General features: G+C 37.2%; 1 protein-coding gene and 1 long non-coding RNA gene across 5 annotated transcripts; one reads left to right on the forward strand and one right to left on the reverse strand.

Annotated features, from left to right (window-relative positions):
* Positions 1–723: 723 nt before the first annotated feature.
* TMEFF2 (transmembrane protein with EGF like and two follistatin like domains 2) lies at positions 724–229,998 on the reverse strand. 4 transcript variants are annotated; one of them, XM_053215471.1, is made up of 11 exons: positions 229,760–229,998; positions 227,295–227,404; positions 218,947–219,076; positions 214,652–214,678; positions 100,458–100,554; positions 51,146–51,294; positions 50,354–50,413; positions 45,582–45,641; positions 9,237–9,360; positions 7,292–7,450; positions 724–867 (listed from the first exon to the last, which is right to left on the reverse strand). In XM_053215471.1, the coding sequence occupies exons 1-11, from the start codon at positions 229,929–229,931 to the stop codon at positions 861–863; spliced, it is 1,095 nt and encodes a 364-aa protein (XP_053071446.1). In that variant the 5' UTR covers positions 229,932–229,998; the 3' UTR covers positions 724–860. The 4 variants fall into 4 exon arrangements, with proteins under 4 accessions (XP_053071446.1, XP_026910162.1, XP_026910169.1 ...); XM_027054361.2 differs by lacking the exon at positions 724–867 and adding an exon at positions 3,611–3,940; XM_053215470.1 differs by lacking the exon at positions 724–867 and adding an exon at positions 4,157–4,307.
* LOC128314092 (uncharacterized) lies at positions 62,150–62,869 on the forward strand. The gene is made up of 2 exons (XR_008295495.1): positions 62,150–62,238; positions 62,655–62,869. It is a non-coding gene; the product is annotated as an uncharacterized LOC128314092 (long non-coding RNA).
* Positions 229,999–288,358: the final 58,360 nt, after the last annotated feature.

Genomic DNA, 288,358 nt, shown 5'->3' on the forward strand with positions numbered 1-288,358 from the left:
AGTGGAACTTCGCCTAGGACCAATTTCTGTCTTGAGTCAGAGGCCAAGTTTTAAAGACCATACTCTCCTTGGAGGGACCCAATCCCCACTCACCATCCAGTCACCCTGAGTCACCTCATTCTAACTTTCATTCTTTGAATAGAACTTAAACTTTATGGTTGTGTTGTTGTTTTTGTTTACTGTTTAATTAATCCTCGCCTCTATCTCCTTTGCTAGAATGTCGGCCTGGGTGCAGAGACCTCTTATCTACTTCATCACTACGTAATAGCACCTAGAATAGTCTCTGGCATGGTATAGGCGCCCAATAAATGCTCGTTGAAGAAATGGGAACAATTGGCAAGGTGCTAATTTTCTGCTTTCTGATTGCTCCCAGGCTAAGGGAAAGACAGATTTGCAGGGACGAGTAAGGAATAACATGGAAAATGCTACAACAGAATTAGGAACACTGCCAAAGGAAACATGGAAGCTTCACTGATGAGCTGCTCTTTGCTCTGGGTACTGTGGATAGAAGAAGGGTATAAAGAGAGCAGTGAGAAGTGGATAAAATCTCAGAAGCAAGAAGTGAGAGTTTGTATGGAGAATGAGGAAGTCATCCTGTGTATCTCACTGCAAAGAGGCACATCTACCTGGCCTTGAGAGTCTTCCTGCAGGGGTCCCAAGCTCTCTGAACTGACCATTATCATAGCCTTTGTTGTGTGCTTTATAAATTTTTATTTAGCTCTCAGTCTCCCAGCAGGGCTGTGGGATCTTTGATGCAAGGAACCAGGACAATCGGACAGTGAGCTCCTTTCAGGCAGGGATTCTGCCTTATTTATCTCTGTAGTCTCAGTGCTTCGTGTGGTGCTGGTAATTGGTGGCCCTCAGTACCTGTATAATGTAAAATAAATGTATAATGAATGAATGGGAGAATGACATGGCTTAATAGCAGTTTATTTAAAGAGTTTTAGATTTAAGTTGAGAACAAACAGCAAAAATAGTGTGGTCTTGGGTAGCAATAACAAAAGTATAGTATCGGATTTCTGGATATCTAGAAGCTTAGAGCTACAGAGATCGAAATAATGAGGAAAATAAGGCCGGTGATTTGAAATGACTTGCTTAAGATTCTACAACAAACTTGTGATCAAAGTAGGAACTTGAATTTAGAGATCGTGGCTCTCAGTTAAATTTGCTTTTTACAAGTTCAACTATATTCTCTTCTGGCCGGACCACAACCGTGTAATTTTGAACTCTACGCTTAAAGAAACGAATAGACAAAGTAGAATTTGTCCAAGGAAGGATGATGCAGATGTCAGGGGGTAGGGGAAACTATATCACATGAAGATCAGATGAGAACATGAAGGATATTTCACCAGGAGAAGAAAGCACTTGCAAAGGGGCCATGCAGTGAGTGGAGAAAACATGGTGTCTGTTTTTAAAGTCTTAAATTCATAAGTCATTATTCTTTTGCTCCAGTAAGGAAAAATAAGAGCCATGGGCAGAAACCACAGAGAAGTAAAATTCAGCTCAATATGAGAAAAACAGGTCTCAAAATTAGAATTGTCTAAGAATGAAATTCCAAGTTATAAGAAATGTGCAAGCAGAGGCTGGATGATTTTCTGTCAGGACTAGATTGTGAGTTGCTTTAGAGTAAAGATCGTGTTTTACTTGTATTTTCCTAAGATTTTGCATAGCGCTTGGCACATAGTATATGGGCACTTATGATTCACTATGTTTCTTTTAAAAGGATTTCCTTCATCGGATAGGTGATCATGGAGGTGAAGAGGAATGCATTGTGTTATTAACTCCAAGGACTTTTCCAACACTCAGGTTTATGATTCTTTGATAAACATTCCTGCAAAGTAGCATACTGATACTTAGCAAAGCAAGTCATTTCATACTCTTAACAGGGAAAGGTCAGTGGAACTGTTTCGTTTAAACTCTAAGTTCTGTAGTATTGTATCGTTGCTCTTCCCTTGGGAGGAAGGGTTTGTCTGCCATTACCTACTGTCTTACAAAGGAGATCACCGCTAGTACATCTCTGTGCTTTTTAATCAAACTAAAGCTCCGTGTACAAGTTTAAATGGAGTTTGTTTTGTACAAGCAGCACAAGACCGATTTTTGGAAACACTTGTGTGATGGTTATGCCAATAGTTTCCCACTTTTCAGAGGGCCGATTAACCTAGAAAACCAGGTTTTTCACAGAGACCTAAATCCTATTTAGATCGTCCCCCCTTTAAATGTTTTAACAAATATCTTAAATATCACTTCAAGAAACTTATTTTTCACCGAATATTTTATATCCAGAATGTATTAATTTGATATTTATCTTTTTTTTTTGGGACACAGAAGTGGCGTTCCTCTTACTCCGTGCAGAGGTCATTTAAAGGAGACAGAGAAAGCTCTATTTAGATGTACTACATTAGCCACAGAAAGCTGAGGAGAATGGAGTCATTATAAGGCAATTATTTGATTCCTTATTTACTTCTTACTCTCAGAGAATACTCACATCTTATTTCTTTCCAGTCATACCTATTTACATACTGAAAAATCCCTATTAACTTCCCACTAAATTCTTTCAGATGCTATGGGATTGATTTTTTTTTTTTAAGTTTATTTACTTATTTTGAGAGTGTCAGAGACAGCACGAGTGGGGGAGGGGCAGAGAGAGAGGGAGACAGAGGATCCTAAGCAGGCTCCACACTGTCAGCGTGGAGCCCTGTGTAGGGCTCGAACTCACCAAGCACGAGATCATGACCTGACCCAAAAATCAAGAGTCAGACACTCGACTGACTGAGCCACCCAGGCGCCCCAGGATTAATTTGCTTTCTTATATCAGCGTATAAATACACTTAAAACATGTTTCTGTGTTTTCATGAAATAATCATCATCAATCTGGTTTCACTTCAAATAATGGCGTTGCATTAGCCATAAGGCCATTCGTAAGAAATTTGGTGCGGATTCTAACTTCTTTTTAAAGAACTCTATAATATAAATGCAACAAGGTGCTTCTGAGAATCCATGACTCTGGTGTTTCCCTTTTAACGGTGTTATTAAATTTTTCTCCAAGTTGTTAATTCCGCTCGCCTAAATGGAATAGATTTTGTGCTGTGTGTATTCCTGATATGTATCTCGTTCCAGATCCTTCAGGTATATGCACTTAACGGGGGGAGTCTAAGAGGTCTTCCAAAGAAAAACCAATATCTTCTTTCCCCCTTTTTTATGAGTTATAAAACACTTTCCCTCCCCTTTTTCTTTGATTTAGTTTATATGCCAGAGATTTTTCAGCTCTGGGGATGAAAATGGAAGACCGGGGAAGTTGATGAAATAGAGATGATTCGGAGATCTGAAATATTTTATCCTCACTCAATACAAAGAAAATTATTTTTTCTCTTTTCCAATAACCATCATTTCCCTTGATCTTGGAATCACTCAAAACCTAGCCACTGAGTCCTGTATAAACTAATGCTCTGTCTCAAGATGTGGGGAAAGATGAACTACTGGTACCTGTACAGATTGTACTAGCTTGATTATATTTACAGTTATGAGATACCGCACATTTAAGAATGCCAATTTTTTCTCATCACTGAGTATTTATTATATATAACAAATACATGGGAAAGAAAAAACTATATTGTGTGATATAAATAGTTTATTTACATTACAGAAAAAACATCAAGACAATGTATACTATTTCAAATATATCCATACATAATCAAATATAGCTGTAGTACATGTTTTCATTGGTGTAGATTACCACAAATGCAAGGCAACATGTGTAGATCTCTTGTCTTATTCTTTTGTCTATAATACTGTATTGTGTAGTCCCAGCTCTCGGTAGTCCGGCCACTGTGCAACATGCTCCCTTTAGATTAACCTCGTGGATGCTCTTGTTGTGTTGTCTGAACTGTAGTGCCCTGTATTTTGCTTCTGTCTGTGAATTCTGTTGCTTCTGGGGCATTTCCTAGAAGGTTGGAAAGTTCACAGATCTTAGTCCAGTGCTATACCTAAAATTTGGTCCTACAATTACAGAGTGAAGTCACGGATTAAGCAAACTGTCGAAATATTTCAGACCAAAGAATTTATTAGCAGCAGAAGCTGGGATTATGTTGGAAGATTTTTCCTGTTTGCTTCTCCTTGCCACTGCGTTTAAGCATTTGTTGAGTAGAACTGAGGAACAGAGGCAGAAGTCGGGGAGGAACGCGGTTACCTAGTCTTGCGCTGCTCACTCAGTAAGGCAGAAGAATGACTCAGCACAATGCGATCAAGCAAGTTGTGAGCTCATCTCCTCTCACTTTAAAGGTCTTCAACAATTTTGTATTTTAAATGTCCTAAGGATGAATGTTATATTGACATTTCAGTGCTACAAGTTTAAATTCTATCCCACCAGAGAATGAGCCAACTGTTAATATCTGATATGTACTGAAAAGAGATATTGTTCCGGTCCAGCCTAATATCACTTTTACATATTAATACTCTCAACTAGAGACATAAAGTGGGACCCGTTATTTAGCTTCTATAAAAAGCTAAATTTAGTCAAATTATCTGAAAAGCTCTGATCTGTCTGGTGTCTTTTCTCTTGTAACAAAAGAATGCTTTGACGATGCAAATAAGAACAACGATGTAAAGTTCATATCAAATCCTATTATAGTAAGATGGGCATCGGGGATTAGATATTCATATGTATGTTCATACGTGAATAAATATTTCAGAATATATATTTATATTTTTTCCAGGGGTGTGGCAGATCTGTCAAAATGAACGTGGAGCCGAAAGTCGCATTCCCAGCAAGTCGGAGCTAGAGATAAAAAGATTAAAAATCCATCTTCCTAACAGGGCAACTCTTTTCATTCCAGAACATGTCTCTGGACGTCTATAATTTTAAGACACATGTTGTATTTAGAAGGAGGACAGATGTTTGACTAACATAATAAAAACAAGGGGAAGCAATTAGAAAAAAAGAAAGCGGGAGGAGGAGAAGAGAGAAAAAACAGGAGAGACCAGGTGATGGAGAAATTAAAAAAAAATTGAAGAGAATGAGCAGACCTCTGCTTGGTGCAATTTTATAAATATTTTAGCAACTGGGTATGTTGGAATGGGTCTTGACAGGCAAGCATGGTCAAGGTGGCCAGAAAAAGGGAGGGTTTGGGTGACGGGCAGATGGCCTCGTTGGAAAATCTGGTTTTGGAGCAGAATGTTCCCATGAGAATGAAATGAATCCACACTGGGAAAAGTGTGGCTTGTTGACTAGTATGACTCCTGGAAAGACTCTGGAAGACTAGGACATCCCAGGACAGATTTATAAAACGTGTTACAATAACGGTAACTTAGCTCACGTACTCCTCCTCAGAAGTAAACAGAGAATAGGTTTTGTTTTGTTTTAACGTGGAAAATGAAAACGGCCATTTGCCTGGAAAAAATGGCTTCCTCTAATTTGGAGCTCAGTTTAGGCTGTCGTGAGCATCAGAACACACAACGTCATGACCAGCCGAGGGGCAGGATGAGCAGTGGTTAAGGGCGCAGGCTCTTGCACCAGGCAGCCTGGACTCCAGAGCTGTCTTTATTGCTCATGTGTAAACTTAGCAATTTGTTAGCTTCTCACACCTCAGAGCCTCTGTTTTGAAAACGGGGATACCTGTTCCTTTCTCACGTTATTAAATATGTGTGTGTGTGTGTGTGTGTGTGTGTATGCATATGTGCACACCCTGGGCATTCCAGCTGTTCTTATTATGTATGAGAACAGGACTGTGGCTAATAACAAACTTGAGGACATATGCTAAAATATTGAAAGCTTTGCATTTTTGTCAGTACAGGAAGTAGCAAATCCAACAGTTATGAGATCAGACCTATTAATATGAATTTGGTTGCTCGTGTACATTGTGTAGATATCAGAAGGCTCAAGCCCCTTAGAGTAACATGGCACCATTTCTTGTGTTTTAGATTCTTTTCTATCTTTCCTTTATACTCAGTATTTTTGGTTTCCTGAGTTATCTTTATGTTCCCTAGAATCTATTTTAACATAATCCATTGACTCACTTGGCATCTAAACGTGAGAGTCTAGTTGATGAGCTCAACTTGGCTTCGAGCAGCACAAAGCTCCAGTCGATGATCTTCCCTTAAGCTTTTAGGCCCAGAAAGGATTTATGAACCATATTTTGTCTTTTTCAAGAGCAAATGCCACACTTGTCCTCAAAGAAGATAGTGCAATACAGCTACAGAGATGTATTATGGCCTTTATTTTCTAAAGATATGATGCTTTATTTTATTTTCCTGTCTGTAGAAAAATAATTTTGGAGGAAACCTTCTGATTTACTATAGAGCTGTATAAATGAATGAAAGTTTAAATGTCTTGTGAATTTGGCAAAAACCTTGAAAAACTTTCTTGGAACTTTTGTCTCAAGGAGGATGAAATCGGGTCAGAAAGAAGTATCTTCAATCATATGGCTGGTTAGACAGGGCGTAAATAATACGAGTTTGGTTGCCATGAATTGACACACTGATAAAATTAAGCAAGTAAATACCTGGCCTTACTTCCTTTACCTCAAGCACAATGTCAAACATCACTAATTAACCATGATTTTTCTCTCCTGTTGAAACTGGATCCAGAGGGATCTCTCTCAGTCTAACTCTCCAGGAAACAATTACCATTTGATTGTCCTGGAGTTTGATATAAATGCTCATCGTCATATTTGCTGCCTGTTCCCTATACCAAAGGTTTTCATGTACTGCAACATAATCTTTTTAAATTATCGCCGCTGTCTTTGAATTTTGTGATTAAAAGCTATTTCATTAACTTAAGACAAAAATGTACTTGTTTACATCAAATATGTTAAAAATGATTATATCTGTGAGTTACACTTGGAAATATAAGTACCACAAATGAGAGCTATACATTACCACGTTTCTAGGCCTTGGAACCAATCTATTCTGACCTCTTTTGGCATACTGATCTGAGTAAAGAAGGAAACACTGGTCATTTCATTAGTCTGTTTGTAGTTTGAATGAGGACTGACTTTTTATAGCTAAAAGAGAAGAGCAGGTTTAAACAAAGATTGGCATTATGCTTTAAAGAAAAAAGTATCTTTGCCTCAGAAATAAATAATCCTCATCAACATGAAAAAATAAGGAAAATAATTTGTACTACTCCAGCATGAAAATCGATGCTATTCATATGCTGTTATGATGAGGAAGTTGGACTCCAGAGAATGGATGACCACAGAGGCCACGAAGGGACTCACATCTAGAGTGAACTGTTTCAGGCAAGGAGAAACAACATATTCCTTTATCTGGGTGGCCATTGAGCACAGGTACTGACCTGGTGATGCAGAGGACCACCACGCAGATGACAGCAATCTGAATGGTTCCAATCACAGCGGCGATTAAGACATACTGAAATCGTACAGGGCCGGGGACAACATACAGTACACTGTAGTCCTTTTTTTCACAGTGTTGACCAGTATAACCAGCATCGCACCTGGAAGAAATGAAGTGTCCGGTTACCTATAGCTGGGAGACTCATTTTTATAGTTGGCCCACACCCATTTATCTTCTTGTTTCTCTAAAAAAAAAAAATGCTACTTTGTAGATATGGTTTTCTACTACTTATTTTCCACAAGATCTCCGTGTGTCTTCGGTTTCAAAAACATGAGGTTTTTCTTTTATACTCATAATAAGATTTTGAAGATAGGAGGGTAGGTAGGTAGTTTGTGATGATCATGCGAGAAATAAGAGATGTCCAGAGGTAATTGTTCTTCCTATATATTTTTGTTCAAGTGAGCCTCACATTTTCTGTAACTTGCTCTTTAGTCAACCTAAGCCAACATGAGAAAAGGTTTGTTTCGGAGGATGGGGGTAACAAACAAGGGCTATTTATTTATTTATTTATTTTTGGGTAAAGCATTCTCTATGCTACTGTGAGACTGATTGTTGAAAAATGTTTAGACCAGAAGTACAACAAGCAAATGTCTTTAATCTATTGATCATAAAGTTGTCTACTTATGTTAGTTAAATTTCAGTAGGAAGAAAAGTATGGTGTAGGCAATATAGTTCTGTAAAATAAACCCATGTGCTATTCATCTGAGAATGAATGCTGCTTCTCACTCACTCAGCCCTCATCAGAAAGCTCCAGTAGACCATCTTTGGGTTGCAACTAGCAGTTGACAATGGAATGAAGAACCAGTTCACATAACAATACCAATGAGGATCAACTTGTCATTGGCTTTGTGCAATTATTTTAGTACGTCACGTGGAATTTCTACATCCTGAGGTCTTTCCTTCTGCCTCAGAAGGGTTCAGTAATGGGGACCCTGGTAAGGATAAGAGAGCGGCAGGAACAAATCTCAGTTTTGTTCACTCTACCTGGCTTCACTGGAAGGTAGGTGTTAGTGTGTTCAGTTAAGGAAAACGTAAAAGGAAGACAGTTCTTGGGGGGGGGGGGGAGAAAGAGACACAGAAAAAGAGGAGGAGGAGAAGAAGGAGGAGAGGGAAGAGGAAGAGAGAAGAGAGAGAAAGTCCTCTCACTGTATAGCAATACACAACCTATTTCATCATATGCCACTTGTACCTTCCTTTATAAAAATGCATTTGTTTTTTAAGTTTGGCTTTACCATCTCTGAAATAATTATGTTCTATTCATGAATATTCAGCAGATATTTATATTTATTAAGTAAATTCAGACAAGGAATTTCTTTGGGTATCAACCTACTTAGAATCTGGGGAGGTACAGCTAATAATCTCACTATACAAGGCTTCTGGACAGCAGATCCGCAGAAAAGAGTATGTGTCTAGCAAAACCAAAATTGATAATATTTATTAGAACACCTGAAGGACTCTGGAAAAGACCTCCCAGAAGCGATCATGTTCTCTTAATGTATAGTCAGTCCTCATCCATTCATTTCAGAAATATTTACTGAGCAACTATTATGTGTCAAGAGCTATTCTATGTCCATGGGAAAGAGTGGTGAATAAACCAGAGGAGGAGGTTGAGTTTTTAAGAAGCTTGTAATGCCAAAAGTACAATTTAAAATTCTACTAGAAGAGTGTACATAATAATATGTTACATCGTACTCCCGTGTGTAAGGCACACCCATTTCAGGGTTTTCTAGTGGGTCTGTGTGGGGGGTGAGGGGGAGAGGCAGCGGAAAGTTTTGCTGAGGATCACTCAGTCAGACAGAATGCCATCCAATTCTCTGCAAACATCCAGAATTTAGTTTTATATTTTTACTTTCCACATTTTAATAGTTAAAGAGTGAAAACATTACCTGCAAGATGGCTCCTGCATATTGATAGAATGTTCACACTTTCCATGCATGCAGAAACCATTGTAATGTTCTGGGCAAGGTATGTGGTGCTCTCTTGCACTTTCTTCTAATTTGTTAGCATTCTCTGTGAATACAGATAAAAGCAGGCACCCCTTGTAAATACTTTCTTAGCCCAGTAAGACCAACCAGGACATTAAGAAGCAAAGCTATAGTAGGCAAAAATATTTAAAAGGGCAAGAACTAAAAGGCTAAGCTTCAGAAGAACGAGGGAGAAAGAACTGAAAGACAGACATCTTTACAATTGTGTTTAGAGATGAAACTGCAAAATTACCCAATGCTTTTCATGCTTTTATGCAATTTCTTCCATCTTTAATAGCCAGTGATGTTTCTATGAGTTGTCAGACAGCTTTAATTTTCCTTGTGTAGAGACTGTACATTGATCATAAAATAATTCAAGAAGAACTATCCTATTTTTTGAATTTCAAAGCCCAGCATAATGTCCCTAAGAGTAAATTGCTGCCGTACCTGGATACTTTCTCAGTGTGGGAGCTTAAAAGTCAAAATATGGCTGTGTTCAGTTGTTAAACAGACCTTTCCCAAAACCAATGCAAACTGCAACAAATGTATTCTTTCAGGCTTTTTTCATTTACTGTGAATGTGCATTTTACTAGCATCCATACATTTTCTTATTGCCAAAATAAAGCTATCGAAAGAACAAACGTTATTTCAGAATCATTTATGTAGATACTAACACAGTACATATTGAATGCTGTGAGTGTATTCCAATGCATGGTAGCTGGCCTGTGTTAACAACGTTATGTGGAAGTTAAACTTACAATAAAGAAAAAGTTTTTGTGTTCTAAAATGAACCCTTTCCTCTATCATTAACGAGTTTTGTTTTCTTACGTTTCTACGAAGACATTAAAATACTTTTTCTGACCGTTAGCCCCAATACATTTGCTTGCTATTTGTAATACCATCTCTAAATAGTCTTTGGAATATGTTCATTTTCTAATACAAAGTTTTGTCTTTTTTGAGTCTTTTCTGTAATCTGTGGCCTGACCTGACAGACTTTAAAATTGTTGCCTAAGCACATGAAAACCAGAACTTTCTGACTCAGTCTAAGATGCTCTTCCATCCCACTGGCATAGAAGTAATGGAAGCAGTGGTAATGGAAGATTAAGAATGAATTACTATTTTCATGAAATAGATTATTTCCTATTATTTCACGTAGAGGTATAGCTTTTATTACAGTGCATCCTTATAGTTTTGTATTGACGATCACAGATGATGCGTATATTCATCAGGAGAAAAAATACTTTCGATATTGGTGAATCAGACAAATGCATTATTTATGTTTAAGCAGAGCTGTAAAATATCTACTATACCTTTTAAGGTCTAGGTGTCCTCTGCATAACTTTAAAGTTTGAAGTATATTGTCAAATATGTTAAGTGTTTTCTTGCGTGGGAATATTTGTGTACATTCGAATGATGGGTAGTATTTCAAATCACATACTCAAATTAATAAACGATTTGTCATAAGCTGCTAGAGAGACTGGAGATTACATTTAAATCATTCATTTGTTCTATATTTGTGTCTCTTTACCTATTTAGGTGATATTTTGTTTGCACTGTATCTCTTATATTTCTACTTTGGTGAATATAGTTAAAATTAATGAACTGCTTCCATGGAAAAGACGAAGAATATACAAAACTTTCTCTTTTGTCTTCTCCCATTTTTCCAAGCTACTTTGGAATTGTGTCATGGTGTTTTGGACACACAAATTAGAGCCTCAGTGAGCAAACACACAAAAAAGTGAAATAAGTAATGTTGGGTGCAATTTCCAACATGGGAATATGTGATTAAACTGGAAACAGGCCAATCATGGTATTTCGATGTACCTTGGGAATGGCTTGTGGTCATTCATAAATCCATAGAGAAGATTAGGCTCATTTGCTGATGCTGCCAGGAGGCTACAAGCTGCAGTGGTCAAACCATGCACCTGCTGTTTAAAGGCGACTTTCACAGTGGGCTTTGCCAGCCAGCCCCACTGCTTATGTAACGAACCAGCACTGATTCTCATTCTTAGTTCTGGATCTTCTCCCCATGACAAACTATTCAACACTTGTATTCAGTGTTTGTTAGTAACTCTTCAGTGCTTCTGCACACCTGCACGGAGGGGAATTTTCTGTAACGTCCCTAAATTTCAGTTATACATCGTGATTTCCAGCCTATTTTTTGAACACATCTTATTAGGACTATTTTTCTTTTCGTCAGTTGCTGAAGAAGATCAAGAATTTTCTTAACTCCAAATCCGTTTTTAGGCTATTTTATTTTCAACTCCGTCCCTCACCCCATTCTGCTTTTGTTTCTGGATTGATACCATATCCACAGTTATGAACCAAAGTCCAAGGGCAAAGTAAGAGCTTGTTTGAGTTAGACTGCTGCCTTCGTGTAGTAAGAACCAGATACTTTCACAAAGTTTATTACCCAGATAGGATGATCACGTGTGAGGGGAATAGTTTCTACCATAAAATCTGCTAATTAGTTCACACCATTCCTTATGAGCTTGGAGTGCTCTGTTATGCTACTCATAGGATACTGTCAAATGAGAAAGTTAGAGAGATTGAAAATAAATGAGTAGAAGAAATGATCCCTGAGCAAGAAAATGAGGAATCATCAATATATGTCAACAAATTTATAGTCAATCCAACCAAGTAAACCAGTTGATTGAAAACCTGAATGTATAACCACTTCTAGTAATGCAATAGACATAATTTAGAAATGAGATTTAAGTATATTAAGAAGAATAGAGACACAGAAATCTAATATTCCGAACAAATATGTGTATGGATGATAATATTGGTGATCCTGATGTTTACGCACACAGAAGCATTTCAAGATTCAAAAAATATAAAAATTACGCTTTGGCAGTCCATATGTTTCCTACAGTGGCTGACAATTTAGACGTCAATTTCTCTGTCCTCCATTGAAAAAGAGGTTTAATGTAAGGGTTGTGTTCTTTCTGCTAAAAGAGATAGTGACAATGGTAGAAACTCTTCGTGTTTTTGTTTAAAATCCTTAACTGATTTCCCACCCAATTGTTTACAAATGATTTATGCTGAAAGAGATTCAGACCCTTTTAAGAAACAATTTCTGGTATAATCTGAGTTACCTGTAGCAGTTAACAGGGCTTCATACCTATTGCTAGTCAACGCTCCAGTCAAGAGCTATAGAGGTGGGTTGCTCTAAAGCACAGCTGCATGTATCATTCCTGTCCTTGTGCTTTCAGAGAAAGAGATGGGTGGGGGGGGGGGGGGTAAAGAGACAGGGAAAGTTTCTACCTTACCACAAGGCAAGTAAGGGAAGTAGTTAGAAAAGGGGCAGAGGCAGGCCAAGCAGTTCCAAGACTTAAATCTATATAACCTGGAGTGTGTGTATGTGTGTGTGTGTTCAGTGTTATTCCTGCCTTCCTCTTCCCCCAAAGCTGGGAATAATTTGTTTAGAGAATTCATCTGGCAAATAAACACATTATGGACTGAGGCAGAAATATGAAAGTGTAAAACTGGACTAAAACTATCCACATCTCCGAAGAAACCATGTTTCCTTGGACAAAGGTTAGAGTGTGGCAAAAGGAGCTTCATGGTCTCTATTCAAGTACTCTCCAGGGTGGGGTGCCCTGAGAAGCCAACCTGAACTTGCAAACCTAGAGTCCTAGTTGCAGAAATGGATGCACAAAACTATTAGTGTCTGATGCTATTAAGTATTCACTCAGTCAACCCATTTCTCTTGTTCTGATGCTCTGTTCTCTGAACAGTCTCAAAACAATTTGACTTCCGTGCAGCCTACAAATTGGGAATGGCTTTAACTGTACCACCTTGGGTTTCTCATCCATTTGACAATTATATTTCATATGAATTGAGCTGACTGGTTCTGACTTTTCTGTGTATTTTTGGGGGGCCGGGGGGGGGGGAAGGGTGAGTCAGCTTTCTCCAGCCCACTCACTTTGGGTATTTTGTAAGATCAAAGTTCTGTAGCTTCAAGCTCTACCCATAGTGCACTGTAATCTGGGAGGCCTTTTGGGGGCTGATCAAATGATATTTCTCTGGAGATAGCCCGGTTTTGCTTTAATCAGGCCTTTTTTTTTTTTTTTTTTTGAATCTATACAAATCCCTTATGTCACTGATTCTCTAGGAGCGGTCTGCTTCTGTGTAAGGATTTCCGAGTAAGTTGGAAAGATCCTAAACCAGAGGTAACATCGAAGATTCAGTGGATGTTTTCGGGAGCCAGATTTCCACTGCACATTTTTAAGCAACTAGAACTTGTTCAGTAAGTGAATGAGGAGTAGTGGGTTTCTGGTGGTGTTAAAAAAAAGCCTTCTTACTATTGTGCAGATTTTGTAGTGTTACTGTTTTGTAGTAACAAAAGTGTAGTGTTACTTGATTGTTTCAGACTTCTAGGTTCTTTGAATTCTAAGAGTAATATTTGTTTCTATTGCTAATAGTTACTTAAAATAAATTACCAATAAATATTTACTAATATTTAATGTGAAATATTATTACTTTTGATATGCTGGGAAAAAGAATTAGACAAATAGGGACATTATTTAGGTATAGTAAATAAAGGAAATCACTTTGCCTGAATTATGGGAACACTTTACTTTATCAAAGGGTATAAAATATCTTAAATATTTACAATGCCCATAATTCAGACGTTCTAGCCTAAAGTGAACTCCCCTATGCATTATCTTCCTTTTGGAAAAAAGTGTATGCTTGTGGATTTAAATTTAATTAATTTTTTTAGATGTTTATTTATTTTTGACAGAGAGGGCAAGAGCACAAGCAGGGGAGGGGCAGAGAGAGAGAGAGACAGCCAGTCGGAAGCAGGCTCTGCACTGACAGCTGAGAGCTTGATGTGGGGCTCAAACTCATGAACCGTGAGATCATAACCTGAGCTGAAGTTGGACGCTTAACCGACTAAGCCACCCAGGCGCTCCTTAAATTCAATATTTAACAGCATGCTTTCACATCATAAATTATCTTTGACAAGTGCAGACATACGTGTAACATCATTTCATTTACTACCTTTTTAACAAGCTTTTCCTATGGGCACACACAATGTGCCACACCTTTCCAACAAACGAAGTCTTCCATTGTGAAGATATTTATATAATATTTTTGTTTTTTACATTTAATAATGGCACAAGGAAAGCCCAGCACCGAAGTAGTCATATACTTGCACACCTGTTGTGATTACTAGATTTTACCTGTCCCCTACTTCCTGCCAGAGCTCTAAAGCAGTTTGAAAATAGTTTTATTTAACGAACATGAAAAAGAAAAATTGTCTTTATTTCTATTATATTTATATCGTGTCTGGGACGGAACCAAATTATGAATTTAGAAGTAAAGTCATGATTGTCCCTGTTGTTGATTAGAGTTGGTTTCAGAGAAAATATGTAATTCTTAGGATTTCGTGTCCTTATCTTTATCACGTATAAACATATGAGGTGGCAGTAAAGCCTCATATCTTGAATATGAGCTTGAATTATAGTCGAGGGTTTTTAAAGACCAGAAAAGTGTTCCTATTGAACAGGTTCTGAATGTAATGCAATAGGAGGTCTTGCAACTTGTATTTGTTCTTCTTAACAAATTCTATAATAGCTTCACCTGCTGTCATGGTTTCTTCAAGGCGCAGATGAGTAGATGAGAAGAGTCTCTCCTTTTTTAAAACCTCTAAGACAGAGACTCAAATGAGAATCCTAGCTAAAAGCGACAGCTAGGGCAAGGGACATGAAGGCATTTAAAGACACAATCGATTCTCAAGTTTTGTAAAGAGCAGTCCCAATCTTCCTAGTTATTTAATGTCTGTTAAAGATTTGGAAAAATAACTTCAAAACAGAAACCAAGTCCTTGGCTACCAATTCAACATTTCTTCTACCAGTGGAACCTATTTTTTTCAGAAGAATAATGGAAACTATTTGGATCCACAATTTTGCCAGTTAGGCAGTGGTCTGGGTTGGGAATAAGATGGGTAGAGACAGAGAGAAATTCTTTTCTTTTCTTTTCTTTTTTTTTTATTTTAGAGAAGGAGAGGGATAGAGAGGGCCAGAGTGGGGAGGAGAGAGAGAGAGAGAGAGAGAGAGGTAGAGAGACAGAATATCTTAGGCAGGCTCCACGCTTAGTGCGGAGCCCCACCTGGGGCTCAATCCCATGATCCTGGGATCATGACCTGAGCTGAAATCAAGAGTTAGATGCTCAACTGACTGAGCCACCCAGGCACCCCAGAGAAATTCTTTCTTATCCTACCATTGATCAGGCACTAATATAAAATGCGAAATGTGGTTATCCATATTACCACTTGCATATATAAATATTCTTATTGGACATTAAAAAACTAAAATAAAGTGGAAGAAAACAAATTTTCATGTTACTACATTCTCAGGCACGGCCTTAATGACGTTATTCAAGAACTGCTTGAATTTAAATTGGAAAAAGTACCAGCATCTGAAATAGACATAGTAATTTGGGGACTGGAGTGATTGAAATGCAACAATGTTGCATGATTATTTGCATGGGGTTTATTATATCAGTGTCTACTGGTAATATATTTCCATAGGTAAAAGTGGGGAAATCTGTGAAATCTCGGGAAAGAAACTTGTACATAAACATTTTAACTTATGACATCCAAATACAGTTATTACAATTCCAGGATTTGGCATCCCAAGGCTAAATCACAGATTTAGCTATAAATTCCGGACCTCCAAAACACACACACACACACACACACACACACACGCACACGCACGTTTATTATTAAAAGAAAAGTAAGCAGATTTTGAGCCATTTGCTCTGTCTTCTGCCTCAGAAATGCCTTGCCTGGCTTTGGTGGCACAGCCCTCCAAAGCATGAAGGGAGCAGGCTACTGGGAGAAAGCGTACCCTGCCTCTAATGGTCCTTTTTCAAACTTCACCATTCAGTCAAGAGCCTATTAACTCTCAGAAAGTGGGTAACTCCTATAGGTTTAGAGGATTTAGCTTGAAGACCTTTTCAAAATACAGTATTTCATGGAAATTTAGATGTCTTTGACAACACTTCATAAATATCAGGCCTTGAGAAGAGGTAGGGATCATTAACCTCTCAGGAGTCCAGAGTTGCCTTAAGCTTATCTGGGGCAATTTGCTATATAGCTCTCCCCACTGAGCTTTTGCTGCAGCAATGCTTCTTGCTTCCAAGCTGCTCTTGGAAGACAAAGTTTACTACAAACTTCAGAGAAAGAAAAAAAAAAGTACAGGAAGCCATTTTATGCCAAGAATACCCCCCTCCCCTTCTTTCTTTTGTCTTAAACTAAACTTATGCACATCTGGCCGAATTTATTTGCTCAGTGGCCAACTGGGCATCCTTTCTTAGCGAGCCTGTTTGGCGACAATGCTGAAAATGACGGTGTAAGTGACAGAGGGCTCAGGTCCTGTCTACTTCTGCCTTCTGGGCTATGCGAGTCAAGCTGTTTTTCCCTGCAGATACAGAAATGGTTAAGGGGTTCTGACAGACCTTCCCAGGTGACACGTTTGTTTTCCTCTGTGACACTGAAGTTGCTAACCAATAGAGAGCGAGGAGGATTTAGGTTGGAGCGTGCACTGACATGCAGCAGAAAAAAGGGTTTTAATAATGTAAACAGGACAAAAAAATGGCTTGTGTTAATCTGTTACATGAATATTTCTCGAGCACTTGCTATGTGTCTGTGCCATGTACCGTAGGTAACATACTGTATCCATTGGTCGTCTCCCCATGATTTTGTTTGTCGTCTTCTAAACACAGCTAAGAAAACCGATCCGCAGACAAGGTGATGATAGTACATCTACATTTACTGGAGAATCGACCACATGCCCAACATTGTGTTAACACTTAATATGATAAAAATGTATTCTCTATCACCGCTCTTTAACGTAGATTTATAAAAATCCCATTTTGTATAAATGAGGAAATATGCAAGCTCAAATAGGTTTAATTGCTTATCTTAGAAATTTGCACAATTGATGGGCAGACCTGGGGTCAAAGCCAGGGCTCTCACCAGTGTAACGTGCAGAGCAGGTAGTCAAGAACTATGAAGACAGAAGACAGTATCTGGCCTCCATATCTTACTTATTGTTTGCCCTTTATGATTCCTGACTATTTATCCCACGTGGATCCTGCTGCTGCTCTGAAAACTGGTTCTTTTCTTTTCTTCTTCCTTCTATCCTGGGAAAGATATCTTGTCCAAGGCCAGACCATCATGAGTCCCAACCTCTCCATCCTCGTCAAGGGCCTCTCCATCACTGATCTTTCTCTCCTGTATCTTCAACCCTCCTCTGTTCTTTGCTCCTTGCCACTAGCATTTAAACATTTTTGAATGTCTTCCTTCTTACAAATTTACAAAATGCTGGGTGCCTGGGTGGCTCAGTTGGTTAAGGATCTGACTCTTGATTTTGGTTCAGGTCATGATCTCATAGTTGTGAGATCGAGACCTGAGTGGGGCTCTGCACTGCTCTCTCCCTCAAAATAAATAAACATTTAAAAAAAATTTTACAGACTTCTCTTAATGCATGTCCCCTCATAGGTCTCTTGTCTCCTTTCTCCTCTTCTTAAGAAGCTAAACTTCATGAAAGTGTTGTCTCCACTCCTATTCTTTACTTTCTGCACTAAACCCCATTCACTACCCACTGCTCTCTGGTCACCCCTGCAGAGAAACTGCTGGCACCACAGTCGACCCACAATATCCTTTTTTTCATTTTAAGACAAAAATTTAAGTCTATTTATTTTGAGAGAGAGCAAGTACAAGTGAGGGAGAGCAAAGGGAGAGAGGGAGAGAGAATCAGAAGCAGGCTCTGTGCCCTGTCAGTGTGGAGCCCAATGTGGGGCTTGACCTCACGAACTGCAAGATCATGACCTGAGCTGAAATCAAGAGTCTGCCACTTAACCAACTGAGCCACGCAAGCACCCGGAACCACAACGCCTTTCTTGATAAAACTAATAGTCTCTTCTCAGATGTCAGCTGTCCCGATCTGTCAGTAATTTGATACAGGTGACCACTTCCTCCACTTCCTCCTTTGTTAAGTTTTCTCTTCCCAAGGCTAATACACTATGTACCTCTTGGGTTTTTTGTTTTTGTTTTGTTTTGGTTATTCTTCCTATATTTAGGTATTCTTTTTTTTTGTACCTATTTTGTAGGTGTCTCTTTTCCAACTGATTCCTTAAGTATTGATGCTTTCCTAAAGTTCTTCTCTTTTTATACTTTAACCAATCTCCCCCGGGAGCCCATCCTAACTCAGGGCTTCTGTTGTCACCTAAATGCCTCTGACCTCCAAATTCTGATTACTCAGCCCAGATCACCTTTTCTGAGTCCTTACAAGGCTAACCTGTATTGTGAGGTGACAAGAAAGGACACGCATTACTCATCTTAAATTTATTTGCGTCGGGACCCTCTCTCTTCTTTATAGTAACATTTTGTGGGACTCTTTCACCATCCTCCGTTCTGGGAAACATTGCATTGGACCGTGGCATCTGTAGATTTTTCACATAGCCGCAAACATAGAAAATGGGAAACGTTTTAGGTTTTAGGTAAAAGAAGGAGACCACCCGCCAGGGGGCTTTAGCCACCCGAGGCTCCTGAAGGCTAAGGTGGATTGATGAGTTAATACACCTGTTACTCATTCAGGGCACATAAGAAAACTTTGCTCTGGACTATACTTTCTCTTAGGTCAAAGGCTGTGTACTGTTTACTGTAACATCTCCAGGGTGTAGTGTAAGGACTGGCACAAAATGGGTGTGCAGTAAGTAGTATGAATGAATGAATAAATAGTACAGGAATAGGCAACGTAAGTGGAAGCCACAGGTACCTTGGTGTGGCAACTTCCAAAAGACTAGTGCCTCTTAGCTGTTTGCATCAAAGAGTCAGCCACACTTGGATAATGTGTTCTCAAAGGCACATATAATCCCTACTTTAAGCGGCAAGATAAGGTGTAATGTGGTGGATAACTGTAATACACTCAATAGAATGTATATATTCAGGGTGACAGGAGTCGACGCACAGGTAAAAGCATATCTGCTATGCCCCTCCGTCTTTGTCAGTGAAAGGCCAAAGGCCGGAGAGCAAAAATGTGTTGCTAACCATAAAGAACAAAAAAGACACCTATAAATGACTTGAAAGCGCAAGTATAGGCAATTGATGGGTTGATGAGTTTGCACTTTTCTCCCGTATGATGTCATGGCCCAAAAAGGGCAATTAGAGAAATTACAGTGTAGATTTGGATTCATTTGCAAAGTTGGAGTACTGCCATTTGTTAGTACCTGACCAAATTAATGTAAGTGATTCTCATGAAAGGGTTAGAAGGCACACCATCTTTTCCAATATTCGGTGATGAGACATAATTTTAAGAAACAAATGGAGCTGATTGTGCTCTGGGTGTTTCTGCAAGTTGGTTTAACATTTCAAATTAGCATTCTAAATAAAACTGATAATAAAAAGTCATGGAGTCAATTCTAAGCAGAATTTTATAGTTTTTCTACGAAGTAATTTTGGAACATAGCATAGCCCCTGAACAGTTTAATGGCATTGAAAAGTTATTCTGTTTTGATGGTATTTCTCAATGATATCTTCGTCTATGTCTACAAATCAAGTATTTTTGTGTTTAGGCAGAATAAGACAGCTAGTAAAGGTGGTATTGTTTCCTAAAATAAAACTGTTAGTGATGTGATAATTCATCACAGATTTATTTCCATGTAGTTTCTCCATTTATCCTGTTCCGGAGACATGATAATACAAATGCACAGCCTTTTATCATGGCTCATATACACTGTGTGTGTGTGTGTTTTTTTTTTTACCCTAAAACTTTATGTCTAATGATTATTTGGTAATATAATAGCCATATATGTTATCATTAGGCACTGTATTGGGCTGAATAATGTGTTCCCCCCAAACTCATGCCCCTCTGGAGCTTCAGAATGTGACATTATTTGGTAATAGGTTATCAGTTCAGATGAGTTCATACTGAGTTAAGCTGAACTCTAAATCCAATGACCACTCTTAGAAGAAGGTTATATGAAGACACACACGTAGAGGGCCATGTGGAGATGGACGCAGATTGGAGCTATTTTGCTACAAGCCAAGAAATGCGGGAGCCACCAGAAGCTGGAAGAGGCAAGGAAGGATTCCCTCTTTGAGACTTCGGAGGGAGTGTAGCACTGCCAACACCTTGATTTCACACTTTTGGTCTCCAGAGCCAGGAGACTATAAACTTCTGTTGTTTTAAGTCACCCAGTTTGTGGTAATTTATTATGAAAGCCCTAGCAATCTAATACAGTTACAGTTTAGCAACCAAACGGTTACACTAATAATTTCTTTTTATTTTGCATCTTTTATTTCTTAAAAAAAATTTTTTTTAATGTTTGTTTATTTTTGAGAGAGACAGAGACAGAGTGTGAGTGGGGGAGGGGCAGAGAGAGAGAAGGAGACACAGAATCCGAAGGAGGCTCTGGGCTCTGAGCGGTCAGCACAGAGCCCGACGCGGGGCTCGAACTCACCAACCACAAGAACATGACCTGAGCTGATGTCGAACTCAGCTGAAGTCAGCTTAACCAACTGAGCCACCCAGGTACGCTTTTTATTTATTTTATGAAATATATTTTTTAATAATCCACATGGAATGAGTGAAAATAAAGATTGGTTTAAGCTAGTATGTGACCTGGATGGCCTTGGTTTATGTTTATTTTGCCAGCATGCTTTTACTCTCAAAAGTCTCCTAGTTTGGGTGGTAAATTATATGATTACCTTAGTTTAAATTTAGGTTGAAATATCTGTGGTTCATTACATTCCCAACACACACACACACAAACTATGTTTTAAGGTGCTGAAATGTCAAAAGATGCTAATAATCCCAGTTAAGAAGAATTTTTGAGATGATAGAAAACTTCATGGAAGAGGCTACATTTGTTTTTGATTTATTAATTCATTTTGTAAGAAAGACAGTTATCTTACATGATCATTTTGTCATACAACAAATGATGCTGCATTTTACCTTTATTTTTTTTTTTGCTTTCACTTCTTTTATTTTTTTATTTTTTTAATTTTTTTCAATATATGAAGTTTATTGTCAAATTGGTTTCCATACAACACCCAGTGCTCATCCCAAAAGGTGCCCTCCTCAATACCCATCACCCACCCTCCCCTGCATTTCACCTTTAGTAGAAAGAAGCAAATGACCAAGAATCAAACTGACATCAATGACCTTTCAACAATAAGATTCACAGGTCATATGTGGCATGTGATCTCCCACATTATCTCTATCTGCATTTTCAGAATGCCTGAATAGCTAATGCTTTATGGGATTCTGACTCATTAAGAAAATGATAGTTTATTTAGCATTTTGTTTAAGAAGGATAGGAGTTTATAGTACTCTATTAAGAAAATTTGAACATTAAATTTTCTTTCAAGTGGTATCCTTCAGTTAAATGCAAATATTTTTAATCTAGGACAATTCATTCCCCAAATATTCTAAATAGCTATGGGTTCTCTCTCTCTCTCTCTGTCTCTCTTCCCAATTTTGAACAACTGATTTGCTTCTCATACTACCTTAATTTCTACTTAGCGATAACTCTGAGTACAAAAAAACTGCTCTAGAAATAGTTAAGGCTGAGGTGTGGATCTTAGTTTCTTTCCAGTTGGACAGCATTTAGGGCTTGATATTGGTTATTAACTAAATGGTACTTATGGTCTCAAGTATTAGTTTACCTTTTAACAGGTTTAACACACTCCCAGTGTATAATTTACAGTCTCCAAGTACATGGTTAACCACTCAAGAAATCAATAGGGATTATAAAACATGTACAAATTTGAATTTGAAGAAAGTCAAACACCTATTTTATCCATTAGAAATAAAGCAGCTGACATTTAGAATTAGAGCTTCTAAGGAAATAGAATGTATTTTGAAATAGAACGAGCACAAAATGTCTATTCCAGAGACAGTAGTGGACATAGCCAATTCAAACAAAGCACCTCACTGTTTCTGTAACGAATGCTATCCATATCAACCCACAACTTTGGGGGGTTCTTGGTATGTGGCTGTGTAGACCTTTGGATCCACAGAAGAGAAGAAGCATGTTTTATCTTATGAGGTTTTGAAATTTACTAGATCTTGGTCCTACTTTTGCCTAATTAATTCATCAACCTATTCATTCACTTAAAAATATTGACTGATTCCCTCCTATGTGCCAAGTACTACAAGTACAGGCTATACAGTGGTGAATCAAACAGGCCAACTTTCTCTCCTGAAGGCATATTAGAGTGAGACGAGCAGTCTACAAAATAAAAACAAACAAAAATCTAACATGTCAATTAGAAATGTTCCAGGGGAAGAATAGAGTATTCAGATATAGCAGAATAGGGTGGGAGGCGTCTTTAGAGAGTAAGGGAAGGCATATAGAGGAAGGAAGGATGAGAAAGAGCTGGTCAGGATTAGAGTCTTGGGAAGACCCCTAGCTTTAGTAAATGGCACAAATGGGAAAAGACTGAAATACAGGAAAGAGACGTTCCAGGAACCAGCAAAGTGGCTACAGCAGAGGATGCCAAGTAGAGTAGAGAGAGGCCCAGGATGAGTTAGAGAATCAGTGAGTTCCTTTTTATGTAGAACTTCGTAAGCCGTGTTAAGGAGTACCAGTTTAAAGGGCAATGGGAAACCTACCATTTGGATAGTGTCAAGTAGATCTGACTAATATGAAAAATGAATCATTGAGGCAAAAGAGAGAAGAGAGAGAATAGATAGGAGACCATTGTAGTAGTGTGACTGAAAGACAATGTCCAAGTCTTGGACCTGGGTAGCGGCAATGGAGGGAGAAAACAAAACAAAGCAAAAAAAGTAGACTGAATATGACTTGTTTATGTGTTGTCACATGGGGGGAACAAATCAGATGACTTGGTTTTTGGCTTGACCATCTGGGTAGTGTCTTTTTGTATAATGGAGAAGACTTGAGGAGAATCTATTAAGCTCTGAGGTATACACATGACAGATGTCTGGTTATGATTTTTGGGACTGCATCGAAACTTCTATGTTTATGTTTGGGTATGCAACAACATAATTGATGTTAAAGGTAGTAAATCCATAGTTTAGTAAGAAAATTATTAAGGGGTGAGATGTCTGTTAATAACATTAAGCAAATTTATGATTATTAAGTGGAAATCTTTAGTAGGAGGAAGGACATTTAAAGTAGGAGGAAGGACATTTATAATGGTCTACGAGGGATTTGAAGATGCAAATTTAAAAGCAAGATAAAAAATATCATGAAATGAGAGGGAAAAATTAGACTGTGCAAAAACATCACCGAGGAATGTTTTTAAGCAAAGCACTTTTCTCTCTTTTTGAAAAAATTATTACAAGAAAATATAAATTATTTAAAGATTATTGTAGATTCGCTGTCTTCAGTTACCATTTTATAAAATAGGTTCTATTTTGGCCAAAAGATTATTAAATTATGTCATTTCACTTTGTTTAGTTATTTACATAAAATTTTTTTGTAGCTATTATTTTATATGAGACTGCAATACCCCTAAATATAGGGTAAATATAAGGACATGAATGTGTGTGTGTGTGTGTGTGTGTGCATTTTTATCCTTGATATACTAGGAGGTAGAGGCCAGAAATATTCAATTATTCTCTAATGTGATACAGCAGCTCAAAGGCGGAAAGCTAGCTCCAGAGGTCATGTGTTCTCATTTATTTTAATGAACTTTTTTTTTTAAAGACTAGTTCACATTTATAGAAAAGTTTCAAAGATGCTACAAAGAATTCTCATATACCCACAACCCAATTTTTCTGTATCTTTTCCTTTTTAATATGGTGTTCTCCTCACACTTTTTCAATGGTAAAGGATTGTCTTAGAGTTGTACATGTAGAGATAGGGGAAAAAATGAAAGAGGCAGTCACCTGGATAATTCCAAGCCAGAAAACAATTTTGTCTGAAAGATATAGATAATTGAGACAGAAATGTTTTTTTTTGCCTGGAGAGATCCCTATGATTGCCTTCCTTCTCCACTTGAATTTGCAGGTATAGCTATGACTATAGGTGTTTCACTTACTAATAGGAAACTGTGTATCATTCAATGTGAAGAATGTGGGGTTTTGAGAAGGCTAAATTGCTTAGTTTCTATATTTCTTTTCTTAAAAATAAAGTATATTGGGTATTTTTCATTCTAAAGGCAATTCACATTGATTTAAGGATAGTAGGAAATATAGAAAGTAAAAGGATAGAAAGTCTTCATTGTTTACAACCTACAGAACACCATTATCCACATTTAATTTATTTACTTCTAGTCTTTTTACTACATGTATTGTTTGTGTCTGTTTACTTAGATTAGATAATACACGGGATATTCTGGTTTTTTTTTTTTTAAGCTTTGTATCAGGTTGTGTCTAAAAGCTGATAGCAAATAGCAGGACAGTTCAATTGTTGAGCATGGTATCTGATAAGTAGGGCAGTTAGTCTATCTGGACAAGAACCGTTCTAATTGGAAATCCACAGCTTATGTTAGCTGGGCAGTAGTAGATAGTGCAGAGACTAGAATTTAAGAGATCATTGGTGGAAAAGAAAATGGTACCAACTTTTAAAAACTAATACAGTATTATATACCAAGAGACTCAAAAGCCAAGACTCATGTTGTAAATAAGTCAAATACAGCATCTTTTATAAAAAAGGAAACTGAGAAACTACCCACATTTTCAGCAAGAGTGTAATATAGTTAAGTAAGTTGTAGTGTAACTACATGGTAAAATATTATTCAACAAGAAACATTATGCCATAGAAAAAATTATGAACAATTTTGATGGCATAGAAAAATGAGCAGGATACTAAAATATGAAATGCGTGGAAAATATAAAAATTTGGAAAGAAATTACCAACATTTTGAGTTATTTTATCAGTGTTTATCTCTGGGTTGTAGAGATAATTTCCTATAATAAATGTATTTTATTTTGATAAAAATACACCAATTAAAAAATAAAAGTATCAAGTGATTCTTCCTTTTTTGTGTGTGGGGAGACTAAAAAGGAATGATTTGGTCTTTGAACTTAAGAATTTTCTCCTACTTGATTAGTTTAGATTTAAATGAACAATATTAACAATCTCTCACAGTAGAAATGTGAAATCATAGTTCCCTTAGCTTATGAAAGCTTTAATATTCATTGTCTTCATGTCCTCATACTGTTTGCAGAAAACAGATTCTCTAGTTCCCAAACCTGACTGAGTGTATTCCCACACCCTTGGAGCTCCACAATCTTTTCTTTCATAGTTAGGACTGCCAGGGATGAAATAATTATTTTTGAGTGTCCGAACTTCCTTCATATCTCTATTTTTTTTTTTTATTGGTCTCAGGTCACTGGAAGAACTACTACTGTGTCCTGACTGTGGTTAGACATGACAAGACTGTCCTTTCAGAGCCCTGCCAGACTTAAACACATACAGTGTGGGAATCCTGGTCTGAGAGTCAGAACAATGAATCTTCCACACCAATTAAGGAAGATCAGTTTATACAGAGAAGAGGAAGTATGCCCAGCGGAGGAACAGCTTTGCAGAGTCTCAAGATCCCATCTGTCTTTGGGCTAAACAAAGTTGGACCCACACAGACCCTTTATCATCTTTTCAAGCTAGGTCATTCCAAAGAAATTAAGCGCAAAATATGAGCAGGAAGGGCTTTAGGTACACTCATTTCATTTTTATTCTCTAAGTATTTCTCAGTATTCTCTGAGGGGTATTGAACATAAGGTACATTTGCTGTTAGTCTCCTAATATACAATTGATATGTTATAGGAGTCAAATAGTTTTGGTAATTGACAGTGGATTTTTGTTAACACTGAAAATAATCTCATTTCTCCTACAAATGAGAAGTTGTGTCAAGTTAAGTTCAAGATCTAATTTCTGTACCTACAAGTTGTGGATTCAAAGCAAGTCACATACCCCTCTACGGATCAGTTTTCTCATCTGTAAAAATAGGGATGATAGTAGTATTTGCGTCACAGGGTTATTGTGAGGAATAAATGAGAATATCCACATGAAACGCTCCGAACGAAAGCCAACAAGTAGTGAGCCCTTAATAATGCTTTAGTTATTGTTATTGTCATCACATGTCCTCACAGTCATGTTTTAAAACATATCTAAAGGAACCAGTCAGAAAGAAGCAATAGACCTAGAAATATTCTCTGTATCCCTTTAAGTTACTCTGCTTTGTTTTTACGGGAATGCACATCTGTGGAGAGATTCCCTGGCTCACATTTACAGGAGATTGTTTGTTGTATCCGCCACAAAAGACTCCAAATAGCCAAAGCAATCTTGAAAAAGAAAAGTACAGCTGGAAGCATCATAATTCTGAACCTCAAGCTACGTTACAAAGTTGTAGTCATCAAGACAGTATGGTACTGGCATAAAAACAGACACACAGATCAATGGAACAGAATAGAAAACTCAGAAATGGATCCACAACTCTATGGTCAATTAATCTTCAACAAAGCAGGAAATAATATCCAATAGAAAAAATACAGTCTCTTCAACAAACAGTGTTGAGAAAACTGGATAGCAACATGAAGAAGAATGAAACTGGACCACTTCCTTACACCATACACAAAAACAAATTTTAAATGGATGAAAGACCTAAATGTGAGACAGGAAAGCATCAAAATCCTAGAGAACACAGGCAGCAACCTCTTTGACCTCAGTCAGAGCAACTTCTTACTAGACGCATCTCTGGAGGCAAGGAAAACAAGCAAACATGAACTATTGAGATTTTATCAAGATAAAAAGCTTCTGCACAGTGAAGGAAACAACACAACTAAAAGGTAGCCTATAGAATGGGAGAAGATATCTGCAAATGCCATATCTGATAAAGGGTTAGTATCCAAAATCTATAAAGAACTCATCAAACTCAATAACAAAAAAGCAAAGAACCCAGTTAAGAAATGGGCAGAAGACATGAATAGATATTTTTCCAAAGAAGACATCCAGATGGCCAACAGACACATGAAAAGACGCTCCACATCACCTATCATCAAAGACATAAAAATCAAAATCATGATGAGATACCACCTCACACCTGTCAGAATGACTAAAATTAACACAGCAAACAACAAACGTTGATGAAGATGCAGAAAAGAGGAACCCTCTTACCTTATTGGTGGGAATGCAAACGGGTGCAGCCGCTCTGGAAAACAGTATGAAGCTTCCTCGAAAAGGTTAAAACAGAACCACCTGATGATCTAGCAATTGCTCTACTAGGTATTTACCCAAAGGATACAAAAATACAGATTCGAAGGGGTACATACACCAAGATGTTTACAGCAGCACTATCAACACTAGCCAAATTATGGAAAGAGCCTAAATGTCCATCAACTGATGAATGGATAAAGAATGGATATATATAGAAATTGATATATATATGTATATATATACATATATACACACACACACACACACACATAATGATCAAAAAGAAGGAACTCTTGCCATTTGCAAGGACTTGTATGGAGCTAGAGTGTATTAGGCTAAGCGAAATAAGTCAGTCAGAGAAAGACAACATATGATTTCACTCATAGTGGAATTTAAGAAACAAAACAGATGAACATAGGGAAAGGTGAAAAAAAAAAGAGAGGGAGGCAAACCATAAGAGACCCTTAAATACAGAGAACAAAGTGAAGGTTGCTGGAGGGGAGGTAGGTGGGGGATGAGTTAAAGGGGCGATGAGTATTAAGAAGGGCATTTGTTGGGATGAGCGCTGGGTGTTATGTGTAAGTGATGATTCACTAAATTCTACTCAAACCAATACTACACTATATGTTAACTAACTAGAATTTAAATAAAAACTTAAAAACAAAACAAAACAAACAAAAACCCCTAAGAGATTGTTCAGCAGAGGAAAAAATGCAGACTTTGGATCAGAGAGAGCAAAATCTCAGCATGGACATTTGATTTGGTTAATGGTCTTTTGGCAAGTTGCTTCACTTTCCTCATTGAGAAAGAAGGGAACAGGGAAGCAAATTGGCAAATACAACGTGACATGATGCCTGGGTGAGGACAGAGGCCAAAGAGCATGTGGAAGAACCTTTGTCCAGACTTGAGGGTAAAGGCGGGGAGCAATCGGCCTCTGCTTCTTCATTTTTAAAATGGTTGAAATAATGGTCCTGCCTGTTAACATTGTGAGGCAAGAAGATCGCAGGCTTGGGAGCCTAACTGTCGAGGTCCAGTCTGGGCCCGCCCCACACCACCCTCCCCAACTGTGACCGCAACCAAGTTATTTAACCTGTATGCATGTGTTTAAAACATTTATAACAATATCTGGGACATGGTAAGTGCTCACTAAATTATAGTTATTTTTCCCTAATATGTGCATGCATAAATGAGCTTTTAAAAGTAAAGAAGTGTTTATTAAACAGAGTGCCTGGCCCATAGTAAGTGCTCAATAAATGAAAGCGGCTGCTATAATCATCATCATTCCCAGAGGAAGGTTATCTAAGCTGAAACATGAAGAATAAATAAGAGTTAAACAAATGAAAGAGACATGCGAGTATTCCAAGTTGGAACAATATATACAAAAACCCAGATGGGAGACACAGCATGGTTTGTAGGGACACTGGCAGTTTCTAGAGCATAAAGGTAAGGAGATGAGAGTAGAGGGAATGGATTAAGGAATGCAATACGTGCCATGAAAGCTATTCTATATACTACCCTGCCGTACAGTAGGCACCTGTACAGTAGGCACCCATGAACTGTACAGTAGGCACCCGTGAAGCATGTATGTGCAGGACTCCGCTCCTGGGGAGACAGTCTCTCCATCAGGAACTGCAGTTCCCACTGCAATGCTGGTCTTAGCCAGCCCTTGAGGATACGGTGTTGCTGGTGTTCCGCGGAAGAGATTCAGTTATACTCAGTAGTTGAGTCTTGAGAGAGCCCCGAGGAGATGAAGGAGCCCTTGATAAAAGCCAAGGGGGTAGGATTCTAGAGTCAGTAAAGGCAGACTTCATTTTGACAACTTACAAAGGAGACAAAGCCATGGTGTCTCTATCTCTAATAAAGTAATCTCTCTTTCCATGAGGTCTTATAAAAGACGTGGAATTATCTCGTGGCAAAACCAGACCAAAAAATATAATGCTTTTAGGTCATTTTTCAAACTAAAGGCAATATTAATAGTGTAATTTGAATCACTTAAAATGACAAATCTTAAGACTTGCAATGTATTCTTATCTCTCAGATACAAGAGTTGCTGAGTCAATATGATCTATTCTGATGGGAACAAGTTTGTTACAAAAGATAACATCCATATTCCTCATTTTAAAAATAACTTCATGTTTTTATATTTGATGGAGTGAGATTCTGTAATACATTGGAAAAAACATGCATAATGTTCATTCATTGTGGCAGTATATCATAATTACTCAGCTTCCTTTTATCATTAATAATGGAAGATTGTGAATAAAAACATACTAATATCCACCAGATGTTCGGAAAAACATAAATATCTCCAAATGTCAGCACATTTTAGCAAAAAGTCAACAAAATTTTGTCTACTTCTTTTTCCTTTTTTAGTTTTCTGAACATGTTCTTTGATAACGATATTTTTAATCCTCATGAAGGATTTGCTTTTGGTTTCCTTAATGTCTGCCACAAGAGACTGACTGCCTAGTTCAAATGCAGCGAACATGCATCTAGCTACCCTTTTCCCTATTACTCTATATACCAACAGGCCGGCTGATGTAATGGAAAGAGATCAGCCAGCTTTGTGGTCAAAGAGGTATCAGTTTATACATTTTCTCGGCTTCTCAGCTAGGTGACCTTGGGAAAATTGCTTAAACTTTCTGGGCCTAAATTTCTTTATCTTTACAAGGGTGATAGTAATTCTTTCATTGCAGGATCATTTCAAAGAGAAGCACTAATAAAATGCCAAGCATCCAGCCATATTCAATAAAAGGTAGCAATTATATTATTCATCTGAAGACCATTCTGATTTCTTAGGTTCCTTTGACTATCACATTTTCCCTTTTCTTCCCCATTGATACCTTAAGCCTGTTAATTTACTTTTTCTAGAATTCAAGTGTTTCCCTTCAGTAATCATTTTAGAAGCTTATTCTGTTAGCCCCAGCGCCCTCATAAATATGCTGTGCAAGGATGAGGGCAGGCTTTGTCATGCTTTTTAACACCCAAGATGAAATTGTGGTGCAGACACTACCTGACAGATTGCACGTAGCTCTTCTTGGTAGGGAAACAATTCCCCCAATGGACTCCATAAAATGGCTAGTCAAAGTTGCATAAAATAATTTCTTTATTTTTTTTTCCTGTGATGAATTCTATCATCTTAACTTGGAAAGGAAAAATGACCTACTGTAAAAATAATACCTGGGTACCGGGTCCCCACGAATGGGGTACATCATTGGATGATGTACTTTTCCAGAAGCAAAGAGCATCCTAAGAGTGCAGAAAAAAAAAATGTGCTTTATAGAGTGGTACCCTGGTGTCCTGGAAGGATAATTCATTTAACATAAAGGAGTTATTTATCCCCATCTGGTAGTTTACATACTGTGGTTTACCAGAGGGATTTTTTTCCAAAGTGACCATTTTGTACCGAGTCAGGGGAACAAATAACGAAATAGGAAAGAGGTAATAATTGAAGTCTTGGGGTTTTTTTTTAGTACAGCCTTTAAAATTTCACACGGAAAACAATCCCTGGCATAGAGGTTAAGTGTAGAAGACATCATGAGGCCCTTGACTTCTGTGTCAACGTTTAGAAGAAAGCAAATACTTGATGGGAAGTTGTCTTCTTTTTATGTCTTTTTTTTTTTTTTTTAATCTGTGAGTCCCTTTTCTTCTAGCTGGTTCATTTCTGTTACTAGTCAAGTACTGTGGGTTTTAATTTCCTTTTGGTCTCAATTTGGCCAGGTGGTCTGTGACCTGAAGTACCACAAATGTATTCAGAGGTAGTAAAAATGTGTTCTTCCATATCTTGACTCATTGCTACTCTATCAGTTTATTTTATTTTGATATGGAAACTGGTGGATACTATACAAAGTCTCCCTTCCTGGAATGCAGAGAGCAGCTTATTTATATGTAGATGTAGCTATATGACATTTTCAAATGCCATACATTTGCATATGAAGGTCTCTTTCTTCCCCTTTTAGTAAACAGTCATTGCTATTACTTCCAAAGCAATGTTGAGAATTATATTTTCTATACAGGTCCTTCCTTAAAATGTTTTTTAAATGCCCAGTAGAGATAAAAAATTAAACCCTCAAACTGGAATACGCTTTTTGGGGGTGACAATTTATAGACATCTTTTGGCACCTTCTGTTTCCGTCATTTTGCACTAAAAGTCCTCGAAAATGAAACAATACGAATACGGTCAAAATGTCTTAAGAACAAAGCAAAAGTGACATTAGTTTGATATGGAGCTTCCTTTAAAAATTCACGTGGTTTTGTTTCTAGAAAGATGACTGTCGGTCTGACTTATTTATTCAACAAGTAATTATTTAATGTCTACTATACACCAGGCATTTTTTTGCCAGACAAGGCATTTACAGCGGGGGAAACCAGAGAAACTCCCTGCCCTCAGGAAGTTTATATTGTACCAAACGAAGACAGAAAGCCTAAAGGTAAAAGCGTAGATACAAGTCTGTTCTCACTTAACACTGTGAAGAAAATGAAACATAATACTGCCACAGAGAATGCACAGGGTGCAGATGGGCCTCAAATAGGGTGGGCAAGGAGGCTTTCTTCTGAATGGTGCCAAGGGTCCTGCTGGGGGAAGAGGAGGGGCAAGGGCATCCCTGAGAGCACAGAAAAGCCTGGGGTAGACATGACAGTCCAGAAACACAAGTTCTGCAACAAGAAGGACATTTTTAAATGCATCTCTCAAAGTGAAATGGTTATGTGACTTTAAAGTTTGAAGAAACATGAAGGAGGAAGGAAGAAAGAAAAAAAAGAAGCTATTGAGCGTTTCCACATTTCCATTTGCTTCCAGAGCTCCCTGTTACGGGAGCAGGTTCCAACTGCTCGCCAGAGTTTCATTCTTGGTCAGCTTTGCTTTTCCTTCTACCTGAGATCCCGGCACCCCCCAGACGCAGCTTCTACTTGAGGATTACGACACGATTCTTTTTATTTCTACTTCCCTCCAGATTTTTCAGCCTCATCTGCTCATTTCGATGTCGATGCCCTCATGCAAAGCGGAGGAAAAACGGACTAAAGATTCTCCTCTTCCCCATACTGAGCCAACTTCACATTGACTCTCCCCTTCCCTTGGCATTCATATCTGGTCACTTAGCAAAGCGGCTGATTTTATCTTCTGAATCCACAGAGTCTGTTTCTTCTTCTCTGCTGCCATCACTATCTACAACATTCAAACTTCATTGTCGTCTGTTTGGTTAGTACCATATCCTGCTACCTCATCTTGCCTAGGGTCCTTCTTGTCTAACCTATTCACTTCTTTGCCAGTGTTTGTTTGTTTGTCCTGTTTTGTTTTATTATTTTTAAATTTTTTAAATTTTTTTTTTATTTTTGAGACAGAGAGAGAGAGAGAGAGCAAGTGGGATAGGGTCAGAGAGAGAAGGAGACACAGAATCTGAAGCAGGTTCCAGGCTCTGAGCTGTGAAGCACAGAGCCCGACGGGGGGGCTCCCACTCATGGACCGTGAGATCATGGCCTGAGCCCATGTCGGACACTGAACCAACTGAGCCACTCAGGTGCCCCTGTTTTATTTTTTAAATAAAATATGACATCATTTAAGATACCTCAGTGTACCCCTATTGAGCAGAGGGTAAATTTCTACTTTCCTTGAAAACGAGAAAAGAGCTTCGTTTGATGCTCCAAACCATATTTCTATTTTAGTCCGTATGTTCCCTTTCCTCAGTCCATGCTTCAGCCACTCCAAACTATTCACATTCTCTAAAAATGCCTGCTCATCAAAGCCTCTTTGCCTTTACCAATGCTGTTCCCTATGTTTATAAAGATCCTTTCTCTTCTCTGCCAGGTAAACCCAATGGAAGTCCCAGCTTCTCTGTGACACCCTGACCTCTTATATTTCTAGTCATAGTTACTCCATCAGCTTGAATCTCTGTTCTATTACATAGGCATCTCTGAGCTATACTTAGTTCTAGAAAGGACTCATTATACCTCCTCCCCAGGCAGGTTGTAAGGAGACAACTAGTGTGTTCTATATACAATAGATGACACAAAGTAAATAAAAACAAATATGGTTTTCTATTATTTTGTTTCTACTTCAACACTCTGAATACCTTATCTCCTATTTGCTGTGAAAAAGCTATTTGAGGGGCACCTGCGTGGCTCAGTTGGTTGAGCGGCCGACTTCAGCTCAGGTCATGATCTTTGCGGTCCGTGAGTTCGAGCCCCATGTCGGGCTCTGTGCTGACAGAGCCTGGAGCCTGCTTCACATTCTGTGTCTCCCTCTCTCTCTGCCCCTTCCCTGCTCATGCTGTGTCTCTCTCTGTCTCAAAAATAAATAAACATTAAAAAAAATATTTAAAAAATAAACATTAAAAAAATTAAAAAAAAAGCTATTTGAATAATTATCATTTAGGATAAGAGTGCTTGTTAGAGTAACATGCCTCTCTGAACTTAAAGTTAGGGAGAGGCTTGGGTGTAGTTTGCCTCTGAATCCCTTATTTCCTAAACAAACAAACAAACAAATAAAAAGAAAAAAAAACATTATCAGCATTAGTGAGGAACTGATCAACCCTCATAAGATGTTCACTAATTAAAATTCTGCATCCAATTCACTAATCACAGTCTCTCTAAGGCATTGCATCTTCCACATGAGCAAACTTTGTGGGTCTCAGGTTGTTTTGTTGAAGTCTTGGGTACCACCAACCTGAGGGCCAGGACACTTTACTTCAAGGGTGTCACAGTTGAACTTATGCCACTTGATAGTGTCTGAAAATGGCACTCTTCTAGGCTTAGGATTTATTTTGATGAACTTGGGGCAGCGGTGTTGACTATAGCAAGAATAATCGTGAAAAGACAATGGACGAATTTGCTAATCATTTTCGGGATTTCAACAGATTTATGCAAATTCAGGGGAAAGTCACTGTTTAGCAAGGGCTGACCACTTCAGTCTGTGGCTTTGTATGTCATCATTTTTAGGTTAATAGATGACACTACTACCTGAGGACATCGAGATCACGTATTCAAGGCCTGTGATTTACACATAAGGACACCAAGGCTCAGAAGGTTATGACCACATGCAGGAGCTAACACAGGTCTCCCTGGGGACCACTGTGCAGCAATGATGAGATCCAAGGGCATTACATCTCAATCCTGAGATTTCCCCACCTGGGGGGAAATGCCTCTGTTATTCAAAGATACTGTAACCCATTTCACAGGAGATAATGGAAACAGGTAAAAGGGGGGAAAAGGGTGAAGAGGGTGGAGACAGAGTTAACACTAGTTTTAAAAGTATGTTACATATAAAATAAGAAGGCTAAAATGATTTAAGATCAGTGAAAAACTGGACTCACCCATTTTAGGGATTATGACTTTTATATTAAGAATAACAGATGCGGTATACCATTATATTGTTTAAGTTTCTGATGCTGAATCATATTTTCCTACTAAAATTTTAATGTAATTTTGAATTTTTCATAGAACATGATATTTCGAGGCATGTGAATGTGGACGGTTTTCTCAGAAGAACTTTTCTTCAGCCATTTAATTTTAAAAGGTTTGTTTCATTTGTGTAAGGGGTGTTTTTAACCCACTGGAATCATTTTCCAAGACAGAAATACAAACGAGAGCCATTAGAAACCAGAATTCATTTACCAGAAACTAGATGCTGGTAGAATTTGAAGTAGTCACAGCAATCCCAAATATCTGCATTTACCACTGAGCGTGGGGAGGGGGACACTGAGCACAGTAATTTCTTGTTAAGAACTCTGGCCTGCAGCAAGATATCACTGCCTCTTATATATTTGACCGTTTCGAAAACATCCTATCCCTTAATGCTCTAAAAACGCAATGCACATGGCCAGTAATAGACATCGGCAGATCAGGATAATATGACAAATTGGATGAACTGACAGGTAGGTGATGAATAATTTTAACATGACCCTAAAAATAGTGAAGGGATGTTTGCACATTGACACTTCTTTAAAGGCAGATGGATATGCATGACCCGTGTTTTTAGACAGGTGTCAGGAATATTGATGGTTGGTATGGGAATGATCATTTTCTTGGCACTGTTGCAGTAGACAGTTTGCATGATTAATGACGCGTCTTAGTCTTTTTTTTTTTTTTTCCTCCTAGGGGCAGAAAGGGATACACACTTTTGTCACCCCAAGGAATGTAAGAATTCTGCCTGAAGGGGAAGGCAGGAGAGTTTTGTTCACCTAAAAGCACCAATTTCTTTTTTGGGGGGTGAAGGAACGGTAGTAAAATACACAAGTGGGTCTTGGCGTCTGAGATGATAGTCCCTGGTAGGATAATTGTAACAAGCTTCTTATTAACAGGGTTCCATCCCAGGGCAGAGAAGGCTCGCGCAGATGTGAAGCATGGAGCCCAGTAAGCCTAGTCTCAGACAAAAACGAAAGCGAACTGTGGCTCTGGGATGATCTGATCACATACGTGTTTGAACGAATGTTAAGAACCACTCAAAAGAAACGGCGCAGGGCCAAGGCAGGAAGTAAGAGGTGAGATCATCTTCCTAACGTTTGTATTCACTTCAGGTTTCCAGAGACAATTTTCTGATTCAAATCAATTCAATATTGTTTCCAAATCCTGAACCTAGTGAGAAAGAGCTTTTCTTTCCCAAGAATAATACTGTTTGCTCAGGTTTTTAAAATGTCACATAGAGCAGTGAATGAACTATGCTATTTCAAGGCTCAAAATTAAATACAAAGTCTAATAATAGTTTGTAGGTCTACACGGCTAAACCTTGGGTAGCCCATCTACTAAAAATATCATGGTAAGGTAATGGCAAATATAAATTAAGGAGGTAAACTACAGATTTTTTTTCTTTTTCTTTTCAAGGAATAAAGGGCAACCATGGAACTCGAGTCCCAATGAGGGGGAAAACTTGTGTATTCAAAGAAAGAATTTTCTTTTTTATACTGAGACTTATTAGCTAATACATTTAGGTGATTATGAAAGCAGACCATCTATATCTTCAAAGAAATTTAAATACAGAATACAGACTTATTTATATGAGGGGAAGGGGTGAAAATTTAATCTTCATGAACACAAGGACTAGATTGTTTCTTTATTTTCTGTTTACCCAGGAAGAGAGAGGACAAGAGTTACAACTTAAAATCCCTCCTTTGCCTTACTGGAAATATTTATGGATTTACTGATGAAATTCTCAGTAGGTAAACTCATAACAAAATGTGGGAATGATGGAGTGTGTCTTATCTGAAATAGGCTCCTCACATTTCTAACTCATAATTTTAATTGGTATACTGCTACAGTCAAGTTCTGTAATAGAGTTCTCTTAACAGGGCTAAATAACATTACCTTAGAATAATACAATTTTTACTCGAGTTCTGAAGCATTCTACACATGTTGCGGAAATGAACTCTTCCATTCCTTGGGAACACATTGAGGGGAAAAAACATTGTAACAATATGAATGGCTGCTCCAAATGGCTTTGGAGCTTTTGGAAAAGGGAGTCTGAACAAGGCATAAGCCAACCAGCAGGGAACAGAACTACCTGGGGCATACATTCACAGCTTTAGATATAGGCAAAAGAAGACTGAGTCAAACAGCCTTGTCGTTTATTTTTTTATATCACCCAATTAATATATTCATATGCAGGAATAGAAAAAATGGAAACTTAGAACCTAAAACTCTTCAGTTTGAATTTTTTAAAAATTAGATCAAATTATGCTATCCACATTAAATAATTATTTCAACCTGAAAAATAATCACAACTTTGATGACAATATGGAAAACATGTTAGAATAGGTTTTCCTATCCTAAATTTGTGCCAACCATAATTCCCAGTAACTGCATAGTGAGTCACATCTCACAAAGGGCTTTCATTTCTAAAACATGTGAAAAATGTAGAAAACATATCATTTTCATTTTAAAGATTCTCAGAGAAGACAGGAGACTTCCCCAGATTATGTAACATTTGTAAATTGAGCAGCTGGGTTTAGAATGTAGGTCTTTTGATAACCTGTCCAGTGTGTTTTCCACAAAATCAAAACATCTCAGTAGGGAATTAACAAGCTATATAGAGAATAACTTTCAATAAATGGATTTCAATAAATGGCTACTTGTATGTTATTTCATTTATCTATGCCAGAAAGATTTACTTCATTTTTTTCTTTCAATGATTCACTTTTGGCATGAAGCTAGTGTAGATGGAAAAAAAAAAAATTGTCCCACCTTTCAGAGATAGTCTGTTTCCAAAAAGAATATCATACATTTTTCAAAACATTAACACAGATCTCTCAGACAATTTATTTACCAACACCTCTTTCTTAGGTACTTTTTTGTTCCAGTATAAAGGTCAACGGTACACGTACTATACGAATTGGTAGTAGTATAATCTGAGACAGAAAATAGCATTGCTGTGAAAGTTATTCATTTGTTTCAATACTAAAGTAATTACTGTAGCAAAGACTTGCTCATTTATCATTTCCCGTTGTCTCTGCTATTTTTTAAGTTGTCTTTTTAAACAAATATCCTCATTGTCCTTGTTACAAAACCAATAACTTTATTTTACGACAGCAAACCGAGGCAGCAAGGTTTATTCCCTGTTCCAAGGAGGGTCTACGCCTGGGAGCTTCTGAACAGTATTGTCCGTTAGCGTCCTTCCCTGAGGAGTGTGGCACAGTCTAGCTGACCGCTAAGTTGCATTTAAGAGACATCTTCAGCTTCCCCTTCTGTTTCACTTATGAAGGTTTTTCATGAACCCCTGAGATCTAATGTTATACATATCAAGCATTTTCTTCCATGAACAATACAATTTTAGTCTTAAGCATTGCTGTTGGATGCTTCAAATGAATTTAGCCAGTTGATTTTAAATAGATTCTTACGAAGCAAGGTTTACAAAGATTTATACTGTAAAAGTGCCTGATAATATAAAGAAATGGTTGCTTTTGACTTCTCAAAGAATATCATTAAAGATCTTTCAAACAGGTCTGCAGTTTGGTCAAAATTTGTAAGGAGCAGCTAATGTGAACTAAAAGATGACAGCTTTGAACAGAAGCAAGGCAGGGACCCAGGTTATTAAAATACTACTTCAGGATAGTAAGATAAGGAGTCCAATTATGACTGGGACTTTCTTCAATTACTTACAATAGCTAAGAATATAACTTCTTTTTTAGACAGATGAATTTTTATTATTCTGATAAGCCTTTTCAGAAACAGATCTTCTCTCTTATTTGTGAAACCTTAAAACACATTTCCGTTAATGGGACAACCATCATTTTAGAAAAAGAACACGTGTGTGTGAAGCAGTGAGATAAAAAGTTTGGACCAAGCCAATCATCCTCGTTTCTGGGATTGTATCTCCTTTTGTGGCACAGGAGAATTGAAAATGCTCAGGAAACCCAGCTCTGGATTTCATAGGTCACTTAATTTGTAGAACCAATGTCATACGTGCTTTACCATAATTTCTAACACCATAAAGCAGGATTTACAAACCTTGGTATTATCGGCATTTTGGTTAGGTAATTCTTTGTTGTGGAGCCCTGTCCTGTACATCACAGGATGTTTAGCAGCATCCCTGACCTCCAACCATTAGATGCAAGTAGTATCCACTCTCTTCCAGACAATCAAAAATGTCCCTAGACATTGTCATATGTCACCCTATTTGAAAACCTCGGTCATAAGGTCATGGTCAACAACTTTCCCTCAAATTCATGATTTCTGCACTAAAGCTATGTACTTGGTTACATCATAAATCTCGGAAAAAAATATAATCTAATATTATTACCAAATTTTACTCATGGGAAAACTTAGGTTCTGAGAAGTTAAATACCTATTTAAGTTTCAAGTTAGCTTAGACTAGAGAAAAAAAGAAGCAAAAGTTTCTGCAGTCCTATTCCCCTCTTTCTTCTACAAAATGCTATTTGTAAGTCATGGGCTCTGAAATTCAAATGGAATTAAGAAATAAATATGACTGCACGTATCATTGCAGAATAGTTTTGCAGAAAATTCAAAACAATAGATAACATACTTTCAAACTGATTTTGGAATAAACTAAGTTATCTTATTACAGTGGTATTATTTTCCTGATGATGATGATAATGCTAATGATGACAATGAAGATGGCAACAGTTTTCTTAGGGTAACATTATAATTAGCTCTATTTCCTAAGCATATACCGATTCATGGTCAAAGTAAACAGCTAAGAAACATGCTAAGTTGCAGAATGCAGCCAGCTTGAAAGCTAGAATACAGGCCTGATAATCTACTGAGAAGACTGAGAGTTAATGGTTGCTTATCGTTGCTGATGGGATATTATGCTTCCTATTGATTGTTCGAATTGTAGAAGACAATGTGAATACTCTTAAAACTACCACAGAGATAAGCTTCCCTGGCCTACCTGTTAAGTTCTTCCTCACGCTCCCACAGCTACATTTCATTAAAAACCAGAATCTGAGAACAGAGGTATATGTGCCAACTGTGAGGAGGGGTGAGTAGCCAGGGATGTGGGGACAGGAGGGGGATTCGCTCAGAAATTATTTCAAGCAACTGGAAACCCCCAACTTCCTTGGGGTTCTTTAAATAACAGAAAAATAAAGAGGAAAAAAGCCAGTGGTGCAAGATACGTAAAATAATTGTGACTGTACATGAACAGTCAATCTGCAGAAGTGAATTTGGATGTGTACTGCCTGACAAAGCACTAATTGCTTGTTGGTTTAAACTCTGTAGACTAATAACATGCCCTTTCTGGAATACTTAATTTCTGGAGGACAAATGGCGCTTGTTTTTAAGCTTCATTTTCTGAGTGATTTTAAAAAATTTATTAACGTTTTTTTTGTTAGACCTTTATTTCCAGTATTAAATGAAATTTTTTAATGAAATACTCTCGAGAGGGAGTTTTCTGGATAGCACACACAGCTTTGAATCTCAGAAAATGTAAGAGAAAGTGGAAAAACTGGGTTTTTTAATGGCCTGGTATATATTTTTTAGGCATTATTATGTAACACTATCAAACATTGGTAATGTGTTCACAACTCTTTGGAGAACTCTCCATCTCATTCTGTGTGGGATAATTAATAAATTCATTGTTTTATGAAACTAAACATTAACATTATCACCATAAAGGGTATTTGTTAGCATACATGCTAAGAATAAAAATCTTAGTAAATACCAAAAAAAATTAAACTTGCTTTCTAAGATTTATTCATTCTTCTTTGTTATTGGTCGGATGTCTTTGGATTACGTGTTAAAGAATGGCCATGGAAATTAATGTTGTGTAAAAACTCTTACAGGTTTCACAGTGAAGGAGGACCTACCAATCCAATATGGCTAATGCTGACATTCTGTACTAATATTGTCATTTCTAGGGTTATTGAGTGAGATCCCAGAGGGATTCAAAAGTAAGGATAACAAGATTGCTCTGTACTTTACCAGAGCACCAGAATGCCTTAAAGTCATGAAATGCTTCAGGGAGAACAAGCCTCAATGTCACCCTGACTAAATGTATTATATCTAGGAAAAGAGGTAGATTGGACAAGAATTAGTCAGAAATGGCAACTCAGACAAAGGAGAATAACACAGGTCAACAGTGTTAGGTAAGCTCTCACCATGGGAGAGGATGTCCTGGCCAAAGGCACTTCCCTATCTCGATCTGAGGGTAGTGGTAGGTATCTAATTTAGAGTGTAGACATTTGTATCTTAGCTTGTTACCTTAAATATCTGAAGAATATATCCTCTATTCAAGCTCACTAAGTGACCTCATCCTGCTGGGCTTCTCAGAGAATTCAAGTCTAAGAAGAGAACGCATTGGTCAGGGGACCCGAGTCCTCCCGGTAATGCTTTCTCATTGCAAATCAACACACAGACATTGAATCTGATTAATTTGAGTTCCCTGCTGAACAACAGCTTATTCCTGGTGTGTTGAAAATTTAGATTTCTAAGTCTACAGGTCCAAGAGCTTTTATACCGAATTTAGTCAATATCCGATTCCTGCCCTGTCCTGCCCCAGTTGCCCACCTCCACTGAATCACCATGTCCACAATGTGCTGCTGGTTTTGGTTCTCCATCTTTGACTAAGCCTATCTTTTTGTCCCCAGTTTCCATCCACTTCCCAAAGCTCACCAGAAACTGTGCTCCATAATCAGCAAATTCCTCACCGCACATCTTCAGAAGTTTCACTGAAATTCTCATCTCCCTTCTTGCATCCTGAAGTACTAGGTTTCTCCTAGAATACCACACGCCTTTAGTCTTCTCACAAGGTGGCCATTTTCTCTACCCTCTTTTCCCGTGTTTCAGGACTCAGAGGTGGGTGTGGGTGCTAACCTCCCTGGTCCTCATTAGTATTTTCATGTTATTGGACCACCCCACTTCCCTCAAGCCTTATCACTGATTTTCATACATTGTTATGCCTGGAGTTTGGCTCACAAGTTAGATTTCTCTTAATTACATTTGAGTTCAAACAAAAAGTCTGAGCAATTTCCAAATGAACAGCTTAAAGGGAACAAGCTATGACCCATGAAACAAGGAACAGTGTTTAGAAACACAATATTTCCGAGGGATTTTAGCTTCAAAGATATTTAAAAACATTTTTAGTTGATTATATGTGTACACAATCTCAAATCATCAAGATGTGAGAACTGAATTTTCAATGTGCTTGATAATGTGGGTTCATATATGTGAAGCATATCAGACTCATTAACAAAAGCAGCAATCAAAGTGGTCTGGATATTTTGGGGTTTTTTTTTGAAACTGCTTGAATTCTATTTATTAGTTTTATGGAAAACAGCGTGTCTTGAAATTATGCAGAGCATTTGGACATATCCTCGTCTTCTTTCAGTTTCTCACATTCTACCCATATTTATGCCACTTTTCCTAGGAATGGAAATAACAGGCTTGAGGTAAAAGGGTAAATTAAGGTGCAGAACTGTGTCACTTTCACTCGTGGTATCTAGATGTTCGCGTTCAACCAGCCTTTCCTCTTTGCCTCCTGTGTTAAACAAAGCAACAAAAGCTAATCAGCAAGGAAATGCAACTCTTTTCCTTTGATGCTTAGCTTTTGTTGCACGCATTTGTTCTGACCTTGATGCTCTGACTCTTTAAGGTGTGTGTGTATCTGTGTGGCTGCTGGTTGATGATGTACAAACACTAACTTTTCTCAGTAGAAAGAATGTTTTGCATAACGGGCATAACTTCTTATATATGACATTCCTGTTATTTCTGCTTGATACTTTCCCATCACTATGGTCACCCATTACACAGGCTTCTTTTAAAGAACGAATGTGCAGTTCTTTCATACGAACACCCTGGGATACAAACGACTAACTTTAAAGGTCAGGAAGAAAAGAAATGTAAGCGATATCATGATCTTGCAATTCTGTCAAGCCTTACGTCCTTTTACTGAATTTTTATTTGAATCTCATGTTTTACTAATCGGGTGATCATATTATTTTAAAGCGATCAAACTATATTGTACATAGAATTATGCCTGGAGGCAAACTGAAAAGTTAGCCATGTGAAAATTTAGACATACCAATGTGCTGGAGACTTACAAATGGTAGGTGCTCAATAAATACTTCTTTACAGATGAATTAAAAAGTCTGCCAAAATCTCTTGCGACAAATTATTGTACGACTTGAGTAGGAAAAAAAAGAAACCCCTTGTAATTGTATGAGTCCAGAAATGAAAGTATTTGTACAACAACTCTGAATATATATCATATGGCTGGACCACAGCGCATACAATATGTTATACTGTCCATTAATAAATTTTCAATTGTCAGACAAAAAGGAAAATAATCACAAATAGCTGGTTTGCTAGTTTCTTGCTAATATGTTACATAATGTCTTTTTCATTTCAAACTTTAATTTTCTTTTAGTTTATTTTTTGAGAGAGAGAGCAAGTAGGGGAGAGGTAAAGAGAGGGAGAGAGAGAATCCCAAGCAGGCCCCACACTGTTTGCACAAAGCCCACTGTGGGGCTTGAACTCACACACTGAGCCAACATCAAGAGTCCCAGTGGGATGCATAACTGACTGAGCCACTCAGGTGCCCCTTATATTCAAACTTTAACCCTAAGGAAGGAGGCTTATTATCTCCATCCAACAGATGAGGAAACTGAGGCTCAGAAAGGTCAATTAATTGGCTCCAGGTTAAATAATCAAAAGCATGGCCAGTGTTTAAACTCGGCCCTGATTTTTAGTGGCCTTAACCACTAATCTGCCTGCCACACCTTTATGGAAGAGAAAGGTACAGGAGTAACACCTCAAAGTGAACAATTTGTTTCAGAAAGGAGCATTTCAAATCAGAAGAAGAGCACATAAATGATGCAGGATGCATTTATGAACTGGGGCATAAACACAAAGTTTTCCAGAGTCTACCAGGGCCCAAGGCAACTCTTCAGTAGGAAACGTTCATCTGTATTGCAAATACCATTTCTGTGTTTATCTATAACCATGAACATAACATAATATTACAGATGACTGGCTACATGATTTTATGGAGAAAACAATGAAAGCACAGAAGTTCAAGAGAGCAGGAAAAATTGTGAGCTAGAGTTCATAGAAAGCTTTATGAATTTTGCAGCAGTCTAATGTAAATCCCAGAGGGGAAAATACTTGAATTGAGATACTTTCCCTCAGAAATCTTGAGAAAATCTTGACATCTTAATTCATTTCCTGAGCTTAAATATTCTAGGCTAGTCTGGTGGCACTGTAATAGCCTGGGCAAACGTTTTTATTTATTTCACTGTTGATACCAATATTTGTGCTACAAGCTGCTGCCTGCATTTGCTGCTATTTATTTATTTCCTACAGATCAAATTATTGGCCTAGACATAACATGCTTTCCGGTGAAGTGCTCTTTGTGTTCATGAGCAAACGGAAAAAGCTTCCATTTTAAATGCAGATTTTTTCCCACATGACTGAATTAATTCATGTTATAAATATGATATGTAACCACTTGATATTCGTGTCGATATACATATAGTGGAAGAGGAATCGAGGCAAATAGTAGATTAATCAAGCAAGTGCTGTATTCGCATGGGTGGCTGGTCAATGTGTTAAAATACTGTGTCCAGTTCTGGGTCAACCACTTAGGTTTTCTGAGCCACAGTTTTATTCCCCCTAGTATTTGTAACTGTGTTTTATTGAATTGACATGAGAGCGAATAAGGTAATGGGAATGGATCTCTGTAAACCTAGAAAGTATCACACACACTTTTTCTATTAATGTAGGATTACTGGGTAGCAAAAACTGTTCTCTTTGGTTTCTCTTGTCTATGTGAGGAAATAGAAAACAGAAGAGTAAAATTTAAAAATCAAACAAGACAGAGCTTGTAGGATGTTTATGAGATAGAGACAGATTCAAAGAGAGGAGGAACTCTTTGGAGCATTTCACAGCAATGTAGGTATCATGGCGAAACATTTTTGAGTCTGGAACTCTCAAGGAGTTAACCTCTAAGATGCAGAGGGGGATCCCAAAGTCTCTAAGAATGTTCAGTAGTGACACGTCTCCTCTGGTCCCATACCATTCACGCTTTGCTGGATTCTGGAATTAGTGATGATGGTTTGAACCTTAGCTCTATCGCATACCCTTTTTAGTTAATCTCCCTGAACTTCCATTTCTCACCTGTCAAATGCATATAATATCTCCCTCACATTTCTGTCATCGAGACTGAAGGAGACAATATACGTGAAAAGCCTTTGTAAATTGCCAAGGCTTCTACAGAGAACAAGTTATTATGACAATTCACTTAGACTAGATACCCTTTCAAGATGTCAGTTTCCTCTCAGGGTGAACAAATGAGTCAATGGAATAATAGTAGGATGTATGGAATTTGGTTTAAATGTATACTTCTGGCTTCTTCCTTTCATCTTTTAGACCTGAGCTTAGTATCTAAATTAGACCCAAACTTCATATCTAAAGCATTGCTTAAAGATAAAGGAGAGGTTTCTAAAGAGAAACTTGCCTAAAAAGAATTAATCTTCTCTAAATGTTACAAGAAACGGTGAAAGGCCACAGTGTAATGCACAATAAGAAGACGAATAGACTCCATGCATACCTGTACCTAAACTCAGAGCTGGGAAGACCCTGGCTTCCTCCCAAGACTGGAGATGACTCAGGGTTAACTTTTTTCATTAGCTGCTAATACAAGCAGGGGAAATTTCTTTTCCCCATATACACATTATAATTTACCATATTCTTTATCTTTACTTGGGCCTTCTGACTCTTCTGTTAATCCAGTTCCCGTCAAATCTGTAGACACACAAGGAAGATAAGCCGAACACATTCTCTCAACAGCCATTTCCCTTAGTATTCTGGGATTTATTTATTTTTTCCAATTTGGAAATATACATAAACATAACTGATTTTTTAATCTGCCCCAGAGAGACTATCATTGAGTTACACGTATTCTAATTCTGTGGTCTAGAATTTATAGGAAATTATTACAAAAAAAAAAAATCTCCCCAGCCATATGAAAAGCCTACAGGCAAATTTCATAAAAATCATTGTTAAAGATATCATCCATTCTATGTTTTCCAGTGATGCCTCGTAAGATCTATGCCAAATATTCTTTTAGAACTTAGCATTAGAGAAATTAGTTGTTTGGTTCCTGACCTGATTATTTATTTATTTATTATCAGACACTGAAAGCCTAGGCTGCATTTTAGCAGAGACTTAGAATGATGTGTTCACCCTTGTAAAGCCCCGTGGAGTGCAGAGAGCAGGGCCTCTATTTGCTGAATGAACGAATTCATCACATTTCCTCTTTATACACTGGTTGCAAGGAAGCTTAGGGCTAAATGCAGTAACTGTAATAGTCCATGTTGCTGATATATTTATTTTCCTCTACAGTTATGCTTTGTGTTTTCACTTTCTCTTTTAATGATCTCATTGAATATGCTTTAATTGTAAGCCACCACAGATTATTTTGGAAACTGGTACAAAATGTCATGAAACAAAATTCTTTTTATTTTCTAGATGGTAAAAGACAAAACAGTTTAAATTCATGGTTTGTTTTGCTTTTTGCGCATCTTTATGTACATGTGTATATTTTACAAACATAAAACCAAGTAAATTTTCCCTGGAAGATCATGTAGCTAGTTCTTCTGAGGCATGATCAGACTTTCCAGATAGAAAAGCAATATAATCAGAAAATATATATGCCAGATGAAGAAAAACACAATAGTTGGGCTTCCTTTTTTTCGTCAAGACATGAGGGAAATTTTTTTAAAAAGAAAATGTTGCAGATTTCAAGAGGTGTAAAACATTTGCTATTTATAAAATATGCTATTTATAAAAACTTCCAGAAGGAAAGTTTAATATTAACATTTTCAAACAATGGAAACCCTCAAAAGCTCCAGCTCTGTGGAGCTTTTTGTTCTCGGAGACTTTCTGCAAGTAAATAGAAAGACCTAAATCGAAGCCTGAGTCTTAGACTGGTGAAGAAGAATAACACTAAGTGGCCCATTTAGTTTATCAGACAGGGGTCTTGTCACTCTGCCTTGAAACACAGAGCCAAAGCTCTTGATTCAGGACTCACTAACGTCTTGAGTCTCATTAAAAGAGAGAGGGCAGAGGAGAGACCCAAGTCAAGCACAACCAGAAAGCAGTGGTGGCTGGGATGATCTGGCAAATTCTTTGTTTTCCTCATCTCTATTTCAGAGGTCTCTATTTCTGAGACCTCTATACGCCTGTGAGGTCTCAGAATTCACAGCTCTGCACAAGTCCAGTCACACTGTAGTCTACCTCTGCTTAGTGTTGTTGGAGGCATGGCTCTCTTAGTTTGCATTTATTTGTTTGCAGATCGGCTCTTGCTGGTCCTTACTGCAGTCTCTTTCTTTTAAATGATATTAAATATGAGACACAAGATATTTATTTTTAGGTTTAGGCTCTCTTTAAATTATATTTTCATTTTTTTAATCAGAAATGTGTGTTCTTGTATTTAAGGTAGGCTCAAAGGGGAAACTACGGTGTGTTGCTAAAGGTTTTTCACATATAGTATTGAGGACATGTAAGAAGAAAATGAGAGTGTGTTAAGACTGGTATTTCCCTTCAGTGGGAGCATCCATGGATGTTTGTCTAACAGGGGAAGTGACTGTGACAGTGAATGTGACAATGTTCACATTGAATGTGAACACACAGCAAACTTCTAGGAATGTGAGTCACACAGTGCCCATCTTCCCTCCTTGGGGAGTTTTGAAAATATGAAACAGAAATTGAGAAGACAATGACATACTGAGTCTCTGTTTGGTTCCTTTTATTTTCCCAATGTTTTATCCCCAAATTTATAAAAATGCAAATACTGTTGGGAACCTGGAAATATTGAGGGACATGGCTATTATTTAAATAATGTCTAACGAGGGGTATACATCGTATTTTAATAAGATTGCCAATGAAAATAAAGGCATCTAAATTAAATTCCATGGGAGTTTTAAAGTATGCAATCAATGGTTAATTAGAAACTGCAAGCTTCAATTGACATTATCTTTGTTCCTGTCTTAAATGTGGATTTCAACAAACATGTATTTTTAAACATTACTTTTATCTTAAAAATTTTTCGTCGGAAATTATTAAATAAATCTCATGTCAAACTAGAAGACCTTGGACAACATGGAGGGTCTGAATAGTTTCCATTTGCATGGATTTAAAAACACATTCTCTTTCCTTCTCATGTTCAATAAAGTGATAAGATAGGAAATAATGCCAACTGAAAGCATTGACATTGGAGGTCAGAAATTATTTGTTTGAAGCCAAATTCAAATATGAATTTTTTTGGAACAATATTTCAACTCCCAAACTCTTTGAAAATGGGCAAATTGTAAGTATGTAATATGAATGACAATGAGAGAGTGGTAAACTCCATTATGATATTTAATGTACAATTTCGGAAACTCACATATATATGCATATTGATGCTAATCAACTTGAAAAGTTCTTTGTTTCAGGGAGAGGCTTGATTTTCCTATGAGTTCAATGATGGATGGTTCAACAGAGAACATTTTCATATAATATTAAATTTTTGAAGATTTTTTTTCCCAAGCGAATTAGTTTGCAAAACAAGTATAAAGGTATTTTAAGCACAGTTAGTTACTCTTTATGTGAAAGTGAAATCTTTATGAAATCTTCAAATACTTTAGGCTACAGTAAAATTAAATATGTCAGGTAGCAGCTTATAATACCTTCAAGATATAGCTATTGTTTAGAATAAAATATAGAATTTAAATTTGATTTCATTTAATATTTAAAATGTATATTATTAGCTTCAGACCTCGATTTTTCATTATCTTCTATTACTTTTAATATTTTCCTGTGGATCAGCATATTTCAAAGTGCATTCTTGGGAACATTAGTGCTGTAAAAGTGCCCCCAAAACATGTGTTATTTATCAAATAAGTTTGATAAAAGCTATATTATAAGGGATTATTCATAATCATTTTAGGTGTGATAATAATGAAGTTTTATTTAAAAAGTGTTGATATTTTAGGGTTGCAGGCTAAAGTATTTATGAATCAAATGATGTAATTTCTGGGATTTCTTTCCACATATTTTGAAAATGCTGAAACGGGATGGAGTTTGGGATGGGACCAGGTTACTACATTTGAGTGATGAATACATATCGGTTCATTATACTATCCAGCCTACATTTGTGTGCATTGTGTATGTATTGGAACAAAAATTAAATAAATTAACTAATTAATAAAAGATTAATATCCCTTAAAAATTTTACAGTGCACATAAAGAGCTCTGAGGTGCTCTGGGTAAGAAAGTCATTTGTTTACCTAGGCTCTTCCCAAACTTATTGACCACAGACAACTTTTTTTTAAGGAATACCTGCTAATATCTTAGCTGGACATTTGGGAACACCTATACAATAGTAGAACTAATGTTTTTCCATGTATTATTGTTCATGCCGACTCTGGGCTTCTAGCACATAAAAGGTTTTACATGTTGAAAATCATTAAAATAAAAATTAAAAATTAAAAAAAAAATTATTTTGTTACTTCCAAATCCGGAGAGGTATGAGGTATCCATAGTACAATATCTGATTACCTTTCTTCAGTTTCATTGAGATTAATTTTGTATATGAATATAACTTCATAAATACTGTTAAAGAAAATGCAATAACTGAAAAAAATGAATGATAATACAGATAGAAGCACTTTCGATTGACTAAATTTAGTCACTACTGTTTGATAGTTAAATGAAAAACTCTTTAAAAAATTAAAAAAAAAAACCTCTACATATCATTATCATCATCAATAGTTTATTTTTATATTTCAATCCAAAATTTTATAAAATTTTATGATCTGCTATTTGTGTGCCCGTCAACTATCTCTCACTCTAGAAACATTACATTAGATAGAAATAGTTCTCAAAATAGAATTCTATAATTGCTAATAAAATGTATGTTTTTATATAAATGCTTGATAATTCTGCAGATGTCAGAAGCTACATTGTAGTTTTAAAGAACTTTATTATTTTGAAAATAGTTTACACTACTTTTTAACTTTGCATGAAAGAGAGATCGGCTGTATCTTATTATCTATAGCTGTCCTTTCTAGTGTTTTTAGAGACTAGCAAAACTTTTTCTTGTTGACTTTAATGAAAATTCAAGCAAGAACGTTTGCATTCATCACGATATGCTGCCAAAAACTGCATTAATTTCCATTGACGCCCATTAATTTGATAAATGTTTTGTCATTTGTACCGTTTGCACTGTCAAAACAAGTTAGTTATATCTTGCTGACATTTTGACAATTGCTTTAACTCTGGCAAAAAAAAAAGTATTTTATTTGCTTCAACAAAAATTCACTATTGCCTATTGAAGGTTTGAACTAAGCGAGAGAAGATCAGCACATGTCAGAGTCTTGGAAGATTCAACTAAGGTTCAACGGTAAAAATGATTCTTTCAGAACTCTCTTAAAGAAGCGCTCATATTCTGTAGTAGAAAACATTATAAGTACCTGCATAATCTGTTCTTGCATAATGCCCATCTTCAGATTTAGTAGTTGTAGTTGTGTTATCTGCGTTAAAAAAAATTAACAATTAAAAGATTGATCAAATGCATCCTAAACATCTAATGTCAAATTTACATTACTCCTCCGATAGTACCTTCATGACAATTAAAGAAATTTTACCACTATAGTTCTAAGCAACCTGTACACAAAGACAGATTTATGTCAATTTGCTTGAGAGTGAATAGTAGAATGATATCAGCTTTCTGAAGTTTGGGGCAGAGTAGGTTCACAATTACAACTGAGATAAGGTGGATGAAAGAATAACAAGTCAAAAAGCCAGGAAACGTTTGTTTCTGAATAAGAAACAAAATAGAACTTTCTAGTACATTGTGCTTTAAAAAAATGTACTTGAAACACTTCTATTGAAATCAACACATAAAAATGGTGCCATTTGTTTTTAATTTCAAGGCTTGCTAATAAATTCTCAGCCTCTTTGCTAAAAATGACTTTGGCTCTTTTTTCCCTCTGCAACGAGAATGTCTGCTGAATACAGGCTTCTGTGTTTACGGCATTATGAAGACACAGTCCCATTATACAGAAGAAAGATACGGACTGTTGCTGACAGACCCTGAGACTCCTATAATCACCAAAATGCTACAGTAGACTCTGCTATCCATTATAAATCAGAACTGTTTTTCGGAAATGAAATAGCTTGCCTAATAAGGAGTTATCTTCACTCTTCACTTCTACACGAAGACTAAAAACATGCTTTGAAATGAATTTTGGTATGAACATTACCTTGACATCGACCCAACGACATGACTTCAATTTTCTCCTGTTTCTGACATGATGCTTCTTTGATTTGACATGCATTATCATAAGATTTCCCATCAGAAGCACAGAGGGGATTGAAGTTGGTTTGAGAGCAGTCGATGTTGCACACACACCTGTAGGAGAAGAGAAATAAAAATGGGTGAAGGGGCTTAATTGTATGCTGATGGATAGTAACTAGGCTTAGGATGGTGATCGCTTTGAAGTGCATACAAATATCAAATTATAATGTTGCACATCGGAACCTTATATAGTGTTATACACCAATTTACCTCAATCAAAAACCTGTAACATCAATAATGTTAAGTGCTGGGTCGGCAACATACAAGTTGGCAAAAGTAAATTGTATCCTTCCAGGGAAGTTCCTTCACTTTTCTATCTGAGATGAAAAGAAGCACAGGACTAATTGAAAATAATTCAAAAGATTGAGAAATGGATAAAAAATAATAATAAAAAGGGAATATAATCATCAGTAAATCTTGGCCGCTGGAACTTTTAAAACAGGTACATAAACTTCCATGCTGATGCCTGTAGGATTTGAATAGGTTGAGGTAGCCATGAAAGTCTGCTTTACAATTTCCTCAAATGAGATCTTACCGTGTGACTTCTATTCTCAGGATATTTGAATGGTGAGAGCATGAAGAAAATGATTCAAAGGACATGTACACGAAAGTAAGCAAGGAGATTATTTGGAATGCAGTCAGGAATTGTATTTTTTCAGCATACATAAGGATGCACATGATGAGAACTAAAACAGGACTCTTTGATGGTCCTTAACGTTTCGGGAGGGAGCAGAAAACCCTTTGAGAATCAAATGAAAGGTACTGCTCTCTCCTCAGAAATATTCACACTCACATAAAACAACGTTTTGCATGAAATTTCAGAGTTTTCGTGGGCTCCTTGATGCCTACTCCATGGACTCCTTTCCCAGATATATACATTTTCTAATTCTTGTTTTAAGTAATAAGTAGAAGTTGATTAGCACTCATGATTTTAATATTTTTCTACAATATGCATTAAAAATGGTGAATTGGTGAGAATTAGGTTGCCTGAATTAGCAGAATTATACATTTTGTTATTTTTTTTTAAAGTTTATTTATTTACTTTTGAGAGACAGAGAGAAAGCACGTGTGTGTGAGCTAGGGAAGGACAGAGAGGGAGGGAGAGAGACAGTCCCAAGCAGGCTCCATGCTATCAATGCAGTGTCCCAATAGCAGCTTGATCCCAAGAATCATGAGATCATGACCTAAGCCGAAATCAAGAGTTGGACGCTCAACCAGCTGAGCCACCCAGGCACCCCAGTATTGGACATTTTATTTATTTATTTATTTATTTATTTATTTATTTATTTAAGCAAACTTCATATGACTTTTCCTATGTTCTTATATTATAATCCTCTGTATTTTACAATCTACTTTGTTACTCAGACTACGTTTTACATGTGTGTAAATATGTCATTGCTTTAGAATATAAACTCGTATTTTAAATTCCTATTAATATTTACATCATTTTTCTAAATAGGTTATATGCTTCTTGAAGTGGTGAAGCACACATTTTACTTCTGTATATCTTAGAGCTGGGCATATAATGATAACAATAATAATCAGCTTACTACATGCTGGGTTCTTAACATGCATTGCTTTATTTAATCTTTGCAACAGCTATTTTATAGATCAATGATGGAGCAATTATAAGGTCAGAGAGCTAGTAAATTGTGGAACAAGGACCACCCACGGATGTGTTGAAGTAAAATATAGCCCCTTTCCTCTCACCATTGGCTGTATGTTAGACTTTCCCAGAAAACTTGTAAATATACGAATTATCAGCAGGTTTCTGGGCCCCAGTAACTCTGGGGGTGGAGACTACGATTCTGCCTTCTCAGGCAGTCTGCCTGGCACTGGATCCACTTCCTGGGAATCACTGCTTGATCCATGTGTTGATTAAGTGAGAGAGGGTTTGTCTACACACCAGGGCTGCTCAGAGTGTAGTCCTTAGACCATCTGTATCAGAACTACCTAGATCTCTGTTAAAAGTGCCGGCAGAAATTGTGCTAATGCATTTAACTTTTTTTTTCTTTTTCTTTTTTCTTTTCTTTCTTTTTTTTTGTAAGAGAATTGCTTTAGGAACACTTGGTTATTTTTACTTTCACCTGTTTAGGAACAAATAGCTAGGACAGATGGTAACCATCTCCAAATGCTTAAGTCACTGAGGAGTGGAGTCACTACCTCGGCAGTGATGTTGCTGCTGAGATCACAACATGGGGACCTGGGCTGATTCTTGGCATCTGAAAAACTGAGATTGGGAGCTGCCTACATGTTCAAAGAACTTTTGGTCCTTTTCACAGTGGATTTGGGAAAATGATTTTGTAGATCACTCTTGGTCTCCTTAACCGTTTGTGGTAAATAAAGAGGGGAGGATACTGACATTTATTTTTTAAAAGTTGGTTCCATTTACCTTCAAACCAGTTTACTGTTGTTGTGTTAGATTCTGGGGATTATCTCCTTGAAAGACACCAAAATAATTATCTGTTACTGGCAGCATAACAGAGAGAAATCATGTTTTGTCATCTATCTAAAGAGCAAATTATATAACAAGGGCTTTGCAGGTATCTTCAAGTTATTTTTTGTGTCTGAGTTTATTAAACTTAGTTAGAAAATAATGCAGGATTCCAGGACGATAGTCTGAAACTCTATTGGTAGTAGTTAAATTACCCTTGTGTTCCCTACCCCACCCAATACACTCATCATTCAATAACTGCAAGTTAATAGATAAATAAATGAAATGAATAAATACAGTGACATGACTCTATATTCTTATAGAATTAATGCAAATTGTCATTACTATATTGCCATAAACACAGACATAGGATAGCAAAATAATTTCTTGACAGATATTAAATGTTCTGAGATCAAATAATGACAAAAATAATACTATCTTACTTAATGATAGTCCCTGTCCCATGGGGCGCCTGAGTGGCTCAGTCTGTTAAGGGTCCAACTTCCGCTCAGGTCATGATCTTGTGGTCAGTGAGCTCGAGCCCTGCATCGGGCTCTGTGCTGACCGCTCAGAGCCTGGAGCCTGCTTCAGATTCTGTGTCTCCCTCTCTCTCTGCCCCTCCCCTGCTCATGCTCTGTCTCTCTCTATCTCAAAAAATAAATAAACAATAAAAAAAATGATAGGGCCTGTCCCAGTGCTATATGCTTTATTTTTATTTTATTTATTTATTTTTATTTGTGAGAGAGAGCAAGCATGAGCGGGGAGAGCAGCAGAGGGAGAGAGAGAGAGAGAGAGAGAGAGAGATTCTTAAGCAGGTTATCGATGCTCAGCATGAGCCCATGACCCTGGGATCATGCCCTGAGCCAAAATCAAGAGTTAGATGCTCAAACGACTGAGCCCCCCAGGCGCCCCAGTGCTATGTGCTTTATATGCAGCTACCTCTTTCATCTGTCTGTCTCTATGAGGTAGCTACTATTATCTCCATCTTACGGATGAGACAATTGAAGCTTGGAGACGTCGCATGGCTTGTACAGGGAAGAACCTAGTTTCCAGTATCGACAGTTTGATATCAGAACCTGCACTGTTCTACGTATTGTTCAGTACAATGAAAAACAAAGCAGATCCAAATTCCTACTATTTACTCATTAACAGAATACCCTGGATGTACAGGATGTGAAAAAAATAAGATTAGGTCTCCTCTTAGAATATTTATCATGATTTTATGAATTTAAATCACAGTGACTTTTAGTATCTGACTTCCCAAACAAGTGATCCAGACTTTTTAGTATCGTAAGGATGTATCAGTAAACATTCATTTGAAGATACTCTGAACTATTATCTGGTTATTACAACAAGTAACAAGTTGATATGCACTGAATCAGTCTGGCTACAGAAGGCATCAATTGTTTAGACTATTGTACCCTTGGCAAAATTCTATCTAAAGGTGTTTCTACTTTTTATAAAAATACACACGTAGACAGACACACACACATCTACACAAACATACACTCTAAATGACACTACCGAAATTGTACATTTTAGAACCACATCTTCTCCAAGGCACTGCTTCAAAACTTTTAAGAGCTTGGAGTTTTTGGAAGTTCAGATTCACAGGGTAGAAAGATTTTGTGTGTTGATATGAATAAATGAATTTGTGTATGTGTATGGACAGTGGACTCTGGTGGCATTTACTGCATTGTTGATGTCCCAACTTATTAGTTTATACCTTCACTTTCTACAACTTTCTTAAGGGCAATGTGTATTTTTTACCTTCAGATTTCTGGAACCTGGTGGAGGGCATCATAGCAAGGTCATCGGTAACGATTGTTGAATGACTTACTGAGACAATGGCAGGATGGACTTGGATGAAGTTAAAGAGAACAGTCATGGGGCGCCTGGGTGGCTCAGTCAGTTAAGCGTCCGACTTCAGCTCAGGTCGTGATCTCGCGGTCTGTGGGTTCGAGCCCCGCGTCGGGCTCTGTGGTGACAGCCCAGGGCCTGGAGCCTGTTTCAGAGTCTGTGTCTCCCTCTCTCTGACCCTCCCCCGTTCATGTTCTGTCTCTCTCTGTCTCAAAAATAAAGGTTAAAAAAAAAATTAAAAAAAAAAAAGAGAACAGTCATGGTGGAGACATTAACATGTAGGAGAAAGAACCAGTGATAGGTTCATATAAACTCTCACCCAACTCTGGGCTATCTGGCTTTTGAAACAGGTTACCTACCTCCTTTCTTTACTTTGTGCCCCACAGACAAAGGAGACAGAGCACTAGCCCTTAGGGGCCTCAAAGGCATCAAAGTGCAGTTGAGAAAAGGATGCGTTTCACCAGGCAGGTTACTACTTATATTTTACGGCATTTGGATGCAAGTTTTTCAGAACCAGGATAATTTAACCATGGTGGTGACTTGTCAGTTTATTGCTGTTTCAAACCATTGAAAAATATAAGGCTCCAATAAACGGGTGACAGAGTTATCATACAGTGTAATGGTGAGATTGCAGGCCACTCTGTGCAGTGGCAGCTTATGTAAATTAATCCAGGGTTTTTCTTTCTACGGAAATGTAAGGCAGATATTTTTAAAAACAGAAACTCTCCTTTCTTCACTGCTTTTGGCAAATAATTGCATTATTATTCATTCTGAGAGGAGTAACTAGTTAATTACAGCGTGTCACAAGTACTTTATGTGAGCCAAGGATTTATAAGGCTGAGGACTGTATGAATGCCTTTAAGTTTTGTGGTTTGTTTTTTTTTTTTTGTATTTTCTTTCCTTTTTTTCTTTTTTCCAACCTATCTCAGTCTTTTGACATTTTGACACTGCGATTACATAGATCTCTTTTCTTCTAGGTTGCAAAGAAAAAGCATCAGCCCTACTTGAAAATAATAATTTTAAGGGTCTCTATGTGGAAATACCACCCTCTGAAATCCTTCAAAGAAAATTAACATTGACTGAAAACCCTAGCTCTCCGAATGGTAAGAAAGAAGAGAAACATCCAATAATTTAAAAAGGCCACTGGAAGGAGTGAAGAACCAAAACTACAGGAAGTAAAAAGTGGCGTCTATGGTGACTCACATGCATTTATAATTATCTCATGAATATTTGGGGGGGGGCTCAAGCCCCCAACATTAATTTAGTTCCTTGTCTCTCTCGAAATGGCTCTTCCAGGGTGTTCGGCAATGAGTTAAATAAACCCTTCCCTTATGTTTCAAAATGCCTCACTGTTGGCCAGAGCGTGAGGCTGCAAAACCTGCCAGGAAGCAAATCCCTTATTCACGTGTCTGCTTGGGGACTGCCCTCTAATATCACTAGATTTGGGTTCATCTATTAAACATGCCCATCACTTGTTCCTCCCCCAGGTCCTTGACTCGTCCATTCCAAATTTTGTCCATACAACATCCCTAATCAGTTTTAAAGTACCCAATTGTACTGCAGTGAGGATGGCTTTCTGGGTTGTTCTGAACGTTGACTGGCTTGTTTCCCTTGTGCCTGTCTGGCTCTGGGGCTATTATGCAGACCCTTCCTGGCCTGGCCAGAAAATGAGGTCAGAGCCACTGTCCATCTCTCCGTCAGAACTGTAATGGATGAGTTGCATTATATTAATGATAGTGAAAACAGTGTGTACTTTTCATTCAAGACTCTTGTGATACTTTAAGCCCATTTACTCATTAACTTTCATGTCACTCCTCGATTATAATGATTTTATCTGTGAAGAAACTACAATTCAGGAAGGACTGGGTTGTGAGGGAAAAAATGAAATAAGAGATATGAAAATGCACTGAAAACAAAAACCCTCTACACAGAGCGTGGAAAAGCACTGACTGCAAGGTAGTGTTGTAAGTCTACTATATTGTTACTCAGGCGATACACGTGAGCTTGGGCCGATAATTTTTGTTTCGTTGCTGTTGTCTGTTTCGTTTGTTTTTATTTTTAAATTTGAGAAGGGCAGTCTTTCTAGTTTGGAAATCTAGGAGGAAGGAATAAGGCTTTCTCCAGACAAATTACCAAGGACTACAGTCAGGTTTTCCAAGGGGGACCAGGGTTATCTTGTTTATGGAAAAGCTTAGTTACTATTGATGTATACCTCTTTATAAGGAGGTAAACTACAGGAGTTGGTCTATTAGATGGAAGGTCTTGGGAATACTGAGAAAAAGCCTAGGGCAACAAATAGTCAACGGGTATCTGAATGAAGAAAACCAGAGCTGAGAGACCTTTCCTTGGGGTGGTGTCAGAACTTTCAAAAACAGAATCACATATTGAACAGATGGCACAATTTCTGGATAAAAGACTGATGGCCATGTATTTAAATAATATCAAATACAATAAAGGTAGATGGGGAACATGACTAGAACCTGGAGTTTCGTATCAGATAGACTTGTGTTTCACTGAGGCTTGATCATGTGCTAGCTGTATGGCACTGAACTAGTTACTTCACCTCCCCGAGCTTGTGACAATGGAGAGACTGATTCAGGATCGTGGGGATTAAATAGAATATGCATGTGCATTGCTTAATAAAGTTTCTGAGAAGTTGTAGTTACCCAGTAAATATTGGTCCTCATCAACTTTTGGCTTAGTGGTTTCTTTCTACTCTTGGATGCAAAGAAAAATCTTCTGTGGAATATTTCAACCTTGGGCTCCCACCCAGAGATTTACACTTAGGAGACCTGATGTGAGGCTGCAGTAACCGAGGGGAGTTGTCAAAAACTCTGCAGGCGATTCCGATGTGCAGATGTGGTGAGCTGCACTTACAGAAAATACTCTTTCTCACCCTCTAAGACTAAGAGATTTTCTAATTTGGCATCTGTATGATTCACGTGAGAAATTCTGATGCACTGGGTCTGGGGAAGGACTCAGAAAATCCCTTCGCTCTTTCTAGAGCAGATAGCTGGCGTCGCCTATTGAGCAACCTCAACTATTTTGGCTTGGGTCCCACCCTTGTCTCTCTTCCCTTCATTCCATTAGAAGGAATTTAATATTCTTGTTTCATGTAAATGATTCAAGGACAGGCACTAAAAGGCTTTTCTCCACGCCTTATGGGGAAACGTTTGTGGTGTCAGGTGACAGGGACAGGTGATTAAATGCACTGACACAAAAACATCATTGGTGGCGCAATCAGCAGAAGTGATTCGCCGAGCAAAACCATGAGAGAGCAATGGGAGAGGATGTGAACCCATGGAGGGCCTCCGTGTGCCAGGCACTTAACTCCAACTTCCACATGCTCCCAGCTTTAATGTTCCCAAGACTGGGAGGAAAACGTGGAAACCGAACTATCTCCAAAGGTGAGTCAGATTTAACAGAGCTGTGATAGAGCAAATGTGATAGGGAAACGTGCAGGGGCAGACCCTACCAGAGAGCTGGGCAGCTGTAAACAGATCAATCTAATTGGAATGAACTCTTCTCATCCCAAGTAGCAGGATACAAGACTCTAGACAGATTGTGAAGGGGCCCAATTCCATCTAAGGGGTGGCCTTTATCTTCTACTGAAAGCTTTCTGAGCACAGGGTGATGAAAAGGTCACCATGATGGAAGGGGTGTTTTAGGAAGATTACACTTGCAGGGGAGTGCAGGCAGGGGGCTAATCACCAGGCTATTGCTGTAAACTGGGGGGCTAGCAAGGAAAACCTAGGGCAGGGGTGTTGGCTCCAATGAAGAAAAGGAAGAACCAATGGGGCTTAGTGGCTCCATACTTGAGGCATATTACAGTGAGGTTCTAAGGCACAAATGTCACCAATATGCCCTTCCTGCTCTACCCTTTCCTGCCTTTTTCCTGACCTGCGTTGTGTTCCAAAGAGGAAACTGACCAGAGGAGCAGCCTGGCAGCTGTGTGTGGGACTCAGGAAGGCATGCTTTCCTGGTAGGGAGAGTTTTTGCTCTTTGCTGTCGGGGCAGGGCAAACAGTTCCATCACGATAGTGACATCAGGTAAGCATCGTTACCAGCAGTTGAAGGAGAATGATTCTTTGTAGTCATGTGTACCCTGCCTGGTTCCAGGACTGACTGAAGATGACTGCAACAAAACAGGCAGCAGGTATCTATTAATGCTTGCTGCCTTAGAGAGCAAACAAGGCGCCCTCCAAGCAGCGGGTGGCCGCACGCCCCTCTTCCATATAGACGATATAGGTGAAATGGGGTTTAACTTGAGATCTGTGTTCACGTATCATGTTTGCATTTTTCCCATGATTATTTTTTCCCTTTTGAAGCAGCTGCATTTACATCTTAAAATAATCAAAGTAAACAATTCTTCTTACTCATATACATTTTTAAAAGTATCTTGAAGCAAAAATCCTTCATTAGCATTATGTGTACGCTCTTGCTCATTAAGCTGGAAAACATATTCCATAACCGAGAGTGACTCTGTGATTGCTAAGAAGTGTGGCTGCTTTGACTAGATGGGCCTTACTACAGAGCAGAATCAAAAGGCGTGAAAACCCCAGAATGAGAAGTTGGAAGTTAAAACAATACAATGCAATCGGCATTTGAATCCCGAGATGTACTAAAAATTCCCTCTTGCACCTTCCTGTCAGGATCATGTTGCACGTTTTGACACTTCCCTTCCTCGATTCCTACGCTCACTTCAGCCAGCTCCACGTTTATATTTTGCAAGCTGGCCCTCTGGTATGCCTTCATCTGACCAAGGACTTTCAGGAGTAAATATGTATGAACATCATTACAGTCTAGATTTTCCACGAAACGGCAATTGAAGATCATATCTTTGGATTTCATCCATAAGATATAAAAAAGCAGTAGATGAATAATAGCTCTGCATTGTGATAAAGCTGCTAGTTTGAAAATATTGTCCATTACATTGTTCAGGTGGTTTTCATGATGGTGGTTTCGGGTCCTGGCGGGAATTAATTCTATTCATGGTTAAAATTTGTATCAAATGATCTCTCTTATTGCTATATGTCATCCTGTATTTTTTCCTTTATTACTCGTAAGGTCAATGTAATTTAAATTTGCTTTTAGAATGACATAAAATATTTAAGATAACACGACCAAAAACTTCATTATTTGAAGTCATAATGAAAAAAATATAATAAAAATATTCGTAGGGAATAGGACCCTAAGAAGGGAAAGTGGGAAATAAGAATGAGGATGTTCTAACTTTATCTATAATGTTATGGTTCTTAAGAAATGATCAAAGGCAAATATGGTTAAATGTTTGTTTTGTTAAAAGTAGGTGGTGGATGTCCATATGTTACATTATTTTTTATAGTTTCAAAATATAACTAAAAATAAGAATATTAGATTCAGACATTTTGCTGAAAATGATGAAATTACCAAACTTGGTACGTATTTTTTGCATTGGTTCGATCCAGTTAATTTATTTCTAAATTGTTTAAACAAAATTAAATATATATTCATATGTGTGTGTGTATGTGTCTGTGTGTGTGTGTATGTGTGTGTGGAGACATCCCAGTGGAATAAAATAACATTTCTTTGTGAATAACTAAGATTGATCTTATGTGTGTATAAAAATGAGTCTCAAGCAGAGTTTATTATACGAAGGGACTCATCTCTGTGTTTCTTCCTCCCTCCTCATCTTACTTGTTCGCCCACTGAAATGTTAAACTCGTGAACACATGGTGGCATTTTAGTTAACAGGCCCAAGCCAGCATTCTTCATTCACTTCCTGCCGGTGAGTTTTGATTGCTCTGAAACAGGGCTGTATGGCAGTGCTGTCGGCCAGGAATAGTCATGAGCTATTCTGAAACCCTTGGGATGAAGGACTTTAAGTAGAAATGTTTTAGCATTTTGCCTTGAAATAAGAATACTTTAGGGCGCCTGGGTGACTCAGTTAGTTAAGCATCTGACTCTTTATTTCAGCTCAGGTTCCCATCTCGTGGTTTGTGAGATCGAGCCTTGCATCGGGCTTGGTGTTGACATCGTGGAGCTTGCTTGGGATTCTCTGTCTCCCTCTCTCTCTGCCCCTCCCCTGCTCAAAAATAGATAAATAAACATTTTAAAAAAGGAATACTTTAATTTATCAAAAATATTAAGCTTAAAAGGTAAGAAGGGAAAGGTTGTGTGACTGCCACCCTGCTGCAAACTCTCGAGGAAGGTCCTGTTGTTGAAGGTGTCGGGAAGGTTGCCACTATTACTGCCGTCCTTTTTTCTATTTTGTCTTCTCTTAGGCACATTCATTTTCATTTATCACAGATCTCATTTAGTTCATTCTAATCCCAACAGTGTAGTTGAGCACGTACTTGGTGCTAGGTACTGGGCTAAACATCAGAGACATCAAGATGGCTCGTGGGATGCCGACTGGAGGCAGAGATCACAACTAAATGAGAAAAACAAGTATCTGTAAAATGGTGTCCTCAGAGTTGGACTTTGTTGGAGTGAACAACATGTTTGAGAGCGCTGAGGAGGAAAAATGACTTCTACTTAGAGAGTCTAGGAAGGTTTCGTAGAGAATGTGACTCTTAACTAGAAGCTTAAGTGGGAGTAGAATTTCCACAGGTAGTTTCCATGGTGACTTGTAGCAAGAGGACTCAGAAATCCGATTCCGCCCTAACAGTTCATTTCTCATTTTCTTTCCTCTGTTGATGCTTCTCCTGTGTGTCCGTTTATACAGTAAGTGATACATCAAAACATTTTTCTCCTTCCCTAAAACTCTTATCTCACATTCCATATTACAAATGATAGCACATGTGTCCTGTGTGGGGCCCAGGGCCATAGAGACTTCTGGAAGTCAGACCAGGCCATTGAAAGAAGTCAAGCCTCTGCTGTCTGGTATGGGCATTCTCATTCTCAAGATGCTGGATCTCTGGCTGCAGGATACAGAAGGATAAGCTGGCCTGGGACGATGATGTCTGGGGTGACCAGTTCTAAAATTCTGACACTTTGTTTCCTGATACTCATATTACCGATTATTTCTATTTATCCAGCACATCCTTGCCTGTCAATCTTCCTCACAGTCTTTGCTGCTTTATCTCTGCTAAAGCCTCTACTAAATGAGTTTGACACTCATCGGAATGTTTCTTTCCTAGAGTTGATGTTCCTGCTACTGAGTCTTTCTGAGTCTACTGCACTTTCATCATCGACAGCCTTACTCACTTGCTCTCCAACCTGTCCTGCGTTACACGTCTCTGCAGTTGAGTGGAAAGAACATGGACTCGTGAATCTTGTAATAAGGGCCTGAGCCCATTGTTTATAGCTAAGAAATGCCTGATGAGTAAATGATAGACTTGAATTAATATCTTAATTCTGCAAATGGCTTGACACATCTGTAAAGGGTAGAAAATAACTCCTGGCTCATAATAACACCTGCCTCCAAAGGTTTTTCTGAGGGTATACATGGAGAACAAATGGAAACGTCTTCACGGGATATTTGGTGCATCGCAGGTTTTGCTGTTTTGCTGCTTCCCTTGCTCATGGATAGTTCATTCTTCATCTTGTACTAAACTGGTCTAGTCCATTCCAGACGGGCACCAAATACAATATTTTTCCATATACACTTAATTAATTAACTGCAGATAAGCTTTGACCCAATGTGCATGAAAGAATTACTTGTGCACATTTCTCTAAAATGTATAAATTGAGGTTTTTTTTTTTCTCTTATATTTGGAAGTACAAAAAGATTAATGTCTTTTTTTTGGTTCAAAAAGAATTCTTATAACATTTTAGACTATCACTATATTGAGTAATGCTAAAAATAAGTTTGTTTCACTCCTATTTTTTTCTAGCCCTTGTTATCTCTGTCCTCTTCTTCCTTACCTTTCTGTCTTTATTACTTGTGCTCTCTCCGAAGTACACAGTCTAAGTACTTCGAAAAAAATTTCCTGCCATTGATGGAGCTTACCATCTAGCAGAGAAGCTTACTGTTAACAACGTGGAAAGGTTTAAAGTTCTTGCTAATAATATAGGAAAACATTTTCTTTTTTTTTTTTAAATTTTTTTTAACATTTTATTTATTTTTGAGACAGAGAGAGACAGAGCATGAACGGGGGAGGGGCAGAGAGAGAGGGAGACACAGAATCGGAAGCAGGCTCCAGGCTCTGAGCCATCAGCCCAGAGCCCGATGCGGGGCTCGAACTCAGGGACCGCGAGATCGTGACCTGAGCTGAAGTCGGACGCTCAACCGACTGAGCCAACCAGGTGCTCCAGAAAACATTTTCTTAATATGTTGTCTACAAAGGTGATATAAATGTATTTATTTGCAGAGACAATATAAATGAAATGAGAGACGAATCTACTTGTTTTCAAACGTGGTAGAAACAAACTCAATTTGTAGATTTTAGATAACATACAGAGCAACATGAAAAAAGTCACATTGAATTCTTTTGCTTTCATTCATTTTTTCATGCTAGAGTTATTTGCTAATAGTGCTATTCTTTTTATTCTAATTAAAATGTCTGCATTCCTATTCTTAAGTGTGGCTGTGCAAAATGGTCCTGTTCTTGGTTTCATCTCAGAAGGCTTGTTAAGCTGAATAATCAAATGTGGACCTTCTTTTAGTAATAACAAATGGCCACTGCAGGAACACAACATGTTTTTTTAAGACAGTGTTTTGAATTACTTATAAGAGGAGAAATCCTTTTAATGAAACCAATAATCTATTGACTATACAAATGCTAGAGTTATTACCTGAAACCAGGAAATTGATTCATTGTTTTAACTTTGTTGTACTATAAGGGATTTGATTTATTTTTACCCATGCTATATATTCATTTCACGAATTGTCAATCTTCTATCTCAAGCAAACTATATTATAAACTTTTTCAATTCAAAACAATACTTCTTTTTTACCACATATTATCTATTTTTCAAACCACATAATATCTTTTATATTTTTCCAACTAAGTACCTCTAAGTACCTAGTTACTAGTACCTGCCACACGGTAAATGGACATAGGATAAAACATAGATAAATTCTACTTAAGTAAATCAGCCTATAGTTGATTCTAATTTAAAATCATTGAGCAATAACTTTTGTTTGTACTGTTGAATAGCATGTATTCTATACTTTTTTCACTTACAAATAATCTACCGAGATTTGACAGTTGTCAGGCAGTCAGACTTGGGGCTTGCTGAGATCCTTATCAGATACATTGGACCAATGCCAACAATGCATACAGGATGCTCTCGTTACTCATCCGGATGTTGGGATGTTGTATCGGTCAGTGGCTCCTTTGACATGAGCTGGAGTTTAAGCTTAATGTTAGCCCTAAATAAATGACCTGTTCTGTTCTCTAGTTTGGGATTTTTCTAAAGTGAAAAAAGTACTTTTTAAATGTGAAGTTCTAATCAAGGTAATATAATTAAAAATACATAAAACATCTAGGGGCATGTGGGTGGCTCAGTTGGTTAAGCATCCGACTCTTGATTTCGGCTCAGGTCATGATCTCACGCTTGTGAGATGGAGCCCCGTATCCGGCTCCATGCTGAGAGTGGAGTGTGCTTAAGTCTCTCTCTCTCTCTTTCTCTCTCTCTCTCTCCCTCTGCGTCTTCCCCACTAGCACACTCTTAAAAAAAAATGCATTTCTTTCTAGAAAGAAATGGGGATGATGTTAGCTTTATATTCATACTCGCATAGATCAGAGAGTAACTTGGATCACAAGAGATTGTGCTGGGAAAATTGCCAGTATATAAATTGGAATACCAAAGTACAGAGAAATTAGTGAAAGTGTATACAAATTAAAAATTCTCCTTTCTGAACATAGATAAAAAATCAGAGGCTAATCCAGAATTGAGACAGTAAAATGTTCAGAATCAAAAAACAGCTAAAGGTATGTATACACATACTGTAAGCTATAAGTCATCAGGGAAATGAAAGGGCCTCTGAATTGCTGTCTCTCCTCTGCCTCTGTTGAGTCAGTTCACGGCACAGCCCAGGTGACGCTTTTAAAATGTAAACGAGATCAAATCATTTCCTTGCTTAAAACCTAGCAAAGCCGTCCCATCAACCTTAGAATAAAATCTATGGTTCTTACCATGGTTGATGAGGCCCTGTATAATCTGGCCCTTGACTAGCTCTCCAATTTCATTTCTCCACCCTTTTCATGCTCCAACCACACTTGAGTGTTACTGCTTTCTGGACACACCATATATGCTCCTGTCACCAGGATATTTCATTTTCTGTCCCCTCTGCCTGGCACGTTCCTACATCAGATATTTGCATGGCTCAAATCTGACCTTTTCCGAGAAGCCTTCCCTGACTACCCTATCAAAGTCAGAACACTTCCATCTCTGACTCCTAACATTATTGCATATATGATTTTTAAAATTGTCTGTTTTCTTTAAAAAAAAAAAGTTAAAAAAAAAAAAAGGGCGGGCGGGGGGTGCTGTGTGGCTCAGTGGGTTGAGTGTCCGACTTCAGCTCAGGTCAGGATCTCTCAGTTTGTGAGTTCAAGCCCCGCATGGGGCTCTGTGCTCACAGCTAGGAGCCTGGAGCCTGCTTGGGATTCTGTGTCTCCCTCTCTCTGCTCCTCCCCCGCTCATGCTGTGTGTCTCTCTGTGTCTCAATAATAAATAAACATAAAAAAAAAAAGGAAAACTGTCTGTTTTCTTCATTTCAGTGTATGCTTTGTGTAAAAAGTGACTTTGTCTGCCTTGTTTTCTGCTGCAGACTTCAGCAGCAGAAAACTGCTGTTTTCTTTAGGCCTAGAACAATATCTGGCACATAATAGGCACTCAATAAATACTTGTTGAATAAATGAATAAATACATATACTTCTGACTTTAAAATAAAATATACTTATATTTTAGTGATCTGGGCAAAGTTTTGATTTGAAGTCTATGGTTAATTAGGTCGATGCATATTATTTTGCTTGAATCATCAAGAACAGTATTCATCAGTCTTATATACAATAAACATTAATATTTGTTAAAGATTTAGCTCATAGTGGGTGTGCAATAAATAAATGGAGTGCCACCATGTATAAGTTATTAGACATTGGTATTTAATTATATAAAAAAAAAAGGACAAATGTCCCTCTTAGGTGGATTAAGTTATTTTAAACATGTTGATGGATTTCATGTCCCAAGGGTAAGTCTTCAGTAATCAGTGGGGGTAAAAGTCCACACAGTTTGACAGCCTTAGGCTTCATGCAGTGCATACAATTAGCCTTTTCATTATCTATGTACATTTTTGGCAATCCTTATTATATAACTTCAACCTTTTCTATTCAGTATTTAAAACGGTTTGGACTCCCCATCTGTCAGAATCTTCTTATTCTGAACAAAAACTCAAATCAACCTTTTTCCTTTTAATGATAATTTAGTTTGTGCCAACCTTTGTTATTACTATCCTTAACATCACCTATCCTTTAAAGTATGAGTCAGTGTTTACTGCAGCAGGAGAGGATGATTAAAGGCTACTGTCTGCTATAAGCCTTTGCCAATCAAGCAGTTTCTTCATCTTTAGGCGATTCAATTTATTTGTCTAATGTAAGTAATTTGATCATTCTGATCTGAATTCCAATTATACTCCTATCAACAGATCTATTTCATTTCAAAGACTTCAGCAGCAACTACTGAAAACTAAGTAAACTTAGGTTTGTACTGGTTGAAAGTGCTTTCCATAGGTTCAAAAATTTAGATGGAACAAGGAGAAAAATGCATATCAATGTATTGCCAGTATTATATGCAGCTATTACTAAATCACAGATTGGAATCAGGAAGCGTGTTCCATACTGCATAAATATTTTGGAGCGAAAGACTTTGCCTTTTCACAGACATTGTGATATTATTTTGACCATGGCTTCTGGAGACTGCTAGTCAGAGGGCACACTCTGCAGCAAATGTGGGTAATAAGCAAGCAAACGCAAAGCAAACAATACTCCCTTTGCTTTGCAAGATTTCTTAGGCAACAGCGATGTTCTACTTTCCTGATACATATGCTGTGCCTCAGCAGACAGTATGTTGTCAGGGCAGTCTTTAGTGAGTATTAGGAACTGGACTATATGTTGCTATATAAAGTTTTATCTACAGAAATGATTTACAAAAGTTAAATCTAAAAATTATAACTGTGACTTGTCATTGGAATTTTTTTGTTGACGGACATTAAAATGTTTGAATGGCATTCTAGAGGCTATCATCAATTTTTTTTTTTTTTTTTTTGCCACGCTGGTAAGGACTAAAATGGGTTACAGAGTTTTAGGTGTTTTTTTTTTTTTTTTAATTTTTTTTTCTTAATGTTTTTATTTATTCTTGAGACAGAGAGAGACAGAGCATGAACAGGGGAGGGGCAGAGAGAGAGGGAGACACAGAATCGGAAGCAGGCTCCAGGCTCTGAGCCATCAGCCCAGAGTCTGACGCGGGGCTCAAACCCACAGACTGCGAGACCGTGACCTGAGCCGAAGTCAGACGCTCAACCGACTGAGCTACCCAGGCGCCCCCAGAGTTTTAGATGTTAATTCTGAATGTGGTCCATTTGGCTATGTATTCTGCAACATACGTGCCCTTTGGAAACACTATGATTAAAGGCTGAAACCGAGGCAAAACTATACAATTTATAGTCTATTTCTTTAAAGACTAAAGAATGATCATCTTTTTGGTAATGTTTTGAAATAGTAGGAAACATGGGTCCTATTAAATACACTTTATAGGAATCTTCTTTAAACAATCTATACTAAGTAGAATATTTATTAGGTTTTTAAAAGAATAATCTATGTGCAGGGAACAATGGTGATCGTTTAATAAGCAGAACAAAACATATGAATAATAAGTGTGACATTTAGGAGACAGCTCCTTTCGATGAACGGTACACAGCATTTTTCTTGGTATCATTTTCAGGAAAGTTGTACGAGAGCTGTCAGGTAGCTTGAGAGACTAGGGTTCATCCTCTTTTACTTGAAGCATAATGCCGGTGTCACAAAATGTTGGTGTTGTCTCACTAGATCATAGCACGGTGTCATAGTTCAGGCAATCACTGTGTCAGCCTAACCTAACTGCATTGTACGCTTGCAGTCATAGATAATGAAAAGTTTCACAGGATGAGACATTTACAATGAATGTTGGCTAAATATAAGGTCTATACAGAGATGAGTCAATATACCATGCCTTGAGTCACAAAGGAGAATACTTACTAAATTCTACTAAATACTTACTAAATTCTAAAAGACTGCTTTCAATGGACAATGATGATGGTACCAATTTTTGGAGTGGTGGCCACATCATAAAAAAGAATTTGCATATGGACCAAAGATGATAGAATTCCATGAATTGCGAGGTATGATTACCTTAACACTGTTAAAAAATTATTGGAAATATGCAAAGAGGTATTAGGTTACAGGGAACTAAATAGGATGATTCTCATTTCCATTCAACATAAACTAATTAGTGGATATACATCTACCTTTGTTTATTAACAATTCATAATTAGATTAGTCAAGGGCCATTTACTCTTTCAATCTTTTACACCACTGTTCGACCACAGTAACCCAAAACTCTTTGACAACTATCTGCATAAAGCACTCAATCAAATAACTAATATAATTTTAATCCCATGCCTCATCAGCTAAAACATGAACTGTGAAACACTAATACTCCCGGTCTGAGACCCTGCTCTCAATTGACGAGATGCACCTAGGACCCTATGAGTTCACCTCATGGCCTTTCACACTTTCACACATGCTCTTTTAGGAGCTGGTCATTACAGGTTCAGTGAAATTGGACATTTCTCTATTTCAGCCAGTGAATGAGATGCAGAACCCAAAAGGTGTTTTTGGGCAAGTACAGAGGCATGAAGCTTCTGCTCAAGGAGCTGTAAGGTGGTGTGGTAGACCTGACGGTCTTGTGTGCCAAGGAAGGAGTAGACTGAGGCTGAAGAGGTAGGCGGGACCAGATCATGGGTAGATCTACGACAGGTGAGGGACTTCAAACTTTACTGGGAAGTTCCCAGATCTTTGAAGAATGGAAGCAGAAGAGTGACGAGGGTAATGGGAATGGGTTGGAGAGGCAGAGACTGGAAGAGGAGGAATGATGAGGCCCGAATGATTGGATTACCCCTGTTAGCAACTGACCCTTCTTTTCCTCTTCTCACTTTCTATGTTAGTACTCTTTCCTGGTTTTCTTGTACTTCTCTGGCTCCCTCTTCTCAGCCTGTTTAACTTCTTTTTTTCTCCCTCACACTCTACAGGTTGATGTTCTCCAAAGCTCAGTCCTAGTTTCCCCTTTCTTCTCTTTTTATAATCTTTCTCTAGGAAATCTCTTCTATTCACAGTCTACAGGTTCAAATTTATTTTTCCAGCCCAGAATCCGCTAGAATCCACCCCTGGCATCCAGCTGCCTACTTGACATTCCTACTTGGGTGTTTCACAGGCACCATAAACTAATACTAAAAGGTAAACTCTTGTTCTTTTTCCAGAAATTTACTTCTTCCGTTTTCCCACCGACATCAGCCACACGGGCGAGCCAGAGCCTAGAGGCAGAGTTGGTGCTTCCTCCCTCTCTTACCTCTCCCCAGATCTACTCCTCACTGTCCCCACTACCACCTAAGATGGCATGAGTTGACGAAACCTCTGCTTGCTGGCAGAGTGAGAGCAAGGGACTCAAGGGGCTGTGGGGTTGGGGGAATTCACTATTTGATTCTATGAGGATGAGAAGTACCTTCGAAGTCTGAAGAAATGCAAACCCTATTAGGGGCAATTTTAGTTCCTCTGAGCCTCAGATCACTACTCTGTCAATAAATAGATACTCTTTCTGATTGGTAAAGTCATTAAAGATAGCCAGAAAAAAATTCTACATAAATATTTTAGAGTTTTTACTCAAAAAAAAATGAAAGTGGGTCAATATTTTCCTTTTGCTTATAAGCCTTTAGCTTATCCTTATTACAGTTTTTTTTTTTTAACCCTTACACATTCAGATACCAAAAATAACCACTTCCTGATCCTCATTACTTCTCAGTGTTGCAAACATTTTTCCCTTATTCACACTCTGGGCATTTAATCTAGTGTATTTGTCTTCCTCTCGTTTTATTTTATTCAACCATTATTTAAAAGGGGATTTGATTGGGGCACCTGGGTGGCTCAGTCAGTTAAGCGTCTGACTTCGGCTCAGGTCATGATCTCACAGTTGGTGGGTTCGAGCCCCACATCGGGCTCTGTGCTGACAGCTCAGAGCCTGGAGCCTGTTTCGGATTCTGTGTCTTCCTCTCTCTCTGCACCTCCCCTGCTCACACTCTGTCTCTCTCTCTCTCTCTCAAAAATAAATAAACATTAAAAGGGGACTTGATTGGCTTTGTCCAAGTGAACTGGTGTCCTGTAGTTGACAGTATCAGATGGGGACTGGCTGAGAATGACATTAGATCTTGTTCCTTTTTCCCTCTCTTGCCCTTACCCACTCAAGTCCCGTCATGATTTCTCTGTGAAACTGATCCACTTAGTAGTATAGTTCTTCCATGAAATTTGACAAATTATGTTTTTGGTTTATTTGCAGTATTTTTTCAAGGTAGCAAAATTAACTTTGCTGCATTTATGAAGTAGCCAGGATATGCTAAAATCCTAATCTTAATTCACTATACTTGTGGAATCAAATTCCTTCTAACCACAACAACATTATTACATAATATTGTTACTCTATTACACACCATAACACAATATCTGTTGTAATTCTTAGTATTTATTTTAAGGCAAAATATTCTTGGAAATAACTCTCCTGGAAGGAAAAATTCTGCTGAAATTGTCATGCTATTATTTGCTTTGTTTATTTATAACAAAGTTTATTGGTATAAATTTAAAAAGTAAATAGATATCTAGAAGTTTGACATTTTACTACTTGTCACTATTTGGATGGTTACTAATACTATCCCAAAATATTATGTTGAACGAAGTTTTTTATGTAAGTGATTACCTGCCAATTATTTGATTTCTTTTTTTTTTTTAATTTTTTAATGTTTATTTTTGAGATGGAGACAGAGTGCAAGTGGGGGAGGGGCAGAGAGAGAGGAAGACACAGAATCTGAAACAGGCTCCAGGCTCTGAGCTGTCAGCACAGAGCCCGATGCGGGGCACGAACTCACAAACTGCGAGATCACGACCTGAGCCAAAGTCGGTCGCCTAACCAACTGAGCCCCGTGGGGGCCCCATTTAAAAAAATTTTTAAATGTTTATTTACTTCTTTTTTTATTTTTTTTTTTATGTTTATTTATTATTGAGACACAGAGAGACACAGAGCATGAGCAGGGGAGGGGTAGAGAGAGAGGGGAGACACAGAATCAAAAGCAGGCTCCAGGCTCTGAGCTGTCAGCACAGAGCCCGATGCGGGGCTCGAACCCACCAACTGTGAGATCGTGACCTGAGCCGAAGTTGGACGCTTAACTGACTGAGCCACCCGGGTGCCCCTGATTTCAATAAAAGAGAGTCATCAAAGTAAATGACACCATATATAGTTTTTTACTCTTATTATTGCAACTCTTTTTATTTTATTTTATTTTTTTACATTTATTTATTTTTGATAGAGAGAGACAGAGCACAAGTGGGGGAGGGGCAGAGAGAGAGACACACACAGAATTCGAAACAGGATCCAGACTTCAAGCTGTCAGCACAGAGCCCGACGTGGGGCTTGATCTCACAAACTGGGAGATCATGACCTGAGCAGAAGTCGGATGCTTGACCGACTGAGCCACCCAGGCTCCCCTATTATTGGAACTCTTAAACATAAAAGGTGTTAATCAATTATTGAACACAGAATCATTGAGAAGTATTAGGAATATCTTCATCTAGATATGCTATGTAGAATTTGTCTTTTCAGCTCACAGTGCCCTCAAATGTTTAAATAATGGGCACTCTGATCTAACTTTGGCTAAACAACTTAAATAACAAAAAATAAATGCACGCTGCATACCAGGAAATTAACTGACAATTCTGAGCTGAAGGAAGGAAAAGATAACTCTACCATAATGGGTGCACATTTAGAAAAAAAATAATGTTAGTATAAAAATAGCTTTGAAAATTTGTTTTCAGAATTGCTTCCTTCCTCTGAAATGATGATTATAACATGCACAAGATATTGCATTTATAAATATTGTCTGTTTTTTATCTTTAGGGTCCTTGTATTTTATATCGATTTTTCCTGATGGTTTATCTATATTAAAGTTTGCACATTTCTCTTTACTGAGAATAAAAGGCATTTAGAAGTTGCTAGATGGCAATTCAAGAGGACAGAAAAGGTTAGTCAAATAATTAGAATAATACATATATAAACTATATCAAAATGATCAGAGCATTACATGGAGAATTGGTTTTGCACGATGAGAATTATTTTAAAGGCTTTCAGGTTTCATAATATGAAGAAACTACCATAATACTATTTTTGTTTGCTCATATAGAGAAAGTTTTCCGTTTTGGAAATGTGTCTAAGCAGATACACACTAAAATAGTAGGTTTCATACTATGCTTCTAGGAAACGATTCTGTTGGGAGCTCAACCAAGATTCAAGATGTTCTGCCGCTAAAATAAAATAATAACAGTTTTTTTTCCAATTCTCTCAGAGAAACAGCATTTTTTTTCTGATTTGTAAGCTTTTCTCACCCACGTTTTTTTTTTTTTTTCAGTTTCATTGGTTCTTTAATCTGTAATTGGCATGTGCAGCTATATGATGAGGAAATGAATGAACCAAGGGTACAGAAGAAAAGAAACACATCTTTTATGTATTAATTCTCAAATATATGTCATGAATCATTATTCTTTATGTGTAGAGATTTGCATTCATATGAAAACAAGTCATGTTTCTGCAGGTGACTTTCCTCCTAGTTCTCTCAATCAATTAAAATACCATTATTTCATGGAAATCTGCAGAGAATGTCATAATGTTCAGGTGCTCAAGTGCTTAAGCACAACTGAGAACCTAGAACCACTGAATTAAAAAGCTAAATTTATTTATTAGTTGTTTGTTTTTTTTTTTTTACTTTTTGAGTATAAATTATAATCCAGAGGTGTCCAGCTATATTTAAGAATCAGGCTAAGTGAAATAAGCCATACAGAGAAAGACAGATACCATATGTTTTCACTCTTATGTGGATCTTGAGGAACTTACCAGAAGACCATGGGGGAGGGGAAGGGAAAAAAAAAAAAGTTAGAGAGGGAGGGAGCCAAACCATAAGAGACTCTTCAAAACTGAGAATAAACTGAGGGTTGATGGGGGGGATGGGGGGTGGGAGGGAGGGTGGGGGGGTGATGGGTACTGAGGAGGGCACCTGTTGGGATGAGCACTGGGTGTTGTATGGAAACCAATTTGACAATACATTTCATAATAAGTAAAAAGAATCACGCTTAAGTATGATGATAGTACTTCATATTGTTTGAGCTGAACATCTTCTCTGAAGTAGCAAAGAAAATACAAACAAGTTAGAAAACACATTAACTCATGTCTGTGTTGGGGAAGTTATTTTCAAAAAGATTTATGTTAAGTGACACTATTACTGGCTGCATATCTAATCTAACTCAAGACCTTCAAGATCGTCTCTGGTTTGCATTCCATTAAAAGTTTTTAATAAGATTTCAACAAAAATAATAATAAAAAGCATTCCATTTCACCTTTGCTTCCCCTTAACAATTCAGAGTATCAATTATAACATAACCTTCATTTGACTTGCAACCATCCCTGTGCTCTCAACAGCATATTAAATTGTGTGTGAACACTTTAAGGGCAAAGTAAATGTCTTGTTTTACTTTTTAACTTTTGTTCCATTTTAAAGTAACCTCTCCGATGTGTAACACCCAACTGTATCTATTAAATAGTACTTAGAAGCATTTGTCTTCTTACTTTACAAGCATTTTGAATAGTTGGAAAGGCATTAAGGTGAAAAATTTAAGAGTACATATTCCTTATTCACATCTTAGACACTGTATCTCTCCAAATACAGGTGTTGACTTTCATTATAATTATCGCACTAATACCATTCTGGAATTGGAACAGTTGCTTAGTGAACTTCCTTTTATTTTACCACTCACTTGCCTAGGACGGCTGGCTGATCACAGGATTCTTAGAAGAAATAGGCTGAAGCAGGATGTCAAAGAAAGAAAAAGGAATTTTGATTATTAAAAGTTCTAGAGTTCTCCACCCCTTTAAAGGAGTGTAGCAATTAACAAAGGAAACAGAATAAAATTTGAAAAGAAAGGAAAATGAAAATTTATAGGAAAGGTTGAAAGATAAAAGAGAAGAAACACTTTTGGCACCCAGAGAACTATCATTTTTAAAAGCCAACTCAGCAGTCCCTACCGTGTGTTGATCAGTGAGCAAATATGCTATTAATCTGCTTTCCCAGTAGTGTTTTTCAAAGTCTGGTCTGCAAAGAGGATGACACAAGGGCCTCTGAGAGCCTGCCGCAAGTGGGCAGGGGTCAGCCCCAGTGGAAGCAACGGTAGAAGGCATGGGAATTCCAGACTTAATAGCTAGAATAGTTTGCCAGGAGGATACCACCATTTCAGGAACATTTTTGTTAGGTGAACTTATGCTGTAGAAAATGAGACTGAATTTCTCATTTATCATCAGTGGACAGTCTGAACCATCTGAATCTTGGAGAAAAAGAGCTTCAACATAGCTTGCAAGTGACACCCAAGGAAAGAGCTAAGCCTTCATGTTATACAAACAAAAGTTCACGTTACAAACAAGGACGGTACCAAATTGATGTACGCTCTATAGTCCTTTTGTTGTTTAGAAAGGGAAGATTTCCAAATTTTTTTAATGTTTATTTATTTTTGACAGAGAGAGATAATTTAGATAATAATCTTAGGAGATAGGCATCTCCCAATGAGCATGTTAAGTATTATGTTTGATTTCCCAATATTATGAGTATGAAAAAGAGACATGATGTTGGGATTTTTTTTTTTGGTTGGTATTTGGCTTGCTTATTCATTTATGAATAGGTCCTGATTTACCTAAATATAGTTTGTCAATATATAAGGTGTGTGGATCATGATTTGTCCTATTTTTCCCTTCTTCATCTGAGTGGAAACTTAATGATCTTTTTCCCTTCTTTATCTGAGTGGTAAATTAATGACCACATTTCCTAGTCCAATGGCCAATGCTTTGGCTTTTCTCTAAAATGGCCAGCCTTCCACTTTTCCTCTAAGACACATTGAATAGATTGAATACACAAAAATCAACAATTATGGATATGCCCAGCATCTCTCTATACCCCCTACCCCCACCTATAGCATTTGTGTGTATGAAGGGGTGGGGGACTACACCAACACCAGGGATGTCCTCCTTCTTGTCTAACTACATTCTAGGAACTTTCTGTCTGCCATTCTAGACAGTTTCTGCCTGCACTTTGAGAGAGAGAGGGGTGATAATGGGAAAGAGGAGGGGGACAGAAGCATTTTTGACTTTCTCCAAAAGTAGCATTATCTATATAGAAAAGTCTGCCCAATTTTCTGACTCGTTTTATTTTATGTTTTTCAAAATAGGCTGGTGATAGAGATGGGCAGTCTTTGTTTCTGCAGGAAAATAATTAGTGGGTATTTACTGCATTTTTAAATACAAGTTTTGTTTGTTTGTTTTGTTTTTGTTTTTGTTTTTTGCCTTTTACTTTGTGAAATACCTGCAGGTTTGGGTAGTTTTTTTCTTTGTTTAATTATCTATCTATCTATTTATCTATCAATCATTTCTATCTCTTACATTTTTAGTTGTTTTATTACTAGGAAAAAGTTTCATTAGGTTTGTTAGCCAGACCCAAGATTAAACTGGGAGATTTTTCTCCTCACCACACCTATAATACCCCTTTCTAGGGATGTTTCCATTCCATTATCCTTACTTGATTCCTTGCTTCAATATTACTTGAATTTGGGACAGACTATACTTGTTGAAGGAAGGCTTAGCAATTCACATTGATTAAAGATAATCATATGTTTCAAAGTGATTAAAAGTCATGTTGAAGCAAGATTAACACTAAATAGGTTTTCCCTCTGAAATTCTTTGAAAAAACACCGTAGAGGGAAGGGCTTTGCGAGCAAAGCAGGACCAGCTCAAGGGTGTATTTGCAACAAATCTCCCTTATGCACATATTTATTACTGCTAAAGCACAATAGTCCCATATTTCTTCATTCATGAAATATTTTTTAATATATTCCCCATACATGAGGTGTTTCATAGTTGATTTATCATAAATACTGAAATGGAATTATATTTAATGGCTACTTGCTGTTCTTCATTTAGTTACATGTTGCATTAAGTCAACACAAGCTGCAATAAGCCAACACATTATTTCAATTTAAATATAGCATAAGATTGTAGTCTGTAAAAAATTCATGAGTGCCCTGCAGTATATTGTTATTTTTGTTTTGTTTTTTAAATTCGGTGGGTTCTTGTCTTTTCATGAGTAAAATAAAAAAGAAGCTGTGAAATTTATCAAATTAAGTGGAATGCTTCCTTATGTTAGTGTCAAACACCACAGAGCTGTGTCAGACATTGATAGTTCGTTAATGGAATTCTAGAAGTTATTCTGCAATACAATTTTAAAATTTAAGTTAGAATTTACCTGTTGTAAATTGTGGTACAGCAGACATATTTTCTAATATGGAAGACACACGTTTTAAAATATACACTCTGAGTATAGGATCAGTGTTTCCTGTGAGGAGATTTTGTTTTTTTGCTTTTACCTTAAGGATAAGGGAGATGGATGCCAGAGTTTTATTTTTCCAAGCCCTTAATTTACAGTCTATCCTCAGCTTTATTTACCAGTTGCCCAGTGGTTTCTCCAAACGCATTTTAAATTCAGTATCTATTTCTATGTCAGTGACCACTGAAAGGCTGTAGCATGAAAAATAAACATATATTGGACTCTGAGAAGAATAATGTTGCCAGCTTTTTATGCACAGTTTTCTAAATTAAGCTCATTGCATGGATAATTTCCTGTAACCACAGGGGGCCAGAGCTGGCTGGCGACTGGGAGAAAAGAAATGAGAAACAGAGAGGCCTGCACAAAGCGGGAAGGAATGAGGTATACTATTGCCTAATGTAAAGGAGAAAGACTAATATCGCCACGCAGGGAGGTGCTAGGAAGTTTACTCAGTCAGCACTAAATAGCTGATCTGGAGAAAATGCATTGGCAGTCAGTGAGAAATCCAGACTTCATGTTATGTGTGTTGTGTTGGTGACTGAGAGTGTCTATGGTTGTTTTGTTTGAATGATGCCCACTTTTCTAGGACTGTTAATGGTGGCTCAATTTCAATTTAAAGCTTTTCTATTGAGCTTTTGAATTATTGAGCAGGGGATAATGATGGGCCTGCGATCAAGTTGTAAAGTTACTGGTTAAGTTGGTGCTGGGAAAGGTCTTATCTGAGGAAGAAATTCAACACACAGAAAAGCCTTTCACTGTGATATAGGACTTTTGTTGGGGGGGAAAAAGCATGCTGGATGAGGAAGACATAGAAAACAGCACAGTTCAAATCCAAGAAAGTTGGTGAAACTCTCAGCCATCAAGTTATAAAGGGTAGAAATGTTTTTTTTCTGTGTAATGAAAAGCAAAATTTTTGCTTCAGCATGTTATCATGGTATAAAATTCGGTACCTGCACTTTCTATAGGAAGAGATCTGAAAATGTACCACAGTAATAGAAAATCTGTCTGGAAGCAATACTTTGATTTCTGGCATATGTCTTTTTAAATTGGGAGATTTAGAAATGCATAAACAGATTTCCCAGTACTTCCTTCCTCTCTAGGTGTGGTACTAGTCTAAAATGAAGCAGGATACGGGATGGGTGCTGGCTTGAGGGGGCGTGATAAACAGTGTGCGTGTGTGTGTGTGTGTGTGTGTGTGCGCAGTGGCTGAGTGCAGCGCACCGAGGCAGCTCAAATGCTTCTGTAGCTTTGTACAAAGAGAAAAATACATACTCGACTGAACTATTTAACCAACACATTTATTTCTAAACTGCAGACTTGAATTGTTGCTTGGTTATTCATATATTCTTATATGAAACATGATAAAAATACAATGCATTTATCACTAAGATGCTGGTAAGAAACTAGTAAAGAAATAAACACACATTGTTTGTAACCTTCTGCCTTCCATCCCATCTCTTCCCTGCAATCCCCACCCTCCCCCCCCACACAAGCCCCTGCCTGGCTCTCACTTTGGCTCATTTCACATTATCATAAATCTGAAACAATATATATCATTCATTTCTTGGTCACATATTTGCCACTAGGTATTCTATTGCAAGGAAACAGACCACTGTGAGGATACCAGTCACTTTGCTGCCAGAATTTGCCTGGAATTGTTGGTTAGGGTACCGTGTGCTTTGTTTTGTTTGGGCACAGGAGGAGGAGGGAAAGCCGAAGTGTGAAGACAAAGGTGAAGAAAGGCATAACCCTATTGCGGGTCAGTGTGGGTACTTTGCTGCTGTAACAGATGACAGTGTGTCGAGGCATTAATATTTGATGCGCATCATCATGTTATACTTTATGTGCACCTTCACAATATTGTGAGGGAGTAAGTTTGCTCTAGACAAGGATTTATATGGCCAAGTGCAGTGGCTTCTACTTGGTGAAATTAGCACACATCCTGTCCTTACAACGTCAAAAGGGATGCTTCTGTTTATACTGAATAAACAGGCAGAGGCTGGGTCCAGCCTTTTTTAAAAACACTGTATTATCTTGAGTGCATAAACAAGACGGACAAAACAGTTTTTCCTAAATGGCACACTGATGCATTTTGTATTCTGCTCTGTGGAAACAAAGACTTAGCTTCTGTCATACAAAAGACCCTTGAAACGGATCTGGAAGTGAAAGCTTATGCTTTATGGGATAGACCAATGAAGAAAACTGAAGAAAATGCTTAGATCTACAAAGGCTTCTGCTCATTTTTATTTTCTTTTTCTGAAAATTGAATACAAGTTCTTGGAAGCATTATTTGCTCACACAATGCCTGACCACATGTGCAAACCATTAAAAGGGCGTAGTTTCCCTGCCATTTTGATGTCCAAAATAAAAATGTAAATGCTAATGGAATGGTTTCTCCAGTTATGCTCCAGCTGTCCTTTATATCATTAACTCTTTTCTCAAGTACAATGATTCATTCATGACAATAACCTAAATAAGACTTTTTAGAGGTCAGAAATAACCCATGCGTGAAGGGAAGACAGTCCAATGATAAGGGGGTCAAAAAAGAAACCAGTATATGCAGTTTGTGGAAAGATAAGAATCTGAAATCACAAAGGCAGTCAGTCATGAGATCTTGCAACATTTGAGGAATACATTAAGGTCAATTTATCTTATTGATTGTTTTTCACAAAGACCATTCACCAGAATATAAATGAAGCTTCCACATCATTTATTCATTCACCCATTCACCACTCATTCCATTGAGCATGTTATCGCTTCCTCAGTGTTGCATTTTACATACGACAAAGGGGTGCTGGAATATATATCAGAGAGGAACCCTGTCCTTGAGGAGGTTACCATCGAGTAAAGTACTGAAGACAACAGGCATATAACCAATAGAGAGTAAAAGGGAAAAAGGAGCAAATCAAAAGAGAAGAATGATAGGAATGTGGCAGGCAGCATCTCACCTGGCCCTTAATGACCCAGCCTCCTGGTATTCTTGTCCTTATGTAATTCCCACCCCTGCCTTGAAGGTGGGGCTGGTCCCGGTAGCTCTTCTCAGTAAAAGTGATGGGCAGGGCTGATGTCATGGATATATGACCTATCCACACAGGGCCCTGTACTCAGTTTAGTGTTCTGTTGTCATCGACTGGAAATTTTATCTTTGAATTTCATAAGTGAAATTCAGTGACACAATGGAGCTTGCACATGAGCAGAAGAGTGAGATTCAGTATGTGTGTCTGCCTCCTTTCTTGGCTACCCTATTCCCATATAAGTGTTCGCAATGCCCCATGAGCACAGAATTCCAGTGGAGCCTTGATTTATGGGCGTTTGGTGAGACTCAAAGCAAGGGCAAAGTAAGCTGTCTACTTCTACAATTGAGTCAATGGGGCACTGGCAGCCTCATAAGACGTCCCTTCTGTCCAAATAACTTGCTCAGAGACAGGAAGAAGGAAATAGCATCTTAAGAAACACAAATGACCAAGGAACTCCATCACATATATATTTTTATTCATGCTACTTCCCTTGATTAACTGACTACTTGCACTAAAAATTATGACTTAGAAGGAAAGAGAAAGGACAAGCCATAGTTCGTTGTGTTTTGTTTGTTTGTTTGTTTGTTTTTTGGTCCTTCCTTCCTTATCAGTAAACCCAAGGTGGAGAGTGTTGCTATAATGTGTGAGCATCAAGAAATAAAATAAAATAAAAACAGGTGAGTTAGTTTTGTGCAGCAGTTTCCACTGTTCTAGTAAGAATGAAATATATATGCATGCATACGCTACAAAGTATGATTGTGCCATTTTAATGACCGTATATAAATTAAATGGTCTTATATTTGCACTTAAGCTTGGCTTTGTACAATACAAAAATTAACAGTAAAAAACATACTAATAATTTTAAATTTTAATCTTTTTCTAGTCAGAATGACATAGCAAATAAAAATCACCATGACAACTCAAGAAAGAGAGACTAACAAAAGAAAGGAAGAAAACCTTTAATAGAACTTTTCTCTGCTTTTTGAACCAGGGGCATCACTTTTCCTTTTGTGTTGGGCCCCGCAAAGGGCAGGCCATGATGATGGGATGTCACTTCCAAAATTAGGTTATAGAAATATTCTGGCTTCAGTGATGGAGGAAATGGCATTGCAGGTAGAGGAGACTATGTAATCTAGGCTCGGGCAACACTTCTTAAATCTTTTGATCACAAGGCCCCTTTATCGTCTTAAAAAATGTTGAAGGCCTTAAAGAACTTTTATTATGCAAATTATACCTATTGATATTTACCATAATAGAAACTAAAGCTGAGGTATTTAAAAATTTTTATTTATTAATTCATTTAAAAACAATAATGTACTTATTACATGTTGACATAAATAACATTTTAATAAAATGCTATATTTTCTAAGAATAGCTTCAGCGAGAAGAATGGCGATGTGTACATCGTGCCATTAATGTTTCACTTAATAGAAGAAAGCTGGATTCTAATTGAACCTGTTGACTAACACATTATTAAGTAGCCCAGAGAAAGCTCACTATGCATTTGTGTGAGGATGAGAATGAAAAAGGCTGATAGTACCTTAGTCCCTGGACCAGACACTGGGAACTACTGATCTAAGGTGTGAAGATGGGAGAGTTCAGAGAACATATGGATGCTACAGAAGGGGAAAAAAAGTCTCAGGAAGATAGATCTCAGAAGGCTTGAGTATCATGCCCAATATTTTATTCAGTAGAGGGTTTGGCAGAAATTCTTTGTTGTTAATCCAAAAGCCACTCCTGCTCTCCTTCCTTGTTAAAGAATTCTTGGTTCTATTCAGGTATTGAAAGCTCATGTTTTTTTTTGGGGGGGGGTGTATTGATTGGCCTTCTCCCTTTTCCATGATTGTTATAAGCCCAAATATGCGACACAAAGTGGCACTGAAAAGAAGTCTGCCATTGCAGGTGGTGATGGCAACGTGTAAGTTTTCTTCAGGACAGAGGCTTGCTCCTTTCTGCCCTTGGATGCTGTGCTGTAAGAATATGATGCGTGAGCTTGCTGTAGCCATCCTACATGATGATGAGAAGGCCAAGGGAACCTTAGAGAGCTGACCCAGAGCCTGGATATTGTTAAGCCATTGGATTGTTGGAGATTTTGAAACTATGAACTGACAGCCCATTGATGTCTATGAAGACTGAACTGATTCCATAGATTGAGAGGTACCAAGTAGGTAGCTATTAACACAGTCCAGGTGAGGGTCATATGGGTCTGAAATATACTGGCATCAACAGGAACAAACAAGAATATAATAGAGGTGGAAGAATTGTGGCAGTAAAATCTGTAGGACCTGGCAGCTGTGCAGATGGGCATTGTATGTATGGACGGGGGGATGGAAAGGAAGGATCCACAATGACACAGTTAGTTGCTTACCTAAGTGATTGGAACAGTGGTTCCAGAAACACTGCAGATGTAACAGGTTTGGGGGGAAGATGATGGATTAAATTTGGATATATGGAGTGAAGGAGAGAACCTAAAATACACAGGACATGGTTGGTGCTCAAAGAATGTTCGTTGTGCTATGGGAGAGAATAGATCTGATTATCTATAAAGTTTGTTTCCTCATATCCTCCATACTTTTACTAAAATGTTGCCTTCTTAGGAGAGCCTTCCTGAACACTCTGTCTAAAATTTTAATATTCACTCCCCACTTCTTTAACACATGTCCAACATGTCCTATCAAGTGCCATGTTACTTTCATGCTCTTTTTTAAACCTGTGCACTTATCTCTAGTAAAATACACATATTTTTACTTATTTATCATGTTTTCCTAATAGAAAGTAAGCTTAGGAATGAAACTTTTTATTTGTTTTGTTCACTTCTGTAACTCCAGCACCCAGACCAATGCCTGACACAGAGCAGATAACCAATAGGTGTTAAACAGATAAATGAATGCTCAGACCATGAGAGTCAGAGCTGCAGAATATCTGTCTATCATACGCCTAAAGTTGGCAATTGAAGCCTCAGGACTAGATAAATGTAACATAATTGGATACTGAACCCACAAAGGTAATAACAGATACTTGCTGAGGTCTAAGGATTGTCCTAAACATTTTATCTACATCTCAGCACTTAACCCTTACAAAAATCCTGTGGGTGGACAGGCATCTCTCCCACTTTAAAGATAGAGAAGCTGAGGTTAGACAGGTTTAGGTAACTCAACTAACATCACAAAACTAGTGAGGTTGCTGGGCCTTTATGTAAGAGACCAGAATAAGCTCTTGTGTAGATCTTTAATAGAAATTTCACCTCTAATGGATGCAGTTTTAAATTGTGTTCAGCCATGGTATACAGTTTAAAAAAAAATGATCTGGAGTTGCTCCTGCTTCCTGGTTTTATAAAAAGTAGAAGTGACCCCTTTGTAAACTTTCAGGAAAAAAAATTCCTAACTGAAATCGGAAGATCATTCAGATAACTAGACACATTCGTACACCTCTCTTCTAAAATCTGAATAAGGCAACGGTAAAGATTGATCAAATAAAAACATTAACATTTAGCGTTAAAATTAATTGGTCTAAAGAGGCAGAGCACTTGTGACCCCATTGGTTTTCTACCCAGAACTGTAGTGAAGTGACCTGGAGGACCTTAGAAAATATGTGACAACTAGCATTATAGGGAAGATTACACTTCTCTTAAAGTCACATGTCAGTTGCAAGTTAAAGTTATGTGACTTAGAAGGTCAGTCATGACATCCTTTCCCTTAATGCCTCAGAGATGGGCTTCACAAAGAAAATGACTACATGCTTATTTCATCCCAAACAGACTCAGCTTAAGGATGGTTCTCCCCCTTCCATGAAAAAAAGCAGGCTATTAGTGGAGATAAAGCCTCTTGGCTTTGCAACATGTTTTTACATTTTGTTCATGGACATGAGATGGAAAAACAAGATGAAAATAATTCTTTTATTGAGTATTCAATTAAAAAACGTCACGGCTTTGCCATTAGTTTGTATAAATCCTAGAGATGAGTTTTAAACGAGAGTGTGTTATTATGTTGAGGAAAGCTGGAAGTGTATAACCTTGGGCAGATCATTTAACATCTCTCTGCTTTACATTACAGGCAGTAATACAAAGAGACAGGATTATATGATCTCCAAGGTCCCATCCAGCTGACTGAACGCACTCTGATTATTTGAAAGGCCATTTGGTGTAGTAGTGAGGATCCTGGGCTCTAGAACCAGACAGCCTACATTTAAATCCTGCTTCACTCCACTTAGTAGCCACAATATATGACATAGGGTTTATTGTAACCCTACAAGCCTCAGTTTCCTCACTGGTGAAATGAACATAAAACACTCATAGGATCCTTTTGCGTATTAAACATACTCAGCTTTGTAAACTATTAGCATTGGATTTAATACAAAATCAATAAACAGCAGTGTGAACAATTGCCATTTATTTTATATTGCAAATTAAATTTTTTTTCCTTTAACAACAAAAAATAACTTTCCTAAGAATTTGGGATGGTATGATTTTTCATGGTTTAAACTCTTTAATCTACTTAACACCTACGCTATGTTTTGAAGCATAAAAAATAATTCAAAGCATTAATTTCATTTATTTAATCCAAAATAATTGGTTTGATTGTTTTCACTCTCTTTCATCCCCCACCTTAGTAGGATAAGTGCTAGATTCAAGACCTACCTAAAAAGCTGCTTTGGAGACTTAGAAATTTCTGATATGCTAGGGTGCCATCACACGGGTCACCGATAATGAGAGAATGAATAATATTTCTCCAAATCACAGTCTGAACAATAACTTATTATAATATAGGCAAACAGAAATATTTTTGAGATCTATGTTTTTGAATAAAAAGTTTGAAGAAAACTCGTTAATGAATTATGCTCTGATGCATCTTTCTAATACCCTTATAAGTGTTCAAATTCTCTTTACATGTATGAAGGCACCGAGGCTCAGGAAGGTTAAGGAGTTTGCCTAAGGCCACACAGAAGTAAGTGACAACACCAAAATTTAAGCTCGGTCTGACTTTAGCATCTGAGCTCTTAATTAGACTGATTTTAGCACAAAGGTCCTCTGTTCGTTCAGCCTTCTGCCTTCTGTTTTACACAAAGTCTATGGTCTCTCCAGATACTGAGCTGCCTCATTATATCTATCTATCTATCTATCTATCTACCCATACAATCACCTGTCTATCTATCCACCCACCATCCATCCACCAAAGCATGTTTTTGTCTATTAAAATAAGACCGGTAGGATTTGAACTCTTGATTCATGGCCAATGAATAAAGTTTCTCAGATATAGTTTTAAGTATAATACACCAAATTTAAGTCACTACAAGTAGTCAAAGATTAAGCTAAAAAAGATATTCATTTCCTTCCCCTTCCACCTTCCTCCTCATCCCTCCATGGGAAAAAAAAAATCACTAATATGTTGCACATCGTAGGAAGAAAAATGACTTTACCTATTTTTTTTGTTCTCTTTTCTTTTTACAAGTCCCTATATTTGTAGGCCTCACATGGAAAATTAATTTCTGCTTTATTCTTGTAAGCTTAGTTTTATCTTCCTAAATATATCCTTCTTATCAGAAGCCAATCAAACATTTTGCTCTCCCCTGTTTATAAGTTGTCCTACTTTATGTTTCTGATTCTGTTTACCTCAGATGCTTTTTTCTTCTTTTTCATAGGCATTGTGGTGCTGGAGATTTGGAGGCACCCCTAGGCAGCCTCTTAATTTTCTGAACCTCAGGCCAGTCAACCTAATTCATGTGGGCCCTGAAGAGGAGACAGGGAAGGTGGCACAGCCAGCCAGCCGGAGGACTTCACTAGTCCATTTCTCACTGGGTAGAGCATAGATGGGCAGGTAGACACATCTGCAGTTAAGTTTTCAGGGCCACCCACTTCAAGGCCTTTGGGGATAAGCACATTGGAAGCTTGGCCAATGTTTTGATCCATTTGTGCTGCTATGTCAAAAATACCATAAACTGGGTGGCTTATAAAAACAGTTAATTTATTTCTCACCATTCTGGAGAACTCCAAGATCATGGCATGGGTGTCTGGAGGTGCCCACTTCCTCACAGATAGCGGTCTCTGACATCACAAGGAGAAGGGGTGAGCTGGCATTCTGGGTTCTTTTCTACATGGACACTGATCATGCAGTCTCCACTCTCATGACCTAGCCACCTCCCAAAGGCCCTACGTCCTACTACCATCACCTTGGAGGTTAGGTTTCAACATACGATTTAGGGAGGAAACATTCAGACCATGGCGGTATCATTTGCCAACTTTGAGTCTCTGTCTTCTCTAATGACCCCTAATTTCTCCATTGTTTTCTTTTTCAAGAGTCAATCTCACTCCACATCTATGTTTTCTCACCCGTGTCAAGTTTATCAGTTTGGACAAGATATTATTATGCTGTAGTAATAAACAACTTCAACATTTCCGTGGCTTAAAATGACAAAGATCTATTACTCATGTTTTGTTTCACCCAAAGACCCAGGAAGCAGTCACCTACTTGAACATTGCTGGTTACTATTCCAGAAAAAGGAAAGAACTTGGCAGAATTTTGTATTGGCAATCAAATACTCAGCCACTGGTCAAGGCACTGAACTAGACATGAGTTTCCCCAACCTCAAGTACAGTCCAATAACACAGCAGGATTTGCGTTCCCTACCTACTTTGGAGGCAGGAAGTCAGAAATATTTAGTGACCACCTGGGCAGTAATTTTATATTCTAATTAAACAAATGGAGGACAGCAGCTCCTCCATATTTTTCTTATTTGGTCTACTTCTAACTTCTGTCATTAATATATACTGATGTCTATTTTCATTACTTAGTTTATCCTTTCCTTCCAATATCATATTATTTTCTGTAACTATTTTGGGTCCTTTTTACCCAACAGTCTAACTTTTTGCTATCCCCAGTGTCTATTTTCATTGCTCAGCCCCAAATTCACTTTCTTTATTAGATTTCTCTGAACTTCTGCAGCTCTTCCTGTCTGCACCACACAACTTAACCTTTAATTATTTGCCTACTGGGCATTCTGTGCGTTTCTGCCTTTTGTCAGCTGAATCAGAAAGTAACTTTTTCTCATCACCTCCCTCTCATGCTCCAAATTGACTCTACCTCCTGATCCCTATTCCCACTATTCTTCCCTGGTGCTCATCCTCAAAATTTTACCTTCTCTTTGACTCTTGCTCTAAACTCTTGTTTCTTATAATTGTGCCATTTACGCATTCTTCCGCGTGTACCCATTGTGCTCGTGTGGGTCATATGACAGTGAAGGTGAAAAAGCACATTACAGACTCCAAATACAAAAGGATACTGCTCTTTATCCCTTTAACTATTGTTCTTTCCTTCATTTATTTATTTATCATTCATGCATTCACGTACTTACTCAGGCCCTAAATGCTTTCTTGGAGCTGTGCTTGTTACTGGCGAAGGCACAAATTATATACCAGTCTCTGCTTTCTAGGAGGTTACATTTCAGTTGGGGAAATCACATACTTACACTTCCAGGTCACTAGGTACTGACAAAATTGAAATGGGAGAAAGTGCCATGGGATAAGGGAGAAGGGGGCAATGGCTATGTTCTGGAGTGGTCTAGTAAAGCTCAGGAGGACGGACAGTGCAGATGACTAAATCAAATCACTTCCAGATGAACACATCTGAAGGCTTCTCAGTATACCCAGAATGAAATCAACACTTGTCACTGAGGCCTTCTAGAAACTTCATGATTAGGCCCTTTTTCAACTTCATCTAAGACCTTAGCCACACTAAGCTTCAATTAGTTCCTTCAGCACACCAAGCTCCCCTGCACTCTTGTGCCTTTAGGCTACAGGTTCTCTCTGCTCAGATTTCTAGGTCTACAGATTTTTATGAGGCTGGCTCTTGCCTTGCCTCCTATTTGGATCCACAGCAATCTTCAGAGAGGCATTCCCTACATACCCAAACTTGAGTGGTGTCTCCTTCCCCCAGGACTCTGTTTTCTGAACTTGTATTATCTGAAAGTATCTTGCTTGCTTACTATTTTATTTCTTTATCACTTAACCCCCTCCTCCTCCATCTCTCCTCTTCTTAGCATCTATATCACCTCCACAGATGAGAACTTCCCCAAAATGTAAGCTCATTACAGGCTCGAACTTGTTCTATGTCAAATACTGTATCGCTGGGGCTCAGAGAGAAGATGACCCATCAGACATACTAAGTAAACATCTACTGCTCCTGTACAGCTTTCCCGATTCTAGTATCTCTCTTTCAGGGCCATTATTAAACTTTCACTCCTGGGTTCTTTCTCTTAATGCTACTTTTACTATGTAGCACATGTTCTGGCGGGAGGGATATACGTGGAAGTGAGAAATGCCACTTCCGAGACTGGCTGATAAAAATTCCCATGTATGATCTTTTCTTCTTTTTGTGCTTTTTATTAAATGAGTGAATAGAATCTCAATGATTTGGGGAAACACAGGCCCATGGCATGGAAAGAGATACAGTTCCTAAAGACCTTGTGAAGACTGATTAGGAACACTTGCCTTGAAATGTGATAAGAGCAAGAAATGTGTGTGTGTGTGTGTGTGTGTGTGTGTGTGTGTGTGAGAGAGAGATATCTCTGAGAATTTGACACTTATCTGTTATTACATTTAGTGTTGTTAGGTAGAAGCTAGACATGAGCAGTGGAAGGAACGCCCCAAGGCAGAGCCCTTAGTCCTTGAAGGGGAATGGTGGAGGCATGAGACGGAGGCAAGGACAGTGATAAATAAGCTACATATTAAAGCCCAGGGACACAACATCCTGACCTTGTGGCTTCCAAGACCTTGGGGATGACAGATCGAGAGCCATAGGTGCAAAGCACGTGCTCTCCTCTTTCACCTCCGTCCCGAGGTAACCTCAGCCTCATTATCATGCATTTGCATTGTGGGAACAGCCCCCTCCCCCCACCCCCCCAAAGAGAAAGGCTGCCAGGACCACTCCAGTACAAACCTTGTATGGTCAAAAACTCCCCCTCGCAACCTGTGGGAGGAGTTCCCCAAATGATTGGAAGCAGCCTCCATTAGAGACCACCCCACTGTAGTCACTGCTCCTCCCAGCTCAGAGAGACGCAACAAATACCCAATGTCAAAACTACCTAAGGGCTGATTCCGCTTCATGGAACGTGCTGGCTCTCACACCTTGAGAGTGTACTTCTGCTTTAATAAACTGCTTTGTGCTTGCTACTTTCCTTCTGGCTGTCTTTATTTGAGCATGGATCCCCACGTAAATCTTCTTGTGGGCATTCCAAGGACCGAGACCTCCATTTACACGATGCAGGCTCTCCCACCAGTAATGGTGTTGCGGGAAGTAATATATTTGACAACTGAGTCTTCCATCATTTGGCTATGGGTACTTTTCCAGCCCTTCAGTACTACACACAATCTCATAAGCTATTCTTCCTTCTGAAAAGACAGTTTCTGTAACTACCTTAATTCTACCCTGACATCTGTTCTTTAGCATTATGCACTAAAATGGGAGGGCATGCACCTTGGACTTAGAAAAATCTGAGGTTGAACTCAAGAACTGCTCCTATATAGCAACATATATTTGGCATGTTATTGATCTCTCAACACTTGGTTTCCTTCTTTCTCTAAGTGGAGGAAAATAAGACCTAACTTACTGCAACTTTGTAAAGGATTAGATGAGATGGCTCACTTGACTTCTATGGAGGGTACACTTGACTTCAATGCTAATTAAACATACATTCCTCTCTGTTTTCCCAGGGAAATGTCGCCCCCTTCTCTACACCTGTAAAACTCCTCTGAGTCTTGCAAGTTCTCCATTGTGTCCCCAATTTTCTGGAGCACAATGTTTACAAAATAGGTCACAGGGTGGACTCTGACTTTGAATCTTGACTTTGAACTTTAATAGCTAAGTAAATTTAGACATGTTATTTAACACCTTTGTGCTTCAGTTTCATCATATTTAAAACTGCAATAGTAATAACACCCTTTAGTCAATGAGGATTACATGAATTAATAAATACAAAGCCCGTAGAGGAGTGCAGGGCACAAAGTAAGTGCTTCCTCATGTCTGGTTGGTTTTTTTTTTTTTTTCTTTCAGCAAAAATAAATTCAATTAAAATTAAACTGCATACTTCAATCAAATATATTCTTTCGTTTCTTTGTCATAATTAATAATTTGATGTTATATTTGAATGTTTTAAAGTGCTGCGTTCATGTCGATATCTATGTTTATTACAGAAATACATCACTAATGTTTGCTAATGTGAAGACAGTATTTTATTTCACTTATTATTTTTGCATTTGTGCCACTTGTTGTGTATATCTTTTAATATCTGCTCATTATAGTCACTATGGCTACTTGTAGTCTAGCATTACTTTTATTACCCTGGATAGCACAATTTTGATTGTAGAAAGCTCATTTTAGAATGAGCTCAGAGAATAGAGAAAACTACTATGTCAAAGACTTTAAAAAGACTGTAATGAATAAAAAAGAGCTGTGGTAAACAATCTTTAGAAGATCATCCATCCCAAGTGCATCATCCTGATTTCTTATGTTTCATTCATAGCTTAGTGGTGAGGGGAAGAATGGATCCACTCCTGAATGATTCTACTTGGCACTGGGTGGGGGATTAGAAAAATCAGACCTCCCTTTCCTTCATTTATTTTTTTCTTTACTACAATAAGCATTTAGAGCTTCAGGAATATTGATTGTCCGATGGGGTGTTGCATGTAATTTTACAATTTGTTCAATCACTTAGTAGAAAATACACATCCTGCTTGTAGGGGGATGTGTCTGGAACGGACTGATGTTGGCTGTGGAGGATGGCTTGCTGATTTGTTGTTTAGATGAACTAACACACATGATATATTACTGTTTGGAAGTAAACCACTGAAGACTAGCAATAGTTCCTACCCAATTTAAAACACCTTTGGGAGGAGAGTTTCTCTGTAAATAATGCTTATACCTCAGAAAGCTATTTATTATGAATGCTCTGGAAACAGACAACGAAATGTTTACAGTTCACGAACCATCCAGTCTCTTGGAGTTAACCAAGAAAAATGTCTAAGGTGGACTCAGAAGGGAATAAGGTTTTGGTAAGTTTTTTAGATCTCAAAAGTTGGGACAGTGCTCTCAAATCCATTCGTCTTGAGAAGTTCACAAATTTTGAAAGGAAAATGATATAATATAATAGAACACAGAAATTATGTTCAAATCTGAATATGGTCTTCATAAGTTTATTTAACATTCCTAACAATCTCCAAGCTCATCCTTAACCTTAAGTAAAAATTTTGGGGAGGGGGTCTATGGATGTGTAAACAATGACTTGATTTTCATTAAAAATATATACAGGCACGTGTATGCACACATACATAAGCACTGATGTGGGGGGAGTATATTCCTCCAAATTTTGCAGTGGTTTTCTTGGAATGGAGGGATGATGGAGATGCCATTTTAATAGAGTTTTTATGCGTCTAGTTTTTTCAAATTCTCTGCGATAAACATGTGCCACTTTTATAATCAGAAAAAAACCTATTTTAATGTAACCTTCAAGAAGATCTACGAGATTGGGAAAGAAAAGGCTTGACATGATATGTTGAAGTGCCAAACGGCAAGACACAGCAGTGCACTGCCACTACCACGGGGATTAAAACCCACTGGCATAGGGGCCATATTCAGCTGCCATTGAATGTAGCGATTTTCCCCTTTTTCTCTGACATGCCATAACTTCTATTCTTATGGCCAGAATACGCATTTGTAATCAATTCTCTTTTGCTACTTGGAAAGGGGCACACCAGCCCATCAGCTACTCCCAGAGATAGTAAGGACAACGTTACTTAGCAAATGGCTTACTGAACAGCGCCCTTGTTCGTCTGGGTTCCTCAGTGTGCTCTGCTTCTTGCACACCCTGTGACACGTGGCTGATAGTGGCACACCAGCGTTAAAGGAAGGAGGAATGTTGAATGGCTCATCTCTCACATGCCTCCTTTCTGGATAAAAAGATCTAAAACCTACCTAGTTAATATATAAATTATGTCCCCCCCCCCCCCCGCCCCGGTCCATTAAGAAGGTTGCTACTGTCACTTCAAAAGCAGCAAACTGAAGTTGAAACAGCTCAAAATAATCAGGTTTTGGTGAAGATATGTCTGTTCTTTGCAACGTTGTACCTAATAACCTCCTCTAATTGGGCATATATAGTCATGACATCCTCCACAGATAATTCAATGCTTCCATGAAGAACAAACAAAACAAAATGAAGGAAAGCCATCCAGTCTCTAAGGAAATGTATGTACATAGTGAGAAAGAAAATACTTCAAGGTCATCATAGACAATGTGGACCTGCTCATGGTGGATTTCCTCACTTAAGTCTTTGTTTTCATATTCTATTTCAAGACAAAAGATATGAAATTCAGTATATGTGTGTGTATATACATAATGTATACTACACATGCACCCACTCAATTTATCCCATTAAATATATGAGAAGACAGTGAGTGGTGGCCTCTTGAGTCAGTCTGTTGGGGTTCAAATCCTAGCTCTTCCGCTTACTGTCTGGCTTTGGGCAGTTTGTGTAGCCACTCTGTGCCTCAGTTTCCTTTCTTGAAAATGGAAAATATTAACGCATCTAACTTCATGAGATTATGAGAAGGATTAAATAGCTCCATAATATTTTGGAAATATTAATACTGGATTAATAATTTTGGAAATATTAATAATGGAAAAATGTTAATGCACCTAACTTCATGATTATGAGGATTAAATAGCTCCATAAGCGTAAACGTTATGATGGCGGCTGCCATATGGGAAACAAACTTTTGGAAGTTCTGTCATATTTTGATAACTATGCGAATCATACTTTCATGTCTGAGACTGGGGCGTTACAGTGGGATGCGAGAAGATGGAATAGGTGTTCTCTAATTCTAGCAGGGAGCAATCTTTGACTCGGTGTATACTAGAAACTGAGACTCAGACAAGTCTAGAGGAAATTGAGAATGAGAGCTTGATGAACGAACACCAAAAGTAGGGCAAACCCCATTAGCAGGGTAGAGTCCAAAAACAAGATTCAAACAGCAAGTAAAAAGAGACACAAGTAACAAAAACAGTTAAATTAGTGGCAGAAATACACGTACTTAGGAATTTTGTTCCTTTCTTCTGCTTTCGTGCAGTATTTCATTATCTTTATATAAAACGTAAGTTACATGATTTATATTGCACAAGCTAAATAAAAATGATTAAAAGCATATAAAACATATGTGAAAGTTTAGAATACTTTATTCCTATTTTTTCTGGTAGTCCACACCAGATTTATGTTTGTATCTGTTACACCATAATTAAGTTTCATCAATCATTATGTGATAGCATAGTTGTGGCATAGTTACTGAGAAAAATTCAAAAGAACTTAGGTGAAAAATTTCAAAAGAACTTAGGTGAAAATCTAATTCCTTTTGAAGGAGCCCAGTATCACAGAAGACCTGAGGTAAGCCATTGTTTTAAAGACCATGGCTTATTTGCAAATTTCAATTTTATTTATTTAAAAAAAATTTTTTTTAACGTTTATTCATTTTTGAGAGAGAGAGACGACAGAGCATGAATGGGGGAAGGTCAGACAGAGAGGGAGACACAGAATCTGAAACAAGCTCCAGGCTCTGAGCTGTCAGCACAGAGCCCGACACGGGGCTCGAACTCACGGACCGCGAGATCATGACCTGAGCCGAAGTCGGACGCCCAACCGACTGAGCCACCCAGGCGCCCCTCAATTTTATTTTTTAAGTTTCACTTTTCACAAAGTATAATGTTCCATTTTTGGTGGGTGGGTTAGTTGTTCATTTGTTGTTTGTTTTCTGAGATTGCCTGTTGTTCATTTGAAGTTGCATTGTTATTCATTTATCTCTCAAAGTGACAAAATGTTAGATTCAGTTTGCAGATTTATTACTGGCAGCTACTACAGAAGGAAGTCTGGGTCACAGATCAGGTGTTTGTTGGCACAGATCATTGTATAGACCATGTAACAAATACTAGTCCTTTTTAACTCCAATTGCATTCTAAATTTTATTTCTTTGTGTGGAATTAAAAAAACACAAGTTATTTTTTTCTTGATTAAGATAACTGGAGGAATGCATAATAAGAAAGAAATAAAATCAAACGAACTTTTACATTTGTCTATGGATTTGCTAAAAATGTCTGCATTTCCCCTTGGAATTGTGGGAATGGAAATAGGTGTGTTACCCCAAATCAAGAGCTGCATAGTTTAGTCTCTGGAAAAATTTTCTGGGCAAATGGAGGCATTGAAGGAAAGAGATTTGTCTTTACTCTTCAGTCTCCACCCATCTACACAAACAGAAAATACGATGGCAGTTTTCAGAGGTGACTGCACTGCCTTCATGGTGGAGGAGAAGAGACGAGTTGAGGGAGGCAATATCCCAAGTCCACGAATCTTGAGATTGGAAAGGTTTTCTCATAAAGTCATATTTATATCCAACAAAAACCTTGGATTTTTCAAGAGCAGACCTATTTTTATTTTTTTTTAATGTGTGTTTTTATTCTCTCCATGAGTAAATTCATTAGAAGTCAGTCCTAGTTATGGTAAGCACATTTACAGCTCTGAGGCAAGAGAGCAAAGGAAATCAATAAAAGGGAAACACCCTGAGAGGAGCCTGAATGAACTCTTGAATCACTAAGATTTTGTGACTAATCAGCATCCTCTTCTTGAAATATCCTGTATACAATCCTAACTGATCTTTTTACTTCGTAGAAAACAAATGGAAACTTTCCAAATGTAACACAATCTTTTTGTTCATTTGTTGACCGGTAGTAGTTTTAAAAGAAATCATTTTCTGTATTCTCCTCAGAGGTGTCTTAATTTTCCCTTTCAAACTCGTAATCCAAAAGCACTAAAGTCAGCAGGACCTAATGCCTAATTTGCTACTATGTATGGTGAAATCTAGTGCCAACGATCATCCACGGCCATTGTCCTGCTTCAAATATTCATGATTCTCCACAGTCCAAAATGCATTAAAGGTGGGAATGATGCCAACAACACACAGTCATCCTAGTGACAAGGAGCCTTCTCAGATCAAAGAAGCAAGATGTTAAGGACTTCAAACTAAACTGTCTTTGTAAGAGACATTCACAAAAGCAACGTCAAAGCCCACACCCTGTCTCAGTTATGGAACGCCAATGACATAAGAAAAACAGAGATGCTCATTCAGTTTCTCTGAGCTCATTTTACTGCAACTACTTTGCTTTTTCCCTTTCTTCCCATTGCAGTCAAACTCAAGGATGCTATACAGTAAAACTGGAACACATTATCAATGCTTTCAAAGACAAAATGAATGACTACTGAGGAATTAATAGAATTTTAGTCAATAAGATTTTGCCAGTGGAGCCTGAGTAGCATGTAGAGTGGGATACAAAAGCAAAGTTAAAATGGAAATAGGAGCTAGAAAGCATACACACGAAGCAAATACACATAATTTAAGTTGCCCCTTTATATCATTTGTCACGAGCCACATCTGCTTTTACACCTGTGCTCCCTTCCTTGATCTATGCTGACACCCTGAAAATGTTAGGCAGGCAGCCAATTTCTTACCCAGTCATTCCTATGATCAGACTCAGCTATCAACTTGCTTTTTTCTTATATTAAATCAAGTATCAACCCCGGGGCTCTGAACTACTTCTGACTGACAGGACCAACAGAAAGTTCTAGGCTAATTACTTCTTAGGAATAGTTCCCAGTGCAAAGAGAGTTACCATTGACCTACTTTGGACTTACAGAAATAATTTATCAGGTAAGATAATTAAGGGAATATAAACCTGTTTCTAAAACGAACGAAGTATCAGAAGTATTTGTTGAAATTATAAGTTGGTATTCCCAGTGCTATCAGATTGGCTTTATTACTCTGCAATGAGTCAATTTTCTTATGTTTGACTTATTTATAAGCTATTCTTTTTCTTTATAAATTATATTTGGCAGGAGGCATTTGAGAGTCTCTTTGATGTATAAACATATTAGTTTTGACTTTTTTCAGTCTGGATATTAAGAGAAACAATCTTTTAAGCCCTTCTTTCCTTCCCCTCTTAACCCCTTCCCTATAAGCAAATTTACACATCCCTTTGCACAGGTGTTCCATTTGTTTGAAGTCCATCCTAAATAAAGGGATGCCCCGATATGAGAGTGGATAGATCTGTGGTGTGGACCACTTCCCAGGTGGACTTTTAATTCTCTCTTTTGGAAGCTTAATTGTTTCCTACACTATAGGAAAATTACTGTAACTGAAGAATCTTCTGTAGCAATGGTGGTTCTCTGCTATTGAGAAAATCTTTGGGTCTCTAGAGTCTTGATGTTGTCCATAAGAAGAAGGAAAAGGCAAGAGAAAAACCTTGAAATGAAATCATAGAATGTACATGAGGGGTTTATATGAGCTTATAAACCATCTGTTTTTCTCAAAGGCATTAAAATGTAATGTCTTTAGTATCACGGTTTATCAGTGCCATTCTCTAATTATTATTAGTTCTCTTCCTCTATTTTCCTTACCCCTCTACCATTCATTCATTCGTTCGTTTATTTATCTTCTCCATGTCCAGCGTGACTTGTTTTTGTTTTTTTAATTTTTTAACGTTTATTTATTTTTGGGAGACAGAGAGACAGAGTGTAAGCAGGGGAGGGGCAGAGAGAGAGAGAGAAAGAGATACAGAATCTGAAGCAGGCTCCAGGCTCTGAGCTGTTAGCACAGAGCCCGATGCGGGGCTTGAACCCACAAAGTGGGGGATCATGAGCTGGGCTGAAGTTGGACACTTAACAGACTGAGCCACCCAGGCGCCCCCAGCATGACTTGTTTAACTCCAAAACTCATCTGTGAAAAGATCAAGTGATTGTGATTGATTGTAACTGACCAACCGGCTTTTTAATTCTAACAAAGATATGTCCTCATTTGGCAAGTACCTAAGCATTTTTGGATAACTAGACTTAGTTTCTGTGATGAAATATAAAATATTAATTTCTTAGGCCAGGGTTAAAGAAAGACCAGGAATTAATTTCTCATCTTTGTTCCCATATCACAAATACAGTAATAATTATTCACATCTTGTTAATTACTTCATAACGCAGGATTGAGGAAATTTGCATGTATAAAACGGTGGGTTTAGTTAGTATCAAAGGCAAAAATAAAATTGAACACTGAGTTGTACTCCTTGTTGCCACACAGCATATGCAATACGTTATGTTTGCGAGAGGACCTGGCCGTGGTTTCATCTAAAATCAACAGCACATCAAAACTCCTCTGCTTCAGTTGACCAGTACGAGTCAGATCACTCCCCAACTGCCTTCTGTTGTACTTTATAGCCTCTTTCCTTCCATGCCTATTTAACTTCATTTATCGCTTTATTCTTGCGTCCTTCAGCTGTTCCCAATCTGCCCTTCATGGTCATAACTAAATACAAAATGTTAACATACAAAGGTATTTATGTAAATGAAAATCAATACGCTTATCACTTTCAGCACCATTCCTTCTTGCTTACATTGGACATTTTAAGTACATTTTATTTAAATGCTAACAACTTTTCATTCTTGCCTGGGAAGTATAATGATCTTCTTGGCTCCCTGCCCCCTCCATCCCTCTAATCTTCACAGCTATAGCCACTTAGCCCCATCTGGAGGTTCAGCTTTATTCCGCATTTTGGAACTAATCTTGTCTCTAGGCTGGGGGCGTACAACATGTCCTAGCCAAAAGCTAACTGATTCAGCATCCAGTCAGCCTTGCTGCTGATTTCATTCTGACCTTGTAATTTATTTCTGAGATCTAGACGCTCGTCTCAGCCCCTTGTAACCAAGGCTTGGCTTTCTACACCAGTTCCAGCAAGTGGGTATCTATCCAGTCTTGCCCGGATCTGTCTCTCTTTTCCTGATTGATAACCAGTTCTGCTTTGTCCTTCTTGTTCCCTTTGTATAACTGGGTTTCTTTTTCTTAGCTCCAGTTGCATGGCTGGGACCTATGACCTCCTGTTGAATTTTTCGGATGCCACCAGCCCTGTGTGTATCTGCTCATTCCACCTGCCCTCATACCATAGATTGGAACTTTTGCTAGAATACCAGGAGTGACACTGCTTGCCTGGACATTTTCCCACTGCCTGCTGCAGGCATCTCCCTTGTCACCAGCTTGAATCCTGCAGGTCTTGAGTCACTACATCTAAGCTGCCTGCAATCTGGCTATTTTCTTATTGCAGACATGGCAGGAAAGAAATATTATTTTAATTGCATCTTTGGCTGAATTGTTAGGCTAACACCCTCTAGTTACTTTCACCTCACCTCTTCATTGTGGACTGCCACTTAAATGCTTCAAAACTCAGTTTCCTCTTTGTAAAGTGAAAGGATGTTGGAATTTACCCCTAGGGTTAAAGATAAGCAACAAGAAAAAGTATACAGATGGATCAAACCCATAGTGAGCAACCAGTAGCTTTTAGCGGCTATTCATATCGTTTCTTAAATCTTTGCATCTGCAAAGGAAACTATGTTACCTAAAGATGACCACTGAAGAGACGAGAAACCAGGGGAATGGAAATGCTAAGAAAAAATTAGGAACCCGTGTGAATTTTTTTTAAGTAAAATAATTGACAGCAAGATAATTAACAGCTTTAAAAATGATGTTGAACTACAGATGCAGTCACCAGGAAACATTAAAAATGTAATGTTTAAAGGATGTCTTTCCTATCAGTGTGTTTCAATATATATAATGGCTATGACTATATAGAGTCCAAAAGCATTGAGAGAGCAAAATGATTCTTTGAGTCAGTCATTTATTTTAAAGCAGTGTTTCATAGTCATTTGGGGGAGTTTTAGATAAGTAAAAATTTAAGCCCTACTTCTCTGAAATTCTGATTTATTAGTTTTGGGGTGGAACAAAAGAATTAGTGTGTCTAAAAAGTTTCCAGAGTAACTGTGATGATCAGCCAGGTTTGGGAACGATAAATTCATTAGCCATTAAGATGCCCAAAATGCTCTTAAGAAATTACACATTTATTTCCCTCAAGGCGGTCAAACCAGTACATAAGCTCTCACCTGGCTGCTAGCTGCCCATTGGTGAGAATGTTTGGCAGGTATGGAAAACTCTACTGCTGTCTGCATTTATTAGTGGGTGGCTAATTCACCGGGCTACAGAGTCTACCTGTAAGTACCTGATTAGTTTACCCTAAGAACTCCAGTTTGCTCTGTTGGAATCCACCACTTAATCCTCATTCAAAAAAACTGTAAATATTTTAAGTGCAGGCTGTTTCACTCTTGCCAAAATTATCTTGCCTTCAGTTTTTTTCTTCTTGTTCTTTGGATGAGTGGCTCCCTCCACCCACAAAAGTTTGATCCAAAGTATTGTTGTTTGCCTCCAGCTCTACTGAGATATAGTTGCCATATAACATTGTATAAATTTAAGATGCGCACGTGTTTGATATGCTTATATATTGCAATATGATTACCACCATACTGTTAGTAACGCCTCCATCACGTGACACAACCACCATTTCTTTTTTTTGCGATAAGAACATTTAAGATTTACTCTCTTTGCCACCTTGATCGAAATGATTGTTAACTCCTCTAGACAAACACAGTCTGCACAATGAAGACAACAAAGGGCACTTGGCTGTTTTCCTGAAAGGTATGTGTATAAGTGAGGGGGGAACCCTGCCTCTTTCCACTATCACACCACAAAGACCTCACGCTGAACTTTGGGTTGCTCCCTTTGGGGATGATTTAGGCAGGACTAATACATGTGGATGCCCCAGAGGACTAACATTTTGGGACTCATTCAAAATAATAAATATTGTTCATTATTTGTTCAACATGTTTCCAGAAGGAGTCGAGTATTGTTTGGATGAAGGGAGAAGTTGATCCTAGAGAGAAGCCCAGAAATCATTCTTTGCTTTACTGCCTTCTTAATTTGGCTATGGGTGCGCATATGCAGAACCCTTCAATTCTCTGCAATTACTCAGATCCACCATCTTAGAAAGCAGATTAGCAACCATCCATTGTTTATTGACCATGGTTCCTAAGAAACGTCCTGATAAGTATGATTTTTCTATCCATCTTTTAACATTGACAGTATTTGGGGGTCTAAAAGGTATCTTAGCGTATCGTATCAAGTAACGAACGTTCTTAACAGCTGCCTGGCTAGTCCAGCTCTTAATTCAGCCTCAGAAATTCCTTGCTGTTATTATAGCCCTTAATTTCCCCCTTAGGAACTGGATTGGAAAACGTGCTGAAAATGTCTTTTAGGAAATGGTCGAGGGAATAAAAAGAAATTATTGTCATGATTTGTTTAAAGAATAAAAAGAACGCGTTACCAGACATCCTCAGCGTCTTCATCACATTCTGCACCAAACTGGCAGATATCACAGGTGGAAGTCTCCTTTTGACTGGTTTCTCCTGAGCCTTCATGAACTGGAGAGCAGAAAAAAGGAAACAAAAAGAATTCCCATAAGTATGCTTACTACCCACACTCGAAGACTATTTTATCAAGGCTACTTTTCCAAAAGACCAGTTTGCTTTTTGGGCCTTCAAAGAATGTCTTATTCACCTCTTTTCTTCCCTAAATTTAGGGGAAACTCTAGCAATAATATGCAGCCATTGCTATGTAATAAACACTTGAGGTTCTTACAAACAAAATGAAACAACAAACAAGAGGTTTAGTGGATTTGTCAAAAAGACTTGGTTAATAAGTAGACCATATGAGTTATTAATTAAAAGGGATTTAGATTGTTACTTGCCTAGAGGAAATATCTCGTGTTTACTTTACAAACAATACTTTGCTTTTTCTCTTTCCTAAATTATAAATCTTTTTCATTCAAAGACTTTTATACATAATTAAAAACATTTAAAAGGGCAGTCTTGACTTATTAGATATGTCTTCTCTCTTTTTTTTTTTTTGCAAAATGCGTAGTACTTATAAGGAAAGTTTGTAGAAAAAAGCTTTGAGCTGGTTTATACAGTAATTTCTTGAATCTTATATAAATATTGCACAGAGCCCATCACAGTGATTTCCTCCAGGAGGATTATGAACATATATTTCATTTAAAAAATACATATTCTCATTGATGAAAATTATTCATATTGGTCTTTTTTTCTCCCATAAATTACAAGTATAAAATATGCAATATATAACTTAATTACAAAATTAACTTTTCAAAATCAGGACACAGTCATGTAAGTTGGACTCAAATATTTTGACTCCAAGGAATGAAAATCTGAGCAACACTTTTGAGATGATGGATTACTATTTATCCAATTAAAAAAATATACAGTTGAAAGTAAAAATAGTTTTGGTTATAGATGACAAATTGCAATAACCTAACTACTTTATTCTGTGGACAGATCATATACTTAAAAAAAAAAAAACAGACGTAAATCAAGAGGATCTTTCTGTTTTAAACATTTTTGTTTTTATTTTATTTTTGAGAGAGATGGAGACAATGCAAGTTGGGCAGAGGCAGAGAGAGAAGAGAGAGAATCCCAAGCAGGCCCTGCACTGGCAGCACAGAGCCAGACGTGGGACTCCAACCCACGAAGGTGTGAGATCATGACCTGAGCTGAAACCAAGAGTTGGGCGCTTAACTGACCGAACCACCCGGCGCCCCATAAATCAAGAGGATCTTTAAAAGTGCACTTCTGGGGTGCCTGGGTGGCTCAGTCGGTTAAGCGGCTGACTTCAGCTCAGGTCACGATCTCGCAGTCCCTGAGTTCGAGCCCCGCCTCAGGCTCTGGGCTGATGGCTCAGAGCCTGGAGCCTGCTTCCGATTCTGTGTCTCCCTCTCTCTCTGCCCCTCCCCCGTTCATGCTCTGTCTCTCTCTGTCTCAAAAATAAATAAAGGTTAAAAAAAATTTAAAAAAAATAAATAAAAGTGCACTTCTGCAAAACGTTAACTATTTTCAATAGAAAAAGAAACTAAGCAATTAAGTATGGAAATTTCTCCAATCTTTATGGACCCTAATAAGATCACATTGTCTTTAACAAAGACAGAATGGATTAAGAAGCACATGGAAACTAACAAATCCAATCCTACTTATTTTGTTTTAATATGATATTTTCCTCATTTATTCTCTAATAGCAAGAGAGTTTTTAACATTTACAAAAGCAGAGGACTTTATTCCTCGCTTTTCTTTAATTTACTGCTGTGCACGTAAGTGATTTGATTTACCAAAAAAAAAAAAAAAAAAAAAAAAAAAGACAGGAAGATATCTGAAAGAGTTCACTGTTTTATAGTTTTTTTCAGGAAAGGTAGAAATATTTAGTTTTTCCAAAACAACTTTTCTTCCCCCTCTGTTTTTGATGGTTTGCACTCACATTTCAAAAGAATTATGAATTAAAGAGACAAGTTCAATTACAAAAGTATGGAGGGTATAGTTTTAAATTTGGAAGACTTGAGAAAAGGTATTCCTCCCCAGAAAGAAGAAGGAATTTTAGACTTTGATAGAATAGACAGCAGTTATTATCCACTCTATTACTTTAATACAGTGGACCATGGGGATAAGAAGGAAGCTGTGGTCTCTCCTCAGGAGAGAACGAACAGCTGCGGCCTCTTTATTACTTTCTTATTATTAATGCAACACAGAAGCTGCTAATGGGAGAGAGCCTTTTAGTGTTAGCAAGATTAGCAGCTTCCAGACTAAAACGTCCCACCACTCAGGAAACATACGAACGCAACGGGAAGGTCCTTAATGAGCAGTTACGGCCACTTAGGGGCAGCTCCGTTTTCTTTGGCAGTAGAGATCCGAGGTTACGGATCTACTGGAAGTAATCTAGGGGATGAGTTGTGCTAACTCAGCAGAACCACTACTAATATTTCTACTCGAAGTCATGTTTCATTTCTATAAACGGACGGTTATTGGTAGAATGAAGATGTCTGCAAATTCTCCCATACGGATGAAGCGGCCAATTCAGAAGTAGCAGTGGCAATGCCTCCATCAATAAATATTCAGGGAATAAAGTGATTGTATTTGAAGTCATCCACAATGAAAACTAAAGTAACATCGCTCCATATTACCTGAAGCATAGGCTTGCACCTTTGTAATAAATTGGTACGTGGTTTTCATTGAAGCAAGCAGACGAGTGGTTATTAAATAGGGTGGGGCTCAGAAGCTCTGGTAGATTTTGTTCATTTATTTTAGTTTTTGGCATAACTGCCTAGGATATCCTTGTAGACACTGGAGTTGTAGCCTTGATGCCTGGATACGTATATTCTAAAAAACGGACTATCGCTGCCTAATAATCTCTGTCCTAAGCAAGAAGACTTTGTCCCGAGCATTCTCTCTTTGCGTTGTTGAGCACAGGACTTGTGACGCATTAAAGTCCACAGGGAGCATCCGGAGGTTTGATTAAAATGCAGGTTCTGATTCAGTAGGTGCGAGGTTATGCTTTTCTTACAAGCCCCCACAGGCCGATGCTCTGGGTCCACAGACCACATTCTGGGTACCAAGGGTAGCACTGTGTTTTTCAACCCACAATCCATAATTTATTAGCGGGTAGTGAAAAGGTAGTGGGTCACTTACCAGAGTTTTTGTAAACATGAGAGAGAATATACCAGAATAGAAAACACTGAGTGCATCTCGTTTAGCAAGTATAGGTTTTATTTTACAACACTGTTTTAGTTATCCGTATGTACATCTACACAGAGCTGCAATATAAATTTCATTTCTTACTAAAGGTCACAGTCATAAAAGCCTGAAAACCACTGATTTAGCACACGGTAGATGCTCAGTAAATGTGTATCGAATTGGACTATTTCTTCTTCCCGTTCTTTCTACGTTGTCAGAAATGAGAAGGGTCAGTGCTTCATCATTTGCATTCGTCCACTGATTACATGGGAGTAAAAGTCATTTATTCTAAAGTATTAGTTCAACTATGCATTTGCATTTTAATCCTTTTATTTTGTGAGGTAAAATCATTATTTCCCTGTATTCTGTAGAAACTTAGATTTCAGCAACTGACTGAGGGAAATGTGAGGGGTGAAGGAGGCAGTGCTCCTACAAGCATATTTTATCAATTGTGGAGCCCTGTAGTTAGCCCTGTTTTCATCCCTGGAGATTCTGAATTGGGGGATTATAAGAGATAATCAAATCACTTCTCTCTCAACTCTCCTTGCCCCTGGTGGTTTCATCTGGAGATTACCAAAGTTCGTTTATCACCACCTTGTTCTGGCCCAACACAGGTCTTCACATTGGATGCGCCTGCTGGGCCATATTCTCTTCCTGATTCACTGTAGTGTCTCGTGAGTCTCTTGCTAGCCTAACCTGTGTTATGCCATGTCTGAAAACATCACGAAATAATAATGTTCAAACAGTTATTCAATGTCACTTATTTTGTCAAAAATTGCACTAACATTTATATTCATTGAAATGCTCAGATCTTAAGTGTATCTTTCAATCAGTTTTGGGGAATGCCCATCAAGACAAGGAACAACTCTATCATCCCAGAAGGTTCCTTTGTGCCCCCTTCCCAGCCATCATCCTACCTCCACTCTGTCTCTATATAAGGCAGATCAGTGATCTGATTTCTGTCACCGCAGAAATCTGTTTTAACTATTCTAGAAAATCACATCAAGGGAATCACACAGTACTTAATTATTGTGCTCACCTTTGTCACTCAGCATCATAGTTTTTGAGGTTAATTCAGGTAGCAATGTGTATCAGCAGTTTATTTCTCTTTATTGCTTGGTATTCAGTTAAATGAATATATCCAAATGTACCATTTTCTTGTTGCAAAACATGGTTGTTTTCAGTCACTAGCTGGAAACAATAACTGAGTATTTATTAATCAAGTTGGTAAAAGACTTTTTGCACATGTTAGTTTTTACATCTCTTGGACAACTGGGTGTCAAATACAAATTATTCTTGTTTCTCTTTTTTATTCTCAAGTTGCAGGAATCTTGAATATATTTAGGTTTCAATTTTTGTCAGATGTGAACGCTGTCAGAAGTCGTGAGGTAGAGGCTGAGGTTCTTTGTTTTTCCCCTATGGACAGGGTTTTTTCCTCTTGACCTGTGGATGTAGTGAAATATGCTGATTGATCTTCATGTTAAGCCAACCTCCCATTGTTGGGATAAGTCCAGCTTAATCCTTTTATATAATGCTGGATTTCATTTCACGATATTTTGTTCAATTTTTAAAAATCTGTGTTCATAGGATATACTGGCAGTGATTTTCTTCCCTTATATTGTTCTTGTTTGGTCTTAGTATCAGGAATAAAACTGTCTCATGATATGAATTGAAAGTGTTCCCACTTTCTCTATTTTAAGAAAGTTTGTGTATGACGATACTATCATTTGACTTCAGTATACAAGGCTATTTACATTTTCTATTTATTGATTTCTGCCCTTATGCTTATTATTTCCTTTCTGCCATACAGTCAGGGTTTACTTTAGTATTTTTCTTTTCTTTTTTAAAATATTTATTTATTTTGAGAGAGAGAGAGAGAGAGAGAGAGAGAGAGAGAGAGAGAATCCCAAGCAAGCTCTACACTGTCAGTGCAGAGCCCAATGCAGGGCTCAATCCCATGAATCCTGAGATCATGACCTGGGCAGAAACCAAGAGCCAAACATTCCACCGACTGAGCCACTCAGACACCCCTATTGTATTTCTAGTTTCTCAAAATGGAAGCTTGATTTTCTACCTTTCATATTTCCTAAGATAGTCATTTAAATCTATAAATTTCCTTCTAAAGACTGTTTTAGCTGCATCCCATGAATATGGATATATTGTGTTTTCATGTATTTATGTTCAAAATACATATTGTAATATCCTTTGGGTTTTTTCCCCTCGGGTCCATGGATTATTTTAGTAAGTGTGTTTTTAACCTCAAACTATTTGAGGCTTTTCCAGGCTATCTTATTTTTATTCATCTTTAATAATTCTATCATGGATGAAGAACATATTCTGTTTAATTTAAATTCTTTGAAATTACTGAAACTTGTTTTATGGCTCAGAACATGATCTATCTTTTTGAATATTCCATATGCATCTTAGAAGGTGTAACTTCTTTTGAGGAGTAGTTTTCTATAAATGTTAATGAGCTTAAGTTGATGGTTCATATTATTCGAAGCATCCATAACTATACTAAGCTTTTGTTTAATTGTTCTATCTTTTCCTGAGAAAGGTATTTAAAATCTCTATCAGTGACAGTAAAATTATTTTTAGCACTCTTTTGCTGTGTTATTTTCTTTTGTCCTGTATTTGGAAGCTTTGATATTGGGTGTGTAAACATTTAACAGTCTTATGTCTTTTTAAATAAGTGACCCTTCTACTGTTATGAAGTGCCCCCTTTTAATCTCTGGTAACACTATTCATCTTGAAAACAACTTTGTTCTGAAATGTATATATTCATAGCAGCTTTTGTTTGCTTACTGTTTCTATTTACTTACACCCAACATGTCTGTTACATGTTTAAAGGGTGTTTCTTGAAAACAACATACAGTTGGATCTTTCTTTTTTACCCAGGCCGAATATGTCTGCATTTAATCAGGGCATTTCATGAATTTACTTTAATGCAATAATCAAGATGTTTGGTTTTAAGTCCATCAACTTGCTACTTGATTCATAGTTGGCCTATCCTTTTGGGTTCCTCTGTTGTCTTTTCTATCTTATTGTTTTCTTTCATTTAGGTGAATCAAATATTCCATCTTGTTCATTTTATCTTATCTCTTCTAATTTTTTTGGTTACACTTTTTATGTTATTATTTTGGCGGTTGCTTTAAGAATTATAAAGTGCGTTAAATAAAAAAAAACAAGCAAACTCGATTTCTGTATCATCTAAAATTCTGTATACTAGAATTTGGGAAGAGTACTTAAAGATCTACAGGAATAGTATATTTCTAATAAAATTGGATCTGCCTTCCCCAAAAAAACAACAAAAGAATTACAGTATGCCTCTTTATTACTTCACGAACAATTTAAGAACTTTATGGCAATATATTTTTAATTACCGTAGTTTACATTTTGCATATTTATTGTCATGTATCACACTTCTGCCTTTTTAAAATTAGTTTTACTTTACACAGCTGCCCTACTTGCTTTTGTTAATTTCAAAGGCAAAGGCCAGAGATTTCTGTACTAACGAAGACTCCCGCCTGTCATTGTTAAATGACCGACTTGTGACACATTTGCTCTAACTTTTCAAACTTATCTATAGTCTCACATTCACCATGAAAAACATTATTGACATATGACATTTATAGTAGATTGTTTTATTTTTCCCATTATGTTTCTACACTTTCCAATAAAAGGACTGTATAATTCCTTTCTACATCCATATTTCCATTGAGTTCCATGGTGCCACTATTGTTCTTGTGACTTGCTTTTGCCACTGAAATGTGGATGGAAATGAGAAGCTATATAAAAGCCATTATGTGACTTTCTACTTTCCTGCTCTTTTCCTTTGCATGAAAAAGGCATATTCCAGAATAAGAGTGGTTACTTTATTTTTAAAATTTTTTTTGATGTTTATTTATTTTTGTGAGAGAGAGGGAGACACAGAGTGTGAGCAGAGGAGGAGCAGAGAGGGAGGGAGACCCAGAATCCAAAGCAGGCTCTAGGCTCTGAGCTGTCAGCACAGATCCCGACGCGGGGCTCGAACTCACGAACCATGAGATCATGACCTGAGCCGATGTCAGATGCCCAACCGACTGAGCCACCCAGGCGCCCAGGAATGGTTCCTTTAACCAATCCAAGAATGAGATGATATTCAGAGCACAGCCACAGTTAGCTGCACTCATGAGAGCAAGAATTATACCACTGATGTTATAAGCCTCTGAGATTTTTTTTTTAATTTACTTTGAGAGAAAGAGAGAGGGAGCACATGCATGTGAGTGGGGAGGGACAGAGAAAGAGAGAGAGGGAGGGAGAGAATCCCAAGTAGACTCCACACTGTCAGCACAGAGCCCCACACAGGGCCCAAACTCACAAACCACGATGTCATGACCTGAGCCGAAATCAAGAGTCAGACGCTTAAACAACTGAGCCGCCCAAGTGCCCCAAGCCTCTGAGATTTTGAAGTCATTTGCAACTCGACATTTACCCAGTGACAGATGACTAATAAAATATCAATGAATGTTACCAGTTAATGCTAAGGAAATGTATTTTCACACTTGTTTTCCACACCTCAGATTTCGGTCGCATTACTTACCTACACAACCCTAGATCTACTTTTAATTTTCTGCAACTCTGCCTTCAAACTTTTTGCTATCTATTTTCTACAGCAACACATATTCTCCAATAGTTAAGGTGTGTTTCTTTTTAACATTTTTATTTTTTCACAGCCTAGCAGAACCTATCCCAGTCTGTGGATGGTTCCCATCGCCTTCATCATGTAGCTCACCAGTAGATCTCCTTGACATATATACGGTGTCCCATTTAAATCAAGCATAGCATAAACGTTAAACATAGTACAAGCATGTATGAATAGAAGCCTCCGCATGCGCCAAGCCTGAAATGAAACAGGCAATCCCTAGCACATCACTGTGTCCACAAAAAGAATGAGACTTCTGAGCTTAAACGTGACCCACATGTATTGGTTCTAAACTCGTTTACATTACTCTACAGTTGAAAAAAAATTCCATACATTTTATGTAGGCCTTAATCTGAATGTTTGCTAAATCTAAAATGCCTTCTTCTTTTTCCATTTTATGGTTGCTATCAATCAGGTATTCAATGTTGCTGCTGTTGTTGTGTCTTTCCTAGGTAGGTCGACTGACAAAGTAATTCTTGGCAGACTTAACTTCTTCCACTTTGTTTACACAGAAAAAAGATTTAAATCAGTGATACCATTCAATATAACTGTTGTTACTAAAATTACTTTGATTACTAAATTATGAACAGCAATGTTTCACTTTGAATTACTTCCAGAAGTTATTATTTCATTTTCACTGAAAGGCTGACCTTTGAGTTTACCTTCCAATGAAGGAAAATTCCACTTAAACAATGGGAAGTTTTTATTTTATTTTTTATTTAAAAATTTTTTTTTAATGTTTATTTATTTTTGAGACAGAGAGAGACAGAGCATGAACGGGGGAGGGTCAGAGAAAGAGGGAGACACAGAATCCGAAACAGGCTCCAGGCTCTGAGCCGTCAGCCCAGAGCCCGACGCGGGGCTCGAACTCACAGACCGTGAGATCGTGACCTGAGCCAAAGTCGGACGCTTAACCGACTGAGCCACCCAGGCGCCCCCCAACAATGGGAAGTTTTTAAATCAGAACTCTTCTTTAATTGGAACGACTTGTCTATTTTGCCTTTTGTATGCCAGTTTTACCTCTCACATGCCTTTCCCATGTAAGTGGAATTTAAACGATGGCAGCTGCTGACAGTTCTTAGAGGCTCAGATAATTCTAAGCCTTGGTCATGTTCTGTTGCATTTCCCAACATTTCCCTAGAAACCCCAATATGACTTTAAAGAAAAATAAGAATAAGAAATATTTTCCTTTCATTCATATTATAATGCAAGGATATTTGTTATATGAAAAATAATTATACCATTACATCATATTACTGAAATTCTGAAGCAAGAGAAGTAGCATTTTGCCGTGCTGTTTACAAAACTAACCCAGATTCATCGTGTATATGTATTGGCTCCACCAGGCAATAAGATGTTTCTGATTTTAGGGAGGAAATCCATTATCTTTGCTTCAGTTTAATTAAAAGAGGTACAGTTCCACCGACAATTTTTAATTTTTAAGTGATTTAAGTGCCAAAAACTAGAGGAAGGCTACAATTACACTTACACATAGTGATCTAAAATTCTAAAAACCACTTGAAAGTCTAAGACCTAAGTTCACGACTGAGCAAATGTAATTTTATATTAAACACTCAAAAGAAGAGATCATTACAGAAAATTTAATTTTTCATAATTAAACTAGTTTGCTAGAGCTTGACAAAGTTCCTTTAGAAATCACATGTAATTTATCTTCTGCACAACTAAAAATAATTTAAGAGATGAATACGATGCTACTATGTTGATGCACAATTCAACTGCCATCACTGAAGTCTGCCTGATTTCATTCAGTCCTATCGAGCTAGAACCAAAGGTACTCAGTCGATTAAAAAAAAAGAAGCGACAGAGAAATGAAATGAGGAAAGAAGAAATGAGAGAAGGAAGGAAGGATGGAAAAAATAAAATAAGAAAGGAAAAATGCTTACTTTGTTTGGCATCATGCATACCAGAATTCATGAAAGCAAGTTACTATGTCAGACTTCAGGCAACTCTATCATATCAATCATGTGATAATTACAAACAAAAATACTCTTCTTATCCTCAGTATCATGAATTTGAATCATTTTACACAAATTCATATAAATAATTTAAATGTTTTTCTTATTAAATGCCTGAACGATGAGACATTTATTTTTTTATTGGTGAATTCTGAACATTGGCTTGGGTTAAATGAGTTGCTGTAGAGCACGGTGAATACCAAATCCTCACGAGAGGAGACAGAAAAGATTAGGAGGCGGAAACAGTAAATGTGAGGGACAGCTGAGTACAGAGTTGCTGATGAGGACAACACGGAATGAGGCATTCGTTGGATAAGGATGTATAGTCAGGAAAAGGGTTTTTATGGAAGCATGGCGTTGAGGTATCACCGTATTCTGACAAGCATGAGGGAGTGGAGAGGAACAAGTGTATGCGGAGAGAAAGAGGACGATCAGGGAAGCAGTGTCCTTGAGAAGGGCTGGGTTTAGACGCAGGTGTAGTGGTTGGTCTCAGAGGTAGGGACACGTCTTCCACTCCAGGAGGGATGGCAGATTATGTGGGTGCAGACGTATGGAGGCGGTGACACTGGAAAGGGAAAGATGAAACAGGTCTCCTCTGGGTGTCTTTATTACCTCTATCGTATCTCTACTTAAGAGAAAGGCCATCGGTTGGCAGGACGTGGTAAGAAAGGAAAAGAGGTGAAATACTGTAGGAGAGTGAATGTGAATGAAGACAGAAGGCTTTCTAAGTCTTTCTGCTACTAATTTGTTGCTTCCCAACTTGGTGCTTAATTCTCCTAATTAGCAAATCTCTGATGAATAAAGATATATCTTTATTAGCTTGCACTTCTGTATGTATTTAGTACATGACATTTGGTGTTGAGAACTTAAAGGCATTTTGTGATGTTGAAAGTTTCCTTTGAATCATCAGATAACGACTAAATTGGCAACGGAGTTAACTCGAACCTACTTAATGTTTGTTTTGCTAAAGGGGCTTCACAATCTGGTAACAATTTACATGCCATGTTTATCTCCTAAATATTTTCCCATTCCGTCTTGTCACCGCTGAACTAGTTCCGACCTGCATCATGCTTTGCCTAAACTTCTAGCTACCTGACCTCTGTACTTGCAAACTTGCCTCTCTTAAATATATCTCCCATGTATCTCATTGAAATGCAAATCTGATCACGCCATTTAAAATAGAAAATGACATGAAGTAATCTAAAGGCAACTGGATGACATACAAAATTCAGGCCTTGGGCCGGGAGGGTTGGATTTGCATTGCCTAGATTCTCTCTTGATCCCCCCGATTTCTCATGTGAAAAATGAGAAGCCTGCCTCGCTTAGTTTCCAGGCGGTGGTGAAGATTAAATGGAAGGATGTGTGAAAGTGTTTTGCACCCTCTTATGTGCTCTGCCACCCTAAGGTGTGAGCATTAAGAAAGTATTAAAGGTGAAATAAAGTCATTATCTTATTCCAGGCGACAAGGTTCTTTGAAGGATGTCTAAGGCTGAGTGTCACAAACGTGAATTTTTGGCCCTTGTAAGTGGCCTTGGACTGATACTGAAGTAGGAGTCTTTGTGGGAGCAGGGAAATAAGAATCCCAAACAACATAACAAAATGGAGAAAGAAAAATACTGAGCAACTTACAGAGGACGTCTTGCACCACAATATCCCATTTAGTGTCTTATGTGAAGGAGGGAAACGGACTGAGGAAGGTGCAAGTGAGAAGTGGATGGAAAGTCCCTGATAGATACTCTCAGAAATTGTCCAAAGCTCCAAGCCTTTTTGTTCTAGTGTACGGGATCTCAGAACAAAGAAAGCACCAAAGTGACATTTTCTTTCTCTTTTTTATTGATGGAGGTAAGAATTCATTCAATAAGGCTTTATCTCCACCCCCCACCCCCACTTGCCTGCTATGGGCTTTGGCTTTCACGAAAAGCCCAAAAACCATATTCTGTCTGGTTTTGACTCCCAGCTCCAAGTGAGACTTAAAACTGAAATTTATAAAGATCAAGGCTTGTTTGAATATATAACATATTGATATAAATAGGCCAGTGAAATAAAAGAGCAGCAGTAATAATGAAGCCAATTTTAAGAGGTCACAGCATTTCATAAAACTGGTAGTTAAAGCAATAATTTTTCTGAAGTGCCTGTGATATTTTCCAGCCTAGTTTTGCTATCTCAAGTCCAGTCTTTAATTCTGGGAATCACAAACACTAAAATAATAGGAAAATGTCAGGGCTGGAATTCGGTGTTTGTGGTAAGTTTGTGATCAGATCGGTCTGGTGCTCGAGCTAGGAACATATCTTCCTCCACCCCCACTTGTTCCATACTGAGAGTACCTGTTTCATTTCTATAATTTCCCTACTGCCTACTGGCTCTAATTGGTGGAGTTCGGTTACTATTGTGTTTTCCTTTTCTAGTTTACAGCTGTCTCTCAAGCTCGGGGTTCAAATCGGTAACATATTGCCTACTCCCTAGTACTCTTGAAGACCTCTCTTGTGAAATACATTTTGGAATCAGCCCTACTTGCAACCAAGTAAGGCAGGCCCTGCTGTCTTCTGTTTCACTCCCTCCCAGAAGAAGTGCTTGCACATACACTATTTCAAGTCAACATAAACAAAAGAAGACAAGAAAAAAATGTACTTCAAAAGTGTAAGGATAGAAAGGGCAGGATTACCCAATTTGAGGTGTGAAAGAAGACAGGAACGTCTTCCACAAAATGGAAACAAAGAAAACACAAAACAAAACAAAACCCACAAAATTGTCTAAGAAAGCTAGAATGCTGGAGTAGCTTGGAAATTGACTTCTGGCTAATCAATATGTCTACTTACAGAACCATTAGCTCAGTCTGAATCTGCCAAGTGGAAAGAATGAATAATTGTGGGAAAGACGTCTAGATTTTTTAAAAATTGCTTGGATTTTAGAGAAAATTTTATTGCCATTAGATTGCCAAAGATATCCAGAGAGGAATGGAAAGTGGTAAAAAAATTTTAATATTAACAATGATCTATTGGGAATTCATAATGACACCAATTTTCTATACTTTAGATTTTTAAACTCGGACCACTTTCATTTATAGTTTCATCAAAATAAATGGTCCTTTTATTTTGAACACCTTATACCTGCATTGTAAGATAATTGGAAATAAATTAATTTCTCTGTTTTTATAGATTTAGGGAAAAAAATCTTCAGGTTTTAGGGAAAGTTGCCCTTTGTCTAAACCATGAAGATTTAGGTTTAATAGGGACTGTAGCTTATTGCTTCTGTTTAATGTTTGTCTTAATAATTACAGTATTGAAATACATCTATGCTAAAATTATCAGGCATAAAAATATGATTTAACTTTGTGAATAAATAAAAACACATTGATAAATACAATAGATGCAAGAAGAAAACATTTTAAAAGGCCAATACATTTGTATTATAACATTGTTATACTGATGGAATTAGTAGCAAACATTTTTTTTTTTTTTTACTCTTCTATTTTTGTAGAGCTTTACTGTTGTTCATCTAATTTAAGATTGTAGTTCAGTTTAGGGGTGCCTGGGTGGCTCAGTCGGTTAAATGTCCGACTCTTGATTTAGGCTCAGGTCATGATCTCATGTGGTTCATGGGGTCAAGCCCTACCTTACTGGCTCTGCACTGACAGTGAGGAGTCTGCTTGGGATTCCTTCTTTCCCTCTCTCTGTGCTCCTCCCCCACTCATAATCTCTCTCTCTCTCTCTCTCAAAACAAATAAATAAACTTCAAAAAAGTTTGTAATTTCAGTTTAGAAGTTAATGAGTTGTTTTTTTTAAAGTCAGTTTAGAAATCAAGGAAGTATTTCTAATGAGTATGAAATATTGGTCAATAAGCAAACTTGAATGATACATATTATATTTAAAAATATAAATGTTAAGTATAAATACAACTCTGTTTAAAGTTTCCCTATTTATTACCATTAGGATAAAAACCCACAGTCCTTACCATTGTATACCAAGGGATACAGGAGTGCTGATGCATATGGGCACATGTACCCCAATGTCTACAGCAGCACTTTCAACAATAACCAAATTATGGAAAGAGCCTAAATGTCCATCAACTGATGAATGGATAAAGAAGATGTGGTTTATATATACAATGGGATACTACTTGGCAATGAGAAAGAATGAAATCTGGTCGTTTGCAGCACCGTGGATGGAACTGGCGGGTATTATGCTAAGTGAAAGAAGTCAGGAAGAGAAAGGCAAATACCATATGTTTTCACTCATAGGTGGATCTTGGGAAACTTAACAGAAGACCATGGGGAGAGGAAGGGGGAAAAAGAATTACAGAGAGGGAGGGAGGCAAACTATAAGAGACTCTTAAATACTGAGAACTGCAGGCTGATGGGGTGAGGGAGAGGGGAAGTGGGTGATGGGCACTGGAAGAGGGCTCCTGTTGGGATGAGCACTGGGTGTTGCATGGAAACCAATTTGACAATAAATTATAGTTAAGAAAATAAAAAAAAAGTCATTTATGAATTACCACCAACCTATCACTCTGTCTTCATCTCTAGGCACCCAGCATGCTCCTAATGGTATAGCTCCTCATGGTTGCCTGGGTGGGATTCACACGTGCAGTTTCTACTGTTTAATGGCCAATTCTGACTCTAACTTGCAGACTCTGGTGTAGCCCCACACTGTTCAGGAAAGATGCCCTCACTTTCCGCCCTTGTCCTTTATTCCCAGGATGTGTAGAGCTCTTGGTGTGTGTCCCCAACACATTCTCTGTATGTAGCACTTTGAAGAAGTAGGGTTGATTCGCTGATTCTCCCAATGTCTTGTGAGTTCTTCAAGGTCAAGTCATATGCTTTATTTGCTCTTATATCTATTCCCAGCTCAGGGCTTGGGAGGTGATGGGAAATAGTGGTCAGAGAGGGGAATTACAGAATTTGAGGTCTTTGTGTTGTAGCAGTTAGCAGGTAATGAGAAGATAGGACCACATTTCCAGGCAGCTGAAATGAGGTCGAGGAGTCTGAGGAATTATGGGGGCCAGTATTGAGAAGAAATAGAAGAGAGACTCTGTGGTAGTTACATGTTGTGCATAAAATGTCTGGGCACAGGGCGAGATTACCTTTCCCTGGATATTAAATAGGCCCTGGAACTAGTTCTGGCCAATGAGTTGTTGAATGGAAGTGATAGCTGGTTGAAGATCTTCCCTTTTATTGAAGAATGCCTGAGAGGGGCAGGAATGGAGGCCAAATTAGAAGGCTATGGCACGGTGATAGTAAACAATAGAAGATGGGCACATAATTTGGAGAGAGAATGGACCAGATCTGGCGATTGATTAGGTGAAGGTATGATGTCAACATTCAAGAGACCTATTCCATCTGCCCAGGTCCCTGAGTGATTGCAATGCTGCCCTCACCTAGCACCTTACCCAGTCACTCTGTAGTAAATGTGTGGTGAGAATAAAAAAATAATAATAATAAATAAATAAACAAACCTGGGTTCTTTTAAGAGATGTTTGTTTCTACTGAATACCCTTGCATAACCTAGCATAACTTGATTATGTCGGAACATGCGGCTGAGAAGCATGAATGCAATCTGTTCCATTGCGCTGATTTCACCAACTCCCAGGTACCTAACTGATGGTTACCCTGGAACAGAGCATACAAAAGTGAGCAAGCACTGATTCATTGAGGAAAAAGGCAGTGATGTGGGGTTCAGCAGCTTATACCTAAAGTATGGGAAAGAGTAGTATCAGCAAATAGCATGGGTTTTGAATAAGACGCAGTTTAATGAGTTTAATGAGTGACGATATCAGCTTTCCTTGATGACGGTTTGAAGATGATGATACGAAGCCAGAAATATATGGCTTCTTCCTAGCCTTACATGGAAAGGTAGAGAAGGAAATAAGGTTTGGAGGAAGATTATGCTATCACTGGGGAGAATACAAGGGAATCATCAAAACATTTAGGATAATTTAACCTTACTTTTTTCACTAGAGCTAATATTGATAATAGCTACCAAGAAACCAAAAAACAAAAAACCACACACCCAGAACATACTAAGTTCTTGTATCCTTAAATAGGCCCAATTTTATTTTCACAGAGCATAAAGGAAAGATTTCCTAACAATTATTGGTATTTTAAAAGCTATGTTCACATGCATGCTTTTAATGCCTTAATGCCCTTTGACACAAAGGTCAGATTGTGGCTGATCTGGGGTATCCCCCAATGGAAAACATTTTTTTCCTATCTCAAAACACTTTCTGCTTCCTGCTCAAATTCGTACCCACAAAACATTCTGTACTGTTGCTTTCATTTTCCCCCAATGCTGCTTAGATTTCTTCATGCATATTCGTATTTTTAGATCAGATAAAATGAATAGAAGTTTCTTTCCCTGAAAAAATATGTAGTGTGATTCAAAGAAAATGTTAATTAAATGAAATGCTTACAGTCTTGTGAAATATTGATATGTAGCAACTAATTTTGTCTCTGTACTCAATTGCTTTTTCTTTGTATATCTGAAGCACCGTTCTTCTGGAGTTTTGTAGCTGTACAAGCACGGTTATTGACAGCATTTTTAAATGGAAGAGAAGGGGGATAGAAAAGGGATTTCAATGCACTAAACACCATCTCTTTCAAGATATGCCTAAATATGAGGTAGTACTCAGGGACTAATCAGGTCTTTACTGCGTTATATTCATTTTCTAAGAAAAACCACCTCCATATATAAATACTTTCCACCAACACAAATCAAATGCAAATATCAAAATGAAGGGGACAATTCCTGTGTTGTAAAATCCATGTCAGAAACATGGGCTGTCTTTCATGACAACAGTTTCATACCTCCTCTGCTCCCACGCTGCCTGACAAGCAGGTCACAGAGAAAGGTGACAAAACACACAAAGGATTGCCTAAAAAGGGATTTCAGAAAAACATGTACTTGAGCTTTACGCCTAAGAGGGTCAGATGGCTGAGGCAGTGATTTGTTTATGTATAGATGAGCTAGTGCATAGGGATGGAAAAATATTCAGGTGAAGAATTTCTAAATGGGGAAGGTATCTTTTAAAGACAGCTTCTATTACATAGCAGCGATACCTGGCAGAGTCACAGGGCAAGGTGACTGCACTATAAACAATGAAGTCTTCTTAGTGAAAACTGATGCATATTGAGAGAGATCTGTGTGTGGGATACAACAGCCAAGAGTGTCACTTTTACAGTATACGTTTTTAAAAGCAGGTTTCACATCAGCTTCAATGCAACTGGGAAGGATTGCAACTTTTTTTTTAAGACAAATTACTTAGATTTGACTACTATTAAAAAGCGCAAGACTCTATACGACAAACAGCCATGTTAGATTAGAAACACAATTTCAGTAAAATTAAGAAGCCAGTTGTTGCATTCTTGGTGCATAGAAATGTACATTAACAAAAAATGACTAGTTTGTTTAGTGCATCTGTTAAATGATACAATATCCATATCTATGATTACTCCAGAGACCAAATTAAGAACATTCCTCATTTCTTGGTTTGTCTCTAAGGAGAACACAGGAAAACAAATGCTGATCAAAAGATTAATGGACTTCTCAATGTATAATACATTAACCACTCCTTCAACCTTTGGGAACCAAAAAAATAAAATAAACTAAAAACGAAGTGTTGTCTAGCAGATTCTTGGTAAATATTGTACTGTTTTCAGGTCCTTGTCAGGATGGATTTGATTAAGTCTGTGAATCTTTTCTGAATATTCCTATAGCAATCTAGACAGAAACACCATACATAAAAATGTTCTTTATTCCAGAACAGATGAAACTCCCAGGGTAAAAGATTTAGGTATCTCTGAAGGTTTCTTATCACCCGGCAGCATAACTCTCTGATGGTTCAGTGCCTGAAAGGGTTGTCTGAGATCACTCATCAAATAAATCAAATAGTTGGCTGACTAAAAGAGTGGGCGCCCATAGTACTCTCATGTCTTTGCTTTCAGACATCAAATCTTTCTTCTACGGAGCCAGCAGAGAAGTTAACATGTAACTTGGCACATCCAACCCTAAATATCAACCTGCTTTAAGTTGCAGCTAGTAGTTCTAAGAAGGTGTGACTGACCTGGGCAATGACTAGATTTTACTGTTAACATTTTAAACCACGAATTCCAAAACCTTGATATGTTGCAGAAAAGGTGGTGGTGAGAAGGCTGGAAATGTACTGAGTTTTGTCTCCAACTATCTTGAAGGAATCTTATTGAAACACAGAAAATCCACTTCAGTGGGGTGATCTTAAAATATTCTATAAACATTTATTGAATGATGATAAAATTATATTTGACGTAACCTTTTGGATAACAGTTGACTAAAAGCAGCATCTTGAATTACTACTGTAAAAATGAGTCTTTTAAAAACTAGAAATCAGATGCTATAGGATCATATTGTTCAGTATGGTAGCCAGTGGCCCCTTGTAGCTGTTTAAATGGATGTTAATTGAAACTAAATAAACATCCAGTTTTCTCAGTTGCACTAGCAATATTTCAGGAAATTAACAGCAATATGTAACTAGTGATTACCTCCATTGGCCAAGACAGATGCAGAACATTTCCCTCAACACAAAACGTTCTATTGGACAACACTGCTCTAGAAAGATGTAACTCTGAAACATCATAAAACTGTATTCGTGAATCAGTTTTCCCAATTCAGTAATTTTGTTTTAGAGCCTTTCAACCTATATAAGATAGGAGACGGTGTGACTGACATTTTTATCTTCCTATGAGGTGGAGATAGTATCTTACCATGATGCATACATGTATGGTATGACTGTGTATGCCACGTTAGATATATATCCGTTTGATTAATAAACACAATAGAAATTCTTAATTCATAAGCCCTTGTTTTCTGGGGATCCTGGGTGGCTTGGTCAGTTAAGGATCTGACTCCTAATTTTTGCTCGAGTCCTGATGTCACAGTTTGTGAGATCGAGCCCTGCATCGGGGTCTGTGCTGCCAGAGAGGAGCTCTGCTTGGGATTCTCTCCCTTTCTCTCTCTCTCTGCCCTTCCCCTGCTCGCATGCTCGCTCTCTCTCAAAATAAATAAGCTTAGAAAAACAAACTTTGTTCTCTTACTCTTCCTCAAGTGCTTAAAACACGGCTATCGTCTAATTCAGTCTCTAAACATCGTGGTGATGAGTATGACCATGACTGTGACATCAAGCTCAGAAGATTAGAACTGGCATGACAGAGTGAATGTGGTTTTAATAAATACGTTTTGTTCTTCTGTCCGAGGCTTTGGCTACCACACTTGCAATTATATTTATAGTTTGGGTTAGCATGCCTACCTCTTACACCAAGATTAATTATTGTGCCTGGACTACAGCGTCTATATATACACATTGCTTAGCACAGATCCTTGAAAAAATGTTTCCTTCTCATGGGGGCCGAATTCTTCCATATATAAACTCAGCCGTGTGAGTTTAAGCCAAGACAACATGGGAGCCTTGAGCAGTATATTACTTGTGATAGGGCAGGCTTGATTTTTGGTGGCTAAAAACTTCCTACAGAAGAATTCTCTTCCCAACTGGCATCAACAGGCTTTTCATTACTAGCAGTTTGAGGAGGGAGATTAAAGCAGAATGAAGGCATATAGAGATTTAATTCTGTGTGCACATCTAGAAGCAGTGATAAGCTGGGGATCTGGCATTACCTTGATATCTTAGAGATAAATGGGTAGCTGAATAAATAGAAGTCTTTGGTTTCTGCAGCTGTCACTAACATATTTCACCCTAATCGCAAAATACTTATTTTAAACACTAGAAAACACACCGAGGAAGCTAACCTCAGCGGGTGAAAGGGAGATTTTCAATCGCTAACTTTTCTAAATTAACTCAGTGTGAGAGATGCTAAGGATGTCATTTTATTCTTTATACTTCTAACTTCGTACTCTGTACGTGGGGGAGGAAAGAACTACCTCTCGGATTTCTTTGTGGGTAAGAAACACTTTATTTTGCTCTGTGCCCTACTATTCACACATTACTTGGCCCATGATAAGGCACTTAGGAAATATTTGCTGAATAAAAGAAAGAATAGGTTTTGGCTGAGACAAGAAAAAGAGTCATTTTTAAACTTAATATTTACAGGTATATATTTATAGTTATAATGTTTCCTTACTCAAATATGTGTGTGTGTATATATATGTGTGTGTGTGTGTGTATATATATATATATATACATATATATATGTATATATATATATACACACATATATTGCTTTCTTACACTTGAAAGACTAGTGTGTACCACTTTTACTCCCACCCTCCCTTCTTTCTACTTTTCCTCAATCCTTTTCCTCCTTCTTCAATTATCATTGAGAGTTTTAGATAATGAATCACGTCCTGGATCTTGGAAGTCTGCACCACAAAAATACCTTCTTCAAACGTTTATTTATTTACAAATATGATGACACTAAGACATTAAGATAAAACTGGATATTGAATTCTTAATTCACTGATACCACCCATATTAATTCATTCTGCCAACTCTCACTGAACACCTTCTATCTGGTAGTACTGGGGACAAAGTAGCGAGCTAACTAACGTTCCTGTCATCATGGCAATTAGAGGGTTGCGAGGAAATATTTTTAAACAGCTCTGAATAATTCAGGACTGTACACAGTTTGTTTTCAAAAGTCACCGAGTTCGGGGCGCCTGGGTGGCGCAGTCGGTTAAGCGTCCGACTTCAGCCAGGTCACGATCTCGCGGTCCGCGAGTTCGAGCCCCGCGTCGGGCTCTGGGCTGATGGCTCAGAACCTGGAGCCTGTTTCCGATTCTGTGTCTCCCTCTCTCTCTGCCCCTCTCCCATTCATGCTCTGTCTCTCTCTGTCCCAAAAATAAATAAACGTTGAAAAAAAAAATTAAAAAAAAAAAAGTCACCGAGTTCACGTACTTCTTGAGTCCCGTTCGCTCTCCCTACCTCACCACTACCATCTCATTAGGAAGCAATGGGAGAGTGAAACTGAAGGAGCCAGTTTTGAAGAACTATACATTGATATTGTGGACTCTGGGCTCTGGAGGGGCCCGCCACAGACGGTGAAGTGTCATGTGGGTGAGCAGGCAGCAGCCGGTGGGCCAAAAAACCTGCACAGAAAGGGCCTCAGCGTGTAGTCAGGGGAGGAGTAAGGATCAAACTCAAGGCTTAGCCTTCCGACCACATACCACCCCTTACAGTCCTCCAAAAAGGGCAATACAAGCTTCGGTTTGCCCATTTCCCTACCCGTTCGTTCTCAGAGAAATCTGGGTTCAGAAAACGATATCTAAATGATAATGTGTCATTGTACTGACGAGTAGGGTTACAGTGCTTGAGACTATCTGTCATAAGCAAGCAAGGCTATCTGACATAAGCAAGAAAGGCAGCTAGATGGCACATCAAAGACATTTCTTGACCAGAAAGTGGAAAATAGCAGTTGGGAGTTGTAGCAAATGTACTTAAGAATCTAGAGGAGCTTCTCGGGCATTTATTAGAAGCTAATTCAAACCCTTAGGGTTATGGAAGACTTTGTGAAAAGCACCTCTTCACGGACCAACTGTCAATTAGCAAAGGAGAGAATGCCTCAAGTGCTCCATTATGATGATGATGATCAAATAGACAGGCTTTGATTACTATAATAATGGTAGAATGATTTATAAAAAATCTTTGGTTTTCTATATGAAAAGAATTCATAACTGGTGATCATCTGTAAAACCTACTGTGGAAAACTACAAGTATAATTGCCCAGTGATGCCGATTTGTTTTTTTCTCTTTCAAACTTTTCAGGTGATCTAATATAATGAGAAATAATAATCATTAAGGTTTGATCATGCTAATCTAATTTTCTGGATGGCTTATTAACCTTCCAAGGATGTCTTTATTCTACTTCTTGATCATTAGATCAGGCAATAATTAGGGCAAGAATGAGGAAGGCCAATTATATAATGATATGTGAGAAGACAGAGAATGGTATCCTGGATATTTAGGCTTATGTTTCAAGTCTGGCTACATTCACTCACAAACACACACACACACACACACACACACACACACACCCACACCCACACATGCACACAAGCACAACTTGCTGATTTCTTATAAGAAAGAGATTTAACAAAACATATATTTTAAAATATAATTCAAATATTTTTTCCTAAACTAAATCAGAAAAATTCGCAATTTATCCTTGCTGGTTCTCTATACGTATATTACAAATTATGTGTGGTGACTTCAGGCATACGGCCTTCATTAGCTCTTTCTCAGTGTTTCAGCTGAATCTCACTTCATGCAAACTGACAATTATATTTTATGTAGTGTCAACTTATAAATAAAAAATTAATCGCAAACTTGACAACAAAGTTGCACCCTATAATCTCCTATATAAATTCTGGTCTAAAAGAGGAACAATATAAACACTGCTCAGAGTAGGTATGGTGCTACACTGCTCTCTCCTTGGTAGGTTTAACAGGGTTCATCCAGTGATTGAATCCATACTTCTTCGTATTCTATTTCTACTAAGTGTGTGTGTGTGTGTGTGTGTGTGTGTGTGTGTGTGTGTGTGTACTGTGTCAACTAGTGGTGTTCCTTAAATACATTCTCCTTTTATTTATAATATAGCAGCTACGGAGGTCCTCATCTCAGATCTCATTTTAAGAAAGAATTTGCCATTTAGCTGGAAGATACGCCGTCAGCTGGGAATCTCAGGTTGCTAGCAATTTTATGATTCAGCTTTAAAATTTTTTTTTCTTAACGTTTATTTATTTTTGAGAGACAGAGACAGAGAATGAACAGGGAAGAAACAGAGGAGAGGGAGACACAGAATCTGAAGCAGGCTCCAGGCTCTGAGCTGTTAGTACACAGCCTGACAGTGGGCTCGAACATACGAACCGTGAGATCATGACCTAAGCCCAAGTCAGTTGCTTAACCAACTGAGCCACCCAGATGTCCCAATGACTCAGCTTTTAAAAAGCCCAGGCCACTTTATTCTTGTGCAGCCACAGCCAATGACCAAGAACAATGGGGGAATTAGGCTATGGCAATTCCGGCCCAACGTAAGACTCCCCCTAATGGGCAATATTTGCTCTGAATACTAACATACGGTTGACCTAATTTTTGCTAGATTTGCATCTTGGTCTGAGGTTTACTCAGCCCAATCCTACTACCCTTCTGCTTCCCTTTTACAGGTATTAGATCAAAATCAGCCTGAGGAATTTCCCAACCCAATTTTGCTTCCTCTACATTTTCTCGTTCACTCCTCCAGTAAACTTTTTACACTCCTAAATTTGTCTTGGTGTCTACTTCCCAGAGGACCAAATGGACACATATGGTACTAGAGTTTTAGAAGGGTATGTGGAAATCTACATAGAGACTTCATTTGCCAGCCCGTCTTATGCCTAGATATGGCCATATGGCTAAGTTCTTGGCAATGGAATATGGCTGAAAGTGATGTGTGTAAGTACTGCTTCAATTCCTTAAGAGGAAATTCCTCGCCTTCCACTTCTGTTGTTTTCCTCTTCCTGAAAGTTGGCACATTGATGTGGCACTGATCAAGCTTCTAATATGTAGGGAATTTCTTTAAAGAAGGGGTCAACAAATCACTGCCCACAGACAAAAGCTAACCTGTGGACTGTTTCGTACAATCTGTTAGCTAAAAATGGTTTTCATATTTTTTAAGCATTGTTAAAAGAATAAAAAGAAGCAAAACACGTAACAGAAACCATATATGGTCCACCGACCCTAAAATACTATTTGACCTTTTATGGAAAAGACTGCTGACCCTGGCTTAGTACAGATCAGTAAGTTAGATGAAGCCTGGGTCTCTGAATGATCATGGGGAGCAAAACTGTTCACCTGTCCTGCAGGCCTGGTCTGTAATGTGAGAGAGACACTTCTTTCTCTTCTGAGCCACAGTATTATTGTGCCTAGCTGTTACAGCTATTAACACATGTGCAAATAAATAAAAGATTAAACATTAAAACAAGTTTACCTTCCTCCCCAAATTTTATATAACACAGTCATTTCTTCATCTAACCTGTGAACAGCTTTCTTTTTTTTGGGGGGGTAAATTCTTATTTTGTTTATTAGTTTTTAAAAACCTAAAGCATTTTTCATGCTTGTTACTTGTATATCATGTCTAGGAAGATAGAAAAATATGTAAACTTGAGATATCATAAGAAGTATAAAGTCTATTAACTTCCCTTAATCCAAAATACCTTACCATTATTTCTAGAACTGGCCTCTACCTTACACAAAAACATGATGATGGTAGTGATGTAATTGAGGTTGGGGGAGCAAGGATAATTTTACAAATGGCTAAACAATGACTGCATATGCTAGAGGGTAATTTATTATAAACATAGGGTCTACTAACTCATATCAATTACACTGTATTATGACAAAATAATTTACTGTCATATGGGCTTTGTACATTTAGGAACTTACACAGCATACGTTTTTTGTACACTTTTGTGAGCCTTGTATTGAGGTAGAGAAAGCAAGTCATTTTGGTATTTCCAGATACACAGCAACTGAACATATTTTACATGTATCAATTCAAATGGCCAGTTTCACTGCTCCCAGATTTTCTTTTTTTGACAGCAATTAAGAATTGAATTATATAAATAATCCCTTTGCCAAATCCTAAACATGTGCTCATTCAGGCTACTGTTTTATATACCCCAAATCTCACTTGCTTGCCAAATTCTTATCTGCTTCTCATTCCACAAAATTCTCTGAAGAATATTTGATCAAGTAAGTGTGATATTTAAAAGAAAATCTTTAAAACAAACAAACAAGAAAACCCTGTCTTTTTACCAAATGTTTATTTATCTATTTTGAGAAGGAGAGAGAGCACATGCATACATGTCTGCACATGTGAGCAGGGAAGGAGCAGAGAGGGAAAGAGAGAATCCCAAGCAAGTTCCACACTGACAGCTCAGAGCCGGACACGGGGCTCAATCTCACCATCTCATGAACGGTGAGATCATGACCTGAGCTGAAATTAAGAGTCGGACACTGACTGAGCCACCCAGGTGCCCCCAAAGTCCCCCTATCTTTTATAATTTTATTTGTGCCACCAAAATAAAATAGATTTTAAAACACCAGCATTCGTTGCAATGATATTTTGAAAGATGGTATAGGAATGTGTAAGAGTAAGCAAATTTTGTTATGACAGACGGTGAAGAATGCAAAAAAGAGCTTCTTGTAATAGGTATTTTCAGACACAATACTAGGACCTATTTCAAAACATTTAAATTACTGGAAAAGTAAAGTGGAACTCTGTTCTTCTAACAGCTTCTTGGTGCATAGCTTATTGGTTTACCACAAATCTGCAGAAAATGCAGTATACTTCCTAACTTAGCCTTGCAGCTTTCTCTGAAAAATGTCTTTGCAAAGAACCTGGTCTACTCTAATACTAAGCCTATAAATGCAGGGCATAAAAATGTGTTTTTCTCCTAAGTAGTCTGAGGTTTTGTTTAATTTAGCAAATTTCACCATAAAGAGGTACAAGATGGAAGTCATTTCTTTCAAGTGTTATTAATTTTAACTTAATAAAGATAGAGCAATCAGCTTGATGATGTGCCAATTTATTAAATTCATATACCTGAAATTTAATTTCTATAGAATTAACTGTGATAAAATATCAAGCTTTCTTTTCTAAAGAATCAAGGAATCATAACTATTACCAAAAAATACCAAGGGGGAGGGCGATGATATAAAACTGCTATCAGAGGCAAAAAAAAGTCTCAGTGCTTTTGAATTAACTCAGTGATTATTTTGTTCACTTACCATGGGCATGTTATATAGAGAAAATATCATGGAGAAAGTATTAGAGTGTTCTTTGTGGTCTGTAAAACTATACTCTTTAATGCATGAAACTCAATAATGAGAATCACAGTTTATTAACCTATTTACTTGTTTTTGAAGTTGACCCCGGACCTGTTTTTGGTCCTTATAGTTAGTTCTGTGATGAACACCTTCATAAATACATCATTGTTTTGTCTTGTGTTAAAACATATGTGTAGGAGTGGAGTTTTTTTTAATGAAAGAATTTGAAAATCTTCTGTCTTTATTTCCTGTTATGTCCTTACCCACAGCAGACACTTCTATTCAAGTCTAGTGCTCTTTCTAAGACCCTGTGTGGCTCGGAATTCTTAGAGCATTGTGATCCAAACAGCCGGTATAATTATATAGAAAGTCAGAGTTAGCATGCCAAATATGATCTATCTATCTTCTTTCTCCTATGATTTTCTAAAACAGTCATCCAAATTTCAATGCTTCTAAAAATAAATGAATTTAGCAACATCACTGAAACTTTGCTAACATTTTATCACTTTTTAATCATTAAATTTTTTTAATGTTTTATTTATTTTTGAAAGACAGAGAGAGACAGAGTGTGAACAGGGGAGGAGCAGAGAGGGAGGGAGACACAGAATCCGAAGCAGGCTCCAGGCTCTGAGCTGTCAGCACAGAGCCCCACGCGGGGCTCGAACTCAAAGACTGTGAGATCATGACCTGAGCTGAAGTCGATGCTTAACGGACTAAGCCACCCAGGTGCCTCACTTTTTATCATTTTTAAACTTTCTCTCACTTTTATCCTAGCTATTGCATTTGTATTCCTTGTCTCACATGTGATGATGAACTTTATCACATATGTATGTTTGCTAGTTACCTTTACTCTGAAAATTTTTTTTTTGAGAGAGAAAGAGCGGGGGGGCAAGCTGGGGAGAGGGGGGAATGGGAGGGAAAGAGATAACATCTTAAGCTTAAGCAGGCTCCACACTAAGTTCAGAGCCCAAGGCAGGGCTCGATCCCACAACCCTGGGATCATGACCTAAGCCAAAATCAAGAGTTGATGTTCAACCAACTGAGCCACCCAAGTGTCCCCTGAAATGAATTTTCATTAAAATTGTTTCACCTATTTACTGGGATTCTATAGATAAATGACCTTCCTTGATAGTTAAGATTTGTGTAACCTTTTCTCCATCTGGTATTTATTTTGGTGCCTTTCCCCAAACTATTATCCCTAAAAACTAATTTTTATCACTTTGAATAACATGGTTTATTTTTAGCCATAAAATATATTTTCAAGTAAATAAAAATGGAAGGCAGTAAAATACGTCAAAATGCTAAACAGAACATTGTGTTGTATCAGTTATGTTTCTTGCATTTTGGAACATGTCTACACTAGCAAGATTTGTAGAGTTATAGGAGAAGAGTTGTTTTGAAGTCAAAAAGTAAGAGGAAAAAACTCTTTACACAGCAGTTACTACCTGTAGTATTTAGACAACTCATCGTCTCTCAAAATGGATATTATAGTACTTCTCTACATAATCAATACTTACCACCTCCTTCCCCTGCAATAAAAAAAATCCAATATTGTTTCTTGAATGCCCTAATTATATTTTCACCTTGCAGACTATGTTCACTCTTTCTTCACATCTGAGATGTCTATCTCCATTTCTAAACTTCTAAGATTTATTTTGCCTTTAGGTTCAACTCAAGCAATTAGAGAGCTAAGTTGTTGCAGGTAAAGGGAGGGCTTAGGGAAGGTAATTAAATTTTATTTGGGGCCTTTTCTATGCCAGATTCCGGTCCCAAGCATTTTAAAAACACTCTTCATATCACCCTCACTAGAATCATTGTATCACTGAATTGCACCTACCTAGAGATAAATGCTGGAGTAGGTAATTATGAATTCCTAATTTAGTACTCAAAATAACTCTATGGGGTGGGCATAATCAAGCCTACTTATACATGCATGTAGAATCAGAGACGTTAAAGTCCTGCGTAAAGGCACACAGCTAGCAGTGGTAGAGAAGAGATTAGCAGATAGCTCCATTGAAATCCTGAAGTCAGGCTCTTACTGCCATTCATTTTCTTCGACGCCTCTGATCTGAAAGGTTCAAGTTTTGCTCTGACATTATTTATTTCTCGTCTAAACACCTGTATTATTTACTGTGAGTGCCACTGACTTGGCATTCCTTTCCTTGCATCATAGCTGTATGCTTGCACCATTAAATGAATGCTCTGTTCCACAACCAGATCATAACTGCCTTGAGCGGGGAGGTGACACCTATTATCCGAATAGTGCCAATTCTGATGCCTTGCACATAGTGGGTGCTTATTAAGTGAATCTTACTTAAAATCCTCTTACTGAGGATAACCGTTAATCTAAGTATCGGTGTGAAAGACAATGAAATGTCTTTAAACTTACAAAATACAATGAAAGAAGAACGGATCCAGGGGAGAATAATTCTTTTATTGAAAGAGAAAAAAAGGCAGAAGTCCCATTTTATAATTTCTCCACTTTTATTTTCACCTTTCTACCCCTTCACTGTAATCTTAAACACACTTAGATAGTGAGTTTTTATTTCTTATGATATTATTTTATATAGAGCTCTATACACGTGGTTACTCTATCATCATTTTGATTCTTTATTTAGCCAGAAAATGAGATTCCACCAAAAAAGGGAATTGGTGCTGTGTACTTTTTGATAGCAGCAAGCATTTAAAAATGTGTGAGTGGGTGTCTAGCACAGGTTGATTTTTTTATTTTTATTTTTTTTTTAGTTTTACATTAATGTTTAATCTGGAGGCGATTCATTAGATCTTTGTCACTGAATTACAGGCACTTTTTAGTTTCCTTGCCTCACCTACTGCTAAAAAATGCAGTTGTAGCTATTCTAAGCCTAATAGTGCTTGGTTTTCCTTTAAATATTTTAAACTGAAAACTGGAATAAAAGTCCTTCTCAGATGAACCAGCCTCCAATACAAGTAAAGGTTTAACTTCTTTTCTTGTCTCCTTCTCAGAAATGAAATCTGTATTCAGGATGTAACGCTTCTTCTGAAGTACTCGGAGAATCAGAGAAAATGGCCCATTTTCATTTTAATGAATCATGCTGGAGAATAAATTTACATGATGTTAATACTGAGACCTGGAAGATGGTATGGTATAATGCTCATAACAAAGGATTTAGGAACCATGACAGTTCTGGGGTATGAATTCTGGTAAGCCACTCATGTGTGACTTTGGATAAGTTACTGAAGCTCACAGTTGCTCAGTAAATTGAGATGGAGTGCTAGAGAGAGGCAGCACATCGCTGAGAACCAATTCTGCGAGGCCAAAATGAGATAAACAAGGCATCAGGGCTATACCTTCCTTATGCACCCCAGGATTTTGTGCACGTAACACAGCACTATGCAGTCGGGCATCACTCATTGTGGGTTCTTTTGCTGAAACTGACAGCAGCTGAAAGGCTTTTCTCCTACAGGTTGAGGGACTAATCCCATCTCAGGCAGTCTATGGAGAGGGAGATTGGGAGGATGCAGACCTCGACACAGTATGTTTGGCTCCAGCTCTCTCTCTCTCTCTGCTATGGAATCCTCAGCAGTTTATATCTAATCATTATTTTTAAAAGCATTATGAAGGGGAAATCCGTATCTACGGAGCTAGGGAAGTGAATTCATAGAAGCAGGAAAAATAAAAAAACAAAGACCCACCAAGGAAGTACTTTCAGGATTCAGTAAACTAGCTGGATCGGGAAAGTCAAATGTGCAAACGTGCAAATCTGGCACAAAGCTATTAAGAGAGACTTTAACCATTATCTCCCAGCATTGCCTCATCATGCAATTAGCACTCCAGACAGCCCTGCATTTCAAGGGCCTTGCTCATACGGGCAGGATCCATTTCCCAAGCGTGAAGAGAGCCACTTTAAAATGGCTACTGTGGGCTTTGGTAGATTGTTTTTCTCTCTTTTGTGGGTCAGTTCCCTCACCAGGAAAAGGGACCCTACCAAATTCCACAAAAAAGATTGGGAAGGTTAAAGGCCTTCACACAGGACAAATGAAATGTTTGCATCTTTGGCCAGTATAAATCCTCAGCACTGCCAGAAAAGGAAATACTTAATAAGTAATCGGTTGTTGAATTCATGGACACCTCTGCACAAGTAAGAAAGAGCCTTTAAGTTTTGTGCATTCAGTTATTTGTTCGTTTGTCTTGCCTTCATAATCGTTATGCAGTATCAGCGAGCTGCCATGAAAACTGCATTAAAGTACATTGAGAGCGCTTTTTTTTTTTTTTTTGGTCCTTCAAAGATCATAGATGACTAAAGGCAATTTCAATTATCTTGTAATTTATCTTTTTTTTTTTTCTTTTGGGAAAAACCATCTTCTGACAAGCGTTTGCTTGAGTAAAAGTTTATGCAGACTATTTCAAATCACTGATTATGGAAACTGCTTGCAATCTGGTTGCCCATGAAATATTCCTACTACAATTCTTTTTTTAGTAGTGCATGCTCTATAGTATGTACCACCCTGGTAACACTCCAGAAAAGGAAAAGGGCTGTTCGCTGAGGAGATAAAATGTTCATAGTAATGATCAAGATTTATGATCCATCTCTATCATGGTAGGTGCCAAGCTAATAGAGAATTAGACACATTTCCTACCAAGGGACAAGCAACCTTAAGATCACACATCTCATTCCTTGTGGAATACACTTCCCATTGTGTTTGGCCCATATGCAATCTCTGAAGACACATGCCTTGAAATATTTGTATTTTGTTAACACACAGTGCTGCAGTTTATTACCTAGCTGCTATACACGGCAGAAAAAATGCATCAGAAGCCAGTTTTCTCTTTTAATATGACATGTGTAATAAAAATTAGGCCTCATTTGCTAGATTGGACTTGAGAAGGAAAGAACTGGTATATATATATATATATATATCTTTTTGACATTAAAAAAAATCACACTATACATAAAACTCAATCTGGAAGCTCATAGGTAGATATTTTTACCCCACTCTGGGCAAGAAATCTAGGGGAAAAATCCAGCTATTTAATCAATGAGGAGGACTTTGCCTGTTCATTGGGAAAAACCAAAAAGTAATTCATTCATTTCCTAACCACAACGTACTTAATCCCCAGGGTGCCTGAGTGGCTCGGTCAGTTGAGCATCTGACTCTTGATTTTGGTTCGGGTCATGATCCCAGGGTCTAGGATCTGGAATTGAGCCCTGTGTCAGGCTCCATGCTGGGTGTGAAGCCTGCTTTGGATTTTGTCTCTCTCTCTCTCTCTCTCCCTCTGCCCTTGCCCCTACTCTGTTTCTGTCTCTGTCTCTCTCTCCCTTTGTCTCTCTAGAGAAAAAAAAAATTAAAAATTTAATCCTCAACCATGACGACTCTAAGGACGTGTATGAAATACCTTGAGAGAAAACAACCTATAATTCTATTCAGTAAAGTGTCAGGGTTGTGGGAGTTGTTAGGTAGATAGAAGACAATATCCAGGTAAGAAAAAGGAGAAAAATCTAAAATATAAACATTGACCCCAAAGTGTGTGGGTTCCACTTTCAGTGTCCGGAGTCCCACCCAGCACCAGCAGAGTGAAAAGTCACTTGAGGGGTAATATTACAGCTGCAGGAATGACCTGAGGGGCTAGGGTTGAGAGACAGCCCATCAAATCTTTGTTTGTTTAATAAACCTAAGGCATAGTGCCAAATTGGTTAAATGTACCATGTCTGCGTTCACTCAAGCATGTTACCACAGTGAAATTAAAAAAGAAATGAAAAGGGAACTGATCCATTATAACTAGATGCAATGGAAGAGACTAAAGACGATATTACAAACTTTTCTGTTTAATGTACAGGAGTGAGTTGCTGACAAATAATATTTCCGCGGAAGTTCTTTATATCATCCCTGACAGACTCAAATCTCTGTATGGTATCTGTTGAATCCCTCGGTGAACATATTTCTTAATAAAACTATATTTTCAAACACTCATGATCTTTCGACATTACATATTAGTTGTATGTTTGAACACAAAAGAAGAAACAGCTTCCATATACACCAAAAATAAATTTATTTATAAAGAAGCAATTGCTGGGGTGCCTGGGTGGCTCAGTCGGTTGAGCGTCGGACTTCGGCTCAGGTCGTGATCTCACAGCTCATGAGTTCAAGCCCCACGTCGGGCTCTGTGCTGACAGCTCGGAGCCTCCTTCAGATTCTGTGCCTCCCTCTCTCTCTGCCCTCCCCTGCTCATGCTCTCTCTCTCTCTCTCTCAAAACTAAATAAACATTAATTTTTTTTAAAAAAAAATGAAGAAGCAAATGCTGGGTGGCAACATTTAGTACAATCCATTCCCGTTCTTCACCTTGAGCCAAACATTGATTTAGAAAGGACAAACTCCTTCCAGCATGGTTCCAATCCCTATAGCTACCTGATTCACTAGGGAACTGTAGTGCTTCAGTGTTGGATTTTTCTGTCTGTAGCTCAACAATGAGAAAACGGGTTCTTTAGAGAGGCTCTGCAAGCAATATAGGTGTCGGGACTTCAATCCCTTCCACCGTATCCAGAAACTTTCTATTAGTTCAAAGCAAATAAGATTTTTTTTCCCCTACCACATCCAAAGGTGCTAAATTGTGCCCATACTGAAGAAGGGACTGAGTCCATGAAGAACCATGGAAGATTGAAGAGGTAGTGGAAAAGGAGAGGCTCATAACTATTTACAGGGTCTATTTGCCCACCAGTCAGAGGAATATAAAGTTAATGTATTTTTAGCTAATGGAGTCCTTGCGTTTTGCCCAGACCACCACTGGCTGCAGAATTTATAAAAAGAGTGGGATCTCGTCCCACCTGATGGCAGAAGCAGTGAGCGACATTTGGGTCAGGGCAAGTTGACCCTGATAACGTTACTCGTGGTATCAGCATCAGCTGCTTTGAATGAAACAACAGATATGCAGAATGTAGCACAGAATTGAATCAATTACCCTGATAGTTTCTGAAATATTCATGCACCCTTTGCTGTCCAGGCGAACTCAAGTACTCAGTTTGTATCTTATTCATATTTCATGCTTCCTATCTTGCAATCTTTTGACTTATGCTATTCCTTTTGCCAAAAACTGTTTTTCTCTCTTCTCCCATCTCTGAATGCCCCAAATCTATTACACGCATCTCAAATACTACCGTCAAAATAGCTTTTGTGCTTAACCTTCCACCCACCCTTGCCCCCTTTTTCCTGAAGTAGGTCTTTCTCTTCAGAAATTTGGAGACTTAGGCCCTAACGTGGGCTGTCAATCATGCTCACCTGGGCTGTAGGGTTAATTCTGGGTATGTGGTCTCATAATTCTCAGTGAGGGTAGGATCTGTGTCTAAATTATATTTGTATCCCTTTAATCCACTTACCACACTAGGCGCTCAGTAGATCTTTAACAAACACATTGAGACAAAAATGGCATTTGGGGATTGAATCAACCAATTGCTGCAATTTGCCACTGAGTTTAGGGTATCTGGACAAAACCTCAGCTCCCTGGACTCCAGCACGGTCTTTCCTAACCTCCTTTCCTTTTCTTTTTAAAATCTTTAGGCCCAGGTAAGGCCTTTCTCCCCACCCCCACTCATCCCTTCTTTTTCCTGCTTGACCTAGTTACTCTGATAGGAGAACTAGGTCAGCAGTCTAGGGACAAATCACCTCAGCCTTTTTTTCTCCCAGAGGTGAAGGCGACTGAATATTGGTCTCCAAGTGGCAAAGAATCCTGCCTTGAAGTTCTTCGACAACTTGGAAGAGCATAGGCTCTAAGAGACTCTCGCCTCTCTTTCTGAGTGAGTCTAAAGGTCCACATTCAACTTGTAGGTTCCAATCCGTATAGTCCTCATTGACAATCCCTTTGCCTTTTCCCATATCCAGATAGCCCTGAACACTTGCTGGAGAAAGCCTCTGTGATCCGGTTCCACCTCTGTGTTCTCATAGCCACCACCCTAGACTGAGCCTGCAGGCACACACTATGTGCCCTGTGCTCCTCTCAGGCTGTCTGCATAGACTGGGTTTGAGCTCACCTTATTCTGCTTCCCAGCTGTGTGACTTTATAGAACACTCCTAATTTTTTGTTTCCTTATCTAGACAATGGGGATGATAATGTCTACTTTACTGAGAGGATTAAACAAGAAAAGGCATGTAAATCGGGTGACACAATGCCTAGAACAAGGTAAACTTTAAGCTTAAGAAAGGGTTTTACCTGTTCTCTGCAAAACTACATTCTTTTCTTCTTCCATGCAGAGATCTCCTTAAGTTGCCTTTTCTCCTTTTGCGTAACAAAATTCAACCATCCACCACTTAACTGTCAGACTGTCCTATATAAGTCTATCCTTACCGATCTGTTTCTCTTTTTCCCTAAGCATCGCTCATTTTCTGCAGCATGTAAATTAGAAATAGTATGTATTATCTTGTATCCTTCTATGTTGCCTTCTGTAAACTTGACTACCAGATTTTTAAAGGACAGGGCCACGTTTATGGTCACGTGTTCTGCATGGGCTAAGCCCAGTGCTAGCACGTAGAGAGTAATAAACATATATTTATCAACAATTGAAAGAAAATGCCAAAAGACAAAAATTGTGAAATCTTCAGTGGAATGACTCTGAAGTTTCCCAGAACTGTTTATTACTGTTCTGGCTTGCTAATTTTAAGCGTGACAAAAATGCACTAGCCCATTCATAAAATTCTCTGGCATCATGACATGTCTTTAATCTTCTGTAGTTAAATATCATCACAGCCAAATGCAGTGATATAATCAAAAGCAATCTATTATCATAATAAGTTGCCAGGAGTACAATCAGTCACAATGGCAGTTCTCTGACACCTTGCCATCCCCAGGCTCTCCCTCCACAGTGTGTGACATAAAACAATTTACATGTTTTCTGTATAAAGGAGGATCAAGGAAATCCGATAATTGACGTAGAAACAGCAGGGATAGCTGAAAAATGGTAACATCAAATTCGCCCATTACATCCAGGAGGCAACGTAAGTATGCGTGTTTGTCTACTCACTTATTATAGTGTTACTCAACTCTGAAAATGTCTACCTCTGTAGGCCAGGTGCCACAGGTAGTTGAACAGCCAAACTAGTGTAAGAAATTGAATCGAACAGGTATGATGGCCCGGGAGTCTCATTAGTTATACATGGATTTTTTATAGGATAAGAAAGACTTCATTGCTCTGACAAGAAGTTATTCATCTACATTTTTAAAACTGGCAAGACATTACCAATTTCATGGTTCTATTCCTGTCACTAAGCATGCCACGAACTCTAATGCTCCGTTAATGTGTTGGAATATCACACGTGGGAGATGGTGAGCGCAGCAAGGAAGCAGCATCTGTCTCCTACACTCAAGCCGCATGCTCTCTCGTCTCCAGTCTTTTGGACGTGTTGTCAACACCCAGCTCCCCAGACTCCTACTCTAAGTAGTATCACACCTGCTGCAAGGCTTAGGGAGTCTCTGCAGCCAGTTCACGGCGGCAGTGCTTGTGGTAGGTTCCCGTGTGGGTAGCTGTTTGAGGCTTTGAGAGTTGTTTAATGGCTCCTTTCAAACACCTATTCCTGAATGACGGAATTACAAATCCCAGCCAAAGCAAAAGTCACACAGTAGCGGCAACTTCCGGAAAACCACAGAGACTGTTAGGACAGTGGAGTAGTTACTGAGCAGTTACACTCAACCCTTGTCCTCTGCCCTACCTGCACCTCCACACCCCTAGCGCACCCACTAAGTTTATAAATCCATAAAAGAAAGAAAAGATAAAGTATTAGCTCCCTAAAAGAGAGAGGAAAACAACTCCTTTGCTTATTTGCACTTGAGTAAGTTTATGCATGCATTTTAGATTAAACTCTTAATAGCTCAACACAAAGAGCGGACATTTGGAAAGTGGACTATCTCTGTAACATTTGCTGGCAGAATCTTCCATTGCTAAACCTGGCATTCTGGTTTTATTATGTGACTTTATGAGCAATAAGATTAGATTTTTTTTTCAAATGCAATTTTTCTGAAGGAAAATATTAATTTGAGGGTTATTATCACAGTACTGAATTTCAATGTAAAACTCCAACTCATTAAAAACCATGAAATGAAATGTGTGTTTCATGTTCAAATATTCACAAACTGGGATAAAAAGAAGAAGATGGGGATAAATTTCTAAAGTCCAGTGATATCTATGTCCTACAACTCTGCTCTCTTTGCAATAGGTGTGTGTTACTCCTTCAGAATGATTTCCTATTTAAGATATTGTGACTACTTACTCTTAAAAGTTTGTTTTAAAAACAGGTGGATTGCTTTCTTTACCAGAAACTTAAACATCTGAAGTCCAGATACTTACCCAGGCTTTGAGCCTACAATTCCATTTCTTCTGGTCTTATTAAAGCTCAGTTATAAGAAATAATATTCCCAGATTGTGGTCTAGTTATTTACTGGTAATGACAATTCCTGTTGTATTCTGTGTGATGCTATCTTTTATTTCTGGAGTCAGTATAAACAAATGGAATCATGATAAAGTTTGACTTTACTAAGTACTAGTGAAGAAATTCTCTTCAGTGTTCTTCATTTTATTTTCAAATATGTGGGGTTCTGTGTATTTATTTTCAAATATGTAATATTCTTTTATATTACCATATGGTAATTGACATTAATCAAATGTGTGGTATTTAAAGATAATTGATATTCATCTGGTTAAAAAGAATTTGGGGATTTGAGCACCTGGGTGGCTCAGCTGGTTAAGCATCAGACTCTTGATTTCAGCTCAGGTCATGATCTCACGGTTTGTGGGTTTGATTCCTGTATCAGGCTTTGCGTGGACAGTGTGGAGACTGCTTGGAATTCTCTTTCCCTCCCCCTCTCTACCTCTCCTCCCTCTCAAAATGAATAAAAACTTACAAAAAAGAATTGGGGGACTTTATAAATGGCCAAGAAGAGAATGTTCCATGTTTTAGAAAAGTCTTCAGTGTTCCCAAGGACATTTTTGTCAGCGACTGGGGATTCACTGGGAAAGAAGTTGTATAGAATCCTGTGACAGAATAGATAAAATAAAAAAAGCAAAATAAAATAAAATAAAATAAAATAAAATAAAATAAAAGCCCCCCCTCCCCCAAGATGTTCATATCCTATTCTCCTGAACTGGTGAATGTGTTATCTTACACAGTAAAAGGGTCTTTGCAGATGTGATTAAGGAGATGGCAAGATCCTCGATCATCCAGGTAGGGCCAATGTAATCACAAAGATGCTTATAAGAGAGAGGCAGCAGACCAAATGAGCAGAAGGCAATGTGACAATGGGAACTGTGAAAGGCCAATGTGATGCAGGGCCATGAATCAGAAAAGGTGGATGGCCTCTGAAGCTGGAAAAGGCAAGAAAACAGATTCTCTTCTAGAGCATCAATAAGGCACATAACCCTTCTCAGACAATGCACCCCAATGTTTATAGCAGCGCTATCAAGAATAGCCAAATTATGGAAAAAACCCAAATGTCCAACAACTGATGAATGGATAAAGAAGATTTTATCTATATCTATCTATATCTATATCTATATCTATATCTATATCTATATCTATATCTATAATGGAATATTACTCAGAGATGAAAAAGAATGAAATCTTGCCATCTGCAACAATGTGGATGGAACTGGAAAGTATTATGCTAAGCAAAATAAGTCAGAGAGAGACAAATATCATATGATTTCATTCATACATGGAATTTGAGAAACTCAACAGATGAACATAGGGGAAGGGAAGGAAAAATAAGATAAAAACTGAGAGGGAGGGAAGCCATGAGAAACTCTTAAGTACAGAGAACACACTGAGGGTTGCTGGAGGGTGGGTTAAATGGGTGATGCACACTAAGGAGGGCACTTTTTGGAGTGAGCACTGGGTATCATATGTAAGAGATGAATCACTGGGTTCTACTCCTAAAGCCAAGACTATACCGTATGTTAACTACCTTGAAAATAAATTAATGAAAATGAGTAAATAAATAAATTAGTAAATAAATATAAATAAAATAAATATAATAAAAATATAAATATAAATAGATATAAATAAAAACAAAACAAAACAAACAAACAAAAAAGACACACAGCCCTTCTCATACCTTAGCCCCATAAGATTCATTTTGGATTTCTGACCTCTAGATCTGTAAGATAAAAAAAAAAAAGTGTTGTTTTTAAGCCACTAAGTTTGTGGCACTTTGTGACTTCAGAAAGAGAGAGTCAATATAAACCCAAAACACAAAAGGTTTACTTAGGAGAGCATCTTGTGTTACTTTCTCCAGCTGCCCCTTTCTTGGGCAGATGCATGTTGCTGCTGCTTGCTGAGCTGTTATTCCTTCCCTGCTTTGTTCATAGACTAGGGATCATTTGATAGCAGGTGCCTTTCCTGTGTGTCCCTGTTCTAATGGAGCTCACATTTTACTGGGAAGAAATAGATGCTACATAAATGGATGAATAGGTACAGTATACAGTAGGTGGTAAAAAAAAAATCAAAACAAGGACACGGAGGGCAAAGTTTAAGTCCTAGCTATTTATTTTGGAGGGAGTATTATTTGATCTGGTTTAGCAACTTCTTTTCTAGAATACATGTCAAATTCTGCTCCTTTGTTATTACCAATTATCTGTCCATAGAGAAGTATTCATTTGATCCTTCCCAACAGACGTTTGCTTTTTTTAAAATAACATCTCCCCACTCTTCAGGTAGTGGAAGGCTAAGTGTACCTCACATGTAAGAGCTAGTCATAACTGGACATGTAGAAAACAGTACAAGAAATCATTTGGATGCAAGTCCCACATCTGAATTCCAAGGTCTCAATCGAAGCAGCATGTAAACATTTGATTCTCTTCCTTAGCAGTGGCCCAATGGGGACCAGACAAGAGCCTGTGCCAGAAATTTCCAGGTAAAATCTGACATTTCATGACATGTAGACCTAGGCCCAATCAGATCTTATTGGTCATTTACTGATCCACTGCAGTGGTTTTAGAGTTAAAACCCAAGGTGAAAGCCTTTGAAATTGTATTTAAGCCCCAATAACTCTAAAGTTGGAAGGAATAGACAAAACAAACAAACAGTCAAAAAAGTAAAGAAGAAAAAAAAGATAAGGAAGGGAAGGGAAGTCCTGGGTTTTCATATACGTAGGGGCTGGTCTTATAGACACAAGGATTATGCCCACAACCAGGTTTTTGTTTTGTTTTGTTTTCTTGAGCTCTGGATTGTCATTTAACTCATGGTATTAGCGGTAGGTCATGGTAATTCTCTACACAGAACATTCTCGACATAGAACATTCATATGTCTTGAACTTTGATATTCCAGGCAGTTGCTTTTGAATGTACTTACTAGTAATTTGGCTTGAATCAAGATTGTCTGCAGTATTTATTTATTTTTATTTGTATTTTAAAGAGAGAGAGAGAGAGCATGTGAGCAGGGGAGAGGGACAGAGGGAAAGAGAGACAGAATCTCAAGCAAGCTCCACGCTCAGCATGGAGCCCAACATGAAGCTCCATCCCACAACTCTGGGATCATGACCTGAGCCGAAATCAAGAGTTGGATGCTCAGTAAATTGAGCTATCCAGGCCCTCTTTATCTTCATTATTTAAATTACCGTTGAAAAGGAGGAATGTTGATAGACTATACTCTAGTTGATGTTTATGAGGTCTGCTGAGACTGAGAGGGTCAAGTAAATTTGGGTCTCAGGACACAGATAAAAGTTGCATATCATATGAATACTATTATATTGCTTTCCATGTCACTTTGTTTTCATTCTCATTTTAATGTGCAATGAAGCCTCTCAGTCCACCTGTATTCCATTTAATGTAACAAAAGGCTAAGTTCCATAGACACTCACCAAACATATTTCAAATGGTATTTGAACATAACCATTTGAAATAAAATTCTACCACATACCCATCCAGGGGGAAAACATTCTTAGTAATTGTGGGGGGAGGGATTGATATGTCCGCCTCAATTTTTTATGTTGCCTTTAAGCTCTTTGTGGCTGAAAAGGATGTTACTCTGATACAAAGAAAAAACAATGTTCAGACTTAAAAAGAAAAGTCTATTGTCAATATATATTTGATTAGACATCATGTTCTAACATTAGTCTGATATTACTTATAGTCAGCTGAAGCCCTTTAAATGTATCCTATAATTTTAATATGTAATCAAGAATATATTTTGAAACATCCTTCCTCCCCTCTACTAACTGTTAAATTTATCCTTAAGAATTATTACACTTTCTATTTTTGTCTTGAGTTGCAAAGGGCATGGTAATCAATAATAACTGTAAAATAATGTGGAACAATTAGTTTTTCTTGCACGCTCATAATCTGTGTTGACATCAGTTGGCATTAGTTAATGCATCTATTGGAGAGGGGGAAATTAAGTTGCCAATAATAAAGTTTCATATTCACTATTATTAATAACATTTTTTTGTTTCAAATAATTTTTGAAAACGTGTGTTCTAGCATCCCACTAGCAGCAAGAATGGATATACAGTCTTTTCGGTTAGAACCCAATGACTTTCCAAGCACAATTCTTAAAAAATGAGTCACCACATTCCTTTGAGTTTTACCAACACATTCGTTTGAGTTTTAATTGGGTATACCTGTTTCAAAACTGAATCTATACTGCCTTTCGTATCTTGAAAGCTCATGATAAATTTACTCGAGTAAGGCAGTTTGCACATTTATAATAAGCATAACATTTGATCACAAAAGTTGAATTTAAACATTGGAGTTGAATTTGCCTCCAATACACATTGTTCCCTATAATGCCTAATGGGTCTACCAACTTAAATTAACATCCTCATCATTTCTTTCTTGCCTTTGTCATGTCCTGGGTAGGTTTGCTATTGTTTTCTTAGTCTTCCTTCACTGTGTGTATGTATTTACACACACACACACACACACACACACACGCACGCACACACATACATATTTTTTTTTCTTTTTTTTTTTTTTTTTTGCCATATGATTCTGATTCTTCCATAGCCAGCTTTCATTTCTCTGTAGATGGGAAAGTCCTCAAGCCTCCCTCTTCAGACTTTACAAAGATGGGAGCTTGGAAGGTAACTTGAATGAGGGGACACAGCTGAAGCCATAAAGAGGTCCATGTTTTTAGCCTGACAATATTTTACAAATAAAACCCTAAGAGCAGAATTGATTATGCACAGTTTACTATTTATACTCAGAACTTTCTGCTTATATTGCTGATGAGCCAAAACCCTAAATGATCAACAGTAACTTTTAAATAACAAACAGCTTAGAGGAATGTAATTCAATTCCTTTCAGCTCCATATTTATTGGAGATAGTGAAAAATTGTATAAATATAAATAGATGACGTAAAAATTGATCCCGATGAAGGACAGAAATGAATAGAAATATGCCTTTCCAACTAGACAGATGTATTTTCCAGGGTGCTCCCATGTATTATCTTATATATACATGGCATGGTGGTGAATCCTTAAGGAAGTCTTTGAGGAAGTTTTGAAATAACAACATCATAGAATTCAATAAGGAAAAAATTCAGTTATCCTTCTTGCCTTGAAAATAAATTCTAACACTCAATAAACCTAACACTTTTTTTTGCAGAAAAAGAAATATAGAAAACAATTTTTCAAGATAAGAACAAGAACCAATAATAACAACACAAATCCTTACAATATAGAAAATAGCATCGATATAGAGACTCTTGTCACTAATTCACTTTAGAGGCAAAGAACAAAAGACTTTCCATAATGATCCTGGGAGAAGCTAATGGCAAAGCCAGATACTATCAGAGTATTCAATTTAGGACTTCTAATTCAAGACTAGTGCTTCCTGCACACTGGTAATAAAAGTCTTCTGTAACTTACTTTAAACACAAAATAAATAAATAAATTGTCAAAACATTTAGAAGCCACAACCAACAAATGAAATGTATATAAGATAAATACATTTCATCGTCTTTGACATAATCCATACTTTGAGGTTAACTTATATACACAGGTCATATGACTAACTTAAATGCTGCTTTGGACACTTGGTCATGGCTTAGTCTTCAGTTCTCACCCTGTAAACTATGAAGAGATTTTCATAACGAGGAGAAGAGTTATTACAGTATGTGGAGACATTGTTCCACAGAACACAGAAAACAGAATTTGAATGGAAGTTCTACTGCTTTGAAAAAGGAAGCAGTTGACATTCCTTAACTTTCTCTTCTGTTTGGGCTGTGACCTGGCTGTTCATCTATTAACAATAAAATCAATGGAATATTAATTGGGCCTAATTCATTCCAATGGACAGCTGACATTTCTTACATGAAGATATTTTTAACTAGAGTTGAAAATTTTATATACATTAATAAGCATTAATTATACATTATATATTATATACATTATATTATATATTATGTATATTATATGTATATATTATATACATTAATAAGCATTAATATAAAACAACAGAAATGTGACTGTATTTATTAGACAGGTGAATTTTTTAACGGTTTAAGGAGTATTATTCCAAAAGCTTATTCTTTGCCATTTAAAAATTCTGCATATAAGAAAATGTTTCTTGCATGACTGATTCCTTTCAAATTAGTCTTCTATGTTTAATTTCAGGCTACAAATGTCCTCATTATTTTCAAAATTGTCAAAAGAAAAATATGTTTTAAGACTTGGATGTATCTTTGAGTATTCTAAAAACACAAATATATTTTTTGCATCATTTTTACTCTTATTTTTTATTATTTGCATATACAAATATAATATTGAATAAGGAATTGAATAATAAGATTTGTGTGTACACTAAATTTTGCAGACAGAATAGTTATAAGCACACACAGTTTTAAACAACTTAAGAAAATCATGTTGACTTCACCCTAGGTATTTATTGAGATGATTTTTTTAAAAATTGCTTGTACATTTCTTCATGTAAGAAGCTGCCTTAATTGTTTATTACAAGCACACTTAACACAGTGTGCACAGCACACTTTGCAAAGAATTGCAAGTTAAGGACATTTCACAATAGAATTATGTGGATTTAGCTATAATTCCAGCTTATTCGTTTCCTAATTCATATATCATAACATCTTCTCTCTGGCCAAAGCTTATAAAGAATATATGTATTTTTAACATAGTCCCTTTTCATTTTCATTGCAATTCTAAGTACTGCCTTTTGTTCTTGTGGTGTAACAGAAGAAGACGATTATAGGTCATCATGTCTCAATGGTACTTCACTGTGCTCTTTGACCTCCATTATTAGTATTTCTTATGATCTATATTTAATTGGCTTATGGAAATGTATCATTGACAAAACATATTCCCATTCAGAGCTCCTGTTAGCCCAAAAATCTTTTAAATGAAATGAAGAAGGTGCCAGGCTACGATTCCATGTATGTTACACATGTTACCACATGTAGACTTTGCCAAAGTGGTAATAACACTCTCCGTTTAAACAACAGCTTAGAGGAAGAGAAAAATGAAGAAAAGGAAGGTCACAAGCATCTGGTCAATGACAATTACATTTTCCTCAATTAACCAAAATACGCCCTTGTATTTTGTATATTATACGCCCTTGCACACCCTTGTATATAATTCTGCGCCTGCCATTTAATAGCCCATACTATCATTTAACAATGCTTTAGGGTAGGAAGTAACCCCCCCAAATAATAATACCTAACTTGAATTTAACCATAATAGTGGAATAAAGTAAAACACTAACATATATCCTTTAAAAACAAAGTGTCATTTTACCCAATGAATAGTATGAAATGTAATGTCATATTCTGCTGAGCAAAACACACTGAATCCAAATCTTATTTGAATGGAACCTGACCCTTGGTGAAACAACTTATTTTTTAAAATTTATTTATTTGTAATTTTAAAACTTTTTGGTCTATATAATATCAATGTTTTCAAATTAATTCTTGCCATTCAGAATTAAAATAATTTGCTCCAGAAGTGCTGAAGTCACAGTAGGCAAAGTGCTAAGAAACGAAGTCTTAAAGAAACACTAAGTTTCCTTATAGATGCTTCCTGATGAGACTGGAGATTTTTAGAAACAAGGGTGAACCAAAGTTCCACCATGTTTTCCAATTTCATGTACAGCAGGGCAGCCGAGCTAGAGGCAGAAATAGTCTGCTGCTTTTCTCTCAACTGGATGAGAAAAGTACAGTTTGAAATATAAGGACAAATTAGCTATATTGACAGCTCAGTAAAACTGTAATTCCTGAAGATTTTTTCCTTGCGTAAATGGCAATCCTATGAAGGGCAGCAGAATACGATCTCTAAAAGCATATTTTCTGCCAGCTGATCATCATAATTCATTATGTGTATCTGAGTAAGTATTGCAAAAACAATTTTTTTTAGAATAAGCACTGAACAAGACTGGTAAAATAGTAGTCCATTTAGTTATTCAATAAGAATTGATTTGAATTTTTCAGAGTATTTCAGTGATAGAAACCCTGCATGAAATTGTGTTTAGAGTTGGTATTTAAAACCAAGGGTATTATATTTTTGAAATTCTCAACAATGTCAACATTCCAAAACTACATTAGCACTTGGTTAACATTCTCAAAAGTCAGCCAGGTAGTAGCCACAGGGCACATACATTGTGAATTGAGGAAAAATCAATACAGACTTCCTTCCTTCTTTTCCCTTGCCTTATTCCATCTTTTCCAGTTGTTTGTATTTCAATCTTTAGAGCAAACAAATGGTATTTTTTTCTTCACACTAGAAATAGGAACCAAAAGAACTTGAGTAATATTCATAGTTAAATTATGTACTTTAGTAGTCAACATGTTTGTTGATTTTGATTATTGGTTTGTTTGGTATTTGAGTAATATCTGATTAGATTTTACTCCTTGAACAGAGGTCCATGAACTAATTCTTTGGGAAGCTTGGAACATTAGGGGTTCTGAGGGCTTTCAGATCTATGGTTTTTTTCAAACCAAGAATTTTTGCATATACATCTCTTGTTACTATTGTGTTTCACTTGGATGGCTAATGCCCTGTGTTCTGAAACCTTTCAACTAAGACCAGAATGAGTGTCCTCATTCACAGTTTTGTAAGCATGACTCCAATTGTCCCCATTATCTGATAGTTCCAGATGGCTCATGTACAGATCCCTACAACTTAAGAGAGATTGGCTTCAGTTTTTTAACAACTATGTCAAATTAATTACTGGCAGCTTCAAAGGCTGTTTAAAGGAAAAAAGGTTTTCTACTCAATTTTCTCATTTTGGCACGCAGAATTGCATCATATGCCTCAGACTATGCTGCTACCCAACAGATTCAGGCACTAAAAGCACATAGACATGTATGTTCATTTCAAGATTTATTTTTCCAAATTCTTAGGTAGACCTAATCCCATTGGCTCCTTTTACATCTAAGGAATCTGTGTCCTAAAACATTAGTGAATTGTTCAAAATCATATCAGCAAGTACAAATCAAGCTTGGATAAGAAGTCAGAGTCTTGTTACCATTCCTAGGTCTTCCCATATCACATGGTAACAACTGAATCACTTTTTTTTTTTTTTTTTACAGCTTAGGAGTAACAGTATATTTAGTTCCACAATGCTTCTGAATAAAAATAGGTTAATTAATGGAAAAAATGTAGACAACTTTTAGTTTTTCAAACTGTTTTAATAAGCATTACTCCTATTCAAGTGTATTATAAATTTATATACCACTCTATCTCATAGACAGAAGTTTCTGAAAAACGTTCAAAGAACAAATGTTAATGGGTTATGGTTCTGCTCACATTTTTATTTTCAAAGTTAGTAAATTCTTTAAAATGGAAAAAAAAGTTTTAAAGTCAATAAGCCTTTTCATATTATACCAAGGAACCTGCCTTACCCAATTTAATTCAAGTTTAATTCAGTGAAACCAACATATAGAGAATGCCTATGGCAGACTGGTTTTACTTAAAATGTATGCCATGCAGACTTTAGGGTAATTTCTTGATTGGCTTCGAGACTGAGAAACTGACTTTGTTCTTGATGTTTTGTTGGACTAGTGGCCTACTGGAAACCTTTGTCCAGAAAGACCCGCCTCATCCCTGGGCTTCTAGGAGAGTCTGACTCCAGCTATTTTCCAACAATTTTTAGCTGTCATTTTGACTATTAAGGCATAAAACAAAACTACTGCTATTTTTTTCTGGTTTATTATATTTGTGGTATTTTAAATGTGCATTCTGTTTTCTTTTTTCCATCTGAATAAATATTCACTTTTATACTTAATTTTTCTTTCTCTTAAAATGTGAACTCAACATCTTACAGGCTTCAAAGGGATTACATTGAATCTGTAAATTACTTTGAATTGTATGGAAATTTTAGCAATATTAATTCTTCCAATCCATAAGCACAGTATATCTTTCCATTTCAATTTCTTTTATCAATGTCTTATAGTTTTCAGAATACAGGTCTTTCACCTTCTTAGTTAAATTTATTTCTAGTTATTTTATTCTTTTTGATGTTATTGCAAATAGGATTGTGTTCTTAATCTCTTTTTTTGATAGTTCCTTATTAGTTTATAGAAATACAACAGAAATCTGTATACAAATTTTATATCCTGCAACTTTATTGAATTTATTTATTAGTTTTAATATTTTTTGTAGAGATTTTAGAGTTTCTATGTATAGTATCATGTCATCTGCAAATAGTGACCATTTTACTTCTTCCTTTCCGATGTGGATACCTTTTATTTTATTCTTCTAACTAATTGCTCTGGCTAGAACTTCCAATACTATGTTGAATAAAAGTGGCAAGAGTGGGTGTCCTTGTCTTGTTCTTGATCTTAGAGAAAAGATTTCAGCTTTTCACTGTTGAATAGGAGGTGAGCTGTGGGCTTGTCATATATAGCCCTTATTATGTTGAGGTATGTTCCGTCTATATCCATTTTTTTCAGTTTAATCATAAATGCATATTGAATTTTGTTAAATGCTTTTTCTGCATCTATCAAGATGGTCATATGATCTTCATCCTTCATTTTGTTACCGTGGTTTATCACATTGATTGATTTGCAAATATTAAACTATCCTTGCATCCCTGGAATAAACCCCACTTCGTCATGGTGCATGATCCTTTTATCTGTCTATCTATGAATTAATTAATTAACTTATATTTTATTTAATATTTTTAATTTTAAAATTTATTTTATTTTATTATTTTTAATTTTTTATTTTGTTGTATGAGCCTTTTAATGTTTTAAGTTGAATTTGAATTTGGTTTGCTAATATTTTGCCGAGGGCAATTTCATAATGTATAAAAATATTGAATCGCTATCACATACACCTGTAACTAATACAATATTGCATGTAAATTATAATTCAATAAAAGAATTATAGGCTTGGGTTGTTCTTTAGGTACTATTAATTTACAGAAGAAGAAAAAGACACACTGGGGAAGTCATGAAGAGCTGGTAAATGAACAATCTGGAGTAGGAACTTCCGTGTTCTGATTCAAATACACATGTGCCATATCACTAGACTATACTGTATGCCAGGCAATACCTCAGGCTGTAACAAGCAACAAGCAGACTCTGTATTCTTGCTTAGCAATCTAATACAACATGGCAAATATACTTTCTCCTAACTAAATATTGGTGAATCTAAATAACACATCTGAAAAGGAACTCAGATCCCCAAAAGCAAGTTATGCCAACCTTAGGCAAAACACATACTGTGAAATTCCAAAGTTCTCTACATTACAGTTTCCGTATCAACATAATGAAGAAATGATTATTCTAAAGTTGTTGGAGGAATAAATGAGATTCTGCACGTCAATCATATAGCACAGTATCTGGTACATACAAAGACTCAATGGATGTAATTTAATTTAGCATTAGAGCAACTGATATAAAAAAAATAGAAGGAATTGAAATGTTAAGCAATAAGAGCATGTCAGGGAGATGTGTATAAAACAGAACACACAAATTACTGAAGCTTATATAGTAAGACACTATTATCACATAAAAGAGAAGAACAAACAAAATTAAAGTCATTTGCTTCTCTTTTAGCTTTTAGTTCGTCATTTTGCAATGGCTAGCCCAGGAATGAAGGTCATGCTTATGAGCCTATCACCACTACATAGACCATGTATTCTCTGTTAAAAGTCACAATGGAATTCTATTTCCCTCACAATAAATGGCAAAGCCTACACTATGGTGGTATATAAGGCCCCCAGGATGTGCCCCAACCGCAACCTCATTTTCCATGTTTCTCTCCTTCTTCACTCTGCTCCAGCTACACTAGCCTTGTATTTCTTCAAACAGGACCTAGAACGCTCTGTCCCCCGGATATCTCCATGGCTCATTCTCCTTCACCTCTTTAAGTTTTTATTTTATTCTTTAGGTTTATTTACTTATTTTGGCAGACAGGGAGAGAGAGTGTGTGTGTGTGTGTGTGTGTGAGCAGGGAAGGGACAGAGACAGAGGGAGAGAGAGAATCCCAACCAGGCTCTGTGTTATCAGCACAGAACCCAGTACGAGGGACTCAGTCTCAAGAATCGTGACATCATAACCTGAGCCAAAATCAAGAGTCAGCTGCATAAGCGACTGAGCCACCCAGGCGCCCCAAGTTTTTATTTTAATGTCACTTTTTCAATAAGTCTTTTCTTAACTATACTATGGAAAACTGCAACCTTTAGTGTGTTCCTAAAATGAAAGTCACTTTTTTTTCTCTATGAGCATTCTGTGGTGTGAAAATTAAAGCTGAGTCTCCTTTGAGTTTTCTCCTAAACCCTAGGATCACTTCTGAACCTATGTAATGGGAATAGTGTTATCCAATTCATTTAGAATTAGTTGCCCAGAAACTCAGAAATGGAATTTTATTATTCTATTAACTATGTTTATTGCTCTATAACTCAATTTCTTTTTTTTTTTAATGTTTATTTATTTTTGAGACAGAAAGAGACAGAGCATGAACGGGGGAGGGGCAGAGAGAGAGGGAGACACAGAATTGGAAGCAGGCTCCAGGCTCTGAGCCATCAGCCCAGAGCCTGACGCGGGGCTCAAACTCACGGACTGCAAGATGGTGACCTGAGCTGAAGTCGGACCCTTAACCGACTGAGCCACCCAGGCGCCCCAACAATTTCTTATTGAATATGGTCTTTCTGGATATTAGTTTTTCCTTAAACTCTGTTTTCTGATGGTTATTCCTGATTCCAAGGGATATCCCTTTCCTGAACATCAGTATGCCAAAATGAATACAGTTGCCGTCTGTATTTCCTTTCCTTATACCCATTTGCCAGCATCAACCGACCAATAAGTACCTTCACCAACCTATGCTTGGATCTTGGATGATATATGGACCCACTGGTTTTGGGTTCACCTTCACACGTGTCCTCATGTGTTTGTCTTTAGAACAACTGGTCTCTATCTTGCTTCCATTTCAGAACTGTAGCAATCTTGTAGTTCCATGAGGGGTCAGCTCTAACCTTTCTTTCTTGTCTAATTCCTTTGCCAATTATATATTCACAAAACCCTAATTGTGACTCAGTATGTAATTCTTAATAGAAGCTTTTAAGAACGTAGCCTTGCTTTCAATTCTGCAAGTAAAACACCTGGTAGAGTGCTATAGAAATCATGAATTATTATGTATATTGAATCAGGCAGTCAGTCTGTGAGTTGGATTCCAGGGTTCTCTTGGTGCAAATCAAATCAATGGTGAGGTCATCAGTAGAAGGGGAATAAAAATAGATTGTATGCCTTTGTTGTATATGCAGAGCTGCTGTAACTTTGAGATCAGGGCATGCTTGGTATGCTTAAATAAGAGCTGAGGAAAAAGGAAAGAGAGTGGTAGAAGATAAAATCAGAGATGTAGCAGGGGTTAGATCATTATATTGTTGTGAAGTTCATTATATGACTTGGATTTCACCCTGAATGAGATGGAAAGCCATTTGGAAGTTTTGAGTTGAGGAGTGACACATTCTGACTTCTATTTCTAAAAGTCTGGCTGCTCTATTGGAAAGAGGCTGTAAGAAAGCAACGTCAAAGAAGGGAGAAACATCAAGAGGCTACTTTAAGAGACAAAGACAGAATCAGAGAAGAGAGTGAAAGACACACAGAGGCCGAGGGAGGGAGAGAATTATGGTGGCTTAGGAAAGGGGGGTAGCTGTAGGTGTTTGGGAGAATACTATGTATATTTTGTATGTAGCTTCTGGAGGGATTTACTAACAGGTAAGATACAGAGTTTGAGAGAAGGAAAGAAGTGAAGGTTTCGGGCAAGACTCCAAAATTTTTGGCATGGACAACTGGAGAATGCCCTTAGATGTAGAAATTTGGAGAATAAGGTGGGTCAAATTTGGAGGTTGATTATCAGAATAATTTCCAGCTAGGTTAGTTTTCTTTGAGAGAACATAAATCTACTTATATGAGATTTTATTTTAATGTCTGAAGATATAGGTCAAATATTTATAACCCTGCAAACTCATTATATTGTGTACTTTACCTCAGTCTTCTAATTCATATTGCAATATATAAAACCATTAAAATAGTGATAAAAAACAGACGGTGGTTATTGGCAAACATTTTAATGCAAAATTCTGACAATTTTAAACCTCTTCCATTCATATTGTATTCATCTTGGATAATTTAACTGGATGAATTAAAGATAACATAAATTATTCAACTGTAACTGATTTAAAAGCAAACAGCACATTCATTTTATCATTTTTCTCTTAGAGCCTTTCATTAAAATTCAGCCATTCTGCAATTGATTGTCACAATTTTCTGGCCAATACATTCATTTCCTATCATGTTCAAAGAAAATTATTTGAATTTTAAAAATCTTATTCTACATGTAGTTTATTGAACATTCAAGTCTTGACAGTTTAATTCTATATTTGTGGTATGAAAGGCAGTTCTTTTCTTTATACCTGTCTTATTTCTTTAAGTTAGTTATACGTGAAATTGTAACCCTGACTGTTACCTCATGTTAACTCAAGACAAGAAAATATGTGTGAATATCGTGAAGAGAATTGACCTGGAAAGTTTCATTTATTGAAAAGGCTGTTGTTGGATTTTACCACATGAATTATTGCCAGAATATTTTAAATATTCATAAGAAGTCTAATTGATGTTGTATCGTCGAGCAACACACTTTTTTCATTTGATCTATTCCAAAATGACACATTTTTTTAACCAAAATACTTCAGTGTTCGCAAGATAGAAGTTGACCATTTATGTATTCCATGAATTGTTACAGAAGTGAACCTAAAGTGTAATATTGTTTTTTGCATGGCCCTCTCTCCCTTAAGTAGCATAATCCATTTTACAATAAATATAACCATTTACTGAAAGTATCTATCAAGTAATGAACCTGTGTTTTAGGCAGCTATTTTCCAAATATTGTAGGTAAAAATAATAGCAGCTACTATTTTGCAGAGATCTTCGAGACAGCAGGCACTGGGCAATACACTTTCTATCACTATCCCACCCAGCTTGCACAATACCCTTCAAAGAAGGTGCCCTTGTTGTTTCTATTTTGTGAATACAGAAATGAGAGCAAAGAGCTATTAGCAGACAATGGTATGCTTCTTTAATTCAGTTGTCATTTCTGAAATTGCAATACTGAGTCACCATATACTATCTGCCATTACCGTGTCATGATGCAACTACAAAATATGTATTTTCAGAAATGTAGAAATTATAAGGTTAAAGAGAATCTGAGTTATTACATCCTTAACCCCATTGCTTTTTCTTCAGGAAGGACTTCATCTAATGTCTTCCAAGCAAATAAGAATTATACCCCAATATTGAGGAATACTTTAGAAAATGCAGCTTGAGTTAGAAAAGGGATGCTTAAGAAAGTCATACTGGGCACTCTAAAATACTCTTGCTACCGATAGAAATTGGCAAATGAATAAAAAAAGCTTGAAGGGCAAGTTATTAATGCATATGAACAGATTTTATATATATATATGTATATATATACATGTACAGATATATACATATCTCATGTATATATACATGTACAGATATACACATATACAGATATATATACATATATATACACATATACATATACAGATATATATATATATATATATATATATATATATATATATATATATCTCCTGAGTGGGACAATTCTGTTTCTAGGAATTTATCCCAAGTACCTAAAATGAGCATAAGGATTAAATCCCCTAGATGAAGGTTACAGTGATTTAGACATAGTGAAAAACCAGGATCTGAAATCTCTAAGAACAGGGGTTATATAAACAGTAAAGGAATGCTAAGCATTTATTAAACTCGATGTTTGAGAAGCCTATTCATTGATATAGAAATAAGGTCATGACAAACCATTATTAGGAAAACACAAACTATGGAAAAATATATAAATTGTGCTCCTCTTTGGAGGTTTAAAAATGTATCTTGGTATATTTGAGGGTTGTCTTTCGTAATGCAGGTAAAAGTAATTTTGTTTTGAGGGATTTTTTTTCTCATTATTTTATACAATAAACAGGTAATGACAATATAACCAAAGAGTATTATAAGAAAGCTACCATTTCATGTGTTTTCTTTTCCTGAAACACTGCCTCTGCTTAGATTACATCATTTTCAAAAGAGGTCCATCATTTACTAATTTCTTTAATTATCTTAATGAAGAATAGACTATACTCTTTTTATGAAGACTTTTTAAAAACAATCAACACTTGACAATGTGAAATCTATTCATTCAAAATAATAAACCTTATTTTAGGCACTCCCTGTCTGCACGACAAATTTTTTACTGTTTGGGAGAGTCTAAGATGAAGCGTATATGGTCCGAGTTCCTATGAAACTTACAAGTAGAAGAACTAAAACACATAAAACCTAACTATAATTCCAGACAAAATGTAAGAAGTATGTCAATAGTGATATAAAGTCTTACAGTAGCAGGGAGATGAAAAATATTTCCAAATCATTGAATCAAGAGAAGTTTAATGGAGATGATGGCATTTGATCTCGATGTTTAACTTGAATGGGTTGGACTTTTACAGAAGAAGTCAAGGAGTTTAGCATTTCCAGTAAGTAAGAGTTATGTGAGAAATACTTTGGAGGGAATCAAACAGAGTAAATAGTATGGTTTGTATTATAGAGCTAGTATTTGATAAGTAATAGTGAAATATAAGAGTGTAAAGGGAGTTAAAACAAGGTCTAAGCATTCTGGAAAAAAAAGGGTAAGGTGTTTAGATTTTATTATGTATCGATTGGAGAGTTATTAAAAGCTTTTGAATAAAGAAACATTACCTATGTTAAGTACAAATAATATTAAGGCTACATATACTTAGGATCAAGGGACTATTAGGTTATATACAGATCAACTGAGTCATAGATTCTGAGTGCTTCAGCATTACATGAAATAAAAATCTTGGTATCTTGATGGACCAGTACAAAAGTAAAAGGAAAATCTTCAGAATTTCTTTCTTTATTTCAATTGAGTTACGGAGGAAATTATTCTCTTAGTAGAGTTTTTTTTTAAGATTCTTAAACTGACTTAACACAATATTCTAAATCTTACCATGAATATCAATGCAAATACTTACACTAGCTACAATAATTTGTGAAAAATTAAGAACCATAATTGGGAAAAAATAGCTTTTTAAAAGCAGAACTGCCCAAAGGATACAGTATTATGTGCTGATAAAATAGTCTATCAAAACAAAGGTCAAAGTTTTTTGTAAACCTGGAAAATGTGTATGTATCCACAAGACAATTATTCTATGTTTATAAGACACTGAGATCTCCGTTAATTTCCCAAATATAATAATTCAAATGACTTCTGCACATGTGTCAGCCTGAGTGCGTATGCTGCAGTAAAACACCATTTCTGTATCTCAAGGGGAACTGCCTCAATATATGAGTAGTGTTGGATAGTCAAAGAATCACAAGGCAGCAAGAATCACAAATTAACAAACATCTTGTTTATCTTCTGTTTGCCTTATAAAACCCTGTCTCTGATTCTCTACCAAAAAAACCATGCGACATCTTTTTTTTTAGAAAATAATTAAAAGACATAATTTCTGTTTAATAATGTCATAATGACCATGTGTTATAAAGTAAGCTCACTTTTGTTGTTGTTGTTGTTGTTCTGGAAGTAAATGGGGAAAAAAAGGCAAATAGTTAGCCAGTCCTCTATTGAAAGTGATCAATTATCTGTTAGTTCAAGCAGGTCAACATTTTAAATTGATTGTCTTGGCAGGTGATTAACTGCTCATTTCAACAAACAGGTTACTAACCTAGCCAACAAGCTCAAAATGGGCACTTTTGGTTAAAAAGGTCTTGGACACAACAAATAAAATAAGTGGCTAAAAACAAAAATTGATAACCTTAGCAACAATTTGAGTTGCATATAGTACTCATAAAGGTTGTTAATATAATCTATTTCTAGGAAGGACAGGACTTTATTTAAATGTAAACCTTTTTGTAATAAAAATGAATGCTAGATAATTCCACAGTCTTCTCTAGACTAAAAGATTTCTCCAGGTCATTGTGCTATGCCTCATAACTTTCATTTTTAAATTCTTTAATAATCTTTGCTAATCCATGGCAACAAATTCTCTATGGTAATCCTAAATTGTTAAGCATTAAACTAACACTATTCTTGAAAAAGCCATCAGTGAGAAGGACACTGTACATTACAGATGCAAATGTAAAATGGTGCAGCTGCTGTAGAAAATAGTTTGTAGAAATTCCTCAAAAAGTTAAACCTAATTATCATACACCCCAGTACTTTGACTCTTTGGTACGCAACTGGAATAATGGAAAGTAAAAACTCAAAAAAAACACTAGTATACCATGTTCATTGCAACATTATTCTCAAAGGTCAAAAGGTGTAAACAATCCAATTGCTCATCAACTGATGAATAAATAAACACAATGTGACATATAGGTACAGACAGAATGTTATTTAGCTATACAAAAGCGGTGAAGCTCTGATAAATGTTACAACATGGATGGACCTTTGAAAACATGCCAAGTGAAATGAGCCAGGCACAAAAGGCCAAATATTAACATTCCACTTACATGAAATATCCAGAATATCTAGGTAAATTCACAGAACACAAAGCAGATTAGAATTCACCAGTGGGGGGGGGGGGGGGCGGTTATTGTTAATGGATAGATGTCCTGTTTAGGATGATGGGAATGTTTTGGAAATAGAAAGTGGTAATGGCTGCATGATTTTGTAAATGTAATTAATGCCACTGATTGTATACTTAAAAATGATTAAAATGGCAAATTTTGTGTTATACATAGTTTACATTTATATACGAATGCATCAATGAAAGCCATGTGTAGTAAATAATTAGTATGAGTCCATGTACTATATTTTTATTTATGGATCCTAGAGCGTGCTTTTAAAAAATCAATAGAGCCATATAGTTGGTTCATATGCAATCTACTGTGGGCTAAATCTCTGCAAATCCCTTTCTGTTATATTGACGCATTGCTGGTTGCCACTTCTTACCGATTTTCCACCTCCTCAAGGTATTTTTTTTCTGTAGTGCATTGATCCTCATTGCATTTACTTCTAACCACTTCTACTTGAACAGGACATATTAAATTGTTAACCAATAATAAATGCTTAATTATTGAAGACGCCTGTAGACTTAATGAACACTCTTCTTATATTATTATCTCTATTATACACAACGAAGAAGGGAAGAAGTAGACAGCTTCAAGATAGACTTTGAGTGCCAGGTCCATATTATGCAATGTTACAATATACATGGTAGGGAAGTATGAGGGAAGGACAGATATCATAATGACTTCTAGGTTTCTGGCTTACAGAATTCGATAGAAATAGGAAATTCTGGAAAACCAGATTCTGATATATGCAATACATTTGCACGTATGTGTGGGGGAAGAGGATTAATTTGGATTTGGAAATCTTAAGTTGTAGGTGTTTTTAAAGAAATTTTGAGATATACTTAATGGCCTTACTGTGTAGGCACTTACATTTCCAAGTTTGAAACTCAAAGAAGTCTGTGCTAGAGACATAAATTAAGAAGCCATTATGACAATTATAGATCATAATAAAAGTCATAGGTATAGGTGATATGGCTTGGGGAAATTCTAGAATAAGTCATGGAGATTAAACAAAAAAGAGAGTAAAGAACAGTAGACAATCTTCAACCTTCCACTGAGGAACTTTAATATTTAATGCCTGGATGATGAGGATGAGCCAGCAAAAGAGGCAGAGAAGTTACTATTGGAGCTGTACGAGGAAACTTGGCCAGGCAAGTCATGGAAACTGAAGAAACAAGGTTTCTGAAGACTAAGAAGTCAATGGAGTCACCTCCTTCTAAGCACTCAAGTTTGAGGACTAGAAAATGTCCTTTGCATTTCATAACCCGTAAGTCACTGGTAACTTTATAGAAAGCTGTTTATGTGGCAAGTTCAGGTAGAAAACCAAACTGAAGTGGGCTGAATGGTGAGTAGGAAGTGAAGTAATTGAGTTTGAGAGTATAGACAATTCTAAACAAGGAGAGAAAAGGGAGTTGTTACCTAGAGGTGGAAGGCGATTTTGGTGGTTGTTTTTAGCTGGTATCTTACATCTTTAGAATAAAAATCTAACTGTACTTTTTCTTCTTTTCTGTCTAAACAGCATCTCTCCTCCCGTCCAAGACTAAACCCTTGACCAACTAAACCTATCCCAACCCTTCTTCAGGATATACAGCATTTATTAAGTATTTACTATATACTAATTTATTATAAACATACAATTTTACGATTTGTTGGGATTCTTGCACGTCCCTTTGTATTAATTTCTCGATTATTGAAAACCCACTTGTTTTCTTTCTAGCATAGCTGAATCAGTTTTTTTAAAGATGCTTTGGCTATTATTCTGCATACATATGGCTTTTCTTGGATAATAACTGTAAATACATATTCCACAATTTCACGTGCTTTAACTTGCTTTCACTAATGCCAAAAGTTGTATAAAAGCACTTAAAATTAATATTGGCATTTATTAAAGGTATTTGTTGATTTCAAAATGCTTAGGCTTAGTACTATTGAAAAAATATCAGCACTGTAGCAAATGTTAGAAAGATTATTTCAGTTGTATTCTTATTTCTACCAGTGATTGTTAATAATGAAAAGATTAACAATTGGGTAGTGTGAATAGACAAGAAATACTCCTCTTGATATTTTTCAGGTAAATTACAGTGTTCTATAGGAAAGACAAATCTTTTTCACATAGTTTTGAATGTCTTAGTTATCATAGATCATATGTTACCATGAAACAAGAAAACCAATTTACATGAATTAATACTAGTCTTACAATTACGCAAAGTAAATGGATGTACAGGTTATACAACATATTTTTGTTTTAGATATTTCTTCATTAAGAAATTTCTTTTCTCTTAATAGAAATGATATAAATGATATGAAATAAATATGTCATTTAACCACATTAAATTAATTCTAATAAGTTGTTTAGACTGTTTTGAATACATATGATAGCAAATATAATTAGCATCTCTAAGAACAGTAGAATAAAATGAGAGATTTTTCAGTAAATGATGAACTTATACAGTGAACATAATACAAGTTCTGAAATAGTGATTTTAATATGAGCAGTTACTCAAAAGTAAGTGACATTAATAGTAGCTAACAGTTGCTAAGTACTTAGTATTCACTAGGCACTTTATCTCATTGTTTATCTACAACTTCCTAATGAGGTAAGTCGTATTATTATCCCTATACACTGACAGCAACTGAAGCTCGGAGAGGGTACATCACTGATAAGCAGTAGAGCAGGCATTTGGATTTAGATCTGACTTCAAAGCTTGGCTCTTAACTTCCATGGTTTAGTAACATTCACAACCAAAACTGATATGAGGCTTCTTAGCATTACCTTTTTCCTTAAGAACAATATTGAATCAAGGTTTGAAAGTGTGTGTGTGTGTGTGTGTGTGTGTGCGTGTGCGTGTGTATTATAGCCCTTAACCAATGCTAAGTTTGGGGGTATTTTTCATTAAAAAAACAAAAACCACAAAAGCAAATATCAAATTAACAATTCAGATTATGGAAAACATGAATATAGTCCTAAGTCCATAAGAGTTATATTAAGTTACATGAAAATAAATTTACATGTAATGATCTATTTTTGTAGGAGACAATTTTACATCATCAGTGTAATGTTTAGTCTTGAATTCCAAAAGTATACTTGGAGTAAATACAATGAAAATTAAAAATATAAGAATACATATAAGTTCAATTCAATAAATATGTTTAATAAGGCAAATCATAAGACTTGCCTGATAGAAGTCTGAGTGTTATTCAGTAAGCAAAATGAAGATAAACAAATGAATCAATTCAATGAATATACAGATAAGTTACTGTACGTTACCAAAAGAATATCATGTGTTGATGTTATTAGTCACTGGGTATTACCATAAAGGACATAATTTTGTAATTTCTGCTGATGTTGATAACAATCTGAACAGACTGGCAAAAGAGCAATGATTCGATTCCAAATGTAACAACTTATATCTAAGAAAGTATTACCTGAGAACTGATCTGAATCTGTGGGACACTTATCTTTTAGAAATATTTTGATATAAGTTAAAATTACTGCCAGTACTCTGACGTAAGAAATAAAGGAATCGATTCTCACCTGAAGATGAGAATTCTTAAAAATGTTAAATCTCAGTGCTTCATGTTATTTATGATTACTTACACAAATTGGTAAACCTTTTAAGCAAGAGATCAAATATTTCTAGCTCAATAATAATTCAAAACAAAGACATTTTATATCTGTAGTTATGTTTATTGAAAGAATAAGTATTTTTCTCACTTCATTCACTAACAGTTCCATTTTAATAAGTGCTACTATGTACATACCCAATAGATGGTTTGTGGTTTAAAAAAATCATTATTTTTTTTAGCTTTTATATTTGTGATCTTAAAAAAATTTTTTTTTAATATTTACTTATTTCTGAGAGAGACAGAGACAGAATGAGAGTGGGTTAGGGGCAGAGACAGAGGGAGACGCAGAATCCAAAGCAGGCTCCAGGTTCTGAGCTGTCAGCACAGAGCCTGATGCGGGGCTCCAACCCACGAGCTGTGAGATCATGGCCTGAGCCAAAGTCAGAAGCTCAACTGACTGAGCCATCCAGGCGCCCATATTTGTGATTTTTTTAATTAACTATTTTTTATAACGAGACCTTAAGATATAATTACCAATAGATGGGGGCTATCAGAAAATAGCTGCAATCCAAGGTGATAAAAATATTATTTGTTTGAGAAAACTTATATAAATACAGTGCTTTCTCAAGGTTATGAAAACTACATTTAAGAGATTTTTCATAAACTCTAGATGATATAGAATTTATTTCTGAGAACTATAATCAACTCAATGTAAGCAGACTTAAAATTACCTAACATCAAATTGTTACATACTCAAATAAACTTGTCATAAGAAAAATGAAAACATTGATAATAGGTTAACTACTAAGTACAAGTGATAGATTCTTAAAGTGGGGAGGAATGACAGTTTTTTGAAAAGGAAGCCAAGGATCCAACGAGAATATTAGGAAAGGAAGACTGAGTTAACGGTATTTAAGTGGAAAGCTCTTGGTTTCTATTGATAAAATTAACAGAACTGGAATAAATCTAATCTACTAGAGAATAGTTTGCTTTTATTCCTTTATGATTTCCATCCAAAAGAGTCTGAACATTTTCAGACTCCATTCTCCAAACTCAACGATGCTCTAATCAAAATGGAGGGTTTGTACCACGAATTTTAGATTAGAGCTAATTTCATAATGGAAGTCTGTGCCATCAGATGCCTTGGTGGCTCTTCAGTTGACTACCTAGAATGATGGTTAGTTTCTGAACAACTTCTCTGGGAATCCTATTTCTAGCAGGCATCCACTCTGTGATAAAGATTTCGGGAATGACATAACTCCTCCACTATGATAGCTCTAAGAGAATCAAAGTTTCAGCACAGAAAATTGCTTTGTGTTTAAGGGATATATGCAAGTTACAGTGGAACAAAATGCCTTTCCTCTCTCTCCAGCTCGAAGAGCCCTCAGCATGTGTTCCGTAATGCCTCTGTATGATGAGATGCACAGTAAACAGTGCAGAGATACTTGCTGGGTTTAATTATATAAGTTGTACAGGAACTGAGAGCTTCTTCAGGACACCTAAATATGAAGGCTGTTTTCTAGTTTTAAAAATTACAACAATTTATGCCTGAAAAAGATAAATTCTCTGAAGACCAGGTTTCTTTATGTAATAGATTTAAAATGTTTATAAAGTAAGTCTGATCTAGACCTGAGTTGTTCAGATATGGAAATTCTTTATGTTTATTTCCATGTTTGCTTTCCATACAGTTTTTACAACCCTTTATCATGATGACTCTTCTCAGAAAAGAATTCAAATACATTCTGAAAAACATACCATTTTTATTATTATATATTTTACCAGGATTACTTAGGGAATATGTGATAACTTCTAACTTGGCAAGAATGTCTGCATACTAGTCCCAGACTTATTAACTATGTTACCCACTTTTAAATGTTTAATCTCTCTGTCTTTGGTTCTAGAGCAGAGGTCAGAAATTTTTTTCTGTAAGATGCCAGACAGTAAATATATTAGAAACATGGACCATGGGGCAAAATCAAGGACATTATGTAGGTACTTATATGACAAGACAGAAACTAAGCTTCCATATTTGTTTTATTGATTAAATATAATAAGAATTGAGTACAGTTTTGTGTAATACAGATCTACTAGTGAGAAAATGTAATTACTCTTTGGGAGGAAGATAACATTTTGCTTAATTGTGGTCTACAGTTAGTGTTCCCCATCATCATAAATAACCGTAAATGGTTTTTTTTTTGTACTGTGATTTCATATATTAATTCTTTGAATATATTTTTTCACCAACGCAGGTAGTGCCACATGCTGACAGAAACACAGGCACACGTGGTTTTAATGAAGTATATTTATCTCTTGGAAGGAATTTACAGAATTCTATTGGATCATCTTGATATTTGCCTTTTAGCTGGTTCTTAAAATTGTAGATTAATGACTTCCAATTGAACGTGACGTGGAAGCTCCTCAATTGCACAGCAAAATGCATTTTGAAAAATGCAAATTTCCCTTGCACTTGCATCTAGGCTTGCAAAGTGCCTGGGTGGTTCAGTCGGTTGAGATTCTGACCTGGGCTCAGGTCATGATCTCATGGTTCGTAGGTTCGAGACCTACATCAGGCTCTGGGCTGACAGTTCAGAGCCTGGAGCCTGCTTTGGATCCTCTGTCTCCTTCTCTGTCTCTGCCCCTCCCCTGATTGTGCTCATTCGCTCTCTCCCTCTCAAAAATAAATAAACTTAAAAAAGAGAGAGAGAGAGAGAAAAGTGCTTTGGGATTCTAGTTGGGGCCCAGAAAATAAATTTGCTATGATTTGTGTGAGAATGGAGATCTCATTTCTTGATTTAATTTTGACTGTAGCCAAGAGTGTCTAAAACAGCTTGACATTACTTGTGATTCATACATCAGTTTTCTCAAAATTACTTTACAGCAGTGTGTCATATATAGATGCTGTTTGCTTTGGAATTTTAACTTGAATTTATTAAGAAACATTATCAAATTTGCAGCAAACATTAATTTCTAAACTTGCCATAAATCACAGTGGCTGAGGGCTGGACTTGGCCTTGGGTTGTAGGCTTCAGACCCCTGTTCTAAAGGGTACCAAAGGCAATGGTTTACATTATTCCACAGTCTCTATTGTTTTTTTATGTGCCTTGAGCAAGATGTAAAAAACCTTATAGTGGCTATTTTCTCATGAATTTCTTAAATAATCATTTGTTAAGATCTACAATGTTATTTTGAAGTCTACTAGATGTCAGAGAACTAGAAGTTGGAAAGAGACATGTCAGCAGACAGTCCAACGTAATATAGTGTTAAAGAGAAATATGTTAATGTACTATAGGAGCAAAGAAGAGAAAGCCAATTATTTATGATTTATCAGATTTATCAGGCTGTACTTCGAATCAGATGCCAGATGAGAAGGTATTTGATCTTAGTCATAAAGCATTTGTAGTAATTTCTTAAGTAGAGAAGTCAGGAAAGGGAACTCTTGAACAAAGAGACTACTTTGTATCCAGAGGGCTGGGGGGCAAAAAAAGATTATTCTGTGTCCCCAGAGAAATGACAGCCAGTGGGAGCAAAGTGGAAGGAGAGGAAGGGGTTGGGGGAAAGATGTGGCTGGAGAGGCAAGGCAGGTCACTGAGGTGGCCTGTGGAACCAGGGATTCACAAGCTTTGACAGTCCAAACAAATCATCTGGACAATGTGGATAAAATGTAACTGCCGATTCAGTTGGCGGGGCCTCCACTCTGTATTTCTAAAAAGATCCCAAGGGTGGTGATGCTGCTGGCTGGAGGACCCCCCCCAAACGTGAATAGCAAAACTACCTGACACTAAGGTTTGAGCTCTCTTCCCTCTTCTGCTAGTGAATCCAGTGCTGTGGAGATTTTAAGCAGGGAAGTAACACAGTCAAACTCTGGAATTTCAGAAAGGCACTGTAAGCTATAAGGAGTATGGAACACATATAGAAGAGAATGAGGATATGGGGAGAGTGGCTGAGAAAAACTTGTGCTCAGGAGAGGAACGCTGAAAGCCCGTGGTAAAATGTGATAATGATGATACAAATTGTAAAAACATTCAACAGGTAAATATGTAAATTAGGTGGAATGACTTGATAAAAATAGCGAAGTAGCAATAGCCGAGTTACCCTGAAAAATATTCATCAGGCAGCCATAATAAAATCTGGCCTCACTCCATCCCAACCCCTCTATTCTCCAGCGAAAAAGCAAAAACAGGATTTGATTTCCTTGGCGCTAAAAAAAAGTACTTAGTAACAGGACTCATTCCAACAGGATATATACAAGAAAAATATTTTGGCATATAATAGCTAACCTCCACTCTGCTAAAACTGATGTCAGAGGAACTTAGACTCTGCCAAAATAGGAGCTTTATTTTAAGGCTTCAGAAAAAAATCAGATGGTAAATTATGCGGATTTTCTTAAGAATGGGACAAGCATTTCTCCTTTTGAAGTGGCTTAGTTCTGCCAAAGAACCGTGTGATTTTTACTGTCCTTTAAAACCCAGCGCATGGTACTTCCTTGTATGTCTTCTGTGGTGATCAACAGGCAATGAAATCAAGCAAGTGTATGAAATTAACTGTATACGTCTACTTGGTCCAAGACTAATTTAGTGCAGAATAATGAGATCATAGTACCCGTACAGAATGAACATACATACAAACATTACCTATAAATAAAATATCCTTTATTTTTATACCTTTTAAGAGAATACTATCAGGTATTAATAAATTGATGGAATTATATGCGTGCCTTATTCAATGTGGTTGCATCTTTACAAATACAGAAAACCATAACAGAATGGCAAAAAATGTAAAGTGAAGGTGTGAGAATCAGCCTGGAATCCAGAAACGAAATTAAGGCACACATATTAAGATGTATACGTACAACAAGGCACACAAATTGGGCTCTGAGCCTTATAGCATCCGTGCAATAGGTAAAGCTATTCATCTCTTTTTCCATGTGAACTTTAAAACAACTTCTCCTTTATACCAAATGGTAGAAAAATGAATAAGCTACCATATAGCTGCACTGTAAAATTATATTAAAGGAGAAAATTACTTTTCAACCTTTGGCAAGTTACTTGTAGCTCATTCTTGATGGGCTAATGGCTGCTGTTTTGTAGTTCTTCTGAACTAAAGATTTGTTCTTTAGTGTATTTACTGAGGCAATATTCGTGATGTTTTGCAGTATCTTTATTTCACATTTAGTTTTTCTGTGCTGAACTTCTGTTATGATGTGCTAATTTGATTTTCCCTTGCTTGGTTTGATAAATGAACTTACATATTTGTTTTTTCTAGAGTCAAAAACTGAGATAATTTCTCTGGGTTACAAACACCTTCAAAATCGAGTGAATCGTGGGAAGTCAACAACACTTATTAAATCTTTGAAGTTTAAAAATATGACCTACAACGTGCATACAGAATTGGCTTTCCTAGTGCCGTCTGTAGTGACAGGCAAATATTTAGTAAATTCACATGATCATTATTAGGATGACAACGAGGGGACATACTATATTGCTGCTAGAAAGTAATAGTTTAAAATTGACCTTTCTCCCGTGGCACTGATTTTCTACTACACCACTACAAGGGAATCATTATTGTAAGGCTTCAAAATCTGTATCAATTGCTATTCCCAAGTAAATCTTATTCTCTTAAAATCAATATGCTTGTTGATAAACTAGTTCTCAGAGTTATTACAAATCATGATGATGTTTTGAACAAGCTAATGGTCACAAGAACGTTAATCGATTTTCCTACTTGGGAAAAAAAAAACTGTGCAGATAGCTGCCTTTTATTCAATATTGAGCTGGTTCATTTGTAGACTGATTTAATTTTGATTCAGTAGGCTTATGAGAAATAAGAAAATGTTTGAATTTCCAAGTCACTCCTTTCTGTTGTGACATTTTGTTCTTTCATTCCGTCATCTCCATTAGTTTGCCAACTGGCACTGACAGGAGTGTAAAACTACTTCAAATTGTTACTTCAGCAGTACCCTGCCTGCCAAGATCTGATCAGCTGCTCCTCTAAATGCACCTTTCACTCTTTCCTAACTGAAGCCGACTGAGCCTGCCGTGCTGCTGGGTAATAAATCTCATCCCGCAGCTTTTAATGGGATCACCTGACTTCCACCACTTTAAGATAAACATGCATGAATGCAATCATTATGAAAATGAATGTCTAGTCTGCAAATTGGAGGGGTTGTGGGGTACAGGACCACAGGGGCAAGCGCTCACACTCTTTTCTATTTATGGCTTCATTTGAGCTGATTTATCCATCTCTTTCTCATCTCCCCTGTCTCAGCAGTTATAAACTGCATCACCTTTCCTTAACCTGAGAATGCAGTTAAGCTTTTCCCTACTGAAGACATTCTAACGGGGCTCTGTGGGTCACCTGACAAACACCGGCAGAAGTGATGGATGCTGCATTCTTCCTTCTGTGGATCCGGATGCTTTGTGCCTTCTCTGGGTCAAATTAGGACTCCCGAGAATAATATCAGGATCCCCTACATAGTTGTGAAATGTCACGATCTTCTGAATGGATAAGATCAGCAAGTATTTCAAATTTATGCAGTCAACCTCAGAGAACCAGACTGAACACATAAAACTTTTCAGATGACAGAAAACATGAATAAGCAAGTAGAAAATGGGCTTCTTGGCTGACATCTTGCAAATGAAGTTTAAACATGCAAGGACAGAAGAGTAATTCATATTGATTGTAAAACTAAGAGGAAACAAATATATTCTTCCAGTATTTCAAACTTTGTCACACGTCACGGATGCCCCCTTATTTCCCATAATCCATCCGCATTGCCCAACAAGCACATCCCTTCTGAGGACTAGATCTTAGTCACTCTAGAACTGTTTTGCTTTTTGCATAGTAGTGCCTTTTAAATTTTTTATCCATAATATTCACAGAATTAAATCCTTCCCATTAGCTAGTAGGGTCTTATATTCTCTCAAAAGCTATTATGACGAAACTTCTCACAGAAGAGGCATTAATTAATTGGGAGAGCGTACCATGAAAGAACCATTCCCATTACTGTCCCAAACAACAGCACTTGTATGAGAGTATATACTATAGAAACATTTTCTTAAAGTTTTCTCATTGGGAAGCGAATACATTTGGAAACCACTGTGTCTTTAAGGTTTGAGAAATTACCTTCTTTGTCTTAGCTCTAACTGAATTTTTTTTTTTTTTAAGACAGAGAGAGACAGAGCATGAGTGGGGATGGGGCAGAGAGAGAGGGAAACACAGAATCTGAAGCAGACTCCAGGCTCTGAGCTGTCAGCACAGAGCCTGACGCGGGGCTTGAACTCACGGACCGCGAGATCATGACCTGAGCCGAAGTCGGACGCTCAACCGACTGAACCACCAGGGTGCCCTAGCTCTAGCTGAATATTATCTTAAACTAGAAGTCAGGTCTTAAAAGATATGCAGCAGGGCGAGATAAGCAAATAAGTAAAACATGAAATTATTCTTCAGTTATTACATAAGGAAAGCCCATTTATGCAGTAAAAAGAAAAGTCATTCACCACACCTTCAATTTAAAAAGTATACTTTGTAATTTTTTAAAATAAATACTACAGAAATATAAATGTTCTTGTATTCAAATCAATGTTGCATTGTATTGAGTGCTGCATTTAGTCATCCCTTCAAAGGATTAATTTTTAAATTCACCAAGAATATCCTTAAAGTATGCTAACTATTAATTTCACTTAAATTTAGACAAAAGTAAAATATTTTAGAGAATGTTTAATGAAGTTTTGTTTTAAAACAAATACCAATAAACATCGACATATCTACCAAAACTCCAGGTGGAAATGGAAAAATTCAGTCTATCATTCAGATATTTGAGAAAGAAACAACCAAAAAAGGTGAGGCATTTGTAAAGCACTTTCTGAAACATTTTTTATCTTCATTCATTACATCCAGTTGGATACTGCTTTATGCATAAAATAAGTTCTTAATAAGCTGTGCTAATTAATTAGGTGATGGGGGGAAAGTACAATCTGAATAATTTACCATTTCTTTTCTATGGAAATGTTGTCAATTGTGAATACATTTGCCAAGTCTATATGACAGGTTGGGTAACAGAAAAGTCCTATAAATTATTCAAGTATCTCAAATACATTCAATTATTTGTATAATGATACTCTACGATATATCTCAGAAAAAAAAAAATCACCAGAATTTGTATGAGAACAGAAGGTGAAAACTAAAACTGCCAGTCCCGAACTGAAGATACTGACTGCATTTTTCAGGTCTCATGTCACAGCTTGGTGCACCCTGGATACAGTTTTCAGATACAGAGATGTGGGCCACTTGGTAGTATTTCTTTGTGCATTTCAGTGTATTTTGCTATGCCAAATACATCTGAGAGAGACAAGACACCCTTGCAACTAGAAGGAAGGGAAAACGACTCACACGTCTTACACTACTTGGTGTTTTATACTTAGCACCGTGGTGTCTTCTCCTCACAGTCATGTTAGGGAAACCGAGGCTCAGACAGGCTGGGTACACCCCACCCTGGTTACACCTAATACCTGTCCTCTTACACTGTGTGGGGCTATCTCCCAACCACAAAGAAACACTTCGTGTGTGTAACGCAGCTTTGGCTACTTTAAAAGAACGCCTCCTATTTTTAAACTCAGGCAACTCATTCATTCATTTTTCCTGTTGTAGTTATCGATTTCTTTGCACGAGGACAGAAGTAATTCTTGGTTTGGGTTTCTAAATTTTGTTGTTTTGCCAAACAATTTCGGACTACTGTATTTAGTTAGACGTTATGTCAGCGAGGCATTCTTGCTCTGACAGCTATAACGCTAAGTACAGGAATGAGATTATCGCCAAGCAACTCTAGCCTCCACCAAGCTTTCTGACAGATGAGAGTGTGAGCTTCTTCCTCAGTCTGGGGAGAATCTCCGGTACTAATGGCATCTCGATTGCCTCGGACCATTTCCAAATGACCCTCCATCAGCAAGGAGAAAGAAAAATTTACCGGACCCTTATTGTTCATCAAGGTATAATCTTGTAAATGCTTACAGAAAGCCACGTATTGACTAACAATAGAGCAAATTATACAGGGTTCATTAAATACCACAAGCCACCTAATTCGCAGCTGTTATCTCTGTGAATTCTTAATGGTGTTAGAAGAGTTTCCCTTCTGCCTTTAAGCGCTGCCCCTCCTGCCTTCTCTCCTCCCTCCTTCCTTCCTCAAATCCAAAACGTAAGAAGTATTCATTCGGGGAGCATCTGAGAGATCAATAAGGCCGTTTCGTTCGTTTAAGCTGCATTAGAAGTCCTCCTGTTTATTTTGGAGAAGTCTGTGACTTGCTGGCACGGGACCGTTATCTAGGGGAAACGTTGAAGCATGTGCTAAGTCATGACAAGAACAGAACTGACTAGGTTTAAAGGAAAACAAAAAATGGGCAGCTGTCCAAATTTATAATTTCAACTTTGTGTTACATTAATTGAAATGCCCAGTCCTTTTAAGTCCCAAATATGCTAGTTTGAGGAGTCTGGGGCATTTTCAGTAATACTTCCTTTACATTTTTATGTTATTCTTTCCCCTCAAGGTAAGTCTGAACTTCGTAAAAACCCTTAAAACTAGAAGAAAAGTTACCCAGCACAACTTAAACTTCTACCTCCGTTGAAACTTAATTTTAATGATGATGTATGTACATACTCTTTGACAACCCGTTAAAGTTCTCAGATACAGAGATGTGGGCCACTTGGTAGTATTTCTCAGTGCAAAGCTGCACACAAAATTCTACCGTGCAGAATAGCGATCTGATTCATATTTCCAACACTGATTTGCGACCTCAACCTTAGATTTTGATCCCTGCAACTTTCAGTCTTTTACATAAGGTTAGCCTTTCGCTGATTAAACTTAAGTCCAAATAAATTGCATCTGTCACATTATTTTTTCAGTTTCCATTTCAGATAAAAACCAATTTTGAAAAAGCTAAAAAAAGTTATTTTACACAGTGCCTATATATATATTTTTCATTTTTCTCCAAATCTCTCTTTTTTAATTTTTTTAATGTTTACTTATTTTTCACAGAGAGAGAGAGAAAGAGAGAGAGCATGCATGGAGGAGGGGCAGAGAGAGAGGGAGACAGAATCCAAAGCAGGCTCCAGGCTCTGAGCTGTCAGCACAGAGCCCGACGTGGGGCTCAAACTCACAGACTGCTAGATCATGACCTGACCCGAAGGCGGACGCTCAACCGACTGAGCCACCCAGGAGCCCTGCAAATCTCTCAATTTTAAAAATATTTCAGAACTGACATATCAAGAAGCAATCCAGCATTAGCATAGCATAATAGTATTCTTAGTTTTTACCGAGACTACTGACAGATATTCTAATAAATCACCTTAACCTTCAAATTTACTTTTAATATCATCTACTATAAATATGCCACATTAGCTCTCCTTCTTAAATTCTTGCACAATCAGATATTATATTTTGACAAAAGAAAGGATATGCTAAAAATGCATACTTGAATTACAAGTAGAAAATTAACTTCAGAACAAGTTAACTGTTGCTGCCTTATCTCAAGAAAAATATAGACAAACAGCATATATTTTCATTCTTGTACAACTCACTTTTAATAAGAATGAAAGTGCTGGGGTAGTCAGCATTAGTAAGGCTACAATATTTTGAATATGCCAGGAGCTTATCAGGTACAATATGTTAATTTTTTTCTAATAGTGTAATGAAGTCTGAAGCTTTCAGGGAGATGTAGCTCTGATAATGGGCCTGTTTAAAACAACATTAAGAAAACCCTGATTATGGATTTCTCAGCAGCTTCCAAATGCTAAAGGAGAAAGCAATTTCTTCATAGGAGGTTGTTGCTCTCAGAAAATGTGTTTCCATTCTAAGTGCTGCAGCAGAACATTCTGGCATCCCTCAAGAGGTAGCGAGACTCTCGAGTGTGTGCATTCTGGGTAATTTGTGTATCTGATATATATTGCCATTATATATCTTTCAATAGCCACATATTTCCTCTGGGACATTCCTGGGTGCCCCTTGTGCGTGAGTGTTGTGCACAGAGCAATCTTAACCTGTTCTGGCCTGGGGCTCTTAAATTAAGTATTTTAGCTCTGGTGCCAGTTTATATTTCTGTGTACCTAGGTGGGCAAGGCTGAATAAACTACTAGGACTCCTGCAATAATCCTGCAGGCCTGAGAATCTGCTTCTTGAGTTCCCCAATTGTATATTCTGGATCTTTTGTTGTTGTTGTTTAGTCTACCAATTCTCCCATTTGTGCATCTCTAGTCATCTTGAAAATATAACCCAGTGGTAGATTTATAAGGGGAAAATGTGAAATATCCTGACACTTTTTACCAGCCAGCCATTTTATGTAAATAGTATCATCTTCAGAGCAATGCTTTCTGGCCATGAAGTAGGGAGTCCTTGTGCTATCGAAGGAAAAAGAACACTTTCAGAGGGAAACATTTTAATAGTTTAGCTCATGTCACTCTGAAAAATCCCCCATGTGGTGGGATAAAAGTTTGAAGACCTCATATTTGTTCTTACATTTCAATTTTAAGATGTATCCTGATTTTTAAAATGTTAAAATACATAAATACTGCAGCATAGAATTAAGGAAATATGATTTTGTGATTTGGGATTTGTCTGTTTTGCTCCAGAACCACCTAGTCTAAGGATCGGACCCTAATGTGTACATCTATGAGAGAGTAGTCCTTTTCAATATGCATGTAGAAGTAGCTGGAAAGACTGAGGCACACCACACTGTATAATCTACGTTATGTACATAATAGAATAGTTATTTAATTTTATTTGTGTACTTATTTGCCATACCAAGAGTCAACAATTTTCTTAAAAAATCTCTTTTATTCATGTTTCCATAGCTCTTTAAAAAAATGCACATCTGATACTAATATAGGTCACTTGTCCTAATTTAACTGAAACTGCACGATTTTGGTAAGTATGCAACAAACAGATACAGAATGTCTACACTTGATTTAAATTGTGTTGCATTGTGATTTGTAATCTTAAAAGTAAAACTGTCATTCAATAGTGATATTATTACTATTTTCAATTATTTTTTTATTATATAGTAATAATCTTAATTTGTCCAGAGAAACAAGAAATTAAAAATATTTACTATTTTTTTCTTTCATGATTGAGGGTACAGAATAATAATTAAATTCACTAAATATAAAATTAGGGACTTAAATTTTTTTCCCAAATTCCATGCTATGCCATTATTTCATGGGCTTCTTCCTTTTTTTTTAAAAAAAATACAAGCTCCACAATTTTAAGTTTATAGTAAAATTTTAAAGTTTTCACATATTTCAAAGAGTAGTTTTTCATTCTTCCAAAATACATAGGAATCTACTAATTAAACTCAGTATTTCATGACCTATTAATTCAGCAGTTATTATAATCCATCTTTAATTGGATTAGCCATAATTACAATTAAATGGCTCTCTGAATCATAAAAGGTTAAATACAAGTCATTTTCCATTTAAAGACTTAAATGTGAGTTGATCATGGTAAGAAAGAAAAAGATACTTCATTCTAAGGTTAATTGCTAAGCCTTTTCCTCTATTTTCATGAAGTCAACTTCCTTATCTTGTGCTATTTTTTTTTATGGTTCATAAAACCTTTCAACTCCACAACATACTGTCCAAATACATGGTATCTTCAATAAATAGTTTTTTATAATCTATAATTCTTACAATATAGCCACCACTTACCTGTATGCAAATGTGGATAAAATAATTCTTTTCCTACATCCAATAGGTTATGTTTCTACTTAAGTTCAGTTTGTGACAGTGATATCACGGACAGGAGGAGAAAGAAAGACTGAAGACCTTTGTGATCAATTTAGTTTTGGTGAATTGTTTCTTTTTTCTTCTCTCTCTCCTTCTCTCTCTCCCTGTTTTCTTCCTGTACTTATCCCCCGCCCCACACACACAGATATACGTTTATTGTGTTTTTTTAACACCAAGGTTTTAAAATTAATATTTTAAACCTATTTCCATTCAAAACAAGTCATTCAATGGTGAACAATTAATTTTACACTTATCAAAAGAACATTATGCTCATTATACTTTCTTCAGAAAGATAATATATTAGTATTTTGAATAACTAAGTTTATATAATTTGGAAGCAAAGCCCTGGATTTCCTATTAGGCACTTTGAAATTAACTATATCATTTGAGAAAATTTTAGGAGAAGAATAAAAAGGGAAGAAAAAGATGCATAGAAGAAATGATAGCATGTTTGCTACAGCATGATATTTACTTCAATTCCATAAATACTGTTAAGGATAAAGCACATGTCAGGAGTCCCTTGTTCTTTTTTAAGCATATTTCTTTATTTTAAGAGAAAGAGAGAGTGAGAGAGCATAAGGGAGGGGCAGAGAGAGAAGGAGAGAGAGAAAATCCCAAGCAGGCTCCACAGCCTGATGCAGGGCTCGAACCCACAAACTGTAAGATCATGACCTGAACTGAAACAAAGACTGTGATGCTTAACTGACTGAGCCACCCAGGTGCCCCCAAGTCCCTTTTTTTTTTAATTTTTTTTTAATGTTTATTTATTTTTGAGACAGAGAGAGACAGAGCATGAATGGGGGAGGGTCAGAGAGAGAGGGAGACACAGAATCGGAAGCAGGCTCCAGGCTCTGAGCCGTCAGCACAGAGCCTGACGCGGGGCTCGAACTCACAGACCCTAAGATCATGACCTGAGCTGAAGTCGGACGCTTAACTGACTGAGCCACCCAGGCGCCCCCAGAAGTCCCTTCTTAATAGAAGTATGTGATAAGTACCCAATCATGCATTGTACAAGGTAGTATTTCTTTATTTCTTTATTTTTTAATTTTAAAGAGAGCTGGGGAGAGGGGCAGAGGGGTAGGAGAGAGAGAAAATTAAGCAGGCTCCACGCTCAGCATAAAGCCCATCGAGGGGCTCAATCCCATGCTCCTGGGATCATGACCTCAGTGGAAATCAAGAGGCAGATGTGCAATCAGCTGAGCCACCCAGGTGCCTGGTAGTATTTCATCAGGTTTTATGGTGTTCATCAGAGAAGAGGAGAGATGCCATCTGATCAAGTTACACAGCAAAGGATTCATGACGGTGCTGTACCCCAGGGAATATGAAATAAGAGAATGAAGGTAAATGGCATGCCAAGAGTTAGGACAAGCATGAACAAAGGCCTGTGAGCAGGAAAGTCCCAGAAACAATACTTAGTCCCATTGAATTGGAGTGTTGGCTATAAAGAAGGGGGTCGTGAAATAAAATTCAGGAGAAAATGGATGAAGTGATATTATAGAGAGCCTCAAATGCCAGTTTGAGGAGTCCAAGACCAATAAAGAATTTCCAACAAGGAAATGACAGGATTTGGGCTGTGCTTTAGATCAATTCATAGAAGAACAGATCAGAGTATCAGAATGAAGGGAGACTGGGAGTAGAGAGAGTAGAAATAGATTGGCTGTTATAGTCTGAGCAAGAACAATAAGGGAGAGGGTGCCAAGAAGTTCTCAGGAGGAAATAATCCTGAATGAGTCAGACTAAATGAAAGGCCTCAGTTACATACTTATACAGAGTCTGATGAGTAACATATTTTGAAAACACTGGAAATTTAACATTAGAACTTGAATTATCTTACACGCATCACACTATTTTGGGTGATGCAATTATATCTGTGATATAGAGGACTCCTTGTTCAAAAGAAATAAGTCAATAGGAAAGGCAGGGACATTCTACTATGTGGTAATAAGAAGTATCTGTCCTTAAAACCTGTGAGATTAATAGTCAATATCGGAGCCAGAATAAGTAGCTAAGGGATACTTTTCATTGATTCTCAGCCGGAAGATATAGATGATGTTTAACAACAGTAGTTCTCAAACTTCAGTGGGCAGAAGAATTACTCTAAGGGCTTGTGGGAATGCAGATTGTTGAGATACCCCTCCCCAGAGTTTCTGATACAGGCTGAGGACCAGAATCCACATTTCTAGTAAGTGCATATATGACGCTGATATTTCATTCCACAGGTTACAGAATGTTAAAAGTGACAGCTTATGGGAAATTAAAACACCTAGATATTTACTAGAATGCCCTTTGTCCTAATCAAGAATATCAAAAAATTGTGTTGCCTTGCTGAAACAGCATTCCTCCAGTTGAAAACAAAGCAATGAAGATAGTTTCTATTCCTGATTTAATTTTTACCAGCAAAGAAGAGCTTAGTCCTGAATCTGATATAATGGAAACTTTTAGAGGATGCATACATGTTATTTTAATAGTTGAGAAAAGGCTACTAAAGCACATCCTAATTTTTAGGAAATCATATTAAAAAACAACTTAAGAAGAAATAGCTATCATATTCCCCTTGGGGTTCCATGGCCAGAAAATTTAAAGGAAATAGAGAATAAAATTTGAAAATCTGATAATACAATCACAAATGATACTGATGAGGAAAATAAAGAATCAGTATCCAAGGAAACCAGTGTCGTTGCTTAGGGCTCTCTTTCTGATGAGCTCTAATTTAAATGAGACGTGTGTAAAATATGAAGGGAAGAACATATAACCAAAGATGAATACAAAAAAGAAGAAACAATCTTTAAGAATAGGACCAAGAGGCTAAAATATTTTTTACTTATGCCAAGTGCACTAACCCTAGGGTTAGGGTTAGAGTTTTCTCTTTAATATGCATAAAATATGTGTGTATATGTTATAAATTCACTATCAGACTAAAAACATTTTTTAAATGATGGATACAGTCACTGCTTAGGAAAACGATATACTGTTAAATGTGATAAAATGGTGGTTTACTTCTATTTCTCTCCACTGGGAGAATTATCTTCACATTAGGAATGATAGCATCATAAAGAGGTAATTGAAGCACAAAATAAAAGCAAAGATTATGAGAGCATTTAGCCTCTTTAAATGAATGTTCAAGTCCAGACACAGATGAATTACATTTGAAAGGTTGTGAAACAAATCATTCTGCATAATCACTAGGAAATTATGGTGAATAGAGGAAACCCCGGAAGATTAGAGATGGGAAAATAACTCAAATTTCAAAACTGGATAGAAGTAAAGTATGGGATTTATAGAGTTGTCAGATAATTGTTAAAACTAAAAAACTTTGGGGGTTGTCTGGGTGGCTCAGTGGGTTAAATGTCCGACTCTTGATCAATTCAGGTCATGATCTAACAGTGGTGAGATCGAGACCTGTGTCAGCAGATTCTCTCTCCTTCTCCTTCTGTCCCTCCCTTGTGTGCTTGTGCACACACACATGGGCTCTCTCTCTCTCTCTCAAAAATAAGTAAATAAATAAAGCCTAAAAATGTTTGTAAAATGCTGTCATAGTATTAGTTTGGAACCTCTAGTGAGTGGTGAACATGAAAATTGAATAAACAAATGAATGAATAAATAAGTATAAACAATACCAAGAATACACTCTGACCAAGGCACACCAAAAGTCGATTTCATATTTCATGAGATTTCTATCAGATTCTAATTAAAACACAGGAATTTCAAGATGGCTTTGTAGCTATGACAGAGAATGTGCAACAAATGTTGGACATTTAGGTGAATTAGTTCTGTAGAAGAGCTCTCCTTAGGGGCTCTAATTACGAATCAGAAGAATGGACTCTTAGGAGGTAGCTTCCCTCCTTCGCTCTGCTCCATTCAGCTCAACTTTTTTTTCTATAAATATCTTAACTGAAAACTAAATGGTGTTCCTATCAAATATGTAGTTGACTCAAAGCTAGAGAAACTATTATCTTTGACACCAGAAACAGGATATAAATTGATCTCGACGGACTAAAGAGATGAGCCAAATCCAATATAATGAAACTGAACTAGGATAAATGAACAATCCTAGATTCGTGTGCAGGTAGCAATCGTACGTGTTGAAAGCAGAAGATCTTTCTCTTAACAATTGGTGTGACAATGACTTCAGAGCTTTAATCAACTACAAATTTACCGAGACAACATATGTGGAAGGGCCTTATGATGCCTGGCAAATAGTTGGGTTTTGTTGAATTTCGCTACAAAGCAACCACATAATTCGGTTGCTAAAGTTGTAGGCTGACTTGCAGGAGTAAGGCGCACACACGAAGGGAGATAATACTTCCATTTCATCCTGGCCTGGTTAAATCATTCACAGAGCATTTTGCCCAGTTAGGAGTTCTTCATTAAAAGAAGTACACTGGTAAAGTAAGTAACATTTTAGAAGGGGTGACTGAAATGATGTCATGTTAGGAAAACAGATGGTGGGGCTAAGGGGTGGGTGAGGTTTAGCAGGAGAAGAGAATGACTACAGTAAGCACAGTATTAATTTTTAAAAGGTTGCCATGTGGGAAAGGAAAATTTTTAATATTTAAATTGCACCGGAAGAGCTGAGGAAAGATGAAGAGAAAAATATTTCCACCTGAAACGAGAAAGAACTTTCTAATAAGTTCAGTTTTCCAACAAGGAAAGATACCATGTAATGAAATGAGATTCCACATGTTTCTTCCAGAGGCAGGACTGTGGGGAAGGTGGAGAGGGGATTTCTAAGTTGGTTTAAGAAGCTGGTCTTAATGACTCCTTTAGTTCCTACCAAATCAATTCAGTAAATATTTATTGAACATTTACCATGTGGAAGGCAACCTTCCCCTTTTGGGAGTATATAAAAGCAAATGGGATAAAGACTCTCCTAAACATACCTATGATCTTGTCAGTGGAGCTGAGGTGTGTACTTCATTAATTTTAAGACTGTAACACTTAGAGATAAGTGATTTAAAAACCACACTGTGCTCTGGAAGAAGAGGAGAGAAAGTAGTGTAGAAATATCCCACTGAACAGGGCCCCAAGGATGTGTAAGATTTTTATAGGCTATAATTGGTGAGGAAAAGAGGTAGTAAAATAATTTCAAGTAAACAGGAAATTATAGTAAAGATAACACCCTGAGAGAAAGGCTAAAAAGAAAGTTGGTTAGTTGGGGTAAAGTTTGATGGTAACAGGGAAGGAGGGAAAGATAACGCTCAGCGAGGGCTGTGAAAGCTATGCCCCATCTTCTAGAGGCAGGAAGAATCCAAAAGAGTGTGGAATCACCATAATTGGAATTTTACTTTAGGAATTGGCATATGCGTATAAGTTGAATGCCATAGCGGCATTTGGAAAACAGGTAGCCAAAATAGAGGCAAATAAAGATATTTGTGTTTATTGAATACCATCTATAATTCAGAGCACTAAGTGAGATCCTTTACATAAAAACATCTCTCTTAATCCTCAAAAATTTATATGAATAAATATAACTACAAAAATGGTACAGACTCAAGTGAGTGTTATCACACTATGATAATATAAACTAGAAACATAGCCATAATTTTCAGGCAATGGTGGCATCTTCTCAGGAAACATAAGAAAGCAATTCATTAGAATACTTTTGAAAGACCCTCTTTGGGGAGTCAGAAAGGAAAAGTAAGAGTTTCATGTGAGTTTTCATTATATTTAGAATCAAATTATTATATCTAGGATCTTATATGAGAATGTAGTTTGCAAATTTAAAATTTAAGCATAATATAAATGTTGGGTACCATGAATTTGTTACATGTAGATTGAAAACTTGAGCTCTCCTATTAGCAGTGAACGTAATCTGTCATATAGAGATAATTCTGATGGATGAGTTACTTCTCAGGGGGCCAAATGTGGTATCTTTTCACGTAAACCATATATACTTTACAACATTGAACACCTTTATTTTTTTATTCTAATGCCATGAATGAATGAGGAGAGTACATTAATTTGTATCACAAAGATAGTGGTTCCCTGTCGCAACTGAGGCAAAAATTCTGTCTGAAGATCGACAAATGACGAGAGTAGCAATTAGTAAACTTTTGGATTGGAACCTATTTAAACTTCTGTTGTGGATCACAACTGATTGGTAACTAATAAAAAAAAATTATGATCGGAAAGCAAGAATTAATAGACAGGATTTATTTGGTGTGCACCTGAGATCCACTGGCCTCATGAAATGCATACTTATACCTACATACTGAGAGAATTATCATTTATTAAAAGCCCCCACTGATAAAACACAGTGGGCTATTTTATATTCATAAAGCTGTGGCTGAGAAAATGCAACAAGATTCCAGCCAGATTCCAATCAGCAAATTCCCTAATTGATTGATTTAGCCTACTTACTTAGGACAACTCTACTTGAAGACCTCTGGGAAGGGCACACACTAGTTACTGAACAGCTATTCTTTTGTGATCCATTAAATGATGTCAAGGTTTTATATTATTTGCCCATATTTAAAAGTTAAATTTTGCATTAAAATCTAGATCTCCTGCTTCCCATGAAAAATCAGATCTAGCATGTATGAGTACATATTCATACAGAACAACCATTAGAGAAATTAACTTGCTCATTTAGACAAGGTGTGAACTCTTTAGTTTACTGTGGGCTCTACCAATCCTTTCTTTGCTTTTTTTTTTTAAGCACCCATATTATTCACTTATGTGTCTGATCTATTTCTCTTATGTAGTCCGGATCCGTTGTTTTTCTTACAGTTAGCAGCAAAATTGGGCATTTGAAAGCTACTTGAATTCCCTCTGAAGGTGTGGTCCACTGATCAGCATTACAGAAATTTTTATACATCAGATGACTTCTGGTGTGTATAGCTATTACATTTACTTTTTGATTTATTTTGTTCCTATTAAAAAGTGCAAAAAGTGACAAAAATTCAGGCCTTTATTTTTATAAGTGTATTTATGTATTTATGCAAACTCATATGAGAAAATTAAAGTCATCGGTGAGTAACTATACTGTATTTGCTATGGACTTCAATGACAAAATTTGCCTAATTTACATACATTGCAAATTTGGTATTTATTCTTTTTTTAATATCACAGGTGGCTAGACATTCACATAATAAATATGCTTTTACCTTGAATCAGGTGAACTTCAAGAAAAATTAATTACATTAACCATTTGATTTATTTCCTTTTATAATTTAAGAATCCCCACGACAATGACAATTTTTTGCTAATTTCTGAGTAGTAGATGCATCTTCCTGTATTATTCTCTACATTTATCAAGTGAGTTTCTTTGAAGGACATAAGACCTATCTACAGTCTCTTCTTAGTGATATTTCTGTAATAGTCACCCTTAATTTAGAAAGATCATACGTGCATTACAACTGTTGATTTCTCTTGAGTTTTAACTTCATAATTTCCTGTTCTTAGGCAGTCTGAATTCTACACAAACATTTATTAGCTATGTGTTTATACAAGCAGTTACATTAAAAAATGACATTGCATGTGTTACTAAGTTATTTTGAAAACTCAGTTGATATTGAAACACTTACAAATAATAAATCTTGAGTTATCTAGTATGAAAAACGTATAATTCCTGTTTGTTTGTCTGTTTTAAATTTCTGTTCAAGTGTATTGAGGAGAACAAAGAAAACACATTCATAAGGGTTTGCATTCCTTCCTAAATTGTCACCATCAACATCACTCTCCTCATTTTCTGATTACATTTGTTAAGTATCACTTGGGAAAAATTTGCCTCCTTTTTCTATATTTGAAGAAAGATTAGTATGAAAAATTAATTTTTCCTAATTATCGAGGGCATGAGATTGGGGAACAGATAAGTAGGTTTATTTTAAAAAATTGACTCTACACATTTCCATCTTTCTGTTCCCACTCCATTTTCTGATTTCTCTGAGTATCCCACTCTCTTTGTCCAATAGCAGTGGAACAGAGACAGAAGCTGCTGTCAGTTCTTCAGTTTACCCATCTTTCCTTCAGCAATGTTTTTACTGAATTGTCTTCCACACTTCTTTTAATTTGATTCTGCCCTCTGTTTTGTAAACAGCCTTACGATTGGCTAAATAAATTGTGTGTGTGTGTGTGTGTGCACGCGTGCGTTTGTGCACATGTGTATCAAGGTTGATTCGATGCTTTGAATCTCATTCCAGAGTGAAAGTGAATGACCAGCGGTTAAACGGCTTATTTAAATAAAATAAGGTCAAACACAGAATTGTTTTGCTTTCATTCATTTTTATGTTCTCTTATCCAAAGAGAAAATAGTGCTCTTATACAGTTTGATAATAGGTGGTTTAACATTTATAGTTTCTCTATTAAATATCATATTCACTTGTGGGATTATTTCCAACTTGACTTTGTGAATGATAACTCTTCTGGTATTAAGATTAAAGTAATTAAGGGCCAAATAATGGCTAATTTAAGATTTGAGAGTTTTCTGGAATTTTTAAAAAATACAAATTTTAATTAATTAAAACAATAATACACATGAGTAATCATTATGAGCTGACATACTTGAAACAAATGGGTATTATGTTTTGGAATATTTTCTCCTTCCCTAAGGACAATTGGAGACACATTTTTAACAGAACAAAACTCATTTTCTAAGGATGTAAAAGCAGATGTTCTATAGCGCTAGCCACAGTATATAGAACATTAAATTATTTAACAATATTTAATATTATTATTTAACATTAACATTATTTATTTATTTTAAAATTCATTTATTTTGAGAGAGAGAAAGTGTGTGAGCATCTGCGCTCATGCATAAGCTGGGAAAGGGCAGCAAGAGAGAATCCCAAGCAGGCTCAGCACTGTCAGCGTGGAGCCTGATGTGGGTCTTGAATTCATGAACCCTGATATCATGACCTGCACCGAAACCCCGAGCTGGATGCTTAACCAACTGAGCCACCTAACAGTAACATTATTTAATACAGGAATTTGATTTTGACCTTTTTTTGCAAGGTACCAATGCATTTGAATTTAATGAACTTATTTCATTAGAAAAATGTATGTTTACGCATCTATAATTCTGTTTGTCCATTCTATAAAATACCTAGTGAATGGCATCTTATCACTGCACACATGAACCTTTAAATATGCATACATACATTTTGTACTGTAAAATTTTTAGCTGAAAAGGGAAGCAATAAGGAAGAATGTGATAACCCGTAGCAGCAACTTTTAAGATACAATTTTTATTTAAAATAAGATCCTTATTTATGGAGCGCCTGGGTGGCTCAGTCAGTTAAGCATCCAACTCTTGATTTCAGCTCAGGTCATGATTTCACAGTTTTTGAGTTCGAGCCCCACATTGGGCTCTGTGCCAATGGTGCTTGGGATTCTCCCTCTCTGTCTCTGCCTGCTTTCTCTCTTTCTCAAAAACAAAATAAAATAAATAAAACAATAAAATAAAAAGATCCTTATTTTTAGATAAAGTAGATAGTGGCATTTTTAAAGTCTATATTATGCTAGGAATCAGAATGATTTCAATTAATAATAATTTAATATTTTTTAAAATATTTTGTAATGTTTTTATTTATTTTTGAGAGAGAGAGAGAGAGAGCAAGCAGGGGAGGGGCAGAAAGAGAGGGAGACACAGAACCCAAAGCAGTCTCCAAGCTCTAAGTTGTCAGCACAGAGCCCGATTGGGGCTCGAACCTATGAACCCTGAGATCATGACCTGAGCTGAAGTCAGACACTTAACTGACTGAGCCACCCAGGTGCCCCAATAATAATTTAATATTTTCAAAGTAATATATCCATTCACCTTATGTAACCTTTTTGGGGGATGTAGCTCATATATAATAAAAGAAAAAACATAAGTAAATTTCTCTATGAGGGAGAACAGAATAGTGACTAAGGTCAGATTCTAGACACAATTTGCTCAAGTTCATACCCTGACTCGGTCATTTACCAGCTATGTAATCTCAGAAAACTTCTCTGTTCCTCAGTTTTCATCTAAATGTTTTAAGGTTGCTGCAATGATTAAATGTTTTAGTTTAACTATAGAACTTAAAATAGAAGGATATAGTAAATACTATATAAATTTATTCTGTCAATGCGGCACTTCTAAAAATTGGAATTCTTTTGAAGAAAAAAACTGAAAAGTACTTCAGTTACTTAAGTGAACTGATTAAATGAAAAGCCCTCACATCTAGTGGTAGCAAGTGACTGAAACAAAGTTTGTTTACTTATGTGTTTACTGTCCCAAGACAGACAAAAGAATGAGCTCAATAGGGCAAGATATATAAATAGCCATAAAGAATCTTTGAAAAAATGTAAATGTCACACAAGACAAAATAACTGAAACCCTTTCAAGGTGCCATCCTTATAGCAACTATGGAAAATTTTTAAAATCTTTATTGTCAGGAAAAACTAGATTATTCTTAGAAGACAGGCTACTGGCCAAAAAAAAGAAAAAATAATGTGGAGAAAAAAATAACAGAGACTCCATGTTTGGTTTTTAAAGAGTCGGACATTTAATGTATTTTTTTATATTGGGTTAGGTTATGACACTACAGGGTTAGGTATGGAAAGCGGAATGAGTATGAGAACTGGAAAAATTAATGGCCTAAAAATATTTTAATTAATTTTCCACATTGACTTTCCTTTAGTGATAATTATGTCAGATTTTTAGAGTCTGATGACAGCATTCTCCCTGCAGCCTGATTTGCAAGCTCTTCTCTGAGTGTCTGCTTAGTCATGTGGACTGTTACATTTCTGATTCATTGAGAGAATGTGAATATCCTATTTTCTGAATTTGTAAGCTTTATAGAGCCCCATAGCGACAGCCTGTAATTTTTGTGTATGTCTGTATGTGTAAATTATTTTCCAATTGCACATTTTCTAGCAACTCTTTCAAATAAAAAAAGATCTTCCAACAAAGTGTTGGAAAATATTGGCTAGAGAATCTTGCATAAGAGCACCCAATGATGTATTAATGGTATGGTGATTACCCTTGAACAACTTTCCCCACTTACAGGCTAGTGAAAGCTAAGCAGGGTTGATGCTCTATGAGGCTGCATGGGAATTTTTTATGTGGAAAGTTCAAAGGAAGAACTTTAATCACACTAAAGGAAATATAAGCATTTCAGTTTTAATCTTCATGACCTAACGTGTGGGCTTTATTTTTAACCACGGTAACATATTAAGGGACATCATTAAGCTATGATGGATATATAAAGATCACAGTCTGATTCTATTTTCGGCTGCTGCTTTTAGGGGGCACCCTTCACCTTTAAAATAGCTCGTTTCAGCATTCTAAGGTTTCTCTTTCTAGTATTACTGGCATCACAGAAACGAGCAGGAACTTTTGTGTATATATTGAAAACATGCACTGATATCTAACAGCAGAGTAAAGGCTAACTCACAGTGGGTACACATATATTCAGGTATGCACTGTGGGCTGGACTAATGTTAAAGATAATTAACATCCAACTGTGTTCACATCTCGACTGATTTCCAAACTAACCCTTCCATCTCATTATAACCAATTCCAAACACTTGATTGAGGTCCAATGGAAGCATTTTCTGGGACTTCCAGCCCCACAGCCATTAGTTATCGGATGGTTGTGTTTTTTCACGTAGTAAGCAGTTCGCTTTTTTTTTCTTTTCCTTGCATCCCCACGATGCAAATAAATACAGTACTGTATTAATGCCTATTTTACAAAACTGCTTCAGTTGTGATATACATTTTTAATATAATAAACTGACTGCATTACGGAAAAAAAATTCCAGAACAAATAAACTCATAAAAATTCATTGGTAATGTCTGTTCCTCAATTAAGGAAAGTCTGTCTATCGAGCTTAGGAGAATTGCTTGTAATGAGTGGAAAGTTCCATCATGTTCCCCACAAATCACTACAGCTAATGCTTACATGGAGGTTGCATGGAGTTATTAATTTGGGCTGTATTTCAAGGACAAGTTCCACTGACCTTTTTGTTCCTTTCATCAGCAGTGATACTTTGGTTCAGTCAAAAAGAAAAGAAGCCTGGTTTTTAAGATCCTGTTACTATTCCATTTGGAAAAGCAGCTATGTTATTTGTCCAAATATAACACGTATTCTGAGGAGAAGGTGCTAGATCTGAAAGGTTTCAGTTTCCACTATAAAATGAATGTCATAGTAGGGGAAGACGAGGTTATCAGAAATTATAATCATAGACTTGATCGACAGTCCATGGAGAAACTTGAGATTTCTGTTCCCCTAGGTTTCTGTTTCCTTGCCTTGTCCTTCTTCCCACACTTGACACGTTACAGAATTTTGACAATTGAAGAACATCTCTGGAGTACTGATTACTCTGCCTGTGATCTCCTCGCCTATGTGGAGCTGTGTAGTAAGTCACTGACTATCAGAGGAGCCTTTAAAAAGACAGTTTACTCTTCATTATTATTGAAGAATGCTGCAGTGAGTGATCTGAGGAAGTCCAAATGGCCAAAGGACACATTTAAATTTGTTTTGTTCCCAGGCATTACAGAGTAAAGCATGGTGCAAAATTAATCTCTTCAGCAAGAGAGTGTGGGGTATACAAAGCATCTGCTGGCTGCCTCTGGAATAAAAACACTGCATTTGTCTAGACTTTATTTATGATCCGTTTTTGGCATAACTAGTCGTTACTGCTGAAAGCCAAATTATAGCAGCCTTGTGTAACAGATTACCTCAAAAGAAGACAAATTCAAGCGCGGACTTTTTTTAAAATTTTAAACAAATGTATTTTTAGTCTATCTTCTATGTCCAGGAGTCCCTAAGTCCCACAGCATTTCCAGCTTTTTGAGAATGACAAGAAAACCACAAAGAGAGAAAAAACAGGAGAATGGCTTATTTTTTTTCCCTCCCATTTCCCCACAAACTGCAATCTACCAATCACTTTGTGATTACAATTTTCAGGCCTTAATTTTGCCTTCAAATCCTGTTTATTGTCTTACAGGCTCTGGGGGATTGGGAAGTCACGTGGTTCATGTAGAGGGCCTCTAGAGGAAGGGAACTGCGTTCTTCAGGATGGCATTCAGCGAAAGCTTTTCCAGAAGCACTTGTAAGTCTGATGAGTGAATTTCAGCTTCACGTCAACTTTTTTTTTCTTTTTGCAATTTAATTTGCACAAAAAGCAAGCAGTGCTCTTCTGCCTCCAAAAATATGTACGAGTGGGTGTGTATACAAGAGTGAGAGAGACGAGCGAGTGAAGGGAGAGAAAGAAGGAACTGAAGAGAAAGCTCAAATTATGCTTGTTCCATCTTTCAAGCTTCGTTTGGGCTTTTTCTTTATTAGAAAGTAGTGCTTATTAAAGACTCTTCTGGGAGTTTTTAATATTTGAAGAAATGGAGCTTTGAACTGAGAAGATGGGAAAGAAATATTTAGAGGTACGTTGAATCTACAAACTGCCCAGATACGAAGCTCAGAGTAAGAGCTTAGTTGGTAGAGTTCTTTCTACACTTGCACCATATAACTGGACTCAAAATTAGCACTTACAGTAATGATAGTAATGATTATACTACTGTACCCTGAAGAACAGTAAGTAACCTGCAGTGAAATGTATTATGATCATACATTCCAATCAGAGAAGAAGTGTATCTTATCCTTCTCATCATATGCTTTTATACAATTTATTGGTGAAGAAAGTGACTAAACACAAAATCCAATGAAAACAAGATACCACATAACCTCATGGGGAGCATTCAATGGCAATATATTAGTATTCTGGTGCCTTTATTAAGTACAACCTCTGCCTGGTATTGACTTGCTCCAGAAAACCCATTATAGAACAACCCCATTTAAAGCTCTGAAAACCAAATGGCTGAATCACTGTATCATACATCTGAAACTAATATAAAACTGTATGTTAACTAACTGGAACTAAAATAAAAATTTAAAAAGCCAAAAAAAAATAAATAAAGCTCCGAAAACCAGTGTTTTGTTGCCACACGGTATTTATAGTTGATATTAATAAGTTCCATGTAGGGGCACCTGGGTGGCCCAGTCAGTTAAGCATCCGACTTTGGCTCAGGTCATGATCTCAAGGCTTGTGAGTTCGAGCCCCGTGTCAGGCTCTGTGCTGACAGCTCAGAGCCCAGAGTCTGCTTCAGATTCTGTGTCTTCCTCTCTCTCTCTCTGCCCCTCCCCTGTTCATGCTCTATCTCTCAAAAATAAACAAACACGAAAAATATAAGTACCATGTGTGATTTTTGAGACGTATCTTGTTCATTTTACATGGCTACAAAATTAATTTAAAAATTAATTAGCGAGCATATGAATTAGCTAAACTATCTTTTTTATTTTTATAAATTTGTGGGGTTTTTTTTCTCAATGGAAACTCAGCTACCAAACTGTACCTTTAAAAAGTATACAAACAAGAACAGTGAGAGGTAGGAATTGTTGTTATTGACAATATAACGTAGGCCTACACTAACCAAAGGATAAAAGGAGCAGCCAGGTGTCAGTCATACCACCGAGAATAAGGGCCACTGTAGGAAATTTCATTTGTCTTAACTAAGCTTTGATTCAGCATCTTGGAAAAACCTTCACTTGCTCAGCCCTACACTGTTCAGGTGAAAGCGCTTTGCAAAGTTTAAGAACCAAATCTAAATAACAGAAACTAAACTCATCATTTTCAGGGTGATTTTGGTGTATCCTACAATACATAATTATTCCCCAGAGATCTGCCCAACAAGTATATCCTGCCTTTACATTGCATCCTAAATTCTTTGCGCCATTCTCATTATCTTCTGATTTGGGTGACTTTCCCTAAAGTGTATCACATTCAAGGCGTTGAAAAGTAATCCCTGAGCACATGCTCTATGGTCTACACAGTAGGTATCTCACAATTTCCTTTTACATTCAGTGATATTATAACTTCCTAGGGAACAAGTGGAGCTGGGGGAAAGAACTGCCTACTCAGCATACTTCCCCTCATCAGCCTCTCTTTTATCTTCAGGTTCAAGTCCTTGTTACTATTCCATAGCCTTGGAGAAAAATGCTGAATTTAGCACGTGGGGTTTACATTTTTTCCTTCCAAGTTTTTATTTAAATTCCAGTTAGTTAACATACAGTATAATATTAGTTTCACGGATAGGATTTGGTGATTCATCTCTTACATACAACACCCAGTGCTCACCACTTGAATTTATATTTTAATTCTCTTTAGAAAGTTCTACATGGGGTAGGCCATTCATTATATCCTTTGAGAGGTTTTTCTCCCTGAGAAATGTCTTATTACGTAGGTTAAGAATGCAGGCACCAGGTTTCTTAAAAAGCTCTCCAGGCAATTCTAACGTCCAGCAAAATTTAAGAAACACTGACCCAAGTATCATTTTAAGGTGATCACCATGGCTGTAGTATGGAGAACTGTTTAGAGAAACCAAGCATTCTATTTTTACATGCTAATTGTGAGATCTCTGAAACCCAAGTCTAGAAGCAAATACACTGATTAAGGAGCTACAGGGAAAAACTGGGAAATGGAAGATTTTGTTTTTGTGACAATCAAGGGAGAGGTGATTGGAGTTTGCAGGTTCATTTCATTTCTTTTCTTTCTTTTTATTTTGAGAGAGAGAGAGAAGGGGAGGGGCAGAAGGAGAGGGAGAGAGACAGGGAGAGAGAGAGACAACCAGGAGCCAGACATGGGGCTCGAAACCACAAACCATGAGCCCGATGCCGAACTGACTGAGCCACCCAGGTGCCCTTGCAGGCTAATTTCAAAGATTAGTCCTCTAGGCCAGAAGTATAAGCAGAAACAAAAGACTGTTACTTTCACACAAACTTTGACACTTGGAAGTGCTACTTGTTAGGAACCACAGTGTCGTGGCCTCCTTCTTCTCCCCACTCCTGCGGAGGGGCTTTAGTGATGTGCGTCTACGAAATCTGACCTTGGGGTAGCATGAACAAGTGACACCGCCAGTGGATTGAAGCTGTACTCCTGGCAGGCCTGCACCCGGTGTCCTGAGCAATAGGACCAATCAGAATCGGGCCCAGGAGGATGAAAATTGGTACATGTTCCACACTGGCTGAGGGTAACTGCTCGGGAATCTTGTGAGTCATGTCCTTAGGGGACACTAGAGTGGTTGGGAAAGATCTGTTTAGGGAGGAAGAGGGCTGGAGGTCCCATAATAGCAATTAGGGGGTGGTAATCCAAAGAAACATGTGTTACCCGCAAAAGAATAATGAATGCATTCATGCATAATCAAGAACTGAGTGCACGAAGACGTCTGCCAATTTTTATCTCATACATAACTCAGTAATCCATACTGTCCAGCTCAGGACAACACTGAGGTGCCTGTGAGGGACTGAAGAGCTGTCATTTGTACTATTAAACACTAAATGTGAAGCTTGCAACAATAAGATAAGGTAATTGGCCATAGGGTCTCTTCCCTTCCACATCTATACCATTTTCAAAGGACTAAAGTAGGCCCTAGAATCAGAGATCTCCTTCCATTTTGTTGTACAGGCACCAAAGTATTTGCCACCATTGATGTTATAATTATTTCCAACCTCATGGAAGGTAATTAAGCAAGAGAGAGACCAAGACATCATATAATAATACAGGAGTCATGCAAACAAGATTTGGTGCTGCTGTAAAAGTAAGGAATGGCCTCACGAACAGCGTCATACTCATCAATTGCAAAATTTCTTATTTGAGGGTTGTTGTAAAAATTGCAAAATATAACAGCTATGAGGGTAGCTAGTACAGTGCTTGCACATAGTTGACAGTTACTCAATATTTATTTTATTAGAAGTGAGCATAAACTAGTAAAAAGAAAAATTCTCTAATAGAATCATTTGATTCACTAATGATTTCCAATTTATTTAACAATTGCATTTGTCTGATACGTACAAAAGAACTATATCAGAATAACCTACGAGCCATTAATATAAAAAGCTGAGAGGGGTGCCTGGGTGGCTCAGTTGGTTGAGCGTCTGACTTAGGCTGAGGTCATGATCTCACAGTCTGTGAGTTCAAGTGTGCGTCAGGCTCTGTGCTGACAGTTCAGAGCGTGGAGCCTGCTTCAGATTCTGTGTCTCCCTCTCTCTCTGCCTCTCCCCTGCTCATGCTCTGTCTCTATCTCTCTCTCAAAAAAAAAAAAAAAAAAAAAAGGTTGAGAAATGAAGAAAACTGCTGTCTAATTATTATTATAAGCAGAGACAACTATCCTAAGAATGTAGTTAATCAAAATCTTATTTCAGTGAATTAATTTGCATGCATAGTAAGAATGAACCAGTCATATGTCAGTCTCCATTAGAACCCTACAATTTAGAATCTTAGGCATAAAAATATTAATTTAGTATTTCATTTAAACTTGTAATAGTGTTAATTTTAAGAAAGTTCTTCAACACTCCGTGGAGAGTCTACCTTCAAATATTTAAATTATTACTCTTGATAATATTATAAGTCCAAGAATTAGTTTATTTGCTCGAGATGCTTTAGACCTTTGTAAAAGAAATAGATTTTATATAGAACGAAAAGGTAGAGACTAAACCAAATTGTGTGTTCATATAACTTTTAATGCTAACACTCACAAATAATTTGCAAGAATTTTATACAGCATGATCTACTTGGATAATGGTAAGTTTGGGAAAAATTCTGAATTTTCACAGATGGTTCTGCATCCAGTTTTCCACTGCACTTCTTCCCGGTATATACTCACTTCGTATCTGCCAACGTATGGATGCATTGTCAGTTTTGCAATGCATGATGTGCTGATGCCCGGCCACTTGTGTGCAGACTCGCCGATGTGGGCCAATGACCAGGTTGCTGGCGTCAGTGCTACCCTGCCCGTGATGAACTAACGACTATGGGGCAGGCTGACCATCACGTATTTTGCCAACCATTTGACATTCTAATTAGACTATTTAAAATCGACACTCAGAAGGCAGATCATAACTCTTGAGGGCTAATATCTGTTGATTTACCATTCTTGTATTTCCTAGGGGAGAAACCAACACCTGTGGTATGAAAAATGCAGACTATCGACTGTCTACAGTGTTTGTTTTCTGTTTTGAAAGATGCTGATCTGCCACAGATGCGTGTACCTTGTAATACTTGAAATACTGTACACTCGACTGGAGGTAAAAGTGCTGATGCTGCTCAAATATGCATGAGGTGGCTGGTGCGTACTTGGGAATGCACCAGAACTGCTGGCACGGGTTCAATCAGTAAATAAACATAAAACAGCTTTTTCATTTTTAGACACAATTTTATCCAAACCAGCTTATGTTCTTTCATGGTGGCGGAAGGAGGGGGTGAATACAAAACAGTGCCTGCATCTTAAATGTGAAGGCAGAGGAAATTAAATGCAATGCTAATTCCATTAGCTGGTTTTTGATTAGAGACATGGTTGCTTTTGAAAATAGGGAAGGTTCTCTGGGTGTTCCCAGTGGCTCTCCTGGGTTCCTTTAATTTAGAGAAGTCGAAGACCATAAGGGAAAGGGATCTGACGTGGAGTGGTACACCTCAGCGACTTGTCCCACAGAGAAGTGGAAGGTGTGCACAGGCAGAGATGGGGGGATACCAAACAATATAGGACACTATCAACGATCTCTAATGGATAGGGCAGGGTTGGTTAGAGCTTTACGTAAAAGAGATGGTTCTGATCGAGGGTATGGCTTGAGGACATAATGGCGACGTGAAAACTCTACACATTAGCACGATGAGCATGCCAAGTCAAATTTCTGACATAGACCTGACTAATATTCACTCCTCAGATTCCACAGATCAAGAATGGTGGACAGTTTCTATTTAGAAATTACTTTGATGCCTATGTCTCCTCTGAGGACGACAGACAGAGCTTTGTATCAACTTTAATAAGTACTATCATTTTACTTTCATCATGTATTTCATTGTTTGGGGGCAACGGGTAGAGTAGCATCTCTTCTGAATAATCTAACTAAATTATTTGTGCTTCCATACTGCTGATAGTGGTCAGGTTCTCTTCTCTATTTTGGCTGCAGGGTATTCAGGCAGTCTCTGGAGGGGTGCTTCTACTTGAATTCCACCTCCACAGTCCGTAGGAATACCTTGGCGAGGTTAGGCACAGTGCAGCCACCATATATCTGCACGCAGCTGATTTGAAAGGCTCCCTTGCTCTTTCCACTATGCTCTTTGGAAAGCATCTTCCTCCACTCTAATAGATTTCTCTAATATTGCATCTTAGAAGAATGGCTTTACAAGTTGGTTTTTTGTTCGTTTGTTTGTTTGGTTGGTTGGTTGGTTTTTTTGTCTTTTTCCTCCCAGAAAGCCCATGAGATCTTAACGCAAAATCTTCCATACCCTTCCCAGAAACATTAAATTGGGTACCTATTACTCTTCCTGTAACAAAAAATACACTTTCTTTCACTGGCCGATGTACCTCACTGGAAGACAACCATGAGATTTTGGTAGGATACATAACTGTTTTCAAAGCTTCTGCTTCCAATAAAATCACTTAGACAACTAAAATATTAAAATAATAGAAAGCTGGGAGGCACCTTAAATATCAGCATGTTTCTGACTTTGAGCCTGTTGGGACGAGTAATTTAGTTTCATTAACTAAAGTGACTGTCCTTGTCACTCTGGCAGATCAGCGCTGACTTGGGGACAATGTCTGTGTAGGAAAGAATAAAGAGGAGAAAGCACGGGTTTTTAATAAAATAATATAGATTGTGAAGACCCTATAAACACTTGGATACATAACTGTAATTCTGAAATACTGCTATTGGATCTGAGACTGTGCATAGGATTTTTATCAAACGTAGACTGTTCAAGACAGGCAAGGGTTTGTATCCAGATGGGCAGGATTCTTAAATTTGGAATCTATGGCTCTAGGTCACAGCTTCCAATTGAATAAGGAAGGGGAGGCCTGTCAGGATTTCTGGAGTTCCTGGGTGGGCTTTCTCTCTGAAATCACTTTAAAACCCTCGGAAACAGTTGGCAGTGCTGCGGGCAGCTGCCCAAGTAGCAACTGCAACAGTTGTATCAATACAGCTACTGTTATAAGGAAGAGGACGGCCAAGACCCACGAAATACCCCAATAAGAAGAGGTCTGAGTTTTTTGGGTTTTTTGTTTTTGTTTTTTTTTTGAAAAGATGCAGCCTAACAATTGTTTCTATAATACCTAAGATTTTCAGATATCTCTGCTTGCAATATCGTAAGAAACTGGAACAGGCATCGGGCTAGAGACCACAGCTGTTAGTGCTCATTATATGATTTATAGCATATGGGATAATGCATTTGAATATAAGATACATTAAAATACAAGGGAAAGCTTAGAATAAACAGGAAAACAGAACCTTCAACACTACTCTTTTTTTTTTCTTTTTCAATACCATTTACTCCTGATCGATTCTTTCATTCCACAGATATCTACAGAAACCTAACCTGAGCCAAGCACTTAGGTTGGTACTGAGGCTGCAGCTATGAAAGAAAAAAATAAAACCCCTGTCCTCTTGGAGCTTACCTTCACCATTTTTTGCTTCATCGACTAATTCTATAGTTTCTTTAAAAAAATTTTTTTTAAATGTTTATTTTCGAGAGACAGAGAGACAGAGCATGAGAGGGGGAGGGGCCGAGAGAGAGGGAGACACAGAATCCCAAGCAGGCTCCAGGCTCTGAGCTGTCAGTACAGAGCCCTACGCGGGGCTCGAACTCACAAACCGCAAGATCACGACCTGAGCCGAAGCCGGACGCTTCACCGACTGAGCCACCCAGGCGCCCCATAGTTTCTTTAACTCGAATAAACGATGCCTCGTCCAAGATGCGATCAACAGGTAACATCTGATGAATGTTCATATGGGTCAGGCATTGTTGTAGTAAATGTGCCACCTACATAGGCACGTTTAATCCTCCCAGCAACCCTTCAAGGCAGAAGCTGTCTTACAGACGGGAAAAGGAAGACACAGCGTGGAATGCACTTGCTTAAAGTTCCATCGTTAGGAAGTAGCAGCACCAGGGCTGAACCCACAGTCGGGTCACAGAATGAGCCTGCATCCTTAACCCCTCCACCTTATTGCCTCTCATGGTAACAAACACTGGCGATGTCATTAGTAGGTATTCCTGATTATTTTGTTTCTATTGACTTAAATGTGAAACGCATTGCTACTTTGTGTTTTTAAAGAACAATTTTCTGTTTATAAACCGGGTATATCACCAGTAACAAATCCTACATATGCCAGAAATATGCAGGCCATGAGAGTACTTAAAAATAAACACAAAAATCACAGTTCTGAAGTCTGATTCTGAATTTGGCATTTATAAATAATTACACTTGAAGTTGTTCTCTCACCTCGACGCCAGCTTTTACTGTATCTATAGAAGTAAATGCCATTTATTTTGGAGTGTGTGCAGAATCCTGAGACCAAGAAAAGGGACCTTTCGGATTGTTGGTCAAACCCTTCATTTCAGAGATGAGAAACTGAGGTCAAGAGAGGTTTTTGTTTTTTTTTTTCAGGTCACACTTGAAAGTTTCAGCTCACTTAGAGACTTCTCACTTGTTCTTTAAACGAATTCGAGAATTAACGGATCGAGATGCACTTCCTATAGAAAGCTGAAGATAAGATATAGCTATAAAATTCTCTCTCTGGCAACTTCCAGAATGTTTAATATGAACGTTGTGATTTAAAGAAATCAGCATCAACATTTCCTATCTGACTCTTGGGACAATTTAATGAAGGATTTAAGTGTTCTCCAGCACCGACAGCGTTCGCATTCAGACATGAAATAGATGAGGCCTGCGTAAGGGATAGCGGCAGCACGGTATAAACCATTTACACACGGTGTCAAACAGAACTGAGCTCGAATTTTGATTTTGTCTCTTAGTAACTAGGAAATCTTGGGCAATTTTTTTTTCTGAGCCTTGGTTTTCCCTTCTGTAAAGTGGAGAGATAGATGTCTATTACTTAGGTTGTTGTATAAATTAAATAGGACAATGCATTTTAAGCACTAAAATAATAAAAACGCACAAAACTTGAGTTTCGGTACATTCTGTGGTTCAAAAGGAGAAATAATTAGCTCACAAAAAGTAGACGTCGCTTTGACGTCACACGTACTCCTAGGCTTGGCTACGCCATTTGTTCTTCCTGTCCTGAATCCCTCAAATTTTAGTAAAAGTATCCTTGAGCAACTAGAACCGTCTTCTAGACTATAGTAAAAAAAAATACAGATGAAACCTTTGATAATACAAAGTCTTTTTAAGCTTAAAAAGATCTTTCGTTGTCTGGCTTACAATAACACTTTTAGCATCATGTGCACCCTTCCTCCTTCCTCTCCTTGAATTTTACATTCCAGTCATGCGAAGCCATCTGTTGTTCCCTGAAAATGCCATGCTGTTCCACACTTCCATGTATCTACATGCCATTTCCTTTGTCTCAAATGGCCCTTTTCTTCTTGTTCTTTTGCCAACCTCTTGCCAGCCTCTTGTACTAACAAAGCTCCTCAGAGGCAGGATCCATGCCTCTCTGGCACAGAGCCTGGAACATATATGAGGGCCATGCAAATATGTGTCACATGAATGAATGAGGAAGATGATCAAGCTGAGCCATTTTTGTTTTAATTAGATCTCATAATAACGTAAGGACATGTATTTGTGCAGTTTTATAATGGCTGTCTAAGAAGGAATGAAACAGACTCACAAAATCCATTGACTAATGGTATTACTATTGTTCAAATGTGATAATATGTTCACAAAGGATCAAATTTGAAGGACAACCCTTATTTGGATATATGCTTTGAAAATTATACCTCTAATATATTGTGTGTCAGGAAGTTTGACACCTAAAGTTATTATTTTTAATGTGAAAACAAGACAGATATGATACTAGCCAAGCATTTTAACTATCAGTCAAGTACATTACATGGCACATATTGGCGTTATTTACATCGTTTCAGTAATACTGCGTGATACTCAGTGGAAGACAATCTATTCAAAATCTGCTTAAAATATTTGTATCAGAATATCACAAGTCATAAACATTGCCTATGGTTACAATGATGAGACTGGAAATTGCTAGTCTTTCCTATCTTTTTGTCTCCACTAAGTTTCTCTGACATTGGAATGTATTACTCAGCACGTTAGTATCTCTAGTATGAATTTCTCCTAGAGCTAGGTAAATAACTAAAAGTACTCACGAAATGAACAGCTGAAACCAGGAATAAAAATAAGTGTTCACTATCCATTGGTCAATAGGAAATGGTTAGTTTGTGAATTAAAAAAAAATCAAATTGGGAAACGATTAAAAAATGTCAAATTTTTCAAACCCCAAGCTACTTTTCAAAGTTTAACTCATGTCTTATCTCCTTTCCGAGGTTCTCTCTACCGCTTGATCAATCATTCCTTTCTGAATGACTGCACATCATGGTTTTGGGTCTGATTCTTTCCAATCTGCATGCTTTCACTCCCCTCAAGGACTACAGGCTCCTCCTCAAGGAGAAGAGATTATTTTATAAAGATTCCTACTTAACCCCACTGTGCTGTAAACACAGTAAATACATAATAAATATTTGGTGGTTCCTGTTTGTTAACAAATGCCAAATGGGGAAATGCAACCACAACAATTGTGATTGTTTTGCCCTACTATTATTTGTCGTTAAGGAAAACCCCCAAGGCAAGAGTGTGTTCAAGGAGGAACAGAGCAGATAGTCTTGAGAGCGGAGTCAAGAAAGAATAGCATCGGGGACTAATTCATCATTTGAAAAATAGATGGTCTCCTGTTCCCTAGGCAGTCTGCTGCTGAGCATAGATGGGCTACAGTAACCAGATTGGTTCATTAAAATATAGTCCCTTTAGTTCACCATGACTCATCTTTATGATGAAGCTGTGATTCTGGGAACTGAATGTGCTAATTTTGCTACTCTCATGACACGCAAAAGAATAACATAAAACTTAATTTTTAATGACTTCATGTTCAGTTTACTGCCATTGTATAGCTCCACCTCTGTATGGACCCCACACATAATAAAATTTGGTAATACAAAGAACTGTCATAGCAGTTCCTTTGAGCAATGGCCCACTCTAACTGCTTGGGATTGAAAGTTTGTGGATCTGCCTTAAGGAAATGCTCTAGATAATTAAAAAGGCTTTCTCCGTCCTTCAATATCTCCCACCTCATTGCCCTACTCCATTAAACGTCACTGCCATGTTAACATGATTATTGTTTGTTTTTCACATCTATATCCCCAGAACAAGTGCCTCAGACATAAAATGTTTAACTAATGAATAAAATCATTTGCTGTATCAGTTCTAGACAGGAAAGTCTAAATCAAGGACATGAACTTAAGTTTTCTCTGAGACCACAGCTAATGGTGAAAAGTAACAAGGGCAGTAAGAATCACTTGGTCACCATTTGCTTTAGTGAGTTACACAAACTTTATGACTGCCAGAAGCTTAGTATTCTCAGGAAATTTTCCATTGTGATGTTACTGCCTAGGAAGGACAGTTGTTGGAACTGCCTTCTAAAATTTTGGTAGCCTTAGATCTTTGGAGCAAGAGTGTGTGTGTGGTGGGGGGAAGTCGAGGTGCATGGAATTTAAATATCCAGTAGATTTCACGAGGGGCCTCGTTGCAAAGTCACTGTTGATCCTGAAATTTGAGTCTCTGGGTGAATCATATAAATGATGTATATCACCATTTGGCTCAAATGTTGTATACTTTGTTGAATCATAGGATATCTATATTACATGTTATATTATATGTTATATATTAACATATGTTATATGTTACATTATATTAAGTGTTGTATACTTTGTTGAGTCATAGGATATCTATATTATAAGATCTAGTGTTAGAGATTTAAATACCATGTTTTATAAAAATAGTTGAAAGATCCATGAAATTTTCTTAGAAAACCTGGCTTCTGACACAACTCTGGACTAAGCCGCTTGGGAGAAAAATAAACAAGTTAAAAACATTCATTAAGAAAAGAACCGGCATAGCAACAACCTACCTACAGAACCACAAAACAACAACATAACAACACAACAATTGAAAAGTGAACCAAAGATCTAAATACTAAAAACTCATAGAGACAGATCCACGTTTCTGTAGAGCCTGAATATATATCATTTAATGGAACTCCTTTAAGAAAAAACCCAATATTATAAATGCTCAATTACATATGGAGGCCGAGAAGGGGCCCGGAAGTTGAAGCTACAAGCATTTCCCAAGGAGCGGCCTCTGCGCATCGCCATAGTCAGTCTGCTCAGGCAGGACGGACAATACTTACAGAACAGCTTTTTCAGGGAAACCCAAGTCAGGAAACATAAAATAGATGGAAAAAGAAATGGGGGAAGACCAGGGAAAGGCATTGTAGCAGCAATGATGCCATGGCAATTAGGCACTGAAGTGGGAATACTGCACAGTAGTAACACTGACAGCAGAAAGAAGAAAGTCTATTTTGAAGGGAGATAGGAGAAAAGAGCTTTTGCTTTGTGGGAATCAAGGAGGTATTTAAATCTGAGAATCTAGTCTAGGGTCATCACTCTGTCATGCTAAAGGCTTATCGACCATAGGACAGCTATTTTATTGCTAGAAAACTGCTAGATAATTGTGGGGCTCACCCTGAGGAAACAAGAGCCAATGCCCGGGAACATTCTTCCACCTTCCAGTCTCCTCTTCCCATTTCACCTCACATTCCTCTCTGCTCTGTCTCCCATCCTGCCACTTGCACACCAGTGTTTGCACACAGATTCTACCAATGAAATAGCACATTCCTCTGGGTGAAAATTATACGACAGAAGTGATTACATAAGTGAGGTCCATCCAAACGTAGGCATTGTGCACTTTCACACGCAAAAACTTTCAAATTTATTATACATAATGTAAGCAATTAGACAAGTGGCTTGAGTGAGAAATGATTTGAAAGTCAAACATTCAGACTAGGTTGAAAATGACTGTGTCCTTTTCTTCTGATGAAGAAAACTTGGCTTTGGAACCACTCTTTTCCCAGCACGCTAGTGCTGGATTGCCCAGATCATCAGTTTGTTGTGGGGAGAAGTCAGTCTTGTTCATTTTTATTTTTTAACCTTGGGTCTCTCCTTCAGTGCCTGGTATTAAATGGATGCTCAATAAAGTATAAGAAATGAGCATCTCCTGTGAACACATTAAATACTGGGGGAGAAGAAAAAAACTACATTCACAACAAAGTGGTCAACGTCCACCATATTAGAGAGTCTAAAATTGCAGAGAGTATTTTGAAAGGTGCTGACAACTCAAAGGCCATAACAACCTTGAGGAAGAAAAAAGAATGGGAGGAGGATGCTTCAAGCCCTGAGTCCTCAGTGATTTGGGTGAAAGTTAGCTAATAATGATCCCGGTGACTGTCAGACAATATTTGATGCCAACTTAGTAAACTTATTTAGGACACATTTATGAGGAAAAACAAGTCTAAAAGTAAAAGCGGTATCCATTCAACCCTATATCCACTGTCACTTTCATCTGGGACCTGCCATGTTTACATTGACCCACAGTCATTAACAAACAAAAACCCTTCACGTTAGGTGTTGAGTCTATTACTTATGGAGGAAAGTACACATATGACAGGGAAGAAATCTTTTAACATGTCTTAAAGCCCCACATTTTAGCTCTCTGAAAAAATTCAACCATGGCATGCAGATTCATCCACCAAAGTCACCTAAACTTTTACCATAGTTGAGATTGACAATTTTAGCAAATTACAACTTTTCAACTGGGGTAAATAACTTTTATTCCAATCCATGATCTTTGTTGGCTTTAGAGTTTAAATAGCTCCACCCTAACTGTACAAACCTACAGAAGAAACTTTGCTACAACCCACAATATAGGCATGGTATGAGCTCCCCCTACTGGTACAACACTATTCCCACTTCATGAATCCAGTAAGGGTGACCCCTGTGAGTTCCAGAGTATAACAGAATCACAATTTAAGGTTAAAGAGGAGGAGAAGCTAAACAAGTTTTAAAAAAATCAAATAACCACCCTAGACAAAACAAAACAGAAAAACAACCATACTCATTCAAAAATAATCTCTGCCAAAGACATCTTTACAAATATTTAACAGCACCTTTTAAATCCCCACCCAAGACTGGACAGGAGAGAGAGAGTGAATTAAATGACGCCACTCTCAGGATGTTCTGGTGTCTGCATTTGCATTTCAACATACCGACAAGCAGAGTTTAAATGTAGTGGTGTTCATATATCTCTCTAGCAGCACATGTATCATTTTGCCTTATAACAGCAGACGTGAGAGGCTACAGGCTTTAGAGAAATAAAATAGGGTAGCAGCATGGAGGTCGAACAAAGTCTATCTGAGGGCCTTGGGATTTTTTTGTTTTTTGGTTTTTTGTTTTTTTTGTTTTTTTTGCGTTTGAAAGTGACTTCTAATATATACCTATGTGAACTGGGAAACTACAAGTGGAAGCCGTAAGTTTTATGTTTCAAGACACTCAAATTAGTTGTCTCCAGAGGAAAAAAAATTCAATGTGAGAATCATGGTAAATATAGGTAAAAGTGCTACTGTGGGGACATTCGCATTGACAGAGCGGAACTGCCACAAAGGTGTTGCTAGTGATAACCTGTTACAGAAAAAATATAATGAAAGAAATGGAACTCCCACTCTTTGAGTCAGCAGAAGGGAGCTGCTTCATGATATTTGCTATATTCGTAAGGCTGCAATTTGATTATATTGGATTCTGTTATCACAATCTGTTACATAGCCTACATAGAATATAAATACATAAAGCCATTTAAAGGCCAAATTACAGAGCTGCGTAGTTTTATATTTTACCTTTTACTGCCACACCAGTGGTGACGCTTAAGTGGTATACATTAAAAATGGTAAATGAAAAACAAAAACACTATTATCATATGAAGGCTTTATTGAAAAGCCACTGGTTGGAAATCCCAAAAGTACATCAATCTGCTTTCCTCTTGAAGTCTGAGAAAATTGCCTTAGATAAGTATAATAGGCTCAATGCATGGGCTTAGTCTTTTTGTTGTTGTTGTTTTAGTGATACTTTTTATGAAACATGTTCATGTCCTAAAGTAAAGCTCTCTTTTCATTCATGTGGAATGTGAATGGAGAATTTGAGGACTACAAAATGAGGTGACGGGATTATCTTTTTTCCTTTCCCTTTCCAGATCCTTCTTTACATTGGCATACAACACTTTTGCTCATACCAGCATCATTATGGAAAGGGATGGAAAGCGATTTGAGTAAATACGGGGCACCAGTACATCTGTCACCTTCTCTTTATCTTTGTTGCCACTACCCTGGCCAGGTCAAGGTCATCTTTACCTGTCCTGCCACAATAATCCTTTGTACTGGTTTCTTTGCTTCCTCTCTTATTTCATCTACAATTCATTGTCCACACAGCACAGAGTAGTCTTTCAAAAATATAAGCCAGATTATATTGCTCCCTTTCTAAGGCTTCCCCTGACATTATGAATACAATCCAATTCCTTATCACTTCTCCACTCTGCTTCCCATCTTCCTGCTCATCGTTTTGCTCAAGCTATACTTAGTTTCTTCCTGTTTCTGGATTTCACTAAGATCTCCCTTAGAGCATTCACATTTGCTCTTTCTTTGCTTCAAATGCCTTGCCTCTGGATCCTGGAGCACCTTTCTTTTCTATAATTCAGGAGTTCAGTGCAAATCTCTCTCTTCCCACAAACGCAGTCACTTTGTATTACATCACTTTGCTTTACTTTATTAAAAGAAATGATCACTCGACGAAATGTTCTTATCTCTTTATTTACTTATTTTATGTCTGTGTCTTCCCTTGAGAATTAGGCTTCATGTTAACAGGGACTTCTTCTGTATCCCAAACACCTAAAGCACAGCTGGCACAAAATATAATAATAGCATGATGCTATATTATCCATACTAGGAGAATATACAGTATAATATATGGATAAGTACTATGTTATCAAAAACCACATGGAATACATTCTTTGAATAAAAAATCTGTGTGTGTGTGTGTGTGTGTGTGTGTGTGTGTGTGTGTGTTTGTGCATGCACATGTGCACACACCAAGAAGTTCAAGCCCAGGTCACATCACACAAAATAAATAGCATAGATGTTTCCCCAATTAGTGCAAATTTCCTACTTCACAGCTACTTCCCTTTCAAATTCATAGATGTTTAATATATTTTCACATAAAAGATTATAGATTTTAAATTTAAATCCCTGACTTTAAAATATATGGCAGACTTCACATGAAACAGCAGAGAAAGGGGACAAGTAGGACCTTCAGGGGCTTGAGTTTAAGCCCCTGGCTGTGCCACTAACTACACAGTCCTGGACAAGTAACTCAGACTTTGTGTCTTTTATTTTCTTCATTGGAAAATGGTGCTGATATGCTTTTCTTGAACAGTTATAGTAAGTATTTACTGCTTGGCTATAATAACCTGACACATAGCAGGCATTCATTAAGTTTGTTAATAAAAGTATTAGTCTTTAGAGTGTTACACTGGGCTTAATTATTAAAGAGAAGCTATATGAATGTTAGTGGCTTATGTAACTATACATACACACATCTGTGTAAATTAGCACCGATGTGTCTTTATCAGTTCCTATTACTCAGTTGGAAAGCAGCATACCTAAAAATCACACCCTATTTGAAGCACTTTTCTGTCTATTCCTTATCATTCCAGGAAGCTCCGGGAGTAGTATGCAGCTATTGAATTTTTCGTCTGCTTGGCCTTGTCCCAGAGGTACAAAAATTAGGAACTTTGTCAAAAGAAATGCTCCCTCAGCATTATCAGTAAATACCGTGTGCTAGAAATGTCAGAAATAGTACTTTTTAATTCTCGGATATTTAGAGCTAAAAACTACTTAGAAAAAGTGAGAAAAATATCTCTGAAATTCAGAAAAAATTCTTTGTTGAACCCAATACTTCCTTGAGTATAACAGAAGTCCCTTTCATAAATTCATCCAGCCAATCATTTGGAGTTCAAGGTGTACCACAGATGACCAAGTCCTTTGATTTTTAATATCTTTGTTTAAGAAAAATGTTTCATGGTCAGGAGTTCTTGAAAAACATGGTTTAAACAGAATTTAACCTGCTTCTCACTGGAAGATATTTCAGTCTTTTGCATGTGACTAAGGTGATCAATGGTCCCACTTTTAACAGGGCTGAGGAGTTTGCTGAATTTTCTGTGCTAAAGCTGGAAAAGTCTCGGGGCGCCTGGCTGGCTGCGTTGCTGGAGTGTGCAACTCTTGATCTCGGGGTTGTGAGTTCGAGCCCACGCTGTGTGTGGAGATTACTTAAAAATAAAATCTTTAAAAAAAAAAAAACTAGAAAAGTCTCGGGCAAACGGAAACAAGGTCGTCATCCAATATGTGACTCTTCAAAAGAAACGAAAACATACTGCATTTCCCAATCTCACTTACCTGGAGACTCTGGTATAATAGCATCTTGAAGCATTCAAGTTCCACAGAACACATTTTCAGAAGTTCCAGCGGAGGGGAAGGTTTCAGCTCTCCTACTCAGCAGTATTAAACATTGATTTCCACCTTTGTCTTGTCTGGCCAGAATGAAACTTATTTTTTCCTAATGAAATATGTGCCGGCAGCATTAAGTGCTATTTTAGATGGAAAGGAAAATGTATATGTGGTAGAGTTAGGAAGAAAATCTATGCCTGCGACACATTTTTCTCGGTTTCTTCTCAAAACAAATGTGTAGGGAGTACAGAAACAACCGAGAAGGGAAGTGCATTAAATGAGTAAATATCATTTGGGTTAATAATGCAAAGAGATGTTAAAAGTCGGAACCTATAAGCAACAATAGTCTACCCAGTCTATTTAAAATTCCACCTGTTTTGTTTCTTACTTGGACACTAAAACTCTATTTCTACAAAATATTAAACCTCGCTGCTTTCTCCTCTCTTCTGAAATTTTGCATTGGAACATCCTTTTCTCTCTCATCAGACTGCCCTCCTGCCTTGTTCCTCCAAACTCTCCTTTTTATCCCTCACAAATCTGTTCTTTTATATCTGAGCACAGCATTAGCACATTGTTCCTATTTCATGGATGGGGGGGGGGGGAAATAGATGGGGTGGAAAGGGTGGGGTGAGGGGTGTGGCTTGGAGTTGATAAAATAAATATAATCACTCTCTTCTCATTTCTTAAGGAACGATGTCTCTATTCACATGCACATCAGTCCGTATTCACATACACATCAATTAATTGCTATGGTAGGAGTGGATATCATTGCCCAGTCAGCTCATTTATCCACCCATTATTTTATCCAATATTTATTAAGTGCCTAACTGCATGCCAGGCACAGTTCTGGGGAATTCTGCTGGTAGTATCTTCACTTTCAGTCTCAAACAGTGAGGTGACATACTCTAAAATCATTGCTCTAGAATCTTCGTGGCATCACGTGGAGGCTCCTTTTTCCTCTTCCCTATATTGCTGCATATCTCATAACAGCTGAAGCTCACAGAGTCCCGCTCTTATTTCATTAGGTTAAGAAGCTTTCTAGATGGAAGGAACAAATACCCAGTGTTCTATTTTGCACGTAATATTCTTTGATGCTAAAGTACATTTTATGTGGGGTAATCATTATAATTCCTTGAAAACTCAGAAAAGACAGGCTTTTTTCACTAGTTCAATGTCAAATAAATGAAAGCATCAAGTGGATTTCCAAATGATTCTGTTCTCTGGCCAAAGTCATTTGGTATTTTAATAAGTAATTTGGATGTGAAATAAAGTACTCACATAGGGTAAAATTACCTCAATTACCTACAAACTAACTAACTAGAATCCTAAAATAACTTCAATTTTTTTTTTCTCACACATGACTTTTAGGAGAATGAGGTAAATCACAAGTGAACACGTTGATATACTAGTATCAGTTGATGCTCTTCAAAAACAAAGAAAAGGCAATGGAAAAAAGCCTTTCAGATTAAGCTTGCAGCCTATTTTCGCCAGAATTCTCTTTGGTTACCTTTATTTTCTTTGAGTTTTGTACACATAAGGATATATAAGTGGGTGCTTAATTTTGAAGCTGGTTTAGGTTTATGAATATCATCTTCTCGCCTGTTCTTGGTGGGATGGGGCATGCTCTAATTTTGGGGTTTGTTGTTTTTCAGTCCTCTTCTATGAAATTAAGATAATTCTACAGGTTTTTTCAGTACATAAAGCCCTTAACATTCAACTTTTATTTTGGATTTCAAATAATTTAAGCTGTAGTTTGCAAATGCGAAGGAAACATTTTGAAGTTCAAGCACACTTGTTTTCTGTTAGTGTCAGAGCCTTAGTTCAGCCGAGCAAATATTTAATGAGATCCTACTAAGCACCAGGTCTTGTGGCCTGTGTATATAAGAGTGTTAATAACAATTACCTCCAGACAAATATACAAACAGATTATTTCAACGAATTAGTTTGATGATACAAAGGAGAATCGGTGAGAGGTATTTAGACCAATCAGGAGATCGAAGGAAATCTTCCTATAGAGTCTGATCCCTGATTTAGTCTTGGAAGGTGACTAATATTTAGGCAAAAGCATGGGGAAGAATGAAGAGCATGAGCAAAGCAAAAAGGCACGAAATCAATTGTGTTGTATCCCAATGAACTACTGTCAATGAAAAGGTATACTGGAGTGGCAAGTCTGAGGTGAAGAAGACTAGTGATGAGTATAGAGAGGCAGGCACTGGACTAATTCTGGAGGTCTTTGTTTCTCCTACTAGAAGACTGACTTTAATTCTAAGGAAGATGGATAGCCATTGTTGGGTTGTAAGCAGGGCAATGATATGCTCAGAGAAGTGTTTAATATAAATCATTCTGACTGTGTAAGAAAAAAATTAGGATGACAAGACTGAAAGCAGGGAGACCTGTTAGGAGGCTTTTTTTCAACGTTATAGACGAGGAATGCCTAGGGACTGAAATAGGGGATTGGTGGATGGTCTGGAGATATAGATTTGAGAACTGTCCACAATGGAAAATCCACAGAGCATGCTGATTTATAGGACTAGACTGGCTTTATAACTCTGCCACATTCCATTTCAAAGCACAGCTCGGCATACAGGAGCTCTCTCTTAGTGAAAGGCCAAGGGAGTTTTCTAATCGATGTCTGAACATTGGACAGCATGGACCTCAAAAGCAGTGAGAGTGTGAGCTTCCAGAATATAACCATTTCATACCATCCCACCATTTAAGATGCAGTATAATAACTTTACTACTAATTCCCTTCTTTTTCTAAACTGCCAGCTGTGTTTCTCTTTAATTATATTTAAAAATAACACCTACTTTCAAAGACAACCACATCCAAGCTGCTATTATGGTTGTCTTTTGAGCAACTGAATAAGTCCTCAACATTGTAAACTCTCCAACCCTTAAAATCTCAAAAGGCATCACAAAGCTCGAAGGGTTGAGAAAAGATGACGCTCTCTAGCTCAACATATTTTTTCACCAAGTTTCCACCAATACCACTAATATCGATGTGTCAGAAATTCTACTTGCCAAAGGTCATGTTTTTCTGTTAGTGCTATGGTCTCCGGAGAGGACAGTCAGTGTATCTGGAATGACTCTTGTCCTAATTTAGTGCTTACAAGATCATGAGAAATTTCTCAATTTTGCCAGGAACAAATATGTGCAGAGCACATCAGTTTTACATAGAAGCCATCATAAAAATGGGTTTCCTCTTTAACTGATTTCATAATAATGAGTTTTCTGTTTGTGGCCTTTACCCAAAGAAGGTAATGACAAAACAGCCACCGATTCAGCCAAACTATGGGATTAAGGAGTGAGAAAAGCAGCTGGAAAATGAGAAAATTGGGGGAAAGATTAAGGTTACAAGAAATATTTAATTAGGACTGGATTCAGCTTAAATGATCCATCTGTAGAACAGGTTTTTGGAAGCATCAGACCTGATTTAAAATCCGGTTAGTTCCCCTTTTATTCTTCTCAAAGAGATCAGCAAGGAATACAAAACTAAAAGATTTTTCAGAACCCGTTTACTAACTGACAAGCTCTGGAATAATTCTTTTGGTTTGACTCATTGAGCCAGGATGCTAACATTATTTAAACATTGTTTTCTATTTATTCCTGGATTTTTCTCTATTCCGGAGTTATAACAACTGTGTAATTTACCGGAGAAAATGAAATTGCTCTTTGTTAAGTACACATGGAAAATCATATGCTACAATATGTATTGAACATTTAGTATGGTGAAAAAAAAAGCTGTATTTTCAAATCCAAGTTTGAAACCAATTCTGTGCAATTTGGCATGCACTGTGGCATACAGAGGGATTCCTATGTGTTGGTTAAAAATATCAAAACAGAAGAAGGACATCTTAAATAAAACCCCAAATGGCACATTATGATTGCCACTTATTCTCCTCTATTCATTTTCTCCTTCATCCCCCATCCCTAATCCCATTCCTTTTTGTCCCCTAAGTATTGCTTGCTTAAAAATATCAAAACAGGAGAAGGACATCTTAAATAAAACCCCAAATAAGAAGTACCTTAAGAGAAAAAAATGGATTAGACTATAGCAAAACCTAGAGTATCTGTTCAATAAAGGACCACAGACAATGTCCCTCAGATAGGTAGCCAACTGATAGATCTAAAACAAACAAGAGACACTTTGGAAAATATACCACAGATTCCTGCAAATCAACAGCCACCAGACAAAAGAACGTTATCTCTTTTCTTCCCCACTTCCTCCCTTACTTCAACACAGTGCATTCTCAACACACATCTTACAAAATCACCAGTCAGATCACGGCTTCCAGTTCACTCACAGAAAGAGCCAAACCTTGTAGGAAGGTCTACAGGCTCACCCCCACCTCCTTTCCTCAACTCCAAGCACCCTCTCCCCTGCTTTAGTTCAACTAGCATCCTTGATCTTCTTGGATCACCCAAGTACGCTTTGCACTTGTCCTGGAATGCCCTCCCTTTGCTTATCTGCTAGGTTTGCTCCTTCATTTCCTCCTTATCTTTGTCCAGCCCTTCTGGATCATCCCGTGCTAACTAGCAGCACCCCTCCCCCAACCTTTCCTTATCCCATTCTTCCCCCTCCATAGAAGTCATTAGCATGTGACAATCTATATTTTCCTTTGTTTATTTGTTTACTGTTTGGGTCTCTTCACAAGAAATAAGCTCTACAAGATCAGAAATTTTGCCTGTTTTTTCCCTTTGTTTTAAATTTTAAAGAACATAAAGGAGGCCAGGGTGCAACATTCACATTTTCCCCTTCTCAGCTATTGGGGAGTGTTGCATACAGACAGCTCATTGCCGAGTCTCTTTCCTGGTCTATTGTGCAGAAGAAGAGAGCCACCTGGCCCAAGGCAACACTCCCTCTTTGGGGTTGCCCACATCAGTGGGTATCAATGGAGGGATGTGAAGGTCAGCCCCATTTGTTCTGATTCAGTACAATTAATAGGGGCCCTCCCATCTTAAGAGCTCTGTAGAAACATTGCTGTGGCTTTTTTTAAACTGCACCAGTTCAGCTTCTCCCTCTGCCCAGTCCTACTTTCCTCCCTTGCACAGATGTTGATCCTGAGACTACTACTCAGTAAACTTTGAATGCACAGATCTCAACCTCAAGGTCTACTTCTTCGGAAACCCTGCCAGGATCACAGATGAAGAAACTAAAAACAGAGTCTAAGTAACCTGCCCATGGTCACATTGCTAGAAAGTGGTGGAGATGGGATCAAACCTACAGGCTCTAAATCCAGAACCTGTGTGTGTATGTATGTATGTACGTATGTATGTATTCTTTTTAATGTTTATTTATTTATTTTGAGAGAGAGAAAGAGGGAGAGAGCATAAGCGCTGGAGGGGCAGACAGAAAGAGAGAGAGAGAATCCCAAGCAGGCTCCATGCTGTCAGTGTAGAGCCTGACACGGGGCTTGAACTCATGAACCATGAGATCATGACCTGAGCTGAAATCAAGGATTGAACGCTTAACCAACTGAGCCATGCAGGCAACCCCAGAACCTGTGTTTTTAATCATTACTTCCTGCTGCTACACAAATATCCATACTGCCCCCTACCACCAACAATAATTTAAAGTATACTGAATACCTTACAGTGAATACTTAGGGGACAAAAAGGAATGGGATTAGGGATGGGGGATGAAGGAGAAAATGAATAGAGGAGAATAAGTGGCAATCATAATGGGCCATGGACTTGGAGTACGATTAACTTAGATAACAGACAACAAAAACCCATAGTCGTTTGGGTACTAGGTTGAATAGAACAGATGAATTCAGAAATAAAAATGGGAGTGAGAAGGGAGTAAGAAGATGGGATAATGAAATCATATATGAGTGTTGATAGCATTTATGATTTACATAAACCACAGAATATGGGGTCTGGTGTAGTTGTTATAAACAGCTACCGCAAGAGGTATAGTTGTGCCGCTACAGTTTCCTTCATTCTTGGAGTTCAAGGACTGACTTGGTTATCATATGCACCGTTTTTGGGTTTGAGGATAAGCTGTTTATCCTTCATGGTCATCATTCACACATCCAAAGGCTATTATTGTGGATAAATAAATTAATGTTATTTTAGTGCTTTTTATAAACCATGGAATGTTTTACAAATAATTATAAGGGCACCTGGGTGGCTCAGTCAGTTAAGCCTCAGACTCCTGATTTTGACTCAGGTCATGATCTCCCAGTCCGTGAGATTGAGCCCTACATCGGGCTCTGTGCTGACACCATGGAGCCTGACTGGGATTCTCTCTCCCTCTCTCCCTCCCCTGCTCAGACATCCTCTCTCTCAAAATAAATAAAAAATAAATTTAAAAAACCCCAAATAATTACGTATTAAGTATCAGCATCCTTACAGATTTATCTAAGTATGCTCTGACATCAAGTGGGACTATAATCAAATCTTTCCACCTATTTTAAAAGAATTTCTTTCTAAGAAGCTCAAGTCTTGGAAAAACTTCTCAATGCTTGGAACCCTAATGTACATTCTTCCTTGTAAGTGTACTGAATTCTCTATATTGTGAATCCATGCCATTTCTTGTTTTTTGGTTTTCTGTGGAGGCAATATGCCTGCCATTTTAGTTTCAAGAGCAATTATTTATTGTTCTGAAATTTTAAACATTATTCCTCATTTCTTGTCTATCTTGCATAAGTCCAGTTCTTCTGACATCAACCCTCATTTTACTTCCCCTGAAGGTATGGAGCAAGCTGCCTCTTCCAAATACTGAAAACTGTGAGGGGATTCGTGGGGTTCTTCTCATTATCTCAGCATCAATACTTTCAACCGTGGATTTAAAAATAACTGATTAAAAGATTCAAACTTCTAATTAAACTCTTCAGAGAAATTATATTCTTAGAATAAATGGGAATAAAGAGCAAAGGTAATATATATTCTTTTAATTTCATTTTTAATTTTTTGGAGTTCAAAGTTCCTTGCATTAGTTTGTTATAATCATCTTTCCTATAAGTAGATATTATTCTCTTTTACTGATAAGATAAATGATTCTCCAAGGAGACGAGGGTAAAAATCAAATAGGCAGCCTTCAAGCCAATTAAAAATTTAGAATACATATCTTCTGATTTGTAATCCAAAGCATTTCTATCACCCTACACACAATGATTGCATTTCTTTTCCTAGGTTTTGTTTTTTTTTTTTTTTAACTCATACAGATGATTCAGACAAAAGTTGGTAGCATCCATTTCACATTCTCAAGCAATCTTCTCTAGAAATTCAGACAACTCTTACTATTCTACTGGGGTGAAAAGTTATTTTTATGTTTAAGATGGTAATCAGGTTGAAAACAAAGTATAGCCAAGTTGATAACAAAGGTTCCTTTCTCCTCCTTTTTCATTTTCCATCATTCTCACTTTGTTCCCTTCTTCTGTTTGCTTTTCGTATTTTTTCCAATTTTATTATCCATTACGTGTTCCTCATTCATTCTACCTCTATTTCATTACTCCATTGCAATATTGCTTTTCTTTGAGATGAAGAGAAAGCACAATGGATTGCAGCCCAGGAAAAGCTGGGATAAGATTTCAGTTGCAGTTCAGATGGCTATACGCCCATCTCCAGGCAAAAGAGCAGCTCTCAGGCATAGGACAACAGAAGTGAGGAAAGTTTCCACTTTCTCCCCCTGTGTATTGCCCTGAAAGAATCTCAGCCCTTGCATATACATGGTAGAATTTCTTTATTGAATCAGTATTTAAGCTGAAGCTGCTTACAAGTGATGCCCGTCAGATTTTGGCTGTCATGGAGAAAATGCATGGTGAGGCATATTGTGTTTGCTGGAACTTGACCATGCCAGTGAAGTAGAGAAGACACAAATCGAGGTCAGGAAAGGGAATGTGTACAGCAACACGGAAGAGAAAAATGTCTTCGCCTTATACAAGAACATTTTATGGAATGAATATTCAATTCCTTGTTATTTACAGTATATTTAACATTTTATTTCTGCAGGGGATTATTTTTCTTTTGATAATTAGAATCATAATTTTTCCCATTGTGTGCTAAGAAGAGAATTTACATGTAATCTCCTTTTGAGTAAAAAAAAAAAAAAAAAAAACCTGTGTCATATTCATTGTTACAGCTGCAGAAACCTTGCCACAACACCTAGGTTCTGTCAGGCTTGTTCAATTCAACCAAATTCCTGAGTATCCTCAAATTCATATTAGAAACATAACGATTTTTAAAAAACAATTTTTAAGTTCTCAAACTTCTTACAATACTGTTTCCCCATTTTTGGCAATCCACATTAATCAGAAATAGCAGCCTAGGGTCTAAAATTTGTTGCACTGTAAACACCTCTTGCTCAACCCAAAATGTATATACAGTAAACATCCTAATTTTAGATATCTGAGTAATACCGTACAAAGTTAATTTTCACAGGGCAACTGTGCATTAAATAAAAATATATCATAACTGGTTTCATACAGTAAAGTTATCTCAACAATTGCCTGGATATTAAAAATCAGTCTTGATACTAGTCATGGATGTAAACTTGATTTGTTACTATACATATCTGATATTCATCTATTAACTGATTTTTTTGAATCTATGTAATTATATAAGTTGTATAAATAGGCCCAGTGCTTCATTTTACCTCACAAAATGAAAATACACCCAATTGTATCTAACCTTAGAAACATTTGATTTCTACAGATATTATCATACAACTTCCCATAAGATGTTATTAAAATTTACTTGTGGAGTTTTCAAGACCTATAGCAGGATAATACATTTATAATTCTTTTAATAGTTAAAATATTTTTAACCAGTTAAAAAATAATTTTACCAGAATTATTTTTTATTTCTAGAAATCTATCAAAAATCCAGTAAATCCAGAAATATTTTTAAGAGAATAAAGGAAAATATTCATGGCTTTGTCTTTATAATATGACTAAAAGGCTTTGAGAGAAAAGCAGGGGTTAAAAATTATTCTTTAACCACCCACACACCCCTGGATTTTAAGAGGAGGTTTCTTTAATACTTTTTTTCTTACTGCAGTATTTGTTGCTTAAGGAAGTCTGTGGGAGGATAAGATGTTATTATCCCTCCTACACACACCCGTTTTCTTATTTACAACATTAAATCTCCATATATATAAGTACTTGAAACGCCAACCCTTTTCTTTCAGCTATGATCTTAAATTCTTTGGACTTTGGTCCACACGTTACCACACATTACCTTCCTATAGGACACATTTATAGTTAATTGTAGTTTATCCTGATTTTTTTTTTCAAGTGTGAGACTATCCAAAAAGGGTATTTGAGGTAGATGCATTTCCAACTTTTTGTCTGAAAACAGAATTCCATAAGCAGCAAGTCTTATGTTCAAAACAAATAATACAAAATTATTCTTTGCATTAGTGAGTTTTCTTGAACACTAAAAGGACACAGTCACCGGCATGGGAAAACCCAACCTTTAAGATTTGTATGCAGTGTTTCCTATTACACTGTAAGTTACTTTTATAAATGAACGCATATTTGCAGATCATGTTGGAGATTAGTAAACATGTTTTACCTAAGTAAAGTTAGCCCTTTGAACTGTTTCATCTGAATAAATAGATCAATAGTTAAAATTTTTAAAATTCCCTATAAAATGTATACTAATGTCATGAAACCTTTATATCGTTTTCATATTGTGGTAAAAATGTTCCCTCAAATGTAGTAAATGACAGATATGCCCTTGTGCAAATGGGTTAAACTTAAATTATTTTAAGGTAATTAGTTCTAACCCTCATTGCTAATATAAAATTCATTAATTTAAAAAATACAGGAAAATCTTAAAAAAATAAAAATTTATGTATTTTGAAGTGATTTTGGATTTGGAGGTTTCATGATATCATTTATAATAGCTACACATACAACGTGTTTTTGCAAATAAATCTGTTCACTTCTCTATTCGGATCAATGCATTCCAGTTGGGAATTATATTAACTTTTGTTAAAAGAAATTAGAAAAATAATCATTAACCATACAAAGTGCTTGCAAATATGCCCCAATTATTAACTAAATACACATTATTGAGAATATATCCTATGGAGACCTGTTAGAACAATCACTAGCTAGGATTGATGGATTAACCAAACAATCACAGGTCATTTAATCACTTCTGGTTAATTCAAAGGAAACGGATTCTGGCTCCTCTGATGCTTGGTAACAGGAACTCTGACAGAATACAGAGGCAAGACTATCTTCTTTAATAGCAGGGGTAGTGAATCAAATATATTTTATGTACAATCCAATGGATATGTGGATTGGAATTGTTCAGGTTACCCTAAACTAGGTCTTTAGGTTTAATTAACTCAGCTTTTTGGTACCTTGTAGTACAGTAAAAAAATTAAAGAAAATTAAAACTATTAGTATTTCAGAGCAAAGTAAGACAAAGACTAGAAAAAAAAGTAATTTAGTTTAAAAAAATGTTTGGTCTTTGATTTAAAAAAATAGTTTTCACAGAGTAAATACTCAATACCACAACTTTCAGAACAACAACTATTGAGAAAAAGAGTACAACTCACAATTAAATGGGTTATATGTCCTTTCTTTTTTATAAAACAATTATCTTTTAAGAAGTTGCTTTGTTTTTTTTCCCCTCAAAGTTACTATAAAGCACAAATAATTGAAAGGAAGAGTAAAAAGCAAAAAGGAGATGAAAATAAGAAAAGGAGAGTGGTTTCTAAACAATGTACAAAATTCAAGTTATAAACATCATATTCACGGCATCGAAATTATTTCCTAAAACATACTACCTTATTTAGATCACTGGATAACACACTGAACCAAAGATCTCAATATGGACTGAAACAGGGAAGAGTGATGTTGACCTCACTGCCACATGCATGAGCTAATTACAATGAATGAAAGCTGGAATCCACCATCAGAAACATAAACCATGTCTTCTTAAGAAATAAATTAAAATGAAGAAATGATGTGTGATACGATAGGGGACTCAAATGGAAAAAAGTATATTGTGGCATTTTAACAGAAAGAGCAATGAAGATTTTCTGTGGTCCAGTTTGTTTTGTTTTTAAATTTTTTCTTAACATTTATTCATTTTTGAGAGACAGAGTGTGAGTGGGGGAGGGGCAGAGACGTGGGAGTCACAGAGTCTGAAGCAGGCTCCAGGCTCCGAGCTGTCAACACAGAGCCCAACGCAGGCTAGAACTCATGGACCCCACAAGATCATGACCTGAACTGCAGTCAGCCACTTAACCGACTGAGCCAACCAGGCGCCCCGAGTTTGTTGTTTTTAAAGATGTAAAAAAATTAACAAGACTTGTTGCATGAACAGTGGAACAGTCGAAACTCAACGTAATTATCTGCAAAAGTAGGTAATCTATATATAAAGACTAAATATAGCTGGGAAATAAACAGAATTTTGCATACGAACTACTTCCTCCCAAAAGCAACACTTTTAAAACTGATTAATTCCTTAATATTCTAATGGTGAAATATCTACTCAAGCAACTTTTTCCTTTCTTTTTCTCTTTACTATTTAATTTGTTCTAAGCTCTTCTTTCCAAATAATTAGAGAAGCTTTCTTAGGAACACTATATTAATCAGCCAGAGAGGCTGGCAAGAAAACAATTTCTTAGAAGTAGTGAGAGACTGTCCTGACATCCAATGACTGTTCAATGTCATGTGACATTAAATACATCTTAACGCTCTCATGGTACTAAATCTTGACTTCTGTTCAGTGTTAGCCTTTATGGGAAAAATTGCTCTCCAATATTTTGCTGTAATTGTGTTCTCCGGGTATTACTTAAACTAATAAGACTTTCATTACATAAAGCAACTTGATAAATCTTTGAAGTATTACCCAAACTAGATAGTGTGATAAGTTAGATCTTTCTTGAACCCAAGGCCTTCTTTTCTTCATCTTTCATCAAATTCTGCATTTAAACACTAAAATTGACTTGGAATCATACATTTGATCATTTTATACAGCTGAAGCAAGGCCTCAAGAATGTATGTTTTTATACATTCTCTTTTTATTATTCTTATTGAAATTATACCTAACTTTTTTTTTTCTTGTTGTCCATAAAGGTGGAATTTTGTTTGGATTTCATTTGAAAAAAACATTTTGGGATATTTACAATGAATATTCAATTCATAAATAAAGGCTTATTTGACATCAGATCCAATTTAAAAGTTTCCACCTCTCTTTTGCATACTTCCTTAAACACATAATTTAATAATGAAAACACGTCTTACATTAGTAAAAATAATAGAGATTAATTTAGCCAAAGAAGTAAACCTAATATCTTATTTTCATGGGCTTATATTTTGTTTATCTTTTTTACCTTTTTTTATGAACTAAAGCTCCTTCAGTTTCAAATTATTGATGTGATAAATAAGATCTTGTTTACATGATAGTTATGTATGTGTTAATCCCAATACCTGGTATTTTAGGACAATATTATATATTTTAAAATCTCAATATTTAAGTAATTTTCTCATGAGTTCTTTCTGCCCTGCTAAATGTCCTTGGAGGCTTCCTTTAGGAATTTTTGAAATGCATATCTCTCTTAAAGATAACTCAGGCACAAACAAATGAATGAACAAGAAAGATTAGATGAGATGTTCTTAAGTATGATTCATAAGTATATCAAAATATTTGCATGTATACACATTTATGTAATAAGTAGAATGATACTTTGTTTTCCCTTTTCCTAAAATGAAAAAGATGAATTTGTATCAGACATCTGTAATGGCAAATACATAAGTTAATACCCATAAATAATATCTACAGGTAAGTCTTCAAATATATAAAAAGGTAACTCTTACCTCCATCTCCAGATCCTGATCCTGCATCTGGGGGAAAAAGAAATACTTTGTTTTTGTTTGGAAACATATTCAAAAACTACTTATGACTTTATTTAGTTCACGTTTACTTTCTTCATTAAAACAATCATATAATGGAGAAAATTACTAATATTTAACCTGAAACTATATATTCATATCAATTTAATTTAATTTGTATAATATAACTTATAAAATAAATTCTCTATTATTTTCATTCTTAAACTTTGTAAGAAAAACTATTATCTAGCTTTGATACAATTCCTAAAATGGACTATGTAAAATCTCTCATATTTTTATTTTAACCAGGATGAATTTGGTGCCATTAACTGAAAAAAAAAAAAAAAAAAGGAAAACAAAATGCTTATAAGAGTGAGATTCAGAAATTAAACAGGCTAAGACATGTGGCAAATAAACTCATAATTAAGGCATATTATTATACATCACATATACACAAAAAGAAAAAAAAACAGTTTATAGATGATTATCTTTTCATGTAATTGCTAATATGTTTTCCAAATACCACAATTGTGGATGAGTTTATCTGCCACCAACTTCATCCTTTGTTTTTAAAATCAATAGAAGAGTGACTTTTGTCTTTGTGCTTAAAATTGCATACACCCTAAGTGATGCTGGCAGGAAAAAAAAAAAAATGATACCCTGCCTTCGACATTCCTCTTTCTCCATTTCTTCTCTCCCCTCCCTCCTACATAATTACAGTTGATCAAAGGTGTCGATTTCTGACAACTCAGTTCCAAGGGACAGTCAGTTTTCTAGGTGGGAGTCAAGACCATTGAGTTTCCATCTGGTTCTACCTCTTAAATGTGGACATCATCTTCCTTTTGCCTCTCCACTTCTTTTCATTCTAAAAAATTTTTTTTTAATGTTTACTTATTTTTGAGAGAGAGAGACACAGAGTATAAGCAGGGAAAGGGCAGAGAAAAAGGGAGACACAGAACCCAAAGCAGGTTCCAGGCTCTGAGCTGAGCTGAGCTGTCAGCACAGAGCCCAACGCGCACTTGAACTCAAATACGGGAAGATCGTGACCTGAGACAAAGTCGGACGCTTAACCGACTGAGCCACCAAGGCGCTCCACTTCTTTTCATTCTAAATACATTTGGTTATGTATTTTTAATGTTAATACTGGGGATTAAGACTAATACTGGTATTCTTTGTCTGAAATGCCCTCATCTCACACAGAAATCTCAATGATTCAAGAACGATATCAAATGGCACTTCTGAAGGAGTAGTAGTTTAAATAATCAGCCTTGGTGGAGACTCATATTCACTAAATTCATAGAGTCTAACACTGTATTAAGTCAGAAAGCCAAGTCATTTATTAACTTGTGTCTTTAGCCCAGCAGAGTCTTTCCTTAAGGCAAGCTAACTGGTAAAACAATTTATAAGAAAAACCCTTCTTACTAAATGTATGACCAAGTAAGGATTTTAATCATATGCCTTCTCTGTTTAATGGTAACAGATCAACAAAGGCTGATGCATTCATCTCCATAGTAGAATAGTGCTGTCAACTGAACTGACCATCAGAACTCATGGCACCATCACTTTTGGATAGGACAGTGCTTGAATGGTCAATGTTTACATACTTTCACAGCTAAAATTTGAACTAAATTTATTTGAATTAATTTTAAAGCTTAATTCAGTATTACTTATAAGTATCAGAGCCTAACAGGTTGTTATATTATAACACGAATATATTCTATATGTTTTAGTTAAATGTGTACAGCTTCTTGTTTCTTCTGAAGACTGTAAACTTTTTAAAATCAAGAACCATGTCTTATTCAGCTTTTTATCCTTATAGTCACATAAGAGGAAATATGTAAAAGCTTACAGATTCAAATCTCCAAACATTACTCATTTGATAGCATAAGGAATGTTATGTAACCTTAAGCTTATTTGTCCTCTATTCAATGAGTGTAGTAATGTCTATGTCGTTGGGTTGTTTTGAGGCTTACTGCACAATAGTGTGTTTTAAATGCTTATCACTGTGCCTGGAACATAAAAATTAAGGTTTTGAGTAAACATCTTGCCTATTCATTTATAGGTTTTCTAATAAATACACATGGTTTGGGAAAAGAAAAAAATGGCAGCAGTATATTGGCTTGTATTTCCCATGTATCTTCCTAAAAAGTGAAGGGACATGATCTTTAAGACAATTTTTGTTTTATTAGACCCAAATCAAGTAAGTAGGGAAGAAAGGAAGAGTAGATGGAAAAAATAACCACAGGTCCATGGCATTATTATGAAATAGTGATGAAAAGTTTTGAGGCTTCTCTAATATAAAATAAGCCATCTTGGCAAACCAGAGACAAGCAGTCTACTAAATCCTTATTGATGAGACAAAAACACCTAAGAAGTCATGCTGTTGAACTTGAAAATTTGAACTCCTAGCCAATGCACTTCTTATAACACAAAAAACTGAGAGTGAGACTATTGAGCAGACTGCCTAATAGGAAACCATTTTTTGGACCAAAAAAAAAAAAAAAGATTTGTAGGTAGGTTCAATGAAATGTAATAAAGTTATATCTTCTACTGGATTTTATTCCTAGAGATCACAACTTGCCACCTCTATTCAGTGTCAAATAGCATTTTAAAAATAAATGGAAAATCTACAAAGAAGGAAAATTTCTTTTAGATCAAAAGTCAGAACTCTAATTTATTTACAGTCAGACCTGGCTAATCAAAATTACTTTGGTCCCTCCATCATTATTCAGATCAAAAACCTTTTAGATTTTTAAGTCAATGGGAAACATTCAGCAAGATTGGCTTACTAATTAAACCCTACAGAAATCTAAGTATGCGAATCAGGTAGGTATGGATTACTCAACTGCGATTAAATTTTCTACTTGGCTCACTCTTTATTTTCATAGTATAAACAATACATTAGGAACTAGAATGTAAAGATTTGTGTGAATCAGGAGAATGTGCTTGCCTGAACCTACAAGAAGTTGGAGGTTGGCAAGTAAGAAAGAAAGATTATGGCACCAAATGTTCCTAGCCATACCATAACTTAATGATTCTTTATTATAACTGCCCACTGACTCTCATTTGGCTACTGTCAGAGACAGACTGATAAGGTAAATGATCTTGAACAGATAAATCCTTTTCTCAGTACTCTCTGGTATTTGCCTCCAACATTCTTGGCTTCTAAGAGTCAGAGGTTCCATTTTTTCCCCCATTTGATTCGTCTTAACATATCACTTTAAATTTTCTCCATAGGTATGGCAGATTGATTTTTCATATTTAGTTTGCTCCCTGTCTTTCTTTCTGTTTCCCCCATCTCTACTATGATAGTACCATGCTGGCCCTCCTTCCTCCCTACTGGGGAAGCAAGTCCAATGCCTCTCACATGTTGCTGTCATTTTCATTCGTTACTTCTTAGATGAAGTGGCAATGATCTATTTGCTCTAGCAAATAAGAGGTAAGTGGGGCACCAGGAAGGACGTTCACATAATGAGGGAAAGAATCATATAACAGAAATGATTACTTAAAAACCAAAACCAAAACAAAAAAGCCTACATCATCATCTGTGAGTAATAATATCATTCTCTTCTGCTAGTTTTTAGGAACTTTACTAGTCACTGGTACAATTTGGAACACAATCAATTACCAGCCATCAACAGACTTAAAATAATCTTTTAAAGAATACAAGACTTTCTCCTTGCTCATTTACCATCCTGACCCAACCATCATACACATGACTTTGTACAAAGTTCCCTAGAATAGAAAAACACCTGTTATCTACAAAATACGTGTGATCTATCTAATAGTTGTTATCTTTCCATTAAAATAGACTTTTCCTGGCACGATTCTGTGTTTTCACTTTTGAAGGAAGCTCATATTTTCTAGTGCTGCTGAGGTTACCCAAACTTCCACTTTCAAACCCAGATCTGCAAAACTGCCCTCTGGCAGATGATGCTATTGTTCAAAACAAACAAACCAACTTTATCCGTGCTTAGATAAGTTTCTCTATATTTGGCACATAGGCAGTAAATCTAGAGCTCTAATTATATTATTCAACTGTCTGCACTTCATTAAATAACATATGTATTAAAATCAACATGCTTATGGTAGATTTTCTCTTTCTTCCATAAGTGATTCGAAATGTAAACGAGGCAAAAATAAGAATAATGCATGCCTTGTGCGAAAGAGTAAGAGGCTTATCCAGCCAGTACAGAGTCTGAATGATTTATCTGGAGATAACATAACAGGAAAAGCAAAGGTTCCCAAAGGTCTCGGAGTCTTTAGGATCATATACATACCTGTGGCACATGATCCTTCAGACACCACAAGTATCTCACTCTGCTGTTTGCATGCAGCCTGTCGCAGGTAGCACTCATTCTGGTAACTCTCCCCATTGGAGCCACACACAGGCACATAGTCACTGTTGCACTGGGGAACACACAGATATAAGCATATGGTTACTACTGGAGTCTGCATACCTTTGAGACCTTGAACAGAAATAATCATTTGCAAAAGAAAGTACTTGTTTTCATTTTCAGTAATCCCCATCATTTCCATTAAGTCTTTGACCTTACAAGGGCATCATTCAAAGATACAGAAAAGTAATGTCAAGTCGGGCCAATCAGTCATTTGATTCAGATGGGGGACGGGGGGAGACAAAAAGCTTCTGAATTGATCAGGTAATTCCAACAAAGTGATTGGACAAGCAATTGTAAAAAGATATTGCAAAAAATGTATCAACATTATTTAATACTGCTTTTCAGATATATGTCCATCTGGCTTGGTGGAAAGAATCAAAACACGCTACAACATTCACGTTATTAAAAATAAGTAATGCCTATCCGTGTTTGGAGCAGAAGTATATAGCTGCAATACCAATGAAGTCAGTTACGCCTTACTATGTTTTTTCTCTATTGAATTTTAATCTTTACACATTTCTAAATATTTGGGTAAGACATTTGGATTACTAATTCATTTGTCATGTATCTTTAGATCATCAGATATGGACAGATATAGTGCAAGAAAAAAAACAGCAAATGGAATACAAGGGAAAAATCGGTAACTATTGAAGAAAGGTTTACTGATAAGTATGTAAAACATATATATGTAAACTTAATTGATTATTGAAAAGTATGACTATTAATATATATTTCATAAAAAGAAAAGTTCATTTTTAAAACAACCTCATTACAAAAAAGTACACATTTTACAATGTAAATGAGGCAACCTACAGGGTATACTCATTGTAATATAATCACACTCTAAGGCATTAGAGATATTTGGCTGTGTCCTATACCTGCTAATTACACTAGAGATGTGATTATCTCATGATTACTACTACTGATGCTTCACTGTTTAATTGTAACAAACATAATAACCACGATGATTACTTATAAATACCCACCTATGCTAGAAACTAAGTAAAGCAAATCATACATACATATGCATGTGGAAACACTCTTCTGTTTCTAGTTCTTACTAAAAGATTTGGATTTCTCATGGCTGTAAGTACATACATAATTTTGTACATACAAAATTAACCAGTGATCTGGTGAGGTGGCTAGGAAAGTTTTAATGTATATGATAATAAACCTGAAACGCTATCATAAGTTAAATTCGACTCAAAGATTTATGCCAAAAAAAAAAAAGAACAGATTTTCAGTAAGGTTACGATCTTATAATAAAAAAAACTGAAATTTATTTTTTTACTCTATTTTCTTAGAATATCTGTACTTTCTCCCTCTCAATCAACCATTTAACTCTTGCTCTTTTTGTTTATGTAAAATGGCTTAATCACCCTAGTAATTTATAAATAAAATGGGATAAATCAATGTTCTCTGAAATAAAAAGTCTTATTTTATGAGTCTTGCTTTGTATCTGTTACTGGAAAACTAAAATAGAACTTATTAATAGTGATACACTTTTCTCCCAATAGTAAGTCCAAATTGTATGACACTCATATTATGATCTTCATAATTGCTAACATGATGATTTAGGTATTAAATCACATCTATTTAGAAATTACTTACATGTGATTAAAATCATTTAAATATTTTAAATATGACATATTTTAGAAATCTTCTGCACTTCTACAATTTCTAATCTACATATTCTGGAAGCTCTCTATGCAGTAATTCCTTTTCACAGTTATACTGTTGGCTCCCAGACTCAGTCTATCTATGTGATTATATTTTTTAATGATTTTTTTTAATGTTTATTTATTTTTGAGAGAAAGAGAGAGAAAGGGACAGAGAGAGAGGGTGACATAGAATCCAAAGCAGGCTCCAGGCTCTAGGCTGTCAGCACAGAGCCCGACTCGGGGCTCGAACTCACGGACCACAAGATCATGACCTGAGCCAAAGTCGGATACTTAAGCAACTGAGCCACCCGGGCACCCCTATCCTATGTGATTATATTTAAACTTCATTAGAACCTTTTACTAATGAGGATATTTAAATAGGTATTCACTTCTGATCAGGTGATAACCTATATAAGGGCTGCCTTCCACAACCTTTCTAAAATATATACGCATTTTTCAAAATGTTTTCATATTTTTGAGAGAGAGAGAGAGAGAGAGAGAGAGAGAGCGAGCAGGGGAGGGGCAGAGAGAGAGGGAGAGTCAGAATTCCAAGCAGGTTCCGCACTGTCAGTGCAGACCTTAATGTAGGCCTCCAACCCACAAACAGTGAGATCATGACCTGAGCAGAAGTCAGATGCTTAACTGACTGAGTCATCCAGGTGCCCCAACATATGTGGATTTTTTAACTTACATCTCAGAATTGACCTACCATAGGTCAATCTTCCAGTGAGCAGAACTGACGTAGTACCACATAAATGGTGCTCATGTCAGAAACATGGCCTGGGAGGATTTATGAGGAACCATTGACATTAAAATGGTATCTGAGCACATGGAAGAGAGATCTGAGAGAAGTGAACAACTGGTGACATAGTCTTGCTGACACTTTCAGTAGGCAGAAGGTAATCAAAATTAGTGTGATGGCTGGACTAGTTGGCTTCTCATGCTCAGGTTCTGGCATTCTTGTCCTTGGCTACCTGTTAATCTCCACCTTCAAACCTGCTTACATTACTCTGGGTCCACATTTTCTTCTTTCCAACCCCTGGAACCTCTCTATTTATCTTTCTCATCTACTTCTGCAGAATATTCAGATGTAGTCAGCGGACAGGGGGTGAGGGGTGGGAAGTATTTATTATCTCTGACAAGTGCTAGAACACAATGCCGATATGCATCTTAAAATATGGAATAAACTGATAAAGTGTTCCTATGCCACTTCTGAAGGACGCAGTAAGCCAAATGTGAACAGTGCTAAAAACAGAGCTGCCAAGTTCCATGCACAAGCCAAAAGGGAGATTTGTATGGAGCTGAAGAGAGCTCAACTGTAGATTACCAGCACGATGTTTTTGGCCTTTAGTACCACGACTTGCACTCATTAATATGAATAATGCAAGGAGGAAGCATACTCTAAATCCTTAAGCCTCAGGAGTGCAAGTCTGGTCCTCATTTCTCCAATTTCTCTCACTGCCTCGGTGTAGGACCTTGTGGACATCACTCAACAGTTAAATATTTAACAAGCTTATAGCTCAGTTTCCCCATCTGAAGTGGTCAACTAGGACATTTAGGAGGATTAACAGAGTCATGTTTCTAAAATACTTGGGAATATCCATGTAGGAAAAGAAACGTTAACTATTTGTCTCTCATGGTATGTATTGTTTTGAGTACAGCTGACACCCCGTCTAACGCTGATACTAAACACACGTGTCTAAAATTAAAGAAATAAAGGAAAACAGGATACCCTGGTACATAAAAATAGGCTAAGTACTATGTTAAAATATGCCAAATTATTGGAAATACTTTTTAGTGGTAATCATAATACTGCTCAGTTTCAGATGAAGGGACAGATTCAGACGTTAAGTGATTTGCTAAAGGCCACATAGTTGGCTGGTAAGAGAAAAAAAACAAGACTCAGGCCCAGATGGTTAGACCCATAAATGTATGTGTTGTACAAACCTCCTCTCAGGGGAACAGTGATCCTATTTTTCTTAAGATGTTGTAAAAATCTTAAGTTTGTTTTCCAAATATGTGTTTTCCAGTGGAATGGTTTTGCTCCAAAGTGTCCACATTGCTTAAGAAAGTAGCTACATATCACACTGGTGGGTTCAATGACTTGACACTCTAGAATATATGGAATTCATTTTACTACAAATGAACAAAAAATGTATGCGAGAAGTTTTTTCATATGATTTATTGCTTGTTTGGTTAATGAAGATTTCTTTTAGCTGAGATTTCAGCATCTAGAAGCTAGGTATAACTTACATTTTCTAGATTGTTGGCACTTTCCATGGAATCTGGCATGTAGAAGGCACTCCACAGATGTTAAGTGAATTCTTGTTATATTCCCAGTTGTCAAAGGCTTAAGAATAATGGCTTAGGATATGGTATGTTTCTCTTCCAAAAAAGAAAAAGATAAAAAACCTGCACATGTCCCAATCCTTTGATCATTCAATAAGCAACTTTCTCTTCTCTGTAACTACATTTCTTTAAATGAAAGAAAATACGACTTTAAGGGTGGGCAAGCCTGTGGTTATGGTGAAAGTGACTCTGTGTGACTTCTCAGGCTAGGTCATTAAAGGATACAGCTTCTGTCTGGCTCTCTCTCTCTTTCTGGACACTTGCCCTTAATACCCAGCCATTGTGGTATGAGGTAGGCCAAACTAACACACACAGAGAGATCCACATTGAGGACCCAGGTCTCCAGTTGATAGACTTATGAGTGAGAGCCCTGAGGAGAGTACAGAACCAAGCCTTTGAGTTCTCTCCCTTCCTCGGCTAATGCCAAGGGAAGCAGAGATGAGATATTTCCATCAAGCCCTGTCCAATTGTAGATTCATGAGCAAAAAAAAAACCAAAAAAACAAAAAAACAAAAAAAAAACGTTCATTATTTATTTTATTTTATTTTTTATTTTAAAAAATTTACATCCAAATTAGTTAGCATATAGTGCAACAATGACTTCAGGAGTAGATTTCCTAGTGCCCCTTACCCATTTAGCCCATCCCCCTTCCCACAACCCCTCCAGCGACCCTCAGTTTGTTCTCCATATTTATGAGTCTCTTCTGTTTTATCCCCCTCCCTGTTTTTATATTATTTTTGTTTCCCTTCCCTTGTGTTCACCTGTTTTGTTCATTATTTTTAAGTCACTAAGTTCTGGGCAATTTGTTATGCAGTCCTAGTAAGTGGAAGAACTGCGGATCTAAAACGTGCTTATTAAATGAAAACATTTAATATCTGAAAAGCAGAACTTCATCATATTTTTGAATTACAAACTGATAACTGGTCATTGTATGACCAGTGCTATCTATGAAAAACTGCATATGGTCCTTCCTCCCTCCTTCCCTCCTTTCCTTTTTCCTTCCTTCTCTTCTTACTTTATCCTTCCTTCCTTCCATCCACCTATCCATCCATCCAACTGTCTCTAAATTTTCCTCTCCACAACTGATTTATCAGAAGATTTATCAGCATGTCATCTGGGATTTAGATAGAAATGAGGCTGCAGGCCATTTCTGGAACTCATATCATCACCAAAAACTCAGGTGTACTACCTGTGATATTGAATTGTCTACAATAATTTGGTATTGTTGTTGCTGTTACTGATATTTTCATGTATTTTTGCATGTATAATGTCCTGGGAAAAAATGAGATTTGGTGTCAAAGGACCTAGGTTCTTACTTTAAGATCACCACTTAATAATGGTAATGGGCCTGAATTACCTCATCGGTAAAAGGAGGATAAAACAATTAACTCACTCAGTTGTGACAAGTAAAGGGTAGAATGTGTTATTTAATTTAAATTTAATTTAATTTAATTTAATTTTTTAAATGTTTATCTATTTATTTTGAGAGAGAGAGGGAGAGAAAAGAGAAAGCACGCCCAGGAGCAGGGGAGAGGCACACAGGGAGGGAGGCAGAGGGAGAATCCCAAGCAGGCTCCACCCTGTCAGCACAAAGCCCAATGTGGGGGGTCCATCTCACAAACAGTGAGATCATGACCTGAGCAGAGATCAAGAGTTGGATGCTTGACCAACAGAGCCACCCAGATGCCCCTATGTTTATTTTAGATCATCTAAGAGAAGTGAAGGCAAATACATGTTCTCTTTAGTGCTTCAATAATAATCCAAGTTGGCAAACTACAGATCACACCCACGCTTCCCTTTGAAATTTATCTCTCAGACAGAATGACCATCGTTCACATTCTAATTTGAATGAAAGAATTTGTGACTGTATCCATAAACACAGGAGACTAGGAGTAGATAACCTCAGCTAGTTTAGACTAGGATATAGGAAAATAGATTATCAAGACATCTATCTCCCTTATATGGAGGGAAAACACACACACACACACACACACACACACACCAAAACCTCAAATTCATTGGAATGTACTAGAAAGGAATGAATCAAGATACTCTTAGCCTAAAATATCTTATTATTCTTTGCACAACTTGTGCATTTTCTTTGATCTTGAACCTAAATCAGCCACTCTACAGTCTTAGTATGTATAGAGTCTAAATTTTCCATGAAGGGAATGTTTATTTTCTCTTGACAGACTGACATCTGTCACAAAGCATAAGCTAATAGCAGTAAAATCTAGTAGTAAATTTAAATACTATAGGCATTAAAAAAACACATTTATTTTCTTATTCAAACTTGTTTTCATTGCCCTCTCCTCAATCAATTCCACTGAACAATTATTTAAATTAATGACAAATGTAACTGGCTGACCAAAACATGAAAAGCACAAATATTTTTGTTGATAAAAAGTTTTACCAAAACCCTTTGTGGAACCTGAAAACTGAATACAGTTTCTTTAATAAGAAAACTATACATTTCCTTGTAGTAGCATGCACCCATTTAGAATTTTGTGAACTCCATTATTTTTCTCTTGTCGAAATCTTGTTAGAATTATGGTTTTTCCTTTGAGGAACATTCTTTTTGGTTCATTTTATACTGCTCATGAATTCACTTCTTATGCCTACCCTGGGTCATGAAAGTAAGACCAATTTATGGGAATCACAAACTGTAAGGGGGAAAATCCACAAAATCCTTTGGGCCTTTAATTACTGATTTGTCCAAACGTAACATTTGGGGAAAGTATGAATTGGAGAGTTTTCATGCTCTACCTCTCCCATGTAGTTCATTGAAAAAACATAATTACATTGTTTAGTGCGGCTGGAGACCTTAGAGGTTCGTGTCACATGCATATTAAATATGCACAAATATGTTTCTAACACTATAATATGGTCTGAAAGACTGTAGTGTGGTCACAGCAATATTCACCCACCAGGAGGTGGTGCACTTTGCAAATATTAGTTGTTTTATTGCTTTTCTTAGAAAGAAGAAAATAATTTGCAAGAAGCTTTTAACTTATCTACAAACCATTCAAACTATATTTAAATCTGAATTCCCTTATCTCTTTCACTGGGAGGTCAAATTCAATTCAAAATATTTAATTTCATCAACAATTCTAAATATTGCATACTATAACAAGTTTTTAGACCTGAATTTCACTTTAATGTTTTCATTTGTTCTGTAACATTTTTTTTCTTATTTTTTTAGTTTTGCTTACCCAGTCTGGGAAAAGTTTTACCTGATCTCACTTATATAGTTTTGTTTATGCACGTATTTCTTGGTTGAACCTTATGTTAGATTTCATGTGTATTTACAAAAGGAATTCAGCAACACTCAAAGGTGAATATAAGACATTAATACAATAGCTGTGGTAGTTGAGGGTACATATGCTTATGTAAACATTCTGAGAGAAAAGAGGGCTTATAATTTACGTGGTATAAAGCATTTGTTAGATGATGGCTATAATAATGACATGAGTTCTATCTTCAATAGATACACATAATGTAGTTTTGATGATACAAGTGCTACAGTCTCCATTCTATTTACAAAAAAATTATTTTATTTATTCTTTTAACATGAGGCAAACTCCATCTTCCTAACATTCATAAAATGACCTGCAGCTATTTGCACTCTTTCGGGTTCTTGGGAGATCTAGCTGTAATTCAACGTGATACCCATGAAAAGTTGATATATATTAATAAGTTCCAAGATTTCCAAAACTAGCACAGTAGTTCTGAAGTCACGCTAATAAGGAGTTCATTTAAAAACTTAACTGGATTGCCAGGATCATAAGACCCAAGGCCATTAAAACAGAGCAGTATGATAAAAAAAAAAAAAAATGACAGCCCCAATCAAAAAGAACAAAAGTACAAATCCACACTTCTTATCCATTGATTGTTGTAGCTACTATCCCCAGCAGTTGTTGAATTATAAAATTCTTGCTAGATGGGACACATAAACCTAATTTGCTTCTGACACATCAAAGGAACAACCTGAAGCTTTCTACCTCCAGTGGCATTTATAACTCTGGCATACACATTTCTCCAAAAAGCTATGTCTTTTTGACATCCGTTGGCTCTGTTGGCAGGACAACACTTTTGCTTGGTGCCAGCTTTCCTCTTAGCTTGCACAGCTATAAATTGCCAAGTGATGGTTTGTAAAGGGAGATCCCTTCTTTGTAGTCTCATCAATGAAGAAGAAGACGCAAATATCAGGCTTCTTACCTTGAACTGACAGACGCAAGTCACAGTGTCTCCAATTCTTAAACATTCCCCATCAAATTTACAGGTGTTGGTGTCACAGAGGAAGAGATCATTTTCTCTGTCATCATAACCTCAAATTTAAAGAAAATATTCCAGTCATTTAAAGATGTTACAGATTTTAAAAACAACCACAACAAAAGCACTATCTTGCAGCTTTAAAAGAATTGCTCTAAATTTTTATTCCATTAACCACAGCTGTACTGCAAGGTCATTCTCTACTGATAACCTCCAAAATCTAGTTAAGTGATCAATATTCATTTCTTTTTTTTCACAATTCTTTTTTAATGAATTATCTTTTAATATTCTCTTTTGATTGTGCTATTTTATTTTAGCCAGAGTTAATACTGGCAGCAGTGAATGAAGGTTTATAACTTGATCCCCAGCTTCTTTATTTTTTTTTCTCATTAAGTAGAGTACAGTTTATGACCCCCCCCCCAAGCCTACATTTTAGAAAAAAGCTGTTGATGGTCTCTGAATGTCATTTTACCATTTTTCCATCCTTAACCATTCTTTTGCCTTAAGGTCTGAAGCAACCCCTTATTTGGAATTTCTCCAGACAAAGAGGAAAAAAAGCCCCAATAATAAAGATAAACAGGCACAGTGTTTTCTGTGATGGTCTGTCTGGCTCAAATGAAGATTGATCACCTCTAAGTTAACAGGGTGGAGGGGGGTGCCAGGTTCTTGAAAACCTGCCTTGAAAACAAGTTTATTCTCTTTAGTCTCTGCAAATCTCCTTAAGATATCCGGCTCATAGTACATCTCTTGATTGCCAACCTCAATTTCCCATTTAAGTTAGTTATTTCCTAAAGCGATACTGTACTTGGGATGAAGCAAACCAGGCATGTTGGTCTACAAAGCTGTGACCATTCATTTCAAGCACAGGTTGTTTCATAGCCCTATGATAAAGCACCTAAAAAAGTGACCAGACACCTGAAAACTGGAACTCAGCTTTTCAAAAATAACATACATGCGCCCATGAACCAGGAATAAGTTAAAGAAGACATGCTAAATTTTATAAAAATACCAAAGTTAGAAATTGCCAAAAACAGAACAAAGGCAATCTATTGACCCAAATCTAACCGGGTGCAAATCTCAACCTGTCTTTAAAAAAGCACAAACTATCATGATGCATAATAATGTTCCTCATGGCAGTAACAACCTAGGACTACATGTTCTTTCATCCTATGAGTTACAGTTGGCCATTCCCACCTCTCCAAAGTTACACACACTTCAGCTTACATACATCCCTGGAAGCCACTTTGTTCAGAGCCAGATTTAACTACAGCAGAATTATATTTACAGAAGATGAAAAATTACATGCACGCTTGCTAAAACTAGAACAGACCAGACCTAGGGGACAATACCCAGGCATGTGAATGCAATTTAAAATGCCAATGAAACCACACCACAATCCCGCCCAGTATACTCTGGGCTGTCACACTGAAATGCAAAGCCAGCCCGGAGTACAGCAACTCCCATCCTCAGGCCCTATGTACTTAGGAGGCTTCGGCTGAGCAAAGCCTGCCAAGCTCTCGCGTTCAGACTCTGAAGGGACCCCGGCAAGCAAGAAGAGCGCCGGACCCACTCGGAGGAAGCTTGCCCAGAAATGGAGTCAGCCCGGGGTCGGTTCCGCCCGCCCGCAGGAGCCTGCCCGCCTCGGCTATGCCCACCCAGGCCTGGGAGACCGACGACTGATTCTTTTCTCAACTTCCCTTCCCCATCAGGAGCTTGGGGAGGCAAGAGAGAAGCATCTCTGGGCTGCAAAAACACGTCTTTGAAGGAGGATGTGGGAGAGAGGAAGAGACGGAGAGAGGGAAAGGGAGAGAGAAAGGGGAAGACAGAGAGAGAGATTGATTCTCTTAAACCCCAAGCTCCTTTAGAATCCGTGTGACCTGGTCTTGAAAGCAAGACCAGGGCACCCCATGGCACTTTTGCCAGAAATCAGTGTTTCCCCTGCAGTCACTCTTGGATTTATCGCTTTCTCGCTTGTTCCTTCCCATAAAGTTATTTCTCGCTCGTTTTAGCTAGACTTTTTCCTTTCATGATGGAAAGGTTCTGTTTTAGTCCCCACCCCCCACCCCCCCAGCCCCCAAGGACTGGTGCTCATTTCGGTGGATCCACAAAACCATCCCGTCCAGTATTTCTTAAAATATCCGCCGCTCTAAGGGCAAGAATGCAAAAAGTTCCTACACGTGTACTTTTTGCCCACCCCAGACCCCGTCACCCCCCCCCCCCCCCCGCCCCAGCTTCCGCAGCGGCCTGGAAGGTTCCCAGTGCTCCTCGGGGTGGAGGTCGGTCGTCCGGGAGGTTTGGGGCAGTAAGAGGCACGGGGCTGAGGAGACGCACTAAGGTGGGCTTGGTCTGCGCTGGAAACGCGTCCCCTCTGCGGGGCCGAAGGGGGTCGGGCGCTGGGGTGGTGGACTTACCAGAGCAGTTCCAACCGGTGGGCGTTTGGCAGTCACTTAAGGAGGTAGGGAAAGCCGCGAGCTTCACCGGGCGGGCTACGATGAGTAGCATCACCGGCAGCAGCAGCAGCCAGCAGAAGCCCTCGCAGAGTGTCCAGCTGCTGCACTGCCGCGGGGACTCCCACAGCACCATGACTAGTTCGCGCAACTCTGCAGTAGCAAACGGCTTCCGAAGAACACGCGATCGCGGGGGCCGGGCAGCGGGCTACTGGGCATCCCGCGGACGGCGGCAGCAGAGGCGGCGGCGGCGGCAGTGGCACCCGACGGGGAAGCAGCAGCCAAACCCGCGCATGGTCTCCGGAGTTTCAGCAACATCCAGTGACCCGGCCCAGCCCCGGGAGCGAGAGGGTCGTCCGCCGAGAAGCTGCGCCGGAGACTCGGGGGGCTGCTGCCATAAGGAGGGGGATCTGGGAAGCCAGGGGACCACGAGGAGACCGGAGTCCGGAGGGCGGAGGAGAGGAGTCCAAGGAGGCTGCTGGAAGGAGAGTCAAAGCGCCCCACAGCCCCGCAGCCGCCTCTCGCGCTCTGCCGCCCGCATCCCTCTGGCGTTTGGGAAGCAGCAGGTCCTTAGCCCGCCCGAGATCACGTGGGAAGAGGCAGGCGGGCGCTGATTGGCGGAGCGGGATGCAGGTCCCGCGAGGGAGGGGTCGGCGAGGAGGTGCAAGGAGGAGGCGACGGCGGATGCCACAGATGGGCCAGCTCGCCAGGCGCTGGCCCGAGTGCGGCTAGGCGGGGATGGCTCGGGGGAGAAGCGCGGGCTCCAGAGTGGGCGACTCTCACAGCTTTATATACCACCTGCCCTTTCACTTTCCGCCCCACGACCCCCCCCCCGCCACCCCGAGCTCTGTGTCCGGTCTAGGGCTCCCCGATCTAGCTCCCCTCGTCAGTGCGTGACCCCGGGCTGCGAGTGCCAGCCGCGGCTGGGTGGCGTCTCTCCGAGCTGCGGCCGGCGAGGGCTGAGGTGGCGGAGGAGCGGGAGCAGCAGGGCAGAGAGGGGAGAGAGGGCCCAGAGGAGAGGGTGTCCTGCTGGCGCCCCGCGCTCCTGCGTGCGGGAGCGCGCCGCCTGTATCCGGATTCAAGCTGGGGAAATCGCCGCGCGAGCCCAGGAACCTTTCTCTGGGGAGGTGGCAGAGACCAGGAGAGGGTGAGAGGCGGTGGTGTGAGAACAGCTCTGGCCGGCCTGGAAGCAGCAGCAGTTTCCCTCGGAGCCTGCGACCCGGAGGCTGCTCGCCAAGCTGACTCAGCCAGCCTTGCAGGCTCTCTCTCCTCTTCCTTCTCTCTCCCTCTCTCCCTCCCCTCCCTGGCCCCCTGCAGCTCCGACGCAGCCCGGGGAGCCCAGACTCTGGAGCCTTCTCGTCACTCGCTCCTCTCCAGCCGGGAGCGTGTTAGTGCGGCTGCCCGGGAGGCGCGGGGAAGTGTGTTCCGGAGGTCAGATTGGCACCGCACAAGTGGTCGGGGAGAGGCGGGAAGGGCTCCTCCGCGGCAGCAACGGGTGGGTTGCGGGCGCAGCCCCCGGGAAGCGGCTTCCCAGAAGAGCGGCTCACTCGGGCGGCGCGGGGAGCGGCCCTGCGCGCTCTAGCGGATCTCTCCGCCCCATCGCCGGCGACCCGGGGAGGCGAGAAGGTCTAACTCGACTGGACTATCTCGCTCGGAGCCCTTCTTTCTTTCGCTCCAGCCGGCGCTGAGCAAAGGCGTAGCGGGACCCGCCTTCCGCCTGCTGCATTCTTCACGCAGTTAGACACTCTTTAGCCTAATGGTATTTTAGTCGCTAGTAACCGGACCGAGAGCTTCCCGGGACGTGGATGGAGAGGAACATTTTTCCGTGGTGACCCGGGTCGTTATTGCGGTCACAGTGTTTTGGATGACCTACAAGGAAGAATTTTCTTTTCTGTGTGATTGTTTACTGATTCAGGATTTTTCTTTTTTTTTTTTTCTCGCAGCACCCTCCCTATTTCTCTCTCCCTCCCTCCTTCTTTCCTCTTTCTCTTCTCTGCCTCCTCCCACCTTCCTTTTTACCTTTCTTTCTTCCTTCCTTCCTTCCTTCCTTCCTTCCTTCCTTCCTTCCTTCCTTTCTTCCTCCTTCCCTTCCTTCCTTCCCTTTCTCTTTTTTCCCTTCCTTCCTTTCTTCCATCCTTCCTTCCTTCCAACCTTCCTCCCTTTCTTTCTTTCTTTCTTTGCCCTCATCTCTGTTTCTCTTTTTTAGAATCTCGCCTTTCCCCCTCTCCTTCTGGTTCCCCGAATTTAGAAGAGCGTGTTTGATAGTATCTCACAGGCAATTAGCGTCCATCCCCAATCACTTAAAAGAGGCATCAGTACACTTTGAAAGCAGGGACTATCTATCTTTGGCAGGCACCGTCAGAAAAACAAATTGTGCCCGAGCTATCCTTTTAAGTACCTTAACCTCCAACCTCCTCCCACTTCCTTGCTTTTTAACTTCTCCTTTGAGAGATGTGATCGTGCAGCACCTCAGAGCCTCAAAGAAATCTCATCTTTTTTCCTGTGAAACCCATCCCTTTATCTTACATCTCCGCCTCCGCCCCAAGATTACCCCCCAACCCTCGCCCACTTCCAAAGATTTCTGAGCCTCAGTGTCTCTCACTCCTGGCAATTAAGTAGCAGATCCCAGCATTCTAGTCGGTGGCATCTCGCTTCTCACCGACAAAGACTCCATTAAAACAGATCAATTAGACCAGACGTTGGAGGCATCAGAAAATCGGCTTCCAGACAGCGCAGCTAAATTCTTTAAGGAAACGGAATGCCCATTAGCTACAGCTGCCAGCCGATATTGCAAAAACAAGGAATCAGGGATGTCTTTCGCTGCACCCTTTCAGCAGAAAAGGCAACATAAATATACACTTAATGTAGATCAAGATTTAACAACTCCCAGTTCAGAGTGAGGACATGTCATTTTCCATAGCAAGGCTGGTGTGGTAACTAATCAGGCTTATGAAAATAAGTCATGCTTAAAACTAAAGGCAAAGTCCTTAAAAGTGTTTATGCAGTAATTATGATAATGACACGGGACCTGCTAGGAATTCAGTACTTGGCTGTATAAGTAGAATTTTACAGCACCTCTTAGCAGAGTAGAACTGTTATTGAATTCTCTGCTAAGTAAATTTTTGGCATGCTTTCTACTAATATGTACTCTTCCTAAGACATTTTGCCCAAAGTAACTTAAAACTCCAAAGGAGTTAATTACTGGTTGTGACTGGTTAACAAATGCAGTTACTTGCACAGAGGTTCTTTAAATTACTAAACAGTTTCAGGCAAAGCCTTTCCAATAGGAATGCTGTGATTTTGTTTAGCTTGCTTTGTACTTGGTGTTAAAGTGCCACCAAGAAACAAATTCTGAAACTGGAAGGCACCACCAAGTGGCAGAAGAACATCACTCACTGCACAGAGCATAGGATTGCTGAACATGTAAATACAAATATATACGTTATTTAGCCTCATCATTAGTACCAAAGAAATAAACAGGGATTACATTTTATGGCAATGAAGATTGGATTAGTGATTGGATTAGTGCTTCAACTTTTCCCCCAACAGGTCAAATCGGTTTCCTTATTAGAATTGAATTTAAAACTAGGTCTACAAATTGTATTTTGCATCGTGCATTATATGAATACTAGGTACACAATCCAATCTTGTCATGCATTTGCAAAATTTCTTATTTTCAAGGAGTACGGAATATTTACTTTCAATATCCCTGAGCTAAAACAGTTTATTTATGGCACACACACTCTAGAATTGACTCAGAGGGTGAGAGTCAAGTTATCATATTTTTAAGTACAAACAGAACAGAATTTTTTTTTTCCATAGAGATTTTTTTCAAAGTTTTTTTCTCCCCTTACATGGAAAGGGCATTGTTAAGAATGGTGAGATTACTCAGAGTTTTAATGGGGGTGCAGGTGGGGGAAGGGAGAAAAAGTTATTCCAGAACAAGAAACATTTAAGATAAATAAATAAATCTGGGAAAATAAGACATACTGCCAATCAGAGCTCTATCTCCTTTCTGATCTCTAACACTTTCTGATGTTTCAATAATAGTAAGATATATAGTATGCTTATTAAGTGTCAGACATTGTTTCCTTCAGGAGGAAACACATTTTTAAGCTCCGCAAAACCCCTATGAGATAAGACATTCCTTTATCTCCATTTTATAGAAAAGCACATAGCTTCTTTTTTTAAATGTTTATTTGTTTTGAGAGGAGGGAGGGAAGGGGGAGAGAGAGGGAGAGAATCTCAAGCAAGCTCCACGCTGTCAGCACAGAGCACAGCATGGGACTGGATGTCAGGAACCCTGAAATCATGACGTGAGCCAAAATCAAGAGTTGGGCAGTTAACCCACTGAGTCACCCAGGTGCCAGAACCAAAATGGCATATCTCTTTTAAAGCATCAAGGGGCTTGCCCACTGTAACAAACTCGGTCAATGGCACAGCTGGGACTCAGCACAGTTTTGTCTGTCAGAGCCCAAAACCTAAATCACCATTTCTTGCTGGTATGGCTACTACCTCGTAGCTTCTATGAAAGGAAACTAACTAGGAACATATTCTTTCTGTCCATGCAGCTGCTTTGCCCTTCCTATGGAGTACCAGTAAGACCCAAACATTAAATTTCATACTTGCAATTCTTATTAATTACCTCATATGAATTACTTAAGAAGCTGTTTAAAAGGAGACAAATTCCAGGGGCGCCTGGGTGGTTCAGCCGGTGAAGAGTCCAACTGGTTCAGGTCATGATCTCCTGGTTCGTGGGTTCAAGTCCTGCGTCGGTCTCTGTGCTGACAGCTCAGAGCTTGGAGCCTGCTTCAGATTCTGTGTCTCCCTCTCTCTCTACCCTCACCCCGTGGTCTCTCTCTCTCTCTCAAAAATAAATAAACATTAAAAATAAATAAACAAATAAATAATACACAAATTCCAGGTCTCACTAGTAGGATGTTAATTCAGTTTGGAGTTGGACCATGGAATCTGTATTTTAATATTCTTCCTTGTTTAAGAACTAAGGTACTACCTACACCTATATAACAAATGAAAGGATATCTGGATTCTTGCTCGGTTTTCACAGGACTTTTGGCAGAGAAGGTTCTAAGACAAGATAGAGGCTTACACTCTAAAAAAATAAAAATTAATAAGAAAGGTGGGGGGGGGATGCTTGCCTGGCTCAGTGGTCGTGAGTTTGAGCCCCATGCTGTGTGTATAGATTACGTAAACATTTTTTTTAAAAACATAAAGGCTTATACTCAGTGTATAGATGAGCTTTCATTCATGTCTGTCTCTATATCTATCATTAAGTATTGAATTTCTTTATGCATATGTTCACCAAATATGCAGTAAACTTCTACTATGTCTGACTTAGTAGCTTCATGACTGTGAACAGTTTTCTCATTTGTAAAATATAGGTAATAGTAATACCTACCTCCAAGGGTTCTTCTGAAAATTAAGGGAAATATAATATATGCTTTAATGATAATGGCCGTGGGGTGAATCTCTATACAGAATGAATGAACACATAAATATGTGTATATAGTCAGGTATACATTTATATATAATAATTTATATAAAATATGTAATTAAAAGTAATTAATGATATCCAAGATATATATGTGTGATATTAGAGTGTACAGTATGTTGATTATTAATAATGAAATATGGTATCATTTTCATATCTAACCCAAAACCTTATTTTCTAGCCTACCTCGCTTATATAGACACAAATCATTATATCCTTAGCTTTCAATAGCTTTTCCTCAGCTATTTACAATTTATTATTATAAAAAGTACATGTTATATTATCAATAACAAGTATATTAATACATCACGTATTTAATTTGTAGATCAAATGCTATTCATAATGTTTCCAAGATGTCATCTTCATTTCAGGCAGAATTTTTTTTTTAACTGAGAGTAAATTTGCTATTTTTCCACCCTTTGCTGTAATTATTTAATGATGCATATATAACAAGCCATGATTTAAAGAAATAATTTTATAATGTAACTTTTCCTATGCCTTATTGATTCCAGTGCCCTTAATTATTTTTCATAGTTTATGTTTAGATTTATAATTACAGTGATAGAGAAATAGTGTATTTCCTCTTATGGCAATGGGCCATGATCACCTGGGGAATTAAAAAAAGTACTTATGCGGAGTCTTTACTCCATGACCTTGAGTCTCTGGAGGTAAGGTGGAACCAGAAGCTTGAATCAGTTTGGAGTGAAACTGCTCTGTGTTAGGTGGGGTTTTTTGTTTTTTTGTTTCTTTTTGGGTTTGGTTTTGGTTTCCTTTGGTTTTGTTTGTTTGTTACCCAACTTACTTGTGTCAGTGGCAGAGCAGGTCTCTTGGGAAGTAATATTCTCAACCATTTTGTTGCTCCTTCTACATAAGTGTTTCTTCCTCCTCTTCCCTACTCCCCCAAAAAGAAGAAAAAGAAAAACTGAGGTGGAGAAACTTCTGTCATAAAATAAATTTGGGAAAGGCTCCGGATAAACTCTACTTAGCTTCACAATGCACATTTGCATATTAAAGGCTCTGAGGAGCCCTGCAGTAAAATCAAACCAAAACAACATCAAATAAAACTAAACACCTATTTAACTTTATTGAACTCAGGTTTTCCAATATTATTTGATCATGGAATCCCTCTTAGCAAGAAAACACTGCAATAAACTATGGCAATGGATTTCCATTTATTACACCATTAGTAACAATAGTTTAAAGGAATGAAGCTTTAAAAAAAATTGTGTCAGCATGTTAGATAAGGCTGGTCATTTTCTCTGGCTTCTCCTTGCACAGAAACGGCAGTAAAGCCAGCTCACAGTAGGGTAAATATTCCGCAACTCTTATTTTCTGATGCAACTTTCCCTGTCATTATAAACATTATAAATATTCACAACCTTTAAAATTTTTCCTTGGTTTTCTCTTACATAAATTCTAAATTAGATAGCGGTATTTCCGTAGCAGTGATTATAACATAGGAAAAGATGCAGATTGTATCTGATAACACTACTTTGTGAAAAGCTGTGGCTCACATGTGGAACATGCTAAAAGTATTTAAATAGAAACTTTTGCAAGGTCTTAAAGAGAGTTGAATTGACTTCTTTACACCTCTATGCTTACTGCTTTGCATTGCAGTGAAAATCCAGACACTTAGCCCCTCACTGGCTATTATTAGAGCTTCTGATATGAGGGCAGGGCAAAGCTTTATGACAGGGTAACTGTGAATATGGGAGTTGGAATCTTTGACCTGACATTTACAAGCTGGGCATCCATGGAGAAGTTACTTAGTTTCTCTGAGTCTCCGTTTTCTATTGTCCAGAGTTATTTTTATTTCTTGAGTATCAAAAAGAAATTTAGCCTGGTGTAAGAAAAGAGAGAATGTGGTGTGGGGCTCTAGAGGAGGAAGAAGGCAAGTTACAGGAAGGACTAAACTCTATAAATAGAAAGCCATCCAGAGAGTTAAGGCACAGGTTCATTTCATCTTTCTGGGGCAGCAGCATCTTTTTTTCTTTTTTTTCTTTAATGTTACTTTAGCTATTTCCATTATTCTTTCTCCCTATAGACTAGTTTCCTCTGCAATCCTAACATCCCCATCTCAGATGTCTGTTTATAAATTGCATTTAGTTGCTGAATATTATATATGTATTATTGTGAAATTGTATATATTTAATTTTTTTTAATGTTTATTTTTGAGAGAGACAGAGAGACAGAGCACAACTGGGGGAGGGGCAGAGAGAGGGGAAGACACAGGATCTGAAGCAGGCTCCAGGCTCTGAACTGTCAGCACAGAGCTGATGTGGGGCTCAAACCCACAAACCATTAGATCCTGACCTGAGCCGAAGTTGAAGTCGGACCCTTAACTAACTGAGCCACCCAGGTGCCCCTATATTTTAAATTTTAGTACATCTGATAAAGGAGAAGAGATGTTTCCATGACAAAATTATTTAATAACCATAAAACTAGTTTATTTTTTAGTGTATATAAATTCTTTTTCCCTTTCTTTTTCTTTCTTTCTCTTTCTTTCTTTCTTTCTTTCTTTTGTTGCTGTCAATAAAAAATTTACTTGTTTTAAGAAAATCCAAATGCCGGCATTGTCCAAAAATATTTAACGGGTTTATTTATAATTGTTATAGGGTTGAACTACCAAGACTTGTTCATTTTGACTTGCATTAATGCTTTAGGTCCCAACATTTATATTAAAAATTCACACGCAAGTAGGGGCGCCTGGGTGGCTCAGTCGGTTAAGCGTCTGACTTCAGCTCAGGTCACGATCTCGCGGTCCGTGAGTTCGAGCCCCGCGTCGGGCTCTGGGCTGATGGCTCAGAGCCTGGAGCCTGTTTCCGATTCTGTGTCTCCCTCTCTCTCTGCCCCTCCCCCGTTCATGCTCTGTCTCTCTCTGTCTCAAAAATAAATAAACGTTAAAAAAATGAAAATAAAAAAAAAATTCACACACAAGTGAAAATGGAAAAACTGCCAAGACCTGCTTTCTGTCCGGTATGTTTCCACTTGCAACCATATGCGTAGGTACTTTTTGACCCCACGGGGCTCACAAAAAAGAAGAAAAATTTTTTTCAACGTTTATTTATTTTTGAGACAGAGAGAGACAGAGCATGAACGGGGGAGGGGTAGAGAGAGAGGGAGACACAGAATCTGAAACGGGCTCCAGGCTCTGAGCCATCAGCCCAGAGCCTGAGGCGGGGCTCGAACTCAGGGACCGCGAGATCGTGACCTGAGCTGAAATCGGCCGCTTAACCGACTGAGCCACCGAGGCGCCCCGAGAATTTTGTTTAAAGAATGAAATATGTTCCATCATAGTGGTTTCTTAAGCACATTCTCCATGGGCGCAGCATGCTAGCTGGATGCCTTTGGCATAATTGTTAACATTTGACATGGATAAGCATACAGGGTGGTGTCTTCAAAAACAGCTCACCAGATAGGCCTCACTTGCCTTCTGCAAAGAACCAATAGCTACACTGAGGAAGCACAGATTGGTCTGAAGCAGTTTCTCGCACCACACCCTGGAAAGGAAGTTAGGGAATCAGAAGTCCAGTGGACTTCTGGTAGGATCTAATTTCAGGGACGGCCACGGTACCAAGCCTGTAATGATGAGGTTTCTCCATCCGTCCAGTAGAGGGCGCGCTCTTGAGAGCGGTTTTTGTAGCTAGTTGCTTCCTGGGTGCTTTACCACAGCTGGATTTGAGGGCAGTTTCAGCTTTTTAGGAGTCATGGTATAGAGACCACCTTACTTAGCTCCCTCTTCTTTGCTTGGAGCTTGGCGAGCTAGAGGGGGTGCTGGAGTTAGCAAACTCTCTTATTTATTTATTTTTTTATAAATCCTGACTCTCATATATAAGATTTGCTTTCCGTGCACAATAATTAGTCAAATAATATTGGATTTCAAAGATCTTTAATTTCAGCTCAGGGACGTCATTCTTTGTCTATGTATATTCTAAGGATGTAGCAAAATGCTTTATACATAGTTGACAGTCAACAGATGATACTAAATTATGCTATAGCTAAGCACGTTAATGAACACATTCCAGAAATTGGAGCTATTTACACTTTTACCAGGAAAGATAGTGAAATCACTTTGGAATAATCTAGAAGTTCTCAGTGAAACTTTTAAAAGGCAAGACTTATTTTGGAGTAAAAAGCTGGCACTAAGAAGGTGACGGTTAGAGCACATCAGGGAGCGCCTCAGCATCGGGCAGTGGTTTGAACTTCTCACTTCTTCTATCCAGGTGTTTCCTCCTGAGCAGCTGTTAGTCTCAGCACCTCCTGTGGGCAGTACTTTATTCTGGTCCCAGCCTGTAACTGTGCCTTTATTTTTTACCACCTTTGTATTTCCCGTTGCTTCAGGTCAGGAGATCAGCCACTCAATTCATCAGACCATGAAATAAATAACAATTATCTTGTTGTCAAATTTGTGGTTTTCAAGTGATATGAACAAAAAGAGAGAAAGGTAGGCAGCAGGTGGTATTTTGGGTGCCTCTCTCTCACACACAAACCACATCTATGTATATATATATATATATATATAGACACACACATGCATGCATATGTGCACGATATATAATGTATACATAAGTGTATATATGGGAGCATGCATACCTCTATACACAATGAACAATTCAAATCATAAAGAGATGATATAGAGTCATCCTGGCATCGTAGCTCCTAGGTCTTCTCATTATATAAAGGTAACTGCTGCCACTAGTCTTTTAAAATCCTTCTAAATGTATTCAGACATATTTTCTCTCTCTCTCATAGATAAAATGTATAGAGACATATTTAAAAATGCGCGGAGTACATCAATATGCCATGGAATAGATAGATAGTGTTATGCCCAGAATTCGTGATCCCCAAAGACCACCAGGGAGCCGAGTCCGATGCAAAAGGAAAAGAGCCTTTATTCGAGCTAGCTCGAGCTCAATCCCCTACCTGCACCGACGCAGCGGTGAGATACCAGGGAGAGAGAGCGAGTTTCAAAAGCACAAAGGTTTTATAGGGGTCTAGGGGCAGTTGGTGAGGTAATGGCTGTGGCCTCAGCCGATTGGCTGGGGAAGGGTCGTGGCCTCGGCCGATTGGCTGGGGAAGGGTCAGAGTCCTGTTACGCAGGTCGCTGGGCGTGTTTTGATCAGGAAATTTGAACGGGTGAGCGGGAGGTTACTCAAGGGGAGGAGGCGCGGTCTGAGGTTTCTGCGATTTTCCCGGGAAAGGGGTCATGTCGGGGACATAGTCACTCAAGGTGGAGGACACAGAACAAGATGGAGTCGGCCCGCATAGGCTCGCCCTTTCAATAGATAGATAGATAGATAGATGATAGATCAATGAGACAGAGGAATTAAAAGGATACACACTCATATAAATACACAGATAAATATCTTATATATTTATCTGTATTCATATGTGCCTGCATATGTGTCCTTTTGATTTGCAAATGGTTTCTCAACCATATACACTGTTACATTTCTTGCTTTATTTTTTTTAATGTTTATTTACTTTTGAGAGAAAGTGCAAGCAGGGGAGGGAGAGAGAGAGAGAGGGAGACACAGGATCCCAAGCCGGCTCTGCAACTCACATACTGCGAGTTGGTGACCTGAGCAGAAGTCGGACACTTATTCGATTGAGCCACTCAGGCGCCCCTATTTCTTGTTTCATTCGCTTAATAAACACAAGGAGATCTACTTCATTTGGCTTGTATAATTTCATGAATAAATTTGAATGTCTCAAATTTATTCAGGTTCTTATTTATGGACATTTGCCTTATTTTACTTTTCAAATCGAAATTAATGCAGCAGTGTTATATGATATAGTGTCTTTTCCACACGGGTATCTACCCCCCTCCCCCCAATTAAGAAACGAAAGGACACGCCCACAGCACAGCTGTGCTTGTAGAGGGAAATACTGAGGTAGCTAACCAATCAGAGCCTTACATTTTGCCTCTTAACTACTCTCCACGAAGAATGTATTTAACCTGAGTACAATATTGGAAATATTAGAAATACCTTTCAAATTTAATTCTGATATTCTTACACACAAATGTGACAGTTAGACAGGATTTCTTACAAGGTGATTTTCTTCCATTTGCTGTCATAGTACATGATGACCCTGGTCAAATTTAATGTAATGTTAGTTGCCATATTATAAAATTCAGTGTAATGTGAGCTGCTTTTGAACTCTTTCCAAGGAAGTTTAATTATATCATACAAAGATAGTTGCATCTGTTAGACGTACAAAGGACAGTGTTTAACATGATACACCAGTGTAGACAGAGTGATTTAGCTCTTCCCTCTCACAGAGCTAGATCATTCTTTGTCTGAGTTACGGAATCTTTAAAAATGACACCTTTCCCCCTTGCATACACAATTGTCTAGGGATTAGCAGTGACGCACACGGCTTTAGGGTAATGGCCAGGACTCTGGATTTGCGTTGGAATGTAATTTCAAATTCTGGTTCTGACCCTTGAAGCCTTGTGAAGCCTCATCTCACTGATCCTCTTTATACCCTTTTTATATATGTAATGTGACAGTTACAATATGAGGATTAAATGAGATCTGTAATCTACAAGGGTCTCTGTAATAGAATAGGTATTATTTGCTGAAGTGTGTACAAAACAGAGGCAAGTTTATGTGATTTGGTCTTTGCTGCTGAAGTCTGAGTCAGAAACGATGACAATTACTGGTGACATGTCAGCCCCCAACACTCTGGATTGGGAAGTCACTCCTAATGGAAGAGCGGGATAGATATAATAAAATGTACATATTTGGATCCGTTAGTTAAGTATATTGTAAATCATCTCATTAATGAATTTTCAATATTTTTTTAAAGTTTATTTATTTTGAGACAGAGAGAGTGAGTGAGGAGGGGCAGAGGGAGAGGGAGGGAGAGAGAATCCCAAGCAGGTTCCGTGCTGTCAGCACAGAACCCAACACGGGGTTTGATTTCATGAACCGTGAGACCATGATCTGAGCTGAAGCCGAGAGTCTGACGCTTAGCTGACCGAACCAAGCATGTGCACCTAAATTTTCTTCCAGTTTTTATATGTGAACTAAATTCACTAATTCCAGAAAACTAGAAAATTTTATAAGACAGGACTTACGTGCTTTATTTATTTATTTTAAATGTTTTTATTTATTTTTGGGACAAAGAGAGACAGAGCATGAGCAGGGGAGGGGCAGAGACAGAGGGAGACACAGAATCCAAAGCAGGCTCCAGGCTCTGAGCTGTCAGCACAGAGCCTGATGCAGGGCTCGAACTCACAGACGGTGAGATCATGACCTGAGCTGAAGTCAGATGCTTAACCAACTGAGCCACCCAGGCGCCCCGGGACTTATGTGCTTTAAGCACAACTAAATCATTTTGTCTAAAGCAGAACATAATGGGTTTTCTTCATAATCCATCACTGTTATGAAATTTTGATGTAAGATTTTTCCTTAAGTAAATGAAACTTAATAATTTAGAAGTTTTTAATATTTTTTAAGAGTTTTATATTTGACTTTACATCTTTAATATATTTGTGATATATGATTTCATAAATAGATGGGAGAAACAATGTCATTGGTGAATGTGGGAAAAGCCAATGTTAATTTTATGACCAAATATACTTTTTTAGGTCAACTGTTTAATTATGTATTAGTACTAATGTTAATAGTATTTACAAAGTACTTGCTTCTTACCAAACTGTTTAAATAATTCCCATCATACTTACAACATAGGTATTTTTTTATTTCTATGTTGGAGGACTAGAAATTAATGCTGAAAGACATACCCAGTGTTTTCTAACCTAAAATTCAATGTTCTTTAAGTATGAACTTATTTCTCGAGTTGTCAAGATAACTACAAAGAACTGAAAGAAAGCCTCTCTAGCCTGACTACATGGATAGTAAGTATCGTTTTTTTAAACTGTTATTATAAAGTAAGTGATCACTTCCTTCTTGCACACATTCTCTCACTTGTCAAGTTGTACTGGAAATGGATGCTAATAACGTGCATTTGGCTTGTGCTTTAATGCGGGAGAATAGCACATTTCTTAATTGCATATCACTTAGAATGGTCTACCATTTAGAAGGAAGCTCTGTTCGGAGGCACTGCACACATGACTGGGAGGATATTGCGGTGAAAAGATATCAACAATAGCTCCATTAATGTTTTGCTTCTACCTGCATCTAATGGGTACTAATGCATCTTACATGACACATGTGAAGATAAATTTACGGCATTAATAGACTTACATTCCATAACAGTAACCTATTTCTCTAACAGGTTCTATTTCTCTAATAAAATATTGTCTTGCCACTGTCATCTGATTGGAAGGTACAGGGTTAGATGCTGCTGCTTTTATTGACTTGCAACACAATGCCCTCATCTTGGCGCGCAGTATATATTTGCATTGTATATAAACACATTAAGAGCATTACCATTTTGTAGAAAGTTACATTGTGTGAAAATGCACATTTAAGAAGCATTAAGTTATCTGTCTGGAGACATAGGTCATCTCCATATAACGTCTAAGATTTCAGTTCAATCCTTAAATGTTATTTATTTTTACTCTACTTTCTGTCAAAGAAGATTTAAGACAAATTTAGACCAGTTGATCTGTCATTTTGATATCTCTGAAATTGTGCACATGATGTGACAATCAATCATTTCAACCATTTTAAAATCTGACTTCTGTAGACATCCCTAAAGTTGTTTCAGTTGTAGATTCCTGATTTTAAAATCATTTATCATGAATCTTAAACACATGAAAGTCTAAATGTTAATTCAGAGATGAAATAAATCTTAAATTTATTCTTTTCCTTAGTTTAGTATGATGATGACAGCTGGGTACAAAAAGTCTTCTGAAGTCTCATTAATTTCACTACCTATTTCACTGTGGACTTATAGATCCTTTTCTATATATGATTAGTATTTAATTTTAGAGAATCATATAACTGAGAAGTGGTTAAAAAATAAAGTTCTTGGGGCGCCTGGGTGGCTCAGTCGGTTAAGCGGCGGACTTCGGCTCAGGTCACGATCTCGCGGTCCGTGAGTTCGAGCCCCGCGTCAGGCTCTGGGCTGATGGCTCAGAGCCTGGAGCCTGTTTCAGATTCTGTGTCTCCCTCTCTCTCTGACCCTCCCCCGTTCATGCTCTGTCTCTCTCTGTCTCAAAAATAAATAAATGTTAAAAAAAATTAAAAAAAAAATAAGGTTCTTCTTCCAGAAAAATACTCATCAGCTTATACCACGATATTTTTGAATGTAGTTCCGGGAAATCAAAAACCCCTCCAGAACCCATTCATGACCAACACTCTCTTTTATATGATTCATTTTCTATTATCGACCATTATATAAACAATTTTTATAGAAAAGAAGCAGTTTGGTAGGGAAACAGTTTATTTCCAAATTATTTGGTTCACTTTCTGTTTCTATTATATAGATCTACTCTTTGATTTAAAAGAAAGAAAAAAAGAGTAGCTCTTTCAAGAACTTCAGTTGAAGAAGTTGGTTGCATATGATTAATGAATTGGTTATATTATATTATTATTATATAATACATAACTATCATATGTGTGATAATTCTATTAAATTGCAAAAGATCTCAAATTGGGAAATATTGGAAGTGAAATAAAATATGAAAAAATACTATGTGGAATGCATATCTTATTACCAAAGAACATATTTGTATACATGACTGTGATTATTTTAATATTTGTATATATATCAATCTAAACTTAGATAAGAATATTTTTCAAATATATGTACACTGGTATGGCTTATAAAGCATGTATGTTGATATCAATGTCCCACTTCTTTCATTATCCAGTACTCTCGATAGAAGTAAAATTTCTAACTAAAAACAAAAAAAGCAGTGTTCCCAAAAGAATTTTGTAGAACACCTTTTAAAAGTTGGTTTAATGTTTATTTTTGAGAGAGAGACCGAGTGTGAGCAAGGGAGGAGCAGAGAGAGAGGGAAACACAGAATCCAAAGCAGACTTCAGGCTCTGAGCTATCAGTACAGAGCCCCACTCGGGGCTCGAATCCACAAACCGCGAGATCATGACCTGAGCCGAAGTCGGTGCTTACCCAATTGAGCCACCCAGGTGCCCCCTGTAGACCATTTTTTAAAATTATGGTGACTTTGAAAATATTTCTATATCTCTGAATAAGTTATATCTCAGAATCTTAAGTTAGACAGCTATTACTGAGAAGTACACAGACAGAAGAAAACTTCACTCCCGTTGTTCAGTATAATACTCTGCACATTTTTTCTCGATCCACATTACTGGTTACAAGAACAATGGGTGCATTTATGATAGGATAAAATAAGCAAAGCAAAGAAACATCTCTTATAACAAGAAGGAGGTGAGAATGCAATCTGGGTCTCTTATCAGAGTCTTGTATTTAATTTTCTCAACTTTCGGCTTCATTTCTCTTCTGTATACTCTTATCTGCAACCTTTAATCACTATCTGGTTTTACTTTCTAGGTTAAGGTTTAATTAGGAAGCATTATTAGAATAATAAAATAACAGAAATACTTACATCCCTTATCAATGATCTTTGGTAAAATTATGTTGCTGCAGGAGTAACCATAACTTAGGAATACTTTTTATTTTCAGTTATTGGGTGGCCACCTTGGGAGTTCCCTGGGTGAAATCTGAAACTGGCTCTGTGCATAGAAGATAAGCACAGACCAGAAAAGCAGGCAGAGAGGCCACTCCAGATAATGGACAAGGGAACCTACACAAGGCTTGTCTTGGTTTGTCTTGGGAGACCTTGAGATAGTAAATCTCCACCTTGACCCACCCTTATGTAGAGGCTTTAACTGTTCAGATGGTCTCAATGACATATTGCTCTCTCAGGGTGGCTTTCTTGAAACCAATTCCCCTCGTGGGAATAATGGGGAGAATATAACTTCTGTGGATGAGTGAGGGGGTGAGGACCCTCCAACTGTGGGTCCGGCTCAAGGGTCAACTACTGGCCACCTTCTCTCGATGACCTCCTCCAACACTTCCTTCCTCATGACTGGCTCATCCAATCTTACATGCTCCCCTTTTCAGATATGCCCTGACCAGTGAGCAAGGTTTTTTTTGTTTGTTTGTTTGTGTGGTTTGGGTTTTGTTTGTTGTTTGTTTAGCATGGAGGTGGCTTAGTTGGCGGTTATTTGTGTGTGATGGAGGCAGTCACTGCAGGAACGGTATAGACACAAGCGAGAGAAAACACAGATTAGGATAATGATTCTAAAAAGAAGTGACAATTTTTTTTTCTTTTACCAAGAGCCCCATGATCTGAACTGCTGATTTATTAAGTCCTCTAGGCTGCGGGTCACGTCATTCAGGGCATTCACTTGTGTCTTCATGTGCTTTATTATTATTATCTTTGAACGTTTCTTTATTTTTGAGAGACAGAACAAGAAGGGGAGGGACAGAGAGACAGAAGGAGACACAGAATCCAAAGCAGGCTCCAGGCTCGGAGCTTCAGCACAGAGCCCGACGGGGACTTGAACCCACGAACCTCGAGATCGTGACCTGAGCCAATGTTGGACGCTTAACTGACTAAGCCACCGAGATGCCCCATCATGTGCTTTAATAAATATAATACATTAGCAGACTCATCAGGTATGAACACACAACATTCTGTTTGGATACTGGAAAGACAGTACTAATGTCCAAGGCCATTCTATTTTGGAGGACAGCTTTTCTCAGAGACATTTTAGCGTTAGCAAAACATAGGGTTTATTGGCTATCATTTAAGTCTTTCTGGGTAAATTTACTAAGGGCTTCTATATGTACTATAAGATGCAACAGAAATTTAAAGTCTAAATGACTGATATTTATTTATTTATTTATTTATTTATTTATTTATTTTAATATGAAATTTATTGTCAAATTGGTTTCCATAAAACAGCCAGTGCTCATCCCAACAGGTGCCCTCCTCAGTGCCCATCATCCACTTTCCCCTCTCTCCCACCCCCCCCCCCCATCAACCATCTTAGTAGAAACTTGTATGGAAAGGTATTCCCCTTCTATTAAAATTACATATGTGTCCTGAACCTTAGATAATGAGGCTTCAGCTTTAAGAATTTGACCTGATCGTGCATACCACTCATGTTGGTCTGAGGAAGCAGCCCTGTCAGCCATGAGAACGGACTGGGGGAGGGATGTGCCAGACCAGGACCCCTAGCTTCTCCCCTTTTTCAATGGTGAGTGTCCCATTTCAGACAATGCTTTTCAATAGTTCCAGCCTGCAGCTGTTTTACCCAACCAGACAACTCCTAAAACCCTTAGAGCAGTGCCTGGGCCCTGAATTTTCTGTGGTTCACTGCTCATCTTCTCCTTCATAGGTATTCTAGCAAAGTCTGCAGAGTGTTGTGCAATAGAGGCAAGTCTTCTCATGTTAACTTTATACCGTCAACACTGGGTCCATTTTACTGGTGTGGGGAAAGAGAACAGGGACCGCTGTTAGGCTACCATTCCAAGACATATTGTGCGGCTGTGCAGGTAGCCTTGGGGAAGCCTTGGGGCCCTTGACAGGTCCATTTTTGCCCTTTCCACATGAAGGCAAATGCTAGAGGTATATTGGAATTAAAACACAAACACACACACACACACACACACACACACACACACACACACACACTTGATAAGTTCAGTACAGCAGAGTACTCCTAAGATCATGGCCAAGGTGTTTAAGATGGCGGCAATGTTGGACACAGCTGTGTGGATGAGGGGATACTACCTTATTCAATTCTCAGTAGTCCATGATCATTCTCGGTGAGTCATCTGGCTTTTTTACCGGCCATACTGAGCTGTTCAAAGCACTATATGCAGGGCCTATAATACCCATTAAGCGCAATTCTTAGTTTCTCCTCTCCTTATGTTCCCAGGCGGTTTGTATTTGATGGTTACCACTCTGTGAGGGGTCAGTAGACTGGTTCCCAGCTGGTGTTTCCTTTCAGCACTGGTTTGACTACCTTAACCCAGAGACAGAATTCACTGATAGAGCCCTCTTCCACTCTTGGCGGGAATGCAAACTTGTGCAGCCACTCTGGAAAACACTATGGAGTCTCCTCAAAAAGTTAAAAAATAGAACTATTCTATGATCCAGAAATTGCACTAGTAGGTATTTACCCAAAGAATACAAAAATACTAATTCAGAGGGTTACATATGTATCCTGATGTTTATGGCAACATTATCTGCGATAACTAAATTGTGGAAACAGCCCATGTGTCCATAGACTGATGAATAGAAAAAGAAGATGCGGTGGGGATGCCTGGGTGGCTCAGTTGGTTAAGCATTTGACTTCAGCTCACTCTCATGGTCTGTGAGTTCAAGCCCTGCGTCGGGCTCTGTGCTGATAGCTCAGAGCCTGGAGCCTGCTTCAGATTCTGTGTCTCCCTCTCTCTCTGCCCCTCCCCCACTTGTGCTCTCTCTCTCTTTCTCTCTCTCTCTCTCTCTCAAAAGTAAACATTAAAAACATTAATAAAATGGAATAATACTCATCCATAAAAAAGAATGAAATTTTGCCATATGCAATGACATGGATGGAGCTAGAGAGTAAGTATTATGCTAAGCAAAATAAATCAGTCAGAGACAGACAAATACCATATGATTTCATTCATATGTGGCATTTAAGAAACAAACCCAATGAGCAAAGGAGGGGAAAGAGAGAGGGAGGCAAACCAAGAAACAGACTCTTAAGTATAGAGAAAAACTGATAGCTACCAGATGGGAGGGCAGGGGCGGGGGTAGGGAAAATGGGAGATGGGTAAAATAGGTGATGGGCATTAAGGAGTACACTTGCTGTGATGAGCACTGTATAACATATGGAAGTGTTAAATCACTATATTGTGCACCTGAAACTAATATTACCCTGAAATTTAAGTAAATACTTAGAGAAGTTTGTAGGTTTGACCTTGTAGGATGTCAATGCCTAATATGTTCTCCAGTATCTCAGAGATAAAAACCTCATATTTTCATGGGAGAAAACACTCAATTTGTAGCATCAAAAGGACTATCCTGACCATAACCAGAATCATCACCTTTTGTTTATTTCTGGGGGACCAGTGAATAGTAATCTCAACATGAGACTTCCAATGACTTCCAATGGCCCTCACCTGGAGACAATCTTGGCCTACATGATATTCCCTGGGCATAGGAGGCACCCACCCGGAATAAGACTGTATCCCTAAGGCCTAGGCTGGAGCAGGGAAGGCATCGAGGATAGTAGCAGCAGATGGGATAGATGTGAACTGTTGTTCAAGTTTTCCACAGGCTGACCAACAAAACATTGGGTTGCCAGTCTATTTTTTAGATGAGGTCCTGGCAGCAATGAGGTCAAACTACATCTATACAGAAGTTACTTTTACTGGACACTTATGAGCCAGTTGGAGGAACCTTTTGACTTCTCAAGATCCCTCTCTGTCTAGAGCCTTTCCCATAGCCTGTACCCATTCCTAAGATCTGTCAGTTTCCCTCAGATCAATAGAACTGGTGCACATCAAACCAGCCAGCATTTTGGGGTCATCCACAAGCACCTAACACACGGGCCACCCTTCCCCACACAGAAGTTGATGGTCAACTCCACACTGCCCTTGTGGATACTTCTTTCCCAAGGCCTATCTCTTTGATCTCTAGGCTGGCTCAACATTTGTTGGTTCACAAAGTGGCCCCCATATGTGGAAGGCAAGTATATGGACCTCAGAAATAGGCAGATCACCCCACATTGGCAGGGGGCAGCCTTCAGCGAGGGAATTTACATATGAGTCTTATCTTAGGCAGCTTCAAAGCAAGTAAATATTCACACCAGCCTGTTAGAATCTTAAAAGTTATACAGAGACCTTAATGGTCACATTGAGGTGGCCTCAACAACACCTGGTATTCTCAAGGCTGCATCCTTGAAACCAGTTCCTACTGTGGGAATGGTGGGCAAACATATATTCCAAAGACAGGGAAAGGAGAAGAGCCTCCAGTTGCCCAGATCCAGCTCAAGGGTCAATCAGTGATCACATTCTCTCGATGACCTACTCCAACATCAGTATATTGATTTATTCCTAGTCATTTAAGGGCATTAATCTATCTTTTTTCACCACCTGGGTGTCATATACACAGTCACACAGCTACGCACTGAAAAGTATGTAGATGGATGAACCAATAAGGTAGGATCATACATTCATTTATTCCACAATTTTAAATGTTTACTGTGAATCAGACCCCAAGCTACCTCTGGGGATTCAACAACAGACAAGATTGAAAACTTGTGAGGGTTTAATGGGGAAATGGATTTAGTGGGAAAGATAAAGATTAAACAGGTAATTACACAAATAAGTAACTCTGAACATTTCCATGGAGGAATAACACAGGCTCCCGCTGCATTTGAGTATGAAGAGGTGTGCAACAGAGTAAACCCATCTGATCTGGGGACCTGGGCAGTGATTCATTCTTTTCTTAATCCACTCATTTAAATATTAGGGTTTCTGGGGGCTTCTCTCTCTCTCTCCGTACTTTTCTCATCTTTGCCTTGGGTGACTTTTTATAGGAGGTGGAGAAGGTGTCATGGTTTAGGTAGGGAAAAGTCATGACACATGAGTGTTTACAGGGGGAGTGAGTGGATAATTTGCCACAGGCTTTGGCAAGATGAGGGTTAAAAATGTATCACTTGATTTTTCAATGTGACGTTCACCTGTGACTTTTTTTTTCCAGTTTATTTTATTTATTTTGAGAGAGAGAGAGAGAAAGAGAGGCAGAGAGAGGAGAGAGAGAGATTCCCAGGCAGGCCCTGTGCTGTCAGCACATAGCCTGATGGGGGCTTGAATTTGTGAACCCTGAGATCATAATCTAAGCTGAAATCAAGAGTCAGACACTGCTTAACCAACTGAGCCACCCAGGCGCCCCAACTCATTTGTGACTTACTAAGGGCAGTAGTAATGGGATCCAGAGAGGAGGTGTTGGGTGGGGAGGTAGTGTAAAGGGATTGATTTAGCTTCATCCGGCCAGCAACGCAAACTCTATGAGGACAGGAATTCTGCATCCGCGGCAACTAAAACAATGTCTAGCATATATTGCTGTCATAAATGTTTGTCAAACAAATGAATGATAGGAGTTATGGAGGGTAAGCATAAGTCAAATCTTGCAGATTATGCATGGTCTTGTAAATCATGTTAAGGATTTTGGCTTACTGATTTCTGACTATAATGCTTTTAAGGGTTTAAGTCAGAGCCTAGCCTAGCCAGACTGGATTTATGTTTTGAAACGATCCCTGTGGCTCCTGGATGTAAACTGGGTTTTAAGTGAGTAGGCAGGCCAGTTATAGGGCTTCTTTAGTTTTCCTGATTGAAAAAAACAAAACAAAACAAAACTGGAGTGATTGATCAAGCAATCTATAGCAAATGACCAGAGAATGGGTAGTTAGAAACTGGTATGTTTGAATCCATTTGGGTAATCACCAGATTAATGACATTATCATGCATGTAATAAGTGATGGAATGTGGCTTCTCTACTCTACTCTTTGGATTACTGATATTTGCAGGTGGCATAATTCCTGATGCTTTTATCATTTAGCAAATGTGACCACTCTGTTATTGAAGAACGGTATTGTCACAGTGTAACTCTGAACTTCTAAGGACGATTTCAAACCTGTCCTAGAACCTGAAATCATTCATTATGTTCATAAATCAGTCATTCCGTACGAATTTATTTTGCTCATATTTAACTATTGTGGAAAAAATGGTAAAAAAAGATAGACATGATCTCTGCCCTCATGGTTTAGAAGGAAGGACAAAGATAAAATTAATATCAAGTATGAGGAGTAGTATGAAAGAATTATAACCAAAAAATGTTTTGGGACAGCATAAAACATGGAGATCAAACCTAGTTTAGAGGGTCAAGAAAGTCCAAGTGGAGGAAAAAAAAATTAAGCTGAGACTTTGTTATCCAGGGTCAAATGGAAATGGGGAGGGGTAGATTTTTGCTATAGAAAAGATGAAATATTGGGGCCACGATTTATACAGAGTCTGGCTTAGTAAAAGGAATTCAATAGCTAGAAAAATGTGAACAATGATGTTTTGGTAGACAAGGGCTAAGTGAAGTGTAGCCTTTTAATTCATGTTACTGATTTTGTATGCTTTTCTCAGGACAATGGGTAAATGAAGAGACTTAAAGCAGAGCAATGATGCAACTCATAATTTAAATTGTAAGCCAGATGTCATATCATGGTTTCTTGCTCTTGAAGATTTTGTTTGGCTTGGCCTGAGTTCCAATTCCTCCATCTGTGATGGAATTCAAATCCTTCCCCACAGTTTCTGCGAATTTCAAAAGCTTACTATTTTATGCTTCTTTCTGATTCTATGCTCCAGGCTTCTTGAGGATTGTATCTGCTTCTCCCTGACATAGTGCGAGGATTTACAATTCAACCCCTGAATCTATTCTATAAGCAATCTACACAGTTAAGTATTTCATGGTTCTAGTGGGCTTTCCCATGGCTTTTGGAGGTTACTGAGAAGAGACTCATCTTAAAATAAATTCCCTTTGCCATATTCTTGTTTAATTTCATTTTTTCATCTTTCTTCTTTCAAGGAGCCATAAACAATGTTTTCCCATGTCTTATTTAGAACCATTTCACTTATAATAATAACTCTTAAGGTCTTATCTTCTATAATCAAACACCTATTGATATATTTTTCTAAACAGTACTGTTCTCTACCTAAATGAGTTTTGGTGATGGCTATTTACATAGACTCTATTTTTTTAATGCTGTAATAAAACTAACTCTCTAACCTCTGTTTATAGAAGTTACAGCTTATTAGAAGTCAATGGAATTATTCACAAAGATAATCCAATATAGTTCTTTTATATAAGAGATGGAGACATTTAAACTCAAAGAGGTCAAGTTACTCACCATATTGATAACAGCACAGACAAAGATTTAGACATTTCCATTAATTCAGCGTTCTTTCTGTTAGGATGGTGGCCCTTCTTAGTATGTGTCTTATATCTCAGAACACGTGTAGGCTCCAAGTTCTCTCCATAAATTTATCTTTGCCTCTAATGCCAAGTTACCTGTGTGTCCTGGTCAAAATATTTCATCCATCCAAGGGAATGGTAAAGAGTAGTTTTTATTACACCAACTGTGTTGCAGAATCACGTCTATTCCTTCACATACTGATTCTCTGCCGTCATAAGGTTGTTTCCCGTAACACTGTTTCAATGCACCATTGTGTCCTCTTGAGGCTGTAACCAAGTACAGAAATAACAAGATTAAGATTCAAAGCTAAAGACCTCGGTGGAGCAACCCTCAAGCTACAGGTAAAAATAAGTGAAATTACGTATGAAGAGATGTTATAAAAATCATCCATATGAAGGACAATTTCAATGGGGTGAGAGTAAATGTGTAAAAGGGACAGTTATGAGGCAAAGATACCGCCTTCTGTATGGCTTGTCAAGATTTTATTTCCTGGAAAACAGTTCTATGCCGCAAGTAAATCTTAGAAATATAGAAGTAAAATAAACTGTTTTATTTGGGAAATATAACAAGTATAAAGTAGGTAGCTGTCAGTGGGACACAGAATCACAGTGATAATAGCAGTGTCACCCTCTTTTGTAAACAAAGAGAACAATAAAAAGATTGCTTATTTATTACAGTGTAGATCAGCATATGCATAGAGCAATCAAAATGCCCAACCTTTAAGTAATCCTTGACTGGATCCTTCACTTTCCTGTCTCTTCTTGGTTCTGTGCTCCAGGCTGGTATTTTCCTCTGGTTTCAAGATTAAATTGTTCCTACTAAATGAACGATTCTTCTATCTATATTCTACATCGATGGTTTCATTTTTATCATTTTCCAATAAGTGTATTTTTAACCACCTTTTGGAAATTTTGATGTGGATGTACAATTATCAATTTCAACATGGTTAAAACGCCCGCTATCATTTTCTCCAATTTTTCTCTTAAATGCTTTTCTAACTTGACTCTTACCATTCCAGCTTTTGTGCTGTCATCCTATTAACCTTCCATAAAAATAAATTCTATCATGACTCTACCATTAGGAAGAGACTGCACCACCTGACCCCAGCTATTGAAAAAAACCTTGTAATAAAGAATTTCTCCAGGGTCTGTATTGAAAAATTCCACCTGATACCCATTTGCCTGATAAATATGAGAGCATAGTCATTATTTCATCTTATCAAGTGAGATCATCAATGCAAAAGATGTCTCTAAATTCTAAAGAAAGGCTGGACCATATTTTATATATTGCATCATTATTTTTTTATCTTATCATTAAGTTTGTTGAACCCACATAGAATGCTGCCAAGGCGAAACAGCAAAATTGCAAATATTCCACATTAAACTATTGCTATAGGTAATATCTATGGCAATAGGTAAATTTAGTTTCTTCTATTTGCTTTGTTTCCTGAATTATTCATTTTTGCTCTATTACAAACAATCCCATGTTCTATTTTAAGGATTATAATGCATAACATAAGTATATAACTTTTTCTCTGCTTACATTTATTACATATTAAATTGCCCTAGAGAAAAAAATTAATATTTAATGAGTAACAAATTTATTGAGCTTTTCCCCAAACAGAAGACTTCCATAGTAGCTGTCCTCAAATGCTAGTCTTCAATTTTTCATTGATCCTTTACAGTCAAGGAAACTTACCCAAATGTAATTGTAGAAATACAGATTTTTTTTAAAATTGGAGAATTATCAAGACCATTGACTCCAATGTCTACATGACCTGAATACCAGTTAAAAAGTGAATTGAGGAATAATTAGCATACAATGTACTTAGACGCTTCTGATTTTTTTTCTCTATTTAATGAAAAACATTTCGAACAAAATCTTTAACCACTCTATGGTCCTTGGATATACATCAAACTCTATACAGACTGGGTTTGAGTCCCAAGTTCCACCACTTAGTAGATGTATGACTTTGTGCCAATTACTTAACGTCTCTATTTTTTTATTTCTCATATGTAAAAAATGAGAATAGTAAGAAGGCTGTAAAGAAAATTACACTGAATAACATATAAGAGACAACACTAAAAGACTTTGTCTAGTGTCTGGCACATAATGAGTGTTCACTATCTATTATAAAGAAAATACTTAAAGACTTAAGAACATGTTAAAAAAGAAACTCTCTAATTTCATTCGTATCACAGAATGTCATAATTGTTCCTTTCATTAACTAGCATAAAGAATAGAAGATCCATGTACTCAGCACATTTTTTAATGAGTCTGCATAGGTTGTTTTAATCAATTGTAAGTGTTTTTGGATTCCTCCTTTACCCAATTCCTGGTATCCAATATGGAGATTTTAGGCCTTCAGTCTCCTTTGTATATTTCCTTTTGCGAAGGAGAATATATCCGAGTCATGATAATAGGAACATTAAGATAATAAGTTCTTATACCCAGATTGATACAAAAAGAGTATCATAAAATTAGCTGTATTTAATAAAGTGCAAAATCATTAATATATCATCTGTTTTTAAGCCTTACTGGAACATGTAAAATTATCATAATCAATAATGATAAGATAAATCTTAATTCTGAGAAATTATAGAATCTAAAGCTTTTTCCTAAAGTTGAACAATGTGTCTTTGACTGTGTTTTAAATTATGGAGCAGATTATTCACCAATATTATAAATCCTAAAGCAATGCAATATTGATTGCCCTCAAGAAGCCAATACAAACAGGGACTAAAAAAAAATTAATCAAGTCTACAATGAAACTGTTTTTAGCCCATTAGTTATTCTCTAGTAAGTATTTCATCAGGAAATAGCATTTTGTGTTTATATCAAATTTCTGTCCTGCTGAGACACAAAGGAGACACAGTAAAATTGTTTTGATGGGCACTTACGTGTCCTTCCTTAAAAATTAAAAGAAAAAAATTAAAAGGAAAAAAAATAACGTGATGCCACTATTGGATAGTTTCAGATAAATCACCCCTTCGCCTTTAATAAAATGGGAGAACTTAGCAGGATTCTTAGTTATTACCCTGAAAATGTGTAGTTCACTGCTCAAATGGTGCCAAGGAGAGGAGGTGACATCACTTTTTATAGGTCCAGCGCACTGCGTCATTCACACGCTTCCTGAGAAGAGCAAGTTGCCCTAGACATTTCTAAACAATGGTGGCTTCACTACTTACACTTGCTCAAGTTGAGTAAAAACCCAAAGACTTTATCTAGTTTTTCTGCTGAATATCTTAATCGTATTAGGATGAAGGAGGTTTGCTTTCGAGGCTGATTTCTTTTTCCTTCTAAAAGCATGACATCTGAACAGATGGGATCGCAGATTCGGCTTAGTGAGAACTGAAATTGTTTCATATACTTTTTTCTTTTTCTTTTCCTTTTTTTATTCTTTTTGTCTTCAGAAACAAAACGAGCGGCATTAATGCAGCCTGAGTCTGTACAGGACCAGTATTGTCCATCATAGCTCAACGATGGAGTGCTAACTGCAGCTGTACATTCAGTAACTTGGCCTTTGTTGTATTTTTTTAGGAGGCAATTAACAGGCATTCTTTTTTGGGTTAGAGCTTCTATCCCTTTTTATTTGCACAAGCTTTTTCAACAAAAACACTTAATTTGCTAAAAGCTGGCATCAGTAATAAGAAGGATACTTTAATAAACTATTTTGGAATTATCCTTGAATTAATTCTCAGTTATCGTTTACTTCCTTAAGAAGGGAGAAACAAAAGATTATATGTCGTTAAGTTTATGATTATATTTATTGGCAGCTATTTGTAAACTTCTGTCTTGCTATTGACTAGTGGGTTGTAAAAGATTTCTGTTATTTCTCTCCTTTCTGGGTAAATCATTATAATTAAGTCTCAGAGTATCTCTTGTATTAGGTATGATATAACTTAGAATCTCCTGGGTTCTCATTTACCAAAAATGTATTTTATATGCTTATACTTTGAGAGTCTTTCTCAGTATATCTCAAGATTGTTAGGGTATTAATTAGAGATTTAAAAAATGTTCCATGTTACCTCACACAGCACTTTGCTGAGCATTGATCATGTATTCATTCATCAGGCAATAAAATTTTTTTCATCATAGAATTTCAGAGCCCAAAGGAAATACAGAGCTGATATAGACCTACCCCCTTGGCTTTGAGATGAGATAGCACTTTCCCAGGTAAGTTCAGTGATGGGCAGCAGATCGCACACAGGCCCAGTGACAAAGCCCAGATGAGATTCCTGAGTGCCAGTGCAATGTTTTCTGAGATCACACAAGCGTTTTCAGTGGGCTTGATCTTGTTGTTGCTTTCCCCCACGATACGCAGTTACACTCATTCATTGTTTCACACTCTAGTTCTGTTAATCATATAAACTACAATTCATCCATTGCATGAGAGCAGAATAAAGCCATTTATACAGGCCAAGGTTGAAGCACTCTTTGGACAATGGTTTTTATTGTGTTTTGTGAATAAAGACATTAAAACTTTCAGATACTGTGAGCTAAGAGCTCATGTGTATCTATCAAAGCCAGAAACTATGCTTCTCAAAAAATATGAAATTCTTGAAAATACTATAACATTATTTTTTTAGTGTTTATTTATTTTTGAAAGAGGGAGAGAGAGCAGGGGACGGGTAGAGAGAGAGAGAGAGAGAGAGAGAGAAAGAGGGAGAGAAAATCTCAAGCAGAATCTGCACTGAGAGAGCAGAGCCCGACTCAGGGATCTATCTCACCAACAGTGAGTTCATGACCTGAGCTGAAATAAAGAGTCAGATGCTTACCTGACTAAGCCGCCTAGGCGACCCTGTGAAGTTCTTGAAAATATTTTATGTCAATTGATTTGGTTTTTCTTTTTACTTACTATCTGGTTGTCCTTAGTTCTTTATAGTTTTAATCACTTATCTAGACTTTTTAATGTAATTCTGTATTTCCTTCACATGACAGTTGAGAAAAACAAATGTGAGTTAACCTTAATGAGATTTATATTAATTCTGGAAGCTGCTTCCAGAGTTGTCACTGACTCCAACGTTTTGGTAAAAAGATTTTTATTTTTAAATCGCACCTCTTTGAAAACAGCACGTACTTTCTTGTAACTATAAAAATGTTGCAATGGGCAGAACCACCCTACTAGGTAGTAAATGGATTTTTAAGTCTGGGATACTTAAAGTGAAACACTGAATTCCAAAGGATCCTTATGTATTTGCACCACCACTTTATCAAGATGTGTTTAGCAAACATTATCACATATCCATATAGAAATAGATATCTATCTATATAGATCTCTTTCTCTTTGAAATTTATATATACAAATATACACATAACATATATTGGTATTATCATATATTATGAATGCCTATATACAAATACATACATATATAAATATATAATTTATAAATATATATCTACATATATATAACAATATATATACACATATATGTATATATATACATATATATGTAGGTGTATATATATATATATATATATATACCACTTCTATTCATTCTTCATAATCCCATCTTCATGTTACCTTTAAGAAGAATGTTGTCCAGCCCCCTCTCCAAAGCCACTTTACTTGTTGTCTTTGCTATACCCTGACAGCAAGATGCTCAATTATAATCACCTAGTTACTTTTCTGGAATTTTATCTGGCCTGTGAACTTTTCAGTGACGGACCTCCATCATATTTCTATTGTTTATCATATTCCTGGAAGACACTTAATAGCTTTTTTTGCTGATATTAAAATAATGAGAAATGCAAATTAATTAATAAATCAACATTGTAGTACTTACGTAATTAAATAGAAAATCATGAACTTCAAATAGAAGGAGGAAGGGGCGCCTGGGTGGCTCAGTCAATTAAGCATCCGACCTCGGCTCAGGTCATGATCTCGCGGTCTGTGAGTTCGAGCCCCACGTCAGGCTCTGTGCTGACAGCTCAGAGCCCGGAGCCTGTTTCAGATTCTGTGTCTCCCTCTCTCTCTGACCCTCCCCCATTCATGCTGTCTCTCCCTGTCTCAAAAATAAAATAAATGTTAAAAAAAATTAAAAAAAAAAACAAATAGAAGGAGGAAGAAACACCTGTACAGGTGGTAAGTGGTGGCATAAAACCTTAATCTAAAAATGTACAGGTTTATTGAGGCACCTGAGTGGCTCAGTTGGTTAAGCGTAGGACTCTTGGTTTTGGCTCAGGTCATGATTTTGTGGCTTCGTGGGTCTGAGCCCCGCATTGGGCTCTGTGCTGGCAGCATAAAGCCTGTTTAGAATTCTCTCTCTCTCCCTCTCTCTCTGTCCTTGCCCCACTCATGCTACGTCTCTCTCAAAATAAATAAATAAACTTAAAAAAATAATAAAAAAAAATGTAAAGGTTTTTAAAAATCATCAGATTTCCAAAATTACATTTTAATTCAAATAATTTTGCATTAGAATATGACTTAATCAGTTTAGGAACATCTTATATTACTCTTGGTCCTCAATCACATTTACAGTCACTTATTTTATAAATCATATCCATAAATAAGACAAAATTATTAATCCTTAAATCCCATCAGACCCATGGTTTTCCTAAAAAATAATCCTCCTCTATTCTGTCCTGTTATTTAAAATGTTAGTATTAAAATAAGCCAATGTGTTTATAACTTAATTATCTGATATTTCAATCTCTTCATTAATTAAAAGAAATGACATTTCATGTTTGAATCTGGTGGTACTCAAACTAGTAGAAAAGACAGAGACTGGAGTTTGTGGAAGTCAAGAGAGCTCAAATTTGCAGTGTGAAATATCTAAGAGGAAAGAAGAGAAAGAGAGAGAGTGAGCTCTAGAAATCTGCAAAGAGGTTTCCCTGAGTGTTTGGCTGAATAGCAATTCTATGCATGCATAGGGAGAAACACCATGAGGCCAGTCAAGCACAACTTCTGACAAAGAAAAACTACTGTGGGACTATAGAAAACTCCTAGAACACATATACAGTTGGGTATTGTTTTACTTTTCACCTTATTAATACATGGGCATTCAGTAACTATCCTAAAAGGGCCAGGTTTTACACAAGAGGTTGATTCAACCCAAGAATAAGGGCCATTCTAGATCTAGCCTAAAATATTATAAAAGAAAGGATCCAAGCATCATGTTAATCTGCAAGCAATTTTAGTGCTTGCCAGAAAAAGTTAATCACTTAAAAGAATGTCAAAATAACACAGCACTCAACATAAATGCATAATGCCTGTAATCCAATAAAAAAAAATACTAGATACCAAAGAAACAAAAAAATGCAAATCAAATTCCAAATGTAAGTTTTTAAGCTTCTTCAATTTCAATCAGTCAAAAGTTCCGGCAATTCAGTGGTGCCTGGGAATTCATGGCTGGCTCATGCCTGGAAAAGCTTGTGACTCTTGATCTCAGGGTTGTGAGTTTGAACTCACGTTGGGTCTAGAGATTACGTAAATAAATAAACTTTTTTATTTATTTATTTATTTTTTAAAAATTTTTTTTCAACGTTTTTTTATTTATTTTTGGGACAGAGAGAGACAGAGCATGAACGGGGGAGGGGCAGAGAGAGAGGGAGACACAGAATCGGAAACAGGCTCCAGGCTCCGAGTCATCAGCCCAGAGCCCGACGCGGGGCTCGAACTCAGGGACCGCGAGATCGTGACCTGGCTGAAGTCCGACGCTTAACCGACTGCACCACCCAGGCGCCCCTAAATAAATAAACTTTTAAGAAAGTGGGAATTCAATTATTAAATGAATTGCTATAATTCTATTTACACTAGAATATATATATATACCATATATTGTGGACCCTTTCATATAAAAGCAAGCAATGTATTTACAGCATATCATGACCTACCAAGAGCTTTTCAAATTTTTTTACCTCAATAAATAAAATTATTTGCAAAAAGTTGCGTGGTCACAATTATTATTTGCTAAAATTCATTCTTTGGGGCAACTCAGAAAAGTTATAATACAGAAAGTGTAATAACTGGGATTTCAATTACTGCCCCAAAATATATTTTTTATCCCATTATGTTACCTCAAGTATGTGTACAATTATTAAGAATTACATGATGTTCCGTTAAATAAATATTCCTGACTATTAATGACATATTAGCCTGTCTCCTAAACATATCTCTCATATAACTTTAGTGATAGTTCTCACCCTGAATGATCTGCCCTAAAATAACTTAAAAAGACTTAAGGATCATTGTACAAAAGCTGATAGTATATTATATATTTTTAGATGTTTCTTATGGCAATATTAAAAGGGATTTGTAAAATTACAAAGAAAAATAATTGATAGCATTACTCTGAGATCACTGTATTGTACACGAATGCTATATATTGTAAAGCAATTACTTAGGAAGAAAAGAAAACTAACATAGATTATTTATAATGTGCCTGGGTTTTCCTCTACATCACTAGCTGATTCTTCTCAGTTACCTTTATTGTTTTGTTTCTTCTTTTTTTTTCAATCTATCTTCTTTTTTATTTACCTATCCTTTGAGAGAGAGAGTGACAGAGTGAGCACGAGTGGGGGAGAGGGACAGAGGGAACCCCAATCAGGCTCCGCTCTGTCAGGGCAGTGCCTGACGCATAGCTCTAACTCACCAACCAGGAGATCATGACCTGAGCTGAAATCAACAGTCAGGCACTCGCTCAACCGAATGAGCCACCCAGCCGCCCCTCCTTTATTGTTTTGTTTCTCCATCCAGTCCTATGAGATTACGATATTGCTACTCTATCTAATCTGGCCCAGTTAGTTGTTTCTAATTATTTATTTACATATTGAATCTATCATGTAGATTGTTTTGCTTAGGAGTGAGATCATTGTTCTAGGATTTTAGTAGGAATGACTGGACTGGGTTTAGTGCAACCATGATATATATATATACGTATATGTATATATGATATGTATATATATACATATGGATATGCATTTACACATATATATATCACTCTGAAGTCTTAAAATAATGACATATCTAATGAAATTTCATGCATACTTTTAAGAAGCACTGGTAATGTTCTTAAGCGTGACTACGTCCAAATCTATAGGTAAGTCACTATGAAGCTTCAGTGGTGGTTTCAACCTCAATTTCAAATAAATGAATGAGTGATTAAGTATTCGTCAGTCTTAAGTAGGTTAGAATCGGATATTGAGAAGAAAAAGTGAAATTCAGATAAAGAAAGATTCCTGGAGAAATCTGAATATCACCTGTGAGGAAACACAGCCAAGGGTAATTGACCTCCCGATGGTGAAATACATAATAGGACAGATCCTTATCTACCTGGTAATTTGAGTGTTTTGTTGACTTTCCTACTTTTAGCCTGGCAATAAAAGTTTTTAATTTCTAGTCCTTTCCAACTTTGTATTACCTTTGTGAAAGTAATACTTCAGACTATTAAAATCACTCCCAAATTCAAAAATATTATTCCTGATCTCACACAACACAATCGCTGTCAATGAAGCAAATGAAGAGCTGTCTTTTTTGATACACAAATTAGAATATCAAACAGCCAATTTTGTGTATACTTCACATATTCTGAAATGTCATAACACTTTGTAGAAGACCAGGTGTACAATCAGAGATAAGCCTTTTTATCCTAGTAAGAGTAATCAATATGACTTAGTACTTTGACTTGATAAAAGTGAACTTGACTATATGATTCCATTCCAAAGAAATCACAATAAGAAAAAGCTAAGTGAATAGATTTTTGTTTCTAGGATACTACTATCATCGGTGTTCTTAGTCTCATTTGATGTCTCATTTCCTGTTTTATTTTATTGATGGGAATATAAAGTTTTATATAAGGCTGATTAAGAAATAAAATAAATAAGAGGTAGTTTGGAGGCATTGGACACCAATGTTATTTTTTGTGTAGGAAATAAAAAAAATCACAGAACCCACTAGCTTATGTTATCTGATTTATGGCAATATATCTGACTCACCTAAATATATGTCAGTAATGAAGACAGCTATCTGAAAATGCATTTTGATAGAACGTTCAAGTAGTTCCTTTTAATAGCTCATTTAACTATTACAAGAGATGTAAAGATGTGATTGTGATTCAGAGGAATCCGAGTTTGGGTGAACTGGATTTTTAATCCTTATTCTGATTAAATCTGCATGCACCTGAGCAAGTTACTTAATATTCTTGCGTCTCAGTTTCCTTATTTGGAAGACAGAAGAGTTGGCCTTTATTATCTCTTTATATAAAAGTTAATGTTCTATTCCAATACCAAATACATTGCTTTTAATGAATACAAGGTAATTTATGATGTTTTCCCTCTTAGCTTGTTAATACTAATGCCAGGATTTGACTAGAGTGGCAAGACACAACTTCGAAAGAGTGGAAGAAACCTTACAACTGTGTCTTCTCAGGTCAATCGACAAGCGCTCACGGAGTCCCTTCTGCTGTGGTGCTGCCGCAAAGGATGCAAAAAACATAAAATATAGTTGCTGTTCCCAAGCAATTTGAAACCTCCCATATATAAAAGACCAATGAAATCATGATATCCTGTAACTTTAAAGAAAAATATCGGCATATTAACTTGCTATCTTCTAATTTCTAAAACGTACATCATTACGTATTTTCTAGAAGGTACATCATTTTATGTATTTTGAAAAAACCCCAAGGGAGCAAGGGTCTAGCTAGACCTCATACATGATTAAAACTGAGCTTGCAGTTGTTGTACTCCAAAAGTCTCAATCACTGTCTTTGTCTATGCACACACCCCTCTTCTCAATTTTATTCTGTAATATTAGCCACTTCAGCATGGCTACTAGGAGATGGGCCCCAAGTTCACATTTCTTAGATTTACTATAATAGATGGATTTTGAATGATATTTCTTGTCCCGAGTTAAAGCACAATAAAACAAATACACCAATTAACAAAATACCAAGAAGGGAGTAAATTGGCCAGACATGGGAGTGTGATAATATGATTGGCCTGACGTTGGTCAGGTGCTGACACTGGTTGCTCCATATTGGCCGACGGACAGTGGGATCTGGAAAAGGAAGCCAGGTCCAACTTGAATCACAAAGTTCAGCAGGAAGCAAGGAAGGAGCTTGCACGAGAGGACAAGGAGAACTGTCCCAGGAAACTGAAAAATAGCTACTGATAAAAATAGATAATAAGCTTATTCAGAGAATAAAATGATCAGCCCCAGCTTCTGAACAAGTAAGGCATTATCAAATAGCTAAAGACTGGATGCAATCCAGCTGGGTAACCGCACAAAACTGAGGGAACAAGAGCACCAGCAGGGAGGAGGGCAGGTGTAAAATGTGCCTGGGGACAGTGAGCGAGTTAGTTTGGTGGGAACACTGTACAAATCCAATCAAGCAAGGTCAGTTCTTCCGGAAATGCTATTATTTTTATTCCCTCTTCATGTTTCCACTTCAGAACACATTGCCAATTTCTCTATCTTTAGAGGTTTCTGTGTGACTGCTCTTTTCCTTTGTCATAAATAATTTGGTATCTGCAAAAAAAAAAAAAAACCAAACAAACCATGTATGCTTCTTTTCTGAAGATACCAGGATTAGTGTAAGCTGGGAAGACAGAATTGATCTAATAAGAAAGACTTGGGGTGCTTGTGAAAAAAAGAGTACTCAACTTAGGTTATCTGAGCCAAAAGAGAAGAAGGTTTAAGATTATTATAGGCATCAGGCAGAGAGCAGTGTTCTGCTGGTAGGTCTGTGAAACACAAAGAACTTGGACACGACAAAAGAAATAGAACATTTCACTCTTCACTGGGAAAAATTATTTACATAGAAAGAATAATCTTTCTCTCCTAGATACCAAGGGAACTTAAATATCAGGTAAAAATGTGCATGTTTGGGTCAGTTTAAAATACACAATTTACGCCAAGTCATTATTATGACTATTGTATTTCTGGCCTCATTTAATATTTTCTAAGAACTTTGACCTCTGTTTTATATAAAATAAAAACATAGGGGTGCCTGGAAGGCTCAGTTGGTTGAGTGTCCAAATCTGGATTTCAGCTCAGGACACAATCTCTCGGTTCGTTGGATTGAGCCCCACATCGGACTCTGCACTGACAGCACGGTGCCTACTTGGGATGCTCTCTCTCTGCTTCTCTCTCTCTCTCTCTCTCTCTCTCTCTCTCTCTCTCTCAAAATAAATAAATAAATAAACTTAAAAAAAAGAATACCCAGAGATAGGAGCAGAATAGCAGTAGAAATAGAATCCCAAACTGATTATCTTCAATAAGAACTGTTTTGGGATAAAAGTTATATTCTCACTCAGAATAAATAGGTTTTTGTAGTCCTTTCATTATCTTTACACTCCTTTGATTATATGGCACTTTCTTCCTCCTTTCTCTGAAGTATTAAGCATAATGCTTCCCTTTTTTCCTTGAATAATTCTCTTCTAATTAAAGACCACTTGAAACACCTATTAAAACTAGACATTAATTTTGATTGGCAGGAATTGTGGACGCCTTTGTGACTTAGAGAACAAGAGGGAGCCAATATCAAAAATGAATTTATCCAAACTTACCAGCAACCACTTCTACAGCTAGGAGAATGGGAATGGGGAGGATGGTGTGAAATTAGTGCAATTTTCCAAGAGGCATGGTAGTGTGACTTTTGATGTGAGCTGTGTCCTTCTCGGTAAATCTGAGGCTCACTAGTATTCACACGCTTGCTACGTCAGCCTCCCTGTGTCTTGACGTGGTGAAATATCACATCAGGATGTACATTAAAATAATTTTTGTCTCATAATCCTAATAATTCTTTATGCCCTCATAACTTTCTTTCTCTTTCAGATGTGGAACTTACTCCTTCTCGGTTGCTGTGTGATTCAGTGGGCCTTTCTACTAAAGCGTAAGATTAAGCAAGAGCTACCTCCAGGGAAATGTAACTTAGTATATAATTAGTACTTAGTGCGAAGGTTGTTAAAAGTCTGAGTACTGATATCTGAGGATGAAGACTAAGGAATGTCCTGGACTCCCAACCATTCTCAATCCATATATGGATCAACAAATTTCCTATTTGTTTAATGATATTGAAGCAAGTAAAGAATATGAAAATAACTCCACATGTATTTTGGAGCACTGAAATTAAATGTTATTAACAACAAGTGTTTATATAAACTTTAGATACACTATCTAATTATATCTAAAATATGTTCATTTACTAATAAACAGTATTTGCATATATATTTTATTAACTCTTCACAAAAACCCTATGAAGTATCTCCCTTCAACAAAGTTAGGAGTGTGCTTAAATTCTTCAAACTTCAAGTTCATACATGTAAATAAGTGGCCAGCCCAAGATTTTAGGCCAAGAATATCTGGCTAAAAATCCAGGTTTTTCATCCAATCTGTCATGCACTTTCTTTCTTCTTTTTTTTTAAGTTTTATTTATTTATTTTGAAAGAGAGAGAGAGAAAGAGAGACAGCACGAGTGGGGGAGGGGTAGAGAATGAAGGAGACAGGGAGAATTCCAAGCGTTCCAAGAGGGAGAACTCCACACCTAGTGTGGAGCCTGATGCAGGTCTCAAACCCACGAACTGCAAGTTCATGACCTGAGAGGAAACCAAGAGTGGAACGCTTAACCTGTTGAGCCACCCAGGTGTCCCTGCAGCTTCTGAACACTGATATTTAAGCAGAAAACAAGAAGAGGAATTTTAATTTTATGAACTAATGTACAACCTTTAAATGCAGTCCAATACATTTTACCTTAAATCCAGGGAAGTATAGAACTTAGATATTTCTTGAGAACTCCAAGAAAAAAATTAGCAAAATTTCGCAGGAGAATATTGGGTCAACGGTCATGAAAATGCTAATAAGAGACATGGATAAACTGAAATTTTTCATCATCCAATGAACACTGAAAGCAATAGAAAAATTTTAAATTCATTTTTAAAAAGGTGGGTCAGAAATCAACAGGCAGATTGTTGATTTCAGCAATCAGTCGTTGAAACTTCATTGTCGCCTAATTAAGAAGACAGTCTTGCTGCTTGTAATTTTCCTAGAAAATAAGCCATTTCTCGATCATTTACACATTCAACTCAATTAAATATTTTGTGCTGGTCAAATAATAATTGACATCTGAATACACAGAACTTACAATTTAGTAGTTCGTTACAATCTATTTCCCACAAAATTAAGGGTGTACAAAATAATAGTGCAAGAAATATTTCCAGAGGAATACAAGAGAAGATACTAGCTTTAGTGTGAGGATTAAAGAAAAGGCTTCATACAGAAGGTGAATTTGAAGGATGAAAGAGTAACAACAGTAGGAGAGGCCAAAAATCGCATGAAGAAACAAGTTACGTGTTAACTTATCATCATCATCATCATCATTATTATTAATTACTATTATTTAAATAATGGGACACATAGAAATGATTGATTCCCAAAGAGTTCTATCACCTCCAGAATCAGAGTTACATACAGTCAAGGAAACTGAAGAATTTAATTTGGCTAGAAGTTAAGGAAAGACAATGAAAGTAATATTTACTATGACAAAGGTCAATATCAGCTGTTTCATATATGTTTCCTTATTAATTACTACAATGACTTTTAAGTTAGACATAATTCTAATTTTTCTGGCAAGAAACACAAGTCAATAGATTTACCTGTCCAGGGTCAACTGGTGAATATTGAGGATTTGACCCCAAGGCTAGATTTCAAACCCTGTTCTCTTCTCAACATCTCAAGTTTTCCTAAACTATGTCCTTCAACATTGTTCTCAATAAGTACTCTGTAAAGAAGGTATTTTGTGAAAAAATTCATTTGGGAAATATTTCACTCTACATCCAATCCTTGGCTATTAATTCACACTAGCATCCTAAAGACTCTGAGAATATAGAAAAGAAACTTGATTAACTTTGCTTATCATATCAATTCCCAGATGCATTGGACTTTGGAGATTTTTTAAATTAAAATATAACACCTATTAGTCTCCCCAAATTAGTGCTTTCAGGGACATCCTGTGGGAAACACTACCTTTTTGGAAACAAGCATAAAGTGCATGAGTGGGACTATTAGGAGATTTCAAGAGATAAAATCCAAAGACTGAATCAGCAGCAGATCACAGAAGGCTTACAAGAAAAAGCTAAGGAGAATGGACTTACTTCCAGAAGCAAGTGGGAAAGAATTCTTGAAAGATTTTGGAAAAGAAAGTCATGTGGTAACACAATATTCATAGTAATCTTAATATCCCATGTATCTTGAATATTTAAAAATAATTATAGATTTTTCAGCAATAATTTTTAAGACATCACAACATCTACTAACATTTAATGCCTCCATCTTCATATAAGAAAATTTGCATCTCTTGAGTAGAGTGAATGCCAAACTTTACTAGAATAATGGTCCTACTGTTTTTGGTTTGCCATCATCCATCTTTAAAAATCATTATTTTAATGGATTTATCATTTACCACAAGGAAAATCTGTTGAATACTAATACCTGGAATTACTTTAGTAGAGGCAGCTCCACGCAATTAATAATTAAAATGTTTTCATCCTTGACATGTCAGTTAAAATTTGCTTTTCTATAAGTTGTGTGAATTGTTTCTATGGATAAATAATGTATTAAATGGAAAATTTATAGCTATTTATGTTATACCTGTCTGTGCCATGGGAGTATAAACCTTTTATGGAAAGAGCTGGCTTATAACCGAGTGTTCTAAACCACTAAAACACCCAAATACCATGAAGCTTATCATTTGTTGTTCATACAATGTTAAAATACAATGTCAAAAGGGTATTCATTGGGAAGGCCTTCTCATCCTGGTGAAAAATGCAGATTATGGGGCTTCCTCCCAAATTAGTTGAAACAATATCTTAGATGGGAGGCAGGCATCTAGGAAAGTTTCCACAGGATGCAGATGCCCACAAAGACTTGAAAAATCCCGGCCTATTAGGCCAGAGAAAGAGGAAAAAAAAATCTCACTTGAATTTCAAAAGTAGATGTATAAGAGCAGTTAACCAACTGAAGACTTATTAAGCAATCATTTTACATAAAAATTCCACTGAGACTCCTTTAGATGCCCTCATATAAGATTGCAAAGTTGTAAAAGCAGGGGAAACTTAGCATAAATGAAAAAGACAATAAACATTGATGTAATCTTATAAATACACAGGATTTGTATGTGTAAATATATGAGTTTCATATTTTTATAAATACTGATACATTGCCCAACTAGCACATTTTACAGACATGAAAGTCAAAGTTCAAGAACATAGCCATATCTCAACACTGCAAGCATGCTTCTGACCCAAGGACATGAAAAATTCCCTTGCCTACAAGGCTTTTTTTCTAGGAAATTTTCCAGGATTTCTCAGAAAGCAAAGCCTAAGATCAACCTTTATGTATTACAATATACATAAAGTGCAATAGAGGGATGCAGGAGTGAGGGAAAAGAGACTAAGGAGATGAAAATTGAAGCAAGGAGAGAAGAGAAGAAACAGAAAAGGTTGTGTTACATTTGACCACTGCTTGCCATCAAGGGAAGGGAAGGTATTCATCTTATGAGGCCATCTTCTGAGGTCATAAAAGACTGTGTCTCTACATTTACTTCTGGGATGATAAAGTGGGAAGGAGGTATCATATGTCATAAATATGCATATAAATGCCTTTATGTCTTTATTTATCTAGATCAGCACCATCCAATAGAAATTTATGTGATGAGGGTCAACCAGGCAATTAAAGAAGAAATTAAGAAATATATGGAAGCAAATGAAAATGAAAACATGACAGTCCAAATCCTTTGGGGTGTAGCAAAGGCCATCCTAAGAGGAAAATACATTGCAATCCAGGCCTATCTCAAGAAACAGGAAAAACCCCAAATACAAAACCTAACCTCACACTTAAAGGAACTAGAAACAGAGCAACAAAGAAATCCCAAAGCCAGCAGAAGAAGAGAAATAATAAAGGTTAAAGCAGAAATTAATAATATGGAATAAAAAAAACCAGTAGAACAACTCAATGAATGTAAGAGCTGGTTGTTTGAAAAAATAAACAAAATTGATAAACCCCTAGCCAGACTTCTCAAAAAGAGAAGAGAGAACCCAAATAGATAAAATCATGAATGAAAAATGAGAGATCACAACCAACACCACAGAAATACAAGCAATTATTTGAGAACACTATGAAAAATTTATGCCAACAAACCGGACAACCTGGAAAGAAATGGACAAATTCCTAGATACCCACACACTACCAAAACTGAAACAGGAAGAAATAGAAAATTTGAACAGACCCATAACCAGTGAAGAAATTGCAGCAGTTATCAAAAATCTTCCAACAAATAAGATTCTTGGGCCAGATGGCTTCCCAGAGGAATTCTATCAGGCATTTAAATAGAGTTAATACCTATCCTTCTCAAGCTGTTCCAAAAAATAGAAACAGAAAGAAAGCTTCTGGACTCAATCTATGAAGCCAGCATTACCTTGATTCCAAAACCAGACAGAGACCTCACTAAAAAGGAGAATTAGAGGCCAATATCCCTGATGAACATGGATGCAAAAATTCTCAACAAGATACTAGCAAATCAAATTCAACAGTATGTTAAAAGAATTATTCACCATGTTCAAGTGGCATTCATTCCTGGGCTGCAGGACCGGTTCAACATTTGCAAATCAATCAATGTGATATATCACATTAATAGAAGAAAGGATAAGAACCATATGAGCTTGCCAATAGATGCAGAAAAAGCATTTGACAAAATACAGCATCCTTTCTCAATAAAGACTCTCAAGACAGCCAGAATAGAAGGAACATAACATCATAAAAATCATATATGAAGTGCCTACAGCTAATATATTCTTCAATGGGGAAAAACTGAGAGCTTTCTGCCTGAGATTAGGAACACGACAGGGATGTCCACTCTTACCACTGTTGTTTAACAGTGTTGGAAGTCCTAGCCACAAGAATCAGACAATGAAATGAAAGAAAAGGCATCCAAATTGGCAAAGAAGTCACTTTCACTTTTTACAGATGACATGATACTCTACATGGAAAACCTGAAAGACTCCACCAAAAAGCTACTAGAACTGATCCATGAATTCAGCAAAGTCACAGGATACAAAATCAATGTACAGGAATTGGTTGCATTTCTATACACCAATAATGAAGCAACAGAATGAGAAATCAAGAAATCGATCCCATTTGCAGTTGCACTAGGAACCATAAAATACCCAGGAATAAACCTAACCAAAGATGTAAAAGATCTGTAGGCTGAAAACTATAGAAAATTAACTAAAGAAATTCAAGAAGACACAAAGAAATGGAAAAACATTCCATGCTCATGGCTTGGAAGAACAAATGTTGCTAAAATGTCAATACTTCCCAAAGTAATCTATACATTCAATACTATCCCAATCGAAATTGCACTGGCATTCTTCTCAAAGCTAGAATAAACAATCCTAAATTTTATACGGAACCACAAAAGACCCCAAATAGCCAAAGTGATGTTGAAAAAGAAAACCAAAGTGGGAGGTACCACAATCCCGGGCTTTAGCCTCTGCTACAAAGTTGTAATCATCAAGACAATATGGTATTGGCACAAAAACAGACACATAGACCAATGGAATAGAATAGAGAACCCAGAATCAGACCTACAAATGTATGGCGGGGGAGGGAGGAAAATGGGTGATGGTCATTGAAGAGGGCACTTGTTGGGATGAGCACTGGGTGTTGTATGTAAGCAATGAATCACGGGAATCTACCCCCAAAACCAAGAGCACGTTGTATACGTTGTATGTTTGCTAACTTGACAATAAATTATATTAAAAAAATAAAGTAAAAAAAATTTGAAATTTATGTTATGATGAAAATGTTCTGGATCTGTCCTGTTCAGTGTGGTAGTCACTAGCCCCATGTAGCTGTGGAGCACTTGAAATGTGGCTAGTGTGACTAAGTAACTAGGTTTTAAATTTAATTTAAATACAATTAATTTAATTTTAATTTAATTCTTTTAAATTTAAATAGCCACATGTGGCTACTGGCTATTACATTAATGCATCTATAGGTATTTTTTCAGAATTTGACAAATTAATGTTTTAAATAACTGCCACCTTGACAGATGTGAGTCACTTTTAATACATTTTAAACATTTATTTACTTTTGAGACACAGAGAGAGACAGAGCACGAGCAGGGGAGGGGGAGAGAGAGAGGGAGACACAGAATCTGAAGCAGGTTCCAGGCTCTGAGCTGTCAGCACAGAGCCCGACACGGGGCTTGAACCCACGAACCGTGAGATCATGACCTGAGCCAAAGTCGGATGCTTAACTGACTGAGCCACCCAGGTGCCCCATGTGAGTCACTTTTAAAAATTGAAATCATGTAGGAGCAACAATTGGATCCATCTCCTGTATTTTAAATTTCCCTTTTAGAGTCTTGCATGAGGATTAAATAAATAAAGGGAGAGTTTGCTTTAGAACATTGAAACAAGAATGTTTTGGAGGACAGAGCTCACTGAATTGTTTGAATAGTCTAAGGCTTTCTATGTTCCCCCTGAATTATCTGACTGGAGTCAGTACCAACAAGACTAGGACAAAAGTTCCCAAAAATGCAGTTTAAAATTCTTAAACTTAAAAACAATTCCTTTTTGACTTCTTCAAAAAGTATTCCTTAAGTTTGAAGATACTTTGGTGCAATTCTGCCCGGAAAGCGTGGTGACCTGGCTTGCTAGGAATAGCCTCTTGAGGGAAAGAAACTGCAGGCATTCTGGTCATAGGAGGGCGCGGCGCTGTGAGCCTTCCCCAAACCTCTTCTCAATATCACCCATCAGGGGGTAGAGGAATGTTTTTAAATTCTATTTAACACTGGCTTGATGACTACTTGGAATATTTTTCATTTTGTTCCAGATTCCTAGAAACAGTCAAGCTGTCCTAACCTTTTCTAAAATTGAAATCCATGTGGAGATAAGAATATTCCCTAAAATATCTCTATGGGAAAGAACAAAGAAAGAGGCACTGGGCTGGCACAAGGCATTTTGATTTTATTCCTTGTATTTTTCTGTACATATTAAAAATAAAGAGTGAAAGACATTCAGTCAAAGGAATAGATACCATCATAATAAAAATATAATTTGTTATATTGACAGAATAACAGGGGCAGGAATTTAACAGCGCTGAAGGAAACATGTGATAGAAAATTAGAGACAGCATTAGGCTTAACCCAATTAAGATGGCATACATTTAATGACCTCCGGAGAAAGTTAATTTTTCAAACCACTCTCTCTTTCTCTCTCTACCTGGAAAGATCTCTGTATGTCTAAGTTAAATATCTCCTGGTGCAATTTAAATTCATTTCCTTTTTCTGGTACTCCATGGGGTAAAAAGTATAGACTCCTTTCCTTTGAGGGATAAGCCATAATTTGTTTAAAGATCGATAAATACGCAGCTTCTCAGATTTCTCCAGGCTAATGACTCTGTTTAATGTTTCCTTAGAGGTCTCCATTATTGCTGTCATTCTACCCTGAACTCTGTGTAAATTCTCCGCATTCCTTTTAAGTTGATGAGCCTCCCGGTCATTTTCAGAGATTGTGACTCTATATGCCAAGAGCGTGCGTGGTGCACGGTGCTCAACAGCTAGGCTTGGCTGCCATGCGTGCCCTGCTATTACACATAATCCGCTCTGCGCCCGCTCTTTTGAATTGTACTAACACACTTGGAGTGGCGTCGAGTACGAAGAGAAATGCCAAGCATCTGACTCCACTTCATGAGAGTTGTAGACGTGTAGGTAAAAGCAGTCTTTCGAGTCTTTACCTTCTCCACTTGATCTTTTTTCTCTCTTTAATTTTTGCCCTCTGGAAGGGTAAATTGCTGAGATGTGGCTGTATATAGCTCGATTGCTGTGTTCTAAAATGTCCCCCTGGGTTGTTCTTTGAAAACCCTAGCCAACAGATTACAATACCCGATTTGCTGCATTTTCCTTGCTTATTGCTAATTTCTTTTTGGAGCCTTGAGAAAATGACTTGACATGGTGTGTGAATGTGTATCTTTCATGCTCATATGCTACCTCTGACTTTTATGGCTCTATTTATTTTTCTTCAAATTATTATTTCATCAGTAAACCTACTTCTTCCTTACTGTTGCACAAGCACATCTTTTTTGCTTTCTTATGTTTGTACAAAAAGGTAATGAAGTCATGAACAGCCTGGAGCTTTTATTTTATTTTTTCAACATTTATTTATTTTTGGGACAGAGAGAGACAGAGCATGAACCGGGGAGGGGCAGAGAGAGAGGGAGACACAGAATCGGAAACAGGCCCCAGGCTCTGAGCCGTCAGCCCAGAGCCTGACGCGGGGCTCGAACTCCCGGACCGCGAGATCGTGACTTGGCTGAAGTCGGAAGCTTAACCGACTGCGCCACCCAGGCGCCCCATAGCCTGGAGCTTTTAAATTTGGAATGGGTATTAACTGGACTCAAGTAACGATTTCACCTAGACTGGGAAAAATTATTGCATTAGGAGAATTGGGTCCAGGCACTGTAAGAAAGATTCATGAGTGGGCAGGGCTATATCTCTCTCAATGTTACTTTGTATTTTTGCCTCTTATTTTTAAAATATTTATTAGTTTGGGGGAGGGTGCAAGTGCGGGAGGGACGGAGAGAGGGGGACAGAGGATCTGAAGCGGGCTCTGCGCTGACAGGCTGACAGCAGTGAGCCTAATGTGGGGCCTGAACTAACCTAATGAACAAACAGAGGTAAGGACCTGAGCCAAGCTGGTTGCTAAACCGACTGAAACACCCAGGTGCCCCTGTATTTTTGCTTCTCTCTTCCCTCTTATAAATGTGGGGTAATGAGTTACACATTCTCACTTAATTTGTATTTTTCTGTGGAATGGCTGAGGTTATTGCTGGGTGGTTTTCTTTATATTTGTAAATTAAGCATTCAATCGTCACCTGTTCAATAGCTTACACTTGCTGACCGTAAGATCACACTAAAAAATATTGCTTTAAAAAAATGGGTTGATCTGTGCAATATATTATGTGTTGTCAAGGCATGTCTTCGACAATAAGAGCTCGAGATCTTCTAATTTCAATTTTTTTTTGAGTAATTTTCACATTGAGCTCTGGAATGCTGACAATTTTCACCTATTTTAGTACAATTGTTATAATTCATTATTCTTGTTAGAAGATCTGTTATATTCAGAGTTAAATTTAGGCTTACTAGTTTTCTTAGAATCAACACAATGTCTTCTAATGAAACAAAATTTATGCATTTTTGAGAATGCAGATTATCATTTCCTCCCCAAAGAGCTTTGGATTGCAACTGAAAATGCTAAGTACATAAATTTACTTCAGAGACAAATATTTTATAAAAAAAATGAGATGAGTAATCACTTTCGTTTTAGTTAAAGTCCTCATCAACAACTATACCCTTCTAGAATGGCAATCATTAATGGCTAATATTAGATTACTATGGATAATGACATCCGCTATTGTGACAGGAATTAACCTAATAAAACAGTAATAATATTTTACATGTGGTTCAGACACGTAACATTTCCACGACTAGAGTTTCTACCGGACTACTGTAAATGCCTTATTCAACCAGACACTGAAATTGATTCTTCAAAGAGGGACATTATTGTAGTTCTAAAAGTGGTGACGGTTTATGTTTAGCAAAAGTGACTTTACCCATACAGTAAATAGGAGGTGATGTACAAAAAATACTGGACCAAAAACTGAGAAATGTTTACTTTATGAAGATATTTATTATATAATTATCAAGCTAGCAGAACCTTAGTCGACATGTGTGGTGAAAGAGGGATGGGTTTTGGAATAGAATATATGCTAGACCACTTAATAATTATTTGATCATGAACAAATAACTGTAGAATGTCTTTCTTCCTAGTATAGATGGTAATGAGATCACTGCATATACTTAAGTGAAATAAATGTAAAAATTCTTTTGGGTAAACTATTCGCTCAACATAGAATATTTATTTTTTTTGAATATACCATGTGAGCATAGCATATCTGAGAATGAAAGGGAGTCATTGGTTTTCATTCTCTGCTTGTCTAGTTGGCAAAAAATGTATTAATCACATAATTATAAATTACTACATTTGTGATGGGTGCTATTAAGAAGAGGCAAACAGGGCCAGGATGGCACCTATTTCTGGGACCTGGCCTAATCGCAAGGATAAGTGAAACCACGCCTAATGAAGTAGCATTTAAGTTGGGATCTAAAGTGACAGGAGGAGGCATTAGCCTGGTAAAGAGTCAGTCTTTCTATCAGAGAAAGAAAAAAAAAAACAAAAACAAAAACGCTGAACCTTCTGTGATCTGAAGCTCCTTGTCAGGATCCAGAAATGATATGAAGGTCAGTGAAGCCACGAGAAGCTCTTAAATTTCTCTTTTCCATAATACACCTGTTTGCGAATTCTCTAATATGTTTGAAATCTGTCCCCTCTGCTTAACGCTTAATGTTGTACTTTTGTACATGACAGAGACGAAATAATTGCTAACTTGAAGTCTGGCTATTTTATGTGGGTGAGCCCAACCTAAGTATGCCTTCCCAAGATGCAACTTAGCTGTAACTATATTTTCATTTGACAAAAAAATGATTGCGCACATGTATATTAATAAGAATTCATTGACTGCCAGACTGGGGCCGTCAGGAATCACGGGCATCTCATGGGCCTGTTCCACATCTTAAAATTTGCTATTGTTTGTAGTTAACAACAGTCAAAAATGTGCATTTATACTTAGTGCTCCAGTTTTTACCAAATCAGTTGGGATATCTCCAGTGGAAAATATTTTTTTAAACTTGGAAGATTTTTTTATTAAACATATGCATTTTGCTTCTTTCTTTTCAATCCTCTAAAGGATTCATGAATTCGTCAAATTCTTTATATAGGAGACTATTTAACATTTTGTTTCAGAAAAAAGAAAAAAAGGAAGATTGCTGAGCTATCTTCCAGAGGCCCTATCACTAAACAATGTGCTCATTATTTTCAGTTTAAGCATGAACAGATGTGGATTTTTCCTTATTTATTTCAGATAAGAACTACCAGTATCATAAGCAATTTAACAGTCATTCTGCTTCAGGCCAAAGGACTCAATAAATGTTTATTTTAGTTATTCTAAGGAGCCACTTCTAAATTAACCTTTTTCTACTACTACTGACCTTTAACATAGTGCCTTCAATAGGAAATTTAGGAAGAAAATTAGCAAATGTAGCATAGTATCAAAATCAAGTTGTTTTAGTTTTTATATTTTGGTATTTTGCAAGTCCTAATTACATATCCCATATGTTTTGTGAGGGCACGAAACACTAAAAGAACTTTCTTGATTGTTTAGTTTAAAAGCTTTATTGCTAAATAGCAAATATATTCAGACTAAAATCTATCAAGTCAACCATCATTTAAATGAACAGGGGAAAGTGTGACAATAGATGTGCTAAAATTGCTTCTTTTAAATCAGTAACATCAGTACTGGTTGAAGTAGATTCTAATTGAAATGCATTTTCGTGTATTCAATTCATTCCAAATACAAGCTTTATGCAATTACCTCGTTAGCCAAGAATGGGCAAACATGAAAACACATTATTTCCGTTGACATTTAAAAGTTTGGATATTATTGACATACACTGATTGATTGATTGCTGAAGCTTTGCAGATACATCCAAATCTGCCTGTGAATTTTTGTTATATTATGATTTTTTTTTTTGGTAGAATGTCATGCTTTCTCTTCCTTATAACACTTTCTTATCTCATTATATCCTGTTATTTCATTTTCCTTGGCTCTCTCTTTTTACCAATCTGGCTTTCAGGTTTTTTTTTTTTTTTTTTTTTTTGTAATTCAAAATCTTTCCAACCTAACAAGGAATTTTCTTCTTCTTCTTTCATTTTACTCTTTGTTATTCCATTGTTCAAATTGGCTCTTGATTTTACGTGACACTCCGTCCTGTACGAGTGTGTTTATTTTCATTATCTGCAATATTTATTCTAATACATTGAACAAATAAAAGATAATGCAAAATGTAATATAATACGATTTTTCCTTAGTTGTAACCACACACATAATCCCTTTTCCTTTTATCGATACTCCCGTCTTGAACTAATTACCTCATAATTTAATTATGCTTTAGTTCCCTAAATATTTAATATCTTATAGTAATATTTCCATATTGTTGTTATTAACAATTCTTCCATAAGACAAAACTTTCCTTATACTTATTCTCCTTTGCAAATGTGAATGAATGCCCTGACATTTCAGGATTCCTACTTGCTGACATGATTAATGGATTGAAAATTGAATCGGGGTTCATACCACAAGTATTTTGTGAGAGATATGATAAGGGTACTTCTCTTCCACTGACTGATTCAGTGGTTGTAATTTTGACTGTTAATGAATTATGAAACCAGAATAGCATGAAAAGGCTATCAAATTTTCTCTTAGCCTTTTCAAGAATTTTTTATCCTAAAACAAGAGTCCTCACAGGCTAGAACATAAATCATTTACATTTTGTTGGTACAGCTTATCATCATCATCATTATATTGGATGGAGCGCTTAAGATGTTGTAACAGAGAACAATTGTTAGCTCATCAGGGTAGTAGCTGGGAGACCATGTTAAAGGAGGACATTGTCATCCTTTGGGATTTGGGAGAACAGGGAAGAGACCTTGCTTGCTTTCTAACTTTATTCTAATATGACAGTGGAAGAAAGTTACTTCATTATCCATACTTTGATCTGTGCTTCCCATTATTTCATTTTGAGTATCTCATGTTTTCAACTCTGAATATACCTCTGTCTCCTGCATTTCTTTTCTCCTTCTCTATGCTTTTCCCATGATCCTGATTTGGAATTTTCTCTCCAACAAGCAATGTAAATCTTTGAAAAAATATCTTGGCACAAATGACTATAAACTTACCCTGTGTCCAACAAGAAGACTGGTTCTGCACATGACCACATTTATACTTAAAATTCAGTTCTTTGGAGCAACTACCAAATTCCCAACATATTCTTAGTGCTGTTCATTGTTTTTCTCTCTGGGAAATAATAAACTTATATAGAGATTGTTTCCCCCCCCCCCCTGGTTTTTGTTAGCATTTCTTTACATGCAGGACAATATACACTTAAGATGGAGTGTTCACCTTGACTTTGGGTTTCTTAATATAAAGTTTTCTGAAATAAACTTTCATTTTTAAAAAAAAATTGTTAATGTGTATTTATTTTGAGAGAGAGAGAGAGAGAGAGAGAGAGTGAGAGCACTCCCAAGTGGGTGGGGGGGGGGACTGAGAAAGAAAGAGAGAGAGAATCCCAAGTAGGCTCCGCAGTGTGGAGCCTGATGTGGAGTTCAAACTCATGAACTGAGAGATCATGACCTGAGCCGAAATCGAGAGTTGGACGCTTAACCGACTTAGCCACCCAGGTGCCCCACCTTGCATTTTTTAAATATGATATATGAAGAACATGTCATCAAAATGAAATCAATCTAATTTTTTTCTCCTTTTCCCCTTGAAACCCTGATGTTCATTTTATATCTTGGCACTGTATCCAACAATGTTTTGCAAAAACACAATGTGGCTACGTTAATTGTAATCATTTTCCATTGGAATAATCTATTTTTTTCATCATTTTCACAATAAAAGTAAAATATCTTTAAAATGTTGGAAGCATTATTAACAATTAAAATTAGAAAACATAAAGATATTATACCATACCTAATTATAACTGCATAGGAAATTTCTGGAAGAATAAATAATAAACTATTTAGAATGTTACTCTCTTGAGCAGGGGACTTGGCGTCTAGACTGAGAGAAGATTTATTATTACATACCCTTAATTGTTTCCATTTGAATGGCTTGGTTATAATAAAGCAAACAATTGGTTTTTATTTTTGAATAATGAATGATGAAAATCACTGAACAGCACATGACATGAGATACACAAATTTGTGTCTTAACCAATAACAGAACTACCAAGATAGCCATAAAACACATTTGTTTGCTGAGCAAACCATGTTTTCCAGAATGTATTTACATTGCATACACACACACACACACACACACACACACACACACACACACAGAATTACTTATTGTTCAAATATTTGTTAAGAAATTGATGAATTGTAAAGTCATGATTACATTACTCAAAAGTTGAATCATGGACATCAATGCATCAATGATCATTATTTAGAAAACAATATACTTATCTTTTTGAAATGTGATTGTATAGATTTGTTTTCAATATTGATTATATTTCTGACTGGCTATTATTTTCATTCATCAGGGACTAGCCTCAAAGCCAGCTGTCTAATCCCATACAGAGGTAGTACCTGCCAAAAATATTGTAGGGTATCACTGACTCATGGAAGCTAAAGGTCTCACTCCTTTTGAAAGAACAATCTTGCTCTTTCCTACCTTAAAGACAAGCAGGCTGTGGTCCCTCTGGAGAAAACAGAGCCAGACAGAGTGCTATAGAAGCATCAGCATGACAACTGCACTTTGCTAGGCCAATCCTACCCGGACCTGTTGAGAGAAATAAAGACGGTCACTTTTCAAAAACGATTAAGACTTTAATGCTCTTTGGAAATGAATTCTTGGCTGAAAATCTATATAAAATGGTCATATTTTAAACTACAAAGAATTCAAAAATAGTTTATGTTGGGAAGAAAATAGGAATCGCCAGTGGTATTCTTATAATGTTAATTTGATTGCATGTTGGTCTGCTTATAGCCAGATGTCCTCCTTTGCTATTGAGCACATTGAGAAATTAAGATTCCATGCATTTCTCTAATTGCTCCCTTGAAATGAAAACTTCTGTGCCTTTCTCGCAGCCATAATCAAAGACAAAAACTACATGTCTATGTTAGTACAGTCATCTTTATCAACAACGATTGAGAGATAACAGTATTATTAGTTTAATGATGAGTGTATATGAGGATAGCAATTATATTTTCTCCCCAGAAGTGTCAGCTGCCCATATTAAGCGAAACTCTGAAAGTTGCATTTACATTTTCTCATTTGCCTAAGGACTGCAGATGCATATAGAGGCAACAGTGCTCTTGGATAATTATCTAGGCAGCAGTCAGTCCAGTATTCCCAAGTAAGGAATCAATTTTTAAAAGTCAGGAGGAGATATGATAAATACAGCTTCAGTCATTGACCAGCAAAAAAAAAAAAAAAAAATCATGCCAAGTAGAGTAGTCTTGGCCTAGGAAGGAACGTAAAATGGAGACATACAGAGGAAAAATAAGTTAAAATTAATTTTTAAAAATCCATACAATTGCTACATAGGTAGTTATCTGCAAAAAAATGCTGCCCTGTGACAGTTTAACTGGGTTGCTTTAAGTTAAAATGAAACACTTAATATGTTAGCTTCATTTTTTTTCTTTTTTTTACTTTTAGAAGTATCAACTGAAAACATTGAATCATTGAGTTCCAAGCTATTTTCTGGCTCTGTATAACTGAAGAGAGAGGTTAAGGAGCTATATTATTAAAATCCAAGTAATTTATTTAGAATTAGAGAAATACTACACATGTTGGTTGTCTTTATATTCTCTCATAGAACTAATCTAATTAATTATGGCTCTTTAATTGCACTTTACCAATATGAGGATGTATGTTAACTTTCATTTAGATGGACTATTTCATTTGCTAGAACTACCCTTCTCATAGTTGCTTTTGTGATATTAATTCTCTGGTTTACAATCTGAGGAAGATGAAGAGAGAAAATAGACAAGTTAGCCTTGCGTGTATATTTGAAACGGGGACAATGGGACACTGAAATATACAATATCAAGTACATAAATAGGAAGCATGAATCAATTAAATAATAAAAATTTGAGTGTAAGATTTTAAGAAGAGCCTTGAAAAATTGAGCATATCTGTAGGACAGCCATCAAGATGATAAGGGAAAAATGATGACATATTATAAATAAGTAAAGAGAATAAATATATCTGGCCTTAAAAATTTTGGATTTAAAATGTATTTCATATATATCTTAATTTTATATATAATATATGATATATATCTAAATTTATATATAAGATACATATCTTATATATAACACATATATGTATATGTATATACATATGATATATATATTATGTATATGTATATATATGATATATATATCATGTATATATATGATATCATGTATATCATATATATCATATATATATGATATATGTATCATGTATATGTATATATGTTATATATGTTATATATGTTATATAACATGTTATATATAACACATATATGTATATGTATATATGATATATATACCATGTATATACATGATATATATATCATATATATGATATATATATATCATGTATATGTACATATATATGATATATATCATTATATATATATATATATATATATTTTTTTTTTTGTAGGAATCCCAGAGCAGAAGGCACAGTTAATAACTAAATTTATAGTGAGGCAGTTTTTGATTCTTCATATAATGTTTGAATAGTTGCCTTTACTTCTTTGATTGAATTTGTTCATGTTTCTTTCTATTGCCCACTCTTCCCCCCCCCCCCCCAACTTCCACTTCAGGTTGAAGACAGACCCTAGTTATCTCTCACTTGCACTGAAATCCATGTCTCAAGTTTCCTTACCCTAACGTTCATCCTTCACTTTGCTGTCAAAAATTTTTTCTGAAACGTAAATATGAGCATGTCTTTTCCTTTGGAAATCTTTAGTGGTTTCCTTTTACTTAGAGGATAACATTCAAACCCTGATATACATTGCAACCCATCACATTCCTGAGAGAAATACAATTCAGGTGTTTTCTTTTGCCCTGTCAATTACTCCATGCATCTTATATAAGTTCTGTAAACTTGATTTATTTGGATTGCCATGCAACTCATACTTGTAAACATTTATACTACTTCTCCTGCGCATACTTGGACTATATTCTCTCCTTTATTTTTCAGCCACTTGGCAAAACTTGTTTGGAATCCATCTCAAGTATTATTTCTCCTATAAAATCTTTTCCGACTTTCCAAGGAAGAGAGAGTCTATCCTTAGCCTCTATCGATTTGATTTCATTTTGATACATATGATACTATTATCTAGTTATTTGCTTATTGGTTTATTTCTCCAAGGAGAAAGAGCTCTCTGGGAACCAACACACACAATGTTCATCCTGATAACTATAGCAATAAGACAATGCTTAGAACACAGCTGATGCTACGTCTTTTTTTTAAGTGTAAAAAAATAGCAGTGTTTGTACAGGAAGTAGATGTTGGTTTTTCAGGGATCTTGGAGGAATTAGTTATACTGACATGAGTCTGGATGTGGAATCTTCCAAGAACACGAGTAAACCACTAAGATTTTATGTTTTCACAGTAATTTCAGAAAATCAGATTACACACACACACACACACTCACACATAAACATACACTCAGAACCACAACAACAACAAAAGGGTCTTTCCATAGAAAATCATTAGGATCAACAATTTTCATAAAGTCATCTGTACTGGAAACAATTGCTTTCTGCCTAGTGTGTGGAGAAAAGTCATTGAAGGAAAAGATAAGCATCATGTGATATGGAATATAGGTTTTCATTAGACACTCTTGACTAACTGCTATGGTAAAACAGTTGGAACAACTTCTTTACAAATGAATGGCATTTTTTTTTACTGTGTTAATACACATTATTAGATAAAAAATTCTTATTATCCACTGCTTAAGAAAAACTGGGACTTTTATAAAAGACCTGTAGAGTGCAATATATATATTGCACATATATATGTGTGTGTGTGTGTGTGTGTGTGTGTGTGTGTGTGTCAGTGTGTGTATACATACATACATACATATGTACATACATACATAAATAGATAAATATCTGTGTCTCTAACTTAAAATGAAACATTTAATATATTAGCTTCATCTTTTACTTTAAAAAAACTTTTTTAATGTTTATTTATTTTTTGAGAGAGAGAGAGAGAGACAGAGTGCAGGCTGGGCAGGGGCAGAGAGAGAGGGAAACACAGACTCTGAAGCAGGCTCCAGGCTCTAAGCTGTCAGCACAGAGCTTGATGCGGGGCTCCAGCTCATGAACTGTGAGGTCATGACCTGAGCTGAAGTTGGATGCTTAACCGGCTGAGCCCCTTCATCTTTTACTTTCAAAATATATTTATTTATTTATTTTGAGAGAGAGAGAGCCAGCGTGAGCAGGGGAAGAGCAGAGAAAGAAGGAGAGAGAGAATCCCAAGCAGGCTCCTTGCAATCAGTGCACAAGCTGACATGGGGCTTGATCTTCATCTTCCACTTTTAAAAGTATTAACTGGAAGCATTGAATCATTAAGTTCCAGAATATGTTCCACCCCTGTCTAACTGAAGATGTTAAGGAGCTTAATTACTAAAATCCAATAGTTTATTTAGAGGTAGAGAAATATTATGTATATTGATTATCTTCACACCCTCCAAAAAGAATTAAGCTAGTTAATTATGGTTCTTTAATTGCATTTTATCAATATGATATATATATGATGTATGATATATATAACATATATATGATATATATATGATATATGATATATATACATATATATGATATATATATCATACATGTATACATATATACATATATATGATAACTAGATGGAAAAAAGGAACTCTCAGAAATGTGTAAAATAAGTTTGAAATAAAAAGGGAAAACAGACTGCATTAATATTTGGTTTCAGTTGAGATCAAATGAAAATCATATGTATTAAGATAAACACTAACATATAAGCATAAAGAGAATTGCATAAAAATAGAAGTCTTAAGATTTAGATAAAATTCAAAATTTGACTTCTTTATAGAGCAGTATTTCAGTATGGCCAAATGTCTACTATATTTTAGTTCTTTGCCAGTGCTCATTTTTATCCCTAAATTAATTTTTCTATCTATCTATCTATCTATCTATCTATCATCTATATATCTATTTAAATGTTTATTTTTGAGAGGGAGCAAGTGGGGCAGGTGCAGAGACAGGAACAGATGATCCCAAAGTGGACTCTACACTTACAGCACTGAACCTGATATGGGGCTGAAACTCAAGAATTGCGAGATCATGACCTGAGCCGAAGTTGGACATTCAACCAATTGAGCCACTCAGTTGCCACATCCCTAAATTTAAAAAGATGTATAATATAAGTACATGACTTAAAAACAACAATAAAAACAATTCAGCGTATTTCAACTTTGCCTATGATAGGAAAATTTGTGAACTCAGCGATATATCATTGAGAAAGCTGTGCTAGCAATCTAAAGCTATTATTTCCACTGTGACACGAGATATGTATATATATATGTGTGTGTGTGTGTGTGTGTGTGTGTGTGTGTGTGTGTTTTCTCCATTTAAAGAAGAACAAATAAACATGTTGCAGGAGAACAAATGTACAGATGGAGGTGGACAGCATCATCTTAACTCTTAAATTAATTCTTTACAACTTAGTTCCCAGATGTTTGTTTCTCATGCCCCCTGCTATCTTGCAAAGAATTTGCTATTGTCTGTCAATGAGTCATGCACTGTCTTCTCAAATTTGGAGAAAATGCACAGCTACAGTTGGATATAGTATGAGTCACTGACAGACAATGGAAAGCTCCAAAATGATGCACTCAGAGCTCCTTTGCATTTTGAAGAAAAGTGATCAATCTCCTTTTTTTTCCCTGACAATGACTTCCAAATACTCAAGTTTTACTTCCTTGTCAAAGAATGCAGCCATCAAGAACAGGTATCCCATTCAAAATGATAAATATGTTTTAAATACAAGCCATCCTTTTTCTTTCCGTCCTGTTCATCTCTCACTGCTCACCATTTTTTGCTGCATATACTTAACATCTTTTTCTTTCTTCAAGGTGCAGTATATTACCATTGATAAAGCATAAAGATGGGCAGCTTTTCACTGTTTCTATATCTTCATGGCAGAGGGAATGAGTCCTTCTCACTCTACTAGATTTCCAAACAGCCTCTTCACAAGGCAGCATCATGAGGACTGCACTTTAACCTTGTGCCCACCAAAGCAAAGCTACAAGAGGGCATTTTATCTGCATCTTTAAAATGCATTAAAATTCCATTTTCCAATAATGAAACATTTAAAAGCAGATACTGTCTGCATAGCTCATGCCATATAAACATGTATGAGGGGAACAACTTAATAATGAGACGTTAAGATATTTTAGAATTTATCACAGAGAAAAAATGTACAAACATAAAAATCCATTTAGCCTAAAGCAATTGCTGTTCTTTAAATTTCAGATATTTGGATTTTCAAAAATATATAAAGTGACTGACGTTGTAGCCTGGTTAAAAAATGAGGGAGTGAGTGAGATACTGCAAGGAAATCTAAGAGCCACCTTTCAGCTATTTGAAGGGCAGACATTTGATAAAGGGTGCAGATACACAGCGTGGCATTTAGAGGAAAAAGCTAAAACTAGGGAATGTCACTCATAGGAAGACAGATTTCTGTACATATAAACAAATATTTTGTCCTATGAAGAAGCATGACTTTATGGGAGTAATAGTCCTGACATTGACTAAAGAGTTTGTTGCCCATCTGTCCTGAATACTTTGTAGGATTTGCCAGAATGTAAACATCTTGAAGGTAGAGATTGCTTTGTTTTGTTTGTTTTGTTTTGCTTTGTTTTGTTTACTGCTGTCTTACTCCCTTTGCCTAGAACAGTATCTGCCTCATGGAAGACACTTAATTTGTCACATAATAAAACAAAAGAATTAATGACTGAAGATTTTGATAGAACATCTTTTAGATTTCCCTGAGATACTCCCTTAACACTCAAAGTCTTTGCTTATAAGCATAGACTTCAATAGAAAACTAAAATAATTTTGATCATTTAAATCGAAAAGATGTTTTTAAGGCAGTCAATAAAAATGCATGCAAGACTTTAAGTGATGTTCAAAGTTGCTTTCATTCTCTTCCGATTAACTTTTAGTCAATATCACCAATAGCTAAACAGAAATTGTAAATGAAATTCAGGATAGAGGCACTGATCATTGATGATGGTGACTAATGAAGCATCTCCTGTTTGGTCTCCTGTATTCAAATCACCCTGTACGTGGACAATTTTAATTTTTACAATAACACTTTTCTATCAGATTAGCACCATGGAGATGGTATTAGCTCTCTATTGTTGTGTGAAAAATTATTGCAAAATTTAGCAACTGAAAACAACAAATGCATATTAGCTCACAGTTTCTGAGGGCCAGGAACCCAGGAGTGGCTTACCGGGGTGGTTCTGGCGCGCGAGGTTGTGGTCAGACTGTTAACCGGAACCGCAATCAGTACAAGGCTCAAAATACTCATGTGGCTGTTGGCAGGCCTTGGTTTCTCAGTTCTATGCTGCCAGAGGGTCAGAGGTGGCAGACCGTCACCACCTGGGCTTTTTATAACATGGTGGAGGGCTGGAAGAGTATTCGAAAAAGAAGCTGCAGTCTTTTAACCTAATCCCAGAAGTGGAATACTTACAACATTGTAAGTATTATAACATCTGTAACTGGTCACACTAGCCATCCCTAGTACAGTGCGATAGAGAGTGGACCTACAGAAGAGTGTGAACCCAGGAGAAAGGAATCATTGGGGACCTCCTTGGAGGCTGCCTCCTATAGAAATCATTAAATCCATAGTTTGTTAGTTACTTATAAACACTATGGTTTCTAACACAATTAAAGACGGAGATTTGGAAAGCATGATGGTGGGCAGGGGAGGCCAAAATGAATTTCCTAGCTTGGTTGTCCAAATGGATCAAATCCTGCAGTTTACATTTATGTGATTTTTTTTTTTTTGTATTTTGCTTTAAAAAGTGCTATTTTTCTAAAAATATAGAGGCATAACATAGATGGCTATTTTCATTGTGTATTATGATACTATATCCTTTAAACAAAATAAAAATTGAAATAATGATTATTAACAGCCCAGAATGTCAAAACAATAGAGCACATAGCAAAAAATAGACCTGCCTTCATTCCTCATCTAAGGATCCAAGTAGTTGAAATAACTAAAGGTCTGGTTCTAGAACTTTTTCTTCTTTAATGCATACATGTAGCATTAAAGTATCACCCTCATGATTATTAATATCATCAAGTGAACAAAAGAGTGTTCTTTTAGCTGTGGGTCAGAAGCAAGATTCTCTTCAGTTTCTATTCACACGTAACAATTCACTGGCAATTTTTCTAGAA

The sequence above is a fragment of the Acinonyx jubatus genome, chromosome C1 (assembly GCF_027475565.1).
Source record: "Acinonyx jubatus isolate Ajub_Pintada_27869175 chromosome C1, VMU_Ajub_asm_v1.0, whole genome shotgun sequence".
In the NCBI taxonomy this organism is placed as follows: domain Eukaryota; kingdom Metazoa; phylum Chordata; class Mammalia; order Carnivora; family Felidae; genus Acinonyx; species Acinonyx jubatus.

Excerpts from the sequence above, each read along its gene's own strand:
- TMEFF2 (XM_027054361.2), bottom strand. The coding sequence starts at position 229,931 with ATGGTGCTGTGGGAGTCCCCGCGGCAGTGCAGCAGCTGGACACTCTGC. Across the intron at positions 51,295-100,457 it reads GAAGACGCTGAGGATGTCTG|GTGTGTGTGCAACATCGACT; the intron begins GTAACGCGTTCT and ends CTTCTCCTACAG. Across the intron at positions 50,414-51,145 it reads GTCGTTGGGTCGATGTCAAG|ATAACACAACTACAACTACT; the intron begins GTAATGTTCATA and ends TTTTTAACGCAG.